Source organism: Oryzias latipes, chromosome 3 (genome assembly GCF_053564925.1).
Source record: "Oryzias latipes strain Hd-rR chromosome 3, Olatipes_Hd-rR_3.1".
Classification (NCBI taxonomy): domain Eukaryota; kingdom Metazoa; phylum Chordata; class Actinopteri; order Beloniformes; family Adrianichthyidae; genus Oryzias; species Oryzias latipes.
Genome location: NC_136239.1, coordinates 34087466 through 34295918, shown reverse-complemented (window position 1 = coordinate 34295918; position 208453 = coordinate 34087466). Strand labels below are relative to the sequence as shown.

The window sequence follows — 208453 nt, the reverse complement described above, 5'->3', positions numbered from 1 at the left end:
AAGATTCAGAGGAAAGTGAGTTTGTCCTAGGATATAATACCTCCTCGTTGAGTTATTAGTGAGATGTGGTCTCACGTTTTTGCCAATGCAGCCGTGATTTTGAACAGGAAAGGAGCTGCAGATCGCTATCGGCAGAGCCGTGAGTGACTCTGCAGCTGCAGTTGTTGACTGTATCCTTTTGCAGTCATGATGATGACTGCATGAGGTTAAATAAAACAAACAGCCAGAGAGTCAACACGAGGAAATACCTTGCAGGGCTGGGCTTTGATGAATGTAAGCAAACTGCTGTCTGAAAGCGTGAAAAAGGTTTCTGCGTGCATTCTTGAGATGTCTGTTAAACGCCGCTGCATACTTTTTCTCACCACATTATTGTTTGGAACAGTCTGGGTTTCATTTTATTTTACTCCTGATCTAGCTAACACCCTCTTCCCAAACCGTGCATCCAAGAAAGGATCAGGGTTCCAACCTGTCCCAGAGCAGCAATTGCCATGGCAACGCCACTCCTTGGCACTTAGCAGCCTTGAAATCTCATCTTCATTACAGTTACAGGGCTGCAGCAGGGTTAAGGTTACATCAAAGTGAGGAAACTATGCATTGTTGTTTGCAGAGATCCTTTCAGATGTTTTTTTTCTTCACAAGCATGTTTTCCACACATTTGTATTCATCTGAGCTGCAGCCCTGGAAGCAGTTTGATCGTCAGCATCTTTGCATGTAAAACAGGTCGGAAATCTGGCTTCATTGAAAGGAAATCGCTTCCAGGTTTGCAGCCAGTTTTATTTTTCACTTGATTTTCATTTGAATGCTGTCGGTGTGCTGAAAACCAACTTCGCCTTGATAGGAACCTTGAGAAGATGTTTCCTCCTGGGCTAAATGCTATGCTTGTAAACACAGGACTCTATAGTGAACCCAAAAGGAAAATTTTTGTCAAAAAAAAGAGCCACATGTCAAGCCCTGCTTCATTTTTCCCACGACTACAGGGGTTATATAAAGATTAAGTTAAGAGTGTGGGCAGAGCTCATGACACTGCATTGGAAAAGAGGAGGGGGGCTTCAGATGACCAGTCTCAGTCTCATATATCCAGACATGCCCATCTCTGCACGATGAAGAAAAACAGGCATTTCATAAGAAAAAGAAGATTATCAATCATCTGCACATTAAAAATAAAAAGGTTGAAGTGAGTAGATCTTTCTTCAGAATGTAAAACAAAGCAGTTGTCCAAACTGTCAGCATCCAGGTTTGCAGCCTTGCAGAACTGTCCCCAAAGCCTTTTAGCTAAAATTATTTACATGCTTCATCTATAAATGCCTGGAACCCCGCCCTTTCAGATGATGGGATTGTTTGACCTCCTGGGACAACCGCAGACATCTGCCTAGCTGTGTTTATATTTACTTCTTTGCATATTAAGTTCTGTAAGCTCTTATTTAAGATGACTGCCTTTTCTGAACCCACAAACGACCGCCATCTGGCTCTAATCACCATCAAAATGTGAGAGACTTTAAAATGTAATAATAATAGTGGTTTCTGCTTCTAGTATTCTTCTGGGGAAACAATACATCATAATCACAGGGCTGCTCACAGTGACCCACCGAAACTTTTTGTTTGCTGGCTATAGTTTTGGGTCATTTGATTCAGAGCTGGTGCTAATGGGTTTTTCTTTTTTTACTTTGCACTTCAAGGATGGAAGTGAGATTGTTACTGTAACTTTCACATTTACTCCAATGCTGTCTTAAGGAAGTGACTCATTCGACTGGCACTGGAAAATCTTTCTTTTCAGAAGTGAATCATTCACCTCTGTGGTATTTCCTTTGACAAAAAAAAATAAGTCCCCCATTGTTAAAGCAACAAAAACTGTTGTGAAGAAGGGTTCTGTGTGGTAGCTTAACCTGAGTACTATTGTCTTTGGTTAAAAGTTCAGCAATCAAACATTTTATTGTCCTTTAAGGAGTAAAATACTAGATCTTCAAATTAACTGTAGATGAAAATCAATCCCTCGCTGTGCAGATCATAAATGCCCTGCAAACCCTTCACCTCCACGTTGTCAACAAGATCATTTTTAGGAGCAATATGAACGGACAGAAACTGCTGTTTTTGTGAAGATGGTAACGGAAGCGTTGCTTTATAATGGCTTAAAAAACCCAACTCAAGAAGAATTAGCTTTCGTTTGTGTTTTGAAGGTGAACTCTTTGTGTTGTGGTGAAATTTCTGTCATTTTTTACTGATCAAACCAGTAACACAAGCCTTTTCAAAGGCTTCATGAACCATTTTAGTGTTTTGCTAACCATAGATTACTTTACAGTTCAATTGGCAACACTTTGTTAGACAGAGAGATCCATGGCTGACTCAGAGTCCTGATTTAACTGCTGGAAAAAGCCTAGTCATGATCCCTCCACCACCGTGCTTTACAACTGAAATGCAGCTTTGGCACATATCAGGTGGAACCCTTAGCCATCCTATCGTATGTTTAAACAATGACAAACATTTATATTAGTAAATCAAACCAATTACTTCAAAAGTAATTTTTGTACCGGTACTCTGATAAAATTTAAAATATTGGCAAAGTGTGTAAAGGTTTTGTAACTCAGAGTGCTTTACAAAAACCCGTCTACCCTATACCACACATCGGTACACAATGGGACACGCATAATGTGCAGGTGTAACTATGAGACAATGTGAAACGTTTTTTAAAGGTTTTACATATTTTGGTAGTCAATTCCAAAAGTGATTTCTTGTATATCACGTAGAGTTATTATTACACTTTTTTTTTATATTTGAAGCTTTCGCTATGTGTACTTTTGATGATTGTACAGGTAAGAAAAAGCACTAATTTCAGTGTCTCTGAAAATTAAAAATGTTGGAAATTAAATGTGTTTCTTCCTGAGATTCAGTAGAACAGGGCTGTACAGCTGAAAGCCGTGGGTTGTTTTAAAAGGACAAAACCAAAAAAACACAGAGGGAGAGACAAAGTGGCACCTCTGACAAGTAGAGGTCAGGCAGATCCAGAGTCACACCTGAACCATGAGACAAAGAGGCTCTTCTGGACCAGGAAACTCTGGACCACTGAAGACTTGTAGAAGCGGTGACAGCAAGGTAACCCAAAACACCATGCAGCAGATGTTTCCTGAGCCTTCTAAAGGTCTCCCAGTCAGGGTCAGTAGTTACGTAACCATGGAAAAGACTGCTGACCTGACGGATGTCCAGAAGACAGTCAATGACACCAAACACAAGGAGGGAAAACCACCAAAGGTAATTCATCAACAAGCTGGTTGTTCGGTCCAACAAGAAATGTATACAAACATAATTGATATAAATAAAGCTTAGCCTCAAATACAAAAGGGGTGTATACAAATATACACCTCGTGTGTCAGAAGTTTTATAACCGCATATTGTGACAGTAAAATCTGTCCAACACAAGAGGCCTTCAGCTCTGATGTGTTTGCTCATCTGCTGGATAGGACAAGTAAAAAAAAACAACACAAAAAACAAAACAAACGGGTTGCTCAGAGAGTGATGTATCCAAGCATGACAGCCTTTCAACTCCTGAGCTTTAGCCCTGGTTTTTACATTCTCTGACTACCGTAACTCTTCAACCGCTGACGCAATTAACGTCATTCCAGCTGATTCTGAAGCAGAATAAAGCAGCCTTGGGCTGACATGCAACACTTTACAGTAGTGACGTGCTTAAGTAATCCACATAAACCAACCGATTCTTTGATCAAGTAAACTGTGAAAGAGTCAGGTAAAAAAGAGCGTGTTATTTAGCTGTCGCCAGTGACATCTCCGGTATTAAAAGAACCCACTAAAGAACAAATGTTAAATTAAATATGAGTTATTGTTGCAGCCAATTTTCCTACTTTAAAGTAAGACTATTCGATAACTGAGGCACCGGTTTTTGCTCTTTGTGGGTGCCGCCCATTTCACGACGTCAACCAAGAGTCAGCCTCGGCGGTGTGTCTGCGTCTCGCCCATGAAAACAAACAACATCCAAACTTTTGCAAAGATGGCTGTCCATATTGTGCATATAAAAGGAAAGCATTTTGACGATCATCGCTAGCTCTGCGGACAAAGTGTGTTAGCCTGGGGGCGGTGCTAATACTTCCTGGAAGGGGCTGTTCTCGCTTTTCTACGTCACAATGTGAGAACCCATCCGTTCTCGTGAATCGGGAGGGGCTGGTGCTTAAAGAGCAGGTTTGGAAAGAAATACTCAGAAATATGTCAATGCATCAAAATACAGCTTTGGGGTTATTGTTTTTTTTCATGAGGAATGAACATTCTAATAAACTTAAAAGCTCAAAAAGTTGATTTTTGCATGGTATAAGCCCTTTAACATGTGGAGTGACGCCCCTTGAGAGTTTGATGAAAACCTATTTTTTCTTACTTTTTGTCGCCCCGTCGGAAAAATAGGTAAAAATTCACAAATTGACAAAATGTCTTTTAACACTGTATGTTTGAAAGAAAGAAAACTAGACATTTGATTTTTCAATCAGTCTAATTTAAGAGGAAAGATGTGTTGAGTCAGTCAACACATCTTTCCAGTTCAAGAACAAGGAGGAAAACAAGCAGGGGGGTAGTTTGGAAGGACTGGGACGAGGCAGCTCTGCTTTTTACTGTAAATATATCTGAACTTTGATTCTGCTCCTTGTGTGTTACTGAAGAACTAAGTCTTGTGTCTCATTCATATGTATAGCATGACTGCATCTATTTAAAGCAGACATTATCCAGAAAAGCAGCTCCTTGATTATGATTAGGGACAGCTTTATAGGTTTTTGAGGCTATTTTATTTCAGTTTCAGTCAAGTGAAGTTCTTCTTTCTTGCTCTAAGTAAACATTTGTTTTGTTTAATGATTTTTCACTTTCCCAGATAAAACAACCCAAGAGGCAGAAAGAGGAAAGATCACAATTTTTCTTTGTTTCTTGTAAAATCCAGCCCTTCATAACATTTAAAAATAAACTTAAAAACTTCTAAAAGTGTCCCACTGAAGCATAACATGAGGGAGAAAAACCCCCCAGGAATGGATAAGTGTGAATAACCATAGATTTGGAGTGAAGTCATGTGGTAGCAGAGCACATTTTTTGGCATTTCCTGGCAGTGGAGCGACCTGTGTGCTGTGGAGGAAAGGTGTTCTTGAGCTCTTTTGTGTGGTGTAACAGAGCTCACCTCACATCAGATCCCCCGGGGCTCCTCTACCTCTGCACGAGCACAGCCACACATGTATGCGCGCACACACACGGCTCCCTGAGTAACAGGGTGGAACCATCACACACATAAAGGCTTCTTTGTGCCCCAACTCATAGAGCTGTCAACTAACACCAGACGTATCCCCACACTGAACACCACTGTTCTGCTCACAGGAGAGCTCAGTGAGTGGGCAGCCTATGCTTTCATGTAAACCCACGTAAAACGTATCCCCATCACTTACAATCTGCAGATCAGCAGTTTATAGATACAGCTATACTCCTGCACTTGAAAATCAAGGGTTAAAAGGGCTCAACATGTTGTGACTTTAGAGTTCAGGGCTGTAAAACAGTCAGTAAAACTCCAATGATTGATTTCCCATTTTTGCTTTTATTACATCTTCAGAATACTTTTTTTTTGTCTTTTAACCTTAGCATATTTAAACAGTCCATGACAGTGAACACACCTGAAAGAGTAAAAGAGCCTAAGTTAAGTTGCAAAACTTACTATAGTTTCATTTAAATCCTTGTAGCTGTGGGGAAGGAAGCAAACATGAAATAATGTGCATTTTTGGCATTTTTATTTAAAGTTACTGAGGAAAAGCACACCAGTTCTGGGTGAAAACATGTGAGACATATATGAATTGCGACAGACAAGATTCAAATGCCCAATGCCAGAGAAAGTCTTTGGTAGTTGGGCTCTGGGCCAACGATGTCTGGCGTGTTTGGGATGAGTTCAGAACATATGAAAAAAAACAGGAGGACAGGCGATGGCAAAGCAGGATTCAGGTGGAGAACGGGGGGGAGGAGAGTCGACAAACCATTTAGATTCCAGAGAGACAACCATTCATGAATTTAAAAGCAAAAATATGGTTGAGATTGACTGAAAGGATTAAATTTGCAACTTAACTATTGGTTCCAAGTTAAAGGCGTGTAAAGCAAAGTATCCGGCGTGCCTGCGGGTAAATCTTTCTTGTGGAAATTGTACCAAAGCTTCAGAAAAATCTTGGATAAGAAATTAAAATGTACCAACTAACCATCTGGGAAAAGGTATGATAACAGTTACATAGATAAATATTTATTTTTTTGGAGAACTTTTAAAAAAATGAAATGTCAAAAACCATTGTTGAAGATGAAAAAGAAAAAGCTGTGTGGCGGATTGATTTTTCCTTTTACTTTTGAGTCAACGAACGCAGCTTTATTGTGAAAATGAAAAAGCATTTCAAGTATTGAATTTTATTTTGAAATATGAGACGCAGATGATTTCATGTTAATAGTCTTTGTCACTAGAAAAAGGAAATCCAAAAAATTGCTTCCCGGTCCGTGCAGCAGTGATCCATTAAAATCAACAACCAAAATAATAAATAATACATAAAAATAAATTAAAAAGTGCATCACTTTATCACTAAAACAGGAAATTAAAATCAGATTGTTGCCAAATTAAAGTCCATTTCTCATTTAAAAAAAATTAAAATAAAACAGGATACATAATTAACAAGTGTTAAAAATAGTAAAACAAAGGTTAAAGTTATAATAAGGAAATTTCCAATGTTGTAGCATTACAGATAGAAATAATATAGGTGGATTAGTATGTACAGATAAGAAAAAGAGTAAATGTGTGGCATATTTACAAAAAAGAAACAAAGGGAATAGTCCCAGTGGTCAAAATAATGTAAAGTAGTTCAGAACTGCACAAAATATTTTCTGTCTTTTTGTCTGGTGTCCAGCTTGTCATTGTCAGGTCATCTGCTCTGCTCTGTTTTGTCACATCTTTGTTTCTCTATGGGTTTTTTCATGTTTTAGTTTATTTATTAAATGTTTTAAGTTTATGTGACAATCCTGCATTTTTACATCACCTTTTCTTGACAAAATGTCTCCACAGAACAACAAGCAAATTTACGCTGCTTCTTCTAATATCAATTAATAAATTATATTATATTATTTATTATTATAAATAATAAATAAGATTATAATATAATAATAATATAAATAATTAATAATTTGATTAAAATCATAGTAAGATTTTGGAAGCAGTTTGGTTTCTTTCTCTGGTATATGCCTAAACAAGTCAAAGTATGGTTTTCTCAAGACCATGTGATGGATTTTGATGATAAAAACTATAGTTTAATAATTTTTCCAGGGAGGATTTTTAACAGTTTTGCAAAACCATTTCAGATACCTTCATACATTTTAAATTTTGAGTTGCTTATTTCTTATGAATGAATGTTACTCAAAGTTCTGAAATCACTTCAGCTTTAAGTTGTGGTTTGACTTTTTATTATCATGGAGCATAAAAGTCTTCAAAAACGGTTGTAACCACTGAAGTTTGAAGACACGGTTATTTTAGTTATGCTCCTCACGCAAAGATAGAAGCAAAATCATCTGCCATTCAAATTTCTTTTGTAAATGCTGACAGGAGTGAAGTGTTTTCCTTGCTGCCCTCAGGGTCAAACCTTTCTGATGTTCATCAAAGACCTTTTAGCGGCTTTGTGTGAAGGTTACCGTTTAAATTAACATGAAACTACTGGAAACAGAACTTTCCTGGAGAGAGAATGAAAGGGGCTGAAAGCTCATCCCCCGCGGTGATCTATAGCAAATATAATCAGTCCAAATACTCACCTGTGTGAGGTTTAAGAGGGTGATCCTTTTAATGTAAGGGTTCAGAGACGACTCCCTTTTTTTACACCTGACAGTGGGATGATCTTCCCTGTTATTAACTTATTTTATGCTTCAGTGAGCTCAAAAGTTTCTCACCACACAGGCCTTCAGTTATTTCAACTGTCAAACAGGTTTTATCTGGAAAAACTTTAGCAAAATCCAACATAGAGGCAACTCTCAGTCTGTTCTTTTTGACCTACATTTGCTAAATTTACCTGAGGAATATGCTTTTGACAAAAGTTCTAAAAGCTTTATTCATTTCAAATTCAAATTAATTCAAATTAATTTTATTTATAAAGCACCTTTCATGTCAAACAGACAGCTCAAGGTGCTTTCCATAAAAAACAAACAAGAATACAATAAAACCAATCCCCACACATGTAATAAAATCATTAAATAAGCCCCACATAATAAAATACACAAAAACAAGCACAAGTAAAAGAGAAATGACAGAGCTAAAGAAAAGAGAACCCAGAAAGCGCCGTCCGCCCTGTCCTCCTGTTGGCCGGGGTGTCAGCATCTATGCAGCACAAGCACAACTCATCCCCAGCACCCCCCGCCCCAGAGACCCCCAACCCCCAGGCCCAGTGCACCCGACATGGGCACACCAGGCCCGGCAGCCCGGAGGAGCCGGAACAAGAGATGCCAGAGGACAAGCAATTTTTTTTTGATTTGATTTGATTTGAAATGGTTTATTTCAAGCAATTAAGTAGAAATAATACACAACAGCAATATAAACATCAGTTATACATGCGTACAGTAACTAATCAAACTTAGGATAATTAGACATATTAATAAATATTTTTATGGCCAGAATCTTTTGGAGCCCGAACACTAACACCCCAGCCAAGGGTGAGAAAACACTTGTAAACAGTCTGAAATGTAAAAGTAATAAAATAAAAAAGTTAAAATATAAATACAGGTGAAATATGAAAATATTAATTAATTGATCACTTCTGTAACCTAGACTAGATAGCTCGATTGGTTAAGCCCATAGAAAATGCCTTGCTCCTGGATCCAACAAAAAGAAGCCAATTCAGTCAGCATTTTTCTGCGATACGGACATAGCCATTTGGAGCCAGAGGACAGTGATTGGTCCGAGTTGGTCCGAATCAATGTTTCTGTGGGAACTACTGCTGCCAACCAGGACTGAGCATGTTTCTAAGTCCACACCTCTTCCACTGAAAGTGGAAGGGGTGTGGTCCCCACATGACTTAGAGAATCTGTCATGTGGGGACCAGCGGACACCACATGCTTTTACTTAGGCATTTAATTGGTCAGCTTATAACTTAAATAATATGCGATAAAGAAACACATAATGAAAAAAAAAGTGGATTCGCTAAGTGATAGTTGTCTCAGAAATCTAAGGGATTTTGGCTTCGTGGAGCCAGCAGCTACTTCCTATTTGGAACACCGGGGGGAGGGATCGCTCAGTCCAGTTCTCTATACACAGTCAATGAGCAAGACCCTTCAGGCTACTAACTATGTAGGCACACAGGGTCTTGAATTGAATGTCTGGGTCTCCCTGTGCTGGTCCCCAGCCCGGATAAAATACAGGGTTGTGTCAGGAGGGCATCCGGCGGAGTAATAAATATCGACCCTGAAGGGACATGCCAAAAGGTGAAAAAAGACTTGAAAATCTTAAAGAGAGTTTGATTGTTTCCAGAACTGTTTGAGCGCTGGCGCTCTAACTCGAAGGAGCTTCCTCCTCGGTCTGCTACAGCTCTTCTTCTCTACATTGTAAAAATGGAAATTAAGTTTTAGAAATGGTTTATTTAAAGCAATGAAAGCAAGAATAAATGCATAAACAAGACAACCAACACAGGTTCATTTCCATACAAACATAGGATAATTCGCTGTAAAATTGGTTGGAAAATACTCATGTTCACTAAGTCGTTTATTCAATTATTACTCCTAAACATAAATAAACACATTTGCTCTTTTGTATATGGAACATGACACAATGAATCTATTAACAATTTAAATTGTCACAATAAGTTCAAGATTGCTTGAAAGAGAGTGGGTGGAAGTGAACTTATTCCACTCAAGCGTATTCAAATTCATTTGGTTAAATTTGGTTGGTTATCTCAAATTTGTCTGTCTTTCCACTCACAGCTTTGTAAAAGTCTTGTCTCAGCCAAAACTTAGACGTTTTGACCATGAAAGTGCTGCACTTTGGAGGGAAAAGCTAATCACACATCACTCGGTGTCGACGGATCAAATTACATAAACAGGCCTCTTATTGTCGCGTTGCATTTGTTTAACTAAGATGATGAGTTTTATGTTCCCATTAGGGCTCTGTAGTTACAACTACATTAACATTCTCTATAGTGTTTCACTTTTAAAGCTTTCAGTAACGATGTTTACTTGAACAGCCTACGTAATTTAAAACACATTACCGGCCAAAGAAGCATGAGTTTAAACATGAAAATCCCATAAATATCCAAATCTGCGTAATTTGGTGTGAAGAAAACACAAAATGATTGTATTCAAAGAAATGCTTTTAACTAGAATAGGGTAAAAAAAAAAGGACAGATAAATGGAACCATGTAGAAATTTCCTTCTGACTCAAATTTACATTTCAAGCTTATAAACAAGCCAGGCTGCAGGGAAACCACATGCAACCTATTTGAGCCATCAAACACTTTTTATTTGTGAGAAGAGGTGTGACTTGATGCTTATTATGGGAACAAAAAGCATATGCCACAAATTCTCTGGTATTAAACGTTAGATTTTATTTTACTTTGTGCCTGACTTTGTATCATTTTGGTGCCATTTCATTTCATCAAATCCCTTCTTTTGGTTCATAAAGTGCACAATATGAATATGGCCCAAAAATCATTTTCCCTTTACATAGAAAATGTTCAGGGTTGCACGGTGGTGCAGTTAGCCCTCTTGCCTCACAGCAAGAAGGCCCCTGGTTCAAGTCCCAGCTGGGGGACCTGAAACAGAATATCAATGGGGGACCTTTCTGTGTGGAGTTTGCATGTTGCATGCGTGGGTTCTCTCCAGGGTCTCTGGCTTCCTCCCACTGTCCAAAAAAATATGTTTCATAGGTGTGAGTGTGACTGAGAGCGTTATTGTGGCCCTGCAACAGATTGGTGAACTGTCCAGGGTGTACCCTGCCTTTGCCACAAGTAGCAGGGATAGGCTCCAGCAGCCCCGCGACCCCAAAAGGGATAAAATGGCAGAAGATGAAATGAATTGAAAATGTTCTAATGAACTTGAGTTTTAGTCTGCAGCTTCTATACAATCTCTCCAAACACAATCTACCTGCACAGCAGACAGCTCAGTGGGTAAACCAGGAAAAATAAGAGTCATTTTATTAAATGTTAGAGGAAAAAGTCCCACTCAATCTGTGTTATCTGTCAAGAGAAGCTTGCATATGCTAATGTAGAGCCAGGTGAGCTGTCAGGAGACTTTTACCTGAAGGAAACAAAATAAAAACAGAGTTGAGGATGATATTAAGAGGCACAAAAACGTTTTATGCCATGAAAATGCAGATGTGTCGGATTTATTCACTGAGAAGCTTTTAAAGAAACTTTTCTGCAAATGTGCAATTTATTTGCAGCACTTTTGCAAATCAAATGGACAAAATTGATAAGTCTCTGTCCTTTCAGCTGAAGAAATTCTCTTAAAGATCCGCTCCAATGAAAAAAAGTGTTTTTAGTGTTTTTGACATGTTCTTGTGGCATTTCTCTGATGATGGACATATGTCAATAAGAAAATTAAGCTTAAAAAAATGCATTTCTGTGTATTTCTTTCCTGAAATTGTTGTGAATCAGGAGCAGAAAAAAAGGCATCTGAAAAAGAGCTTATTTGTGATAGGAAATGCGCTGGGCGGGCCACAAACTCCCTGCTCTGCTCCATTCCGATGCATCCACTTGGAGACGTCTAGATCCATGTACGTCTTTCCTTGTTCAATCTGTCTCAAAACTGTATGGCCAGTTTTGAGACAGATTTTGCTCACCATTTCTGTGCACCGCTTATGTTATATTGGGGTTGTCAGAGGCTAGAAGCTAGCAGAAGAGCATGTAAACAGAGAGCTCTAAGCAACCGAAAGAGGGGCGGGGTTGCTCCGCACAACTGAGACCATTTTCTAATGAGCTACTGCCATCCTGCAGAAACTATGCCCTTGAAAACAACACAGATTTGGTTGATTTCGGCTAAAAAATGGCAGAATCCTAACTAAAAGACCACTGAGAACACTTGGATCAAAAAATGATCAAGTGGGTCGATTGATGTTGACAAGGTTACTAAAGACCGTGTGACGCAGTAAACGGTAAAATCTGAGATTGCAGTTCAAAAACCTCAAATTAAGAATTTCATCTCAAGTAGTTTATGTGCAATTCAAATACACAACCTCAGATCTCTGACATGGGTGGAGGATGGTGGTCTTCCACCACTCCTGGGTGGTAGAGAGAAATGCAATACTCCTGAAAATGTAGCAAATAGGAAAAAAAACAAAATAACAAATCCAGTCTTTTTGAGATAGCTACAAAACCACTTTATTGAAAAAGCAGATTATATCACCTACAGTTAAATGATACATCCAGATTTTAATACATTAAATAACTTTAGACTTTTCTCAGGTCATGTTTAGATAAATAAATCTAGTCTCCTTTTTAAATGATGCATCTAGGTACTCAAAAATACTTAGCGACATAAAAAGACGTGACAGGTGTTGAGATGTGCTTGTTGGAACTACCGGTAAGAGGAGGAGAAGAAGTGTGCTCTGTCCAAGTGATTTGTTTTTTTAAAGGAAAATATGATTAAAAAAAATACTAACCTCTCTTTATGTACAGAATCACTAGTTGTGTGCTATCCAACTGAAACTGGAGTAGTAATTTTAAACACGTGAATTAAGACAGCTTCAAAGGGGATTCTCTCCGGTTGGGTTTTTCTGCAGTTGGAGATTTTTGTGCAGGTTCATTCAGACTCGTTTTTCAAGTACAGCACTTGACCCAAAGATGGGGTCAACCATAGGACAATGGGGGTATTTCTCCTGTACACTTTGCAGTCCTTTTTCCCCTCCACTTTTGAAAGCACAAATCATTTTTACATTCACATGAATCTCGTTAGATTGCAGTTACATCGCAAACATACTTTACTCGTGAGTTTTCCTGGCTTCACTCTCTTGTTTCTGACACATTCAGTAGTTTAAAATTTGCTGCAGCATCACAGCGCAGTTCAGATATTTGCAAGCAATGGCTGGGGACTGATATTTTTTTTTGAACAGGTGGAGGCAAATAAGCTGATAGATTTGTGCAAACCCTTCATATTCCACATCTGGTATCCAGGAACTAGACACAAACATCTTGGAGTAAGATATGTGCTATTAAGACGGCGCGGAGAGCTTGCTGCCCTGCAAAACACAGTGAGGTGCATGTGCCATGTACCCGCCACTGCACACACACCCTCACACAGTCATACTTTAAGACAACATGTGAAATAAGCACATATAATGTTGGGGTTTATCTGCAGAAAACTGACAAATCGTTTCGCTTTAAATGAGAATTTAAACCAAAGGTCTTCAGATGGCAATTTAGCTTGAATCCAGCGGGGAAAAGTGAGAGCATCCTTCCAGCACCATGTTTCAAGTGTTTCTGTCTCATGCGGCTCTTCTTTTGCATATATATACACACACTCTCACTGGGTTAAACACGTGAGCGCCTGCCAGCATGGGCAAACACGCAGGTTAAAATCCCTTAAAAAAACATGAGTGGGACCAGCATCTTCACGATTTCAGGGACAAATCTCCCATCCCCACCCCCAGAACACAACAGCAGACTTCATGGCGGACCGCACAAAAAACACACCTACTCTGTTTTAAGGCAAGTGGATGAACGGAGGTTCCTCATAAAATGATCAGCCTATGTGCTCATGTGACAAAAAACAGTGTGAATCAGCAGGAGACACCTTTTCTGAGCAGACGTTGAGCAAACTGATTTGCAAATAAACATATTTTTTTGTTTCAGCTCTGAAAAACATTTGAAAAGAGTCCAACATAATGATTTTGTAAGAGTTTAAGGAGTTGAGACTAAACAGTTTTTGGAAAATGTGTGCATTTTTACATTAATACTGATTTGTAGGGTGAAGGGGTGCAAACTTCAAACTGACTACTTAGCAGTAAAGCCATTACTTTAGTTACTTAACCCAAAAAAATGGAAAAATAAAGAAATGTATGGGAGAAAAAAAGAAGCAGTTAATCAAAGGAAGCACAAAACATACTTATGTGCAAATACTGTTTGATCAAAGTCTGTTCCCACAGAGGGTGTGGATCCCTGACCCTCTGACAGACGTGGAGACGCTCCGGTTCCTGAAGGAAAAATGATACAACGGAGCCAAAAGCCTGGCAAGAGCTTCACCTCTGACCACTTCAATAGAGCAAAAGTACGATCAAAAAAAATCTACATCTAGAAATTTATGTGGAAATCCTCTGCGAAATATATATTTACTTATAAAAAACAATCTATGTGCATCTAAATTTTTTTTCCATCATGATATGATCATTAATTAAGACATGGTGAATCTCTTGTCTAAGAGGAATGTCAGGCGGTCCTCTGGGACTGTGGTGCTACTCTGATGTCGGCACAGAGCCGAGTTCTGTCAGGTTCTAGTTTGCACAGCTCTGTGTCGTGACGCTGGGTGTCGCTTGCATAGCCTGTAGCAGGATTCTGTTTGAGCTGCTCCAAAGACACTGCCTGCCCGGTCCAGCCAGCACCAGAATGTCGCTGCACCTTCCGTCACAATCGACGGCAGCATTGGCCCAGACGGCGTTGCCTAAGCCGCTTCAGTCGGAGCGAAGAGCCAGGAGAGGGAGAGGGGGGGGGCAGGATGGGAAGAGGTCAGAAGGAGTGACGTCAGCATGGGGCCTCTGGGCGAGCGGGTTTCAGGGTCACGCGCTTGAAGGGGAAAGGGGGGGGTGCAGATGGAGGAAGAGGGCGGGAACCCTTTCTCCCCAGTGTGATGTTGCAGAGGAGCTGCGGAGTACAGGTCCCCACCCGGGCTGTCCTGCTGAGGGTAGGGGGGTTAAGAGCACCTCAGTTTGCCTCTTCGTGGCTTTTCTGCATTTGGTGTCTCAGATCTTGGAAGGGGTACTTGGTTTGGTCCTTCACAGTTCAGTAACGTGGAGGGGGTAGCTTGGAGGCGGGTGGGCCGGGACCTTAGACTGGAGTCGGTGGATGTGGCAGCCGTGACAGAGAAGGTGACTTTCCAGGGGGTAACAGCGGTGGCCCTCTTCATCGTTTAGCTGAAGTCCACAGTCCTGGGGGGGGGGGGGGGGGGGGGGGGGGGGGGTGCAGAAAGGCAGAACATGAATGCACCACAAACACAACTCCATCCTTCACCTTCAGTATCTTTACGCTTTGAGAATATTTGATTAAAAAACACATCAACATTTAGCTTGCAGACTAAATGAAACAGAAGGAAGTGGCTTAACCTTAAGAAGCCCCTGAAGTTACAAATTCAAATCTTTCATCTTTATCAATAAGTTTGATTTGATTTTTCACAGGTATAGAACCAAAAATGTCTATTAGCAGTGCTGCAGAGGGAGAGCGATGAAACTCTCTTTGGAAGATCCCATGTTCGGTTCCTGCCTTGCCTGCCCATGTGTCGCAGTAACTTTGGGCAAGACACGGAACCCCCCCCCCCATTGCTCCGGCCATCAGTGTGTGAATGTGTGTGTGAATGTGGAATTGATACTTTACAAGTATAGACATCATTTACCATTATACCGTTGACCACTAGAGGAAGAAATAACATGGAACCTGGACGAAAACATTCTTTTCATTTTGATTGAAAAGAAATATATATATTAAAACTGAGATTTTTATTTTCATTGCAGTGCCAGTTGCACCTATGGGTTGATGGAAAAACACAAGCTGGTGTTGTGTGATGCTGGAATGATCGAAAAATAAAAGTTCGACTCAGAAAACATGCGCAAGAGATCAGAAAAACAACAAATCTCCCAACCCCACATGAATGCACCTAAACAAAGGTCAATTTATTTGTAGTGCACCATCTATGGGGAGACACCAAAATGCAGGGAAAATAAAACATTAATAAAGGTTATCAATATAATTTATTCCAGTTTGGTGGGCCAGATTAAATAGTTATGGCCCTCAGGCCGTAGTTTGCCAACGCCTGATATAGAGGGATTTCTGCTGCTTCTAGAAATAATTGTGATAACTAGTCATAGTAGTTTTTGTGTTATGTATTATCTATTTAACTGATGGAAATGAGAGAGCCACTGCAGGTTTATGAATGACAACTCTGACCCTGCAGAGGAGTTCAGCACAGGACTGACAGGATGAGACCTCCTGGGTGGGTCCTGAACATACCACAGCGATTACATAAACTCCCTGACCACTCCAAGGATCTTCATCTAGCTAGAAATGTGCAAAAATATTGGTTTCATTAGTGTGTGTGCCCTTCCACTGTTAGTGTGTCTCACTGCTCTGTCTGCTTGGCATCCAATGAGCAAACGGTGGACAAATCTGATGGGTTCCAAGATCACAGAAAGCCTTTTCTCCCCACAGAGTGTCTAATGAATTTGGCTGCTCCAGAATGATTCAGATCCCACTGGCAGAAGCCATTCACATAAAGGAATGATTGCTGCAGGAAATGTGTTTCGCTACCTTTTTACTGTCACTCGTGACTGAGGTGGAGTGTTGAAACTCCAGCATTTCACGACAACCCCCCCAGCTGAGATCTGAGCCAAACGCTGGAATGTGCATTGTCAATGAGTCACAATGTTAAGCTGTAACCTTGAGTTTGTATCCGTTTCTGTGTGTGTGTGTGTTTCCCTTTTTCTGCGTCTCCTTCATCCCAGCAGAGCGATGAGTCACTGTCACTGGGACAAAGCTCCAGCTCCGACTCTGGCTTCCAGCGTTTCAGACAGACGATGTGTTAGTGATCGCGCACAGTGAGATGTGCATGCTGGGAAAACATTTCAGCATGCTTGTTTTCGGCCCCATCTATTTTATTCCAAAAGGCAGAGGAGCTGATTCATGTGTTAATTTAAAAACATCGACTCCAGCTGTAGTCAGGAGACGTCTGCTGCTACTCGTATCCTGAGTGAGTGAGTATGTGTGTGTGTATGTGTGTAGGGGGGGGGTGCACTTACTTCACACTGGTAACACTCCACATGGTAATCCTTGTCCATAGATACCACTCGGATGGTTTCCTCTGAGCCCTGCAGGTGCAAGCAGAGTCAGACCTTCACTCCTGTTCAAGGTTTGCAGAAGAAGCGATTCTCCGGTTGAATGCTGCAATTAACTACTGCTGTTGAATTCAGAACAACTAAATCAATCAAACCTGCACATATGATATGCAAGAGAAGGGGAAAAGCTGCCGCAATCCAACCAAAAGTGTGAGTGGAAGCCGGAAAAATGAGACGGTGACTTCAGTCTATCTGACCATACCTCTAAAAGTCATGATTGATTAGACACACAGAGACAAAAATAGAAACTGCTGGTCCTTTCATCAGTTAGTGAACAGAACACAATGCTCCAGAAGGGTTTAGGCCAAATGAAGATGTGTTATTATAGAATGGAGGTTGTACAGCCCTAATAAAAATGTGAAAGTGCTCTTTTCTGATCCTAGTGTTTTAGTAAAACCAGTCTTGCTTGCTTTCAGGCTTCAGTATAGTAAGAAGCACACACAGAATTGTAAATGTTTTTTAATAATGTTTTTTTTTTTTTTTAATCTCTGAAGTTTATCGGTTTTGTTATCAAAGCTCCATTTTACTTACTGTCATAACAGCAAAGTATAGATTCACTATAGATCCCTAACACTAAAAGATTGTATTTTTATGTCAACAAAAGCCCCACTGCAATCATCTTTTGATTTATTGTAAAAGCGTTCTCAGTGGTCTGTGTCATTTTCTAGGACATAGTTTCTGCAGAGCGGCAGGAGTTCATCAGAAACTCAACTCTGAGTTGTCGGCGGGAAAGTTGGGGTGGAAGTCAGCCTCCACTGATATTCCATTATCCATCTGTTTACACTCTTTCCCACAAGCTCACTACAGCCCTTCACAACTCCAACCTAACATTAGCAGTGCAACAAAAATGGCGAGCATCATGGGAGCATTCCAGTTTTAAGCCAGATGCAGCTCAGATGAGGAAAACATAAACGCTAATGAATCTATATGTCTACAAGTGGAAGCAGAACAGAGGGGAGCAGGGAGACTTTGGGCCACCCATTTCAGTTGCTGCATCACAGCTGAGAGCTTTTTTTCAAGTTGTGTTTTTTAATCTGCTTCTGATTCAGTGGAGTTTGAAAAGAGAAACACTAAGAAATGCAGTTTTAAGCTCAAAGAGCCTACACCATGCTATTCTTTAAGGTTTTATAGAAACCATATCCATTTTTATGATAATGAATTACTTTTGGCACACAATTTTTTTTATTTTTTTATTAAATATTAGTTATTTTCCTGAGCTCCATTCTAACCCTGAACAGCATTTCAACGGCTTTCGCTCTGTGTGGGTGGCGCCCATTTCATGACGTCAACCCAGAGTCGCCCTCGGCAGTGTGTCTGCGTCTCGCCCACAAAAACAAACATCATCCAAACTTTTGCAAAGATGGATGTGAATACTGCACATATAAAATGAAAGCGTTTTGCCGATCACTGCTACGTCAGCAGAAAACCGGTGTTCGTGTGTTAGCTTGGGGGCGGAGCTGGCAGCACAGACTCTTCCTTGAAGGGGCTGTTCTTCACTGACCAACATCACAATGTGAGAACCAGCTCGTTTTCGTGGGTTGGGAGGGGTTAGTGCCAAAAGTGCAGATTTTTAGTGGAATACTCAGAAATGCATGAATAGATCAAAATACTGCTTTGGGGTTATTTATAGGGAGGAATGAACATTATAACACACTTTAAAAATTGATTTTGCATGGTATAGGCCCCTTTCAATTCTTTTTTATATGTCTGCCATCATGAATTTTTTTTTACATGTTATAAACACCAAAAACACAATTTTAAACCACTTCTCGAACCACTTCGTGAATTAAAATCATTTCTGAAAGGGGAAGTCCAGTTTCTGACAGGCAGGAACATTTTTCAGAAACGTCTGCCATGACCCGACACACCAAGTCTTTCTCAACTTTACACTAACAGCACAGAGACTTCTCCAAAAGCAGCATAAGGCTGTTTTTAAACAAAAATACAATACAAACCTTCTACATTTCCATTTTAAATAGTGTAAGCTAAAAGCAAAAGAACTGTAAGAAGTCCAACCAACCGTCTGATTGTTCTTTACCTGAGCAGGAAGGATGGGCTGGTTGCATGAGGCGCATTTGGGAGCAAAAACTCTGTCATAAAAGAGATAAAAAAAGTCAAAAATATCAAACGTGTTGAGTCTGAATATAACTTGAATCAGGTAAATTTGTAGCTCTAAACATGAAGTGTTTCTAATCCAATGCATCTGTATTCATGAAACTGTTTACAATCACAAAACCAAAGAAGCTTTATTATTAAAATGAAAATGTAAACACAATAAAGTAGATAAAAACAGATAAAGGGCCTTTTTTTTTCTTACGTGTGGTAGTCTTTGACACAGTAGATGTTGTTTTCCACGTCAACAGTGAAAGGAACTCCATCTAAACCCTCTTTACAAACCACACAGCGGAAACAGCCAGGATGGTAGGACTTGCCCAACGCCTGGAGGATCTGAACACCAACACAGACAAGATGAAGGAACACCTCAGAGTTTAGGCTGACTTCCAAAATTTATTTGATTGATTCTTACTTAGAAAATACAATATGAATTCATTAAATCCACATCAATTTCTTGTGTTTTTTCAACCCCAAAAACAGATTTTTTATTGTGTGTTTTGGCTCCACTGATGAAAACGGTTAATCACACACCAAAAAGACAATTCTCCAAATTTTTCTTTGATTGATATTTGATTCATGTTGAATCATAAATCCAATGTAATTGGGAGCTTGTGAAAGGATGCTCGACTACCCCTAGATTAACATCACACCATCGAACAAATACAGCTGCAGAGGGAGAGTGAAGTTCTCACCATCTCCATGATGAGGTGACCACACACGAAGCACTTCTCCGCCGTCTGTTGGAAACCGGAGTACTGCGGGCCACAAAAAAAACCAACAGGAATTATTATATTCAGCTGTGAAAATGTTCAATTAACACTTTGGAGGTAAAAATGAAGGACTGGGTGCCATCTATACAGGGTGCTGTTGCACTCTGACGCGAGGACTTGACTGTTCCTCCATCAAACCTTCAAGTTTGATAAAGAGAAACATTACGCGTCTTCTCCTCGTTAAAATAAAACACCCGTGTCGTGTAAACAAGCTCCTTTCTCCTCAGCCAGAGCCCAGCAGATAATTAAGGGGACCATCTGCGCTGCACAAGCCCTCTTTGGGTCATGACCTGATGACATGCAGGGCCTGGAAGAGGAGGAGAACAGCTACAAGGTGAAGGTGGTGATGGGCAGCCTTCCCCCAGCCCTGACATGAATTTGCCATCTGCCGTGACCACCACCCCCACCCTACCAAAGAAACACCCCGGGGGTGACAGGGCAGGCTCGCTTGGTCTCAGTTGACATGGGGAAGTGGATGAAGATTGGCAGCATCATCAAATCTTCAGCGACAGAGAGGCGCAAAGCAGGAATTAAAGAGTTTCCTGATGAAGCAAAACTGTAAGATGAAGGATTTTCACCAGATCCTCAATGCATATAAAATAAAACATCAAAAATATGAACTGATTTTGCACCTAAAATAAAAATGCAATTACTTCTGTCTGTTTGTCCCAACTAAAAGAGTTTGTGTGATGGATTTGATGCAAATGAGGTAAAAGAAAATCCTATTTGAAGCCTTTATTTGTAGGGAGAGTTGTAGAATGGCAGCACACATCCACGATTCCTCTGAACTCCAGGCAACTGGAGTGTCAGGCCATCATGAAACAGTGGTTAGGAGATGGGGAATTAAGTCAGTAACCATGGAAGTGCAGGTGACTCACCAGAAAATCCTCCTCACAATAAACCTTCCCATTGACGTTGTAGAAAGCTTTTCCTCGCAGCCTTCTTCCTGCAAACAAACATGAGCTCTAAAGTTCTGGAACCAGTATTTAACATAAAAATACATTTTGAACAGAAATTGGATAATGTCGATGTAGAAAAAAACACATTTTACTCTACTCCACTATTCTGTTAATGACTGCTTCAATTTTAATTAGATAAATGCAATCAACTTTGGAGAATATTTTTGCACATCTTGAGTTCCTTCTGCATAATCTTTGACCACACAAATGTGTCCATGTTGCACAATATGAAGATATTTTCAAAGCAGACCGGTACAGGAAGTTGAGAGGAATGTGCAGAGGAAGCAGCATTAACTAACAAGCGGACCAGTTAACCATTAACATGCAGTTCTGGGAGTCACAAGAAAACCAATGTGCAGCACCAATGTGAGGGTTGTCTGTCAATGTCATTTCTCAGCCTAAGGTGCAAAATGATGTTTAGAAATTCACCTAAGACAAATGTTTTTTCAGCTAGTGGATTTAAAATTAATCCAGGGATTTCCATTTTCTGAATTTTTTAATTTTTTAGTTACAAAAACATAACAAAAGTCAGACATAGGACATTAAAAGAGATAGAGATAAAAAAATCTGTTAACTTATGTCAAGTAAACGTTTGCTTTTTCTCAAAACCTCCACACATTCTGTCTCCAGCAGCAGGTCAGGGCAGAGCAGATGGTTGGTGGCTCTCTGTCTCCATTCAGCTTCTGCAGCCATCGCTTCAATCACAATTTCATTCACAACACATAAACAATCGATACAGCACCTCTGTGAGCAAGGTTTCCCATGATCCTCTGCTCCTCCCTTCTGAGGCTTTGTGCACAGCTTCCAGAAAAAGCAACAGAGGACAGGCGTGAAGGTGTCCTTCACTGTGACACATGCAGAATACCTTGCAGTTTGTTTGGTAAACTATTATAGTATCAAGTTGAAAAATTTAGCTTCATTAAAAGAAAAGCTAAAATTTCCTCGGCTCAAATTAAGATCGATGAGGAAACTTCAAAATAACGGGACAAATCCAGCTGCAAGTCATCAGCATAAACACATCTCTAAATCAGAGCGAGCACAGGTTCTGCACGCCCAGTACAAGAACTGAATTCCTGCGGCAGAGCCTTCATTCAGCAGAATCCAAGTCATGAATCCAATCTGAAAAGGAAATTCTGCTGCGGGCTGGCTTCTGCAGCCCCCCTGCCATGCATCTCACACAGCTCGCCCATTCAAACGTACTTAAAAGCAGCCGTGTCTATCTGGCAGCTCGGTGACTTCAGCCGAAGCCTTGCAGACTAAACCCACAGATCTCATAAATCTGCCGGATTAGTCAGATTTAATTGTTGTCCCCGGTCCAGCACTGGTTTTTATGGGAGTCCCGCTTCGTCACAGAAAAATCTGAACTCTGGGAGATGGTGAGAGATGTGAAACAGCCTCACAAATGTCTGGAACTGCAGAGGAACGCACAATAGGTGAGACTTTTTAAAAGGAGGAATCTGCATTCTGGAGGAAAGAAAAAAAATGCGTGAAGCCGGACTCAAACAGCCTTTGAGAGTGAGGCAGCCCTCAGACGCTCAGGAATGGTGGGGCTACAGTGTGAAGCGCAGCAGCGGGGGCTGCTGTGAGCTGCTCTGTGGCCTCTGCTCCGCAGTTTAGGGTCTGGAAGGTGAATACAAAGGCCCCAGTGCTGATGGCTGCAAGGGGAGCAGGCCGACTGAGCAAACGGGGACATTCTTTCTGCCTGAGGTCACTAGCTGGTCCTATTCATCCCCCCCCCCCCACACACACCCACACCCCCACCACCTCTCCAGCACCCGCTTCCCTCACTGGGAAAAGGAGGGGGAGGGCTCCATGCCTTCTTCTCTCCCCTTTGGCCTTTTGTCAGCAGACAGGCCGAACATCCTCACAGTTTCAGGGAGCCTGCATGGAACTGGATCCAAAACTAGTTTTAAGATTCGACGGACGAGCCGAACACACCTGATAGTGGAGAGCAGGCTTCAATTTAGGGTCCAACAGGTAAAGGGAAGCCGTCTCAGCGTCAATCTACAGTTTTCTGCATTATCTGAGTCAAAACAAGCAGGAAGACTAAATATAATCCATCCAAGAGCAACTAAAACTAAACATGGCAGCTTGATCAGTAACCCAAACTGAGTCAATATTCTCAACAATGTGGAATAACAGGGAGCGATCTCCTCCCACTCAGCTCACGTTTCTGCACAGCTCTCTGCAGCCTTGACCTCTTCTCTCCTTAATGTTGCTTGCATTTAATATCTGGCCATTTAGGAAACAGGACCCATTCCGCTAATGCACCCATTCTGAATCAGGGTGTTGCCATGGATATGAGCCTTCGTTTTATAAAAGAGGACTGATGTGGCTTTGTGGCGAAGGTATTATTTGGATAACATTTCCTGTTTTGAGCGGTTTGTACGAGATCACGATAACCCACAAATTTTCATGAAAAGACTAAATATTAAAGAGAAGGATTTACTTCTTTTTCTTTTCATTTCTGAGATATTCCCCTGTAAGTCTCATCTCCAGCAAACTCACAGAGACATGATAGATCATCTGAAACATTACACTTTCAGTTTTTTGAGGTATCTTCTGAAGATGTAATAAATTGACTTTCTGTCTACAAAGATATGAAGAAAAAAACAGAAAGAAGGCAAATATATAAAGAGAAACGTTCTGATTCTAAAAAAATATCCTCATAGAATTTCTCTCAGAAGTTTGGTCTGTTATTCTGAGGATTTAGCTAAACCAAATGTGTGAAATTTTATTACTAATGATGCTACTATTTACTCTTTTTTGACACTATATTTAAACTACTGGCCTCTTGGTTTCACTTAATCCACTTATTAAGACTCTAAAGGTTTTTTTTTTCTTTCAAAAGTCTAATAATAAAGATGGTATTCACTGCAAAAGCTGACAGGTTAATAAGAAAAAAGCTCAATTAATTTGAAAAGGATTCTCAAGCTGTCATAAAAACTGCAAAAGCTGCTTTTTAACCCAAAAATACAATACACAAAAAAAGTCCTGATTTTAAATTATTTATTTTAAGTAAACCAATTTATAAAACATCTGAATGCAGAAAACAAATGACAGCCCAGAAAAACCGTAAATCTGTGAAAGTTAATAAGGATTTTTGTTGTAGATTTAAACATTTTATCATTCAAATTAAACGAGCATTAAACAGCTTATTATTAAAATAACATAAAAATAAGAAAAAAACTAAAGTGGACCTCAGATGGAGCTGAACACTTTGACACTAGAAGGAACGAAAAAGCTACAGAAGTTTCATGCAGAAAACCAAAAAAGCCAGACAAGCATCTCAGTCGTGGAAAAGCTTCCCAGCTTCTCAATATTCACATAAAGAGAGCTTTAGGCCAACAGAAAATCAAGTTATGTTCTTTTAGATAAATATCTTCTGAAATGTTCTCTGTGAGATGCTGCAGAAGGGTTGACCTCTCAATGAAAACAGTTCTCTGAAAGTCAAAAATCATTCCCTTTTTTTCCTCTCATTGAAATTTTTGTTGCGGTTAATTCAATAACTTAAGTCAATCTCCCATGTCGGGACATTTGACTGACCAGGTGGGGCCTGTAGTGGGAGAGGAGTTTGAAGGGTGATTGAAGGTAGAGACACGAACGATTTCAACCTGAACACCTTCCTTCAGGAAACAATGACTTCCAAACTTTACTTTTTACCATTAAACAGCGTCCCAACACAAACTTGAAACCACTGAAGTCCAGAAAAAGGTTCAAGCTTATTTCTTGAGTAAAAAAACAGTTTGGTGAGTCTGATAAATTCTACAGATGATTGAAAAAAAATGAAGCATTATCCTTTATTTAAGTCAAGACAAGTATAAGAGCTTTTATGTTTCTTAGCACTTTTTTTGTTATAAATTTTGGTCTGATAAAAATTTAACATAAGGGGGTATTCAGACGGAAAAAGTCTGTTGTTCCGGACCGAGTCCTCTCAATTAGGTCCGTATCGAGTCCTGAACCTTGCGTTTGATCTGTATTCAGTTTGCCGTCAAGCGGACATTTCTGTTTTGAACTAAAGCTTGTAAACAAAGCCACATGACTAAAGATCTCTTCAGTCATTGGCCAGGAATTACGAGGGCGGGGCAAAGCAACAAAAGCAAAAATGATGGAAGTCTAGGGCTTTGCAATCCTCGTCGGGGTAGTTCACTGATTAAAACGTTATATTTCGCTGACCAATTTTGAACGTCTGTATCAACGTCAGGTACAACTTTTGCTACTTTGGTATTGGTGAGGCATGTATGTAAGCTGACTATGAAGTGTTTATGACATATAGATTGTCGGGAAAACAGTGTGAGAGGCAATGTGTATCATGTTAAAAGCACGGTAGTTTTGATGATCCAGTTGTTCCGCTTCGAGCACGGACTGACTGAGACTGAGAAATCTCAGTGATCCAACAAACTGAGATTACCTCGAAAGATGGGTCTAAGAGCAGTTCCTGGACCCAGACTAGGGTCCGCTTGAGTTTATTCAGACTGAAAATTTGTTCCGGATCATCGGGGGAAACGAACTCTGGTTTACTTTAAGTGGACCAAATGTGTCCAGTCTGAATACGTCCAAAAACGGACCAAATATATTAGTATGTTAACTAACAAACTGTTTTTGATGGGAAACGTAAGATGGTGTTAGCAAAAAAACAAACTAGAGGTAAACAGGTTTAGGGTCAAAAACATCAAATAACAATGTTAAATACATGATGTTCAAAGAGGCAGATAGGAGTTTTAAAAGTGGGAGAAAACCAGATAAACCAATGCTTTCTGCCTTCAGGTTTGAATGCAAAACTAAAGCAGTGTATAAGTATCCTGAGCTTCCACCGACATTTAAGATGTTTTAAGACGATATGTACATAAAGACACATTGGTTCTGCATTTAAACCCAGACGTCTGAGACAACACTGCTCATCCTTGTGTGACTTTGAAACTTAATTCTGTACTTTGCTTTTAATCTTCAATAATTAACAGGGTGTATATATTTTTCCCCAGGCGAACATGTTTCTTCCTGCTTCCCAGTTCTGAGCTTATCCCTGATCACTCCAAACAATCAATCATGCAGTCGCCACACCTCTCCTCCATTAAAGACACTCTATCATCAGCGTAGATCCCAAACAAGGGATGGATTTAGAGCTTTCATCAGGAGTGTCTAACCTGCCAAATGACGGATCAAACATTCGCAGCCTGTTGAGCTGCTGAGGCGGCAATCTTCAGAGCTGCTCAACAGGATCAAACTCAAAATGCTGAAACAGGCCTGAATCATACCGGGTCACATTCCAACAGGAAGTCTTTGTCAACTTCATATTAGTCAGATGCCTGCTGGTGTGTTTCGACACGTGATAACCGTCCTCTCTGTGAGGAAACGTTTATTGTTGCAAGAGTTGTACCGGCAGTGTTGATGACTGAAAGGCCAGACACTACAGTTGGTGTTGTTTTAAATTATCCATGGACCTCCGAGCAGTCCCGCCTGCAATCAGGTTCATTACCTCTGAGCGTTCAGTTAGAGTCTGGCCCTTTCTGCAGCCACACAGAGGAGCTCCCTGCAACGGCTTTCATACCTGCAGGATAACAACGGCTTCGGCGCAGACAAAAACAATGCCTGAGGAGAAGCATTTCAGCATATTTTTATAAAACGTCGACATCAATTGAAAAGCTGCAACCAGACGTTGAGCGTTCTGTTCTAATGCGTCTCCGTCTCTGTTTCATGTCCCTGGCAGAGAAATCAGAGCTCTGGCTAGGCTGTGAGCTCAGATAACGGTCGCGGTTTACTGGGAAAAATACTTTTTTAAGGTACAAAGCTATTTGAATTTAGATTTTTTTCTTTTTCTGATTTAGGGAGGATAGGGACAAACCAAATTCACACAATTATGGCAAAGCACCCAAACTGATGTAACTTCAGTATCACCAACACAGCAGGTGGTAAACAATGTTTTTCCCTTCAACAAGACAAAAATTAAAATTGAATAAAAAGTAGTCCTTTACAGATGTGGTTCAGCCATCAGTGATTCAGCCTCTCATTCACTGTGAATGTGCTGACGTTATCTGGAGCCAAACTGCCATCGTTCAAACAGAGTCACCACCTGGGTTTAACTGAGCAAACAACCAGACCACAGGGACTAAGATAATATAGCTGTAGCAAGTTATTTAACCGTTTACTCAGCTCTTTACCTCTTCAACATCTGTGGGGGACATACCCTACACTCACCAGAGACAAATCTGAAGAGACTGCAGGAGCTATTAATCTGAAACTGAGAACACCAATAAATTTAAGAAAGACTCTATGGAAAAAAAAAAAAAATCAGCTTTGCCAAACGTCTGTTTGCTTGTTTTTAAATCTAAAAAAATGAAAATTAAATGAATCAAAGAGCATTTAATGGATATTTGAATTTCAAAACAGCTGATAAATTAACAAACTCGTCATCTCTGGAATCTCTTGTGTCACCTGCAAGGGCAGTATCATGATAAAACATTGTTACAATTATTCACTTCTGAGTTTAGGAACATTGCATATCTAAAAACACAAGAAGCTAAATATCCTGATTGCTCGGTTTATCCAAGATTATCCTGATGGCACTTTAAAGTCGTGCTCCGATCCTCTTTTGATGTTGTAAAGCGTTCCCAGTGGTCTTTGAATAATGATTATGTGTTGTTTTCCTTTTTTGTGTTTTTTTTTAATGTGTTGTTTTCAAGGGCATAGTTTCTGCAGAGTGGCAGTAGTGCATTAGAGAATCGCCTAAAAACTTGTGGGTGAGATCTATACCATGGAGCAAGCCCGCCCCCCCTTCCCCTCCCTGTTGCTGAGAGCTCAGAGAAGGGAGCTTGTGCCCCACTCAGTACATTTTCTATACCATAATTAAGATCTTTTTCAAACAGTATTTTTTCATCTGCTCCTGATTCACCTAGATTTGCATAAAGTAATACACTCAGAAATGCAGTTTTAAGCTTAATTTTCTTAACATATGAGAAAAATGCCACAAGAACATGTTAAAAACATATTTTTTTATTGGTATGAGTCTTTAAGAGGCCTCAAAATGTATACAAGAGATTCAGGAAGCATTAGCTGTTTACTGATTCAACAGACCTAAATCCCACCAAGAATATTTGGGATGTAAAGAGAAACTTTTATGCCACAAACTGAGTCTTAATGGAACATTAACCTAGTGGAGAAAATGTTTTCTTTTTTCTCAATGTTTAATTTGACTCAAAGTTAAAAATTTCAGCTTAAAAGTCAAATGGAGTCTGCTGTGCCTAAGGAAAAAATAAATTAAAAATCCAACTTAGCACCGTGTGGTCATTTAAACATCTGAGAATTAAGTATTGTAAAAATTAAAAAAAATATTAAACCAAATCCACAAATCTATACAACAAAAACGTAAATCAACTGGGAAAAAGGTTGCAGCTTCATCCTAAGGTGGGAGGAGCAAAACTTTTATTTCAGTCCCGGTTATGAGTCAGTCATCCAGCTTGCCGTTCAGTCAAAATTCAAATAAAGCCTGAACAAAGCAGAAATGTCACATGGAGGCTGTCACAAATAAAACCACATTATTGGTGTGAACATGTCATCTGCCCAACAACCACCTGCAGGCATCACATGTTAATAGCTGACATACCGGAAAACAGTGAGCAAAGAAAACACTAAAAAAGAAGTGTTAGAGCTTTCGTATTTGGCCTCAGCTGCACCTGACTTACTGGTTGTCCTGCGTACGACAGGGAAAGCATGCAGCCTGTTTTTTCCTCTGGTTATTTTTAAACAGCACACTGCCTCCCTGTTGGACAAAGTCGCTCCCGTTCAAATGTGTCTTCTTGTGCCACGACTTCTGCATCAAGCCCCCCATTCTTCAAGAGTAAAACTCTTGGGTCATAAGGGGTGGGGCCTCACAAACCCCATGTGCTCCAAAACAAGGCCCAAATCTTTCTTCTCTTGGATGCGTGTGGATGCACAAGCAGGCGGTTGTTCTCGCCATGCGTGTGCCGTTTAAAGTGTGCCGTGGCAGGCCTGCCCCCTCTGATAAGAAGGTCTGGAACACTTTGTGACCGTGTGATTGAGGTCCTCCAGGGAAGGCTGGCTGAAGTGCTGGTGGGGAGGGTTGCATTCTTGGCCATCTCATGAAAAAAAAAAAAAAAAAGAGTGCAATCATGGGAGTAAGCCAAGAGGAGGGCTCAATTATGCATGGTTAAACAAAGCCCAAGGCTACCAGAGAGCAATGTCTCAGCAAACTCAGCCTCAATGTGGAGCTCCAGACTCCAGGAGGACTCTCGACTGGGCCACCGAGAAAAGGGAACGGAAGAGGAGAAGAAAGAAAAAAAGGAGACCGAAAAACAAACAGGAGACATGAGAAGCCCGCTCCTGATAAATCACTGGGTTTGTGTTATGACAAGTGCAGCCACTTTGAAACTAAACTTCTCACAAGCCTTCAAAACGCTGCTTAAAGCAAAACATTCCCATTCACAAGAGGTCAAACGATAGAATATGTAGTTTAGGTCTCCAATAAACTATCTGGAGAGGCGCGTTGGCTGCTGAAGTCATCAACAAATAGGAGTGCATGGCTCAGAGCATGACCTGCTGGCTAAATGTGGCCACAATTTTTCAGATAAAACCAGCAAAAATTCTCAGGAGGCTGCCGGGTTCCCACAGAGCCAAAAGCATCCACCTTTCTTTTTAAAACCAAAAGTCCAAACTTCCTTTGCTTCAGCAAATCAAGCAGGTTTCTGCAAGTATCTTACAGACGATTTAGGAGAAAAAAGTTCCTCCGTCCGGACTGGAGATCTTTTTCTCCTCAGAAAACCCACCACGCACAGCAATTGGACACTCAGCGTCTGGCCCCTCTTTCTCCTAAATCACAATAAACAGTGGAGTCTGTGGCTTTGGTTACATGTAAATTATAGGCACCTCTTCCAGAGCCGGAGGGGTCGTGGTGGAGGATCGGTGTCCATGAACACAACACAAATGAATAGAACCTGGCTAAAAGCCTCCCTCTCCACATCATCTTCTCGTTTCCCCAGGAAATGGGAGAGGGGGTCTGGAGTCAGGTGACTAGGGGATGGGGGAATCCGGAAACATGGATGGACGTACAGACCATCCATACTGTACTTGTCCCTCAATCACGGATTTAATCGCAGTCCTATAGATCGAATATTGTCTTTGTGCCAGAGAGCTGTCTGGATGATTTCGGCCAGAAGGTTTTCGGGAGCAGCAGAGGTGTAGATCCGGACTGTAACATAAGCTCTACTGTGATTTTTCAACAAAAGGGAGGCTTTGAGGATGACGGCTGCTGCCCGGGAGCGTGATTCCAGCCTGAAACATCACACTAAGGAGGTCTGACTGACTCCTCTCTCTGTATCTAAAATATGCAAGACATGACATCTCTTAAATGTGGACTTTTCTGAACACTTTGTGACTCGACCCCTGAAAGAATGCAGAGCAAAAGCTTCACGATGCCTCAATGATGGAGGAGCGTGTCCGCACGACAGACTGAATGAAAGTTGTTTTCTAAAAAGCTTTAAAGACGCAGTTTGATGAAAAATTTGTTTTTGACATGTTCTTGCGACATTTTTGTCATGATTGAGGACATAACAAGAAAATTAAGATTAATTTCATTGTGATGAATTCACGTAGACACACCTAGATCCATGTACATCTGGCCTCTGGCTCAAAACTGTACGGCTGGATTCTGCTCCCCGGGATCTGTAAGCTAGCGTGACAACATGTGAACAGAGAGCTCTCGGCAACAGGGAGAGGAAGGGAGGCAGGGTTGCTCCATGGCAACAGTCCGGCTCAAAACTCAGAGGTGAATTTTTAATGAACTAATGCTGCTCTGCAGAAACCATGTCATGGAAAACTGGGAATGCTTTTAATCAAAAGATAATTGGAGTGGGCCTTTAAAGCAGAAGTTAATGTGGTATTCGTTACTCAACTTTCACAAAGAAGAAAAAGTAGTATTTGTGGTCTGGTTTTTGAAAACACATTTATGAAAAATATCAGTTTCTGTGGTTTTAAAAGCAGTGATAAGAGCCGTTGGCCCATTGAGGAAGGGAATTGTCTGGATCAACAATAGTTCACAGTTATCCATCACAAAGACACACCTGGTGAGGCCATATAACCAGTTTTCTTACTAATTAAAGAAACTTGACGCCAAAATAATTAAAAGTTTTCTTTAAGTATATTTTTTCCTGTTTATAAAGTTGGTTTAGTTCATGGCGTTATTTAAATTTAGTTTATTCAAGTTTGTATGCACCTAAACCCCATCAAGATACTGACAGAGACTTTGCAATCATCTTTTTCTACAAATTATTTTTTGTTTTAGGCTTGTCGGCACGTTAGACATAGTTTTCCTGCAGCATTATCCACTTTCAAGCAAGCATAGGAAGCCTAACGTTTGACTCTTGAACACCTAAAGGTATGCTGAGGAGTTCACGGTCAACTTGATGACCCAGCGCCTAAGTCTTTCTGATAAAAACAGGCCTGAATCCCTCCTGTTTGTGCTGATATGCAGAGTTTGATTTTTGCCAAAAGTGATGATGTGCACCGCAGCCAAACAGACATCTCCCCTTCAGTCTTTGAATGTTTGAGGTTTATTCATTAGCAGCAGAATTAAGCAGCTATTTCTTTTTTGAAGAATATGTGTAATTTTATTCTGAAATTCATTTGAAAGGAATTTTAAGCCATCATTTTTTAGTTTTAACATGGAGATTCAAATTTCTTTTCACCCAATTCTGCTTTGCCTGGTCTGATATTGATCTTGGAGTGACGTCTATTCCTAAACACAGCAGATGTTTGGGATGATTCATTTGAAGAAAGATCTTTAAAAAAAAACAACCTTTAAGCCCAGAAACCAAACAAAGGTTTCTCCAAGTTTCACTTATTTGATTCAAGGCAGCAGCCTGAACAAACTTCTGATCAGGTGATTCAGTTTCATATCAATGGTTCTTATTAGAACTAAATGTGATCTGCCTGTTATCTTGGTTTATCTCAGAAGTTATATTTTTAAATCTCAAATTTACTAAAACAAAGAAATAGGAAAGACGATTCCTTTGTAAGATTTCACTGCTGAAATACTGAATCCTGTTTGATTGGCAATTTATGATTCACTATTGATTTCATTTTCCAAATTACCTTTCAAAACGAATTATTTTGGTAATTCTTCTTTCACTTTCGTCATTTACATAACCTGAACAAAGGTGGACCTTAACAAGTAAAATAGAGAATTCTTAAATTAAAAACAAACAAAAAATAACTTTTAGCCACAAAAGGAAACTCGATTAATAGATCAGATGAATCAAAATGGGTTTTTTTAAGCAAAGATTGATTTGATATCGATTATACTTCCTGGTTGTTACCATCTTGACAGGATGTGATGTCATAGACCCGAGCCTTTTGAAAATGGGTAAGAAAAAAAAAAGAAAATGGGCCAGAAAATGGCACTTAGTGGTTATTGAATCCAATTTGATAGAGGTTCCAGAGCTGAAAATGCAACTAATTTGTGTGCATAAAATAAAATAAAATAAGATAAGAATGCACCCCCTGTAAAAATATCATTAATAAAAATAGATTAAAAAAAATAAGATTTAATCTGAGTTGTAAATATGTTTACTCATATAAAACTGAATGGTTTTCCTTGTTGGGAATGGGGACTGACTTGCGTTCACCTGTGTCTGTACTTTAATGACTAGTTTTCAGATGCGCTTCCGCCTGGAAGTCAAGGGCTTTTATTCCTTGAAAAATAAATTTGCTTTATTTAGACAGCATGCCCACTATAAGTTTGAGAAATCATCATGCCATATAAATCCAGTAAATACACACCAGGAAACTCACAAGGAGAAACAATGCAGTAAGAAAGAGGTTTAAATTTATAAAGTATGATTCAGACTTAAATCTTGCAGAAGAAAAAAGGGGAAATTTCTCGTCTTTATTTCTGATTTCTTATTTTTTCTGCATGCTATTGAACTTTCACACACCAGAAGGCTGTGGCTGATTTTGCAGGTAGCTGTTGTACTCACCACACGAGCAGCAGGTGAAGCAGTTTGTGTGATAGAGGTTCCCCATGGCCTGACAAGCCTGGCTGGCCCCGTACACGCCCTTCCCACATTTGATGCAGATACCTGTCGGAGACAATGGGGTCAGTAGAGGACTGCGGTGCGAAGCAACAGGTTCAGCTGAAGGTTTAAAACAACACAAAAGAAGGAAAAACCTGAAATATTGTGGAAACAAGGATGAACATTTCTTGTTCCACCAAAGGAAGCAGTCAATTTCTATTTTTTTTTACACTTTTTCCAATTACAGGAGACATTAATAAGCCTTTGACTCGGCGTCCGATCCTCGTTAAAACAAATTAAAACAGATGAAAAGCTGAGAGATTTGCTTGAAAAAAGGTGAAAGAAAGCCGGCTCAAACACCAAAGTTAAAGCAATAATTTATCAAAGCTGTTGCATTCCCACGACACACTCCACATTTTGTCATTTCTACACATTACATCATACTTTTTAAAAGGCAGGCAGGCAGGCAGGCAGGCTGCTTCTGGAAAGATGAAGTGTTGATCCATTGAAACACAGTGGATGTGAAGAGTTTGTCAGGAGAGAAAAACTGGATTAAACACAAAGTGAGGATTTTTAAACCTTCCGAGACTCCGTTTAGGCTGTTCATCAACCTAAATCTCTTCAGTGGGCAGGAGTCAATGTCTTCTCACAACAAACATATGCTTAGGATTAATAATAGCTGCTGTTGCAACAAAGTAGTACACTGCAAACTAGATCAGGTTTTAAAATGTTTTAGCTTCTCTTTGGTCTGCACCTTTCCAAGCTTTTCTCCAAATCAGCAAAGTCAAGAATTCTTTGTCTTATTAAGAGCTGGTATTCAGAAGTCAAAATCATTTTGCTCTCTTTGACAATTGAAAAACTTGATTTACTTAGTCATCATGGAAACAAAAATGTATTTATTTTTTTGAAGAATAAGTCCCACTTTTAGATTTTAGGAGGATATATTAAGAAGGGCCACTGATTTTATTCTCATTTACATTTTATTCTTAATTGAGTTATTGGTGTTTATTACACTATTTTTTTGTCACAGTAATCAATAATAAACTATGATAAGGTACATAAAAACTAAAAAAAATACAAACTATGTGCTTAGAACTACCAAAAACACTTTTTATTGGGCTGTATAACAGTCAGTTTTAAGCAAATCTAACAGCTTCACTGTTCACAGCTTTACTTATATTTTTCATTTTTGAAGGATTGTTTCTAGGTTTTAATATCTTCTTGTTAAATAAAAACGACTTTCTGCACACACATTTTACTACTTTCAATTCATGTTTTTCCTTAAGATTTGTGTGTTTTTTTGTCCTATTTTATGGTACCAGTACATATATTTGCAGTGTAGGTCAGGAAGGTCAGAAGCTGTGAGTGAACAAACTCACATGACTTTTTTTCTGGAAATGTTACAAACCTTTAAGTTTATTTTTAATTTTTCATGTTAGATCATGTCAAATGTTTTCAGTTTGATCAGTGTTCAAATAAAACTGACTGAAAGTTATGTGTGGATCAACCCACTGAAGGAAAGCCCATCTATCCGCCGGTACGTGACAACCCGATGCCAACTTCAGTTAAGGAAAAAAGCAAAACAACAACAGCGGGGGAAAAAAGATTTGATCCACAGCATCAGCAGAAGACCTGAACTCTCTCTCACACAAGACAACCTCCACTGAGGTCACATTCCTGAGTGAGAGCAGGGTCAAAGCCTGGATGGGGTGAGTCTCGGGTCGCGGTGCCCACAGGACGCAGAATCCCACAAAATCCAGACACGACCTGCACAGCAGCACGCCTCATACCCCAGATAACTCACAACGTTTGTTTAACAGGGATCACAGCTCACCTGTAAACCTAAATGTGTTCATCGGTGTTGTACATAAAACAGCATTTAAAAAAAAAAAGATAAAGGTCTAATTTAATTGGGCTCTGAAATTAGTCAAAACAAGTAGCAGAGAGAACGATGTGCATCGCTTTGTGGAACCCAAAACAGTTTCTGATGCTTTAATTGTGAAAAACCACAGACACGGTGGAGACTGCCTTTGAGCTTCATGTATCAAAGAATACACAGAGGCCACTGAAGCACTGCACAGGCTGCAGCTTCAGAACAGTTCTTACAGTAGATGCAGTGACTGTGATCTGAGGTGAAAACACACAAAGTGCTGGCAGAAAGCTGTGCTCTTACTCAAACATCAAAAAAAGGAAGTCCTTGTGACGCACATTGCACAAAAGATAGACAAAAAAAATAATCAACATTTAATGAGGAATTCTGATGCTCCAAGACACAATAAAGGTCTGTTTGATCACCTAAAGCTTCTCCAGACGTGACCACAAAGAACACACATTTCAGGACAAACTCAACACCAGACAAAGCTGTTTATCCAACACCCATTTGTGGAGGGAAATGATATTTGATTGTGGTTCCTAGTTGGGTTTTTTTTACAATTACTTGTTAATATTTAGAAGTTAAATGTCAGCTGTATCACCTAGTAGAGGGGTCTGCAACCTGCGGTTCCAGAGCCTCATGGCTCTTTTACCCACCTCTGTTGCTCTCACGGTAAAGAAAAATAAAAAATATTTCCACTTTTAAAAAGTAACTGTTTAGTAAAAATTAGTCAATAAAAAAAAAGAACCTTAAACTTTATTCAACTCATTCATGAACAGTTGAGGGACTACGCATCACAAGTCAAACTCAAACGTTTTGGACAGAATTTTGTGCGCCGTGTTCCACGAGAATCAATCGGAGGTCATAAGCACAATCAGAATTAAGGCGCAGCGGATTGTAAGGCAGGTTTTTATTTCATGACATAAATGCAAATAAGTGTCTTTTTTTTTCTAGAGGGTGAAGACTTTGTGGGTTGCTGACAGTGAGAAATCCTCCCAAATGTCTCTCTGAGTGTTGAAAGTTGCAGACCCCTGACCTAGTACATGCAAACCATAACACAATACAGCGAGAGGTAAACTGACTTCCAGTGACATCTTCATTGCACTTTCAGAGGCTTGTTAGCTGCTAAAAACTGTTATCTTTAGCTCCACCTCATTACTCACATTCCTGCAAGGAGGAGGCGGCGAACCTCAGATGAAAGACAACGATGAATAGTTTCTTCATCTTCATTTGGCTCAAAGCTAAACCTAATTACAGTCGCACAAAAACAAGGCCGTGCAGCAAAGTTTGGCCGGGACGGTCAGCTTCCTTCTGAGACGCAGATCCATGCCAAAGCAGTGTCAGCGTGCAGCCCACTAATTTGTGACTGCACACAGTTCAGGCTTGTGCTGTGTTGAAAGGGGTATGTACATCCTCCCAAATTTATTCCTGAGAAAGTACCTGACTGAAAAGTCAAAGCTGACACAGAAGTGTTCAGCTGAGCTGCTCAGATTAATGGTTTTTTGTCAAACTGATGACGGGTGTTTCATTCAGCACTTTTTTTTCCCTCTTTAGGATGATGTCCGACACATTGAAGCTCACGTCTATCAGTAAATAAATAAAATATAAACATTTTCCTTCCTAGAAGCCAAGATTTCAACTATCTTTCAGATGAAAGAGTAGCTCCTTTCCATCAATTCTTTTTATTTGAGTCCTTTCTGAACATTTCTCTGAAGGACGGAGTCCATTTTCATCCTACCTTTAGGTAAATAACTCAATAATTTGCAAAGTCCCAAAAATATATTTCTTAAACAGTCAGGCTCTAAATTGAACTGAAAATGGGTTAAAAATTTCTTAAGATGAACAGGTTTTCAGGCTTAAAAAACATTACTCAATATCATTACTAACGGTCCAAAAAGAAAAACCTCTGACAGCAAAAACATAAAATGAGAGCTGCCTAAGGCTTTTGGACAGTACTGAGAGGAAGAGCAGTCAGACTCTAACCTGGTTTGTTTTGTTGATAAAAAAAAAATCCAGGGAACGGCCGAATGAGTGGACAGAAAAGTGCTCTGAAGATGAACAAATTCTCAAGAATTAAATGCGTGGAAAAAAAGTTAAAGTCCTAGTAGCTGCCACACACCTGGGTGTGCAAAATTTGTTCTCTGCATTTGACCCATCCCCTGGGGGAGCGGTGAGCTGCAGACACAGCCGTGCTCTGGAACCATTTGGAGGCTTAACCCCCCAATCCAACCCTTCCAACCCTGAGTGTCAAGGGTTCCATTTTTAAAGGGGCAGCATTGGGTCCCATTTTTAAAGTCTTTGGTATGACTTTGCCTGGGTTTGAACTCACGACCTTCCAGTTGCAGGGCAGACACCCTAACCACAAGACCACTGAGCTAGAAAAGGCTCCTATGACCAAAGAAACTTCAAAACAAATGTTTCTTAAGACAGTCTAAAGCACATGTGTCAAACTCAAGGCCCACGGGCCAAATCTGGCCCTGCATATCATTTTGTGAGCATAAAAGTTTTTAATTTCTAAAAATAAAAATGTTTTTAGTTGATTACATATTATTTATGTGTAGCTGCTGTTGTAATTGTTCAATATTTGCAGGTCTTTTTGTGTATGCAGACAAATGGTTGTCATCAAACCATCAGTTGGATGGAAGGCAGTGTGCAGCCTTTTTTGTAAAATGTTACACATGTGTTACATGTTCTTTCTAACTCAGTTTTATGTGATTTTTCTTTATTCACTTGGACAGTTTGATCCTTCATTACTGGAGTTATGTGGGTTTTAATAAGCAGACAAAATTTAAAAGGATTTATGCTACAGTAAAAAGCAAAAATATATATTTTTTTATGAAACTGTAATTGTCACAAGTTATAATAAATAAAGAATAAGTTATTTAACGTTACGGAATAGTTTCATTTATTTTTCATTAAATGTAGTTTAATGAAATGTAGTTACATGTAGTTACATATAAGTTATGTCTGGCCCTTTGAGGACAGCCGCTATGCTGATGTGGCCCTCAGTGAAAATGAGTTTGATCGAAGGTTTCGATCAAAGAGCAAAAAAATAAAAGCTGGTTTGGGCAAATGGACAGAAGGTTGAAGAACTGCTATCTGACCAAAACAGCATGGTCGTTTTTCTTTTCTCTTTTAGACATTTTAAAGAAACTGAATGTGGCAAATGTACAAAAAAGTGGACTTAAAATGAGGGGGAAAAAAAGACAACCTGTTATTTCTGAAGACACCTTCCGAACAGCTGGAGCTATGATGAGAGATGAGAAAAGAGCTTCTTGACTGCTTAAAGGCAAAATATTAAAAAAACAGACATTGCTCAAGATTTCTGTAGAGTTTTGTGGAAATGTGCGTGTCGGTTTCTGCAATGTCCTTCAGCTTTTGCACAGATCATTCACAGCAAGGACAAAAAAAATGTGGAATGACAACAGCTGGCAGATTGGAATAAAAAAATATAGTAGTAGATAGGAGTCCTACAGCTCTTTTCCTTCTCCTGTGTGTTTAATGGATTTGTATGACCTCGTCCTGGCTTGGTTTGATTTTACGTTCATGTCTTAAGCAAAACCTAAGCAGCTCCTGCTGTGACTTGCTGGCTCTCACAACGAAACTGAAACAAATGATTTATTCATACAGCTACACTGATTCCCCTTCACATCTCTATTCCCTTCTGGTTGCAGTTACTTAAGAAACGACACGACATGTGTTGGCAAGACTTTCAAGATTTTATGCATCAACTTGTAAACAACGAGCATGAATGTGCTTTCTTTCCACACATGCTGTAAATCTTCCCGTGTCTCTGAAGAGGGGATGTGGTTACGGTTTAGGAGGAAATCGGGGGGAAAGCTCTGAAGCCGTCTTCGTTAGTCATTAAAGCAGGATGCAGGATTTCTGATGTGCTCGTGTCAAAACATGTCCATGGAGGGGGCAGGACACGAGAAAAAAAATTAAGCAACATCCCTGGATGCTCATGCATCTACTCCAAGCTTGAATAGTCAGGTAACAGGAAATCACATTTAGATTTCTTTTTATGTATTCGTATAAACTTTTATCAACTCTAGAAAGGATATGTAATGTAGAAGATGAAGTTGAGAATGACCCTGATCTAGTAGTTGATAAAGTAAGATATGTGAGACATAATCATAAGTTCCTTGGAAGCAGTCTTTGTGCCTGCACCATTAAGCCTGCTGAGTTAAAAGGAGCTGTGCAGCCCCATGCATAAAACTTTAACCACCGCCGTGATTGATTTTCTTACAGCTCAGAATCCAAAACTCTGCTGACACATCAGCGCCTGCAGTCATAGAAAAACCCTGATTTCTTTGAACAAACAGGCCGATGGTCCTGCAGCTCTGCAACTGCCACTGGGTTCTGGAGGCTTGAAATGAGTCCCTCAGCTGCAGCAGGCAGACTGTGGGATGTTGTCAGCATGTGTGTCAGACATGTGCATGACTACTGCCATTATAATTCAGGGCAGGTGATCAGATTTGACCCCCACCAACCATGTCTGGCCCGCCAGCCAGGATCGTGTGCCAAGTGTCTGGTGTTGCCCGACTCCCCACTGACTGGTTAATGAAGGGCTTTGCGGGGGAGTGAGGGCGGGGTGATGGTGGCGGAGAGGAGGAACAGCAAAAGGGGTGGGGAGGACCCTCACTTCACCGCTTCAATTGCAAGCCTGTATCGGGCCAGCTGTTGATTCACAGTTCTTTTGCCACCACAACAAACAGAGGCCACACAAGAGCCGTCCGGCAGCGCGGGGCAGGCAGTGTGGGACACTGGCAGGCTTTCCTGGGCCCCCCAAAAGAAGCCCCGGCTATCAATTTCTGCACTGTCGCTACGGAAACAGAGCTGTCTCTATTGGGATTCGAGTGAGAAGCGTCTGACTGCATTCTTCTGTCTCCCCCCCCCTTCCATTCTCTCTCCATTTCTATCTATTACCACCTCCATTATCTCTCCTGCCCCCCACCCTCCTGTTATCCATCCTCGTCCTTTCACCTGCTCCTCTGCAGAAGCAGCTGCAAAAGAAGCCACTGTTTTTTTCCCCCTGCACGCTTTCCTAAGCACGCCAAGTGTCAAAGTCTTCCCAACAATCCTTCGCTTTCTGCAGTTTGGGTCGCTCTCAGTGTGACGCCCACACCCCTGTAGTAACTCCAACCGCGAACCTCACCACAACCCAAACTCCATTTTCAACCACCCGGCTCCAACTGACCGAAGGGTGTGTGTTCTGCCAGAACAGAGGCCTCCATTCAGCTCCATGCTGAGCTCTCTGCAAATGTTAACTCTGCCAGGACATTAGCAGCACACTGCAGAGCCCCTGTTATCAGCCAGAGAGGGACCTGTTACTGTGATGCTCCATCAAGGAAGCTGAAAAGGCCTTGGAAATGGAAAAAAAGTTACTAAAAAAAAGGAAAGAAATCAAAATGCAGCAGTCCTCCTGTCTTAACTTATAGTTAGTGTTAGTAGATTGTGGATTTAATTAAATTCACTAAAGAATTAGGAATGATTTTCACTAAGATACCCTTTTGGGATGAGTGGCTTAGCTGGTGGGAAGTTTCTACATCAATTTGAACATCAATTAGGATCTGAAAACAGTTTATTTACAAAAAAAGCTGAAAAATGTTTGAGTAGTGTGTTCCTGCAACTTTCATTCTGCAAAGCAAAGTACTTAAATGAGAGTAGATTTGGTTATGGTGATGCCAAAGTACAGATTTAAACTATTAAGACAAGTTGCCTCAAATGTGAGAACCTACCAAAATATTCCTTTTTCATGTGCATCTCTAACTCCTTCTCCAGCTCCAGGGTGAGCGCCTCCAGCCGCCTCTCTGCCTGGCTCGGTCCGCTCTCCCGGTTGGGGGTCACCTGGTAGGGTAACTTAAACCTCTGTGCGGGTGAGGCCGTTTTAGAGGACACGCCAAAGTTAAAGGAGGACGGGGAGCCACTGGTGGTTATCTCCGGGATCCCCACCGGCTGCGCCGTCTGCAGCTGCGGTTCAGGCACCGGCTGCAGATGGATGCGGCTCTGGGTTCCGTTCGAATCCCCGAATTCCTGCAGCAGGGTGTCCTCGTGCAAGCTGGTCCCGAGCATGGATGATCTGGGGGAGGGCAGCTGCAGGTCCGGGTAGGCGCTCATCGAGCCCCGGGAGCTGCGGGAGCTCCTGGAGCTGTGGCTGGAGATGCTGGAGCGCGGGCTGAGCGCGCAGTTGGCGCCGGTGCCCGCTCTCCCGTCCTGGCTGCAGATGCTGGAGCGCGGACTCGCCAGCGGCTCCAGGTCCGGGTTGCCCACGGGTCCGTACCGCGAGTCGGAGTAACTGGACCTCGGGCTGGTGGTGAAGGAGTACTGGCTGGCCGTGCTGGACCTGGGGCTGGTGTGCCGCTGGTCGTAGCCCATGCTGATGCCGCTGGTGCGGTTGCTGCTGGGCTTGCTGCAGCAGTCGCAGCTGTTGAGGCTGGCCCGGGGGCTGGAGTGCTTGCTCGTGTCGCTGGCCGTGCTTGCATAGCTGGATCGGGGGCTGACGACGCTGTTGCCCTCGCTGTGAACCAAGCTGGACCTGGGGCTGGTGTACCGGTCCTGACCCAGCACCACCAGGCTGGCGCGCGGGCTGCTGATGCTCGACCGCGGGCTGGCGTGCTTGCTCTGCTCCTGGGAGGACAGAGAGGACGCCAGGCTGGAGCGGGGGCTGGCGGCGTTGTACCTGCCGTCGTGGCTGCTGGTAATGCAGACGCTGTTGCACCTGTTGCCGGGCAGAGGCACCGCTTTGTTGAGGGGCACGCCGTCGAACGTGGAGCCGGTGCTGTACCGGTGGCCCTGCACCTCCAGAGAGTACCGCCGGTGCCGGTCGGACGTGCCGGTGTAACAGGGCAGGGCCACTTCGGACTTGCTGTAGCAGCTCTCCTCGCTGTACACCGCTTCTCTCTGGGGGGTGCAGAAGTCCACAGGCACGGTCCGAGCGCAGCTCACCGGGCGCACCGGAGCCGCGTTGTACACTTTATTCCCCGCCGTGAAATTCTCCAGCGTGTGATGCTGCTGGTGGAGCACAGAGGTGCCATTCATCGGCTTAGTCTGAAGCTCCGCCGGAGCGGAAAAGTCCAAATCGGGATTTATCACCAAGTTTCTCCGCGCACTGTACATCCCATCATTAAATGAGTCGTACAAGGAAAGATCCTCCATCAGTGCCGCGGCCCGGAGTCCCAGGTCTTCCTGATAATGCTCCATGTTGCGCGAGAAACAAGTTCCAGAGTGCTCTGCGCTCCGAGAGCCAAACTAGCGAGCTCCGCGGCGCACTAATTGCATTTCACATGGAAATCAAAACAAAAACGCCGCCGCTCGTTTACGCAAAACCGCCAGCGTGTCCACGACCCTCCGCCGCCAGCCGCATCGCCTTCTTCCGCTTTCCCCGCTCCGCCAAGAAAATAAAACTCTTTCTCACACTTTCAGTCGACAGGGAGACGTTTGTCAACTTCAGTTTTTGTTAAGTTGAAAGGTCTTTACAGTCAATGGCGCGCTGCGCGGAGGAATTTCCCCTCGTTGGTTTTCCGTCGAGGTTTCTCCCACGACCGCTTTGCTTTAAACCACTGCAGGTTGGATAATTACAGAACCCCTAAATAAGACTTTGGTGGAAATGTGAGACCGCTGCACGCAGGAAAACCCGAGGAAAACGCCGTTTTACGCAGGGGACTCGTTTGCCTGAAAGGAATGCGGGGAGGAAGACGGGATGCGCTGCGCCTCTCTGGAATGTGGTTAATGCTGCAGAGAAACAATGATTGCGACCAACTCAGCAAGGGGCTACCGGCTCTGAAGAGAATAGTTTGGAGAGAAGGGGATGTCTGCATTCATCCCGGGCGGACTAAAAATGCCCCTCAAAGCAGCCCCTCACCTGGTCCGACTCCTTCCGCAGCAGCAGCAAACTGGCTGCACCTTAACTCATTTGAGTTCAACTCAATTATGCAACATAGAAAAAAAAACTATTAAACGTGCGAGGTTTTGGGTTGTAAAAAAAAATATATATATACAAAAAGAAGAAACGTTCGCTCATTTAAAGTCTTTATTGCAAAGGAAAAAAAGTTCTGATTCAATAAATGGATAAAACAGTGCTAACAGGCATTTTTCTCCTTAATTGATAGAATTAGATGTTCAACAATTTAACAATTACAAAGTGAATATGAACACACATTTCAGTTTATTTCCTTTATCTGTTAAACTTGGTCCCACCTATTGGTCAAATCTTTGCCCCCCTGAATTTGATCCCAGGATGCTGGAAGACGAGATTTGTAAACCAATTATTGGACTTCAACACAACAAATAAAATAAACTTAAATGTTGCATTCCAGATGAAAAAAAGTCTGTTAAAGGCATTTTCTTATGATGGAGGACATATATAAAGAAAAAATAAGATTAAATTTGTGTTTCTGATTATTTCTTTATTCAAATTGCTGTGAATCAGGAGCAGACGAAAGAATCAGATTAAAAAAAGATCGTGTTTGTAAAAGAAACTACAATCGGCAGAGATCAAGCTCCCTGCTCTGCTCCATTCTGATGCATTCACTTGCACACAGATCAATGAACATCTTTGTCTTCCTTGTCTGAGCTGGCATCTGGCTCAAAACTGTATGATTGGATTGCTCCGATATTGTTCGCCATTTTTTGTTCCATGGCTAATGTTAGCTTGGGGCTGTAAGCTAGCGTAAAGTGTAAACACATGGATGATGGGAAATTAGGGAAAGTTTACTCCGCACCAACAGTTCCGCCCACAGATTTCTAAAGAACTCCTGTCGCTCTGCAGAAACTGTTTTTTTTTTTTTTGGCTAAAAATGGCATCATCATAATTAAAAGACTTCTGGCAACACTTTTAAAATAAATCTAAAAATGACTTAAGTGGGACTTTAATGGGTTTGTGTTGATAGTGAATGTATGATCCACCACTTCTACCATCTACCAAACAACTGGCAGAAAGGAGAGAGCCACGACAACAATGGCAGAAAATAAGACGATGTCACGTAATCTGCTGATGAAGGTCCTGGAACTTTTCCTCCCATGGCCTCTGCTTCGGAACCACTCCACCACCCCGTCCAAGGTGTACTCCTGCGGCTCGTAGCTGAGCTCCTCTTTGGCCTTTGCCATGCTGAAGTAGTGTGTCACGCCCGTTTTGTAAACCTCTGTGCGCGTCAGCAGGGGCTGGAAGTTGTAGAAGGGTCCGATGAGGTGGTGAATCATTTCTGTGAGGAAGGCAAACAGGTATACCAAAGAGATGGGGAGGCGCAGCGTAGGGAACGGATAGCCCAAACCCTCTACTAGAGGTCGGAAAAATTCAAAGTTGTTGACGGGCCGCCCATCTGAGATGAAGTAGGCCTGGCCTGCGGAGCGGTGCTGCTTCTCCGGGGTCAAAGCCTCCGCAGCTAACACGTGTGCTGAAACCAGGTTGTCCACATGGACGAACTCCACCAGGCTGTGAGGACTTCCATAAACAAACCTGAAGACCCCCCTTTCTATGTAGCCAACAATTCTGGGCAAGTGTCTCTGCTCTCCAGGCCCGTAGATCCCTGCCGGCCGCAGAGCGCAGGTCCTAAGCAGCCCGGACCCCTCTTTCAGCACTGTCCCGTTGGCCTTCAGTACCGCCATCTCAGCCAGAGACTTGGTTCTGGAGTAGTGGTCGGGGTGCAGATGTAGAGGTAAATAGGGGAGGCTCTCATCCCCGTTCTCTATCACTTGCCCTCCAAACACCACGTTGAAGGTGCTGGTGTAAACCAGCCTGGACACTCCATGTTCAACGCAAGCCCTCAGGATGTTTTGTGTGCCTTGAACATTGACCGCCTCGATCAGCTGCTTGTTCAGTTGCTCTCGACCGGACATGCCATAAGAGGCGAGGTGGAACACGCAGTCCATTCCAGATACGGCCTTCTCCACCTGCGCATATTCACGCACGTCGCCCTGCATGAACGAGAAGCCTTCAGGCAACTCTCGGCTCGGGCAGACGGAATCAAACAAATGGACTTTGGCCCCCTTTTTATGCAAAGACTGAGCGAGACTGCAAAAAAAATAGAGTGCAGGAGAAACCCACAAAAATGTTAAATAAAAACATGACCTAAAATATGTGAATTATAACCTTTAACTATTTAGTAGCAAAAGTTATGAAGCTCTAAAAACGAATACACACATAACTGGTGCTACACTGCCTCCTTGTGGCCATACAGAACACAAGGCAGGTGTCTACCAAACCCTGGTGGAAAAATGATCAGAAAGTGAAGATGTTCTTACCGAAAACCAAAATAGCCACATCCTCCAGTTACTAAATACATTTTCTGGTGAGTGTTTTCCATAATGACTCAGGATACCTGTTTAAGGAAAAACAAACATCAGCAATATACCAGAACAGCCAGGAAATAAAAAGATTTTTTTTTAAATTACATTAAAGATAATCTCTCAATTTCACAAGAATACAAGTTTTCTTCAAGGTAGATAGCACATAACGGACTATTTTCCAACATTAACTACAATATTAGGCTTCAGCTTTGATTTTCTATTTTTTACATGAAATGTTAACTGCACGATCTTTAAAACTGTTGCACTGTTTGCACATCTCGCTTCTTTAGTTTTGGATCAGCTTGGAGGTTCTGCTCGTAGCAGACTGACACAACACAACAACATTGAATGACCTGCAACGACTGCTAGTTGAGGAATGAGATGCCATCTGGTTTGTGGCCAAGTGGGTGACCACCAAGAAGCAACAGGCTGCTGTGGTTCTTCAGCACTAATGCAGCTTCTGGCTGCTTTACCAGCCCAAATAACTTATTTTATTAAATTTCAACTATTCCAAACACCAAACAAAAGCTACCAGCAATATGAGCGCAACACACAAACTCAACTTTGCTGCTCATCTCCCATTGTTTTAATGTTGCAAATTGTTGGAATTAGAGAGACAACATTAAATTTTAAGAACATTTTACTTTGTACCTAATATTTTTAATGTAGGATAACCATGATTAAAAAGGTTTTCCTATTGGAGATGTGATGAATTTTCCTGCAAAAGAAGAAGCAGCTACCACTTACATGAACTATCAGTCCATCAGCGTAATGCATAAAATAAAGACACTCTACTGTGCATCACTGCGTGTCACATCATAACTGCTAGAACATGCACTGCTTTTTAAGTTTATAGGTAGTTCAGTTAATCAGAAGCTCCTACCTTTTCATAAGCCAGTTGTAAAAGAGAAGAATATTATCCACTTATTAACTCAGGAACTCCCAGGTGATCTTCTCAGAAAGAGCACAAATCCCACTTCCGGGTAACGTGCTCGTCGGTTTCGACAGGAAATGATGTCAAAGTCTTGTCAGAATTCAAAATAATGCAAACTGAATGACTCAGTTTCTTTTAAACTCGAAAAAAAATCAATTTTAGCGATTAAAAACTAATTAACACTTGAAATGTTACATTTACTTCATATATATAGCAAACAGCACTGATACTTCATTTACAAACACCTGTGAAATGCTCTTGTTTAGAAAGGCAAAACCGGAAGTTAAAATAATGATTTACAATTTCCGTTTCATAAAATAAAAATTCAAAGTAAAATGTACAGAAATGTACTCCATTTAGTAATAACAATCCTAACCATATAAATATTGCGTATTTAAATTGAATTTACAAATCTGTCAAATCGAGTCTAGATTGTTCATTCCATACAACTCTTTATTGCACATTCTGTAATGTAGTAGGTAAACATATGATGAAAGCCGTTAGAAGTGGTATGTTTTACTGAATAAAAAGTTTGATGCGTAAAAAAACGTATTATAATTATCTTGCTCTGATAATGACTGCAAAGCTGTTCTCGTTTTAACACAATCGCACATGTAGGACAACTTTTCTCGATTGCAATGACAGTTCCACTGATAGCGCCTCTAGCGGTGAAACTGGAAGTTGACAAAAAGTTGAAGTTGCATAAGTGGCTGCGGCGTGAGAAGATATTTCACCCGTGAACTCTGAACTGCAGGTTATGTTTCAGTCTAAAGGTAAGAGCAGACAGTATTACCTCACAGTGCCAGTTTGTCATCATGGATCGATGAAGATAATTGCGAAACATTATGAGATGTGCGGATCTGTGGTCTACGGAAGACGAAAACGGCCATTTCTACTCCTATTTCTTTAATTTTTCCAGTTCTTTTTTTCAAGATAAAGACGTGATAACTCATTAGGACGTGTTATATTACTAGAACTAGGTGGTCGATTGCGAGTGCAAATACCCTTTTCTTTTTTATTCAATGCATGTGGGAAAGTTTCGTGCAGAGGCTCTAATATGCTACAAGAAAAAAAAAAACATTTCAAAAAGTATAAAGCTCTTTTTGTTTAGGAAAAAACGTTTTACCTGGAAAAAGTAAAATTGTGTTTTTTTAAATACGTTCTTATGACATTTTTCTCATGATGGAGGACATATAAAAAGGAAATAAAGCTTAAATTTGCAATTTTGAGTATTTCTTTATGAAAATCACTGTGAATCAGGAGTAGACGAAAAAAGGCAGTTGGTAAAAGTTTGTAGGTGTAATGTAGAACCTACAGTGGCAGGGCACAAGCTCCCTGCTCCACTCCATTCTGATACATCCATCCATTTGTGGACAAATAGATTCAAGTACATCTTTGTTTTCCTCGTCCGAGCTTTCATCTGGCTCTAAACCACAAACACAAGGCGCGAGAGCATAAAAGTTTTCATTTCTTAAAATACATTTTTTAAATTTTTTATTATTTATGTGTAGCTGCTGTTGTAATTGTCCAATGTTTGCAAGTCTTATGTGTGTATGCAGACAAATTGTTGTCGTCAAACCATCAGTTGGATGCAAGGCTGTGTGCAGCCTTTTCTTTGTAAAATGTTACACATGTGTTACATGTTCTTTCTAGCTCAGTTTTATGTTATTTTTCTTTATTCACTTGGACAGCTTGATCCTTCTTTAATTGAGTTATGTGGGTTTTAATAAGCGGACAAAATTCAAAAGGATTTATGCTAGAGTAACAAGCAAACATATGTTTTCTATGCAACTGTAATTGGCACTTTAAAAAGTTATAATAAATAAATAAGTGAGTTTAACACCCCTGCTCTAAACTGTACTGCATGGCTCTAATATTGCTTGCCATTTTCGCTGCTGCAAGCAAGCAGGACAGAGTGAAAACAAGGGATGATGGGAAGCCCAAGTGTCGAAATCCCCTTGGGAAAGACACTGAACCTCACCTTGCCACCAGTGTGTGAATGTGTGTGTGCAAGGGTGAATGGGACTGTGACTTGGAGCACTTTGGGCCTTCGAAAGAGGGTAGAAAAGCACTATTTAAGTATACGCCATTTACCATTTACCATATTCCACTCCACAAGTCAGAGGTGAAATTCCAATGAGCAACTTCAGAAACTATGTTCTAGCAAACAACATTTCTTTCTATTTGGGCAAAAAACTGCAGAATCATAATTAAAAGACCAAAATAAATCCATTTAAAATCACTAGAAAGAGGATAAGTGTGGGTCTTTGAAGCTCTTAGTAAGATATAAGCTGTGAACACAGGACATAGAGACAAGATGCTTAGTCTATTGGAACAGTGAGTCTTCGTTAAAACCCAATTACTAAAATTGTTTGGCCACTCCTCTTTAAGAAGCTCTACTACTATCCACTTGTTATCTGTATTAATGCCATCTGTTTGAACTGGTTATCTGTAGTAAAGACACCTGTCCAGACATTTAAACAGTCAGACTGCAACCTCTCCACCATGACCACAGAGCTTTCAAAGGACACCAGGGACGAGATGGTAGACTCAAATAAAACTGGAATCAAAAAGTCTATAAATAGGCAAGTAGCTTGATGAGAGACGATCAACTGTTGGAGAAATGTTTAGGAAATGGAAGAAACACAAGATCACTGACCATCTCCATCCACCGGGAGCTCCATGCAAGATCTCACCTGGCTGGGTGTAGATCATGTTGAGAATGATGATTAAACGGCACAGAACGACACAAGTGAGCTGATCAATGACCTGAAGAGAACTGGGACCACAGTGACAAATGTTACTGTTTGTAACACACAACACCATCATGGATTCAGATCTCGCAGAGCTCCAAGACCCCCCTGCTTAAGTCAGCACTTGTCCAGATTCGTCTAAAATTTGCCAGAAACTATGTGGATGATCCAGAAGAGGATTGGGAGAAGGTCATATGATCAGATGAGACCAAAATGGAACTCTTTGGTACAACATTTGCCATGTTTGGTGGGAGAAAAGAAAATTCTCATACCCTCTGTGAAGCACGGGGGTGGGAACATCATGCTGCTTTTCTGCAAATAGGACAAGGTGACTGATCTGTATGAAGGAAAAGATGGACCGTGTCCTGTACGGTGACATTTTAGGGCAAAAACCTTCTTCCACCAGTGAGACCATTGAGGATGAAAACGTGGCTGGATCTCAAAACATGACAACAATCCAAACACGTCGCCCGGGTAACAGAGGAGTGGTTATGTAAAAAGCCTTTTACTTTCTGGAGGGGATTAGCCAGTATCAAAGGTCTCAATCTGCAATCACTGTGTAAAGTGTTGAAAGTCTCTGTTGCCACAAAACATGACAGATCTTAAGAAGATCTGCATGGAAGAATAGGCCAACAGTGCAAACCTGGTGAAGATCTGCAGAAAACCTTTGACCTCTGTCAAAAACAACAAGGGCTACATTACAAAGTGTTCAGGTGTACTTTTTTTACTGACCAAAAGAAATTACCGCACCATTATACAAAGAAATTCTTAAAAAAATCATACACCGACATTTCTTTTTGTTAACATTCTGTCTCTCACAGATGAACTTTACAGACCTCTTCTTTTTAAGTGGGACAACTTTTGGAATGTGTTACTGTTCAATCCCTTTTGCTTCGTTGTAAGGCTTTAACCTATTTTGTCTCTTAAAGATGGAAATAAAGCACATATAGAAGACGTTTTGTAGCCCACTGTGTGAAACCTAAAGTTGTGTGCTAACATGTCTTTCTCAGGTGAGATGAAGTTGGAGGAGTATTTCCAGAGGATTGACTTTCGTGGGTCTCGTGACAAAGCAGATCTTGCAACGCTGAAGGCGATCCACAAGCTGCACGTCATGTCGATCCCGTTCGAAAACCTCAGCATTCACTGCGGCGAGCGGAACATCATGGACCTGCCGATCATTTTCAATAAGCTGGTGAGGAGCAAACGTGGAGGCTGGTGCCTTGAGAACAACTACCTGTTTGGATGGGTGCTGAGGGAAATGGGCTTCAACACCACTATGCTGAGCTCCAGAGTTTTTAATAGTATTCATGGTGACTTTGGCCCCTATGATTCTCATTTAATTAACAAAGTCATCATTGATGGGAAGGCTTATATAGGGGATGTAAGTTTTGGGGTATCGTGCCAGGTGTGGGAGCCGTTGGAGCTCATCTCTGAGAAGGACCAACCTCAGGCGGCGGGTGCTTTTCGCCTCATCGACAAGGGTAACATGTGGGTGCTGGAGAAGACGTGTCACAAACCCAAAATTCTTAATCCAGACTTTGCCGGATCAAGTTTGGTCAACAGGAAGGAGAGGAAGACAGTCTACTGCTTCACATTGGAGCCTCGTGACGTGGAATATTTTCTGGATGTAAACGACAGACTCCAGAAAGACCCCGCCTGCCTGTTCACCAACAAATCCATCTGCTCCCTGCAGACCCCATCAGGGTTCCGAGTTCTGATGGGATGGACCTTCAGCGAAGTCACCTACAGGCCTGAGGAGGGAGTCGACGTCATAGACATGAGGGACGTACCTGATGATGAGATAGAAACCCTTCTGAGGGAACGCTTCCGTGTTGAGCTCTCCAACAAACTGAAGCCGGTGAACAACAGATCATTTTACACACTCTGAAACAAAATCCTTCCTTTGTAAACACGAACTCTGAGCTCAATAATATGAGAGTTTTAAAGCAAAAAAGCATAAAATCATAGAGCACATGTTTTTATAGTATTTCCCTAGTAGTACTCTAGGCAAAACACAAAAACTAATTAAATCAGTATTTTGGTGTAGGGACAATCCTAAATAGGTTTGCATGTTTTTACTAAATTAAAGTGTTTAAATGTAATTTATTAAATTTTATTTAATTTGTTCGTTTCCTTTCAAGATTTTTTTTAGTCTGTTAAAAACAAAACTGTCAGTATTGAGTCACTTGACGCCTGAAGTTACTTTTAGCTATGAAAAGAAACACCTTTTGGTTGTTTTTTAAGTAGATGCTCCATTAAGGTCATTTTGGAGCTGAAGTGGTTTGATGCATATTTGCATCAATAGATGTTAAAGAGTTAAACAGGTTTTTTTGTAAATGTTGTTTTCATCTTAAATTAATCACAATTTAACGCACATATTAGAGTAAAATCATCCTTTTCCTTTCATGTGTAGTTTTCTGTAGCAAATAAAAATTCTTTGGACTGACAGCAAATAACTGGTTTTGTTTTGTTTTCTGTCTATATTAAAAAGCTAATGACACAATAAATATATTGTCCACCATTTTTTCTGAATGTCTGGTTTTTGTTCAACTGAACAGTTTTAGAATAAAGTTATTTTACTAATCGTTTCAGTGCGTTTGGTATTTTGTTAAAATTATGTGTGCTCTTTATTCTCTATTCAAAATTTCCAGATCATTTTGAATTTTACTTCCTTATTTTTAAATTGCTGCGCAAAGTCAAAACTATCCGATGAGTAAATTCTAAAATAAACACGATTTCCTAATGAAAAGCTGGAAGTAAACCTGTTCATTCATGCCTGAATTTATTTCCAAATATATAAAAATAAGTATTCTTCAGTCTTTTTTACTTTCAAGGCTATGCTTTTCTGGCTTAAGTGCTACATTGTGAATCAGCAACATAAAGGGAAAGTGGCCCGGTGGGGCAGTGGCTTGCCTCAGAGCAAGAAGTCCCTGGTTCTGGGTCCTTTTGTGGATGTGCCCTTCTCGTGCATGTTTGCTTTTTTACTCTGGCTTTCTCCCAAAAACAGGCTTCATAGATTAATTGATGGCTCTAAATTGTCTCTAGTTGTGTGTGATTGTGTGGCCCCATGACAGACCTGCAACCTGTCCAGGGTACACCCCGCCTTCCCCAAAGACTAGCCAGGAGGGGCTTGCCTTGTGGCCTCAAAAGAGTTACAGCGGGTTAAGACGATGGATGTATGACGTGAAGGGGTTAAGACCTCGATGTGTATCTTTGTTTATGCCACAAGAGGGACATTTAGGGAACCAAATAACTATTCAGATTGAAATCTGTTGCCCACGACTACAAAAAAGTGTTAAATATGTGCAGATTATTCATAATCACAGTTTTAAACATAAAATAAACATATTTTCAATTATCTTTTAGAGCTCTAGAGTGGGCTCACTTCAAGTTTGGATCCATTGAATCACTGGATGCATAAAACTCTTTAGTCTCCTTGAGGAAAATGTATTTATAAACCAGCAAAGACATCTTTCACTACAGCTAAAAACAAGTGTGTAAATATGGAATATATCTGTTTAATTTTAATATTCATACTGACTCATTTTGTTCACAGCGTTTTTGTGTTCACAAAAGAAGTGTACGATTTTCATTCTCTGACTGACAACATAAGAGATCTCATAAATATTCCAATAATTAGTCTGAGGCAGGAGTACAAAGTCATTCAATACTGTTTAGTTCACCTTTTTGTTTCTTGTAATGGGACATGAAGATGTGCTATTATATAGATAAACTTACAGATTTATACAGACCAATTAATGGTCAAAAATAGTTCAAGTTGTTTGATTTCCGGATGTTAACTGATATTAGTGGTTGAGTTCTGCTGTGCCGGTATTTGCACTTTGTCTCAGTGAGTTACACAAACTTTAGTAAATGATTATCTTTACTCCAGCAGAAGGTAAAGGTTAGTGAGTCGATTGGTGGAACAAAACGCAGCTTCTGGTTTTCCACCTCTCCATACAAAGACGTTGTTATTGTTACTCTTTCTAGGTAAGGTGCACTTCTTTACCGCATATTGTGAGTCACATTGTAAATCCTGTTTTGAAACTAAACAGGCTGCTCCTCAGCACGTACATTTTCTCGTTAGACTTGATCAAAAGCTATGATTTATTTTCATGATTATGTTTAACTTTGTTGCAAGCTGACTCAAAACCATTTCTGCAGTGCTTTTGCATTTCACAGACAAGATGAAGTTGGAGGAGTATTTCCAGAGGATTGGCTTTCGTGGGTTTCGTGACAAAGCAGATCTTGCAACGCTGAAGGCGATCCACAAGCTGCACGTCATGTCGATCCCATTCGAAAACCTCAGCATTCACTGCGGTGAGCGGATCTCCATGGACCTGGAGCTCATTTTCAATAAGCTGGTGAGGAGCAAACGTGGAGGCTGGTGCCTTGAGAACAACTACCTGTTTGGATGGGTGCTGAAGGAAATGGGCTTCAACACCACAACCTTGGGTGCCAACGTTTTCAGCAGTGCCCTCAACGACTATGTTCCGGTAGAGAATCATCTCATCAACCAAGTCATGATTGATGGGAAAGCTTACATCGCAGACGTGAGCTTTGGAGTGTCATCCCAGGTGTTGGAGCCGCTGGAGCTCATCTCGGAAAAGGATCAGCCTCAAGCGCCGGGTGTCTTTTGTCTCACAAACAATGGGGACACGTGGGTGCTGGAAAAGTCTGCTAGAAAACCAGAAGTGATGAATCCAGATTTTGCCAAGTCCACCTTGATAAACAGGAAAGAAAAATACGCGATTTATAAATTCACTTTGGCATCTCGTGAGGCAGAACATTTTCGAGTTCAAAATGATAATCTTCAAACCAACCCATTCTCCCTTTTCACCAATAAATCCATCTGCTCTTTGCAAACCCCAACAGGGTTTAGGGCTCTGGTGGGATGGACCTTCAGTGAGGTCACCTACAAACCTGAGGAAGGAGTTGACCTTATAGACATGAGGGACGTACCTGATGACGAGATAGAAAACGTTCTGAGGGAAAAGTTTAATGTACTTTTGACCAACAAACTAAAGTCTCGAAACCAGAAAACTTCCTACACCATCTGAGTCACAACTCCTTTTAAAATATGAAACCAAAGAATGTGTTTTATGTTGATTGCATTACTGACCGTATGCAGTAAATATCTTGTTTTGATTTTGTATTGCATGAAAAAGCTTTACATTTTTGTGTTGTGGAAATATTGCACTCTAACCAAAAATAAATAAATCAAAGAATTATTTTTATTAAAGTCTTTTAAGTTTTTGGTTTTAAAAATCTGCATCTGTGTTTTTTGAAGTCTGTTTAGCCCACCAGAGATTTCATGCTTTTTGAAATATAATTTTATTGAACATAAACTAGACCCCCTATAGACTATAAGACAACAAAGGTTTAGAAAATGTAAACACGGCTGCCAAACAACATCATTCTGTTTTTTATAAAGTTGGAAAAAAAATAAACAAAATTAAAAAAAATCTTAGATAACATTATGCAAGGATTCAAAGTAATATTAGGTATGAAAAATATTGTGAGGTTTCAAGAAAGATCAAAATATTTTTCACGAAAAATTCTTGGAATTTATTTTAATTACTTATTTGAATGTATTGATATGCATGATGATAAGTTGGCTGAATACTCTATAATTATTTTCTTTGATAGACGTTGTGATATTTCATTTATAATAAATACAAAGAAGTCACGAAAACTAAATTTTTAGGACATGACAAATGTTGTTTATTTTTTGTTTGTTTCACAAAGTGCGTCATATATTACTACTTCAGCTGTAAGCTATTTTTAAAGTTAGTCCTAAAATATGTTTGCTTTACAATGTTATATTTATTCAGATATAGGGTTTTATGTTTCATTTCTCTTTATGAGTGAATTGGGAAATGTCTCTTTTATATATCATGTGTGATGACTTAGTATAAACTAAATTTTGTAGATTTTTTTTTACACTAAACAGGTGATTAAAAGAATGTAATGAAAATATTGAAGTATGTTGATGCATTTTTTTTTTGGTTCATCATAAAAAATGTGTTTTATGGGAACATAGCACTATAGGTATTTTCCCACAAATTTGATTTGATTGATTGATTTAGAGCATTGTAGTCAAAGCAATAAAGAATTTACACATATTTATCAAACTTATTACAGAAATGTTGAAATGCATAGTTTAAAAAGACAGAAAATAAAACAAAACAAAAAAGACACTTAAATCACATTTTGCTTAATTAAATACAGTTATCATTAACTAAAGTCAAGTAGAGCTTGATATTTTGCTTGAAAAGGAGTGGGAAGAAGCGAATTTATATAATCCCACCCCTACTGAATTAATTAATTTTATAGTTTTACAGTTTTTTAAATCCAGATCTGATCTGATAGATTCTTTTCAAGCAACAAAATGATTGATTAACTTCAGAAAAAATTAATTCACGATTTCAGTAAACAGTATCGGTAACCAATATGTAATAATTGATTATTATTAGAACACATGATCACAATAAACCAGTAATTATTGCTTCACGTTTCAGATCAAGTAAAGAAAATCAATAGCTTATTGATTGTAATTTAAACATTTCAGTAATCATTATTGCACATTACTATGTAATACTCATTGACTGTAATTAAAAGAGCTTTGATTATTTCACCACAATCAAGTTCACACATTTTTGGAAATAATTTAGAATTATTCAAACACCTGTTGATCCTTAACTCCTCTTATCTTCATATCCTGAAATCAGAGTATCTTTATACATTTTCTTGAATGTTTGGATATTTTAACATTTTTTGAGCTCGCTGCACAAACCGTTCCAAAGTTTAGTGCCACACACCGACATACAGAAACTTTTCTTTGTGGTTCTTATCCGTTTGATCTTGAAGTTCCTACAGTCCCTCAGTTTGTAGTCTCCTTCATTTTCTAAGAACGGTTTTTGGATATTGAATGGTAACGATTTCCCACTGACTCTGAATAATAGTTGCGCAGTGTAAAAATCAACAAGGTCATGCAGTTTTAAAAGTCTAGATTGATAAAATGAATTGTTTGTATGATCAAGATATCCGACTTTATGTACAATTCTGATGGCTCATTTTTGAAGTAAAAAGAGAGGATGTAGTGAACTCTTAATTATTCCCCCAAATTTCTATACAGTAGGTCAAATATGGTAATATTAAGGAGCAGTTCAATAAATATCTACTGTTGTATTCAAATATATGTTTACATTTATTTATGATTGAAATAGTTTTTGAGACTTTAGTTTGTATGTGTCTGATGTGTTTCTTCCAATTTAGTTTGTCATTGATAACAACCCCTAAGAATTTGATTTCTGTAACACTTTCAATTAGGATATTATATATTTCAATTTTGAGCTCGGTATTGGCTTTGTAATTACCAAAAAACATCACTTTGGTTTTATCAAGGTTCAAAGATAATTTGTTGTAATCCATCCATGATTTTATTTTGTTTAACGCTGTATTTACCACATTGATCAGTTCCCCATGATTGGCTAATAATAATAATTATTATTACTTTATATATATTATATATATATATATATATATATATATAGAGAGAGAGAGAGAGAGAGAGAGAGAGAGAGAGAGAGAGAGAGAGAGAGAGAGAGAGAGAGAGAGAGAGAGAGAGAGAGAGAGAGAGAGAGAGAGAGAGAGAGAGAGAGAGAGAGAGAGAGAGATAGATAGATAGATAGATAGATAGAGAGAGAGAGAGACAGAGAGAGAGAAATTAAATGATGAAGTATTATGGCACTGTATACACAAGCACTTTGTGTCATGCTTATATATGAAAAGTGCTTTATACATAGAGTTTGAATAGTTTATAGATTTACATTTTAAATTCAATCTTATATACATGATTTTACTAGATGCAGCACAAAGTACACTGTCAAGCACATTTCCTTGATTTTGAATTACAAAAAGTGCAAAATGAATGTTTCCCCTCCTTGTCGGCTGGTGGCGGTAATGAGTCATTCAGTAGTTTGCCAACAGCGACGTAAAGTAAACCAGAGGAGGATTCTACACGAAGAAGAATAAAGGAGGAGGAAAGAGAAGAAAATGAACTCATTAGAGCAGGCCGAAGGTAAAATAAAGTGTAAACCTTAAAATAACTTCATTCGTAATTACATGTTCGATTTAAAGATGACGTAATATCTATAAAGGATAACCGTGTGAGTTAAGACGCCATTTGTAATTGAACGTGTCGTTAAATTTGCGACATATAGCATTGTTTGCTATCCTCACACTGACAGATAAGATGTGCGGTGATCTGTGTCTGTAAGCTTGTTTGGTTTAGGCATATATATTTGAACCAATGATGTTCTGTCTTTGAATGGTAATTTATCGGTGTTTGTTGCTAACGTGACTGTTGAGGTTTCTTGTTAAAAGTTTTTAAAAGATAACCTTAGTTTCATCACAGTTGTTATGAGGTGAAACTACTACTTGATACTCGATAACTATCCCTCCATAACGTGTTTTTATAGACCTAAAGGCCTTTGAAAGAAGACTGACAGAATATGTCTCCTGTTTGCAACCAGCTACAGGCAGGTGGAGAAGTAAGTAACTGTTATAATTAATGATAAAATCTGGAGTATTTTATTGTTTTTGTTTATTTAAATTCTAAAGTTGATATTTCTCTTGAAAGCCAATAAAAAAATCAGGAAGGAAGCTTTCAATTTGATATTTTGAATTGAGCTAAAACTTTGGATTGTGTGCTGTCAGTATTCAGACTGGTTTACTGTGTTATGTGGGCATTTATGTCCTGGCCTATGTAGTTCTCTCAGGTATGTTTCTTGCTGCTCTCAGTCACAAAGGCTGAGTTTTCTTTGTCGTCTTTTTTCGATTCATTTTTTTTTTTTTTTACACTGTCCCACAATGTTTTTCAAAAATTTCAATTGTTTCAGCTGGTGTGAATCTGCTGTCATTCATTTTCAGTGATTCTGATAGTGGTATCAGTCTGTACGGCAACTGGGGCTTGGAACTGGTTAATAGATCCAGACACACAGAAGGTATGCGCCTGTGAACAACAAGCCACATGTGATACATGTATTCACAGCAAAACAGATGATGTGGTTAGTCTAAGTTTACGCAAACATTTTTGGAGTTGACCACAACACCTTTACTTTACAGTTTTTCTGGAACAGTATTGTAGTAGGAAGTGTTGGGATGATACATTTGAAGGTTGTACCTATTTTAGCGCACAGTTAATACGAGGTGTAATCATTGAAGCACATTTTTTGAAATATCCACTTGTCTTTTGTTCAACATAAAATTTGATAGCAAATTATTCATCATTTTTTTCTTAGTGTTTTTTGTATTAATATTTCATATTTTCTTGTTTTGCAGGTCTCTTTCCTATCGTCACTTTGGAACCATCCATTCTTTACCATCAGCTGCATCACCTTAATAGCTCTGTTTTTTGCTGGAATCCACAAACGAGTCGTGGCTCCATCAATGTATCCTTTGACTTGTGCTGTAGATGTCAAGCTTTTTCTGTCATACAGATTAAGTACAGCAGGGGACCTCAAACTCAGGTTACCTTGGGGGCCACTGAAAGCAGAGTCCTCCTGAGGCTTTGGGAGCCGATAGCAATTTGAATCAGAAATTTAACAAAATCCAGTCTTTTCAATTTTTTTAGAGGGCACATTTTAACCCTGGTCACAAGTTTTATTAGAGAAGCCAGTCACCCACTACTATATTTTTATAATTGAATTCAAACTGTGGGTAGTAAGAGGATGGACGCTGTTCATTGGAGATTGGAACAAGCGTTACGCATGAAATAAAAGAAAAGGAAGAAATTCATTAACGTGGACTGCAGTCTCTATCAGATCAGATCTATCTTAGAGTAGACTACAATCACAATGCATCAAGCAACGTAACTTCCATGTGGTCCCATGTTAAATAGAGGTGGGTGTCAGGTTTCCTGCTTTAAATGTTTCCCTGCGTGCAACCATCAGGCGCGGTCAATGCCACGCCCCCAAGAGCCATATACCCCACTGTGATAGTTTGGCTCGTCAGCTTTGCACACAACACTGTAGAAATGTCATTCAGACAAAACTAATATATCATAAACTTATACATCATCTTAGGGGGCTACCAGTTTGCGACCCCTGAAGAACAGGGTCTTACTAGATAAAATACCTTTATGCTATGTACACACTGGGCATGTGGGCCGTTGAACGCAGGTTCGTTGAACACGCTTATAGTATGCTGTGTTCACACTGGACTGTCGCTACCCCGTACTTATTGCATGTACTCACAGTTAGAAGAGGCTTGGTGTGAAATGTCAAAGCTGAGATCTGAAATCTCGTGAATCTTGCTCCAGGCTTTTTCTTTAACGGTTCTTTTATACAATTTCTGTTCAAAGTAGGAACCAATTATTGCAAACTTTGAGATTGCAAACAGAATTGGTGGTTTATGAGTATTATGGGAAAGTTCAGCTTTATAATGACCTGGTTTGACATGAAAAAAAAAAACATCCTTCTGGCTCTTTTTTTGGGCTCTTTCCCTTTTGCCAATATGGCCTGAAAATAGGCTGTGAAGTGGATATTAAATACATGTTTAAAAATGTCCTTAAAAGTCTCAGATTTAACTTACAGAAACCTGTAGGAGCCATAAAAATATACAAAGTTCTTTAGATTTCTTTAACAAACCCATTTTCAATTGTTATCTTTGACCTTTGCCCTTTTAAGAATCGCTGCTCGCTGTCGCACGGTTTTAGCAGAATACAACATGTCCTGTGATGATGTGAGTTCATCTTTTTTTATTTAAACTGCATTCCTATTAAAACCCATTGTTTGGTACATTATTGATTGTGTTTTTTTGTTTACTTTATGTACAGACTGGAAAACTCATTCTCAAACCACGACCCAGCATCCAGTAACTACATACAATGACTTAAAGTATGATCACAAACTCTGAATCTTTCAACTTTTCCGGGCAGCGCTGAGGTGGAATTTGTCAACACAAAGCAAAGACTGAACTGGAGTTTTTAAAAATTGTGTTTCAGTGTGGAATTGAAGCTGCTGACATGCTCACAAAATCTTCAACTGTATTTTAGTCATTCAGTGTGAGTGCAGATGTGTTTATTCAGATTTCTGTTATGTGTTTTATCTGAGTATTTGTATTTTAAAACTTATTTGCTTAATAAATGCACAATGTGTGAATTTTTGTGTGTTTGTTTATGCAATATTTGGGACTTTGGTTTGGTGCGAAACTGGTTTTGTTTTTTTTGTCGCCACAACAGTTGTGGTGTTTACGACAGTGTCTTCTATCGGCAAGGATCGCTTTACGGCAGACTCGTCCACATGGCTTCCAACTCGGCATGATCGGAGTTTGAGCTAAAATCGTCAGTAAGAGTGAACCAAGGCGAACTTAAAATCGTGTTTTATGTATAGGTAGTCATTGATCGTCATGGGTAAAAGTAAAACCACGAAGTTTAAACGGCCGCAGTTCAACGCCGTCGGGCTGCCGGTGAAAGCCGTGAAAGAAGTTGACGAAGAGGAGGAAGACCACGGTGAAGATTGCTCTCCAGCCGCGGAGCTACTGGAAAAGGTGTTATGCATTTTTCGTTTGGGTTCCAGTTGTTCCCATTTTGAAGTGTCCTTTTCAAAATAGATGTTTATGGTCACGTAAATGGTAAATCCACGTGTTGTCGTGGAGAGTTACTGTAGACTTCGTTCCGACAGTCACAGAGTGTGTTTCCTCAGCTGCAAAGCCCGAACGCAGACACGCGTGAGTTTGCGTGCGCCAGCATTTCTCGGGTGGTCCAACAGAGCCAGACCATCCCCGGTTTTCTCCAGAGACATGCTGTCCGGCGCCTGGGCCCCTTGCTGCTGGACAACAGCTTGGCTGTCAGGGAGACTGCCGCCGGGGCGCTCAGGTAAAACAATCAAATCTTTACCTGGAGTGGAGGCATAAATAAACCTGTAAACAACACTGTCATTCAGTTTAAAATCTTTTTAATAAGAAAATACAGTTAGTATCAACTGTAAATCACTTTTAACAATGATTATGCTTTATATTTTGAGAATAGAAGGCGCCCAAATGTCCTTTATGATCACGTCCTGATGAGGCTCAAACGGTTGCTGGAGCCTATCCCATTTGTCTTTGTGTAATTGTTGGAGAACATTCCTCATTCTAATGCTCACACTCTATTCTAACAGACATTCACCATTAATCCAGGTTTATAGTTATTATTATTTTATTATTTTTATATTAAAATGTGGCACAAAATGCTCTGACGTGAGCTGTATTTGAAAATACTTGCTCCAAAAGATACCAGAGCTGTTACCAGCCCAGGGGCCTTGTGGTAGGTAGTGTCCATCCTGAGGCTGGAAGGTTATGACTTCAAATCCACGGCCGAGTCATACCTCAGACTCTATCTAAAAGTGGGACCAATGCCAGTGCATGACAACTAAAGGGACTTTGAATTTAACTGTTGATATATGCAGAGGGGCAAAAAGGTATTCAGTCAGCCACCAATTGTGCAAGTTTTCCCACCGAAAAAGATGATAGAGGGCTGTAACTTTCATCACAGGTAAACCTCAACTGTGAGAGACAAAATGAGAGAGAAAAATCCAGAAAATCACATTGTCTGATTTTTAAAGAATTTATTTGTAAATTACGGTGGAAAATAAGTATTTGGTCACCTACAAACACACAGGATTTCTGGCTCTCACAGACCTGTGACTTCTTCTGTTAGAGGATCCTCATATTTCTGTCCACTCATATTTCATTGGCTTCACCCCTTAATAAGCCACAACACAAACTGGAGTGATGTTAGAGTTTGCATATACTGGGAGTTAACTGGTGGTTAAATGGAACTCTTCATGTCCTAATGCAGCACATAATGCTGCTTAGTATGACTAATATTTAATGGCATTTGAACTTATCTGACGCTTCAGCGGGGGCCGCCATGCTTTAATAAAAGGTCATGCAGTGAAAGTAGCACTTTTCAAATGTGTCTCGGTTGTGTTTTACAGGAATCTGAGTGCATGTGGAAATCAGGAAGTGTGCGAGGACATGGTGAAGGAAGACATCATGACTCCTGTGACAGCGCTGCTGACAGAGGTGAGAGCTGTCGGCTTCCCTCCACACACTCCTCATTAAGGGCTGTCACGGGAGGCTGTAGTGGCCGCCGCAGTTGAGTGTCGTTCAACAGCGCAAGCAAAACCGTCTCGTAAAAAAGAAGAGCTCGTCAAGAACTGGAGCCGTTAAAGTCTAGCTTTTGTTGTAGGGAAGTCTGCATTAGAAGCTGTGGTCAGTGTTGGATTTGTGTTAAAAACAAAGTGTTGTTTGTTTTTTTAAGCAGGTTTGTTTTGCGTCCAGTGTTGCGCAGGTTTTGACAGCACCGTGGTGACGATGAAGGAACAGAAAAATGCTGTGGAGGATGTTGCCAACGAGGCGGTGAACCTGCTGTGGAACCTATGGTAAACCAGGAAGTTGTGCTGCTTTCGATGACACCCTTTCCTACCAGTGCTTTTCAATAAAGACCCACTCGGTCATCTATTGATCTGTTGTAAAAGTGTTCCCAGTGGTCTTTTAACTATAATTATGCCATTTTTCGCCAAAATCATTGTCGAGAGCTTGGAGCAAGCTTGTGGCCCGCCCAGTATATTTGCGACGCCACAAATAAGCAATTTTTCCAAAAAATGTTTTTGACAAACAATGTGAGTAAAGAAATACTCAGAAATCCAACATATGTCCTTCCATTTTCAGGAAAAGTGCCACAAGAACATGTTAAAACACAATTTTCAATGGAGTGGGTCTTTAACAAAGTTTGTAAAACTTTGCAGCTTCTGCTATTTTTACCTCAAGTTGTCCTTTTCTTTTCCAGTGAAAACAGCAGCCAGGCGCTGTCTGTTTTCAACAAATCAGGTCTCCTGGATCTTGTTGCTCAGTGTCTGGAGAGGCACCCACGTAATGTGGAATTGGCTGTTTCAGCAGGTACCTAAAACCCACAAACTATTCCTAATTTTTCTTCTTTTTTATGAAAATATTTTTTTTGTGAGTTTAGATCTGGTGACATTTAACCTTGAAACCGAAGAAACAGAAACATATGATCAAATTTAATCTCTCTATTCATGATTGTTCTCATTTCTTGTAATTATCACAGACTAAAACTGAAAAGTTGCGGTTTTCACAGCTGTTCTTTCGCCATCTTTCTCAGTGGGCTGAGTCCTTTTAACCCTAAACACATTTGAATAAAAACTTTATATCTCACCCCAGAATCAAACGGCGAACATTTGGACAAGACAAAATCTGCTCTACCCCATCTTTTGTATTTAAACAGGTTTAAAATGATCTAAACTTGTTTGTGTTCACAGCTCTGTTGAGAAGTTTGGATTATTGTCATGAAAGTTTGATAGGTCACTGAAACTGCCTCTGGGGAATTCAGAGGCAGATCTTTTGGATCTGGATTTTGTCAGGACTTACTGAATGAAGTTGTAAAATCTTTTTGTGGTGTTCAGTTTTAAAATCAAAACAGCCGTTTACTCTGCACTGCTCCACATTCAAAACAGAAAAGGGCTCATTTAAGTTAATGCTGTCAAGCTTATTTGAAATATTTAATTACCGTACTTGACAAAAATGCATCCCGTCTGACCTTCCTTTGACACTGTAGTGCTGTACTCAACCTGTCAAATGTGGGGCCCTTTGGTGCCTCTGTCTAAATATGGGCTCCACAGGAAAAAAATACTGACTTCTCTTTCTGTAAACTGATATTTGACATAATGCTGTTGTGATAGTGTGAGCATTCTAGCATAACTTGACTTTGTAAGGTTATTTTAGTCTATTATGGGTATGCATTTAAAAAGTGCCGAGCTTACTGCCTCAGGGTGTAAAGAAATCTATTGGTAAGATATGATTTTAATTTAGAAAATGCAATATTAATTCTATTAAATCCAACGATTTCTTTTTTAAAGTGACATGTTTCATGTTTTTTTCCCAACACATCCCATTAGTTTTTCTTTATAAGTTCTAATTTTTTTTCCAGTTTAGTTGCTACCTATGTGGAAAAAGTATTTGACAATCAATAGAAATTGTCTAAAATTAATATTTAACAAGTAAATTGATGTTTAATTATGTTTTCTTGAATAAAAGCAGATTTAATTCAGTGTTTTGGCTATAATACCTGCTGGGTTTTAGCCCAAAGAGTCTCAAATCTGTCTTTCATATTTATTCATAGAGCCTAAAAGTTTTTGAGTCATTTTCTTGATGGAGTAATGTAAAAATGCAGAGATGACAGCTTTAATTTCAGAGTAAAAGTTCTTGAAAATCCATTATCATCAGACTACTACACTTCCTCCTCCGTGCCTGTCAGTTAAGAACCTGTTTGTCCATCGGTAACAAACTTAAAATTCAGCTCTAACTCTGAGATTTCCCATTCAGGGACTGAAGGCACCTCCAGTTCAGATTGACCATCTGTTGCATTCTCAAGAACTCTGGAACACCTTGAGGGGAAAGGTTTAAATTTAGCAGAAATGTCCCCTTAGACTTAATGAACCGATAAAGGTTTGTGTTAAAAAAAGCTAGATCGCCGTGACCTCAGAACTCCAGGATTTTTGTCAACAGAACATGTGAGGAGTTTTGCAATTTGAAGCTTGCTTTCACGATTTTTGACTTTTTGGGAGATTTTTGACTATTGGGAACAAAAAGTAACCAAATTACCACGGCTGCCTAGCCGTAAACTAAAGTATGTTCAGATTCAGATTCAATCCTTTGGATTAAAGGACTTCTTTAGTGAATTTTATAAAATGTCTTTTTCCACTTGGATGAATTTGCTAAACCCAACGAGGCATTTGGTCAGGGTTTGTCTCATCCTGTTCTCAAGTTTGCTGGGAAATATGCAGATCTGAACATGCATATTCAGGGAGGACCGACATTTGGATCCAACTACTTTTGCAGATAACTATTAATTTGTTCTGCTGGTGCTGGGGTTCAGGTTGTCTGGAGGCAGTTTGCATTACAGACAGAAAGACAGCTGCTCAGCCAGGTCTTGAACCGGTCAAGACCTGAAAACTAACAGAAAAAAAACAATACAAAAACAGGAAAGCTATTTCATTTTCACAACCTATTAAGTTGTTTTTGTGGTAGTAAGTAAACTTGGACACATGTTGAAGCAGTGTTTGGCAGTTGATATGTATTTAATACCAGAAAGAGCAGGAGTCACTTATCCTTCTGTGCTTTTAGCCGTCAAAATAAAGCTTTTTGGCCCTGACGGCTTGGTTTTATTACTGTATTCCCAAACAACAAAAATTGAGAACAATACCGATCATTTTTATAGAAACATCCAAAGCAACTAGGCAATCCAATTCACCGCCACCTAAAAAATAGAGAATATTGAACTCTTTACCAAACTGAAGAAAAAGAAACTGTACCAAGAAAGGTTGAATAGTAAATGTATAAATAGTTTCTTCCTGCTTCATTTGTGATATTTCTGAACATTTGGCAGACTTTGATGTCTCTGTTAGTCATCTGAAGCTTTTCTTCTGTCTCCCAGCCCACTGTTTGCACACTGTGACTGAGGACAACCCCGAACTGCTGTGCAGCATGAATGCAGGCGTTTTTGGAGCCCTAGAGGGTGTGCTGCTGTCGTCTCAGCCAGGCATGGCAGCCACTCTTCTCAGGACTTTAGCTGCGGGTAAGCTTTGTCATTTTTAATGTCTGCTTTCCTTTTTGGGAGCAGCTCAAACTGACTCATCTGCTAGATGAACTTGTTCAATTTTTTGCCAGATTAACTTATTACACTTCATAGTGGGCACAGTGTTTTCACAGGTAACATTTCACTGGCAGAATGACTTGTTTTTTGGCTATTATTGATGAATATAGCAAATTTGTGCATGTTCTTTGGAATATTTGTAAAGATTTCTATATTTGAGACAATTTTTTTAGTGGTGATACGCTCAAAACTGAACGGTGGATGTGCTTCATCTCCCAGGAACTCTGTGGAACATGAAGGCCAATCTTCCTGCCGCTCGCCAAGCTCAAACCGTCAACGCTGTGGTGGCCACCTTGTCTCAGTGCCTGGATTTGGATGCAGGAGGACTGATCCTTGAACTCAGGGCATCAGAAGAGGCTTCTCACAGAAGTGCCTCTCCTGCAACGGAGACAGAAGAACCTTTGGCAGCTAGAGACCCGGCTGAAGAGGAGATGATTGACGAAGAGGAGCCACTCAAAGAAAAAAGCAAAGCTGGAAAGGCGACGAAGGCTGACAGCGACTTCTCAGATCTTCTTCCTGTGAGTAACACATGTCGCAGTGTGGGAACCAAGCTGAACTCATTTCTAACTTGCTCTATTTAGGTTCTGCTGTTATTTAGCTAGTTAACTTTAAAGACCCACTACAATGAAAATCGTATTTTTAACAAGTTTTTGTGGTGTTTTTCTAAGAATGGAGAACATATTTAAAGAAAATGAAGCTCAAAATTGCATTTTTGGGTATTTCTTTATTCAAATCACTGTGAATCAGGAGCAGACTAAATCACGTCTTTTTTTTTTTAACCCCGTCTGAGCCGCATCTGGCTCAATTCTGTACTGGATAGCTCCAGTATTGCTCACCATTTTTTGTTGCACCTGCAATGGTAGCTTGGGGTTGTGAGGGGCTGTAAGCTAGCAGGAGAGTGCGTAAACAGAGGGGTCCCAACAATGTGGAGAGGAAGGGGGAACTGGCTAAATCTGTGCCTCTGGTCCCGCCCACAACTCTTTTAAAGTGGCTCAAAAGATAATCAAAGTAGGTCTTTAGGTATTTGTGTTTTATCTAAATGTACTTTTACCGGTAGTTATTCACCTTTTTGTTAAACCACCCAGTCAGGAATTATTTGCTTTAAACTTAGATCCAGTCAACTTTAAAACTTACTAAAACACATCATTTCTGTTCTTATGGTTTTACTAAAGTGTCTGCAGTTAAAATTCTGAGATAGCTTAAGAAATCCACCACATTTCCCCCAATTAATGACAGGTAAGAATGCAGTGTGTGAGTCATCCAGAAGTGCAAAGCCAGACTGACAGCGCAGACACACAGTTTGAAAAGGGGCGGGGCTGGATCAGCAACACACTCGGTTCATATGGGGATGGCCGCTCCACAAAAGTGACGGCTCCAAGACTTGACCCAGGCGAGACAGAGCTGTCCCTCTCAGCCCAGTCACAGCCAGAGCCCTGGAATCGTATCCGACATCCGTCATGATGTCCCAGAATTCCCCTCTAAGCCGCGTCGTGTGTTTTCCTTGTCTGGGGATGCGTTTCACAGGTCCAGCTGGGTGTAATGATGCCGCTAAAAGTTACCATTACCTCGAATATTTGGGTCAAAGTGTGCTTAAACTCAAATATTTTTTTTCAAGGAAAGTTGCTCAGATAAAACCACAAAAATGTCAACCATGTGTTTGGGCACATCAGCGGGACTAAACCTTTTCTCTGTGGCAATCAGCTGACCCCAGACTGTGTGATATAGCACTAACAGTCATTGTTTTAGTAGGATGTTGACTCACTTTTATTTATGCCCAGAAGGGTAAGAAGGAGCTGCGGGAGGCAACGGCCTTGCTGACAGCCCAGCAAACGTCCTTGGAGATCATTGTCAACATGTGCTGCTCTGACGGTGAGTGTGGAGGGCATGGATAGCAGTGATGACCCCCAGGCGCCTCTCATCAAATTTATTTCCTGTGTCATAGCCACTAACTATGTGTTTGTCTTTCAAAAAAATAAAATGCAAAGCTGGTCTGAAACACATGGCTAAAGTTCCTTTGAGTGCACAGAAACAGTTTGTTGTCGATGTGTATTGTTAAAATATCGTAAAGATCCCTCTGATGACGAGTGGGAGGAGGATTCGAGCAGCGACGAAAGCGACATGGGTCCCGATGGCCTTTGTGATGGAGTGTCCAGTCTGATGTCTCCACTGTGCTTGTCAGCTGAGGTTCAAGGGGCCTTGATCAACCACAGCATACCAGAAAAGGCAAATGGCATTCTGCTTCCTCCGTTCTATCAGTAGACAGGGGAAATCATTGCACTGAGACTAGCAAATTTCTTTTTAATGAGTGTCTATTAGCCCCACTTACAATCCTAAAAAAAAAATGCTTCCCCACCCATTTCACTCCCAGGCTTCTCAGATTGAGTTACAAACATGGACCTGTTTTGCATCTCTTTATGCAACCGCAGACTTTTTTTCTTGTCTGTTTTTGTTCTAGGTACTAAAAAAGACAGAGTTCCCCAGGCAGGAGGCTGTAGACGTGTGCCAGCGGAGTCCTTCCTGGACAGGCATTGCAAAGAGGTATTCCTATCCCCAATGCTCTGCATGTTCCCTCTTTGGTGCAGGCATTTACACCAGACTCTCCTGCAGGATGCAGCGAGTTCAGTCCCGGGCACTGACCTGCCTCCACAGCATCCTCTCCACCATGGATGTGGAGTCTCTGGGTGGTGCAGCCGGCCTGCAGGGAGCAGCACAGCACCTGTCCATGCTGGTCTTTGGCGCTGCAGGTTTTTTGGACAAACAGAGTTCTTGACCCAAGGTTGTTAAAGCCTCAAAACTAAAAGGGTGTATGAAATATTCTTTCTATTTCAGAGATTCCTAAAGATAAGGAATTCTTAGAAGCTGTCATCAGTGCCATGAGGTCTCTTTTGCAGATGATTGCCTCCAATAACATCCCACAGGTAAAGGCTGTTTTAGTGTCAGCAGCAGAGATAAAAAGATTTTTGCAGCACTAAGCTTCCTCTTGAGCTTTAAAATGTATTTATATCTGTCATCACACTTTTCACTTTTTAGTGTAACCACTAAAACCTAAAACAGTGGTTCTGCAATGCTCAGCATCAGTTGTGATAGGAAATAAACCTAACTTCCCCTTATTGTTTGGTAGCACAACAGCATTAGGATATTCATTTATCCCAAGTCAAAGCTTGCTTGTGTTTTTGCTAGTGCATGGCCCCCCAGCAACTGATGAGTCTTTGCGAAGCAGCTTCCCACTGTGATGTTGTCAGTGTAAGGGTCAATGCCGTCGCCATTCTGGGCATCACTGGCAGCACATTAGCCAAAGACAAGGGCAAAGCAGAAACCCTGCAGGTACCTGGTTGTTTTTTCTCTATTTTTCCTTTTTTTTCTCCCGAGTTTTTGCTCATCCTCTGAAGAATTCCTGCTCCTGCAGATGATCGGAAACGCTTTACTTGAAGTTGCCACCAGAGATCCTGATTTGGTTGTCAACGGAGAAGCCCTTGATGCCTTGTTTGACGTTTTTGCGGATGGAGAAGAGGCAGAGATTGCTGCTAAAAACATCAAATTATTGCCTGCACTTAAAACACTTCAACCTGTCTTCAAGGCTAAGGTATTTTCAGCTCAATTCACTCGCTTACTGATGATTGATCTAGCTAATACATTTTTTCATCGTCTTCTCAGTCTTTTTCTTAAGTTTCCTTGTGGAGTTTTTTGTTCTGATTTGTTTTTCTCTTTCCAATCTTCCAGATTCGCAAAGAAGGTCGTGGTAAATACAGCTCTCAGCAGCTGTGTGTGCTAGATAACATCAAAGTCAACCTGAGGAGATTTATCGGCTATCTGGAGAAGGTGGTGAAAAAATAAGAACTTTGTGTATTTTATGCTGTGATCGTCGTAAGCGAGTTTGGACAAGTCTACCAGCAGCAGAGGAGAGGAAAGATGAGATTCAACCTTGAAATGAAATACCAGAAAACATTTCATACAGTATGAGGTGGTGTAGATGTGAAACCACCTGTTATTTATGTCTATTATATCTGAAATAGTTTTTCTTTTTATCATGTGAAAGATTGTTTGAGGTGGAATTGAACAGTTGGTGAATGTTTTAGTGGATGGTTCTTCTTACTTTAAGTCTGACAATGATTTTTTTTTCCCTAATGAAGTTGAACACCTTCATATTATAACATCTCTTAATAAAAGTCAAATCAGGTGTTTGGACCAGACTGAAGTGTCTTTTTTTAAATAAGTAACCAATCTTTCAAGTATGCCCTGTAAAAAAAAGATAAACATCACTCATGTTTCATGAAATGAGATTTCCTGCCAAATTCATTTCAATAAAAGCCTTTTCATCATTCATTTTAATGCACTGAAATTAGTCAACCGATTTTGAAAGTAAACATGATGTTGGAAGGGGAGGAGCTTAATCGTTAGTAACCAATTGCTTGACTTGTGTGTCTTTATTTCTGTGTGAATATTTTTTCTTTTTCCCTCACTGCGGCAATTGGTTTAATATTACACAAGGCTGGAAAAGGTTTTGTGACTAAATTAACTTACCTGGTAGATAAGTGTTTAAAAATAACTTGCCAACTTTTTTTAACGTTTTAGTAAAACTTGCAAGTATTTTAAAAAAATGTGCTAAAATGTTTTTGTTTGAAATAGCAAAAAAGTTTAATACTGCCAATATGCAACAAACAGAATACCGCTACATAGTTTTCCTTTGTGAAAGCATACTATACTAGACATTGTTATGTAACATGAAGCTGTTGCCTGTTGCGTAACAACCGTGTCCCCGCCTTCCACCCCACCCCCTTCCAATGCTTCGCGCAGGCGCATTATCAGCGCCGCCATTGAGGGACCCATGATCAGGAGCAAAGGGTCGGAGGCTGTCTAACAAATATCTCCAGCTTTTAGTCGCGAGTTCGGCTACAGTTAGAATTTCTGTTACCTGACTTGTTTACTTTTGTTATTTTTCGTGGGCGTGCTTCCTTGACACGCGTCTACCTAGACGGCGAAGGACTGAGGACTTAAAAAAAACCATTTTCTAGAAATAACGGGGGGGTGGAGAATCCGAACCAGCAGCAGCTATAACGAGGCTATAGCGAGCTAGCTTACGTTAGCTAGCGACCTGGCTAACTGCACTCGAACTGAGCTTCGCTCGGCGGTGGGGTGGGGGGGCCGTTTGCCTTACATTATCGTTTGATGGATCCGAGAATTGCCTGGTTTCAGCCAGAACAACTTGGACCCGCTAACAACCTGTGGATGCAGATTTGGGAGACGACACAAGGGTTCGGGTACCTTTATGTAAATAACTGCTACACCGCTGGACCTCAGAACACTTCGAGTTTGAAAACGGCCGTGAACGGGTGGCTGGGAGCCGCACTATCTACTAGCAGAAACGGTAGTACGCTCGACTCAAGCACCGCTGCCGGGGAAGCCAAGACTCAGGTGATGTCTGTCTCTACGGGGGATGGAGACGTAACTGAACAGCGGGACTTTATACCTCTGGACTCCCAAAGCAACCGCAACAACAGGGGCGGTGTCGTCGGTGAAGGAGGGCATCAGCAGCAGGGCTGTGGGGTCACAGTGTTGTATAGGGGCCACGCGGACGGACATCCCAACAAAAGAAAAAGGGAAAATAAAGCTAGCACGTATGGATTTAATTCCAGCTTATTGAACAACTTCAACTCTGGAGGACATGAAGCTTACACTGGCACGCCATGGAAGACCAGGAACTACGCGGACACAGTTGTAGGGTAAGAGTTTGGGTCACATTGGCCCTATTTTGGTAATGATCATATGATCCCACAGCCTCGTAGTGTGATGCTGTGGGCGTTTACTACGTGCTATGCTCTTACATCTTTCCAGCCTTTTCAGACTGACAATCTTCCCCTCGAAAACTTAGTTTTTTAAATTGACAACAACTAGCACAGTATCTCTAGTTTTATTGATTTTTGAGTTTTAGCAGGTCACCAGCTACTTCTATTATCTCCCTGAAAACTGTTGTTTTTAAACTTCTTGAGTTGTAAATTTAGCAAGCAGTTTTTATTTCCCATATTTTACAATATATTCATTATCTCCACTATTGCCAATGAGTTAACAACAGAGAGCCATAGAAAAGAATGGATACAATGTTTTTGAGGGGAGGAAAAATCCATTTGGAATTACAAGATGCTCCAAAATAGACTATGACAGACTTGTTGGAATGTAAATCGAATTGTTCTCCTACTATTCCAAATTTTAACGTTGGCCATTTCTCTTTTTTTATTTTGCTCATTTGTGAGCAGGTCGATGCGTTGATTTCAAAAATACCGTTTAGCATTTAAAATGGTTTTAATTGAAATCAAGGCACAATTATATTCATCAAATGTTGTTTACACATTTAACTACATCAGAGAACAGTGAAAACTGGGACTGAGGACATCATCAAACCAACTTCCCGTTGCATGGTTAGTCTAATTATTTGGAAGCAGAGGTAAATAATGTGTAGTTGGATACATTTAAACTCGTTCCTTTTCTCCTTGTAAGAGATAATACCTAACGAGAAGCTGAAAATCCTTCAGGATGTGACTAAATCGCTGAAACATTTTAAACATCAGCAGTTACAGCTGCTGCTCTTTAAACTGACCATTTGCAGCCACATTTCAGGCCCACAAGTGCTGATTGTTTGCCTTTAAAAGGATGTTTAATACACTACCAGCTTTTTTTCAATGTAAACTGACCTTCATGACCTCAAAAGACATTGCCTTAGACACTGACCTTAAATGTGTTAACAGTGCAAGTCTTAATAATGTTGAATATTAATTTGAAAAGCAACAAATTAGTATATAGAAAAGTACACATTTAGCAGGATATTTTCAATGCAAGTCTAGTCTCATTTTTAAGTAATATGCCAAGTCATCTGGTAAGTGTCATAAAACGATACACAGATAATGTTTTTGTGGCCCTGAATCACAGAGATACTTGGTTGTGTCTGTAATTCTGTAAATCACTTACTGGGATTCATGACTTATAACAGACTATTTATGCTTTTTGGGGAAAATGGTCACTTCTACATTAGATGCGGCTTTCAGAAGCAACATTTGGTTAGGTTGCTGAGACAAAACTTGTAATGTTTACTAACTTTTAATCAACGGGGACTTTTAAGTCATAAATTGGAAGTGAGGTTTTATGGGTGGGGTTCCCTATGTTTCTCTGTGTTGCTTTCCCATTGCCTCCTTTTCTTTTTGACGTGTGTGGACACGCAGAACACTTGAATGTGAAGTTCAGTCTTAGGCTGATTCTCATTTATAGTAATATGGGAGCTCTGTATTTGCACAAGGACATTCCTTTGTGATAAGCTCTGCTAATACCAGAACATGAAGCCCAGAGCTGGGATCAGACTCATCGCCTTTTTTCTAAAAGCATTGTGGTAAATTACCAGAATGTCAAAAAAAGCAACAGATGTGTGGGCATTACATTACTTTTCTACAATATACACACGTAGTTCTAAATTTAGGGGATTAACCGGCTGTGTGTGGGAAGTTTGTCAAGTCAAAACCATTCTCACTACGGTATTTACCCATAGTTTCAGATTTCAATTTTACTACTTATACATTGCAAAAGCACAAAACCAAGTGATTGTGATATCTTTGTGTAAGCTATTTTAGGTGGCCACAACAGCGTAAATAAACCTTGCGCTTGAGAGTTAAAAAGTGCAATCTTATGGTTAAACCTTTTAGATTTTTAATATCTAAAGTAATAACAAATATAGCTGGCTGCAATTTGTATTCTATGTTTGTAATTTTTAAAATTCTCATGGATATGTTTTCTCTGCGCACACATGACAGTGGTTGTTGCTTGTGGTATCTGCAAAAATCATGCAGGGCGGTGAGATGTAGTTAAATCCATTTTTCCATGGGACAGTTTGTACTCTATATTTGGCAATGTGGGTTGGCTAGGGATGTGGAGAAAAGCAGCGCAGTTTATGATGGCAATGGATCAGTGTTTACATGCTCCACACAGCCCCATTTCCACTAAATAAAGCCAACCCTCTTGAGAGACAACTACTAGAGCCTTTTTCCTGTCCAGTGATACTGCGAGTTTAAAGGGACCGTTTTCTTCTAATTTTCTTTCACATCTTTTTGGGTCCTACTTACACTTAACATGGACACAAGCAGTTTGTGTAGCCTGGGAATGCTGTGACCCTTTTTCTGTCTGAGTGAACAGTTTTGTTTAGAATGCCTCATTATCTCCTGTCCCACTAATTTTATAACAAGGACATTGGCTAGTATGGAGTAAACTTTCAAATAATCCTTACAGAACTCTTTCAGAAACCATGTAAATCCTCATTCATTCATCATCATCTTCTTTTACCGTTTATTCCCTTTCGGGGTCACAGGGTTGCCGGAGCCCATCCCGGTAAATCCATGATTTGTAATTCTGTGCTGTCCACATAGGTCTTATAAAAAGCTAGACTAAGGCAGAATACGAATTCGTCCCCTACCCCTCCAATTGAAGGGGCATTTGGAAGGGTAGGGTTGTACGAAATATGTTTTTAAGGGCTAACGCTCGTGACGGAGGTATGCCAAGCCCCGCGCCGTGCGTAGAGAAGACGTGCTTTTTTTCACGTTGGTGTGCTCGGATGCACAGAAGTTTACATTTAAATAATTGCAAGTACTGACTTTTTGTTTTAGCATGACTTCTAAAGTTATAAAAAACAATGTTATGTATTTTCTGAGCGCTAGCAGCTCCACGTTAATGTAGCTTACCAGTGACTAGTGATGATGTCGGAGTGGGAGTCCGAATTGGAATCACCATTTTTCACCAACTCTCAGCATAACAAGCCATTTCTGAAATTCCAATTTAAGAGACCAATGATAAAATAAAATGCACCGGTATATGTCCATGCTAATGACTTGCTTTAGCTCAGTGGAGAGAAATCAGTTGTTTACAAATCAAACGCATGTTTACATGAAAACATGTGTTTACCATACCCTGCGACAGACTGACGACCTGTCCAGGGTGTCCCCTGCCTTCGCCCATAAGTGGCCGGGGTAGGCTCTGGCAGCCCCGTGACCCCGAAAGGGACAAACGGAAGAAAATGAATGAATGAATGTGTTTACTATCTAAACAAGCATGACCAACCCATCAATTTTGGGATGATAATTTTGCTCAGCATTCCTCCTTTTTATTTACTAAGCAAAAAATTTTTTATTATGAAAGCCTTAATAAACGGTATCATTAAAAAACATCAACAATATCAAATTGGTATTAAAATCTAGTTATCATTTTCTTAGGAGTTGTCATGGCCTAAGATCAGCTAGGTCTACAGCTATGTCTAGCTCTTTTAATTTGTAAACACATTTTTGGTCAATATCTTTAAAAGCAAGACTTGACCTCAGTTGTCCAAAAGCCTCTTTCTCTCAAAGGTGACAATTTGCTGAGGTCTTGAAGTCCTGTCCCGATATTCTTCGGTTAACACACCACAGGATCACAGATCTCCACTTCTCTGAGCTTCAACTGTGCTTTAGGGCTGGAGAAAGTATTCTGTTTGTATTTCTGTCAGTTTCCAACTAGTTTAAATGAAGCCGTGTTTTAACGGCTTTTGCACAACATCTGTAATTTGACTTGCATTTATATTGTAAGTGTAAAAGAAAAGCATCTAACTGACTGACTGAACTGAAACTGATTTCAAGTTTTATCTTAAAGTATCACATTTGTTGTTAAAGCTAGTTTACAGTTTCATCTGGGCTTAACTCGGCTAATAAATAAATGTGAAAAAAGCGTCGCAATGGCAGCTGCTGGTGGTAATAAAACTGTCCTTTTAATTCCTTTGGGACACAGCTCAATAAATCTCACACTTAACTCGTTCCCCTTGTCAGTCATTTCCGATTTGAACAGATAACCTTATTTGGAAATTCTGTCTATGAAATGCATATTGTATTTTGAAGAACTAAAACACCCTCCAATAACAGACATGCAGAACTTCCATTATTAGAGCTAAGGTTAATTCCACTTACAGTGACTGACGTCTGTGTTACTCTAGGTTTTTTTTTTTTTTACATTTACTGACTTCAGCAAGTACTGAAAAGATGATGAAAGTAGGGCTTGCTAGTCACACAGTCAAAACTTTCCAAATGACATAGTTCCTCATAAGTCTGCCTTCAGACTGTTGAAGTAATCTTTACATTTTGTCATTTTCATCAGCCTGAGACCTACTGATGTTTGCACTAAAGAACATGTCATTTCTTTCATGGCAGTTTGTGTGCGTCTTTGTAGTGTAGTTGATACTCACTAAAATTGTGCCAAGGCAAGAAGAAGCATTAACTAGAGAGAGACTGTCATTTGTAGATGGGGAAGCTTCCACTGAGAGTTTGTCAAATTCTTAGTAGGGTTAAAAAGTTAAACAGAATAAAACATTGAGCATTTTTTATTTGTTTAAAAATACAATGATTTTCAACTCTTACAGAAAAATGGCAAAAAGACATTTTGAACCCATCCTTAAAGTTGTATTACTAGAATTAATTCATTCAGGTGTAACCTACTGTGCATTTATTATTGTATCTTTAATCACCTAAAAAATATGTTTGTTCTGAAAAACAAGAGATTGTATTTTTGATGCAGAATTTCTGACATACCTTTTTATATTCTTTAAATGCAATAATGGAATAAATGGACTAATTCCATTTTATTGTTTTGTAATTTGTGTAGCTCCTGTGCATCACAGTTTGCACTTTGCAGCTGTTATTTTCTACTCAAACCCATTCGGAAAATATTTTTCCTCAACAATGTTATATCCAAATCATATTTTTCCGTGTTTTCTTAATTTGGGAATTGAGACATTGATCACAAATTGTTGGGAAAGACATTGTCAAAAAGAGTGACCTGTTTTGTAAGACAACGATGAAGGCTGGCAGCCTTCATGCACATGATTTTCAGAAATGAAACACTTAAGACTTTAGGAGCAAAAGGTGTTTTTCTTAGTGGTGTAAAGCCCATTTCAAAGCCAAGTGACCATTTTTAAGTTGGACAATTCACTTGCATAATTCATGTGTGACCAATTTTATCACTATTTTGTGTGCATTTCAGAGCAACAAGAGCTGTTTGGTCATATTGGCCAACAATTGGGGCCCCATTTTGCCAATGAAACATTAATGAACTTGTCATCTGTGAAATGTTGACACCTCTACTTTTTTTGTTGTTGTCTTAAATTTCAAAAAGCTAGGCGTGATGTGGCTTGTTTGTCTCCTGGTAACCATGTCAGCTGGCAAAGCTCTTGGTGGGAGGTTTGACATGTTGATCATGTTCTTTATGCTACATTGCAATTCATTTTAGTATGTAGCCATTTTCACGATCCATAAAAGTTACTACTCAAAGAAAGAAATTAATACATTTTGTCAAAGGGCTGCTATGATTTAGTTGTGAGTTCTAAACATGTCCATTTTCATAAAAGTGGTGTCAGCTTTGATGAGACTTTTACCTGCTGCCAAACTTGACATTTGCAACAAGTCATTTTAGCACCACACCCTTTCCCCCAGTAATGTTAAGCTTTTCCTGCTGTGTGCACCATTAACTGATTTATCAAGATTTATAGGTTTTCACATTAGTTTAAACAGTTTGGATTTTACTTTTGTTTTGTGAATCTTTTGATTATTTCTATAACAAAGGTCAAATTCATTGCCACCATGTAATCTAATACACAAATTTGATATAAAAAGTATGTTTTAGGACCTAGTTCTGTTTTGTCGCTATTTCATATTTGAATCATAAAGTAGAGAATGCTTAATAAAAAGGCTTTCCTTAAGATATATTGAATCACTTGGTAGATAGTGTTATGACAGATGGCAAGACTGTATTATCTACTGAGGGAAATTAACATAAACTATCAATGTGAGGAGTTGTACCTCTTGGTAACTGACTGGCATACGACTCTTGCCTTTGGGAGTACACATCTTCAAGTTATTACATCATTTAGCTTTGATGTTGTGGGGTTGCCTGATAAACATTGCCAAAGGTCCGTGTACTTTCAAGACACGCTGCAAATCCGAGATGTAATGTGATCCATAATGGTGGTGAATGAGTTTGCGTTCGTAGCCTGTTTGCTGTGAAATGAAACCTACTGTGTTGGGAGCTCCCTCTTCCTCTAGCCAACAGAAAATCACATTCCTCACTGTGGCAGCTTGTAAAATGCATGCCTTCAACCTCACACCATTTTCTCACACAATCCATTTGTGTAAGCGGGCCATAATATCAGGACTCTAATTTCACAAGCCTGTACGCATGGCGTGTGATTTTAACAACTAGATGTAAATTTGGGTCTTTTACTGCGGCAAATTGTTGCCCAGCTCTACAGGGATAATATCCTACAATGGAGTTCAACAAATGTATTGCATACGAATACATTTCCTACCCCCTTTTAAACACATTGCCTTTTTTTATAGATAGAATTGCTCCTTTTGTTTTTTGTTTTTTTACAATAAATGAAGATCTCCCTAGAGACTTGCATACCTGCAGTTGGGTTTTACTGAAAGTCTTCTGAAACACATGAAGTCTTCTGGAATAATAGGTGACTGTGTTGGGCAGCTGGGTCAGTATGGGAGAGAAGAGCAGGAGGTGTGGCCAGGGTGTCACTGTAGAGTTTCTTTTCTTCAGAAACATAACTTGTGTGCTGTTTGAGGGCTTTGGAAAAAGAAGGCACATTATTTAAAATCAGATCTGTTGTACAGGAAACTAGGCAAACAATTATTTTCTTTATCAGAATCCACATTTTTGTAACAAATGCATTTTTGGAAACAAGTTGTTATTTCAGGGTATTTGTCTGTGTAGTATTTTTAAGGTATGATATACAGGTTGGGTCATTCATGAATTAAAGGTCACTGGATGAGTTTCTCTTCACACTGTTCTTTTTCCTATAACTTTTGGCAAGGGTGTGTCCTGCAACCTTTGGCTGGCATCTGAACTTTTCCACTATGTAAATGCTGTTTAACTTGACTAGTGCTGGCTTCTTCTGTATGTTCTGTATGTATGCATGTAGTTATGTACTACTGACATGACGTTTTTTATGTTTTACATGTCTTGTCATTGTTTGTAGTCAAAGTTTGGTCTAAAATTAGCAAACCTACAACTTCTTGATTATGTTGCGGCAACAATGTAGTCAAAATGTCTATACAACACACGATTGAAATTGCACTAATTTTGAGAATTATCTATCAGTTAAGGAAATGTAGTCCAAAACAAATGAATCACATTTCTCTTTGAAGTATCAGTCACCCAAACCACCACAGGGCCAAGGCCCTATGTTAGATTAATATGTCACTTTATTTTTATTTTAATCTCAGAGGAGTCATTTTTGTTTCTTGTGCAGTTTTCCCCTCACAAACTTGCGCAGTAGTTGGGTTGGTTAAAATGTCAGCTAGCGTGGGCAAAGCGACCTGTACCAAGGACAGATGTGGCACTCATGTTTAGAAAGCTCTCCCTCTGTCAGTGTATTGTATTAGGATTATCTGCATCATGGAAGAGGTTCCTATGTTTTTTTGGTGACTTTTTAAATTTTTCCTTTAAGTAAATATTTCAAGAATCTGTCAATTTTAATGATGTCTGAGTGTTTTTCTGGACAATCTGCTTATTTCCTGAAAATTCCTTAATCATTAACACTAAACTAACCTGTCTGCCTGTCAGTTGAGCTCCTGTTTACCGCTTTTTATGAACAGCTTGTAAAAATCTGAAAAGGTCTCATCAAGAGCATTTGTACACACAAAATAAATGCATACAATCAGCAGCTAAAATGGTAAATTAGTAATGTATTTCACTGATCTAATGTCATCCAATCATACTATTTTTGAGTCATTGTAACTTAACTTGGTGGTCTATACCAAATTTGCATTTGATGCTTTAAAACAGCTTTTAGGCAAAAGAAAAGAAAATAACTCAAAAATACAAACACCAGGAATACCATACCAGCTCCTCTGAAAGTCAACAGATTTCCATTGTCAGTTAAATTATATCTGATCACTCTGTCATGATTTCATGACTCATGCGTTACATAGACTATGTGGATCTCTTTAGTCTATTTCCCCTTCTTTCCTGCCAAAACCGACTGAAAAAAATAGTGTTTGCTTTGTGTCAGAACCCGTGCTTGATGTTATATTTGTATGTACACATGCTTTCTGTGTCACTGCACTTTCTTTCTTTGCTTCACAGGTTACATGAGGAGATCAAGGATTTCTATGACTACATTTCTCCACGGCCGGAGGAAGAGAAGATGAGATTGGAGGTGGTAGACCGAATCAAAGGAGTAATCCACGATCTGTGGCCCAGCGCCGAGGTACACAGGTCCACACGCATGCCTCTGGTCATCGTCCCAAGCGTGACCTGCTAGCCTCGAATGAATTTATAGAGCAGTGGCATTTCTTTGTAAATGATTACCATCAATTACATTGAGGAGGCTGTATACAGTGATAGTGTATAGAGGAGTCAGTCTGAATCATACAAGGTCAATGGCAGCCAACGTTATCTCTCTGCTGCCACTGCACTCTGGTCATTTTATCAGCACCACTTCAGACTACTTTGATCTGTCTGATGTAGAAACTTGTTTTTCTATAAGCCAAAAATAACTTCTTTTTAGAAAAAAACTACAGGCATATAGTTCTTGACATCTTTGGGCTTTTTTTGTCACATCAGTGGAAGCAGGACTGTAAAAATGAGCTCAATCACACAACTTCATGGCAGTTTGACAAGTCAACCGTTTATTTAAAATGAGCCTATGAATGCATATGTATTTGCAAACAATAATTTAATAAATAACAATATGTCCGTCAACACAATTCCAGAAGTTTCCCATGATGAGACCAACACCTCAGTCACCCGCATCGGTTGCAACATCGTCAGAACTCAGTTCATTCACAAAGCTCTGCAATTAGCTTAGCTCTGGACTTGGCTTCAACCAAGAGTTAATACTACTGTGATGCCGGATGTGGGGAAGAGGTTTTAGACGGTAAAGTAAGGGTTTAGGCTTAAGTCTATTTGTGTGCCGTTGTGTAGGAGGTAAAAAGGGACGGTAATGGATAATTTTAGCCTTGTCTGTTGCATGCAGGTTAGGAGATCAATGGATAAAGAAGAGGTTTGTTGTAAACAAGCTGCCAGTTTTAATTATTGTATCAGTGTACCATGAAGCAAATATTATATGACAGAACCAGCTTTGAAATAGCTTTTTCCTCCAAATATAAGCAATCGTTGCATGAATGTTGTAGTGACAACTTTTCTTCTAACAATAAAAGGGTCAAAGTTTTACATTGAATTGTCTTGTTTTTTTCATATATAAGTATTCAATTATTCATTCAGTAATTTGCTGGTAGTAGTTTTGTCTTTGAGTGGGAACCGTTCGACACTTGATCTTTTCATGGTTACCTTCATCTCTGTGGCAGGTCATTGCTTATTTAGTTCAATGAAAAAGTTTATTTATGATTTTGTTTCTTTTATTTCTTTGTTACTAAATTGTTTTTACTCTTTCATTTTTTTTAATTAAATGTTTTTGTTGTATTTAATTGTGATACAACAGTTAAAATCAACACAGTTAATAGTTTTAAGTATGTTATTACTTTATTTGGTATTGATGTTTTTCTGGGAAGCATTTCTATAAAAGGCAAATGTTACTTTGCTTTTTAAATTTACTTTTGTTGCTTAGCATTTCTTCATTTTTATAATTTGGTTAGGTTAAGGTGTATTTAAAGTTTGAAGGAGATTAAAAAATTACAAAATGAATAAAGTAAAGAATTTTTTTCCCCCTTAAATGAAAATTAAATACTGTTGGTTTATCAACTGTGATTTTTTTCTTTCTTTAGGTTCAGGTGTTTGGGAGTTTCAGCACTGGTCTTTATCTGCCAACAAGGTAAGCGTTGTTGGTTTCTGAATGAATCCATACATTTGAAACTAACTATATTTTTGCTTACCTTTTAATATTAACAAGAGTGGTTGCATGCCGTCTTCTTTATGAGTCTAAAACACGCAAAGTAATGCAGACTGAAGGAAAAAAAGTTTCTTTTATTTTCTTTACTGAAGGGATGCAACTATATGCTTTCCTCCTGGTTCGGTTCAAACCTCAGAGCTTGAGTCACCGTTTTGTTTTGGATATATGATTTGTGTATTACAAAATAACTTTTTTTAATTTGATATCAATGAAAAAAAAGTTCAGTTAGTTTTTATTCAGCCTGTCATAATGTAGAAGACAATAATAAATGCGTATGCAGAAGAGAAATATTTTTTCTCTTTCATGGCATCTGTAGTTTACTGTTAGTCATGCAGTAAAACAGAGGAAATTTAACACGTTTTAGCTTCTTTTCCTGGATGTTGTAGTCAATGAATATTGTAGTTGAGTCACATTCTTGGTAAATTTGGTCAGCTATAGTGAGATTAGGGCCCAAATCCACTTAAAAAGTCAAGCTGAGGTAAAACTGTAGCTTGACCAATGGCACACTGGGAGCAGTTTTGTTAAATGTAGAAAGCACTGGATAGGACTCCTTCTACACCAGGGGTCTCAAACTTGCGGCCCGCTGATTGTTTGCAGCCCCCAAGACGATATTTTGTGGCCCCCGCCTTAATATGAAAGTTTAATGTTAACGCGTCCCGCCCGTCTGTATGAATGACACTTTTTCAGTGTTGTGACGAACTAACCAATCACAGTGGGGTATATGACTCTTGGGGGCGTGACATTGACCGGGCTTGAAAGCAGGGTAACATTTAAGGCAGGACACCTGACAGCCCCCTCCCCGGACCACATTAAGGAGTTCCTTACTTTCCTTTTTAGAACGTATTTATTCGCTCGGGAGATGAAGTCGAATCTGCAGCGAGACTGAAGGAGAACAGGAAGTTGGCGTTGTCCTTAACGTTCAATTTTGTTTTAATATGCCTCTCCCCCTCAGTATGATCTGATTATTATGTCTTTTATATTAATCTCACTGTTTTGTAATGTATGTAGCCTTTTTTTTTAAATCAATAGGTATTTAAAATGATTTTAATTGATCACTCAACTAGAAAAACCGTCAGGACACGTTTCCCATAATGCACCATTTTGTAGTCATTTGGCGGCTTGTGGTCAGCACGGTACAAAATTTCCAGTTGCGTTCGCTTAAGTTGGGCCTTGCTCCCGCCCCTTTCTGGTGATATTTTTGTGATGACTGACAGGTGACGTTGGGGCAAAAACATGTTGCACACCAGGTGATCTGTGCAGCGTTTCGTCCACCTGGGTGATCTCAAACACGCTGATTGTGCATCTTGGCTGCACATATTTGGTGACGCCAACATAAATTTCCATCCGCTTTTGAGCTTTTCTCTGATCTCAGGTATTGGTAATGATTGTTCTGATCTCCAGTAAACAGCACCCGTTCTTTTAGGAACCACGGTTTGAATTCAGTATAAAACTATAGGAATGTTTGACCGGCTGCTCTACAATAACTTGTGACTAGGGTTTAAATGCGCTAAAAGTCATAAGAAAGAAAATCTAAAAATGGTCACTGAATTTTGTTTTACCTTTACTGATTTGTGGTTTAAAGAGTAAACTTTAAAATAAAAAAATTCAACATAGACTCAAAATTGGGAGCACATACTCTCTGACTTCTCCACCTTAAATTTCAATAAGCCAAAGTACAGTCCAGATTTACTGACGATCATCTTGGATCACACTGAGGGTCTCAGCTGTTTGGGAGGAAGTGCTGCCAAGTGTCCGGCAGTGAGAAGTAGACAGAGGAGCCGTGTACAGAAGAACCCATTGATGGACGTTACAGAACTGTAAAAAGTCTTCTTATGGGTTTAATAGTTATAATTCAACAGTGTTAACTGAAGTGTGTTAAAAAGGACATTCTAAATAAACAGAAATGTTTTATTGATTTATTTACTTATTGATTTTTTATTCACGTATTTCATTTGAATGAGAGTTTTAAAAGGACATTTTGTACAGAAAACAGTTAATAATAGAGTATAGTTAATAGTATAGTATATGTTCCATAAAAATTTGTCTCTTACACTCACAAGTTGCGTGTGTGTGAAGTTGCGGCCCTCCCATAGCTAGACCCTGCCTTCTGTGGCCCCCAGGTAAATTGAGTTTGAGACCCCTGTAGTACACAAGAAGTGTGCATGTGGCAGCAAAGACACTGCCGTGTTCAATGGCTTCTGCTACACCTTGCAAATGCGTTCAGTACCCCTAAACAGGGAAACATGTTCGTCTCCGCCTCATTTGACGGAATTGTAAACACAAGGATACTGCAGCCACAGTGGTGCATTCACTGCAACACTGCAACCCCCCCGAAGAAAAAAACACTGAGTAAAGCTGCATCTAGGGTTGTGCCGATGGACGATATCATCGTCCATCGTGATGGGTGACTGACATCCCGATGGAGAGACCACCATCGTGATGCCACGCCCCCGCCACGTTGCGCGTCGACACCATAAGCCGCGGTTACATGTACAAAATATCTTGATGGGATCAATGGTCAGATTAGAATCCAACCGTGTACATGGGCCCAGAAAAATGTTTTCAGAATATAAAAACGTTCACTAAGGTCACACTTTCCGTCGGAATAAATCATTCGCACATGCGCAGTAGGGTTTGAAAACCGGAAGGATATAAATTCCGCCGAGCGGCTTTTTTTTTTCAAACTTTATTGAATGTAACAATTCAATACAAAACAATGTTAACAGCGCCGAGCGGCTATATACATTGACATGTCAGCTCGGTAAAATACGAGATGATCTTCTAAACGTGCTTTTAATAATGTTACGGTTATTATGAAACACCTGTTCGCTCATCATTTGAATTTTAATCCGTGTGGTCAGTGCTTTTTCTGAACGAAGCCAGGATTAGCCGTATGCTAACACGGGCTAACAACATTAGCTTTGGGTGGTGCTGCTCGCTGGCTGCACGTAAACATGTAAGAATAACATCAGCCTTTATTTAGTCGGGACACGACTGGAAACACAAATCCGCGTGATTGTTTGAATGTTTTCTAAGGACTGAGCGACATTTCTGCTTTGATGCTCAAACCGCTGTGTGTGCTGACGATCCGAGCTGTGCTCAGACAAACACTTTTAGACCCGGTTCTGAGTTCGGTTGCTTGTACCCCTAGAGCTGCGGGACGGATCGCAGTCTTAAATCTCCCACACATAGCGCTCATGTAACAAAGCACCACCCCCCCCCCCCCCTTCCCCTCAAACACAAAGCTGTAAGTCCGCGCTCCGCCGGTCCACTTCACTAGCGAAGTGCGGGAGCGGACTACTTCTTTTCTATTTTGTTTGTTACTTTTTTTGTTAAAGTCACTTCCCTCAGTTTATACGGGATCATCGCGGATTAGTCATTAGTTGGAAAATAAAACTAAAAAAACGAATAGCAGTTATATAAGAACGAAAAATGTAAAAATACCCCCCCCCCCCCCCCCCCCCGACGATGTCATCGTCCATCCCGATGGTTGACAGCAAACATCGTCAACGGCCAATTTAAGGGACATCGCCCAACCCTAGCTGCATCTAAAAAAAAAAAAACCTTCACTCCCAGGCTTCCAGGTTTAAATGTTAACATGAAGTTTGCCCTTAATGTTAAATGCATCAATAAAAAATGGGCTTTACACCTGAAGACTAATATAACTTGATCCCACCCGTACTACAAGCAGTTTAGGCCCTTTCAGAAGGTAGTGTGTCGGCACGGAAGGGAAAGGGCAATCTAACCTGTTATCATTCGCAGTACCGTGAATGTTTTGTTTTACTGTGCTCTCACTGAGTGGATGTTAGTCTGATTTCAATTGAGGAGGATGTTGATGAGGAGTCTTCAGGACTCTTGACATCATTCTGGCCCACTATTTAGACCTGTTTGCAGTTGACTGCATGGTGTGCTGTTCTTACTATAGAAATGTGTTTATTAATCTCTTCAAGGTTACCAAGTCCACAAGATCTTTACTGTGCAATCTAACCATCGGTTCTGCCTTTTTAGAATTCCATTTAGTGAACACACTGGAGATATTGTTGATTAATTTGATGCTTTCGGCCCTTCCTGTTTATTAGAAGCTACTCATTTCCCATAACAGAACAGTCTGCAGTTATCCGAAGGCTTGTAATAAATAAAGGTCCCAAGTTACAGAGATATATTTATGTTAAAGGTATTACATGGAAGAAGCACTTTTTAAAATTTATCCTTCTTCCCAAATATTATTCACTAAAGTTGGATTGGTGAACAATTATTTATTAAGCTTACATTATGAAAGTATTCCACAGTTATTTCAGATGCAAAATGTTTTCTAGATTTTATCCTGAGATTTCTTTTAAATGTAAGATAAATGACCATACCATAGGTTCGCTGTGTGAAATGTTTGTTATTCAAACAAAAAAAAACCATAATTTTTCTTTTTCTTTACTCACCAGTGACATTGACCTGGTAGTTTTCGGTAAGTGGGAGACTCTCCCGCTTTGGACGTTGGAAGAGGCTCTTCGGAAGAGAAATGTTGCGGATAAGAGCGCGATTAAGGTCTTGGATAAAGCAACGGTAAAACTGAACTCACCCAAAGACTCATATTTGTATTGATTGATTCTTAATGCATGTTTTTATTTTTAAGTATATTTTTATTAAGTTTTTAAGTGGCAGAAAGTAAATAAAGTTTGAATTTTAAAACCGGTAGTTTAATTGATTTTAGTGCTGGGATTTTCTTTTAAATATAATTTTTACCACTCATTTCATCAAATTAATGCTCTTTTATGTGAAGCAGTAATTTAGACTTTAAAATTGTAATGTAAATGAAATGCCTGTTCAAGATTTTGTTTATATTTTATGAAGTTTATTTTAATTGAGCACTTGTCAGAGTCTGTGTCAGGACTAATTCTGCTTTTTTTTTAGGTTCCCATCATTAAACTGACTGACTCTGTCACTGAAGTCAAAGTGGACATCAGCTTCAACGTGGAAAGTGGCGTCAAAGCTGCTCGGCTCATCAAGGAATTCAAAGAGGTGACCTAAAGTTTACAGAAAGAGAGCAAGAAATCTTAATGCATGACAAAAATGATTTATTAGTTTTGAAAAAAATGTAAGGCATTTAATTAAAATTAGGAATATAGACTACCATGTTTTTATTTTTGAAGTGTGTCCCTTAAACCTTTAGCTGATCCAGAGTCTTTAATCTCCCTTCATTGCAGAAGTACCCCGTGTTGCCTTACCTGGTTCTGGTGCTGAAGCAGTTTCTTCTACAAAGAGACCTTAATGAGGTTTTTACCGGGGGCATCGGCTCCTACAGTCTCTTTCTCATGGCTGTCAGCTTCCTGCAGGTTAGTTCAGCAAGCAACGCTTCGGAAGCGATGACGGTTTCCTCAGCATCAGTGTTTCATCACCAGAATGAAAATGTGTCCTGAAGCTGCTTAAAAACAAGATTTTCTGTGTTTTAAAGATTTGGTTTTTTTTCCAACCTAAAAAAAACGGCAACACCGAAAATGTCAGAATATGGCTGCAAAATATGACCCAGGGTCTTGCAGAAACACTGATTACTGTCCTGACATTAAGTCTAAATCCGTTTCTTTGTTTGTAGCTTCACTTCAGGGAGGACGTGTGCAGCCCCAACATCAACATCGGTGTGCTGCTGATTGAATTCTTCGAACTGTACGGTCGCCACTTCAACTACCTGAAAACGGGCATCCGGATAAAAGACGGCGGTTCTTATGTGGCCAAAGATGAGGTCCAGAAGAACATGATGGATGGATACAGGCCGTCTATGCTCTACATTGAGGACCCTCTGCAGCCAGGTGATACTGTTAACAACAAACACACGTTTGAAATAGGAATCTGGGTATTAAAGCAGCGTGTTTGTTGTTTCTTTGTGCCACATAGACAATGATGTCGGCAGGAGCTCCTACGGTGCCATGCAGGTGAAGCAGGCCTTTGAATACGCCTTTGTGGTGCTCCACCATGCTGTATCACAGATTGCCAAGTGCTATCCCAATAACGAAAGTGAGAGGTAAGGAGAGCGATGTTATTGTGGTCTTTGTAGAGACTAGCTGTTAGTTGACTCAAACTAAGACGTGTTTAACTCGATTCCTTCATTGTAGCATACTTGGCCGGATAATCCGGGTGACCAAGGAAGTGGACGAGTACAGGGAATGGATCCGAAATAACTGGGGCAACTCATCGCAGATTGATCTGCCTCTTAATAGTAGGTTTATACTTTTTTGAAACTTTATTTACTTTTTGTCACAGTAAAGACATCAGCTGCTTCTCTTTGTAGAAAACGATGTGAAGCTGTTGGATCCCCAGCAGCTGGATGAGCGCAACAACAACGTTCCAGACGACGAGGTGGTTGTTGTTCTGCCACTAGCTCCTCGCAGCAAAACGTTCTCCAACACGTCGTCTCCACCCCCCTCCCTGCGTTCGTCTCACTCCTCCTCCCCTCTGTCCCCGCCATCCACGTCCCCAACGTCTACCTCCAGCGATGCGGTGAGTTACCTGAGCTGCACACGGAACTCCAGGTGTGTTAAAGGGGGATTTCGTTAATAGGAAAAACGGTTTTCTCCAGGACTCTGACGGCACACCGTGTAAGACGGCCAAGCAGCAGCCCGGTCGAGGCCCTGGCACTCTCAGAGAAAAGCCGGCTGTGGCCACTAATCACCGCACACAGAATCAATCTACCATCACTCCAACCACAGGCAACAAAGGAGGAAAGGTGTGCTCAGCGTAAACCCAGTTTAATAACCATACGTGCTGGTGGTTTGATCATATATATTAAATATTATGTTTCAAATTTCCAGGCCCGGATGTCTCGTGCCCACCACAATAATGGTCACCAAGGGCAGCAGAACTCAACCAAAACCACAAATAATCCTAAAAACAAGCTGGTTCACCAGGGCAATAGCAAGAAGAGGAAAAATGTACGGGACTCCACACAAGAGGATCTCTACAGATAGGGGTTACTTTGTTCTGCAACTCCTCCAACCCCTCGATACCTTCTTCTCATAAAGGTTTTACTTCTCCCTCTGGATGTTATTGGTGGTTTCAGAACACCTGAGGACTCCGGTGACCCTTTTCAGGGTGACAAATATTGCTTTCTTACTGAGGAAAAACAAAAAAAAACCTTATTGGCAGTGGGAACCATATTTTTGGACCTAAACTGTAACTAAGAGTGAATACTCCATTGCTTCCCATCGGCTTCATTTATGGAGCCCTTTTAATTCCCGCAGCCAGGCTCCTGCACCCCCTGCTGTTCAGGACGAGGCCAGGACCAAGCACCTGGAACTGACTCTGCTCCGGAGCAAAAACCTGGAACTGCAAACCAGATCACCAATTTGATTTTCCCGCCCTCACAAAAAAAAAGAAAAAAAATGAGGAAAAAGACAAAAAAAAATATTTTAATGTACAAAAAAGGAAAAATGTCAAACACTTATACAATTTTTTTATGATGCTACTTACAAATGCAATCAGTGAGAGTGGGAATTAAGTTATGCATGATATTTTTCTTCTGTTGAATTTCTCTGTGAATCCGTTTTGTCGAGTTCTACAAAAACATTTGTACAATGCTTAAAGAAAATTGTTGCACATATGAGGAGACAAGAAAAAAAAACGATTTCATAGGACCTTTTTACGACCTCACTGGATAAAAGTCACTTAAACACACGCGACGCGTCTTATGACGGCTGCTGTTTGGACCAATCAGCAGCTGGTTCGGGTCCCCATTGCCAACAGAAATCATCAGCATTTATTTTTACTTCAGGTTCATCTGAGCGTGTTGACAGCTAGCTTTGAGTGAGGCAGAGCTCACACCACCCACCCATAGATAACAGAAATGAGCTTTGTACTCTTTAAGTAGCACAACCACATCAGTATAGAAGCTTGAAGGTCGAAACCTATTGGTGGTGGTAATGATTTTATTAAAAATCCTAAACTTGAAATGTGTTAGCAATTGGTCTGTGGGAGATAATCTGTTTATTTAGGAATTTACCAACTGCAGAATCATTTGTATTTGTTAAATGTATTTATTTTTTTATTAATTACATGGACATAGTACGGATAAATGTATTATTAATATTGTATCTCATATCTGAGTCCTATATTTTAAGATGGGATCATTTGGAGCTGAGGTTGGATAGAAAAAGATATATTCAGGAACAGGTAAAAATGATCTTTTTATTCGTTCTACTAGTTGAGTGACCAAGTTACCTTTGAAAATTGAAGAGACCATTTTATAAGCACGTGGAATCCTTTTTGCTTTACTATTAGGCAGGTCTACTTACTCAAAAAGGGATTTTTGTTCTTTTCTTGGTAGCTTTGTTGTACCTATCTTGGGTAAAAAAAACGGTCACAACAAACATCTCAAGTGTTGCAGTACAACAACTGGCCTGTAGATGGAGCCCTTGTTCCATGTTTATACGGCACGTGGCTGGTTAAGATCAGTGATTGACTGTTATTACGCTCATTTTTCCACTTAGTTGGCTTTTTTGCACACAGAAAACCTGTTAAGATTAATAAATATCAGAGGGAGCAGCACACCAAAGCACAGTTGAAATTACTCAAAAGTTACCCGCAGTTATTCAACTAGCCAGCAAAAGCAGGAAAAAAAACCCACATTTAGAGGCTGTTAAATGAGAAAATATAAGTTGGTTAAAATACCCACTCCACATTCACCAGTGTGACTGTTATGCTTGACGGATAAAATGGTAAAATGAACCCTGGCCACTTGTTTTAACCACAAAATAAGGCTTTGAACCCAGACTGTACTGATTGGAATTCCTCTGCAGCTATTCAAATTCATGCAATAAAACATTACCATCTCTCTGCGCGTCTGGACCTGTCTGCTTCTGCTCTGCCTTTGTGCTCCGACTTGTTTCGCTTCGTTGGAAGCGAAGTTTACGTCGCCTTGTGACGCACGTGCACACAAAAGTTGTGCGTTACAAAGACAAAGTGTTGTAATGACCCGAGGAAGACATGGAGGAGGCGCGCTCACGCTCAGTTCTAGAGCGCGCAGAGACTCTCGGAGAGGAGGTGCGGGACCGTAGAGCCGATGCCAGCTCCCGCCGGCTGCTCGTGTTGGCTTATTTACACCTGGAGTTGAACAACTTTAACCTGCCAGGTAAGATCCGGAAGCTGGTTGATTCAAGTGGTGGGTATTGCGTCCGGAATGAAGCCGGGTGTTATCATTCCGTTTACGCACGGTTTAACGGCAGCAAACCAGTCCAAGACGACCTGGTGTGCAGTTTTACCATAAAATGAAGGGATTTAGACAACATTTTTTGCTATTTCAATCCTATTTTCGGCTTGATGCACCAATTTACGCAGAGGGTAAAGTTACCCAATTGTATGACATGCCGAGACAGACAACGAGATGGTTGGAAGAATTTAGCTTCCGCTGAGTTTGAGATTCTAATCATCTAATTCAAGTGTTTTTTTTGTTTTTGTTTGTTTCTGTTAGAATATATCAGAGAGGCTCTCACTCATCGCAGGTGAAACCATTCAAATTGGCTTTTCAACTGACTGGTTTCCCTTAAGGTGTTCTAGAAAATGCGCATCCATAATTGCAGGTTATTTTTATGTTAGCCAGTTTGTCCCAATTTTTATTCTTAAAAACAAGTTTGTGTAGATCACTATTAATGCAAGTTAATTGAAGCAGTTATTTTGAAAAGCAGTAAACTGGAGTGTCGATGCTGTTTTAAACCAGCGACTTGATTTTGACCTACCCCCCAACCCCCCCCAAATAAAAAATAAAAGCTGCTTTGAAAGAGTTAAACTCATAATCAAATCTTTTCCTCATCCTCATGGGTTTACTACTTTTCCAACGGTGCTCTTACATTTTCCCTTTCAGGAAATATGTTGGACTATACTTTGACATGGTTAGTCTTTGTTCTAAACCACGCACCGCTTAAACCTACCGTAGTTGAGCAAATTTGACTTTACTGAGGCCGTCCCATCTTTAAGCAGTAAGTATTGAACCCATGCAAGACCCTGATGAGATGAGACCTGAAGACGTGGCCATGCATGGATGTGGTCCTGCACATTATGCACGTCATTATGCCACAGTGGGTGTTGGGTCATGCATCTGTTGTCAGCTTGAATGCATTCGGTGCTCGTATGCATTTAAGAGTTTGACGTTAACCTTTCCCTGGCGAAAGCAGCAATTCTGTGAATGACATGCATTTGAGTTTTTTCAATTTATTTTTTGGGGTTTTATTCTTGCTGTCAGAAAATCTCCACCAGCTTCAATTGTTTTTTTTTAATGTTTTGCAAAGTTTAAAGAACAGTGTTAAATCAAGGGTTTAAGTTGAGCGCATGTGGAGTCTTAATGTCAGATTCTGCATGAGCACAACAGACAGACAATTCATAAACATGAGAGATATTGATGATTAAATGACAAATCCCTTTGTCAGTTCTTGCTATGCAGTTTAGAAAGTACTTTTTGTTCCCCATCTAGCATCAAAAGCTAAATCCAAACACCCTGTCTTTGTGCAAAAAATGAAAACCGCAGAAGTTTTGTTTCACCTATTGGATCGGGATAGTGTTTTGAAACTGAGACCCTCTCCTGAAAAGCTACAGTGCACCTCGTCACATGAACATCGGCATCTATCGTTTGTTTCTGATGCAGTAATGATCCTCATTTTGACACGAGGGAACCTTGTTGGAATTGTGCACACTATGATATTAATTTTACACTTTGGTGGATCCAAACAGGGACCATCTGTTGAGGATAACGCAGTCTAAACACGCATGCAGAGAAAAGCCTCCAACTAAGAGCGTTCAGAGTGACGCCAGAGTCTACTTTGCTTCATTTTTGCTTCGTGAGAAGTCTTTTAATAACTGGTGGTGGAGTTGTTTTGTGTTTTCATTTTCCCTTTGTAAGACCGTGTGAGCTGGCCGTGTAGAAAAGCAGCTTCAGAGGGTTTAAGCTATTTCAGGGGAGTTTGTTGGCGAGAGATTCAAGAGAGAACATGAAGGACTGCTGCAGAGCAATTAGTTTGAGGTGTTTTGTACTCATGATGTCATGTTTTTTTTAGCTTCCTTGGCTTTGTTTGTCTAAAGGAAAATTGTCCTGAGTTTTATTCAGTTGCAGCTTTTGTTTTTCAAAACTATCAAGGATATTTTTCCTTTTTTTTTTTTTTAAATAAAAGATCCTTACCGGTACTTATTGCAATCCTTTAGGAGGAGCTGTTCATGTCAGAGACTTTCTCTTCTTTTCTTTAACTTTTAAAACTTGTTTGTAAAGCTCCAAATGTTGCTTTTTCTCGTTCTGACCTTGGCGTGACCATGCTTTGGATGTTTGCCTCTGGGAATATTGGTAACTTTCTTGAATGTTTTCCACTTGTTAATAACTATTCTCCCTATGGAATGATGAACTCTTAGTTATTTGGCTTTCTAATTTTTCCCAGACTGAAGGCCAGTAAGAGTTCCATCTCTAAAAAGCATTACCATTGTCCATTTATTGATGAGGATGTGTTTACAGTAAAATTTGAAACCAATATTTTTTTCTCCCAGTAATTAGCACCATGTTTAGAGTCTTTTTTTTCCTAATTAAAGGAACAGGAAAGACATTCCCACAGGCTGTTGCACCTGTTTGCTCTCCAGATTCGTCCAAATCCCAAGGGAGCTGTAGAGCTGCAGTCTCTGTGTCAGCATGAACACAGTACACTGTATTTATTTACACATATGCATATATGTCTATCAACTGCATCTAAATGCAAATATCTAATCAGTTAATCGGTTTGCGGCAGTTTGGTGCATTTTGGCCTGAATTCTTATATTGAACTGAGCTGTATTGATTATTCCATATCATGCGCTTACATTCCCACACATTCGGGACTTGCAATGGATATTTAAAAAAACAATAAACAAATTTTTATTGGACAAAACTGGACTTGTGACTCAATAAAATTGGGGAAAAGATCGATTTAACACAAAAAACACCCCAAAATATTTAAGCACTTTTCACTCTGAATACACATCAGGGTGAAGAATGAAAGTGGTTGCAGCAGCATAACATCACTGTCCTTTTTCTGTCAACTTAGGATAAGGAATTAGAATTAAGAGCTCCACTGAGGAACTGGAAAATGTCGGCTGATCTGATCAGATTGCATTTCTTCTGCAGCATAGTAGAGTCAGAAGAGGGCTTAATCAAGATATTAAAAGCGTAGACAACCTAGAATCAAAACCATGAAGATGAGAAGTGTCAGGAGAGGGTTTTATTGGAATATGTTGTGTGGTATCTTTCTGTTTCAGTGGCAAATCTTTGTTAAAATTATGCACCTGTCCAGTTGGTATCGCACCAGTTTAGTTGTATGGCTCTAAAGTCGCTTGATAATTTTGGCAGAACATTATAATTCTCACCTTGAAACCTGCTGTAATTCCCTAATCTAACACATTCTCAACTTCATTTTTTATTTTTATATCGGTAGCTTTCATCTAGTGTTTTAGAATTCTAGTCTGTATTAAAATTTTGTGGTCATGCTTATTGAAGTGTTTTGAATAAGAATCAAGCAAACACAAAGAAAAACATAATTTATGATGTTTAATATTTCGAATGTTGCCGCGAGGGGGGCCCAAGCCAGGGTCTGATTTTTCCAGTCTCAAGCCTGGATAAATAGAGGGGTGCATCAGGAAAGACATCTGACGTAAACTCTTTGCCAGTTTTGCCAGTTATGCAAATCCGGCCTATGATATCCATACTGTATCGGCCAAGGCCCGGGTTAACAACGGTTAACAATGCCATCTGTGCTGTTCACCGACAGGGTGCCGATGGAAACTGGACTTCTGTTGGAGGAAGAAGGAGAGGAGAGGACATGACGCTGGTGTTAGAGTAGAGGATGCAGAAGACGGGCTTAAATGAAGGGAGCTGATACTCTGTGGCAATAGGGAAAAGCCGAAAGGAAAAGAAAAAGATGATCTTTCATATCTTTTACCTTATCCATGTGAAACCTGGATCTGTTTGGATAAACGCAGAGCTATCCTGGTGATTGTAAATATTTTTGGAAATTAAATAGTTACCCTCGTCACGCGGGTTTGGGATTAAAGTGACAAACTTGCTGCTTTATAACACTTTTATCTTCTGTCTCTTAATTAATGGTGATGCAGTGAAGACAACAGAATTATTTCACGTGTGGATTAAAGTTAGTCATTCTTTTTATCCTTCTGTTGTTGCTCAGTGACTAATCTGTTCTTTTCTATGCTGGTGAGTAAAGTGTTGTTTAGTGAATTTGGTTTTAGTTAAAAGAAACCTCTTCATAGTCGATAGTGTTGTTGCTTTTTTGTTTTTTTGTTCTACTTCTGCTCACATGCTTACAGTACACCGGCAGGTCTGCACTCAGCTATGGCAGGAAGTGGGGGGAACCTCCACAGGAAATGCAAAAGTAGCTTCTTGCACATTTTCTTCAGAAGTAGTTGACACCCTTTGTGAGTGAGGCTGCGAGGCACAGACGTTCTCTTCCTGCAGCACTTTCAATATCTGCTTTGACCTGTTTCCCTGTGCAGCCGGACAACACTTTCACAAATTTTACACAAAGCAAGTTTTTTAAGAACATTGAAAGTAAATCTGATGAAAAAAAAAAAAAATGTTTCCAATTATTTTGCGAGACCTTTTTTTGATTTATTAACCTAAATGTTCCTCGTTGGTAGGAGTTTTCCTGTTTTTAAATTCCGTGTAAGTCGCACATAGAAAAACAGCAGGAGAGCTTTTTGTTTTGTTTTAAAAAGAAAACCGCTTTAACAGCAAATCTTTCTGCTGCATTTATATTAATTTTCAAAGTTAACAGGGCTCATAAAAACTTTCACTAAGTTAACATTTTGAACAGTAAATGGTGGAATTCATTGTCTTTCCATGCATCCGTGCATGCCTGTGTGACAAAGCATGTTGGAAATAAAAAAAAAAAAAAAAAGAACTAGAAGTTTCAGAGTTTGTCTCCTGTTTCTTCAGCAAACAAGCTCAGGTTTACATCCATGCTCAGCTCTGGTTCACCCATCCATCCATCCAACCATCCATCCATCTTCAGAACCTATACTGAATCCATTTCGGGGTCACCGGATCCAGATTGATCTTGAAAGTTAAAAGTGTTCGGTCATCTCAAAGCGGGTTAACTAGTCTGTCTACGTAGAAAAGACCTGAACCACAAAGTTATGTGTAGCACAGTAGACTGTTATCTTGTTTTTCCTGCATTTGGCATCAGAAGATTCATCCCCTCTTTTTTTTGGCTCTACAACTGCAAAACACACTATGGATGAGCACACATTAGCAGCACTTTTGTGCTTCACTTTGAATTGGGTCACTATGGACTGCGTCGATTTGAATCAAGCGATTTTTTTTTTTTCCCAAAAGAGCACTATTAATGGGGTCTTAAAGACATGATGTGGTAGCTTCTCCTTTCTTTACGTTTTTTTAAAGGCTTATTTTTATATTTGACATATGAATTCATTATTACATGTTTTGTAATTTCATCCAATGGGAGTTCCAACACTCAAATATTTAAGTGTGCAAGTTGATTTTGTCAGGGCTTTGTTGTTTTGAGCCATTTTAGATTGTTTTTATTTACCATGTAATCTTTTATTCAATTTATAATGGCCAGTGTAAAATTTCAAGCGTTTCCATATTTTATGCTTTTAAGCATGTTTGTCATTCATATTTCTGATATGTAATATAAAAATAAAAACTTTTGGTTCATAACCTCATTTTTTTCCCAATGTAGTATGCAAGTTAAAAACTTATAATAGGCTTAATAAACGTCTAAAAACACACAATAAATATGCAAAATAATATTAAGTTAACTATGGTTGACATGGGATTAACGCCTACACATTGTATGTTGCTAAAAATGTGCAGTTAAATCCAATACTCCACTTAGTTTACAAGTGAATATATTTTTCCATATAATTGGAAATAAAGTCAGGCATGCAGGGGTTAATCCCAATTCAAATTTTTACTTGACAGTTCTAGTTCTTACATATGTTGTGTCAGGAATATTTAACTTTTCTACTTTTTCTACTGAGTTGCGTGTGGTCTTTTACTTTGTAGTAGAAAAGAGCCGACTACGTGTTTCCAGCTTCCTCTACACGCATAGTGGGGGTTGCTCAAGTCTTAGTAGACTTCATTATGTTTCTCAAATGCTTTCATCCACTCACAGCCTCTTATCTGTCTCTGTCTCATCTTCGCTCTGTCTTTTACTGAACAATTTACCAGGCTTGAAGCCTGAGGTAAAGAAGGACTTACCTCGTCCAGATAAAAAGATCACATATACGCTATACATATATATACTTTCGCTATATATTTCCCTCTGGCGATCACTTATACTGTCATTCTGACACTATTTGTATTTCCCACCACTTGCTCCAACTGGCGTAAAAATGACTATTTTACCTGTGCTTACCTGTTAGTCTTTAAACCAGGGATGCAAGTTGTGTTTTGTCATAAAGCCACCAAACTTTTTTTTTTCCTCTTTTCATAAGACTCTTTGATCCATTGAAAGTGCATCTAAAGTCATGGCTCATCCAAGTGTGACTGGTTGTGAAATTAGTGGTGGAGAACACAGCCGTTTGTTTGGGTGCTGCTTCTGCTCATCTTTTATTCCCAGGATTTCCCCCCACATTGTGTGGAGAAATCACAAAAGGATCCCATGCTGCATCAAAATAACAGAAACGAACAGGATCTGCTGGGCCCGGCTCTAAACTCCTATATAAGGTTCAACGTTTCTGTCTCTGACGTCATTAAATCTGTGGGAGATGAGGCCTCTGTGTTTAAACTAATCACTGGAATCTGTGTGTAAGCGCTTTTTTATTTTGCTTTATGCTAAATACTTGTTTTTGTTATCGCTGTGGGCCTTTGACGGTGTGAAATACCAGGCTGCAAACATGTGAATTCCTGCTGCTAAACCGAGATGATATTTTAAACCAGCAACTGCTGCAGGGGGACGATTAACTAAGTTGCTGTCTGCTAGTTTTTAGTGGTTTGTAAACTTTTGAAACAATCGAAAAAAACTCCAAATTCATAATTTAAGTAGTGATATATATGATCTAATTAAAATGCATTTGTCTTTAATAATGCAATTTTTTTACTTTTATATAGCATATAATTTCCAAATTCTATTTGTCACATCAATTACTGAGTGCTATTGGATTCTTGGATTCTTTAAAAAAAACTACATTTTATTTATTTAAATTAGGATCTCAAAATGTATTAAATTATCTTAAATTCTGATGGAACAGGTTTTATTTTATTGTTTTTTTTATGCAATATAATCTTTGGTTTGTACCCAAAAGGGAAAAAAAAAGTGTTTTTCTTAAGATTGTGAACTGGTTGTAAAAATTCTTTACCAGTTAACTGATGTGCACACATTTTTAAAGGAAAGTTGTATTGTTGGTTTTAAAAGAACCAGTATAAGTCAAGCCAGAATGTTGATATGTCACAGAATTTAACTTATTTCCAAGCAGTTTTTGGTCCATCTGGCTTGCCATGCAGCCAGCGAACCAATGCAGAACTTATCAACTTCTAATTTTTTTGGGTCGCTTGTGACTGTAAAGCGCTTTAAGCCTTCTGACATATAAGTATATGCCATTTAGCGTTTACAATCGGCGGGCCACAAGGTCCTTGCTCCGCTCCATTCTGATGCATCCACTTGTAGACAATTAGATCCACGGGTGTCTTTGTTTTCCTTTAAACACGTCTGACCATTTCCATCAGAAAGCTGGAGTAAAAGGCTGGTACGAGGAGGAGGGACGATACTGCTGAAGATGTGCTGAAATAGCAGAGAACAAACATAACATGTCAGTCAGATGAGAAATAAGTTAATACACCAATGAAGAAGGCATTCATCCTGAATTTAAATGATACACACACTGACAAAACTTCATCCTGTCAAAATTGAGCAATTTTTGTCCATGCTCTCTGCTTTGCAAGTTAGTCAGGTTTGAAATCTGCTCTGGGTGCAGAAGTGAGGAGAGTATGATTCTCTGAGTTTCATTGTGAGCTGCAAAAACAAATGGCTATAAATGTAAATTTCCTATTTTTAGAAAAACTGTCTGCAGATTGAAACTGAAATAGATCTTGCAGACGTTGCTGGCATATGCAGTCATGATGAATCTATCTCCATGTAATATCTGAACATAAAAAGTCGTTTATTCTCATGCAGCAAGACAGGAGGGCAATTCAAAATGTCAGAGCCGTGTGGTCTTTTTATGTCTTTGTCCGTCGTGATGACTGCTCTGTGTTGGTGGTACGTTGTGTAAATACAATAATAGATAGCACAGCACTGAGCCCTCCTACTATGCTGATACTCACAGATAACAACTGGTACATTACTAGAACAGTCTGGGTGGAACCTCGGCTCAAGAGTTTGCAGCGTGTGAGCGTGAGTTTGTGGACATAAATAGAAATCTGTCAGTGGTTGCTCCAGTCACACCTCATATCAAACAAAAAAAACCCCAACTCACCTGAAACATTGACTGTATATCAGAACTGGACTGGTAGATCCCTCCCCTCCTTGGCATTTCAAACAGGAAGTACCTAATGGCTTCACTAAGCCAAAATCCCATAGCCTTTGTTAGAGAAATAAACATTATTTTTCTAAACATATTCTTGATAATCCCTTTTTTTAATGATATTTTTTTTCTGTGATGCAAGCTAGTCAAGTTATGAACTGGCCAATCAGATGCCTCAGTAAAAATATGATCCCACGTTGAACCTTTGACTGACAGATACTCCTGAGCCCTCTTTCAAGTGGTAGGACTGTGGACTTCCAAGTTCACTCCTGATTAGCGAGATTGGTTCCTTGGAACAACTCGGACCAATCCAACATGGCGGTGTCCTTATCGCAATAGCATTGCAACCGAATTGACTTCATTTTGTTGGAGCAAGAAGTAAGCCGTTATCTAGACGTTCACAGTCCCTCGGTCCAGCTCTCATATACAGTCAATGACCTGAAACCAAACATGGATGTTTACAAAATGCTACAGCTGATGGTTAACCGTATAGTTTGAAATGTAGCAATATCTCCAAAAACTTGTAGTTGACATAATAGGTATTAAGTATCAGCAAAGTGAGAGCATCTGATGCTATGAGTTTCATTATGAGCTACAAAAAGCACAACAAAGATTACGAATGTAAATGTCATATTTTGGATTGTTAAAATATAAAAACCTGACTGCACTGGCACACTAAAAGTAAAATGGATCCAACATGGCAGCGTTCTTACCTCGAAAGATTTGTGACCGAATTGACTTCATTTCATTGGAGCCGGATGTATTCCATTTTCAATGACATCACACTTACTCTTACTCAGTCCAAATCTCTTATACAGTCAATGACCTGAAACAAAACACGGATGTTTACAAAATGCTACAGCTGATGGTTAACCTTATACATTTATTTACTGTTCTTTTTTTTTTTTAACTTTGAAATGTAGAAATATCTCCAAAAACTTGTACTTGACATGTTAGGTAGTAAGTTTGTCTGAAAAAAAAATGTAATTTTGAAGTTTAAAATGAAGATAAATAGGGAATGTTTTCTTGCTGCTATAAGTTTATCCTTTGTCATAAACAAAACGCCCCAGACACATGGTTGAAAATATTTAGAGTAGAATGAGACCTTAAACAAATAACTTTATTATTATCATTGCAGAGTTTGCAGATCTAAATAGTGAAAATATTTTAGGTTATATATCCATTTTAATCAAACACCTTGATGCACTTTGATGAGAATTGCCAGCTTGAACGCCATTTACTTATAAACAAAGCAAAGTTTCTTGTTGGATCTTTGCTACGAGGAAAAACTGCGTGGTTGTGTGTTGTTATTGCTCAGAGACTTCCTGGTGGATCATTTTTTCTAGTAATAGTCCCACAGCTCATGTGGGTTTTTACCTTCAAGCATTATATTGAAATCAATGGTTTATCTGAGCTATAGCGTAGAGAAGGGTCACTATCAGTACAGCCTCTTTGGGCTATTTGTCACATTTCTTTACATTCAACTGAACATATGAAGATTTGAAAGAAACAGAAGAGCAACAAAACAAAACAAAGCTGCCTGCAGCTGGTATTTTTGTGTGTATGTGTGCTTTTTTTTTTGCATGATGATATTTCCAGTACAAACATGCTGATTAATCCTGTGACCAATGCATCGTGTGACTTCTCCAGAAGAGATGATGATGCACAGCAGCTCTTAAATTAAATAAACTAACAAATGTGTTTTTTTTATTTTGAATGAATGTTTTTATGGTTTTAAAAAAGGTTAAAGTCTGATCAAAGCTCGAGGACATAGAGACCACATGAAATTGAGCAGACTCATTGTGTTCTGCAGCTTTGTGAAGATTCTCAATGAAATGTTTGCTTTCATTATTCATTTTTGTTGCATTTTTAGTTACCGTTTTTCACATTTAAAGCCAAGAGAGCCCCTGAGGGACAAGAAAAGCCTTTGGCTTCTAAACAAATGCTGTTTGGGAAAGGATCAATGCATCTGAGATGGGTCGACTAAGAGCGCTATCATCGAGGGACCTCTTCATCCTTTTTGTCAAATTGGTGCATTTCCTGGACAATGTACCCACCCACACCCTGCACTTAGCAGCCTTCATCATTCTATTAGCAAAGGTATTTGTTTGCGTATCATTCGTTTATAAGAGAAGATGATATTAATCAGATATTTAGACCACTGAAGCGTGCTTTTGTCCTTTATGATTTGCTGGCATTACATAACGTGTTGCTGATGAAATGCCTGAAGTCAAACCGATGTATATGAAAGGACCTTGTGAGTCCAACTGCTTGATCAGCTGCCAGGTTGAAAAGTCCTGCAGCCAGTCCAAAGCCGAGGCTTGCCTCCTGTGATTGCGTGTTGGAGTGTGGATGGTGCAAATGTGTGGGTGTCCTGCTCTCTCCCCAGTTCGCTATCGGTGTGTTTTGCGTGTTGTTGTTCAAGGACATTATGTAATGCCAATGAAAGCACCCCATCTGGAGAGGGGCCATCGAAACGCAGCGTTTCAGAGCAGGCTGCAGGAATGAAAGGCTTACCTGTGCTAACTGAAGTCACTGAATAGAAAGATGAATTTGCAGCAATCTGCAGGTCAATAGCTTTATGAAATGCACCCATTCATTTGGATATCCCTGTAATCAAAAGTAGGCGAGCTTGCAGTGTATTTAAACTTGAACGTTATTTTGGTTTTCTTGCTGGAAATTTTAATGTGCATCTTGTCTTTTCAGGGTCTAAAAGATAAAAAGATTTAGATAAAAAATGTGTAAAGCATGCTGTCCATACTTTTCGTTATTGATGTTCACATGTTTACTGCCTTTTTTTTTAAATGCATCCTGTGACAAATAGTCCAAATCTTTTGATCTAAATCAAAAGCATACCCAGTGGTCTTTTAATATGATTATGCTATTTTTAGGCAAAATCTGAAAAAAACTGTCATTTTCTCTGACATAGTTTCTGCAGAGCAGCAGTAGTTCATTAGAGATTTACCTCTGAGCTTTGGGCGAGACCATATGGAGCAACCCCGCATCCCTTCCATTTCCTGTTGCTGAGAGCTCTTAGTTAACATGCTCTCCCACTAGCTTAAAGCCCCTCACACCCCCAACTTAACATCACCGGTGCAACAACAATGACGAGCAAATATTGGAGCTATCCAGTTTGTGGCCAGATTCCAGCTTGGACGAAGAAAACAAAGAGGATCTAATTGTCTGCAAGTGGGTGCATCAGAAGGGAGCTTTTGACCCGGCGCCTATTCTATGTCACAAATGCAATCTTTTGCAAACTTTTTCATCTTATCCTTATTCTTAATTTTTATTTATAGAAATACACAAAAATACAATTTTAAGCTTAAATTTCTTAATAAATGTCTTCCATCATCAGAAAAATACCACAGGACAAGAACATGTTAAAAACATTTCAATAAAAAAGGAAAACTTCAAGGAGTGGGTATTTAATATTGTTAGCTGGTTACAGTTTTTCTTTTGGTCTGTCTTAACATATCGTACGGTGTTTCCCAGCTCTGGTTGTCATGAAAACAACGTCCTGCATGTTTTCCATGTTGCCCTTATTCAGCTCATCGCCAGGTTTTGCAGAAGCCCGACAATGACATCAAAGGCAGGTGTGTTTGATCGGGGTTGGATAGAAAAATGCAGGACAGTGTTCCACAGAGACCAGGGTTGGGAAACACTGCTGTATAAAACACTTCACCTGTTGAAAATCTAGCAATTTCCAAAAAGCCAAAACCTTTTAGAATTTTTATCTGGATCTGTTCCATTTCTCTTTTCTTTCACCCTTTTCCAAACCATGTAGTGTTACTTTGCCTCCACCTTGTAGCCACTGCCAGCCTTTCAGACTTCCTTTTCAAATCTTGTCCCATCGTTGAAATTAGTTTTAGTTTACCATCTAAACTTTGGCTCGAACACAAATAGCTCTTTCTTACCACAAAGCTTTAGAGACTTTCTTGACGCTGACATTTCTAACTTCCTACTTTTTCAGCGATGGAGGCTCCAGACTGATTTCTGTTTTTGCCACAGTGAATTTTGAGTCAAATGCTGAAGCAAACGTCCTTGAGAAACACAGGAGTGCAGATATAAACACAAAAATAACTAACAGGCTTCCACAAAGTCTGATAATTGTTTACATGTTGACCTCACGTCAACAGAAGGTCGTCAAGGTTTTCCCACAATCAAACCAGAAAAAGCGTGTTACAAAGTATCATTTAACCAGTTTTTATGTTTTGAGCAGAATGTTGTGGTGTTAAAATGACTGGAAAGTTATTTTTTGGAATTACCAATTCCAGAGTTCAAAGAAAGCAAATTATGATTTACCAACCAACACATTAAACATTAGACAAAGCACTTATTAAGTACCGGTAGTATTGGCTAAGTTTGACCATGCGCTGTCTTGCACTATTCAACTGCTGACTTTGCTGTTAAATTACAAAGCAGGGAAAAGCAGTTTACTTAGGAAATTTTTTACTTCATAGTCTGAGTTACAACGACTTATTGACCTATTTCAAGGAGAATTTGGGCAGAAGGAAGGATGCTGAAGCTGATAAAGTATATTCTAATCTTGTTTTTTGATGTAAAGGCTTCACAAACCTGAAGAACACTTTGAAAAATGGTTCTTTTTTTTTTTTACTTGAACAGCTCCACACAAAGTGGCAAGCTTGGTGTTATGAAGGAAGTTGGAGTCTTTTCAGACGCATCTAATCCTCTCGATAGCAAACCTGGTAGTTATGATTGAATAGCTTTTTGTGTTCGCACACACAGACATATTTGTCATTTTGAGACGAGTGTAGTGGTCATCCTGGATGAGTCATCCTCCTAAAATACTTTACTAATTGATCATATTTACTAAACACTTTCCAGCTTGGTCATTATGATTCATCTGGTGATATCTATTGTAAGTGCCTTTTATATCTTTTATTTTCACTTTTTTCGCTTTTCAAAGCTCAAGATCTAAGCAACTAGGAAGGGTGTATCCTGCTAAAAGCGTTCATGTGTGAGGAACTGCAGTGTCTACAGGTTCCCTTTTTTGATGCCGTCCTTGCAGAGTAGTTGGGGAAATGAGTCATGGTTGTCAAGGAAGTAAGATGCTGTGCAATCAAGTGTATGTTGCAGAACATGGTTTGTCCTCACTTAAGAGCTCTCAGTGCTGAAAACCTGTTTGCTTCTTTGCTGTTATGATTTTAAAATTGTAAGTGAAAATGACCAAGGCAGTAAAACAATGAGATGATTTTACAAAACGCCTCAAGCATGACTTTAATTGATGATCTATGTCAGAACTTGAAATTAAAATCTTGAATATATTAAGTTTAAATACAATTTAAACATTTGTTCATCTTCATAATAAATGTACTTGGTTTGTTTTCTTCACTCATGCTCACTGCTGAAAAATCTCTGTTCCTCTTTCAGATGAAGCTGTGTTGCGAGAAAACCCCAGTTTCTCATCAGGTGCTATTCAGTTAAATAAAGTGAAATGAATCCTTAAAGTTAAATGCCTTAAAATGCACTGTGAATAAAGAATATACAGTAATGTAGTGGTTAATACGTCTCAAAGAAAGCAGTAGCTGTTTAAGGAAGGTGATAATTATAAAATCTTAAGTCAAAAGTTCAGGATTGTACCATTTTATACAAAAACATTTTTTTTTACAAAAAAGTCACCAGTAATTATTTTTATAGTTTTTTCATATTTGTGTTTTTGACACTTAGAACGCTATGACATGCATAAATTAGGAAATTGAAGTTTCCTAAAGTAGTAGACTAAATACAATCATATTTCAGAAATAATTTGAGTAAAAAGGCAATAAAAAGGGAAAAGGTAAAGTTGATATTTCTCCAGGATTTGTATTAAGTACTAATGTGGTTTTGCTCCGCTGCCCTTTGTTGGCTCACTGAACACAACTCTGTGTGACCCATAACAACAAAACTTTTGAAAATACAGTACACTCCGTGTGTGTAATCACAGTATGGTTGTACTCTTTTGTAGTTAGGGTATACCAATGCAATTATTGTTGGACTAAGAGGTGAAAAATTCTCAAGGGATAACAGGGAACATACAGAAAATCTTGATTATAGTTCTTTGGTAAGTACTGGGTAACTATTTTATTAATTATAGGTTTCAGCCTAAAGAACGACGCCATAACATGTGGGCCGTGAAAGCAGTATGTGTTATAGGAACATTCTTACTACATCATTCCATAGCTGTGGATTTTCACTATACTGGATGTCTATCATAGGAATGTCTATCAACTTTGAGAGATCCACTACAAAGTAGCTGCTACTGTCAACCTTTCAATGTAACTTTGAGTTATATTGTTTTAAAAAATACCGTTTTGTATGGAATGTAGTAATGTGGATGGTGAGCAGATTCATGTGTTTTTTCCCATGATTGATACTCATTTTCATTTATTCATTATTTTTTATCCGTCTGCCACTAGCAGGTGGAAACCAAAGCTCTTTTTTTCAGCTTATAATAGGTGCTTTCAGCCTCGTCATTTTCTAGCTCTGATTTTAACAAGTTCAGATTACTCTCATGATACGGAACAACTATGACAGATCTTTCTGTGTAGAGTTTGGCTGTTTTCCCACCAGGCACTCCAGCTTTCTCTCACAGTTGAGAAACATTTTCCATCGGTTGATTAATTACCCTGAGTTGTATCTTAGTTTTAAGTCCCACAATGGACTAGAGACCTGGAGCCTTTTCACACTGCCGGAAAAGGCCGCAACATCCTGAGACCCTGCACAGGACCAAGGGTATAGAGAAGATGTACAAGTGGAGGGGCTTTTACTCTTATTTTGTTTTTATTTAATGCAGAAAATGCACACATTATATTGATTCATGTGCAAAGGCCCTCCAACAAAGAGGGCAAACATTCAACATTTAGCTCTAGGCTGAGTATAAATGGAGATTTCAGACTTAAACTGGGCAGCCAGAGAGTCAGTAGGTCACAGACTTAATGATCACTGTTCACATCACCACTTCCTGTCACGACCCAATTTTTGATGACGGTCATATGTGCCTCTTATTATTAGGATTATTTTTGTAAAAATGTATTGAGACATGATATTAATCTGTAGTTCCCCTTTTTGCAGCAGAGTGGGACACAAAAACCCTGTGTAAGGTCCACGAACAGCTGACTGTCATCATAACCCTTTTAAAGTGAATTCAGTCCAACCACCAGACCAAAAGGTCATTGTTTTTGCTGACGCACATTTTTTTAATGGTGGAGCAGTTCTGTTCAAAGCAGGACTCCTCTAGTTAGACAAACTAGAGGACTTAGGACTTTTGAAGTGTAGGTGCCGCTGTGCCCTCTTAGTCTTTAGCTTCTGCCTTAAGCCTAAAGTTAAGGCCTGTTCACACCGGGACGAATATTCGCCAGGCGTTATTCGCCAGCGGTTTTCGCCACGTTTTTTGTGTTCACACCCAGGCGATTTTCGCTGACGTTGAGCCGAGTGAACATGCAATTTCATTCCCTGACATTAGATGGCGCTTAATGTAAAACAGAAATACTCCTGTACACAAGGTGGCGCTGCGCAACTTTACGCTTCTTAAAGTCGCTTTTCACTCAGAAGAAGAGAGCAAGTATTTACGCGCTTGTCTGAATCATACAAAGAAAACATGAATATTTCAAGCACCAGTTGCTCCAACTGGTGTTTGGTTCGGGGATATTTTAGAATGTCCGTCATTATTTCTTCGCGGCAGTGTAGACGCACGCTACTTGGCGTCTATCTTTTTCGCTGGTATGTGTGCTCAGCAAGGCAGTTTTGTGTTTGAGTGCCCCCAAGTTGTGTTTTATTGTAACTTCAGAGGCTCCAGACACGTGTGCAAAAGCTCCATTCTCATTGGTTGAATAGATTTCGACGCGATGCGTCAAAAAGAAAAAATGAACCCGAGGCGTTTTTTTTTTTTTTTTGACGCTTTGACGCGTGGCGTTCTTTTGGGTCGGTGTGCACACTCTCATTGGTGCCCTTTGTTTAGTCACGAGGCGTTAAACGTCGGCGAAAATCGCGCGCGAAATTCGTCCCGGTGTGTACGGGCCTTAAAGTTACGTTCACACCGGGTATGTGACTTGCGTTCAAGAATGCGCTAAATGCAGTCAGTTTTTGCCCATGATGTTTACACTGGACAGGCAGGAAGGGTCTTTCAATGGCTGCATGTTTTGAACGTAGAGCCCGAAAATGGTTGTACAAATTTGCATTTGAAATGTGCATTTATGCAGATTTAAATATTGGATTGATTTATATTTTATTGGAAGTTGCCCCTTAGATTTACATTGCTAAGGTTGGTGTGAACCATTGACTGTATATAAAAACTGGAATGAGCGACCCCTCCCTCTTCGCGTTCCAAACAGGAAGTACCTGCTGGCTCCAAGAAGCCAAAATCCCATAGATACTCTCTGATACCTTTTTCTTAACATGTTCTTGCTAATGATAATTTTTTAAATGATATTTCTTCTTTATCTGAAGTTATTCAAGTCATAAACTGGTCAGTCAGATGCCTCAGTTAAAAAGCATCTGGTGCCCGCTGGCCCCCACTTTGAACATCACAAATACTTCATTCACTGACAGATTCTCCGAAGACGGCTTGCAGTGGAAGGGGCGTGGACTTTAAACAAGCTTACTCCTGATTGGGGACAGTAGTTGCCAGTGGAGTGGAGAATTGGCAAACCTGTATGGGGCAAGCAGGTGGCCCACACGAAATGTTCAAATGTTCATTCTCAGGTTTTTCTACAGCCATGCTCCGGGTGACAGGTTGTTGTTAACACTTTTACAACACGCAAGGGTAAACCAAGGGTAAAGTAAGGGAGATGCCGGCACGTCATACAGATTTTTCATTTTTTTTAACCCCTCAAATCCTGTGCACTGTCCTTTAGTATTGTTAAAGTGATAAGTTCGGGCTCCTTTGTCTGACTGTTAGAAAAATGGGAAATTAGACAGAGTTTAGTTTATGTGGGGATATTACAAGTGCCCTAAAGGCAACTTAGGTATCACCTTCACACCCCATGCGTGGTATTTGCAGTCAGTAAGGGGCCAGCACTCTCACCTTACCAATGACTAAATACATCAAAAGTGTGAGCATTTTCATCACTATCACAAATACTTCATGATACGCTAGACCAAGGGTGCTCAATATGGTAGATCGCAGGCCAGCAAAGATATATAACCAAAAAAATAAAAATGTGTTTATAAAAAATCCGTCAGCGAATTAAAATCCTCACAGAGAAGTACGTGACTTGATTGACATGCAGAACGGCCAATCAAACATCCTCTGATACATACATACATATGTCACTGGACATGTGATTGTTCTTGGGAATTCTGTTCCCAGAATGCAACGTGTGCACACGCAGGAAGTCGCACTTGTCAATGTGCAACTCAGGTCACTTAATTTATCACTGATAAATAATCTGGTAATGAACCAGTTAGCCTTAGAACTCAAACCCATTTTTTTAAATCAGGAGTCATTTCAGAGTTTGTGAACTTTCTTTTTTATTCAAATTGTTTTTTTTTTGTTTTGTTTTGTTGTTTTTTTAACTACAAAAGTCATCCACAGAGTAACATGCTTCCCAACTAAAAATTCTAACAAATCTTAATGCACCGGCTCCATCCTGATCGTAGAGGGTTCTGCTTGACCTGCATTACAACGATTCCGTGGACACAAGATAAAGTTGATTCTTGCATGAAACTCCAGACCGGTTAAGTGGGATCTGTGGGAAGAACTTAATCCACAGAAAAACCACACCACAAATCACAGCCAAAATGATCTTTTGTTAATATTCCCAGAAGCAGCCCCTCTAGAGCGCCCCCATCTTCTTCATGCACAGAACTTTGGACACACTCTGACTAAGCTGATCTGTTTTGATGGTGTAAAGTTATAGATGATAATTTTTCATCTGAATAGTTTGTATTCAATATTACGTGAGATTAACTTGAACAAAGGGGGGTCAAGAATATGAAATTGTGCAGTTTAATTATTTACAACCCATTTGGAAGTAAAAGGGGCTGACCTTTTTCTTTTTGGCTGCACTCCACTACATGCATGGGATGGGTTCCTCACACCTGGTTGGGTTTGTATATTTGCAGACCAGAATGAGACTTTGACTCATCAGTGGGAGGGGCAGCAGAGACACTCAATTGCAAAGCTGTTCCCTTTGAGAAATCCTGCAGAGCAGACAGATGCTCCGTAGGAGGAACCTTGCCTTCAGTCACATCGGCCAAAAACCTTCCTACCACTGAGCCACAGAAGGAATGCCGCAGCATAAAACTGTGTAGCATTGATGCAAACCTGCACATTCTTGGCCCTCAGTGGAAAAGCTAAAGGGATGAGTAGAGGCTGAGCCGATTCTTGGAATCCTGTAAGATGGTCTGAACAAAATATGTAAGTCTTTGCTCATTTCAAGTGTCTGCTGTTGTCAAGGAGGGCAAGAAAGTGGCAAAAGCAACACCTCAAAGAGGTGGAGTTCAGCCACTGGAAGGGAAAATTGTGACAGCTGAATGGCGGGGCATGAATTCACATTTTAAGAGGACTAATGAAGACACTTAGGGTGGAGATACAAAGATGCCATTAGTTAAATCCTCAGCACCCATCTACTCTAGTCATCTATGGCCCATAAGAGGCCATTTGAGGTAATGAGATCCTTCTGTGCTTCTTATGCGTCACTCCCACTGTCTAACCTCTGCATTGCTGCACAACTGTAATTGAAGGCTTGGAAGAGACCGCTGTGCTATGCAGCACTTACAGCACTTGTAGTCACTGTTTTTTTCTCCCATGTGCAACATGGGAGAAAGGATGCACATGCAGTTTTTGCACTGATGGTTGGAACAGCAACAGATCTAAGAATTAATGCCATCAAATCTGAAGTCGACAGTACAATTTATACTACTTGTTGAGATAACGTGTTACTCCTGGTCAGCTGATCAACGTTTACATTGTTGCCATGTTACCAGTCTACAATCCTCTGTATGTACACATATTTATTTTCTGGTTTTTGGAGAATTGGGTGTTTTGGTTGCAGTTGGAGAAAGTCTGGTTTTGTACTTGAATCAAGAGACATAAATGACCACATCTTCAGGCTGAACAGGTGGTAGTGCTTATTTGTCATCTTTGTAGCGAATAGAGTCCATACATCGAAAAGGACGCAAATTAAAAAATAACTTGCAGTACAAAACAGTTATTTTAGAAAATGTGCATGTTTCATGTACTCTTTAATTGCACACAAGATCATCCAGTTTTACATATCCAGTCATTTATACGACAGCTTGCTATTTTTGATCATTGTTATACTGATGTACAAGGGATGGGAATAAACTGGATTTATTTAAGTGTTTTTGAACTCAAAGCTTCATTTCATGATCACAGCTTTGGAATTCTCAATGGACTAAGTCAGAAACTGGTTACCTTACATAAAGATTACAAAATAAATTGTTCGGTCTTGATGGTCCGGTGTAAATAAATGTTAGTTTTTGTCCAGAGGCTATCAGAGTTGTTTGACTGTTAAAGAACTGCTCTCCCGGCCTGACTAATAAATTAAAAAAACATACAAAGGGATAGTTTTATCATTATAAATTCGTAATAAAAATCTAGTTGTTTCTAAAAGAAACGATTACTGTAGCTGTGCCCCTTTTCCTGTAATGTAACATCTGTTTGATGTTTTTGTTTGCAATGCCCCTGCTAGTGACCTTATAGGCTGCATTTGCAGCGTTAAGCATATTAAATGGAAAAAACTTGGAACAAAGCCACAAACTTATCATTAGACATATAACATCCAAATTAAATATTACTGGAGTTGAGATCACATGCTGCACATGGATTCACCCCGGGAATGTTAATCCCCTCAATCAAAAAGATTTACTTTAATTTCACACTAATGCATTTTTGCATTTGAACAGAGGATCAGCTGCTTTGAGGATAAATTGTTTTTTTAAATTCCCGGTTTAGCTTTGTGGGAACTGGGAACATCTTCTGTCATAAACAGAAACCTACAGGGGTAAAAGTACAAGGAATAAAAGAGACAATGCTAACTTAATCACAATTTAAATTAAAAGTACCCAGTTCATCACTTTGAGATGCAGGATTTTCCAAATGTTTTCATATTATATAATTAAAACAATAACGCTTAAGAACTTCAAATACATTTATATTTACTTAGTGTACTCTGCTACATCCCCTCTTGAAGTAAATTCAAAAATCACCAGCACCATTTTTCATGTGTTATAAATATGAGAACAAATCCTGCAATAGCCAAGCAGGAGGATGTGGTTCAGACATCACGCGTGGGGCAGATAAGAGTGCGACAAGTCACATCTCATTTTGTGTATGCACAAGCAAAAAGGCTTTCTTTTTCTGTCCTCTCGTCTTCCTTTTTTGATTTCAGTGCGTAAGACTATCAGCAAGTGTAACATTTTTGGCTGCATTGCCTTGTTATAAATGGTGAATATTGAAATATTGTATTTGAAATACCTAACGGTCATAATTCTTTTAATGACAAAGTCTTAGATTTTAGTTTAGTTTGAAACCAGAAACCAGTTAGATTAGCGTGATTGTTTGCTTTTGGTATCATCATCTGGTCTTCAGCAGTTTCTCACGTTAGAGAAAAACAAAAGTGTTTTTTTAAGGAAAGATGAGGATAAAATTCGGAAGAAATGACAAATGTCTTCCTTGCACCAATTAAAATGGGTGGGGGGCACCTTATCAGCTGTCCACCTTAGAGGTGAATCCAAACGGCTTTGCAGACACGAATGACCACGAAGCTCAATGAACCAAAGAAACAAGAGTGGATGAAAATTCTTTCTGTGTGATGTAAAAACCCTCATGATATCATGTACACATGATTTTATGGATGAATTTACTGCTGAGAACAAAAAACAGACTGAACTGGCTCATAAAATAACTGAATGTAAAAAGCCATATGAGGATTCAACACTTTGAAGAACTGTTGAGGGCACCACAGGTCTAACAGCTCCATATACTTTATATTTTTACATTGGAAGTCTGTATACTTTTCGTATATGCACAACCTTGAAAATCTGTTTTTTGCAGCTTTGTGTTTAAGGGAATTTCTTTTCCTGAAAAATAAAGATGTTTTTATTCATTCTGAATGAATAATGTTTGTTCCATAAACATGTTGAAGATGGCTCTTTGAACAGCTTTGTTACAGCAGATTATATTGTCACGTATTTCTGCTGCATGATCATGGTTGCTTCAGGTTTTGCGTTGGCTCATCCTTAGCTGCAGATGTTGGGGGTTATTGTTTATTATTATTATTTTATAATTTACGTTTGAGTACTGCTTGTTGTCCCAAGGACTATTTATGGCTTTATCATTGGTGGTGTTGGTGGACTGAACCACTGTGCACACAAAAGGGCTGTCTGGCTGCCGTGTTACAGGGTGGAGTGTGGAATGTGAGGAAACCCAAAACAGGGATGTGGCTCACTATAATAACTGGAAACAATGACCCTTCTCACTGAGCCACACATTTTTTTCTTTTCTTGGTGAAAATGGTGTTATTTGGTCAGTTCAAAGCAGTGCTTACTAAGTAACACAAGCCAAACGAAACTACCATGTTTGCTGTTAAATTGGAGGCACTGTGACGCTTTTTTAATGAGGCATTAAGTTCAAAAAGATGATATCTGTATATGCCAATGGATAGAGTTTAAGAAGAAAAAAAGTTTGAAAAGAATGTAGCTTGATTTTATACCCAACTATGAAAAAATGAAAGCTGCATGGTGGAACAGTGGCTACCGCTTTAGCGTCACAGCCTGAATGCTCTGGTTCAAATCCCGTCTGGGTCCTTTCTGTGTACCATTTCCATGGGTGGGTTTTCTCAGGGCACTCCGGCTTCCTCCCACAAACCAAAAATATGTTTTGTAGTTTAATTTGCAACTCTAAATTACTCCTAGGTGGACATGTGAGTGTGTGGCCCTTCAATGCCCAGGAAATTTCAGGGTGCACCCTGCCTTCGCCCAACAGTTGCTGGGATAGGCTCTAGCAACCTTGCTGCATGGAAACGATTCTTGTTTCAAACAGTTGTCAAAGATGTTCCATCAAAAGGTGTGTCTATACCATCAACAATCAAAATCATGTTAACAACAGCAAAAGGGGCGTTTGGAGGTATGAAGGTTAAAGTTGTGTGAAGTGTTTTCGTCTTTATCTGGGTTTCCAGACAGGTTTTAATGTTGTCGCTTTGATCGGTATTATAGTGTTAATGTTAAGTCTCTCTTAAATCGATAGATAGCCAAATTGTTATTTTTGTATTTTATATTTTATCTGTCTTGTGTTTGGTGGAAAGCCTGTTTACTTTCAAGGCCAGCTTGCAACCAAATCCTTTCTTATTTATTTTGTGCCATTTCTTTTTAGGCTTCAACACAGAATCATGCCTTAAGATTTTTTCAATAGCTCTTGATTTCTTCTATTTGAAACAAAGATTATAGTTGAAACTTTGATGCATTTGGACTAGTTCAGCCAAACTTCTCCTTTTGTGTAACTAGCTTTTAAGGTTATTAGGACTAGGGTCACTGCAAGCAACATTTTCCTTTTGTGAGACTGCAGGTGTTTTCATATCCAAACGGCACATGAGAAGGAAATGGGTTGGGCTAATCCAATCAGGGCCATTTCAATATTGGATTTGTCTCATGAATGATATGTTTAGATTTAAATTCGGTGGATCTTTAAATCAATAAACTCTTGTTGGAAGCGCTGTTTGTGTCGAGTATAACAATTGATGGCCTCACTTCTGTCTGTGTGCCTTTGGAAGCACATGTAGAGCGTTTGAGCAAAAACAGCCAACATCCATGGTCCTCTTGCTTCCACTTCCTGTATTCATCATAAGCAGTGGCATTTAAAGCCTCAAACCCAGAAGAAATAGCATCCTGTTAATAGTGTTAGATATCTCTTGGTGAGAGGAGCTAATTTAATACTAGTAGACAGCATATGTGGAGGAAAGGACAAGGAATGAAAAAATAAAGGGAAGCAGAATCTAATCCGTGCTTTATCATTGCTTTATAGAAAGGCTTGTTTAAGTGTTCACTATTTTCATCCAAACATGGTTTGACTGTTCCAAATGCTAATTAAACACCGCTGAACATAGTGACTTAAAACTTAGTTTTAAAATTGACTTTAGTAACATTTTAACTTTAATTAGCACTCACAATGACCTGTTTAAAGACCCAGTCCAATTATCTTCTGATGTATAGTAAAAGTGTTCCCAGTGCTCTTTTAATTATGATTATGCCGTTTAGCAAAAAATTAGGACGTAATTTTGGCAGACTGGCGACCTGTCCAGGATGTCCGCTGCGATAGGCTGCGGCAGCCCGGTGACCCCGAAAAGGACAAAACGGGTTAAGAAGATGAATGAATAAGTCAATTATTTCGGCAGAGCAGCAGTAGTTCAATGGAAGTTTGCCTCTGAGTAGTGGGCAGGACCGATGGCATGGAGCAACCCTGCCCCTCTTGCCGTCACCCATAACTGAGAGCTCTCTGTTTACACACTCTCCCGCTAGCTTGCAGCCCCTCCCACATCCAACCTAGCATTGCCAGTGCAACAAAGCAACATTAGAGCCAACCAGCCATACAGTTTTGAGCCAGATACCAGCTCGGACGAGGAAATCAAAGACCTACATGGATTGAGTTGTCTACAAGTGTATGCATCAGGATGGAGCGGAGCAGGGAGCTTGTGATGTCATGAATACACTCTTTTTAAAAATGCAATTTTTGTCTGCTCCTGATTCACAACGAATTGAATAAAAATACTCAGAAATGCAATTTTAATGTCCTCCATCATTAGAAAAAAATGCCACAAAACATGTTTAAAGCACCAGAAATGTGGTCTTTCCTCTATCCGAGCACCTCTAACCCTGAGCCTGTGCAATGCCAGCTGCGAATTGTGTTCGGCACTCTAACATGGATCGCTTTTTGCCCCTTTTTTTGGTTCAGCCCTTCTGAATAGCGCTCAAATCCAACCATAGAAGCAAAGGCATTTGCTTTGGAAAAAGCCCGCTTTGTCATTGTCCCTGTGAAAGGGCTTAAACTGGGCGCAGCGCTGGTTATCTAACTACATCCTCGGATACTGTTAGCTGAAAGTCAGAAAACAATGGATACTTACCTGAATTCATAATTTCTTTGAAAAAAAATTCAAAATTCAAAGTAAAGACTGTAAAGTAGAAAAAATTACATTGGTTCATTAGTTTCATTCTGTGGTGTTTCTAAATAGTTTATCTTTATAACCCCCAACCCCAGGTCACATAAATTATCAAACACTTAAACCCTTGTTCATTTGTTTGATATTCTAATACGCAGAAAAAAAAGCAGACAGTGACATTGTCTTTTAATCAGTGGCAGCTTTCAGACGATTTAGCTCTGAATGGGTGTTATGCGATTCTTTTAACTGTCAAGCTTGTTTTATGAAACGCTCGGTTCAGCACAGTTTCAGTCAGGCCCTCTGAAAGTCTCCACTGATGCGTACAGATTTGTCTCTTCTCCCAGCTCGGCGCCAAAACGTAACCGCAGGTCAGATGGTTCTGCCTTTTTGCCATGGTAACTTTAGAGAGGAAGCGTAGAAAGTGCAGTCTGGGCCTGGATATTCAACATCTGCTAAATGAGAGTTCCTGCAGTGTCAAATGGTCCTCTAATGATGACAAAAAACCTCTTAAGAAGGAAGTGCTTGAGTCATCTGAGCTTCAGCTTGCAGTGGATGATTTTCACAGTGGAATAGTGGGAAGATGCTTGGTATTCTTTCCCAAAGAACATTTTCTCTGCTTTTTAAGGAGGAACATACATTTACAGGTGGGAAAAATAAAAATTGAACACTTTGTTCTCAGATTGCACAATTTCCGTTATGATTTCAATTGGTTAAATCCAAAATAAGGTGACATATTGTCCCTTCTAATGATAATTTGAATCTTTATTAATACTTTTCCCTGTTCTAATCTGTGTTCTTCTTTGTGTTTGCCTTTCTATTTTTACCACTGCTTTTTAAATCTTATATCAAAACATTTTACAATTACCAGAGAGGACATGTATTCCTGGTTAGGTCACCCTTCACAAAGATTTTTACAATAACTCAAATGAGCATCCCGATTCAAACCATTCTACCACCAGCTGTTTGGCCCTGATTGGGGTCATGGGTTGCTATCTCGGCTGTATTCAGGCAAAGTCGCGGCTGAAACAGAAACATGATTTAAGATGTATGTTGAATAAATGCACCCATACCCTCGCATAACCAGCCACTAAACATCTCCTCCTCATTTCAGGCCAGGTGGTTTTTATTGATACAAGTGTTGGGCTTTTACTGCCTTTAGGCCGTCATTGGTGAGTTATCTGGAGGCTGACCCGATAGGATGGCAGGCATTCTGTCCGGCATCATCAGTGGAAAAAAAGAAGTGGTTGTAAAGAAGCGTTGGTTCGGTCATTACAGTGTATTTTATCACCGCATTACAAACCGAGGTGTGTGTGTGTGTAAGCGTTTCCCTCTCTTATATCGTTCTCCGCTCCATTATTCCTTTGATCTCTTCTTACAGCACCTTACTGTTGTGATGCGTCGAACAAACATGAAGCCATGTTACACAAAGGAACAGAGCAATTTCAGGAAATGAGTTTTTTATTGACAGTAGAGCAAAGTTCACCGTTTCTGCAGACTTCTGGCAGCAGTGTATGAATCAATGTCCTATTAACTGAAAACATGATTGTATGAAAAATTAAAAAACATTTTTTTTCTTTTTCATAGTTAAATGTATATTTTGTCTCCAATAATCGAATCCATTCCTCTTTTTTCTATTGGTTTCCTCTTGTTTCATCTGTAATGAATAAATCAATTATAGTCCCTTTCAGTTCATCTGAAAGCCTTTAATTGTTTAAAGTGAGAAGAACATTCGACATCCATAATGTGCGCGCAGAACTTTCATCGTGTTCCAGATTAATTTAAAAAAAAAAAGGTTTTAGCCTGAAGCGGATCCTTTGTTCTCGATGGGATAAAGCGTAAATGACAGGTTTTATGGTTTTTATTTAATGTGTCAAGAATACACATGTGCTAAAAATGCAATCATTTAAACCGGAGGCTCCAGAGCCTCATGCAGCTCTTTTATCCATCAATTGTGGCTCCTTGTCTTTAAGAAAAATGCCAATAATTTGACTAAATAATGGGTTGGTAGTTTTTGGTTCATTTGTTTTAGTTTATTGAGTTTTGTTCATTTATTTTTAGATTTTTGACATGTCAGATAACAGCAAAATAAAGTTGAAGGGGTTTTCTTTTTTCTTTTTTTTAGAATAAACTTAAGGAACACATTCAGATCTTCTGCTGCACAACAATTTCTACTTGCCGTTAAGAGTCGAAGTGAAAGTATATAATTACAGTTACATGTAAAGATAAAAAAAAGCATTCCCCATCAATGTTGTTTTTGCATTAAGACATAATGACAGAAAGTTTGACTTTTTATATTTTTTAATTCAAATAAGATGCTGTGGCATCTTATTTGAGACAGGAAGTGTTTAATTTTGGAAGGAACTTTCAAAAAGTAAAAAAAAAGGAAATTTGTTTTAAATAGAAAAATATGTTTTATAATTCAAATGCTGTAACTATTTAAAAGGTGCATTTTATAAATAAGTGGCCACAACAACATAAATGAAGTGTATTTTTTCGGGAACTTGGCTGCTCTAAGTGGTTTTTGGTCAGTAAGAAACTTGATTAAATGGCCCTTTTCTTGCTGAAGATTGCAGTCTATGTTTTCTCATACCTGCACCTCCACATTCATATATATCTATTTTATAATTTAATATGCTTGTTGAGAAGAATATTTTAAAAGAATATTAAAAAAAAAGATTTTCAATCTAATAGAATTAAATTGACTTTTCCCATTGCCAGTGAAGTTGCATTGTAGCTTTGTGGTTATGAGCTTTTATCCTCCAGCAAATGGTGACCATGCTTTATGGATTGCTGTAATTGTGTGGTCCATTTATGAATAAGCTTACACTCATGAGCAGCCCAGATAAATATTTTTCATTCTCACAGTGCTGAGTCACATCAAAAGCCTGAATACACATGGTTTTGCTTGAGTATAAAGTCATCCAATTCTATTTTTTGATGTGTTCTTTTTTTTGCAGGTGCTTCTGATACTGCAGCAGCTGACCCCTTCTGCTGGAATCACACTTGACCTCTGTTGTGGCCCTCATCAGCTCCATTTTTCCTTCCACCTCCTCCTCCATATCCCTCCTACTCCTCCGTATAATCCCCTCCCCTGCTCTGTGTCTCATAGCCCCTTGCTTATTACTCTAACCCACTGACAGGAGCAAGGCAGGATTTGGCGGAGGATGAAGCGGGTCTGGTTTCCAACACCAGACAGGGGATAGACGACACAAAAGAATCAGCCAAGGAGAGAAGAGGAGCGCAGGACAGAAAGAAAGGACAGCAAGTGAGGAGAGCAACAACAAAGCAGTCTGGGGAAAATCGAACAAGATGCCACTGTGGAGAAAAAAATGAACTTTCTCTTCGTCCTCATGAACTGTCAATGTGTTCCTTAATCCAGTTTTGGACTTTTTTTCATCACTGTTTAGTCCACTATCACAAAAAAAGTTGTAGAGACCGAGTTCTACCCTGTCTGTAACCCATAATGCCTCTGTAAGAAGTGTTAGCCATGCCTACCAAGGGAAAGTACCTGCTGAACAACCAGGAGCTCAAAAATGAGGCACTCTACCGCAAATTCTCCTGCATCAGCCAGTATCAGCCGCTGGTTCTCCTGCTGGGCCTCTCCATCCTCTCCTGTGGAACTCTGCTCATCCTCTTTTTTGCCCTTGGACTGGTGAGTTTAAGAATAATTGAGTTGGGGTTTAGTTTATTTTTCGAAAAAAGTTTTAGTTGCACAAAAACAGATTTGTATTTACAAATTTATTCACCAGATTAGAAGTGATCTGTGAAAGTTTTCCCTCAGCCATCCAACAGGGTGGAGCATTTTCTATTGAGTCATGGGTCAAGGTCAACAACTAAATGTTTTCTAAAAAGAAAATGTAAACTTGAAGTGCAGTTGAAATTGCATACATTTAACACTTGAAGCTTTAGAGAAAAAACAAAAACAACAATTGAGAGGAACTTGCTGTATTGGTGACTGCCGTTGAGCTCAAAGTAACAGAGATAGAGATGCAGGAAATTGTTCTGAAAATCTTGGAAACTGAAATATAAAAATGTTGAATTTGACAAAACAATGTGTCTGCTGGACTGTAAAAAGGGGAAATGGTGCTTCTGTGAGTTCTGCAGATTGGGAGCATGCTGTTGATTTTGGCATGAAAAGCAGCAGTTCAGTGAGTCCAGCCAGTCATATAGTGATCTGACAGCTTCTGTCAGCAAAGATTATATTACTCTCTCCTCTTGGAAAAGCCAGCTTAACCTTCCTCCTATTATGTGGCTGCAAGCTGTGGCACACTCCCTTATTCTTTTGTTTCCATCTGACACAATGGCTCAGTTCCTCTTGTATATCTCTAATAATTTTACATGCATGGACAGTCACGTGCATGCACATGCTTCTGTTTGTGTGTTTTTTTTATACAATTCTAGCTTTTAAAATGACTTCTCCTTTTAAAATCCATCTTTAGACTGAACCAAGTACCTTAAATGATTTAAATATACCTTTACATGCGTTACGTTGTAAATACCAAAGTCCCTTATACCCCTGAAAATCATTTCCTGAAGTGTTTTTGTCCATTTTCCATGTTTTTCTAATGAAACAAAAGTGGACACAGAGGTGAGAGCATTGCCAGCGGTACTGAAGAGGCAGGAGAGAAAAAAAAAGAAGCACATAAAGAACACTTGTTAAATGGAAAGGGGAGCCACAGCACTGTTCAGAAGGGATGGGGGGGTGCAGTGTCAATATATTCTTATATAATTCCTCTTTTGGGTTGGATGCCAGGAGAGCCTTATTCTGATGTTTCGAGGAAATCTCAGTTCTGCGATGGTAATTGGAGATTGCATGTGACGTAAAGCTGTATTATAGTGTGTGTTTTAGATCAGCTTCAAGAGGCTGCATGGGGAGATTAGTGTGGTGTGCTTCTCTTATAACCTAAATTGTTTCCATATGCTTCTCCCTACCTGTCTACATTCTGTTGCTAATGAATTCAATTCCTTAACGCGAGGCTTGTTGTAAGAAGCCCTTGCATTTGTTAGTGAATATTCAAGAAAAAAGGAAATACTAGATATCTTAAACAGTTTTGTTTTGTTAGTTTGTTTAAACTAATTTTTTTTTGTCTGTCCAGTTTGAATCCTGATGAAAAATATACCTCTTTTTTTTGTTGTTAAAAGGCTACATCAAGAAATACAGTTTCACAGGAAAGTGAAAGTGGTTTAGTTGAGATCCTTTCTTTGCCGGTGCTGTCATGGTAACCAGAAAGCTCAGCGTACAATGCAGAGATGGCCTTCTCTGCTTAGAGATCTATTAACACTGACTTTGTGCATCTGCCTCATTCTTGTGCTCTTTTAACCCCTTGTTTTCTCTAGTGCTTCCCTCCAACTCCCACTCCTGCTCCCACTTGCTCCCAAAACATTTCCTCATTATGCAAGCACATTAAGCAACACTTGTTGCTGCTACAGCTGCATTCACGGACAAGATAATCACATTCTTTCAGATGGCATCTTATTTTCAACGATTCATCCAGGAAAGTCATCAGAAATGTGCAAGCCATGTGCAAAGGACATATGAAAGAACAAAACATTTGTGTTTTCATGCACTAAATAGAGATAATATCTTTTAAGTTGCACATGTTAAAAATAAACATATCTTTGTATATATCTATATGTTATCATTATTGTGCTGTGAGATGCCTTTTTCTGCTGCCTTCTTTCTGTCGACGGTTCATATTTTCTACTCTATTGTGCTAATTCTGCCTTTAAAACTGCTGTGTGAAACTGTCAGCTGTCGTCTATTAAGGCTGACACCTTATTTTAGAAGGACTTCAATTAACACTTTTAAATACCAGTGTGTGGGCGGCTCACACAGCAGATGCAAAAAGGTCAAACTGTGTGTACACAAATAAGCACGCACAAAAAGAGACTGCACAATTCTTCATGGCCGTGTGTATAACGTGTGTTTATTCTTCCCTCTTGTTGACGGTTCAGAGTGCAGGGCGACATTGTGCCTTTGTGGGCGTGGTGAGCGGCAGCCTGAGTGTCTTCTTGGTGGTGTTCGTGCTGGTGTGCACGGAGCTGCTCTCACAGCGATGGAGGCTTCTGCTGGGCCTGGTGGTCTGGGCCACACATCTCATCTTAGGATACACCTTCATGTTCAGCAGCCCCATCGTCATGCCCTGGGACCAGGTACCACACCTTCTAAGTAAAGAGACGATCATTTTGATTCGGAATGGTTGTGGTCATTTACTCTTTAAAGACCCACTCCCATCATAGTTGGATCATTTGTAAAAAGCATTTCCAGTAGTCTTTTATTTATGAGGAAAACAACGCATCTGGATCGAATCGCCTACAAGGGGTTGCATCAAAATGGTGTGAAGCAGGGAGCTTGTGGCCCGTCCATTGCATTTTCTATGTAAATAATACTATGTTTTTCAGCATTTTTTTTTTCTGCTTCTGATTCACATTGGTCAAATAAAGAAATACTCAGAAATGCAATTTAAAGATCAGTTTTCTTTATGTATGTCCTCCATCATCAAAAATATGCAACAAGAACATGTTAAAACCACAATTTTTATTGGAGTGGGTCTTAAGTAAAGACATTTTTCAGTGATTTTCCAATACTTTTGGAAGTTATTGGGTATGTCTGAATTCCTGCTCTAATCCCTAACTGATAAAAAAAAACTATATAGTGCGGGACTATGTAGTGCCCTGGATTTTAAAACCAATTCGGACACCATGCTCAATACTTTTTTTTTAAAACGGCGAATATGACGTCATCAAATTCATAAAGACAAAATCTAATGATAGGAGCATTTTGGGACGATCATTTATGAGTCCGTTGTCTTCTGAAGGTAAAAACGTTGATGGTTTATTAAAAAATTACATTTAAATAAATGTTTAGGCATAAACTGTGCAGACACAATGCATTGTGGTCTATATTCACCAATCTAGTGAGCATCACAGTGGTTTTTTACAGAGACTTCTGGGAAATTTCTAGGGCACTCGATTTTGGAATTGTAGGTTCAGACAGCACAACAAAATGGCGAACCCACTAGATAGTGAGTAGGGAAGGAATTCGGACACAACTATTGGCTCTTTCAGTGTGAAAATGTGGAGGACACAGTAACATTCATGTCTTTCTTTATTTTCTCAGGTGCCTTTCTTCCTCTTCATCATCTTCACAGTGTACACCATGCTGCCATTCCAGTTATGGTACGCTGTGGTGCTGAGTGCCATCTCCTCCCTGTCTCACATTTTGGTACTCACACTGCGCCTCACAACTTACAGCGTTGACTCCACCCAATATCTTACCAACCAGGTGAAGCAGTAAAGACCTGTATGCTTGTTACTCACTGTCTGCTAATGTATGTGTTTTTGTATAAACATTTTGGTAAATTTGGTTAAAAAAGGCTCTCATTCTAAATCAAATCAAACTGTATTTATAAAAAAAGTGCTTTTTTTAATGTTATGAGCAGCTTAAAGTGCTTAAAAAAAGGTAGCCACATAATTTAAATTGAAACCAACCCTTTGCCCCTATGAAAGAAAATCTTTAAAAATGTTTGGAAAATTTTCGTCAATACTTAAAAAAAGGGAAAAAAATGTTGTTAGCACTTAAATAGTATTGTTTATTTTTTTTAAATCAAAAGTTCCCACAAGTTTCCCTTAAGGTTCATCTGTAATGTTTTGACACTGTAACTCCAGCATTAATCCATCCTTTTGTTTTCTATGATCAGGAGAAAACCTTTCAAGTTATAAACCTTTGAAGTAAACAAGAGACATTTCAGTATTTTCATGTGTTTATATTTGTTATATTCAAAGTTAAAAGTTAAAAAATGACAACTGCAAAACTTTCTGCCACATCCTATCATTTGAAAGATTCAGTCAATCAAGTTATATTTATTTAATAAGCATTCAAAAAGAACCGAATTTGATAAACAAGTATACAATATGTAGTATATAAAGATAAAGTTAAAACATAATTTAAAATCAAAATGTATCATGAAGCTTCTGCGAGTTAAAATCCAGAGAATAAAAAAAAGTCTTCAGATGTGACAAACATAAAATGTGTGCGAAGGGACTCCTAGAGTTTTGGATCAGTGACGTCAAAAGCCGCCGTTCCCAAAGCATTCTTATGTTTTGATCTTAGAACTTGCATCAGATGTTGTTTTAAGGATTGCAACGCCCTAACGGTGTTTAGGAGAGTTACAACCTCATTAAAGTATAAAAGCCTTCGCAAGCTTTACAAAAATGAATTATTAGTTGCAATTCTGCAGCAGCACCTAATTCTATGAGCCCAAAGGTTTTCCCACAACCACAGGGGTCATTTTTAATAGTAGATGCTAAATTTAAGCTGAATCAGAAGAAAGAGTCTTAGAAAAGCTTATTTTAAATGGTTTGATATCATTTTTTATAACAATTTTGCTTATGGAATACCTTGATATGTAAATTAGGACATTGGTCTGATTTATGCAAATTAAAGTCCCTCTCAGATTATCTTTTGATTTCTTGTAAAAGCGTTCCCAGTGTTCCTTTACTGATGATTATGTCATTTTTGCCAAAACAAAAACCCTGTGTCTTTTTTTAGGAAGTAGTTTCTGCAGAGCAGCAGCAGAAGTTCATTAGAAATGCACCTCTGAGTTGTGGGCAGGAGTATTGCAGTGGAGTTAGCCCACCCCCACTTCCCATCATCCCTTTGTTTCCAAGCTCTCCCGCTAGCTTACAACTCCTCGCAACCCCAACCAAACGGATACAACAAAAAATATCGAAGCTATCCAGCCGGAAAACCAGTTGCCAGCTCACACCAGGAAAACAAAGACGTACATTAATCTACGGTAGTTGTCCACAAGGGGATGCATCTCAATGGGAGCTTGCAGCCCGCCCAGCGTTTTTTCTAAGTCACACCGACAAGCTTTTTTTTAAACCGCATTTTTTCGTCTGCTCCTGATTCATAACGATTTTAATAAAGAAAAATTTAGAAGCAATTTTAGGCTTAACTTCCTTAGTGTATGTCCTCCATCACCAGAAAAATGGCATAAGAAAATGTTAAAAACACTCTGAGTGGGTCTTTAAACTGTACATGTACAGTATTTGCAGCGTTTACATTTTTGGTTGAATTTAAGAATATTTCTTTAGGAAAAGCTTTAGTTTATGAACTTTTGTGATTCCAAACATCATATTTCTTGTTGTGCGTCTCTTTCTGCAGCTTCTGTCCAATGCCGTGGTGTTTCTCTGTGGCAGCGCAGTGGGAGCCTTTCACAAGGTCCTAATGGAGAAAACTTTACGGCAGACTTTTCAAGATACTCTGAGGTGCCTGAGCATGCGGATGAAGCTGGAGATAGAAAAGAGACAACAGGTTGGGATAATACAGCGGCCTTCAAAAATGTGTCTATCAGTTGCATTTCCAGTTAAATAGATGCTTGAAAGGAGACGGTGCAATGTTTCCAGAGGCTTTTACTGTGGGTTATGTAAGATAAGGGTTGTTCAACAGCATTTTGTTTTCTAAAGAACTTGCTAGTATACTTAATGTACTTTCTCAAGAGGAAATTTGTGCAACTTTTTCCCTGCAGTTTGTCAAATTATAAACTAAAAAGAGACAAACAGTAAGGATGAATGATGAAAATGGAATGGCTCATCAGTAATTGTTATCTCTATGCTAGTCTTTCATTTCTCAGCCCTGCCTCATTGTGACATCCTCTTTGATGCTTCACTGGGACTAACAAATCTCCCACCGACTGCATTTTCCTGTGATGCTGTCAAAATTAGGCTCATCTGTACAGTGTCTCTGAAGCTTTTTAAAAAGCTGTTTTTCTCATTTTGCCATTTAGGCATGGCTTTGCTCTACCCGAGACATAAACCGCGCTGACGGGAAGCTTCAGTGTTGCCTAGCAGGAGAGAAAGGAATGACATTATCGTTAACATTTAGGGCTCCTGTTGTGTTTGAACTGGGGCTGTGGGGTCTACAGTCAGTCAAAGAGAGCTAAATGCTGAGCTGCACCGAAAACTCCCACAGTGTTCCACATAAATTGGGCAAGAGAAGCTCAGCGCCTTCCCTTGAAATGTATTGTAGGAGGACTTATAAAAACTTGACTTTTCTTTTAAAATCGAATTAAACAAAAGTAGCAAAAATGTGTTAGAACTGAGTCTCCTGCTGTGTCTACTTGCTATGGTTTAAGAACTCGAGCACATTTTTACAAGGATTATATATGTGAGTGGCACATTGTACATGCATACAGTATTAGAGTCTGCATACTGTATACAACATGCAAGTATACGCCTTTTGTTGGCAAGTATATGCCATTTACCATTTGTATTAGTCAACGCCTTTGTCACTACTGCCCTTTCATGTGAAAAAGGAGCAAACATGTACAGGGCATGCAGGTGGCCCGCACAAAATGTCAAGAATTGTAGACCATTCTGTGAGCCTGTAGAGCCGAAGTATTTGTGCACATTTTTCGTACGGGCATGCTGCACACAGTCATGGCCAAAAGTTTTGAGAATGATACATATATTAGTATAAGCATATTGCTAGTGTAAACAATTAAGTAGAAACTTTTCCAATTTCCAATGACTGTACAACATGTAAGGGTGAAGTAGGTGAGATGCAGCCGGTTCCTATGGAAACTTGCGCACTGCTCAAGCAACCCATTAGCGCTGTTCAAGGGAAAAGTGTGTGCTTCTTGTTTGCACCCTGACTGTTAGAAATGAGACAATCAGAGTGTAGGTTGTGTGGAAATCCAATAGGCACTTGCATATCACCTGCACATCCTGCAGCATTTCTACTTAGGAGTCAGTGAGCGCACCCTACCACCCACTAGTGTAGTGTGCACAGCATCATCTGTACGTCATAAGTAAATGGTGTATGGCGTATCATTGGCCCAAAGTGCTCTACAGTCACAGTCCCATTCACACAATGATGGCGGCTCTGCTGCTGAACACTGGCGCCAACCTTCGACCAGTGGCAAAGTGGGGTTCAGTGTCTTGCCCAAGGAAACGTACCTTCCATTTTCATGAAGTCCTTTAAGGTGGTCGTACGAGCCTCAAGGGAAGTGCAATTTACACCTGCGCTCCCCCTTAAGATGCAGCCGCTCCTCTCTACAATCCCACACCTTCGGGCCTGAACAACCCAAAACCTGGCAGAGGCTTTTTGGGGGGTGGACCTGTATGGGTGCATGTGACCAATACATGTGACTAAGGCAGTAGTTTTGTTGTGAAAACAGCTGAGTAAAAAACATTTTTTCTCTTCATATAGACGCAAATCTCTAAATGTCTATGTAATTAGTTTATTTTTAATTGAGGTTAAGATTTTTTAAATGTCCCTGTTTTTTTGCAGTTACACTTTTAGTTCTTTTTTCTCATTCACTCATTCAACAGTTCTGTTCCACTATGTTGGGAAATTTCAAAAGTAAATGTGGAATTAAATTTTTAAGTTTTTAAATTTAAGTAATAATATTACTTTTACATTTCCTATGTCCTTCAGCAAAAACTTTATAAATTCAATTGAGTGTATAATCTCACTCCATTTATTTTTATTATCACTGCCAAACTAGAAAACCAATACAATTTGATTAAATCCTAGTTTGATCTAATTTCACTTAAAAACGATTCACTAAATGAATTAACATTTCTTGTTTATTAAGTCAAAAATGCTTTTTTATTTGGGTCTTTTTCTTTATTGGTGAGAATTCACAATTTCATTAATTAAATGTCACCTTTGTTAACTTTTAATCATAACAGAAATTGGTTTCAGAATGGGAAAAAACATCTATGTTTAATCAAATCACAATTGAATTGGTTTTGTTTCAATTTAAATTAATATAAATAAAGCATAAAACATTATCCACAAAATGCTTAAAGATTGAAAAACATGGAAAGCATAAAATAATGTCTTACTTTATTTTTTTTTTCGAGGGGGGGTATTTTAATCCATTGATTTCTTAGTAGGTAGTAGTTTAACTCTCTTGAAATTTTTTCTTCTTTTTTTTAAACAAATCTACCAATTTACCTGTTGTGTCATTGTGTTTGCAGGAGAACCTGCTGCAGTCTGTGCTTCCTGTCTACATCTCCATGAAGATGAAGCTTGCGATTATGGAGCGCTTGCAAGACTGTAAAGACAAGGAAGAGCAGCAGCGACTGGTCAAAGACAACAACTTTCACAGCCTTTATGTAAAGAGGCATGAAAATGTCAGGTAAGAACCACAAAGACTTTAAATACCATTTTAAATACTTCCTATTTTTATCCAAGTTAAAAAGTTTGACTTTAAACTTTGAATGAATAAAAAACGTAATTTTTTTTAAATGACAGATCAAGGGGCAGCTGAAGCTAAACTTTTGTTCTTTTATAATAAGTTTATTCACCAAAGATAAGACACACAATTGTTAGTTGTTACCCACAAAAATCAATGAATAAATTTCAAATTATTTCCTCCTGAGCTTTTTAGCGTATTTGATCTATTGTAAAAGCGTTCCCAGTGGACTTTAAGTTATGACAGACATTTTTAGCCCAAATCAAGAGACCTATTCTTTTGTAGGAGATAGTTTCTGCAGGCGTTCCCAGCTCTGAGATTAGGGTGGGAGTGTTGGCGAGCCCCGCCTCCCCCCCGTTGCTATAAGAGCTCGGAGCAGGGAGCTTGTGGCCCGGCCAGCGTATTTTCTAAGCTCTTTTTCAAACTGCTTTTTTTTGTGTCTATTATTTGAATGAAGAAATACTCAGAAATGCACGTTTGTAGATTGATTTTCTTGATTTATGTCCTCCTCTAGCAGACAGATACAACAAGAACATGTTACAAACCAAAAACAATAAAGTCGTTGATATGGGATGCAAAATAAAAAAGTAAAAAAGCAGCTGTTAAAGTTTGTCTTTTCTGAAGTTCATTTCCTGCAAATATGTATGTATTTTAGATTAGATTTATTTCAAACTATGCAAAAAACAAATAAAAAATACAATCACCATCTTCAATGCTTATGAAAAAAGTCCTGATTTGACTAAATAAAAATAAAAATTATACATTTTTGAAGAACAGAGGCCAATGCTTATTTAAGCCTATCCATTTTCTTTTTACAAATTAATCAATAATATTCCACATAATTAAATCTTCTCTTTTTCCACAGTCAACCTTTTAGAGTCAATAATAAGCTATTACATTGTTTTTGTTAGTCCTTCTTAGAATTTTAGAACAGTTTCTCTTCAAGTTTGCTAGTAAGTTGTTTAATGTCCGGGCATTATACGTTGTATATATTTGAGCTAAGGTAGGCAGTGGTGACCAGGCGGCCCATGTTCTCTTCGGGTTCATGATAAGGTGTTGACTGATAGACGGGGCCTCTCACTTTTTCCCTGTCATTACCACAGTCAAAACAGTGGTTAGCTGTGTTGGCAGTCTGACAAAGCACTAGTCAGAGTGTTGAACAGGAGAAGATTTTGCAGCAACTGTGTTCCTCTACTGACGGAGCCATAAACAGCTCCGCTGAAAGTTGCATGCTTTTATTTTTTTCTCTACAATCTTTATGTACTTTCTGGGCCATGATATCAGACTGAGTAGATTTGTACAGAACACTTGTCACGTTTTGGTTATCTTGAGTTTGTTGCAAAGGCAAGTAATTGTTTATTTATTTTTTTCTGTGTGATTTGAGCTCTTATCAGTGAGAAGTCCCAAAAGCAAATGCGTCACATCACACTGTCCTTTATCGAGCAACTACTGACAGATTATCTGAGTTCACTATCAAGTTATGCTGAAGTTTGAAGTTCATACTGAGACCAGTCACTGTAAAACAGCCCGAGGAGCTGTCCTTGGCTTAAACACTCATTCTCTTCTATGTGGGGTCTCTTAATGGCACTCCTCCAGATCAAGTAACAGAGTATAAATATCTTGGAATCTGGCTATCACAATGATATCACTATCACTGGAATCTCGTTGACCATTTGCAGTCAAAGATTAAGTCAAAATTAGGATTTCTTCACAGAATGCGTTCCTCTCTCACTTAAATGGTGAACATTTACTGAAAACAAATTGGATCTTCTTTCCCATTCTGCCATTTGATTTATAACAAATGCTCCCTTCAAAAACCACCACTGTTCCCTATACTCTTCACTAAATTGGACTTCCTTTTTCACTCGACGTGAAATCCACAGGTTGCTATTAATTATCAAAACTCTCCTTGGCCTTTATCCTCCTTATTTGAGTCAGCTTTTGCACACTTTGTCTCCTATGTACAACACTTGGTCTGCAAAACTGATGCTGTTAACAGTGCCTAAGTTAAACTCATTTTTGGGATCTTTATCCTTTCCGTCTGCAGCACCCAGAGACTGGAAAAATGGACAAAAACACCTATAAATGGAGACTTTTATTTAAAAGACAGTTTCTAATGGTTGTAATAATTTTAATTATTTTTATGATTGTCTGTGTTGCTGCTGTTTTATCCTGATTTTTGTTCTGTCTCTCTTGTAAGATGTTATTATTTTAATTTTTTTTCTTGCCTTTTCCCAGGCCACAGTTGAAAATAAGAATTTCTTTTCTTAATCTGTCTTGCCTGGATTAACAAAGGTTAAATAAAAATAAATAAAATAAAAGGTCAAATTAGGATATCACTCTTCAACATGTGGATAGCTAATGGCTATTAATGACACTTAATGAATGCTCTCTGTCTCAGCATTGAACCAGATGAACCTCATAGCTCTTAATCAGTCAATTATCAGGTTGACTGAAGGTTAACGAAAGACGGGTCGATTGGTTTTATCTGACAGGTGACCATGAATCAAAGTAAGGTGCAGAGAAGATTTAGATAAAAGCTTTAAAAAAAAAAACTACAGCATGGAGATGGGGACAGGGGGAACATGCTAATGTTTATATTTATTAAAATCCCACTCCGATCATCTTTTGGGCGTTTTTGAGCGTTCCCAGTGGGTTTTTAGTTATAATTATGCAGTTTTTAGACAAAATTAAAAACCCGTGTCATTTTTTTGGGACATAGTTTCTGCAGAGCAGCAGAAGTTCATTAAAAATTCACCTCTGAGTTTTGGGCGGGACTGTTGAGACAAAGCAACCCCGCCCCTCCTTTCCATCACGCATCTGTTACACGCTCTACAACCAACTTACAGCTTCTCACCCAAAATTGCCGGTGCAACAAAACAGCAAGCAACATCGGAGCTATCCAGCTGTGCAGATTCTAGCTCAGATCAGGAAAACAAAGTCGTGCATGGATATATTTGTTTGCAAATGGCTGCATCAGAATGGACCAGAGCAGGGAGCCTGTGGCCTGCCTAGCCTATTCTTTTTACCTCACAGCTAAAAATGCCACAAATAGCGACTTGTCGTAATTTTGGGCAGGCACACTCGGCAGTGTTTTACAGGTTACTCCCCTAGGGCGGTCAGTCAATTAACTCACCTGCTCAGCGTCCTATTTAAGCCCAGGTGCGCAGTTGTTCATTCTTTCTTACCTTCAGCGCTCATTCTTCGCCCCCCACCCTCCCCGGCTTCCACCTGTGGGCTCCGTTGAGGGGGTTTCTGTTACCCGAAAGTTTTATGGAAAATTATCTCATGGAATTGAACGGAGCCTTATGCCAAATGAAAGATGTGAATGCCAACTTAAAGAATGGGAAAATTAAGTATGTGAAATAAATATTTCTTACTGCAAGAGTTGTCTGAATGAAAAATATGTTAAAAACATAATTTTCATTGGAGTGGGTCTTTAAACACACTAGATATGAAAGCATAATAGAGAATATTTGTTGAATTTTTAACACATTTGTAATTTATTTTTTCTGAAATGTTGAATAAATCCTTGTGTTTCAGTATCCTTTATGCCGACATCGTTGGCTTCACCCGTTTGGCAAGTGACTGTTCTCCCAAGGAGCTTGTCATTATGCTCAATGAGCTGTTTGGCAAGTTTGATCAAATTGCAAAGGTGAGGTAAATTTTAGCGAATCGTGGGTTTCGCTAAACTGTGAAAATTTTTTGCATTACTAAGATTAGAGTACGGTTATAAGTATTCAGATTTGTGACAGAAATATTCCGTTTTCTCATCACAGATTAAGCGTGAGTTAAGAATTAAGCCTGATGAGGCGCTTTTCATCCCAGAAGACTGTGATTGCTTTGTATTTGATTTGATTTGTATGCTTTTGTTCTGATTTCATTCTTAGTTTTGTTATTTGGTTGTATTTTTTCATTTTCAGGAAAATGAATGCATGAGAATCAAGATCCTGGGGGACTGCTACTACTGTGTGTCTGGGCTGCCGGTGTCGCTGCCGAGGCACGCCAAGAACTGTGTCAAAATGGGCCTGGACATGTGTGAAGCTATCAAGTGAGTTATGCCACACCTCAGTCAGAATTACATGCAGAAGTTTGCTAGCACATGTAATCTGACTACATGCATCAAGACTTTACATACAAAAGTATGAAAGCTAACATATCATGATCACAAACTGCCCTTTTCTGCTAATATCACTAAACTTTACTGTTGCCTGGAAATTTTTCAGGCAGGTGCGGGAAGCCACAGGAGTAGACATTAACATGAGAGTGGGGGTTCACTCAGGAAACGTGCTCTGTGGTGTGATCGGCCTCAGAAAGTGGCAGTTTGATGTGTGGTCACACGATGTGACTCTGGCCAATCACATGGAATCTGGAGGCCTCCCAGGGTAAAATGGATAGACTTTTTTTTTTTTTTTTTTTTTTAGAATATGTTGCTTCACTGTTTTGTATATTTATATATCTGACCTAAATCACTCTTTGCTTTCTGCACAAAAACAAAACACGGGGTTTGTTCCCAGCCAATTATAATAAAGAGAAATTATATCTGAATATTTAAATATGGTTGGATTCTGTTCATTAAAACTGAACGATGAGATCAAGAAATGGCTTCCAACCATCTTAATCTTTGCAGTTGAGTGTATTCATACAGTAAAGCAAAAAGTATGTCAGTCCCTGATTCTGCAAGTTGTCCCATGTAACCCTTGTGCTATCTTTGGCACTTTACCATTGGGAGTTGGGTCATCTAGACCCACTAGACCAGGGGTGGGCAATTCCAGGCCTCGAGGGCCGGTGTGTCTGCATGATTTCCAGATAGTCTTGCCCTACTCATGGCTGATTACCTGGTTCAGGTGTGTCCAGCCAATTGAAACATGCCAGAGCAGGGTATGCTGGTAAACATGCAGGAATGCGGCCCTCAGTGCCCACCTCTGCACTAGACCGTGCTCTGAACCTTTTTTCTTCAATGATTTGTGATCTTCACTGGTGTCCATGGATTACATGAAATCTTTCCACCTTTATCCACCTTTGTCATGGTAGGGAGAACACGTCAATGTAAGGGTGGGGTCATCTAAGATAGCACAATGAGAGGTCTGTAAGAGAGACAATGTAAGAAACAAAAGAATTATGGAAATGGCATTGTATGATTTTTTTTTAAGATTTATTTTTTGAATAATACTGCAGAAAATAAGCATTTGGTCACTAAAAAAGTTCATCTTAGTACTGGTTGTCAATGACAGAGGTCAAAGGTTTCCTGGAGGTCTTCACCAGGTTTGCACTGTAGCTGCTGCTTTTGGTCCATTCTTCCATGCAGATCCTCTCAAGAGCTGGTTTAATAATTGCTTTTTATGATCTTGCATGGAGCTCCAGGTGGAGGGCAATTCTCATTGATCTTGTGTCTCTTCCGTTTTCTAATAATTGTTCCAACAGTTGATCTCTTGTCATCAAGCTGCTTGCTTATTGTGAATTGGATCATCAAGTCTTGTTCAGGTCTACAATCTTGTCCTTGGTGTCCTTAGACAGCCCTTTGGTCTTGGTCACGGAAGGGAGGTTGCAGTCTGACTGTTTAAGGGAGTGGACAGGTGTCTTTTATACAGATAACCTGTTCAAATAGGTGACATTCATACGAGTAACGAGTGGAAGAGAGAAGAGCTTTCTAAAGAAGAAGCAACGTATCTGTGGGGACAGAATCGTTTGTAGGAGCTAAATACTTGTTTTTCTGAACTATTATTCTTTAAAACTCGTACCATGTCATTTCTTTATTTGTTGTACATTTTGACTATGTCCGAATTTCCACCCTAACCTCTAACAACTAAAAACACTATATGGTGCAGGACTATGCAAGTGTCCTGGATTTTTAAAGCAATTCGGACATCATGCCCACTACTTTTTTTTATTTTTTATTCTGTGAATATGTTTTCATTGATTTCACAAAGATAAAATCTAATTGATATGGGCTTTTGTGGCGACCATTCATAAAGCCGGTGTCTTCTGAAGATATAAATGATGATGGTTTATAAAGAAATAATACATTTAATCAATTTTTTCCTCGATGCACACTGGTTTTTCTAAGTGGCTTCTGGAAATTTCTAGGACACTCAATTTTGGAATTGTAGATTTGGACAGCACTACAAAATGGCGAACGCACTATATAGTAAATAGTGAAGGAATTCAGACACCACCCCTGTCTGTCGAAGTGCTTCTATGATGAAGATTCCTGATTTTTCTCACCTTTTTAAGTGGAACAGCTTGCCAAACCAGTGACTGACAAATCACTGTAAATATGTGTATGCATTTCAAATAACATTTCAAGTTTCTATATTTCTCATTCCTTATTGTTTACTAGGAGTTTTTACAAAATGCAGAAAGCTGTACATAAAGCAGAAATGTTTAGTTAAAGGGCTTGCACCATACAAAATCAACGTTTTGAGCTTTTAAGTGTATTAAAATGTTCATTCCTCATGAAAAGAGACTCCAAAGCGGTATTTTAATCTGAGTATTCCCCACCTAACCCACAAAAACGAGCAGGTTCTCATGAGCTGATGTAGACCAGGGGGGCACAGCCCCTTCCAGGAACAGTCAACATTATCTCAGATTTACACGTAATATATTTCAAAGGCCAATAATACATATATATAACTAGAGTTGTTAAAGTTCGATTCATAAAACGCTTGAGGGAACTTTCAATTAAAAAAGATTAATCGATGCACATAAACTTTACCAAACCTTTCTCTTCCTCTCTGAACCAGTCGAGTTCATATCACGGAAGCAACGCTGAAGCACTTGAACAAGGCTTATGAAGTAGAAGAAGGTAACGGCCACCTCCGAGACTCTTACCTCAATGAGCTGAAAATTAAGACGTACCTTGTCATTGATCCAAGGGTGAGCAATTTTTCTGCCTCTTTTTGTGCCTATTTGCTGTATATGTTACACCTCTAAAATGAACTGAAAAAATATTTTAAAACATAGTTTTACAGTAAAAGTATATGTATTTTAGCTTGTTTTTTCCCCCCTAACATTATATTGTGTTGTATTAAGAGCTGCTGTAATCCGATTACTTATAGGATTAAAACACAGATTACATTTACATTTTACTGCATGAAACCACTGAATCATTAAACACAGACTGTGATTGCAGAACAAGCTTTTAGTTCAACTTGATCCTTGAATTCTGTGAAATTGTTGAATACTTACTTCGAAAGAGTCATTTTGGCGATTTTCTGTTTCTGCATCTCCTTAATGAATTTTTTGTATTTTAGTTCAAATCACATCTTACATTTTTTACAGTCAAAACATTTTTGCTCTAATACTTTCCAAGACCAAGGATTCATCGCTGAACCCCCGAAATGCTCCAAAACCTCGAGTGAATGATGGTCTAAAGATGAGAGCCTCTGTTCGTATGACCCGTTACCTCGAGTCCTGGGGTGCCGTCAAACCTTTTGCACATCTTCAGAGTCGGGAGGGTTTTTCCACGGACGCCATTGTTAATGGGAAACCACGCCACATGGTAGGATACAGCGACTGTGGATAATGCACTACACCAGGGGTCTGTAACCTGAGGTTTATATATCCCTCCATTGTGGCGCTTTAGCTTTAAGAACCATTTAAATAAATGTTGAATGAGTTAAGCACATATTCTGATTTATGCTGCACAATAGCATCTAGTTGTTGTCATAATGATATAAAATAGCGTTTTTAACTCAAGTACATCTCCTACAGCAGCAGGATCTGTTTTGACACAAGGTGTACCTTATTTTGAAAGCTACGTGCTGCTGTCAAAACTAAATGAACTGAAGTTATTTATATAAAACTATTAATAAATTTTTGTACATATTTAAAAACCACATGAATACATGGGTATGGCTGAATAACCACATAAACATAAAGTGTTTTATTCTAAAAGGGTTAAGTGGGACTCGGTGGTTCCTGCTGAGTTTTGGTCAGTAAGGAACTGGAACAAAGGACTCTCTTGTCTTTAAACGTTGCAGACCTCCATGTTTCTAGTTAAAAATGTTAAAAGTCAGCAAAGGATGCCCTCTTTTTGCAGTTAAAACTTTAAAACCTCCACGTCGAATACATTTTATCAAATTTTTTATGTATTTTTTATGTATTTCCAGGACATTCCTTTGCGTTCAGCTCACAGCTCCCACCTCACTGAAAGGTAAGACTAGGTGTCATTTGCTTGTAACAAACTGAACGTAAAGGGGCAGCTTATCTCACAAAGATTCATAAACATTTATAGCTACTCCTCTCTCCATTCATTTAATTAATAATTCCTCCCAAAAGTAGATTATGTGGCCTCCAGATTTGCTGCCAGCCCGTTGCCATCTGTCCATATAGATGCATTATCTCTGCATCACTTTCCATTAGCTGTAGTGTGATTAGAATGTGGTGTTATGAACGCATTTTAATTGTCCTTTGGTCATTGCAGTTTTGGAAAAGTACTTGTAAATGGTATAGTAATACACTATGGATTCATGCCGTTTTGTTTTTGCACAGCAGTGAAAAGCAAACAGATCTGGAAGCTTAAATTTGAAGGAAAGTTATAAATAGCGGTCACTTTTTTTCTATTTGAAAAAGGTTTTAAAGTGTTCAAATATCAAATCAAACTTTATTTAAAAGGGACTTTTCATACAAAAGTAACACAAAGTGCTTTACAGGCTTAAAACAATATTAAAAAAAAAAATTATAAAACACACATCAACTCTCCCGACTCCCAACGTAAAATTGCACATGAGTAAAACTCAAAGTTTAAATAGCAATAGAAACTGAAGTGGAAACGTATTTAAAAAAGGATTGGAAAAATATTTTTTCATAAATGATGAATCTACCTGGTTAGTACAAAAAAAAACAACCTTGTGGTCTTTATGGTATTTTTCAAAACGAGTACCTAGAAGTCTTTTATTATAAAAAAAGTGTGATTTTGCAGCAGAAACTTCTGATTCTGTTCATTTATTCAGTCTACAGAAGCATTTAAGTACTGACACAAGTATAAATGTGTGAGCTCAGTCTCAATAAATGTTTTTAAAGTAGCGGTCGGCCTCCTTTCCTTCTGCCACGTTCTCGCCCGTGCAGCATTTTTGTCAACCCCGGGTCCCCGCTGCTCTCCTGTAATACGTTTGTGTGCTTGTGTTTTTAATGTTGGACCCTGGCAGCATTGACGAGTCTCTTGAAGAGCCGTTCTCCTTGCCCAATCCTCCGTTCGGCAGCTCTAAGTGAGTGGGGCTTTCTCGGTCCTCGTCCCTGTCTGTGCAGTAGTTCTCAACCTTTTTGGCTTATCTCTCCCCTCAACAAAAACAAAGTTAATGGTGAAAGGCTCATTGAGGCTTGTGTAAACACCAGCATGGTGAGCTGTGGTGCACCGTTGGAAAATATTCCTCCTTTTTATCTGTTTGTTTGGTATCCCTGAAGGTATTATTCAGAGAATGTTAATGGTGAAGAATGATTTACAAACTCAAAGCAGATACAGCGGATGACATTCCAGAGTAACAAACACAAGTCTTATCTGTTTAGTCTTGATTCCTCATCAGCCCTGCCAGAAATCTTGATATTCAGGGTGAGAACTACTGCCTTGGTGGAGAATCTTCTACCCCAACACTAACCTGAACAGTGGGCAGACACGTCGTTTTTCATTTCTCACTGTTTGTAACAGGGCAACGCATCGTGATCTTCAAAATCTCTGCCTCCGTTGAGTGGACTGACCTGCTCCTATTAACACTAATCACTGACTGGGGCCTGTGTGCGTCTTTGCGTGTGTCTGTGTGAGTGTTTCCTTCCTGATTGAGGAGGGGTTTCCAAGCAGAAGCACGGCAAAAGCCCTCCCAGTGAATCCCACGGGGACTGTCTAACACACGGCGTTATGCATCCAGCACTCTCTCTCTAAACCCCCCGCCTCACAGGCACAAACAATATTTTTCTGTCCTCACTAATGCTCAAACATTGTCATTACCTGATGTGACCCCGAAGCAAATGAACCAGGGGAACCTTCGTGACCTCATCAGGTTCTGCGGCATCTTCTCCAATCAGGCTTTGTTTCCTGAGTCTGTGGCCTAATTGTGTCTCTGTTCTCTGGTTTAGGAACAAATCCCAGAAGAGCAAGTTTGATGAGGAGCTGCACAATGAGATGACCACCACCATAGATGAGCTCAGCAGCAAGTGTGTCATTTTGTGTGCATTTTTCATTTGATTGCTTATAAGTATTTCATTTAGTAGTATTGTAAAATTCAATCTGTCTTACTTTGCACAAATGTTTCCAGCAAAAAACTGTATTTTTCTGGCTGAAATACAAATAAAATTTGCAATACTTTACATTTCAGCACAACGTGTGTCTTACACTAACCACATAGAGTGTGTTTTAGTGTTAAGTGCACACGACTGAACAGAAGATGCTCCATCCAAAAATTAAATCTTGAGATTAAAAAACAGAATTTCCTAAAAATGTAGGGAGTTCTAAAAAGAGCTGAAATATGAACTGTTCAGAAAAACAGCAGCTCTGAACCTTCTGGATAAAATTCAAAGACTGTTTTTAGTCAAAGATTTGGTCGTATTTGGTTTCCTTTGAGCCTCACAGACGCACGGATGATTTAGCTTGATTTATACTGAAAAAGGGATCTTGTATGAACCTTTTTTTCCCGTTTTTTTGGGTGGAATACGTTTGCTTTGTTGGCTTAGTTTTTATTTGCTTGATATTTTTGCAAAAATTTGAGGGCAAAATTAGTTTTTTGAGTGTAAAGAAGGAGGCAAAAAAAGAGTGGGGCATGAAGAGATGAAGCCAGCAAACGTCTTTGTTGAAAGAAGCCTGATATTTAAGATATTAAACTGCTTGGAAATGTATTTTTATTCAATTTTTTTATTAATTCAAACATCCAAATCCAAGCGTGTACTGTCATTTGTACATTTTGTACAACGAAATGCCTTATTTTGCTGTCCACAGTGATTTATATATTACATGTGGGTGCAAATTGTAAGTTCTGCGTTCACAAAGTGGAAAAATCTCAGAAAGTCCCTTTGCTTTGCTTTGAAGAAGTGATTCAAAACAATTTTTCATACACTTTTATCATAAAAGAGCGGCAAACTTGTGCTGCGTCATCCAGTCAAGGCACAGGGACGTCTCACTTTTTTGCACAGAGGATATTAAAACGTTTGACGTCATTCATTTCTCCAGGATAATTCAAAAAATTGTTTGGAACATTGTTCTTGTGTAGAGTTTGGAATGCTGATACGCTAACACCCAATTTTCTTAAAAATTGAACTCCCTCAGCCGTCTTTTGAAGTTGTGGCCAAGCTGCTGTCAAGCAATCACATTAAGCATCAGCCCAGCGTGCTGCCGCTTTTTATGCCCTCTGCGATCCACTGCTGATTCAACCTCAAGCCAAACACAGTACAGATGTTCCAGATCTTCGGGCAAATGTACTCTAGTTTCATGACTCAAACTGTGAACCACAAACCAGAAATGTTTATATCCTTCCTGTGCAGCAGTTTGTATGCAGGAAGTGAGATTTTATTTATGCTTTTGGCTGTGCAATAATGATGGCTTGCATAAATCTCCCTTTTTTTAACATCTTTCTTCTTGTCTGTCCAGGCAGTGGTCTAAGTCTGAAGAGAGTGGAAGTTTAGCTCTGTGGTTTCCAAAGAAAGACCTGGAAAAACAGGTTGGTTTGAAATAAAGAGGCTCAGAAGTTTCTGCACGGCGAGAGCCGTCCACTCAAATGTCTTCTGTTTCTGTTCCTGCTCCAAGTACCGAGCCCTAGATTTGCCAATGTTCAAACACTATGTGAGCTGTGCAACCTTCATTTTCCTCTGCATCTTTGTGGTTCAGATGCTGGTCACAAACGAGTGAGTACAACCTAAATTCATCCCAAAACGTTCTCAAGTGTAAATGTTTAAAAAATGAGACTTTAAAGATAAAAGCTGCAGGGATGGAGTGAGGAGCTCTGGCTTTGTTTCCTTCAGTCGACAGATGCTGGGGACGTCATTTGGAGTGTTGCTTTGTGTGCTGATACTGACCCTGGCCATCTGTTTTGCAGGTCACATACAGGTCAGTATCTGAAGCTGTGTTCAGCATCGCCTTTTTCTCTGAAGTTTGATTTATTTTCAGAACTGTTCTGATTTGCACTAAATGCAAATGAGTCGCATGACTGTTTGAGTTGGCAAAAAGGTATGTCATTTAACCTGCAAACATGCTGTAAACCCAGGTTTTGTCATCCAGTTGGAATGTGTTACTTTCAATTCCCCCCCCCACTTCCTTCCTTTTTTCTTTGAATTATTTGGGCAATTATGTTTTACTTTCAATTGGGAATTGAAGTCTCAGAATTGCTCCTGAATATGACACATAAGCACATCTATAAGAGGATATGAACCTAGCTCCCTTGTAGACCATCACCGTAACATTGTAGCGGACAGTTATGTAGGTCACACAGACAGCTGACGCGAATGACGAAGGCAGGGTTTACAAGAGTGCACGTGCTGAATGAATAGTTCACATTTTTCCTTTTAAAGGTTTAACCTTTGTGAGAATAGAAACATGCTCTCTGCTGTCTGATGAAGGCCTTGACCTCCTCTTTGATGGGTCCGTCAGCTGTTAGTCACCCTCATGTGGTGTGTCTGTGGACGGCTGACTGTACGGAGCGGATCCACTCTAAACTCTTTTTTTTCCCTTCTCCCAAACGTCTGCAGCGCTTCTTTCCAGAGAAGCTGTCTCAGTGTCAGTGGCTGCCGGCTGTGTCGGAGGCGGTGGTTAAGCGGCCATGCGTTCGCCTGCCTCTGGCCATCGTCACGACTGCGGTCATCATTATCTTGGCGGTGTTCAACATGGTACGACTGTGCTATTTAAAGCTGAGGAACACTTCATAGATGCCGTACCAGACTTCAAAGGACAATGTCCTGTGGTTGCTTGTCACTCACGTTTTTTTTCTCCAACTCTCCAGTGTTTTGTTCACATGGGTGGAAAAGAAGGCTCTGATTTCTTCTATTTACCTGTGAGTCGCACTTTTGAAAGACCCACTCTGATCTTTTATTATTCTATTGTAAAAGCATTCCCAGTCATCTTTTAATTATGATTATGACGTTTTGAGGCAAAATCCAAATAATTGTGTTGTTTTCTAGGACATAGTTTCTGCAGAAACCCCGGCAGTAGTTCATTAGAAATTCACATCTGAGTTGTGAGTGGGACTGTTGGTGCGGAGTAAGCCCATACCCACTTCCCGTCACCCATCTGTTTATGCAGTCTCCCGCTAGCTCAAAGCCACTCACACCCCAAACCTAAAACTACTGGTTCAACAAAAATAGCGAGCAATATTGGAGATATCCAGCCGTACCGTTTTGAGCCAGATTCCAATTCAATTCAATTCAATTCAATTTTATTTGTATAGCCCAAAATCACAACAACAGTCGTCTCGATGGGCTTCGAAGTAAAACATGAAATCAAAAGGATCACGAATACAAAGAGTTAATAGAAAAATACTAAAATGAACTAACAAACTGACTAAGCTATACTGGCATCCCTGCCCTTAGACCCCCCTTCGCGGTAAGGAAAAACTCCCAAAAAAACCGGATTCCGGAAAAAACGAAGAAACCTCAGGGGTGCCCATATGAAGGAGGGATCCTCCCCCAGGACGGACAGGCGATTTACCAGAAATCTTAGATAAGAATTAACTTATCTAAATCTACAACTACATATATAAAAGTCCAGCAGACGAGCTTCATCCAGCCGTGGAAGTCTGACCCCACTCTAAGCACTCCCACTCCCCAGGAGGGGAGAGGAAAAGAGGGACAATACATGAATCGCACTGCACCAAACAGAGGCATGGAGAACTAAATGATAAATTATGATCAAGAATAGAGGAGAGGAAGGGTAGAAGTAAAAACAGGAAAGAGGACAGAACCCCAGTGCACCATAGTTACCCCAGCTTCAACTTCTAGCAGCCTTTTAAAAGAAATAGTTATTATTAAGTTTAATTTAAACAAATTAACATTAAGTTAAATAATCTCTGAATACTAACTAGTCTGACAATAAGCCTGTCCAAAGAGGAATGTTTTCAGTCTAGCTTTGAATGTAGAAACTGAGTCGGCCTCTCTTACATGAGCTGGGAGTTTATTCCATAAGACAGGGGCTCGGTGACTAAACGCTCTACCTCCAACCGTACTTTTACTAATTCTAGGAACCACAAGCAGTCCTGCATTTTGCGAGCGAAGTGTTCTCATTGGATGGTAAGGGACTATGAGGTCCTTAATATAGGACGGGGCCATTCCATGTAAGGCCTTATAGGTTAACAGGAGGATCTTGAACTTGATTCTGGAATCAACTGGGAGCCAATGGAGCGAAACTAACACAGGAGTGATGTGCTCAGACGAGGAAAACAAAGACCTTTATGGATCCATTTGTCTGCAAATTGATGCATCAGAATGGAGCGGAGCAGGGAGTTTGAGACCTGCCCAGCATATTTTCAACTTAACAAATATGTTCTTTTTCAAACTGCATTTTTTTCTTGCTCCTGATTCACAATTCGACACAAAAAAAGAATTATGGCAAAAATTAAAAAAAGCAAAACAAAAGATAGCATTATATTTTAGAAAACAAAACAAAAACCCAGAAAAAAAAACAATAACATTTTTAAAAACTACAGTAAATCAAAATGAAATGTTGGAAAACGAAGCACAGAAGCAAACGGTAAAGATAGGTCCTATGTGACATCATTGATTGGATGATGACCATCACTTTAACTGAAGGTTATTTGGCATGAAGCGATACTGGATATCATCATCCGATCAGCGATGTCCCATAGTATCCACCTATTCTGGTTTCTCATTGTTTTGTTTTTGTAACATTTCATTTTGTTTTTTCTGGAATTAACTTTTATTTTCCATAATGTTTTGGTTTTTTCCGTTTTGGTTTCTGGAATTTTTTTTGTTTCCTAAAATGTAATGCTGTTTTTTTTATATTCGTTTTTGCATCAAGTAATTTGTTGATACTATTTGTACTTCAAGGCCACCATAGAAAAAAAATGCTGGAACTAAATTAAAAATACCAAAAACAATACTTTCATCGGAGTGGGTCTTTAAAAATTTTCTAATTCCAACAACATTTCTGTATTCTGAAGTTTTACATATCAGAACATAATAGGAGGCATGTTTTTTGGTGCTTTCTCTGCCCTCCAGTACTCTGTTTACTGTTGCATCCTCTCGCTCATCGCGTGTGGAGTGTTCCTGCGGGTGAGCTTCGAGCTCAAAGTGCTCTTCCTCACCTTGGCCTCCACCACATACTACATCATCATCTTCAGCAGCAGCAAGGACTATTTTAAGGCCTACGGAGACTTCCTCCATGCTCAGATCAACAGCAGCTGTAATGACAGCAGGTGGGACCCAAAGTAGAAAGTATTTCCTGCTGATATGCTGTTTCCTCCATTTTCCATGATAAACCAGAAATATGCAAACACTGAAGTATTTTAAATGCAGTTGCGTTTTTTGTGCTAATTAATGCAGACATTTAGGAGAACCGGAATTTCACTTAAGCTCAAAGTCGTTGTGAAATGAAACGGGAATGCTCTTGTTTTTCTGCAGTAGGGGAGATGATTTGATGGATCTCCTAAGCTGTATAGGACTTGTTAAACACCCCCAGTACATGAGCTGCATATACATCACACTGTTCCTGATTACCATGCTCATCATCTCACAGCAGGTATGGAAACATTTTCCTTCTTTCCTCACATTTCAGCATTTTTAGCCCACTTTTACCAGCTTCTTTCATCGTCTGCCGCTTTGCCTTCCAGAACGAGTACTGCTTTCGCCAGGACTTCCTGTTGAAGTACAAGAACCGAACTGAACAGGATGAGATTGAAACCAGGGAGAACCTGAACCGCCTCCTATTGGAAAACGTGCTTCCGGCCCACGTGGCGACGCTGTTTGTCGGGGAGAACAAGAAGAACGAGGTAATATTTCTGCAGACTTTTCAGTTTGCCGGGTTGTGGGTTACTAACCTAAAAGTCAGAATTTTCCCAGCATTCCCTTTGATATAAAAAAAAAAGATGCTGTCCTTTAACAGCACTATAATTAGGTGATACTCCAGCACTTTAAATTGGACAAATATGAGTTTTTATTGGATTTTCCTGCAGATCGAAGTCTAAAAATATAAATTCTGCCATGAAACCTGCTGCTGATCAAGCTGTGAGGTTATCAGTCCCTCACAAACCTTAATATGAGAGCAGGAATGGATAGAACAATAAGGGGCTAATCCAAATTTTTGTGCATTGAGACTCTTCAGTGCTGCTGCCTTAGGCGACTGTGTGGGAACATGTCAAAGTTTACGCTGCATGAGGGAAAGCCAAACCATCCTTATCTCTTTTCTCTTGACTTTCCGCTTCAACAGGATCTCTACTACAAGTCCTATGACTGCGTTTGTGTGATGTTCGCCTCGGTGCCGGATTTCAAAGAATTTTACACAGAGTGTGATATTAACAAAGAGGGCCTGGAATGCCTGAGGCTGCTCAATGAGATCATTGCCGACTTTGATGAGGTCAGGACAAAGACGGGAAGGGGATCCATCCCTCTGTTCATTACCAAATTCTTCTCTGAGATAAGAGTTTCATGAGTAAACTTTAGGAAGTGAGGCTGGCTTAATGTTTCCAGGAATAAATATAAGGATGGACAGCCTTTCCATGTGGGTGTCTCAATGTTTTCCTGTGACCTCACAGCTGCTGTCCAAACCAAAGTTCAGCGGTGTGGAGAAGATCAAGACAATTGGCAGCACCTACATGGCTGCCGCAGGCCTCAGCGGGACCCCCGGTCAGGAGAACAATCAGGTGAGGGCGGGTGGTGCCTTAGAGTGGGGTCAGACTGAGTTTAGACCATCTGAGTCCAGACAAGCCGTAACTTCACCTTAAACATCTCTGCTCAAATTTACCACCATGTCTTGCTACATTCAGTTTTATATTTATTTGCAAAAACCATAAAGTTTTAGTAATCTGACTCCTATAATGTCAGTCTAAATAGTGGAAAATTTCACTATTTATTACAAAAAAAGAAATTTAAAAAATGCCAATATTGAATGGAGCTTTAGTGGCGATATACAAGGAGAGAGAAAAGGTGGTGTGCTTCCGGTTTAAGGGTTGCCAATTTGATGCCCAAGAGCTGGAGGTGTAAAAAAATGAAATTGATTTTTTTAGCCCTTGAGCAAGGCACCAACCCCACAGCTGCTTTTAGGGACTTACTATTGGTGCTGCCTGCTGCTTCTGCCTTTCCAACATGGAAATGACTCAATTGAAAACAAAAGAGAAGTTCTTATTAAGAGAGATAAACAACAACCCCAAGTACAAACAATAATCATAATTTCTGTAAGGATGGAGTAAAAGTGTTAAAGGAAAAGTGATTAAGTTATAGTGCACACACTTGTTTTATGAACAACCCTGGGAGTATTTCAGGCAGAGCGTTTACCTGGTTACCCCTCCCTGCGGGCGGTTCAGTCTAATTAACTCACCTGTTTAGCGTCCTACTTAAGTTCTAGGTGTGCGGTCCAATCCCCCGTCATCCATTTCCACGAGCTCTGCATTCATCGCAACCACCTGTGAGCTCCGTTAGGGGTAGTGCAACCATTGTGCTATCCTAGGCACTTTAAAAATGGGAGTTGGGTCATCTAGACCCACTACACAGTGCGCTGAACCTTTTTTCTTCAACGATTTGTGATCTTCACTGGTGTCCATGGATTACATGAAATCTTTCCCAGCTTTATCCACCTTTGTCATGGTAGGAATAGAACGGCAACTTAAGGGTGGGGTCATCTAAGATAGCACAAGGGTTATTACCCAAAGTTTTCTATGGAGATCTTTGTTTTATGTATCTGAACGGAGCCGGATGCCAAACTAAAAGAAACATGAGAAATAAATCCCCTTTACTGTATGAGTTGTCTGACTGAAATACTTTATGATCTTTCTAAAAAAAACAATACTTTTTTATTAACCATTTTTTATCGTTTATGGTTTTGCCACATCAATGCCAATTTTATTCTCTGAAAATGTCTTTTTCTCACACAAAAATAAAAGTGCTTGTATCCAATAAGAGACGTTAGGAGTTTATTTTTTCCTAATTAGATTATTTAATATGTCTAAGATTAGTAGCTACATTGATTTGTTTGCATTATTTTTATGTGGAGCTAAAAGTGAAAACTTTGGTGTCCAAATACAACCTTTTTTTTCAAACTCCACAGAATTTTATTTTTCTACCTGTCATCATAGTAAAATGATTTTTGCTTTAATGTTAGTAGTACTGATATTTGTCGTTTTCGGTGTACTTTTTCAGTGTAGATTTCAACATTTTAAGACCGTAATTAGCAGGACTTGGGTGCGGTCCCTCGAACCAAACAATGAAATGATGCAGCGATCCTGCAGTCTAAGTTTTTGGGACCATTTTAACCCTTGTGCTATCTTAGATGACCCCCACCCTTACATTGACGTGTTCTCCCTACCATGACAAAGGTGGATAAAGGTGGAAAGATTTCATGTACCGGTAATCCATGGACACCAGTGAGGTTCACAAATCATTGAAGAAAAAAGGTTCAGCGCACTGTGTAGTGGGTCTAGATGACCCGATGTCACAATGTTTAAGTGCCTAGGATAGCACAAGGGTTACAGCAACAGTCAGTCAGTGTGGCCTTCAATCTGAATTTTTTCCTACTTTTACTATGGATGGAGCTAAGCGGATTGATGATTTTGTCTTTGTGGTAAAATCAAACGCAATGCTCCAAACATAATTTATGACTTTTTAATGTCAACTTCAGCATGTTTTTGAGACTTTTTCAAATATTTGTTGCAGATTTGTACATTCCTGCACTTTTTAACACATAGGAGGAGCCCTGTGATCTACAAATTACATTTTTAGAAGTCTCAACTTGTCAACATTGATGCTTGGGAGGGGAAACAGCCGTTGCATTGACTCTTGTACATCCTCCAGGACCGGGACAAGCAGCAGGCACAGATTGGGAATGTGGTGGAGTTCGCCATCGCCATGATGGGCAAGCTGGACGGCATCAACCGACATTCTTTTAACACCTTCAGACTTCGTGTGGGTGAGTGCTGCCATGAATATAAACCCTGCCATGAACTAAAAGTGCACCCTGTCTCTGTTAAAGCTGGCACATGCAGGCTGCAGGTTCCCCTGTTGCTCTGGGCCTGGCATTTATGTGGCGCTCCTGCAGTCTGAGCAGAAGCATGCGTCGGCTTTTAGCTGGGATTTCAGTGTAAACTGTCCCTGGAAATGAAGCGAAACCACAAACTCATCTGCCATAAACTCAAACTGATAGTTTGTTATATCTGCTTTATTTGAAGGTTGACTATAAACTGCCACATTTAACTACAGTCCATGAGTTTTCCTTTTGAAACAATAAACTGTATTTTGTCTGCAGCTGAGACAACTGATGCTAAACAGACGTAGTTTAAGTTTTTGACAAAATATGTTTTTAACAGAGGGATTTTCCACGGCACTCTTTTATACTTTAGAAATGCTCAGAAGAAGCATAACTTATTTTGGAGACATAGCAGCTGTAAAGCTTTTTTTTTTTTTGAATGATAACTATTCCTTTGCTTTTAAAAGTCCATCAATCCTGCATACAGATTCTGGCTCTGAGCAGATCTCTCCTTTGCACTTTATCTTAGCAATAAAAAAAAGTCCTATTTATACAGATACTTTTTTTTTAAATCCATTTTAAAAGGATTTTCTAGTTTTCTGAAATGACCCCAGTTTAATGCATCTTAATTTTAACGATCAGAGTTTTTCAGATTTTTTTTTTTAAAGCTGCTAACAACAGAAACGTAGCATTTTAAAGACAAGTGTCATTGGGTCAAGAATTGATTGTTTTTTGAAGGCTGTTTATTTTATTTCCATTCATAACTGTATCTTAACCAAGGTTCAATATCACCACCAAAAAACTCAGGTAAATTCACGAGACCAAAATTTGATTTAATAAATGTATTTTCTTAATTTTCCTCCAGAAAATAATCTAGTTTGACTAAAACCTGTTGCATAAAGCTAGAATTCTCATTAAGATTAAACCTCTGGGAAAGAAAAATGACAAGAAACTGTTTTAAAGGAAGACTCAATTCTTATACTGCTTTAGAATTTTGATTAAAAACATTATTACATTTTTTGGCTCCCAGTCCTTTTATTAACATTTCTAGTTTAATTTCAGTTGAGATAAATGTATTTTTCTATGACATTAAAACTTGCTGGATGTCCTTCCATCGACACTGTCAGAGGTTCTCTTTGTTCTTCTATGTCATTTGTTAAAAAAACTTGCAATAATCTGACTGACAAAGCAAAAACTGAGCAGATGTTGACTGTTTTCTTGCAGGAATTAATCATGGGCCTGTGATCGCAGGAGTGATCGGGGCCAGAAAACCGCAGTACGACATCTGGGGGAACACGGTAAATGTAGCCAGTAGAATGGAGAGCACCGGGGAGCTGGGGAAGATTCAGGTATGCTCTGAGAACTCTTCTGTTTTACTAAAGCTCACAGTGAAACAAACTGGTAAAATGTTTGCCATGAAAAAATTACAGTATATATATATAATCTGATATAAATCTCAAAGATCTTGCTCCAGGCTTTTTCTTTCAAAGGTCTATATGAAAGACTTTGTGTCATATTATTCCAGCCAGGCACAAACTGCAATGGTTCATTTCTCCTCCATGCTCAATTTTCCAACGGTTTGCATTTCCGTGAATGAAAAGGGACGCCATCCATACGTCACTACCATATGCTAGTCTCCTGATTGTTTAAAGTTAAACCTGATTTAATTTTGAACACACGTTTAAATGTGCTTAACTATGCATGAATGCAAGCGTTTTGAACTAAATTTCAAAACTCATGTTTTCACGTTTAATTTTTTTTTCACTTCACATTTTTTTCAGTTTTTGTGCTATCCTAGGCATTTTAACATTGGGAGTTGGGTCATCTAGACCCAATAGACAGTGCTCTGAACCTTTTTTCTTCAATGATTTGTGATCTTCACTGGTGTCCATGGATTACATGAAATCTTTCCACCTTTATCCACCTTTGTCATGGTAGGGAGAACACGTCAATGTAAGGGTGGGGTCATCTAAGATAGCACAAGGGTTAAGTCAGAAATCTTCAATTTTAACATTTCGGTGCATTCACTGACAGTGGAAAGTTGCATAATTACTACCAGCATATCAAAACACTAACTACTGTACGTAAGTGGTCGTTCTGAACAAAGTGGCCAGTAAAAATGGTAGTAATTATCCAAGTTTTCACAGTCAGTGCATGCACCAAACCTGAAGCTTCCAGCATCATCATTCTGATTGGTCCTTCAACTAAGCCACGCCCCCACGTGCCAGAAAGGGGCCAAAAGTTTCAAACCTGAAACATTCAGATTTGAAACTGAAAAAGTTTGAAAGTGAAAAAAAGATTTTACACTGAAAGTTTTGAAGCAGAAATTTGAGTTTTGAAACTTAACAGAAAATTTGAAGCTTATATTAGATCTGCAGAAAGTTTCAAACACCCCCTAATTTTTTTTCAGCTTAGCACAGATATTTTAGCTTGAACTTTTCAAGTTGTTTCAGTTGGGACTCTGACATGGCTCCATACGTATACGTTGTACATATCACATTAAAATTACATAATTGACAATGAATTGCATCTAAACCACGCAATAATGCATTCATGGTTCATGTAGTACGTATACTTATCTGGTTTATTCGTATTTCATGGTTTTAATGTGATTCATTTGTGATGCATCTGAAGATTTCCCAAAAGACCAGAACGTTTTTCACACATGACCAATTTTTATGTTTTTAAGCGCAAAATTTCGGTGGTGGCCGTGTGATACGGCCTGTAACCCTTGTGCTATCCTAAGCACTTTAACATTGGGAGTTGGGTCATCTAGACCCACTAGACAGTGCGCTGAACCTTTTTTCTTCAATGATTTGTGATTTTCACTGGTGTCCATGATTACATGAAATCTTTTCACCTTTGTCAGGTACGGAGAACATGTCAATGCAAGTGTGGGGTCATCTAAGATAGCACAAGGGTTAAACATAAGTGAGAAGTGTCATCTTGAGATGAAAAAGTGAACATTGTGCTGTCTCTTTGTGCCTTTACTTTCAGGTAACGGAGGAAACGTCGGAGGTGCTGCAGGAGCTGGGTTACTCCTGTGAGTGCCGAGGACTGATCAACGTCAAGGGCAAAGGAGAGCTGAAAACCTTCTTTGTCTGCACCGACATGAGCAAGCAGCTGGGCATGGGGCTGAGCTGAGGCCGCGCTGCTCTGGAGAAGGACTCATACTCACAAGTCAAAAGGTTTACAGACGGACGCGCTGGTCACTAAAACACAATGAAGCAGTGTGGCGTTCAGAGGAATTAGAAGATCGGCTGCTTCACGGTTTGGCAGATATCAGGAGGCGATGAAGAGCATCCGCGTGAACAATCAGCCTTTTCACCCTTGTGCAGTGATTTGTTACTTTTGTACTTTTTCCTGTATCAGTTACTGTATAATAGTCGGTCAAGTTACATAGGAAGTTTTAAAAAAAAATCTGATCAGGTCACCATTTGGAGACAGTTCTGACTCTGCTGCGTTTCTATTCATTGATGTCCGATGTCTCAATGAAAAAAGTTCTTAAAAAGCTCCAGGACATTTCTGATGTTCCGCCATCAAGATTCAGGCTTCATATGTTTAGGGTTCTGTGTGCGTTTTCCTTCTAATCGCCGCTTCAAGAGATGGATCTGTCTGTTTCATCTACTCTCTTTGATTTTATTCCGTTTGGTTAAAATCTGAGGAGACTTCTGTCCAATCTTTCAGAACTGGATCGCTTTCTGTGCCTCTGAAGTCTGCTGTGGCCTTACTGTCTGAGACCAACGTCCTGTTTGTTACGTGTGAATACCGCTGTACTGGCCTCTCTGTGAACAAATGTGACTTTTGTACAGTTACAGAATGTATTAAATGTTTTCTTATGTCTGCACTCATGCCAAGCGTTACAGTTTCAACCAAAATTTAAGTAAACAAAAAAATTTATTGGTTGAAATGCATACAAATATCCCACAGAAAGCACCGTTTGTACAAAACTTAAATTATTAAATTGAGGGCGGTTGGGGCTTCATTTCACAGCGATGGCGGCAAACATGTCGGCCTCCATCGGTTCGCTTGTGTCTTGCACTAAAAAAAAAAAAGAGAAAAAAAAAAACAGTTTTGGGTGAGATTTTTGGTAAATGAGGCGTTTCAATTCCTGCGTTTGTTCCGGGTTACCTGTGGTCAGGTCTATGAGCGGCTCTGGAGGCGGGGCTATGCCCATGGCCTTCCTGATGGCGTGGACGCTGCTCACGTCGCACGGCGCGACTTGACCAGTCAGTTCTGTGAGGTTCCCCGTCACCTTCTCAGCTGAAAAAAGGACGAGTTAATGGGCACACTAGTTTACTCCAGAGGATTGTAGAGCTGTTAACCAGAAGGAAAAAAAAATCTTGTATCCATGGCAACATCAACTGCAGTTTTATGTAACGTGAGAAAACAAAGCACATCTTTATAGGATGAATAAAGGGCGGCTGGGGCCTACAGGTGGCGTGGGGCCGGTGGGGGGGCTCTTACCCAGCTCCAGCTCCTTGGCCGTCGGGGCCAGCAGGCAGATCATGTTAGGCGGCTGCTTGGCGCTCAGGCGTTCCTTCTGGGCCTCTTGCAGGTCGCGCAGCAGCTTTGTAGTCTCGTCCAGTTTCTGCTGAAAGTGCAGGGCTTCTGTGAACGATAGTGGAGGGTTTTCTTTTTACTTCCTCCTGTTACATTTTGTAACAGTCTGAACACAGACCAGCCATTCTTCAGGACTCTGATGGAGGCAACACAGAGCAAAAGCTGATGAGCGGAGACCATGAATAACAGGTGGAAGCACTGCATTAACATCAGAGAGAGCTCTTTAATCTTCTGTTAAAAGAAATAAAGTTGTTCCTCTGAATGCCTTTTGATCTTTTTTTTTTTTAAACTTACCATCAGTTTCCATCTCCTCAGAGAAACGTTTGTCTCGTCTTTTCAAACATTAGGAGCTGATGTTTTATGCTCACTCTTTATAGTGGTTTTCTATCTCAGAAAGATAAGTGTCCAGCGTTTAGTGGGCATTAAACATTCTTAACTATAGAGTTCAGAGCCCAGATCAGTCCAAATGACAATAAAACAAAGAGGAGCGCTCTTCTTTGCTCAAGCGATGAGGCTTATCTGCAGCAAATGCATTTATGGCTGCCTCAAGCTCATAACATTCAAAGTATCTATTCATCCTTCCTGGTGTTTGTGGCATGAAAGGGAATAGCAACAAGACACTTCAAAGGGCTGAAATGGATGTTGAAGTTTTTGTGGTTTTACCCCCAGAGAGCTCCTCGTCCGGCTGCAGGCCTGCAGCCGAGCGCAGGGCATCCAGCCCGCGGAGGGACTCGGCGACCTGGAGAAGAGACCACGTTGATCAGAATAAGCATTCCTCGCTCACAGCTGGGGCATCCTGGGAGCTTCCCCCATTTTACACGCTGCCTCTGCACTTCCATTATAATCAAACCCAATCAGAATAAAAGCTGCCATAAGTGAGTGGGGATGAGAGCAGGCTGGAGAGACGCCAAGAGCAGCAAACATTTGGCACAGAGGGGCGCTGTGTCTGAAGGTGAGGGCAGCGCTCGGGTTTCCTCTGCCGCTCCGCAGACAAGATTCAGCTCTCCAAGCAGAAAGAAAACACAGACCCTGTGAATTCTTCAGCAGCGCAGCAGCAGCTGCAGATTGAAGGGAAATGTTCTTTCCATGTGTGGAAGGATCACAGCTACCAGCAGGCCTCCGCCATGTTGACACAGCTGCGGATTCAGAAAGCAGCAGCAGAGGCCGTCCATACCAGCGATTAAATGAGGGATCCTCACTCGGGTGGAGCAGCAGCGCGGCTGGAGTCGCTTCTCTGCTCACATTCATAAAGATGACTGACATTTTTAATAAAAATCCAGCACAGACTCACCTCCATGTGCTCCTTGTTCTCTTGGGAGTTTGTTGTTTTCTCCGTTTGCTAAAAAAAGGGGAAGCACAGATTGGTTTTATTCTCCTAAACTTTCGTCTTGAGCTGCTGAAATCATTTTCAGGATGTTCTCACAGCGTCCGCCGCCTCCGTCTCCTTCAGGGTCCTGGAGTGCTCGCCGTTGGTCATGGCGTCAAGCAGATTGTCAGCCACTTTGTACACATACTCGTTTGATCTGGCCAGAAATTCTGACAAGCTGCCAAACAAACATTCATCACAGGTTTCACCACAACTCTTTCCAGAGCTCAATACCCACTTAGAAAAAACAGTAGGAAATTGATTTCTGCACTGCAGACGATTCCTAGAGAGCTAACCGGGCAATTCATCCCAGAAGGAAACGAGCGGCGAAGGATTTGTGTGAGGAAGAGAAATGAGCACCGAAGACAGGATCAGCTTCAATGTAAGCACTGCTGCGCTAGAAAACTATACTGAAAACATGTGAAATTAATCTCAGCTCCTTCAGCCTGGATGTCAGCGTAATAAACTAAAAGGGGAAAACAGTGCAGAGAAACTGGTTTGCATTTCAGAATCTTCTTGCTGCTCGTTTGTGACAGGTTACAGATGAGGAGGCACGGAGCCACACCTGTCTGGTCTGTGAGAATGAGTGACAAAGGGCGGCAGCAGTTTAAGCCTTCATGGTCACAACTGCCCTGGTCAAGAATGGGGAAACCTGTACAGGTGGTCCACAGCAAATATCAAGATCGCAGAGGGGTCAGTGAGCCCGTAGAAGTTGTAATGTTCACGCACAATTTTTTCCCAAGGGCATGCTGCTGGCGGCAGGTCGTTTCAAATACTGGAATACCACATAAGGATGACAAAGGTGAGCCACAGGCGCTAAATTTTTAGGACCCCCTGCAGGCTCAGGCAACCCCTTCGAGCCAACCCACCGTACAGGTGCATGTGGCTTAGGCTTTCAAGTCCCCCTTCAATCGTCTTTTGATTCAAAGCGGTCCCAGTGGTCTCTTAGTTATGATTATGCCGTTTAAGGCTAAATTAAAAAAACCTGAGTGTTTTTCTAGGACATTGTTTCTGCAGGGCGGCAGGTGTTCATTAAAAAAATTCAGCTCTGAGTTGTCGGCGGGATTGTTGGCATGGAGCAACCCCGTCCCCCCTTCCCCTCCCCTATGTGGAACAGGATCTTATTGTGGCCACATGGATGAATGAGAGTCTTCACTAACATTTTGGCGTTGAAACCCTAAAAATGGCGTGAGAATATGAAAAACAGCTTAAAACAAAAAAGGTAGGGGGAGCCTCCTATAAGAGAATTATGACCAAATACTGAAGTTGCTATTTTAATTACTATTTTATTTTATTTGTAATCCCTGCCCGCTTTTGAACTTTCTTAAGTTGACACGTGCAAACTGTTTTTGTTGGAATGTGGCCTGACTGAATCAGAGAATTCGACGTGTCAGAGTGAGGCGGCTCACCTCCTACAGTCAACACAAGGAGATGGAGGAACATCTGAACGGTAATCAGACAGGAATGCTGCCATCTTAAATGGCAGGGAGCTGGGGTGTGTCTGCACAGACCTGTCTGAGCCCTGCAGACTGGACTCCTCCCCGTACAAAGAGTAGACAAGGTCAGAGTCGTCTTTGCTGATGTTGGCGAAGCTGGAGTCGTAGGTGGGAGCGTAGGAGGTGAACGGCCCGTAGTTTAGGTAGGACACTGTAGGGAGGGAGGCAAACACGACGGTTCAGCGTCTGTCCAACAAGCTTCTTAAGCAAGACATCTGACTGGACTGCTACCTGGATTGATCCTGTTCCTCTTGTCCTCTCTGAAGCTCTGCAGGCAGTTGACCCCATTCTGCAGCCGATGGGACATCATCCCCAGCTTCACTGGACAGTAACCGGCATCTGCACAGGAGCGACACACACCCAACTCTCAGCACATCTGACCGTCCCAAACCAAATCCTGCTACAGCAAACATCAGAAACTACTCTCATGGAGTCAAATTAAAGGGCCTATATCATGCGTTTCTTAAGCCTATCAGCCTATCAATACCCTTTGGCACACCAAAGAATGATTTTTGATCTCTGAGGCACCGGCTTTCGCTCCTTGTGGGTGGCGCCCATTTCATGACGCCAAACTAGAGTCGGCCTCAGCAGCGTGTCCGCTTTTCGCCCAAGAAAACAAACAACATCTGAACTTTTGCAGCCGGATGTGCGTGTTGTGGTGCCTTACAAAAGCGAATCGCTGATCACCGCCAGCTCTGTGGAGAACAGCCCCTTCTCCCTGGAAGGAGCTGTTCTTACTGGTCTACGTCACAAATTAGGAACGCCCCTGCTCGTTTTCGTGGAATGGGAGGGGCTGGTGCTCAGAGCGCAGGTTTTTACAGGAATCCTTAGAGATGCATGAATGGAGCAAAATACTATTTTGTGGTTGTTTTATATGAGAAATGAACGTTTATAATAAACTTAAAAGCTTAGAAAGTTGATTTTGCATGAAATACGCCCTTTAAAAACAGATCCAAAATCTTACAATGATTAATAATAAGGCTATTTAGCCGATCACAATCAAGAAATCGCAGTTCTTAGAAATTGCTGAGGGCCGCATATTCTTGGTTTTACAACAGGAGCCTGCGGGCCAGAGGAAATTTAAAAGGAGGGAAACATTTGGCGGGACTTTGGTCATGTCTGCTTTAGTCTCTGTGAAAACTCACCCCCCACTGACGGATCGGCGGGGTTGAGGATTCCCAGGGTGGTGGAGCCATCGGACCTCCTCCTCACAAACTCCAGCTGGGAAGGAAAACGTTGTCAATGGATGGCAAACAAAAATGACACCTTAGATCTTTGACAAAGCAAATGCAGAACAATCTCAAAACTACAGGCGCCTCCGATTTGACAGAAGTCACACCTTAGTTATAATCCATAGAAAAAGACCCAATTTAGAAACACGAAAATCCTAATTTTCATCGGAGTGGGTCTTTAATGTGATGTAATGAAGCTTCAAGGCTTTCCACAGGTCTAAGCTATTTATGTAAGTGAAACCAGGCCGACTGCTTCTGCCAGCACAAACATCTGGGGTCGTGGAAGTGACCGGAACCTGGACAGCACTAGAATGTACATCACTGTGAGCTCTTTCCTGCTTTCTCACATCACACTGCAGCACTCTGTTGGACAGCTTCCCTCCAGACTCGGCGATGACCTTGCACATTTCCTCTAGCTCCTTTTCAGCGTTTGCCGCTTCGTCCTTGGCGTCTTTGTCCTGTCTGCAGAAGGAAATACATTGAGGGATGACAGATGAGACTCTCTGACCATGAACCAAGAGGTTTTTTTCTTTGTTTTTTTTCTACTTTGTGCAGACCTGAAGAATTATGAGAACAAAAATCTGTTTTTTTTATTGAACGCCCACAGTCTACTTCCACTTCACACATCATCCATCTGGATGGAGGATTTATCGTTTACGTAAAAGCAGCTGCATTTAAAAGGAAATTTATTTTGAAAAATAATCTGAACTTGTTCCTCAAAGTTGTGTCGCGTCACCAGAAAACAAAGCAGCTGTGAAAGATGTCCAACAGTGAGAGGAAACAAACCCCCAGCATTCCCCAAATTCTCTCCATTTCCAGAGGAAAACAGAAGCCCCCTCCCTGTACAGACACGGCTTGTAAGTGAGGAAAAGACAGCTTTACAGTGGAGAAGCAATTCTCCACCATCAGTTGGAGCACCTGGGAGTGCTGGGTGTGCGTGAGCGCTCGCTGGTGTCCGTGCTCATGGATCTGTCCTTTCTGCAGCCCCCCTGTTCCTCTGTCTTCAGCGCCTGTGGGGTAGAGGGGTCCAGGCCCGACATGAAAGCGATGCTCTGTTTCAGGCTCTCCAGTCTTTCCTGGGATACGAACAGAAGACCATCAGTCTCTGATGGCAAGAACGAGGCTTGGTTTGGTGAAGACGCAGCAAAAAGGAAGATGCTTTTGCTGCCCCCACCTGTTGAATCTTTACAGGCTTGTTTTGAAAAGACTCGTAGCTCTTACAGTCTACATTCAACAGAATAATGAGATCCATTGGATAAAAATGAAAATATCTAAAGCTAAAAGAACACTGGGTAAAAAAACGATTGCATATTCCATTTTCAACATTAATTCTGCTATACTTCCAATATTGTAGTGCAATTTGTGAAAAAAACATATTGATCCAATACCTAAACCTCAAAAAAGAGCAAATAGAGAACTATCTATGAATCTATAATTGCACTCTTAAAAAATAACAATATTAAAATTTGCAGATTTTGTGCATAAAAAAGTTGAACATTTTGTGTTTGAGCTTTTAAAAGTAGTTTGCCCTTAAGAGTCCTGTCATGATTTAAAAATAAGAGAGGAACAATTTAATTTGTTATTTCTATGTTTGAATTATGCAGAGAAAAAAACTAACATAAAATGTGGACTTCCTTCTGTTTTTGGAACAAAACTTTAGAATTGTTTGGATAAAGATCTTCAATTAGTTACTAATGTAAAAAAATGTAAGTTACTGTTAAAATGTCAAATTGGTCGATGTTAATGAAATGTATATCTGTAGCAGGAAACATAAAAATAATGTTTTTAACCTTGTGACTTTTTTCTGATGGAGGATATTTTAGAAAAAGATTAAGCCTAAAGTGAATTTCTGAGTATTTCTTTATTTAAATTGTTGTGAATCCAGAGCAAAGAAAAAAAGCTGTTTGAAAAATAGCTTATGGGTGACAGAAAATCCATACGCAGCGCTCAAGAGCTCGAAACGAGGAGGAGTTGGAGGCGGCGTTGCTCTGCACCAACAATTCCCCCCACATATCAGAGGGGAATTTCTTTTTTTTTTTTTTTTAGAGGGGAATTTCTAATGAACTACTGCTGCTCTGCAGAAACTATGACCTAGAGAAAAAAACACTGTTTTTATGATTTTGGCTAATAATCATAATTGAAAGAGAACTGGGAACGCTTTTAAAATAGATCAAAAGATGACTTAAAGTATTCTGATTGCATGTTTGGGGCACATATGTGTCTTAGATGTTAAGTTTTGTGTCTATGAGAGCTGCATCGTTGGTTTTTTTAATAGGTTTTGATAAGCATGATGCTTCCGCCCAGACCTTCCATTTCTTAATTTCTTATACATTCCTCAAAAATATTCAACACCTTAAAAGCTAATTTCTGTCATCTGGGGTCTGTGCTTAAAGAAAGTCATTGATGTTCACACATATGTACTTCTTTTAAAAGCCATTATAAGATAAATACTGTTGATCTGGAAAAATAAACTGGAAAGCAGTGAATCTTAACTAAATGGATTTTTTTCAGACAGTAAAGATTTCAGCAAAGCTTTTCTTTTCGTCTGAACTCCACTTAAAGGGCAAATGTTGGAAACTAGAGACTGCAGATGAAGCGGTGAACATTTTCTATCACATCATCCCTTTGTCACAGCAACGGCTGCAGGGCTTTATGGGTTCTGTTAACATTCCTCAGTTATGACTGTGGAAGTGAGAGAGAGTCGCTGTTTGGACAGTAAGTCGGGCGAGCTATAAATCGAATGAAATGTTCAAATGCTCTTTTGCCAAAACAAGTCAAAATCGGCAGAGTGCAGAGGTTGTTCCAAACAGCTGGAGGAAGAGAAACTATAAAAACATCCACCTTTGAGCTCACTGATGAAGCTGTAGGAAAACACAGCTACATGAAGATTTTTTTGTTTACCTTTTTTTAAGCTTTAATTATTGAACTGTTTGCCTTTTCTAGTAAAATAAAAAGACATTTATTTATGTACTTTCAATGCTTTTCCCAAACTTTATACGATTTTTTAATACCATTTAGGGCTGCACGATATGAGGGAAACTTGCAATATAAGTGATCAATATTGCGATGATGACATAACATGCGGTATATGAACAAATAGCAAAACAACCAAAAACATAATTTTCATTTCACTAAAACAGTTTAAAAATTAGACTCCAAATGACCATCGTCTACATAGGAGGCGAACATCTAACATGAAAGGACTCCATCCGATAAGACAATTGCATTAATGGGTTTATTTGTTAAATACTTCGGTCCGCCATAAGATTGTTATAGAACATTTAAGGTAACCATTTATTTCGATTTTCGTCTTTTGCGATATTCATTTTGCACAGCTTGATCTCGCGATAACGATAAATTTGTGATTTATTGTGCAGGCCTAATACCATTAAATATAGTTAATTGTGTACATAATATCAGTGCTAATAAGATGAATGACCGAGTATTGTTTGCAGCTTCATACCTGACTCAGGATCTTCATGCCAGAGTGTAACAGTTTCCGAGCTGCTTTGTGGTAGATTGTCTCAGGTTTGTTGTATATCATGGCATTGTCACACATGAGCTTGAAATCAGTCTGCAGCAAACACAATTGACCTGTTAGAACTACAGCCAGCTTCATTCAAAACGGCAGCAAAACGCGTCAGAAAATTCAAAGGTCGGCCTTCAACTTGAATCAGACATTCTTTTAATGCACAAATTCATGCACCTTAAGTTCATCCAGTGATCGGAAGCAGCCTTTCTTCACTTTCTCCTTCATCGTGCTGAAGTCCATGGGCCGTTTGATAATGGAGGAGTAACCAGGCGCTATCAGGTCTGTCACTGGAAAAGAGAAAAACGCACTGGGGTCTTTCCTGTAAACACACAAAAATATATATTAAAAAAACTTTTTAAATCAACATCACATCAACATAATTACACACAAATAGAGAAATGTGGAAATAATGGCTGCACAAATTACTCTAAGTTAAAGTTTTTTTTAAATATTTTTTATAAGTTTTCATTTATGAGTAATCAGTACAGCACCTTTGAAGCTGCCGGATGAGCTGGTTCAAAGCTTCCTGCAAAGGAGTCTGCTCTTTTTCTGCAATAAGAGAACCAAAAAACAATTTAAGAACACTTTTTTTTCAAGAATAGACCAACAGACAGCTAGATAGGTACATTTTTCTGCTAAATAACATCGAAATTTAATTTATTACATAAAATAGGAGAAGTTCTAGGAGAATTATTAGGAATTTAATACCTGTTAAGAGCGTTTAAGGCGGCATTGGAGAGATTTGAATGCCTGGTTCCCAGCCACTTTCACTTAAAAGATACCCCCCCCCCCCACTTAGTGGTTCAAACCAAGGAGAAATTAACGTTTCTCTGACCAGGTCAGATTAAATTTCCCATGCTGTTGCATCTCAGACGACTCTAATGCTAATAACTGAACATTTCTAAATACATTAGTTTAAAGATATTTTCTAAGACCCTGCAGGAACCATGTGGATTGCATATCACTGTAATATGCGAGGCATACTCCACAGGTAAACACATAGTGGCCTCTCAAATTGCCTGCTTGCTTTGAATAATTTAAACGGAGTTTGGACTCTTTTTGTTTGTTGTGCAGTGCTGTCTTAATAAACTGCTGGAAGGCTATTTACCAGGATGGACAGAGACACTGAGCTGTGTTTTGAAGCGGAACCACTATAAAACATTAAAACCGTTCACCAGAGTACAGGACTGTACCGTCAGTATGAGTAGACCCTTTCTAACCTTCCATTTTATCCAGCTCTGAACGGATTGGAGTTCTGCTCTGCTCTCTTTCGTCCTCTGCTTCTCCATCCTGTCCTTTTTTCTTCTTTGTCATCTAAAATAAAAATAAAAATAAAATTAGGCCACCACATTTCCCCTAAAAGAGGGTAAAGTTTCCTTTCTGTGCAAGTCTCTACAGTAACTTACCTTCTTCTTTGACTTTTCATCTTCAGGGGAGCCGAGGCCTCTCTCTTTATCCTTTTTCTTCTTCTTCTTCTTCTCTTTGGCTTTGTCGGAATCTGTTGGTTGCTCGTCATAAAATGTGTCCCGACTCGAGCTTCCGGTCGTCACCTCGTTCCCGGAGACTTTCAGCACCAGTTTCAGAGGCCTCTCTCCATATTCTGCAAACAGCAAATTAATCAATTAGAAATTCAGAATAAATGTAAAGGAATTTGTTATCACTAGAAGATGGTATTGAAATGTATAAAGTCCACAGGAACATTAATAGCTAAATATGTGATATTACAATCATTTCTTATCAATATTTTGAACATTGATTTGTTTACTTTTGCTCTGGATGGTGTTGACGATTGCATAAATAAATATGAATTTTTATAATGTTTCTGTTGAGAAATGGTTATGAGGCCAGGAAAGTGAACTTTTAGCTTTTAATCATCATTCATTTGAACACTGCACATTTGCACTCACTATTGTCAATAACTTTCTCTGTCTGCCTATTTAGAATTTTAGTGATAGGAGCCCTGCTGTAAATGCAATATCCCCCCTGGGATAAAAGAAAGTATTCTAAGTCTAAATCTAATAACTAAACAGGAAGATCTTGAACTTGAAATTTTGAAGTGAGGGGAACTGTTGAGCAAACTGCGAATGCTAACAGCTAAAACCCGCTCGGTTATACGTTCCAATGCAACGTCATATATGTAGGATATTTTAAGACAAATTATTGAAAATTTACAGACCCGATAAAGCAAATTTAAAATGTAAATCTAAGACACTAGTGTTTAAATTAAGTTACAACTTGACTTGAGTTAGCTTAAAATCAGGTGCGCTAGCAAGTTAACATAACACTCGTATCCCATTCCCTGCAACTCACAAAGAGGGAAATCAGCAAGTTTTTTAAAAGACACGTCAAATCACTTCCTGATTAGATTAAATTCTCCAGTAAAATACCTTCATATCCGTGTTTTTCGGACTTGTGCTTTTTATGCTTCTTGCCCATTGTTAGTATTTTTGATCAGGCAGCTGGGACAGCTGAGCGGATGATGTCTTTACAAGACACTTGCACTGCCACCTATTGGCGGGGAGGTCAAGAGCATTGCCGTTACACAGATCAAGAACACATCATCACCTTTTAAAAACACCAGAGGGCGCTCTAAAATTAAAAATAAACCCTTGGAGTTCATATTTGTTGGGACAAAAGAATTGTTGCAATTAAAAAATATATATATATATTTAAAAAAACATATAAAATTTGGACATGCATCTATGTTTATTGTGTCCATTTTTAGATTTCATTTGTTTTATAATATAGCCTACTTTTTTAATTATTCACAACATTGTTTTTTCTGTTTACTGTCACAATGGAAACTAATTTAATCTTTTAATAAATATTGCTTGTCTTTGCTGACCCTATGAAAAGAGATTTTTTTTGTGTGTGATTTTAAGCTTGATGAATTGAAGATGTAAATCATTCAAATGTAGCACTACCTAAGGAAATAAATTACAATTAAAAGCAGTAAGGAAGGCAAAAAAAGATAAATGGGGTAAAGAAACAAAAAGAAACAAACCAAAATAAATTTTAATATTGAATATTTATATGAAAAAGAGTTTCATTTGTTGAGTCTTTCTCTTAAATTTTCAATTATTTTATTTTCACATTAATAACTATTTTTGAAACATTTAAAGATCTCTTTTTTAGGAGAATGAGGAATCCTTAAAAATGTAATTTTTACCGACAATAATTTTAGTAATTATTGTGAAAAAATAACTGCATGCAAACGTCAAATATTTTCAAACTAATTATTGTATTAAATTAAGAAAGTATCAAAGGTATTTGTGCTAAAGTACAACAACAACAACTTAAGCTGGGAACAGATAGCCTCAGTTTAAGTCCAGGCCATGATAAGGCCACAAACACCTGAGTTCAATTTAGAATTTATACAAAGGATCACTGGGGGACAGTCTACCAGCTGTCCCTAACTTACCCCCTTCCTTATATAACCTCATATTAGGGTGAGGGGGTGGGGGGTCTAGCCTGCGATGCGCCTTGGGGGGGGGCTACTTGGGAGTGGCCCCCCTCCTATGGTTGCCGTATGGAGTGGGCCCCCCCTCTTTCGGTTTTATTTGCACCTTAGACATGTGGGGTCCTTGGTAGGGGGGGTGCTTGGACATCACTGCAAGCAAGCAGCAGATGTCCTCCTGGCACCCTACCCGCCAATTTTAACCGCACCTTAGACATTTAGGGCCCCTTGGTGTGGAGGGTGAGGGGACATCACTAATCAGGAGATGTCTACTCGCCAATTTTAACTGCACCCCCCTTAGTACACACACCCCTCCCCCTTCAATATATACATTCAAACATAAACACACACACATGCACACAAACACCCTCTCAAACACACATACACGCACACACATTTTACAAGGAAGGTGGGACCTGGGTCCATCTGTCCCCTACCCCTTCCCTGGTGGGGGGTGCGGGCCCCTTGGCGATGGCGGCCGTGTCCCTTGGGTGCCGGCTCCCTGGGCCCGGCGGTGCCCTCTCCGCACGGTGGGGGGGTTCATATTACACCTGAGCCGGGGGTGTTCGTGTCCCTGGGGGGTGGGTCCTGGTCCTTGCCCCTGGGCGCTGGGCCCCGCCAAACTTCCAACATGGCCGAGCCTGGTCGGGCCATATTTATAACATCCCTTGTGGGCCGCCCTTTTTTCCCCGGGGTTCCCCCCTCCTGGGCGGGGGCGGCGGGCCCCTGCCTTGCTCCTACCTGGACCAACCGTGGGCCGGGTGGGTGGCTGCCTGGAGTGCGGAGCGGGTCTCCCTTGGGGGGTCCTGGCTCGTACCTGGGGTCGGGGCGGGGGGATGCCCGGAACTCCTGGGTGGTGGTGGGGTGCTCGTCTGGGGCTGTGGGCGTCCCTCTCCGGTGGGGCCCTGCGTTGGGCTCTTCCGGCGCGGCGGGGGGCTGCTTTCCTGGCTGGGCTGGGGCGGCGCTCTCTTTCCCTCTGCGCCTCCCTGCTCTCTGGCTCTGGGGGCCTCGCGGCGGTCCTGCTGGCCCTGGCCTGGGTGGCGGTCTTGGTCGCCCGGGGGGCGGTTGTTCCCTGCCTGTTCCCGTGTGGCGTTGGGGGAATTCCGGCTGCCGCTGCTGCTGCGGCGGGGGTATGGGTGTGGGGGTGGCTGGGCGCTCCTCCTCCTTCTTTTCACATTCCACCATCCATTTTAGAAGAACATAAACACTCACCTGAGCACAGGTGTTAGCTCACCTTTGCACTTATAGTTTGCATGATTGAATGAATGAAAGATTTCACACTAGTTGGTTTAAAGGCATAGGTATGCGTTCGTGAACACTATCTGTTTTGTGTGCATGTTGACATGTGGACATTTTTGCGGCTAGCAGGTGTGTTGATAATATTTGAGTGTGTGTGAACAGGCCCCGCCCTTTTTGTACTACATTTGAACCGTACCGTAACGATAAACAACCAGTAAACCTGTCTGCTCTATGCTGCTTCATGGTCTTACCCCCCTTCCCCTCCTATTATCACCCTCCTACCCCCCCCTCTCTCTAACGTCCCTCTCTCTTCTTCCCCTCTTTCCTTTTCCGTCCGGTCCAACACCAAAGATTTTCAAACATGATTGAAATTAATAAAGTTTGGCCTCAATTACAAAAGGGGTTTATTCAGACATACCTTTGGTTTGTCTGAAGATGAATAACCCCTCTTGTTAAAATAAAATATGTCCAACACAAGAGGCCCTCAGCTTTCATCTGTTTGCCTAGCTGTTGGACAGGACAAGTTAAAAAAAAAAAAAAAAAAAAAAAAAAAGGATCACTTTTGGGTAACAGTGCTTGCAAATTAAAAAAAAGAAGAAGAAAAAAGAAAACAGACCCTAGAGTTGTCAAATAAACTTCATATAAGGAAAAGGAGTCAGAAATAAATTATTTCTTTTCCTTTTGCAGTTATTTAAAGGCCAAATTTTTACAAATTACAGAAAAAGAACAACGAAAACGTATATATATATTTTTACCAGCATACTTTGGGCTGCAACACTTGTCAGATGCGTGTGATGTTATCTCATCTGTCTGAGGTGAACATCTGTGTTCCAAAACCCAGTCTGCTCTGGAAAAATGTGCAGAAAAAAATGTAAGGTCTGCAGTGCAGGTGTGAAATCTGTTTTGGACAGCCTCCTCTCAGACTTTTAGATTGTCTGCTGGCAGACCCAGACCTGCATCTGGTCTCCTTTTATAACTATAATTCACAAATAAATCTGTTGAATGTTGTCTAAATTAACCAGTCTAAACTCCAAAGGGGGAAAATGACACTTGGTTGGATTGGGCTTTGCAGGAGCTCGCCTTGCTGTCTGCCTGCCTTGCAGAGCTGTTATGCTCTGTTAAATCAGCACATATTGTGCCGGCTGATGAATGACAGATGTTTTATTCATGAGGGAAAGATAGTGTACATTCTTTGAAGCACATTCCAGGTTTTATGAAGAGAGCTAAGCACGGAGGCAGACGGTTTGAAGGGAATGAAGATTGACTGGATTCACTACTACAGCCGTTCCTGCCTTCAGATGAAGAGATGATTCTGACAGTCTGTTGATGTTTGAGCCTACGATCTGAGCAGACCCGTCCCCCAGCAAGTAATGCCCTCATCGGTGTCATGAAGCACCAGCATCACCGTGCATTCTTCACATTTTGGGCAGGAGAGCTGGCTGGTACTCTGACAGAGAGAGTTACAGTTACAAGACCAACAGATTTTTCATCTTTGGAATTCTATGGTAAAAAAAAAAAAGAATGGAAAAGACATCAAACACATTTTTACAAGGGATGAAATGGTTACCTGCTGCTAGAGTTATGAAAACATTGTTGTAAAAGTTGAGGTCCAGCACCAAAAAAAATAAAAATAAAGTATGTTTACTTTATAACATACCTAAAACATTTTGAGAAAAAAAGAGAATTTTTAGTTGCCACTCTGTAAAATATACAGAAAGAATTTAAGGTAAAAGCTGAATCTCAGAGTGGCCTGAACGAGAACATTTAAGTGCTTCATCGGAAATCCAAAAGAAGTTAAGATTTTATTGCTACATTGACTTTTTTTCATCTTCAGAACTTGTTGTGTCCCTTCCGGGGTCACAGGGACTCCTGGAAGCAGCTATTGTTGGGGGAAGGCGGGGTGCACCGTCAACAATCTGATGCAAGGCCACACACTCACATGCACACATAGGGGTAATTTAGAGACACCAATTAACTAACCTAAGCATGTGTTTGCACTGTAGGAGGAAGCCAGAGGGTCTGGAGAAAACCCTCACATGCACGGGAAGTGCATGCAAACTTTTCACAGAAGGAACCCAGCCGGATTTCTTTCTCTAAGGTGAGAGGACTAACCACAGCCCCATCCTGGAAATAATGTTACCCATAATGTTGGCATCCTCTGTCCCCATGCATAGAAAACCTTTCAAACTTTCCTGGTGTTGCATTGCTTTACCCAGGATTGTGTCCCACTAAGCAGGAGTAGTTAGTTCACTTTACCAACAGCCTGATAAGGACAGGAATGTGTGGTGAAAGTGTGGTCAGCATGTTTTTATTTTGATTGTTCTTGGTTGGATTTGCATCAGTTCTAATTGATGAAGAACGCCTCTTCACACTTGAGCAAACCAAACTCCCCAAGATGGGGTGCAGTTTCCTGATCTTTTTTTAGGGACATTTTTGCTTCAATCTAGCTCGACCCCAAAAGATAAAAAAAAAAAAAAAAACTAAAAGAAAGAGGAAAACCAGTTTTCCTCTTGTCACTTTATCACATTTATGATTAAGACATTTTCCATCATACTGTGTTTGTAATTTGCTCTTTCATCAATTTGCAACCCTGTTTCTGATTTACTGTATTTCAGATTTTTGTTTTAGTTCAGTCATCAGTTTCCAATGGAGCGGCGTTCAAGCGACCACTTCCTACGTAAACACACGTTTCGGGCTTCCACGTTGAAAACTCTCATGTTCATTTGTTGCTACACAAGTTTCTATGACACTTTTTGGGCTCAATGCACAAAATGCGCTTTGCAACTTAAACCAGGTTAAATTTTGGACTTTGATTTGGTAGTAATGAATGAATGATATCCATTAAAAAAAATTACCATGGAGGACAAATGGCAGTTTGTGTACGGCAAGAATGATACTAAAAGATTTGCACTGCTTTGACATTTCCCACGAAACCTCTTTCAATTGCAGATGGCGGACATGTACTAGTAAAAAGTGGAATAAATAAATAAATAAATAAATAAATAAAAAAAGAAGAAGAATCCCCTCCCAGCTTGTCCAGTGTGAACACCAGGGGCTAAACGAGTATTCAAGAATGCAAGTTTAAACCTTTCAAGAACGTGAGTCCAATGCCCGGTGAGACCATCGCATTACAGTTTATTTATTTTATTTATATTTTTTTTTATCAGGGACAGTGCACATTAAAAGCAAGCTGCAATGCGCCAGAATTAGCCCAAAGGCTATTTTTCATCTGTCGTCCCCGGACAGGTGTTAAACTCGTCTACGTAAACAGCCTCAAGGCATCAATTAAATACATTAATAGAAAATATACAAGTACAATGAACAATCCTTTAAAATACATAAAAACATGCACACAGTGAGAAACATAAAAACAAATATAAAAGACACAGAGGTGACAGATCGGACCAGGAGCGGCAGGCATTAATATAGTTTCAATGCAGACATGTTTGTTGTGATATGAACCCGTTTTTTAAGGTGCTTTTTAAACAGAGTGCATGCGGTGAGGTCCCTAATAATGTTGCGAACAGAGTTCTGGCTGGAGTAAACAACACCAGAGGTCATTTGCAAGTGTAGCCAGACTCCTGTTCTCACCTATTTTCCCAAACCGCTTAACCCCTTTTGGAGTCACCAGGCTGCCGGAGCCTATCCCAGCTACAGACGGGCGAAGGCGGGGCACACGCACCCTGTACGGTTCCCCTGCCCATCGCAGAGCCACACAGAGACAACCAACCACACACACTCACACCTGAGGGACAATTTAGAGTCACCAATTAACTTATGAGGGATTTGTTTTGCGACCAGTTCATCCGTTAGCGAAAAGTAGTGTAAGTGTACAACAGGTATACTTAGTGTATAGTAAAAGTGAGGCAGTGTACTTGACGTTAACTTTTTATGTATGTAATGTAAATTTTAAATTCTCCACTTAAGTCTGAAGAAGTATTCAGTTAGTATACTTCCTAAACTTCCATGATCTGTAAAGTATACTATACTTATACACAACTATACTTAATCAAATAAACTTCAAGAATGATACTTTTGTTAAGTGTTGTTAAAAAAAGAATTGCTTGCATTGGTAGAAAACAAAACTCTTGATTTGCTCTCCATCAAACAGTAACTGACAGCTTCAAACTTAAGAGTCAAAATTTACTCTAAATCTCAAATTAGACATTAAAATAAAGTTCCATGGTTTAAAACCACTTTCCTTTATACGGGGCAAAGGTTAACCTTTCAAAGAAGCTCGGGCCTTTATCACCCACCACACTGACTATTGCAGCACTTTGTGCTTTCCAGACAGCCTTACATCAGCCTCCAAACATAAAAGAGAGCCAATCTCTTTAAACTCCGCTTTCCATCGTTGGTTGCCTCTATAAAACAGAATTCATTTTCAAATTCTCCAAAACATTTTCCATGTTTAATTTGGTCCTGTAACACTCTTTCTTGCTGGCCTGATTCAGCCGCACGTCATCTTCAATCTGCCACAAAAATGTACTTGTAGCCGTTTTTAAAACCAGACTCAAACATAGAGATCAAGTCTTTTCTGTGGCTAAATTTTATATTTTATCTTGTTTGAAAGTAAAGGAATTTCTTTTAAAGACACTTTCTTGCATTCAGAGGACATGATTTTTTTTATTGTTTTAAGTTCTCTTAGGCCTCAGCAGTTTTTACTCCCTCAATCTAATCAAACACATCATAAAAGCCCCCCAAAATCAAAGTGGTCTTTCATTACTATTAAAGGAAAAGTAAGTCATGACTCCAGCAGTCAAAGACGGCAGTCTGGTGCAGGGTGACTCCAGAGTCCCTCCCGCTCATCAGCTGCTCTGGGATCCAACTGTGTCAGTCCAGAACACGTGCTGAAAGGCCTTGGATTAGAGGGAGATCAGTTACACCAAACAGGGTTAAGAAATGGCAGATGTTGTGAAATTCATTTTCCTCTGTCACAACAGAGACTGTTTCCACATGAAAGCAGCGTCCCAACATGGAAAACCGCTTCTCGCTCCGCAGACGGAGCAGAACCGGGACGTTTTGTTGTTTGCATATGCACACAACAACAAATACAAATAGGCGTAACAAAGGCTGGCTTTGAATGGTTTATCTGTCTCACACATGGGCTGACTGAGCCAGCAGAGATAAAAACCTGGTGTTTGGACTGAGCCAAAGGCCCTCAGCCATTTCATGGGTTCTGGGACAATCCAGCTTGTGTTGAAGGATGCTGGGGTCATGCTGGTGATTGTTGAGTAAACTTTTTGTTTGGATTAACTCAATTCTCATCTTCATCTCTTTTGAGTCCCTTTTTTTCGAGCCTCTCTGTTGGGGCACGGTCGGGGTCATCTGTATTTTTCTGGATTGGGAGATCAAAAGGCCACATTTCTGGTTTAGGGCATCAATCTTAAAACCGTGACAAATGAAAATGATCAAGTTATGCCCTCATGAAATGAGAAAGGGGCATCAAGTTTGGATTCTTTTCAGTGGAAGTTATTGGGCCGCTGCTCAGAAACGACAGATGAAATGTTTGGGGTCATTACAACTGTCAGCGCTGATCGGGTTTGAAGATGTAAAGAACCATCACAAGTGAGTCGGACGGCAAACATCAAAGAGGAGAAGCCAATCATTTTGCCTCAGTGTTTTTCTCCCGCCTGCCAGTCTGTCACGGCCACATCTTTGTGCATCACTCACTCATGCCCGTCAAAGCTTTTTGTGCGCGGCGACTATTTTTATCTGCAACCAAAGGAAACTCTCACCAGTGGAGTTGATTGTCAGCTTTTACAGCTGCCTCTGTGAGGATCCAGCCCTGTTGTCCTTTGACATCTACACAGGTTTGTGGATGAAGCCTGTAAAAACCAACCCCTGAGTGTGCTGCAGCAACTGCACCCCTGCTGTTTGGAACAAAACATGACAGAACCAGGCTACCGTGGACAAATATGGGAGAAAAAATAAGCACAGGTCACTCCTACTGTAGCTTTATCTGAATTTCCCTGCATAATTGGCTCCATTTTAACCAGAGTGCTCTCTAATCCAATCGCTCTAATGTATATTTTACTAAGTGTGCTTAATATTATTGCGGTTTAATGTCGTCCTCCGCTTCAAGGTGCTTGATGTATTATTCTGCTTTTGAAAACTCCATTATAACAGGGTTGGAAAAAAGGCTGGTCTGCTGTGTGTGACTGTGTGCGTACACATATCAAAATGCTTAGATGCATCCCAAATTAGGAAGTGTGTGACCGTGAGGCAGGATAAGCAAGGTGAGGGGGAAACAAAGGTAGATTGTAGCAGCAGGGGAGGTGATTCCAGTCGATGTCGGGCTTTATTCTGTGCGAGCCTCTGAAGACGGAGGTCCTGGGGTGGGAAAAAATACTCAGCAGAGATGTGTTCAAAGCTTGCACGCATGGTGACGATTCTGCGTCAGATGCTTCGCTGTTTGAAAAGTTCATATAAACTGAGAGACAGCCGCTGGGAATCGGTTTCTGCAAACCCAACGAGAGTTTATCATCTTAGCGCAGGCAAAGGCTCTGAGGTGGAAACGCGTTTCCTGTAATCATGTTCTACTTCACTGGTTTATCAGGACCCCTCCCTCCTCAAAGGATGAGAAGACTGGGATGATCTTTGTAAATAAGGTGTGAAAGAAGCAGAACTGCTTGGAGCTTAAAGCCAAAGCCATCCTACTTCCCTGCTAATGAATACGTGCCACTTAATATATGAGCTCAATTAACTGTGCTTTGTGGCTCAAAAAGGATCATTAAGTAATTTCAAAGTGATTTTTTATTGAAGCTTCATGTCTGCTTAGAAAGAAAACATGGCTTAGATCAGTTAGACCATGCGTAATGAAGTCGGCAATATAAAAATGTAAACAAAGCTAGAACACAGTTTAGATTTATTTCTAAAAAATTGACCGTCAATGAACATGTACTTAATGAACTATCATTATTTTTTGTTATATTTTATTAATTACATGTTGATTTACATGTAACTAATGTAATGTCTTTCACTACTTTGCACTAAAAACATTGACTGTATATGAGAACTGGACAGAGTGACCCCCCCCCCTCCTTTCAAACAGAAAGTAGCTGCTGGCTCCAAGAAGCCAAAATCCTATAGACTTCTATTGAGAAAAAAATTATGTATGCACACATAGCTGTTCTTTTTACTTTTTTTTTTTTTGAATACCGGTATGTTTTTAATAATCTATGTTTTTCATGAAATGTTTTTCAAGTTATAAACTGACCAATTAGATGCCTCAATAAAGGCATATGATGAAACTGGCCCCCACCTCGAACATTCAAACGTTTCACAGATTCTCCTGAGCCCGCTTTCAGTGATAGGGGTGGGACTTCGAAACAAGCTCATTCCTGATTGGTGATGGTAGTTGCCATAGAAACGGAAAAAAAAAAGGAAAAAATGTTCTAACAAAAAACTCTGACTTCAGATTTCGGAGATGGCGTGCAGTACTGAACTCATGTATGTGGTCAATCAGTTGCAGAAACTTGACTCCTCCGCATCAGGTCTGGACTAAACTCCTTTCATACTCCACAGTTATTACAAGAATTTTTTAAAAACTAAAAAGTTTCTACTGAAATAACTTGGCATTTTGCAAACAACCAAATTCAAGGGGGAACTTCTATGTGTTCACAATCAGAAATAAAGTAAAAAATGTTGTAGAGATGTGGTTGGAAAAGGCTGGAATTTCGTAACTTAGTGTTCTCTAACATTTTTTGGTAGTTTTAGGCGCTAACGGAAATGACTTTCTTGTTGCAGACCAAACAACTGACAGCCACATGGAAATGATGTCCAGCTCTTCACTGAAATGCCACAGCATCTCTCTATGAGACAAACCTTCATCTTCCTGCATTCACTGGGTTACGGATTCGTTCCAGTTGTGATTTTTCTCCATCTGGATCTGGATGAAGTCATGCAACAACTGCTGAGGAATAAATCTGAAATCACAAACTTTGTGCCGAACAGAAATTAGTGGCTTTGATTGAGCATAAAAGTTGAGAGGGAGAACAGTTAGAGGAGGCAAAAGTTTATGCGAGAGGACAGCAGTAATTGTCTCATTTAAAGGCTGTCCTCCGTAGGTAGGAGCGATCACAGAAGAGCGCTGTTCTGTCCTGTCCGCGGGTGTCTGTGGGGGCCGGTCTTTCAGGTGGTTCTGAGCAGCGGATCACAAAGGTGCGGCTGCCGCACGACATCCAAAATGTGACACGGGAAAGACAAAGACGGAGGATCAATGGAGGGTGCCTCAGCCCCATTCCGCTGCTTTGCCATCAATCTGACAGATGGCACGGGCCTGTCTGAGGCCCTGAAAATGAGGAGTGCAGAGGCTTCAAAGGGCGTCTGTAATCTGCAGGAACATCACAGGCTGCGAGAAAGTGACTGTGTCCCAGACATCCAGCCTTCTAAGAGGCCAAGCAAGGCGCTAATGAAAGGCAGATAAAGGGGATGCGGGCACAAACAGCACCGCGTGAGAAGGAGAGATAGAAAACATCAGGTTTGCCAGCCTTTTTTCTTTCTTTCTTCTTCTTCTGAAGGATCTACAGATAAACGGTCTCGTCTGCCCTTTTTTTCGTTGCTTGAAAAAAACAACACATGGATAAAGAGTTATTTCTCAGCTCTCCTCCTCCACCGAGAGCAACTCAATTCAGACTAAATGATCAGTACTGAGAGTGCGGTAAAGTTACAAGATGGAGGAAACAAAGATTTTTTTTCTTTCTCTAGAGGAAATGCCACAAGTTGTTTGTGCTTTTGATGACTTTGATATGACAGGCAGGCCTGCTGCTTGCTGTGAACTGCAACATCAATTAGACGAATTTGGTTCAAATGTACCTTGCAATAAGGAAATGCCGCATCTCATATTTGGTTCGTCTTGTCTGTGTTATCTCAACACACATGGGGCTGCATTTCGACTGCACCTACATTGACAATATATCCTTCAACTCTCTGGAAATTGGTGGGTTTACTTCATGTAAACTGGACTGATCTTTTATCCCTAACTCCCTTGAGCTTGACAGATTGAGTGTAAACTGAGTGGAAAAACAAGCTATAGGTACAGTACATCGACAATTATATTCTGACAGGTCGGATTTCAAATGCTCCACATATGTCAGTTTTATTGTGAGGGGAAATACGGGCCGCACATAAGTCCCCCGGAGGCGTCAGTGAGTGCGATCAGCGGAGCGAGTCTAGATCTGTCTTAAGAAGCTCACTTTTATCGTCTGGGGAATTGTTAGTTGCTTCCATGCCCATCTTCTTTTCAGCATGTTTTTCGGTGGCTGTCAGACAAACCAATGGACTGCATAGGCCTGTCAAAACCAGTCATGGCTGCTGCCCACTGCAAGTGTTATTCCCCAAAATGTTTATGACCAGAACAGAAAGTAAAAAAGAAAAAAAGCATATTTGGAGAGTGTACACAATCTAAAAACCATGCAGAAAGACAGGCTTCATAACAAAAAAACGTTTGTTTCCTTAGGTTGCTCTCATACTAGGAGGGTCGCATGAACGTGACTTAAGTCTTAGTCACAACTGCCCTTACAGGTGAAAAACGGGCTGTCTGCGGGCAAAACATTGGCAAACCTGTATGGTGCACGCATGTAGCCCGCACAATATTGAGATCCTAGACCCCTTGGTGAGCTCATAAAGCGAAAGTATTCATGCACGTTTGTTTCCACGGGCATGCTGTAGGCACAGGTCATAGCAAACACTTTAGGGTGAAGTAAGGGTGAAGCAGGTGAGACACAGGTACGTCATACACCCTTTCAAATCCTGTGCACTGTGCAAGGGAACCCATTAGTGCTGTTGAAGTGATAAGTCCAGGCTCCTTTTGTGCCTGCACACCCCGTTCGTGCTTCATTTGCGTGTGGTCAGTAAGGAGTCAGTACTGGCACCTTACTGACTGGAGCGTGGCACAGGGGCACTGTATCACCCGTCGGTCACAAGTGAGTGTGTCCTATAAATACACATAACAGACACATGTTAATCATACGTTCCATTTTCATGATGTCCATTAAGGTGGCCACATGAGCTTCAAGGGAACAGTAAGACACACCTTCGCTCCCGCTCCTCTCTACAACCCACCACCGGCCTGGACGACCCAAAAAGCCGCAGCACCCATATGGGGGTGGACATGTGACTGAGGCATAAAATAGCAGAGAAAGTAGATAATTAAAAAAAACTTTCATTTAGCTCATTTGACCTTTCAGCATGACAGGAGCAACCCAAAGACAGAAGCCAACCAACGCTTTTAAAAATATGACACAGTGCCAACAGCAGCTCATTTGAAGGGACCATTACAAAAAAAGCACAACATGAGAAAAGAAACAGACAAAATGGAAATAAGTCTCCCATAAAATCCATAATATTCCTGTAAATATCACATATTAGATGCCTGCAATTACAACTTTTTTAGTCAAAAAATATCAATTTTAAACTGTGTATCTTCTAATTGGGATTTTGCGCTCCCCCCATCATTAGTGTATGTATGACTTTGGCTTTGGCTCAGCTCGCTGGTAGAACATGAATGAGGAGTAGTTCTGGAACAGGATCCATGAGAACAATAAAAGCATAAAACTAAAATGATTGCTCTAAGGCCTCATCACAGTGGTCCTCTTGACACTGTTGGAAAAGGCAGAATCTAGATTTCTAATTTTGAATCGAGGCATTCCTTTTCCATTTACCTTGCCTGCAGAATCCTGTTTGCTGCTCCACAGACGCATCAAGGTGAGCTTTTCTTTTTTTTTCTCATCTTAAATTTTATTGGATTTCTTCTATATTATCGCTTGCGATCTTCAATTTTTGCCTGGAAATTTATTTGCAGTTAGAAAAAGGTTTATCCTTTAAAGCCAAAGAAAATATGTTAAACTTACACAGACCATCGTCCCAGTTAGTTGCTGCCTCTCAATTTCAGTGATGTACTGCCGCTGTTCAAAAAGACAGAAACATAATCCTGTTGAACCAAGGTTGAGAGGAAATTTAAAACATTGTTCCAATCAGAGAAGAGCTTTTTGAAGTTTGTAAGAAGCCGTAAAACAAAAAGTGTTCTGGGTCGGGTGTGTTTTTCTGGTTTTTATTTCAATCATTGTTTTGGTCAAAGGTTCAAAGTGCTTGCAGATTTCCTCCAGTCTTTTACAATTATCCTTTTCCAACCTTATCTTAATTTAACCCAAGTTTCCCCATTTCCCAGAAATAAAGCGATCATATGTGGTATCAATAAAACTGTACCACAAATTCTCATAAAAGTTTGTGCAAAAGGAATCAAGCAGTCAATCTTGGCATCTGTTCTTCAGGAGCTCCGCTGTGCTCCAAAATGGTTGTAAATGTCATTGTTTTAAGGGGTATTTTTGCAGTCTACAATGGATTTAAGCAAGATACTAAAACACATGTTTTTCTAACTTGTTATTTATAACACGCTGTGGTTGTCAATGTTCCTATAATTAACTTGCAGTCCATCCAAAAGTATAAAATCTGTGTACGATGTGACTGTTCAGTTTGTGAAACATCATTTGGTTTGGCAATATCAGAAGGAGGTTTTGGTACCTTGATCTGATCTACAGTGGGCTTCTTTTGGACCAAACATGTTCCATTACTGGAAAGGCGGCACGGCACTTAATCATTTAAATTTTGTTTTTCAGAACTAATTCTGGCTAAGGCAAAAAGAAAAAAAATGGTTTGACTGACAGATGGCAGACTGCCCAGTGCACTAGAATCTGCATCTGTGATTAAGTTAATGCCTCTTGTCTGGTCAAAACATTATTTTTGCAACAACAATCTCGTTGGAAAGTTTGTCACTGTCACTTACTGCCATTTTCTGCAGAGGCAACATCCAGAAAAGAGGTCGAGATTGCTTTTGGGGAATCTTGTCTCTCTTCAGAGCCTGGCAAGGAGTCATGGAGTCTTCTTCACGGCCCACAGTGGACATAATAGCTCTTTCTTTTAGCAGCTGGTGCGGGTATGTTGGCTAATTTCTCACTCTCCTCATCCCTGATCTGCTTCAGAACCTGCAGAGATGCACTGACTACTGCTGAAGCACAGCACAGGTCGACAGAATGAGCCTCCAGCATGGCATTTGCAGACTTAAAGGGACCCAAAACTTTAAGAAGAAACTTTCCTGTTTCAAAGAGATGATGCGTCCTTGACATCATCAGTATCCCTGATGCCTCTGTGCAGATGTCAGCAGCAGCAGCACTGTCTTCTGTAACCTCTGACAGGATACTCATAATAGCGTCCTGATGCTCCACAAGGTCACATCAAGATGGTTTGTCCACCTGATCTCCAACAGTCACTTTAGCGAGGGAACATCAAAGCTCTGTGACGTTGAAAAAAACGAGTGCAGGGATCCTAACAGATCAGGAACATTTTGACTCTGCTTGCATCGCATGGACCGCTGCCCAATGCAGCTGGTGATTATAACAGGTAAAAGCGAGAGGCCACGCCCTTCCCTGCATCTACCGATCAGCACCAGCCGCTACTTTGAAGGAGAGCCAGAGAGAGCAGAGAGCACTTTGTTTTTCTTTAAATATTTTTGAAAATTTGGACTGTTTGTCACGTTTTTTTTTTTTTGGGTGGGGGTGGGGGGTTGTCTTGCCCATGCCTAAATCCGGGCCTGCTTGTGAAACAGCACCACCATTTGGAGTCCCAGCAAAACCTGCAGTGGGCCAGTTTGGGATTTGTGAATGCAGCTGACATGCCCATCAAACATTTTAGAGTGGATAAACTCATACAAGCCTCCTCTTCCTCACTGCAGTTGATATGAACTCAGAATATGGCCACAAACTGTGCTTCAGTGTTTGATGCTGTTAGGGCAGCCGCCCTGAAGAATTAGAGCCTGTGAACGCTCACTGAAATGATTCTATAGTCCTTTCACATGATAACTTTCACCAACAAATATTGAATAAACAACAATAACAGATCAATGTAAGTTTAAACAGACATTGTTCTGTTAATGCCATGAGCATTGCCTCAGTAGGGAGCTTTTTCTTTATTTGCTGCCTTCAATTGTCAGAGTGATTAATATGATTAAGAAAGCAGCCTGCCCACCCTCAGCTCTGTTGATTACCTTGGAGGGAGTCCTAGAAGCAACAAGCTGTTCTGCAGCTGCACTGACTGCACATTGTTCTGCCTTTACATTCAGTTTCCACTTGTAAAAATGTCCTGCATTTAGCTGACAATGCTTTCAAGACTGACATATTTAAGGATAACTTTGCTAATGTTAAATGAATGATTATTTCATAACATTTCATTGCAAAAACAGTCAAAAAATTCTTCACATTTGAAATCTTTCTTTACGTAGGCTAGAAATTCGGCCAGTGGGGTAAGAAAAAATGGTCTTACCCGAAATTCTTATTTGAAGAAAATAATACAAAAAATACAATCAATTCAGTTCAAACTTTATTCACAAGGGACCTTTCATGCAGCAGCAACACAAAGTGGGTTTAAAAGAATTAAGAATAAAAAGATAAAACACAGAATCCCCCCCAAACCCTTTGACCCCTCGCAACCAGCAAAAAGAAACAAAATGACATGAATAAAACTCAAAGTGCTCAAAGTGTTGATAAAAGCTAGAATCACTAAGACATCTTGAACCAAGATAACTTCAAAAATGTTTCTTAATAAAATTATTTTCCTTGCAAGACAGAAAATAAGATTTTTTTTTTCTTGAAACTAGGATCTTTTTACTTTCTTAATATTCAGGTTTTGCAGTTTTTCAGGCCTTTACCTCTTTCATTCACTTCAATAAAAACTCCCGACTCAATAAAAAGTGTTGAAAAAGTGAGACAAAAATCACAAGAAATCTTTGACAGGGAGACTCTTTAAAAAGCTCACAATTGAGCTAAAATAAAACAACCTGCAACTTTGGTTTTTTAGAATACATAATATATGACTTGTCAGAATTAGCTAGCAAATTCATAACGCACAGAAATCCCAATGAATTTAGTGACTTTCAGCAAATGATAAAAAAACACGATTGCCATCTGCACATTAGCAGAGCTCTTTCTCTGCCAAGCCTTTTGATGGGACTGCAGATTTACTCAACAGCTTTAGCAGATGTTGTGGTAGATTCAGCTAAAAATCAGCTTTTGGGCATTCCTCTGCTGTGGGAGATTGTTTCCAACTGGTTTTAACCAGTAGTATCAGCCAGAATCAGAGAAAAAAAGACAGATTAGGATCAGCATCAGGGTTAGTGGTACATTAAAATGTTTTGTCTAACATCACCTAAAGCACACCTTAGTGCAAAGCATATAACCACAAGGGTTTATAAGATTAGAGGACTGATTTTAAGTGTTTTTAGTTAAAAGTTCTGCAAGCAGTTTTGTTCTTTAGGCCTTGAAAATTGTACTGATATGCAAAAAATGTGTTACAAATTAAGCATATAATGGCTTCTGCGTGATCAAATGTGCTTTTTTTTAAATAAAAAATGAAATAAATAAGTTCACACTATGTATTTAATCTGCAAATTTGTCGCTGAAATAAAAAGTTTTAACTTTGCAGAACACTACCCTGTGAAAGTGACATTTACACTCAGACACTCACAGCAGGGTGCCAGTGTCAAAGCAGAGAGTTGGGAGAAGTTCAGAAGTTTCTCTCAAACGACGACACACTTTGGTGTGAAATAAAAAAGGAAAACGTTAATTCTGGAGCTGCAGCTCCTTCAAAGCTGCCTCCTTTGCGGAGGAGCTGGCATGACCCTGTTTCTTTGGGAGTAAAAGATACAGAGAGCTGGAGGGGCTGGGCAAGGAAGAGGAGGAGTGGAGGAAGGAGGGTGGGGGGTGGCACAGTGGAAGAGGTGGGGTAACATCAAAACCCACTTCAAAAGGAATAAATAATTGTTTCTGCTGGTTTTGTTGTTGTGATATGGATCGGCGAAGCAGCAAGTGGCGAGCAGGAAGCTTTGATTTGAGGCAGCCTTCCTGGAGAGGGCTCCTTCTGTCGGCAGCTGAGCTCAGAGAAGCGGGGCCCACTGATTAAAGTCCTGTTTGTTTTAATCTTTCCTTTTGCCCAGGGGAGGCCCACAGAGAGCGGGGAGGGGGGGGGTCCTGCTGTGGGGTGGGACGATGCACCCCTCTGGGCACCATTTCCTTATTCTTTGGCGTCCTGAAAGTGTAGCGGTAGTGCAGCAATTAGAGGAAGTGTGAGGAGAATTGCTGCACGGATCAGTGCAACAAAATGTCCTTCCATGATGGATGATCGCATGTCAAGATGTGTGGGCAGAGCCATAACAGGGGTGGGGGGTTAAAAAATGAAGAAAATCCCCAAAACATTTGTTTGTTGTCAGTTTTCAAAGTCACTTCATATTTATAGGAAGGTAAGTGTGTTCTGCAACGAAAACATGTCACTTGATTAATTTAATCTATTTCTGTGTTACAAGTTTAAAGGAACTTGATGCCATCATGATCAGTATACACAAAGAAAATCAACAAACCACTTCATTAATAAACGTTTGCTTTTTTTGGGATACAGCACATGGTTGAGAAAAGGAATAATGCAACGATTAATATACAATTTTGAGAAAAGTATTGTCTGTTTAAGCAGAATAATTGTATGGATGATGCTGTAAAACTGTTGTTAAACTCGCCTCCAGTTCATATTCAGAGTTACATATATAAATGTGAATAAACTGCCAACAAAATACACATTTTAGTCAAAATGCTTATTTTTTTTTTAACTCAGGAAAAGCACTCATGAATCATCTCATAACATCAAAAGTAGGGTTACGATACTAGGACCAGCTGGGGTGTGGTCGACACTTTATTGCAACTTTCTAAAGACAATAATTAGCATATTCTGTGATGTGAAAAAAAAATCAAAAATGATTTAAAAAAAAAGTTTATCTTATTAAAATCGTATTTTGATTAAACTAATGTTTATCTAACTGTATAAATAATAATGTAGAAATGTTTAAAAAATGTTTTTTAGGGAAGGAAATTACAGAAAAACACAAACTTTTGGCTGTTATTCTTTAAATAGTCTGCCCTATTTTTTTAATTTTAGCCTAAACTTTTTTATGGCATTCAGAGTAAACAGCTAAGTTAGAATTTCATTGTACAGGGAAACCTGTTTCCTCACAGTCTGTGCACATGCATAGACTGTAAAAACAATGGACGAATCGAGGTGTGAAGTCAACCACAGAAAATGCCTTACCTTCAGCTCTAACGAAATGAAGCAAAAACCCTCACCATTGCTTCCTGATATGGGTGTCGCCATATTGAAACCAGTCAACAGTGAGTCAGGCTATTCTTTCACTATTCACAACATAGTGCACTATATAGAGCGTTCACCATTTTGTAGTGCTGTCCAAATCCACAAATTCAAAATCGAGTCCCCTAGAAATTTCTGGGAAAACCCCTGTGCATCGATGCTCACCAGATTGGCGAATATAGACCACAATTCATTGCGTTTGAACAATTTTGGCAAAAAAAATTGTATTTAAATGTATATTTTCTTAATAAACCATCAATGTTTTTATTTTCAGAACACAGTGGATTCATAAATGGTAGTCGCAAAACGCTCATACCAGTTAGATTTTCACCTCGTGAAATCGATGACGTCAAAAAAAACAACAAAAAAAACAACAAAAAACAACATAAAAAAGTAGTGAGCATGGTGTCCAAATTGCTTTTAAAATCCAGGGAAGATAGTTTTTTTTGTAGTTAGGGATTGGGGTGCTAATTAAGACATAGCCTGAGAGCTGCTCTGAGTCATTGTATCTATGGCAATGGTGACAGTAGTTGCCATAGATATGACTCAGAGCAACTCAGACCAATCACTGTCGACTGGTTTGAACATGGTGGCATCAGGAAACAATTTGGGAACACCATTGTTTTTACCGTCAATGTGCACATGACAATAAACCTCTTGAATCTAAAACAAGATAATATTGCAATCACTGTTATTTTTAAAACCTCTAAAGGTTTGTAATCATTTGAGATACTGACACCGATGGCTTTCCTTTTAAACTAACAGTAAGTTCCCATTGACTCATCAGCTTTGCAGAAATTGTTCTCAAGTAAATTTTACAGTAAATTCTACATTTCATTAAAGTTTATTTGTAATTTAGGCTGGCTGCTGGTTCCTTAACCAAGCTAGACTTCTATCAGTTATGAAATAAGACATTGTGAGAGTTTGTGTTCAGAAAATCCTCTACCTTGATGGTTCCCCCTTTACAATCCCAATTTGTTTTCTTAGATTTGAATACGTTTTGCTGAAACATGGATTTCTAATCATGAATTTTGGCATTTATAAACTTTATTAACAATATTCCCCACACAATATTTAATAAGAAGTCCAGTTAATGTTTGCAACAATAACCAATTGTAATTTAATTTATAAAGTCCCCAAAAAGGTTATTTAGAGTAAATTAAAGTGCAGTTCCTTCATAAACATGACATTTTCTGCAGTATCTGTAATGAAAAGAGATGCTTCTGGTCACATGTGTAAACAGAAGTGTCATTTTTGTAAAGGCTGATGTTATTTGCTAGTATTAACGTGCAACCAAGCTCAAAAACTGATGGAAATTCATCTTGATTGCACGTATTTAAGTGGGTCCAAGGCTAAATGTTGTCATTGGTCGCAAGTTTTAACCAACTCTAACTCGAACCGCAAACCTAACCCTTCCTCTGCGGCCAAGGAAAGAGTTCAGCACTGAACGTTTTTACAAAATTACGTCCGAATAGTTCCTTTCTTTTGCGAAAGGCTTTCTGTGATGGGAGTCAGAGGCGTTGTAATACACAGAAAGTCTGTAAAGAGGGAGGAGTGGAAGTTTTGAGCAAAGTGCAAACTGAAAGTATAAAATAGAAAAGTACATTTTCAGATGTTAGCACAAACATAAAGCCTCAATCCTGCAAATCATGCAGTAACATTGGAAGTAGATGTACCTACAGGTGTTAAGATCACATCAGACCAAGAGGAGCAGATTAAGCCCTTCTCCGCCCATCTGCATCACTTTAGGCTTTGAGTGGCATTCAACTGAATGCCACTCCGCAAAGCTGAACTTTTTTTTGCCACCAAACCTGTCATTGTGCTTAAAGGGAATATTTGCACTGTGATATAATCTGAGCAGCTTCTGCTGATTTGCATCAACTGACGTCTGCGACAGCAAGCCTTTGATTCCAACAAGAATCCGGCATTGGCAAAAGTGTCATCAGAATTGCTGAAGAATGAAAAAGACTTGCTGGAGCGCACACTGCTCGGAGGCCTTTACGCACTTATTCAAACAAAGTAGTCTCATCGGATATATCGACACATGACGAAAGAACGGAAGGCAGCGTTTTCCATCCCTGACAGTAAACAGCCGCTCCGTCCACAGGCCTGTCAGTGTTAGAGACAGAGCTCGTTAGGAGCTGACATCAAACGCTTATGAAGACTGATGATTTAAATATTGAATCGACTCGCAGCAGCACGCAGACAGAGGAGAGCTGGTATGTGCTGACAAGACAGATGTATATTTCAGCAGCCGTTTCCCGGCTAAACTGCTTAATGGCCTTGGGGATGAGACAGATGAAAGTGAGTGCTGCAGATCTGCTCTGATGTCTCTGCAGTTCTGGGTACTCCATGTGGCAACACCCCTCCCACTCAATGGTCCTCTGTCCCCCACACACGCAGCTCCATTCTCAGACGGATAAGAAAGGAGGTCTCCCAAACAGAGGGCCCCTTGCCAGGCCCGAGGCAGCAGGGACACTAACAACTTTAATGATTTCCAGCCAGGCCTGTCTCTCCTCTTCCTCCCCCCTCTTTTCAGGCAGGCTTGGATGCAGACAGACAGCCACACTGAGCATGCTGTCCTGCAGACACCGTCTCCAACCCTGGAACATTTAATTTAGGATCAAGATGAAACACCTTCTCTCTGGGCTAAGACTCCACCAGAATGCGAGTTCTGATAAATGAAAGTAGATGTCAATTTATCATTGTTTGGTGTGAGCCAAACTATGTGACCTCTTTTCTGTGCAAACTGTTGTTGGTATGTCTGCTCTGAAGCACAGGCCAGATGTGAGGCACCGGAGGGATTGAAATTATTGCTAAAGTGTTCTGATCTGTTTCCTATCCTGATAAGTCCAGAGTCATTTATCAGCATAGGGAAGTCTCAACGAGACAAAAGGAGCAGGAGGTCAGATTGAAACCGCAATAATCCGGAGACCAACGGCCATTAACCAATCCCAAGAAATTAAGTCCAACCCATGAAGACGTTGTCAAAAGCACCACTGGTGAAAGATGCTACATCCAAGGGCAGATTTTACTTAGCTACTGGGAAATCAAAGGTAATTTAGAAGAGCTAATATTGTGGCCAATTGCACAGAACTTTTGTAGGTTTTTAAATCATCTAAGAGAAAATTAAACTTTTTTTTTTTTTAATTGACAAAGTTGTATAAAAAATCATTTTTTCTTCAAGGTTTTACATTAATTTGATGGGAAAGTGTGGTAAAAAAGAAAAAACAACTATATCATTTTGTCAATAAAACTGAAAACTGAGGAAGAACAGCTAAAGTGAAAACACTTGGATACGGATATAAGAAATAAAAAGGAATTATATAATACCTCATCAACTACACTCAAACTAAAAGACACACAACAATGAAACGGAGTGATGTTGGATGTAAAATGATATAAAATGTGTGTTTTAAGGTGGAAACATTAGCACAAATAAAATGTTGACAGTCAAAGTCGAAGGGACAGTGTGACATAAGATACACTTAGTCAACTTTTTGGAGGGAGGCCCAATGATGTGAAATACTAACAGGTCAAAAACAAAAGTGCAGTAACATAGACTCTAGTGTGATTGCAATAGAGGAAGCTTTTAAAGAACAACAGAAACACATAGATAAAGCTGTTAAAATGTGCTACGACACTTTTTGTTTGCAAAGGCTGTGTGAAAAACCTTTTTTAATAATGAGGTCAACGTTTGCTGCTCATACAGGACCCATATGTCTTTTATTAACTTTGTGTAATCACCATTTTTTTATTTCAAATTAAGGTGATCGATTTATTATTTAACAAGCTTTGATCTTTTTGAAACCATATTTATTAACCATTACTTATTGTAGTGGAAATTATTCTAAATAATTATTGTAATGTATTTATTGCCAATTTCATTATAAAAATATCCATCAGTTCTTTCTGTTAAATGTGATGCAAAATTAAAGGGAATCCTGGATTAAATGGTAATTTGCATGTTAGCAACAACTGGCATAAAGGGGTTAAAGGGCCGATGCGATGTTATTCTTAAGACTTTTATAGTAAACAACATCCATGTATATGATAAGGCACACAAAATAACACATTTTGTATTGAATCTTCTTTCACTTTTGGCTTCTCCCATCAGGAGTCGCCACAGCGAAACAACCTTCCCTCGAGGATGAGTCTCATGGTTAGCTTGGCAATGTTTTTACACCGGATGCCCTCCTGACGGAACCCTCTCAATCCAACCGGGCTTGGGACCGGCACAGCAGCAGAGAAGGGAACAGGGAGCAGCCTGAATTCGAACCCTGGTTTCACGGACGGAAGGTGCTGCAAACCAGCACGGACTAAACTGGCCCCCTACATTCTGTATTGAATACTTGTTATTTTCCTGAGCCACTCGATCTCTGAGGCACCGAACAACATCCAAACTTTTGCAAAGATGGATATGAATAAGGTGCATGTAAAAAGAAAGCGTTTTTGTCTTAACACCTGTAGTTCCATAGATAAAATTGTGTGTTTATGTTAGCCTGTGGGCGGTGCCTGCAGCGCAGACACTTTCTGGAAGGGGCTGTTCTTACTTGTCTATAGCAGCGTTTAGATGGACAAAAGTAATCGGAAAGAATGCCTGATCGGAAGAAAAATGTAAACACGCCGTTCGGAATAGTCTACCCCGATCTTACTCATTCGGATCAAAGTGTCTTTCCGATCGAGATAGATGGGTTATGCCGATTGTTGATCCGATCGTTGTTCATTACGATCGTGTGTCACTACTGCTCTGGTTTAACTTCATGCATAAATGGTGTTTTGCTCCAGAGAAGGCTTTGGAGCTCAAACAGGACCGACCGGCTGCTCTGCGGACGCCCGCAGCGGGGGAGGAGCGCTTCGTGTCCCGTGACGTCTGGACCCTGCGTGGTCCGGGCTCGGGTGCTGGTGGACCGAGTGAACTGTGTCTCTGAGCAGAGCAGCTGGGTTTATAACTTTGAGTTTGAGGGGAAGGGAGGATGCTTTGTTACGTGTGCGTTTTGTTGTTTTGCTATGTGTGGGAGACTGTGATCCATCCCGCCGCTCTGGGTTAGCGGCTGCCGGAGTCAGGCGAACTGTGTGTCCGAACAGAGCTCGAACTTCCAGCTGACAAAGCGGCTTTGGCACGGTGTGTGAGCTTTTCAAAGCAGAAATGCTGCACAGTCCTTAGAAACTGTTCAAACAATCACATGGATTTGTGTTTCCAGTCGTGTCCCGACAAAATAAAGGCTGATGTTATTCCTCCCACATATTTACGTGCAGCCAAGATGCAGATTGTGGCATTTTCCGCATTGATTTTATGTTCATCACAGGCTAAATGTTGTTAGCACGTGTTAGCCTTTTCCTAACCCTTCTTCCACAAAAAAAGCACTGACCACACGGATTAAAAATAAAATGATGAGCGAACAGGCGCTTCATGATATTCATAATATTAACAAAAACCTGCTTAGACGATCATCTTGTATATTACAGAGCTACTGCATAAATGTATATGGCAGTTTGTTTGTTTGTTTGTTTACAACGGGACTCATTTCCTCTTACGGTATTTTCAACACTACTGCCCAAATGATTTATATTTTGCGCATGTAACCGCGGCTTATGTTATAATGTGAGAACCCACTTGTTTTTGTGGATTGGGAGGGGCTGGTGCTCAGAGCCCAAGTATTTTAGACAAATACTAAGAAATGGGTAAACAGATCAAAATACCGCTTTGGAGTTTCATTTCGTAATGAACATTATAATACACTTAAAAGCTCAAAAACGTTGTTTTTGCATGGTATCGACCCTTTAAGATAAAGCAAATAATAATTTACACAACTGGTTGTCTAACTTTTTCACTCCTCCCTATTAATGCAACTACTCTGGACAAAAACAAAATATGATGTTAACATGTTGCCGTTTTTGCACAAATGATGGAAAACAACATCACAGAAATTAAGTTTTTGCTTGAAAATGTCTGAGACATGACTGCAAAACTGCAAAAAATGGTGCATAAAGGTTCAGTATGATTAGAGAGAAGACCCTTGGGAAATTCTAAATGGGTTATGAATAATCTTACAAAACAGAGAAGAAAATTTGACCAAGACAAGCAGCAAAAACTCTACATCAGACACACTGTAACATACAGCCCTTTTAACAGTTCATAAATCTCTTCATCTTAGATAAAGAATCCAAACTCGCCAGTTTGGATTCAGATCAGAACACTCCCTTGCCGGGAGTCTCTTCAAACTATGAAGGCTCATCATTCACTGAGGGATAAATTCTAACTTTAAAAGAGAGGTCAAGAACAGCTACCACAAATTTAAAATTAGGAAGAAACAGAGAGCACACAGGGGAGGCTGGCTAAATGACCTGGTAAAAACGTTGCACTGATTAGAATATTTCCAGCAGCATCATTTGTGCAGATGTCCATTTTATGCAAAACTAAAAATTTTTTGGGTCTACATTAAAGTAGTTAGCACGGAAAAAAAAGGAAGACTGTTTTTCATTCTAGCTCAGGTCCTCTACCAGAGCTTGAGGGTCCTGCGCAGTGTGTCAGAGACAGATAACAAATCTGCCATGTTTAACAATTTGAATATGTAACAGGATGTTGACATAAAGCAGCTTCCTCACACAGATGTCCGACCAGTTAAGTCTCCCTAAACTATTAATACACATGGCACCCAAGCACATATTACAGAGAAAATTAGGTTACACCATGTGTGTTAAAGCCAAACACCCCTCAGCTAGAATGCATAGTTTAATGACAGACTGCTGCGTAGACAATAGCTACGCCCACATCTCACTTGTTTCATGACAACCATCGATGGCAACGGTAGGATTTATTATTAAGTATGGGGGCAGGACCATTTCCTGTCACACAGGGAACTCAAAGTTGAACATAGACAGACTCTTCAAACATGTATTTTTCATTGTTCAAAAACACTGTAAGAAGATTAACCACTCATGTGAAGCCTTGGCTTCAGTTTTTTAAAGCTTCAGGGAGGAAAAATCCCAAACAGAATCACTAAACACTTTAAAACAGATTAAAGTGCATTGGAAACCAGAGATGTGCATCAGATCTTTCACTTGACATCATTTTATGTCAGAATAATGAATAAATGACTATTTACAATCACTTTTCCGTTTGCCACAGTCTTTTTTTTCGTTGAGCACACTTTCCTCCGAGAGTAATATCCATGAGTTGATTTGACAGCAGAGCTGTTTTAGCCCTCTGAAGTTTGTGCCCAAAACGCACATTCACATAAAACCGATCCACAGCAGCTGCGCACAAAAACTTCTCGGCTTCGGTTGTCGTAAGCCAACGCATTTGCATCACTCTCTAAACCTTCAAGTGTGTAATTGAGTGGTTACAGAATATGTCCATTAAGTCAGAAGTTGCCGTCCAGCCCTGGCGAGTAGCCGCCTCAGTTCTCAGCTTAGTAAACTTCAAAGTTTTCCTGAAACTTAACCCTGTTTTTATTTCTGTCTGTCTTGAAGCCCGTGTAATCAACAGAGAATTGACTCAGAGGTCTTAAAGGCTCCGCTTTGAAATAGATCAGTACTCTCTTACATCCCAAGACATGAGGTGTGGACACACATTTCGCAAAGGACAGTGGATGAAATGAAAATGAATTTTCAATAATTTTGATCTGAGCATTGAGAGCGGATAAAAGGCACAGGCCAAAGCACATCTGAAAAAGCAGCTTACATTTTCTATAATACTGAACCTAAGTCAGCCTTTGATCTTTTAATCCTGTGCTCATAAGGTTGTGAGATAAGCCGGCATGACTAACGTCTCCTTCTAATAGTCAAGAAAAAGCAGAGCCCACATAATGAGCAATTTTTCCTCTTTTGAAGACAAATCAGACTGGAATTCCATCTTTAATGGATCTTCTATTCAAGACAATTCAGTGTAAAGTCAAGGAAGCGATGGGCAGCCAATAACAATGCTATTGAATGCAGTGTGGTGCGTGGTCTTTTTTTTTTCTCAGCTTTTGTCTACTTCTGTCTTCATGCTGTCTGTTTTTTTACACGCATGTTGCAGAATAGCTGCAAATAATCAGATCCAGTCTGTCTTGTCATCTCATCTAGCTGGACAGTCGCTGGTCATATCTGTCCTGATGAAGCTGCTGGAATCAATTTAAGGCAAACTGTAAATGTGTTTTTTCAAATTAGGATTTAGATAGAAGTTCTTTCCACTCCTTTGCTTGTGTCTTCAGTAAATTAATTTGTAATGCGAAAATCTCCCTTTTATTTGCATTTGATTGTATTTGTGTACATTATTTGAAGCTTATAACACACTAATGTCAGCTTGATACTTTTTTTTTAACTTCCATGAAGCAACATGTCATACACAAATACAAATGAATTAACACATAAAATAAAACACAAACTTTCTACTCTAAAAAATAGAAGCAGTAAAATAACACTGATTGGTAAAAATATATAGGCAAAATGGCTTTGCTAATAGTCATAAACCAAAAATTCACCAAAAAAATAGATTTTTTTAATAGGGGAATATCAGCTTTGTAAGACTAAACTTGAAGATGCATAAAATCCTTATAGATTTACCGACTAAGACAAGGAAAATCAACTGAAAAAAAAATCAGTGAAGACAAAAGCCGAACTTACTTTTGAGACTGTAAATAAGATGAAGATATGACCAACAAATTGTTAGATAATGGGAAATCTGGATGTGTACATTATTCAAGGAAAGAAGAGTTTCGTCCAATTACAATATTTAAAAGAAAACACCTAATGTACTTTAAAAAAAATTCATTTACTATTTAGGACAATATTGTAAGTATCAGAACACCTTGGAAATAATAGATGGAAGCACCTTGTAAGAAATTCGGCATCTGTACGGATCTGTTCACATTGTTGTGTTTTAGAGTTAACCTTTATATTGTTAACATGTGTTTAACTTATGCCATACCTTTGTTTTCCATACTTTAGAACTACAAACCACAAATGCAGCACACTATGAGTGTCAATAAATGTTATTTGTGTTGTAGAAAGACCCAAAGAAAGTAACAGTCATTCAATGTAAGGGTTTGATATCCAGGTTGTTTGAAAACTATTCTGTTTTCGGTTTCATTTGTTTCCTGCATTTTAATAAACTGTATTAGAAATAAATTGCTTAAAACTGAAGCAGAAAGTTTCAGTATTTCTGACAAATAGTGATGGCATTCTATAACTAATAATTTTGACTTAGTCGTTTTATTTCCACAGACCTTTTTTTTCTTAAATAAAATGAATTTAGTAAAATGTGTTTAAAAATAAAACACACTACTGATACAGTAAACAATGTTAATGTTTTCTTCAAGTTTTCCATTTATATGGTTTATTTGGCCGCCATAGGACAGTCACTGATCAGAATATTGCAAGCTTCCCGCCTCAGTGGTGAAATGTTGTTGAAGTGTCCTTGGGCAAGACACTTAACCCTACCTTGCCTCTGGTGGAAGGATGGCCCTAGTGTTCGGCAGTAGAGCTGCCATCAGTGTGTCAGTGTGACTGTTCATTTGATTGAGGTGTGTCCAAACGTTTGGTCTGTACTGTACATCTTTTCATGCTCTCTCCGTTTTTTTAAATGGGTAAAAAAAAAAAAAAACTTGAAATATATAGATAAAAACAATGTTGTTGCATGTGTTTTGAGTTAGTCACAGGCAGCAAGAAAAGTAAAAAGTCAGCAAGCCTTTAGGAAAACCTGATGGGAAAACAGACAAACAGAAACTAATAGAATATTTTAAAATGAGGAAAAACTGACCGAGTTTCTCTATCATAAGACGATAGAGTATTTACTGAGAAAGCTGACCAAAACATTTTAGACCACTTTAATCAAACTGCTTAGAGGGAAAATCTGAAATGTCAACTGTAGATTCTTTGATCACTTTCAAGCTTCAGATTGAAATAAATCTGTGACACCAGCAAATAGTCAGTATCCTTTGAAAACACTTAAACAGAGCTGTCAACAAAGTGGAGATGTAGAAGGGAGGAGTCCTTCTAGCCTAGACGTATTTTGCATCAAGGATGCATCTGCTAATTCCAGCTGTTTCTAGTAAAAGTTAAATTAACTGCAGAGAAAAATAAGGGTGGGTGTTGAAAGTGTCCCTATCATCACAGATCTGTATGAAATCATTACCCGGACCTTTAACTTCTTTCAGTTGGTGTGCAGACCTCATACCACAAACTTAAACCATCTTGTGTTTTTCCTCTTTCATTTGTATTGTTTGATACTTTGACAGAATGATTTTTGATTTTTTTTGGACTGTGACAAGTTAGGTAAGATGTTTAGCCTAAAAAACAAAATACAGAATTTTTACGTAGAGTACCGGTACACATGGAGTTTTGTTCACTAGAAAAACTGGGATGTTCAAAACAGTTGAAGGACCATAGTGACATATCATCACTTCTTAAAAATGTTAGAATTTTACAATTAAAAGTTTCCTAATAAAAATTCCTTTTCTGTTTGTACAAAGATTTTAATCAGATCAGTTTATTAGTATTGGGATATTTTGTTTTACATATTACCCAATGTTGTTTTTACTTTTTTAGGGTTCTAGTAAACTTGATATTCTTAGACAAGACCGGCGCTAAGACTTAAACCCAGTCAAAAGACAAGAATTTCTGATGAGATCCAGGCCATAATTATTGACCTTATGTTGGTTTATGGAATGACTGTGAGGGACAGGGGTCAAAAGGTCAACAATCAACTCATTAGGTTCAAGTTGTTACAGTAATCTGCAATTGTCCTATGGACATTCAAGAAGAAAAAGACAAAAGATGTTGTTGTCTGGGTCAAAGTTAGATTCATAAAAGTTGCTTCATCAGATAGTAACACAAATCTTGTATTCATTTTTTTCCACCTTGTTTTCCATTCCTTAACCCTTGTGCTATCCTAGGCACTTTACCATTGGGAGTTGGGTCATCTAGACCCACTAGACAGTGCTCTGAACCCTTTCTCTTCAATGATTTGTGATCTTCACTGGTGTCCATGGATTACATGAAATCTTTCCACCTTTATCCACCTTTGTCATGGTAGGGAGAACACGTCAATGCAAGGGTGGGGTCATCTAAGATAGAACAAGGGTTAACCTGATTGAAGATATTTTTTCTGCTTGGTGTTGGAAGGTTTAAGAGAGACAACCAAACCTGTTGCAGGCCACGGACATGGCTCGTGATGACATTTCAGTTGTGTCTTGTCAAGGCTGGATCAGGCACACAACATCTTTTTCTTCTTGGTTTTATTTTCTTGGCTGTGATGTGGAGGAAGTCCTCTGGTCTGACCGGCACAGAGACGAGATGATCAAGTGCAATAAAATTGAACCTGGGATTACAGTAGAAATCCTGAGTAGTATTTTAATCTGATTTTTCTTTTTTGGGGGGGAAGATGGGGGTTGAGGTGTTACCATTCTTTATAAAGAATTTTGTGAACAGTGTCAAGTGTTCTTCAAATATTTTGTATATTTAGCCTATATTTTAAAAATTGTATTTGGTGTTTGGTTAAATTGTTCTAATGTTTCAGAAAATATGTTTCTGCAATTGTGAAAAACTTTAATCCATACAGTAAACCCTTGTTTTTCGTGGGGGTTACGTTCCAAGAAGAACCCGTGATAGGCAAAATCCGTGAAGTAGAAAACTTTATTTTTTTAACAATTATACAATTAAATACTCTATTATACATTGAAAAGAAAGAACAAACCATTTTACAGGCTCAAGCATTTGTTTCACAAACAAAAGTACTTTAGAAACGTTTTTTTTTCAACAAATAACATCTGTACTGTACTGACAAATAATTTTAATCATCAATGTGAACAGAAGGCTTCAAATTGCAGCGATTAGCCCCGCCCACCGCGACCCGAGTATTGGATTAAATGGGAGAAAATTTAAAATGATTATGAAAAAAGTACAAAGTCGGACAAACAGTGACTCAGGTGTATTTCACTGCTCTTCAGACTGAACCGCTGCATCCTGACTCCGCTCTGCACTGTTTTCTTCTTTTGAAGCCCTCGGTGCAGCTGTGTTTGTTCGGGAGAAGAACATAGTGATAGTTGTTGTCCCTCTTTTTTTCTATGGGTTTTAGAGAAACTCGAAATTGCGAAATGATTTGCACGTACGTAATGTAAATTTGGCAAGCTGTTTTACGTACGTGTACATATTTAACTGCAACAGAATGCACGATGCAAATCCGTGAAGTAGCGAAACCGTGAAAAGTAAACCGCGTTATAGCGAGGGATCACTGTATTGGCCAATAATAGTGGCAGAAGACGAGTTTAGACAGCTTTTAGGGATGAAAAGGATTAAGGCATCCAGTAAAAAAGACACGATGTCTATTAAAAACAGTTTTGGTCTCTAAAGTCAAAACCTCTAATGACTGATGTTTTCAGATCAGTAAGATTTCCAAATTAAACCAAAAGTCACAGTTTTCAGGATGGAACAATAGTTTTTTGTGTTTTTTTGCTCTGGATTTTTGTGGAACAATTACAAGATGAAGAAGTTTAGAGATTTATAAATTAATATGTTTATTTGAAAAACATCACTGGAAATCTTCCTGGTTTTCCACAACTGGGTTAAATCTAGTTTAGAGGTTGTTGTTTTTTGAGCCAAGACCCAACAATTCCTCAGAAAAGACAAAAATTGCTTATTGAGTTCTGCAAGGCTCCATCTAAGGGAACTGCACTTTTCTGAACTAACATGCTTCAGTCCACAACCATTGTGGTGTTCCATAAAAACTGTGCCTGCTTAGTTTTAAATTTTTAGATCTGCAATAAAAGGTTGACTGTTAGAATGAACACAGTGTGATTTAATTGCCTTTGCATTGAGGAGGCAGGATATAATCATTTTTAAAGACTACAGTCGTCTGCTTTTTTCCCACGCTGTTGGTAATAATTTCTCACTGGCTCTCCCATGGGTATCGCTGAACCCTTAATAGTGTGAAACTCATCCCTACAACTCTCTGCATTTCCCTTTTTCATGAGCAGACAAAGGTATTTTTGAATCTTTCATATTCACTTATCATAACTTCTTTTTTCTCATCATTATGCAACCCCATTGTACTTAGATCTAAAAGGTTTTGATTTTTTAATCCACTACTGTTCATACAACTAGCATTCTCTTTAGACAATTTATAATGCAGAAATGAACGGCTGGTGGGTGTGGGTTGAATAGGAGGCGAGGTTGAATGAGGGCAATTTGTTTTTAAGGTCTTTCACGGGTTGGAGACGCCACTAAGTTAAATTCATCACACAGCACATTTGCACTTTCACATTGTGTGACGGGCGCTCTATCGTGGTGCCGTTTTCAACTCTGCCTTTGATGATGGATGAAGAATAAGGCAAGCTTTGTCCTCAGTGGCCTGCAGGCATGTTTGGAGCTATGCATCGTGAGTCAATGGAGAGTCGGAGGCCAGCTAAATGTCAGGCACACATGGCCACTACCACAGCTTAATGCATGCCTCTGTCTGTCCGTTGTCCCTCTCCAATTCTGGGAGTCTTTATCCCTCTGTCTTCAGCGTCTCTCTTTGTGTCAGAAGTACTGTACATGCCATTTGGCCTGGCTCCACATCTGTGGATATCCCGTCTACAAAGACAGGAAAACAGCGCTCTTTATGCAGCAAAGCTTTGCGCAGCAGCTCTTTACACTGCGGAGCACCTGTCGAAACTCAAAGCCCTTCAGCCATGCAAAAGAGAGAAACACATTAGTGGTGCCCTCTGTTGATAATTGCATGTTGTTGATCACTTGCTGCCATCCTGTCTGCAGCCACAGGGATGGATGCTGCTCTGCTTTGGTTGTGGCTCCATACACAATAAGTCAATTTACACATTTTCTGGCAATCTGTGTAGCAAAAGATAAGTCTGTCACTGAATTATGCCTCTAATGGCAAACAGAAAAAATCTTTAAGAACACATACTGATGGTAAGAAAAGGAAAAACATGTTTGAGGAAATATATAAGGTATATAAAAACGCACTGTCACTGATTGGTTCAGTGTCTTAAGGCTATGAAAATGTTGTTTTTGGTGTTTTTAACACGTTCTTGTGTTTCTGATGATGGAAAAATATAAATGGACAAATATAAAGAAAATTAGCCTTAAAAATGGCATTTCTGGGGATTTCTGTTTTCAAATAATTTTGAATCAGGAGAAGATGCAAGAAAATGAAGCTTGAAAAAGAGCCCAATTTGTGATGTAGAAAATGCCCACTTTGTTGGCAACATGCTCACCGCAATGGGAAGGTAGGAAGGGGAAGGGGGCTTTGCTCCACGCCAATGGTCCTGCCCACAACTTGGAGGTAAATTTCTAATGAACTCCTGTAGCTCTACAGAAGCTATTTCCTAGAAAATGTTTTTAGATTTTGGCAAAAAATGGCATAATCATGATTAAAAGACCACTGAGAATAGCTCAAATGGTGACTGGAGTGGGTCTTTAAAGTAAATGTATTTTTATTTTCTTGAAAAGTAAAATAAATGTACAGGCAGGTATCTTTTTTTGTGCTTTGGTTTGGAGACTTTTAGTTTTTTTTTTAAAAAGCATTGAAGCAATATCATGTATACCTTTTGTCATAAATGGATAACATAAAAGGCAGATACAGTGCCTTTGTTTTAAGGAGGTTAGATTATAAAGTTAAAAAACTGTTAGTTAGAATAGAAAGCCTGTATTTTTATTATACACAGTACAATAAATAACAATTAAAGACAAGCCTCTGTAAAATAAGATAAATCGATTCTTTAATTTGGTATTTTTACAATTTGGATAATATAGTGGTGCAGTGGTTGCAATATTATCATACTGTCAGGATGCTTTTCTTAATCTCTGCTGGGATTTTTCTGAGTGGTGTTTGCATGCATGTTGGGTTTTGTTTGACTGGAACTCTGGCTTCCATCCACAGTGCAAAGGCATGCACATCAGGGTGTTTGTTGATTGTAAATTACAGAGGGAGCGAGTTCCTTCTCTGTGATGAGCTGATGATGTGTACAGAGTGGATCCTGCTAGTTCCGCTGACAGCTGGGAAAATAGAAAGATGGATTAGTGTTTTAGTCCTGGATTAAACAAGACATCAAAAGAGTTTTACGAGGATGCTCCAACACATTACATGTTTGTGCAAAGGCATGCACAGAGAAAATACTAAGTCTTTCAAAGATCCAATCAAAGGTTTAGTTCATGGCTTAAATAACAGGGATAGATAAAAGGTTGCTCTAAGAATGCAACTATTTAGTGATGCATATTCAAATTTTACTGTGCATCCCTAGAATGAAGGCTATAAACAAAGAAACAACATGAAAATGCAACACAAACAATAACTTTAGCTGACTTTTCTTTTTGCATAAAGCAGGCATGTCCAAAGTCTGGCCCGTGGGCCTGCTTTCAAATTTCCAACATCATGCAAGCTTCTTTTATAAAATCAATGATATGCGGCCCCCAGCACAAACTATGTGTACAATTTTTTGATCATTTTCGGCTAAATTACGTTCTCACTTTCACCATGAGGCGGTACTAACAGACGAGACATGACATATACGACAAGCTAACTGGGAATGACCGGTGCAAAAATATTGACAAGTTGACACTGAATTTAATAAAAACACATTTAGATGAATTAGTTCTATGGGAAGAAAGGACAAGTATGACATTGCAATGTAAAGTTAATCAATTAGTTTGTTTAAATAAAATGTTAAAATAGTTAAAAGAATGTCCAGCCAAATAGTTGGCCCTCGCATTTCCGTTTATTTCATTTTCTTTTTTCTTCTCTTATTTCCAACTCACTAATTTTGGCCTTTTTTGCAGTTAGGACCCCCTTGGATAGGACCTTAGGAAAACTTCAGTCATGAGTTTCTTTATAGCAACATGGAATGTCATTGAACTGAAAAGTAAATCCACCACACTACCCACTGTAGTGTCAGAAAAGAAGGCCTTTTTTCTTTTATTACTACTACTTTTATTACTCAAGTAAGAGTCAAAAGTGTGATTTAGTAGAAATACAAAAACCCCAAAACTTAACACATCTTAAAATGTTTTTTTTTGTGTGTAATTTGTTTTTACTTTGTAAGTCGACATCGGCTTTTACAGTCTTCCTTCTGATTGTGTTTTAGGTTAGATGTAAAAAAAAAAAAAACGTCATAATTTTTTCCGATCTACAAGTCACAGCTTCAAAAAACTGTAGTTATTCTGATTTGTTTGCAAGAGCAGATTTATTAAAGACATTAATATTAACACCATTCTGTAACTGGGGTCTGTTTGCCTCAGAACTGCACAGTCTGTCCTTTGGGTGAACTTGCTGGGAGGATCGCCATCTGTCTTTGAAGCTTTTCATTTGTGAACAATCTTTCTTACTGTAAACGGATGAGCTCCAGACTGTTCAGGAAAAAACATACAAACAATGTGCAACTACAGGATTACAAAGCGCCCTGAAATCTAAAATAAATACTTTTTTAGAGGATGTAATGCTGACTTAACGCTGATGAGTTTCTTAAGTTCTGGCAGGGATTTTAGTCGTAAAGGATCCACGTGCAGAAACAAAAACAACTGATTTAATAAATAAAATTAAAATGAATGATTGAAAAGTAGAATTTGGAAGCAAAATATAATGAAGCACAAGGAAACGCACTGATCTGTTTGAGAGAAACAGGGTTAGGATGTAAAGACTGGAAACTGACAAATTAATTACTGAAAAACTGAACTAAAGACAGATGTGATTGTTGGACAAAGAAACCAACAGAAACTGAAACCAGAAGTTAATATTTGACAGGATAAATCTAAAGTATAATGCTTTTGCTCTTTCTGTAGTTTCTAAACAAAGTATTGAGATGCACTTAATGGTCCATGTACCATGTGTACCATAGCAGCATTTCAATAAAGGAGAGATCCTGAAAGTGTGAAACAAGAATAGTTGGTTGTCTTACGACATCTTACATACTTGTGATGACTTCGGATCAACAGAACATTCACTGAGCCCAGACGCTGATGGTGGTTAAGCCCAGACTGCGCCAAATCGAAGAGCCAGGAGGATAACGGGGCAGAGGTGGGCTGGCAAACTGTCCAGAAACAAACTTCAATGAATTTAAAGGCAGGACTTCAATTTTGATTGGCTGTGAAGAAAGTGAGCACTTTAGCTATTGGCTCAAAGAGACGACTAATTGATGAGTGACATGTGACGTGAAGAATCAGCCGACTCAGCTGGGTTGCTGATGAGGAAATTGAAATTGCGATTAAGCTTCACTCAGGGTGCATTTCCAGGATGTGAGGAGGATAAAGCACAATTCATGTACAGTGCAATTCAAAGTGTTTGGCAAGATAAAAAACAAAATCCAAATCAAGATCAAAAATTCTATTTAACAATCAGTTTGAAACCAAAACTAAACAGAGTGTGTTGGTCACTCAGCTGTTGTGCGTTGAAGAGTTTTTAGAGAACAGCTGTTCACTGAAGGTCGCTAAAGATTGTTGCATCAAAACAGAGACACTTCAGTCCTGACACTGAACCAGCAGAATGGAGATCTTTGTTTTTATGTATCTGAACGGAGCCTTATGCCAAACTGAAAGAAATATGGAGATAAATCTTCTTTATTGCATGAGTTATCTGACTGAAAAAAAATGTCTCTCTACCTGCTTTAGGTTAGGTTCTGAATGATAATCTGTTACATGTGACAGCATGATGGGATGCATTCCTTTGACCATGGCTTTATGAGTGCATGATATTGTTTTTCAGGATATTTCATAATATTTGCACTGTGATGTTTCAAATAAAGAAAACCTAAAATAAAAACCTTCGTCTGGAGTCAGACATCTTCTCGGTTACTATCCGTGTCTAAAATGTGCAGAAAACGCTTAGGGAGTTAAGTACAGATGTATTAACCCGACTGAAAACACCATGAGGACCGCTGTGTCTCATTTCAAATCTCGTGGTTGTAGCAAATGAGGTGTTTACATGCAGAAACGCTTAGCACGTTCCATCCACCTTATCCTGAATGTGACCTTATTCCAGCTAAGCTGATCAAAAAAATGGTGTCATATTTGTTATCTGAGTTTATTCTGGATTTTGATGCAAATACTACGGTGGACCTGTGGGATATTCCCGAAAGCAGGTTATGCTAGTTACCACGGTAAATTTGAGGGTAAGGAAGCGGATAACCTCAGCTTTCGGTTCCAAAAATTGAGGTATGTTTCAGGGTATGTTAAGTTGCCATAGCAACTCATGCTCTGAACATAACCTGGTCTGGAGCAGGTTTAGTTGAAGGTTAGTTTGTTTTCAGAGAGGTGAAGCAGCATGACTTGGCCATTTGAAGATGATTTAGTGGATGAAGAAGCTCAGATAACACTTTTTCCACTTTGAGAGGATGATAAGACCACGTATGGATGTTGGAAAAAAAAACTTTTTTACATTGAACTAACTTAATTATTTGCGTTAGATACCGGTAAATCATTTTTTCAGTTAAGTCAGCTTAAAAAAACACGTAGTTATCAGACATTTATTTTACTTTCATTTAAACTAATTCAATTAAGTATGTGTAACTTTGGTGCTGCTGTTAGATCGGAACCGCAAGGAATTGTGGGATCCCATTCCCTTTGCCTGTCTGGACGGATTTGGGATTAAGTGTGGGTTTTTGACCAAAGGTGTTTAGTTGTAGCTGTTTTACTGTGTTTTGCCGAGTTATTTGTCCTGGTATGTTTAATTCTTTCTGCACCATGAGTGAGAGGGAGGGAGAGGATGATCAGTTGATTTAACACCACTAGTGCTTTGTAATGAAATGTTAAAGTCAGAGAAATGGTTAATGTTGTTAGGTTTCATGTTATGAGTCCATTTTGTTTCAATCATTCTATTGTTTTAATAATGAGTACAAGACGTACAATAAATGAAGATGGAAAACATTTAATTGAATTCGAGTAACATGACATTTAGTTAGATAAATATGTAAATTTGAGTCGTAAAAAAATATTGAGTTGGGTAGGCGTGAAGATTAAGTTGAAAAAAAATGTAACTCCATTTCTTGTTACCAATTGAAGTAATTCATTTAAGTTGGATAAGTTATATATATATATATATATATATATATATATGCGTCACAATGAAAATAGAAATGAGATAGAAACTCATGATTTAACTTTGTTCTTTTTCTCCAAGCAGAAACTTTTTTTTTTGCTGATGCAGTTGAATTTTTTGATGGACGTGTAACCTTCATACGCTGTCATTAAAATCTCCACTAAAGTATAGCGCTCTCTTTTTTTCTCCACGCGTTTCCATGGTGACTCCGGAAATCGGCAATCCATTGAGAATGTCTTTATGTACTTGCCGTGCACGTGCATTAACCCAGGGTTACCAAGTGGAGCGTAATTACGCCAACTCATATCCGGTCTTTTGGAACCGACATACCCAGAGTAACCAAGTTCAGGTGGATTTCAGCCAGAGTTCAGGGTTAAAGTCAGGGTAGTGTACACATGCTTCCTGGAATACCCCCCTGAAGTGCAAATCACATCAACAAATCACTTAAAACAAAAAAATATTAAAGAGCACATTCAGAAAAACAAAACAAAGAATGATAAACAACGTGAAATTTTCAGAAACCAAAACATTAAAAAAAAAAAACTTTTGGAAAACAAAAGTCATTTCCAAAAATCACAACAAAATGTTGAAACAAGGAAACAAAGTAAAGCAGCAGGCTGTTTTGCCTGAATGATGGTAAAGAGTTGATAAGTCACTGAACTTTTGCAGAGGCTGCAGCCAAAAGCTTAAAGAAAAGAAGTATTTTGTCAAAAGTCATCGCCATGCCAAAAAGCTTGCTATTAAAAAGGTGAACAAACAGCATAATCCGTTTAGTGATGTCCCACAATACCGACCTTTTCTATTTTCTTATTTTGCTCCTTTTTTTACCATTTCATTTTGAATTTGGTTAAAACGTTTTTGTTTTATCTTGTTCGATTTTTTTAATTTAGGTTTTAGTTTCCAGAAGATTTGTTTTGCTTTCTAAAATCTTAGGTTTTTTTTTCTTCATGTGATTTGCACTTCAGTGCAACTGTAGAACATAAGCCATATACATAATGTGTAGTGTAAACAGCAACTTGAGTAAAAAAAAAAGCATAATTAAAATGAATTTAAAAGGTGTACTTTATTCAAAATATGGCCAGATTGGTAAAATCTCTCTGCCTATGAAGAATTATGCAGATGAGAACTGGAGGCAGTCTGGAGCCATTGTGCTGTAATCTTACCCATCATGCTCTCTGGGAGCTGTGAGAGACTGATCACTGTGTACTCTTCGTTAATTCTGCTTCAGACCCTCTGCAAGCTTGTACGTGCCTTTCACATGTGTTATTTATGTAATTATTGTGCTCATGAATTGTGGATTGTCAACAGTTTTTTTGAAGATAAAGCGCTGCGTCAATTAAAGTGATCCGCATTTGAAGTCCGCATCGCCATCCACTACTGAGAGAGCAGCTGCTCTGATGTGCAGGCATGAACACAAGCGAATGCATGTGATTAAATATTGTTTCCTATTATTGTTTACTTGAGAATTTCTCTGAAGTTAATTCAAAGAGTCTTTCACACAGAGTCACTTTGAGCTGCACATCAGAAGAAAAACTTGAAATCAAATCATGCTTTGGGTTTTTTTGCCTTTCTCATGCAAAGTTATTTGAGAGATTTATTTCAAACAGTTACTCTTGTCAGACTGATCTAAAGCTTTGGAATTTCATAAATGCTCAAGTCTCTCCAGAGCCGTCCTCAAACCAGGCTGAACTCAAACTTTCCAAAGCATGTGTTCAATCAAACACGTCTCCCACAATTCTTCTCCGGAGCGGTCATGTGCATCAGAGACAGAAGTTTTTCTTCTCCTACAGTTCAGACTGAACTCAACATCACCTCACCTTTATTTCAACAAGTCTGCTTATTCAAAAGTTTCTGGAACAATTTAAAGACCCCCTCTGATCATGTTTTGATCTATTGTAAAAGCATTCCCAGTATTTTTATTTTAAAATTATGATTATGCGTTTTTTTGCCTAAATCAAAAAGACGGTTTCTGAGTTGTATGCAGGACCTTTGCAACCCCGACCCCCCTTCCCACTTCCCATCCTCACTGCTGAAATCTTTGTGTTTACACTCTCTCCCGCTGGCCTACAGCCCCTCACAACCTCAGCCTAACATTAGGGGTGCAACAAAAATGGCGAGCAATATTGGAGATCTCCAGCACGACTAAGATCCAGATTCCAGCTCAGACGAGGAAAACAAAGACGTACACGGATCTAGTCATCTAGTCGTCTACAAGTAGAGACATCAGAGTGGAGCGGAGCGAGGAGCTTGCAGCACACCCAGCAAACGTTCTACACAACAAATACACTCTTTTAAAAACAGCAACAAAGAAGAAAAACACAAAAAAAGACAGCCTGCCCACTTTACATTGATATGAGAGTTATCAGCTTACTCTTTCATTGTACTCCACATCTGCCCACAAAACACTTACATTTCTTTGAGTCTTCTTGATTTTCTCTTGGGGATCTTTTTTACCAGGGCTTTGCTGGCTTGGTTGGTGGTTGCCCTTGCTGGGGCGTCTGGACCCCGTTGCTGTCCCGGTCTGGGTGGGCACTGTGGTGTGACGAGATTCCCGAATGCTCTTCCCTCACAGCAGAGCCAAGCCTCAATTTTGTTTTAGAGGTCACTTTTATAAGTATTCATTGCGTGTTGGGTCATGGGCCGTATGTGTTAATGGAGGGGAGTGAGAAGGGTGAAGGGTAGGTTGGGTTTTTATATGGTATATGTTTTTTCGTTTTAAATGTTAAAGCACTTCGACTTGCGCAATGCATGCAAAGTGCTTTTTTATAAATAAAGTTTTTATGATTTGATTAAATAAAGTTTGAGTCTTTGTTTGGTTGCTTATTCTGTCATGACTGACTGTTTGGTACATTACATTCTTTGGTCCAGTCAGTCTGCATTTACTGAACTCTATTGGATTTCAACTGGAAGACGATAAAAAAAATCTTGGTTATCAGGTAACCACAGGGTTTTCTTATTGGGTCCAAAGTTGAGGTGCGCTTCCACACCCACTGACAAGAAAGAAAACTTTTGGACTTATTGGAAAAAAATACTAAACATAAACTCAAGATCTCACTATAGCACTGTTTTCACAGTTTTCAGTGGGGCATTTGTCAAATACGGTCTTGTCATCCGTCGTCCAGGATCTGCCAAACCTTCTTCTTCTGAAAGTTGGACTGATGAAGGAAATTTCTGCGTGCCCCATGGGGTTTAAGAGCTGCAAATTCTCAAGGTTTTAAAAGGGATAGTCTGCCAGGTGTTTCTAAACATATTTGGGCTAAAGGTGAATGGAAGCAGGTGGACACTGTTCCCTCTTTCATCTCTCTTTGGCCATGAAGGAACTGACTGTGTGACTGTGTCCTGCTATGACTGTGAACTTGTACAGCTTAGTACTATGAAGGCATGAGCTTTTCTCTTTCCAAAGTTCTTCTTTGAGTGAATTTCTTCTCCCTCTAACCTTTTGATCTAAATCTTCTTAACTTTCAATGAAGTGCTTCAACCTCTTGAAGATTCAGAGCTTTCATGTCTGTGTTTGTCTTGAGAGCTAAATCCTCTTGAAGATGTGATGACTTGACCATGTAGTTCAAGAGGGCTCAAGGCTTAAGTGTGGACATTCAGTCTGTTTGAGATTTTTTTTTATTGCAGAAAAACTTCAGCGTGTTTCACAAACACAATAATAATTTGATTTCTACCCGTTACCTGCAGAGTCATATATTTATGCTTATATGTATTTAAAGTGAATTAATTATTTGATTTTGCTTCATAGATGTAGTTTTAAACACAATTAAATTAACAAAAAGTAAAGCTTTACATTTTTTTTAAAGAAATGTATAGTATCTTGTCTTTTCAATCACATAAATCAAAAATCTACTGTATTGCCATTCTTTAGCCTCACAATATTGTCAGAACTACAAATATCTTCTACCAATGAGACAAACTTTCAAACCTTTAGGCCAAACTTTTGAAATTCCTCTTCATCTGAATTTCTTTTCAAGTTTTTCAAAAGTTAGCAGCTGATCCCTCAGGACAAAACAGACTTTGACCAAAAAGAAAGATATCATCATTATTTCTCTTATATTAACCCTTAAACCTTGTTCCATGGGATCAATGTAAAAAGTCTTTCTTCTAAGAACTTTCAGGAAACACATCGTTTTAGGGTTTCCTCATGACTTTGAAGCTTGAATGATCTCAGTTCTGCCAGAGGTTTCCAGCTGTGTTGCTCAAACACACCATAAACCTATTTTTTTGACTATATGTGAAATTCTTTCTTTTTAAAATTTACCATATTGTTCCTTTATCTTGCATTATTTAAACAAAGTAAATTATAATATCAGCTGGTTGAAGTCTTGCATCAGACAATCCAATACCAATCCTCAAATGAAGTCATTTTAAAATCACTGATGGACAGTAGAGCATTGCTAACATGTTTTGGCATTGATGAATGCAACTTTGATTAAAACATTTGGCAGTCAGATACAGGAGTTTGGTGGATTCTGAAAGAACCTCATCTACCTACCTGCATTATGCAAATTGGGAATTTTTAGCAGCGTTCTAGTCCACTTTCTATGGTTTGATCCCTCAATGTACTTTACATTACACAGATGTACCACAACCGCAATTTTATGGCTTGCATAGACTTTTTTTATTGATAAGAAAATCTTTATGATTTGTTGCACAAAATATCAGAATGTTGTGCAAATTAAATTGAAACAACGAAAATGAACATTTCTGCTCAGCTGGTGTGTATTTCATAAAACTCTGAATGAAGTCATTACAAAACAGAAGAAGCTGCAGTTAGTGAAATAAAGTACACCTTAGTAAGGTACAATTTATGAAACCCCACAGCAGAGTTGAACCAAAGACGTGAAGACACAAATGCTTGAACGCGGTTGCCATGCATGGTTAGTCCAAAAAATAACAATCATTTTGAACAGGAACCAGTGGTAATTAGTCTGTTGGTCCCTATTTTAGTACTGGATTGGCATGGTTAGTCTCTCTTCTGAACAAGAGAACCATATAATTTGATACAATTCAGAAATAAACCAGGTGTAAGTAAAATAATGATTATAATAATAATAATGAGGTGGCAGAACCCTATACGGTAGAACTTTGTGGGAAGCATTGGGCCAGGCGTTTAAAACTTTTGTAAATATTTTTTGAAACAGCCCGTGCTGTGTTGTTTCTTTTAAAGACCACTCCAAACACCTTTTGAGCTATTTTAAAAAGGAGGATTTTGCCAATTTCAGCCTAAATCTTGGTTGTTTCATAAGACATAGTTTCTGCAGAGTTGCAGTACTGAGAAATTCGCCTCCGAGGTGTGGGTTCACCTCGCCTCCCTTCCCCTCCCCATTTCTGAGAGCCAGGAGCAGGGAGCTTGTCACCCGCCGCTTGTCTACGCGCCCAGTGTAATTTCTATCACAAACACAACCTTTTTTCAACTGCCTTTCTTTGTCTGCTCCTGATTCACAACAATTTGAATGAAGAAATACTCAGAAATGCAATTTTAAGCTTAATTTTCTTTAAATGTGTGTCTTTCAATATCAGAAAAATAACACAGGAACATGTTAAAAACACCAGAAACACGATTTTCATCGGATTGGGTCTTAAAGGCAGAGTGGGTCATCAGCTTCAACCAGAATGTACTGAATTGTATCCATTTGAACACCTTTGTGTTAAACAGGAGGTTAGGATCCACACTCTTAATATAGTTTTTACCTCTTCAGTGTCATGTGTTACTCATTCATTTACCACACATGAGGCAAAGAAACAAAAATGAGTGGACATTCCTGCATGTAGACCTGCGCTGACCGAACCGTGCCAGTGCTTGGCCAGGCAACCAGAGAAAGAAAAGAAACCCCCGCTGCTCTGTGCCCGGCGCTGCTAAACAGGCTTTTGTGTGTGCTGTACACAATGCCCCACCACTGGCACTCCAGACCACGAAAGGGTTCTGCTGCCAAGGGAGCTCCAAGCTGTTGTTCTTTTAATCCAAATAAGCCACTTGGCCCGCAGCAGAATGGACGCAGAGAAGAAAGAAGAAACAGAAGCTTGTGGGACATGGCAGGATTCATCTTAGACTCTCTCTGGGACATGTTTCCCCAGCGTTTTATCCTTGCATCCTTGGTCTGATTCACCATGAATTCTTTTGGTACTGCTTAATTTACATGTATGCCAACAGGCTTTTAATGTTTTTAAAACTTGGATGATGTTCAAAGGATGCTATAATTCCTCTGAAATAGGCCTTTTGAAGGCTTTATCTTGCTCTTTCTCTTCTGGCTAATCTTGGAGCCCCTCTGCCTGCCAGAGCAATTTTTCTAATGCCAATTAAGCTTGACATTAGCATAAAAAAGCTTTTAAAGTTTTTTTTTTCTCTTGCAGAATAAAAGACTCTTTTTGTCAGATCCTTATTTACACTCATTTGCCTGATTGTGGAGTTTTTAACAATGACCCACCTTGGTTTAAAAAAAGGACACTTGTCTTTGCTTCCATTTTAGAGATGGCCACAAATGTTATCATAAAAGCTAACGACTCTAAATAACAGCTCAAAACATTTTCTTTCTCTTTCTGCAGATTAACAGTCTCTGTGGTGCAACATCACACTGATGTCTTTGTGTACAAATGAAGGTTATGCTGCAAATGTTGGCAGTCACTTCCATTTCCTAAACGAGCTGCATAATTGTCACATTGATGAAAGAAATCAATTAATTGCGATTAAGGATTAATACGGAGGCACAGTGAAACACCCAGCAAATGGTTTTTCGTTAGTCTCAAAAGTGCAAATGTGACCCGGAGAAGAAAGAAGTTCTAGCGGCTTTAAAGAAAGTTAAAGAGCTGATTCATTTACCACATCTAGAACTATGAATTGTGTAGCTCTGAGGTAAACTAAAGCTGCTGTCTTATTGGGATTTGTTTGTGCTGAAACCTTTGATACTAAATCATTTGTGACCTCTCTTTTTACCTTGTGTGGATTGCTTAAGCTTTTAACTTCAGTGTTTACATTTGCTCAACTACTGTAACTCTTCTACCGGTAATTAATGTAATTCCAGTGGAATCTGAAGTGGAGAAAAACAGCCTTGCGCTGGAAAAAAAAGCCCAGCAGAGATTGTACTTCCTGTGACAACTTAAAAAGCTCAACCTACCTCAGGAGCTGCTGACCATCTTCTACACTGTACACAATAATCCAGTCCTGTTCACATCTATTCACATCAGTTGTTCACATCACGTCTGGTTTGGATCTGAAACCAGACACGACAACCTTCCCTCCATTGAGGACCTGTACCAGTCCAGGGTCAGGAAGCGGCTCAACATCTCACCTCACTTCCCGGACACAATCTTTTCTGTCTGCTCCTGTCAGGGCGTCGTTTCAGAACTATGTGCACCAAACCCACTCGCCAGCTAGTCAGCTTCTTCCCCCGAGCCATCACTCTAATGAACTCTTGACCAGGCAACAGGAACTCAACTGGTTCCAACCGAGGTCTGTAGAAGAGCATCACTGAATGCACAACACGTCCAACCGTGAGGCAGAAGGGGCCACAGCAGCAGAAGATAACACTGGGTATTTTTACTGTACTTAAATGGCCTCCACAGTCACCAGATCCCCGATAGAGCACCTTTGGAACGAGAGATTGGCATCGTGGATGCGCCGCCGACAAATCTGCAGCTAGCAAATCTGCCATCACGTCAATATGAAGAATGTTTCCGGTAACTTATTAAAGCTACGCCACCAAGGGTTAAGGCAGTTCTGAAGACAAAAGACCCAAGAAACGTGTTTGTAGTCTTTCCTACATACAATTCCCTTAAGGGTACAAACTGCACATCAGTCAGACCAGGAAAAACAAAAAGCAGTTTACACTGGAAGCAAAAGAAAAATCATATTCTTCAATTTCATTTTGACATCTGCTTTTGTGGCCACTGCTTGTTAAAGATTACTTTTTTTTTTCAAAAGCAACTTCTGAATATTTGTCCTCCTAAGGCTGAAATGACTTTGGCTGCTTGAGTTTTGAACTTGAAACAAACAATTTATGCCTCTGTTTTAGAAAAAATGCAGCGGTTTAGAAGATTAATCCTATTATGTTTTATCCAGCAAACAAAATTACCCTTGAAATAGTATCCAACCATCCAAAACTTTGTCATGTTGTTTTTGTATGACTTGTTAAAAACATTTTTAAGAAAGCTCCAAGTTATTTAGTTAAAAACATCCTGATAAAATGCTATGCTGGGTCTCAAAATGTTTGTTTTGGCTTTCTTACAAACAAGAGACATTGCTTATTTCAGAGACTGAAATAGTGTAAAATGACTTGCAGCCGCAGCACAAAACTGTGAAGAAATGTCAAATATTTAGTGTCTTTGACTGATCACAGACCAGATATTTGGAGTTGTGTGGGGCTTTAACCTGAGGTTCAAATCAAAGTGATTACTTTACTTGACCTTGGATTTCATGTAAAAAATTTAACAATGTTCCAATTTTATTTAAAGAAAGTGCAAGAATCTTAAGGATTGAGACCCTCTATATACAGTACATGGAAAGATTTTTATCCAATGTATTTAATACTATCAGCTAAAATGTGCCCAGCTGTTATGTGAAGCTGACTTGGAAAGTGTTTACAAAGAATACAGAAGAGCAGTTCTTCAGATAGGGGGAGAGTAGTGGCATTTATAAAAACAAAGAAAAATCAGGCAGGACTTCATTTGAAATTTGCTTCCATGTTGCACGTGGGACCGTAGGAGGTGTGCGAGTCTGAACTATTTCTTTGTTTACGCTCTCTCCTACTAGCTTACAGCCCATCACAACCCCAACCTTTGCGGTGCAACAAAAATGGTGAGCAATAGTGGAGCTGTCCAGCCGTTTTGAGCCAGGTACCAGCTCAGATGAAGAAAACAAAAGATGTACATGGATCTATTCGTCTGCAGGTGGATGCAGGCCTGCCAATTGTACTTTGGATGTTACAATACATATTTCATACTGTATGTTTCCTCGGCTCCTGATTCACAATAGTTTGAGTAAAGAAATAGTCATAAATGCAACTTTAATCTGAATTTTCTTTATATATGTCCTCCATCATAAGAAAAATACTACAAGAACGTGTTACAAAACACCATTTTCATTGAAAATGTCTTGGAGTAAATTCTTGAATGAAAGCTGACCCCAATGACAGGAACTGAAATAGCCTATAATTTAAATAATGTTGTAAATTGACAAAAAACAACTAGACAAACAAATAATGTAAAAATCGTGAAGAAAAAGTGCAAAAATTAAGACTTTTTCCTTAAAAATACAGGTGCTGCTTATAAGGCAAATCTGTCTCACCCCTTCACAGATTCACAACTTGCAAAAAGAGGGAAAAGAATAAGACTGCAACCCATTAGCTGGGAGTCACTTGCAGTGAAGATCAGCGCAAAAAAGTGCTTTCAACTGCTAGCTGTCAGCAACTGTGGCAGTTTTGAGGAGCTTTGGCTTTGACTGGGAATCTCAGCAAAGGAGCTGTGCTCGTCTGTGACAAAATCAGTTTGAACTCATGCGCAGAAGATCTGTTAAAACGGGTTATGGATCAAAGCAACCTAAGTGGGTCAAAATTACCTTGACCATCTAAGAACAGTCACATTTCGAGGGAGGGCGGGGGTAATCTGCAATGTAGAGGGTAGATTAACATTTTGCCGGGAAGAATCCTTATGAAGACGTCAGATCAAAGCTGAGAGAAGCTTTTATTTCTTAGCATCCAACCTTCTGACTCAGTGTCAACTTGGTAATTTGTCTGGCGTTTAAGTACGAGTGCAGCAAGGCAAAAAAAAAATGTTTACAGCGTTTGGAGAAATGTTCAGGTCTTGTTTGCGTTTTTTTTTTAATGGAAATAAAACAGCTTTTTCTTAAAAAAGGAAATAGCCCACTCACAGGTAAAAGGTACTGGTTATTTTGTTTGACTGTGCTTGGCTGGCTGTGCTTTCCCACTGTGCTGTTACATATTTGTTACTATGTCACTACATAATAATAATGGATTGGATTGGATTTATCTGGATTTATCTCCTTTCACCTGTGGATCTTTAACACACCTTTTACCCTTTAAGACCACAGCTTTAGCTCCAGTGTTCAA

The 208453-nt window shown here is 39.6% G+C and overlaps 9 protein-coding genes across 16 annotated transcripts; 6 read left to right on the top strand and 3 right to left on the bottom strand.

Annotated features, from left to right (window-relative positions):
* Positions 1-12313: 12313 nt before the first annotated feature.
* Positions 12314-42805, bottom strand: wtip (WT1 interacting protein). Of its 2 annotated transcripts, none has more exons than XM_023953647.2 (8): positions 40535-42805; positions 32885-32986; positions 20817-20884; positions 19861-19923; positions 19371-19501; positions 19074-19143; positions 16958-17026; positions 12314-15097 (listed from the first exon to the last, which is right to left on the bottom strand). In XM_023953647.2, exons 1-8 carry the CDS (start codon positions 41994-41996, stop codon positions 14945-14947), a joined length of 2118 nt encoding a protein of 705 aa, XP_023809415.1. In that variant the 5' UTR covers positions 41997-42805; the 3' UTR covers positions 12314-14944. The 2 variants fall into 2 exon arrangements, with proteins under 2 accessions (XP_023809415.1, XP_023809416.1); XM_023953648.2 differs by having other exon boundaries at positions 19092-19143.
* Positions 42806-42811: 6 nt separating this feature from the next.
* On the bottom strand, positions 42812-46094 carry sdr42e1 (short chain dehydrogenase/reductase family 42E, member 1). Its single transcript, XM_004067497.4, has 3 exons — positions 45964-46094; positions 45036-45112; positions 42812-44805 (listed from the first exon to the last, which is right to left on the bottom strand). Exons 2-3 carry the CDS (start codon positions 45095-45097, stop codon positions 43713-43715), a joined length of 1155 nt encoding a protein of 384 aa, XP_004067545.1. The 5' UTR covers positions 45098-45112; positions 45964-46094; the 3' UTR covers positions 42812-43712.
* A 572-nt stretch (positions 46095-46666) lies between these two features.
* LOC101157683 (arylamine N-acetyltransferase, pineal gland isozyme NAT-10-like) lies at positions 46667-51355 on the top strand. The gene is made up of 2 exons (XM_011493687.4): positions 46667-46787; positions 49778-51355. The coding sequence occupies exons 1-2, from the start codon at positions 46772-46774 to the stop codon at positions 50653-50655; spliced, it is 894 nt and encodes a 297-aa protein (XP_011491989.1). The 5' UTR covers positions 46667-46771; the 3' UTR covers positions 50656-51355.
* Positions 51356-52648: 1293 nt separating this feature from the next.
* On the top strand, positions 52649-54009 carry LOC101165718 (arylamine N-acetyltransferase, pineal gland isozyme NAT-10). Its single transcript, XM_011493690.4, has 2 exons — positions 52649-52757; positions 52932-54009. The coding sequence occupies exon 2, from the start codon at positions 52955-52957 to the stop codon at positions 53825-53827; it is 873 nt and encodes a 290-aa protein (XP_011491992.1). The 5' UTR covers positions 52649-52757; positions 52932-52954; the 3' UTR covers positions 53828-54009.
* Positions 54010-56720: 2711 nt separating this feature from the next.
* On the top strand, positions 56721-59932 carry cnep1r1 (CTD nuclear envelope phosphatase 1 regulatory subunit 1). Its single transcript, XM_004067444.4, has 6 exons — positions 56721-56850; positions 57251-57322; positions 57702-57775; positions 58113-58222; positions 59459-59513; positions 59608-59932. Exons 1-6 carry the CDS (start codon positions 56826-56828, stop codon positions 59647-59649), a joined length of 378 nt encoding a protein of 125 aa, XP_004067492.1. The 5' UTR covers positions 56721-56825; the 3' UTR covers positions 59650-59932.
* Positions 59933-60021: 89 nt separating this feature from the next.
* Positions 60022-69677, top strand: heatr3 (HEAT repeat containing 3). Of its 2 annotated transcripts, none has more exons than XM_004067443.5 (15): positions 60022-60320; positions 60476-60648; positions 61751-61838; positions 62097-62197; positions 62605-62714; positions 65269-65409; positions 65707-66005; positions 67266-67356; positions 67556-67710; positions 67943-68025; positions 68095-68231; positions 68317-68405; positions 68668-68811; positions 68894-69070; positions 69208-69677. In XM_004067443.5, exons 1-15 carry the CDS (start codon positions 60180-60182, stop codon positions 69319-69321), a joined length of 2043 nt encoding a protein of 680 aa, XP_004067491.1. In that variant the 5' UTR covers positions 60022-60179; the 3' UTR covers positions 69322-69677. The 2 variants fall into 2 exon arrangements, with proteins under 2 accessions (XP_004067491.1, XP_011491979.1); XM_011493677.4 differs by having other exon boundaries at positions 60023-60320; positions 67269-67356.
* A 598-nt stretch (positions 69678-70275) lies between these two features.
* On the top strand, positions 70276-90214 carry tent4b (terminal nucleotidyltransferase 4B). The gene is made up of 12 exons (XM_004067495.5): positions 70276-71207; positions 79633-79756; positions 81273-81319; positions 85834-85954; positions 86303-86410; positions 86596-86724; positions 86982-87195; positions 87281-87407; positions 87499-87602; positions 87675-87883; positions 87963-88109; positions 88195-90214. Exons 1-12 carry the CDS (start codon positions 70654-70656, stop codon positions 88348-88350), a joined length of 2040 nt encoding a protein of 679 aa, XP_004067543.1. The 5' UTR covers positions 70276-70653; the 3' UTR covers positions 88351-90214.
* Position 90215: 1 nt separating this feature from the next.
* Positions 90216-150160, top strand: adcy7 (adenylate cyclase 7). Of its 3 annotated transcripts, XM_011493645.4 has the most exons (27): positions 90216-90509; positions 117957-118651; positions 120955-121152; positions 122120-122284; positions 124169-124318; positions 126991-127151; positions 130752-130863; positions 131132-131259; positions 131435-131593; positions 133952-134084; positions 134521-134709; positions 135320-135363; positions 136358-136417; positions 137280-137357; positions 138784-138853; positions 138940-139037; positions 139155-139239; positions 139878-140015; positions 140129-140179; positions 142359-142555; positions 142761-142878; positions 142970-143128; positions 143566-143712; positions 143891-143998; positions 146142-146256; positions 147538-147662; positions 149311-150160. In XM_011493645.4, exons 2-27 carry the CDS (start codon positions 118487-118489, stop codon positions 149455-149457), a joined length of 3300 nt encoding a protein of 1099 aa, XP_011491947.1. In that variant the 5' UTR covers positions 90216-90509; positions 117957-118486; the 3' UTR covers positions 149458-150160. The 3 variants fall into 3 exon arrangements, with proteins under 3 accessions (XP_011491947.1, XP_011491953.1, XP_078801446.1); XM_011493651.4 differs by lacking the exon at positions 136358-136417; XM_078945320.1 differs by lacking the exons at positions 131435-131593; positions 133952-134084; positions 134521-134709; positions 135320-135363; positions 136358-136417 and having other exon boundaries at positions 90217-90509.
* A 31-nt stretch (positions 150161-150191) lies between these two features.
* On the bottom strand, positions 150192-161036 carry brd7 (bromodomain containing 7). 4 transcript variants are annotated; one of them, XM_004067441.4, is made up of 17 exons: positions 160890-161036; positions 159909-160102; positions 159723-159816; positions 158994-159051; positions 158677-158821; positions 158434-158544; positions 155889-156046; positions 155318-155432; positions 154884-154959; positions 153970-154077; positions 153754-153889; positions 152300-152420; positions 152168-152215; positions 151540-151615; positions 150781-150924; positions 150445-150576; positions 150192-150354 (listed from the first exon to the last, which is right to left on the bottom strand). In XM_004067441.4, exons 1-17 carry the CDS (start codon positions 160936-160938, stop codon positions 150296-150298), a joined length of 1824 nt encoding a protein of 607 aa, XP_004067489.1. In that variant the 5' UTR covers positions 160939-161036; the 3' UTR covers positions 150192-150295. The 4 variants fall into 4 exon arrangements, with proteins under 4 accessions (XP_004067489.1, XP_011491961.1, XP_078801447.1 ...); XM_011493659.4 differs by having other exon boundaries at positions 155889-155980; XM_078945321.1 differs by having other exon boundaries at positions 160813-160899.
* Positions 161037-208453: the final 47417 nt, after the last annotated feature.

Excerpts from the sequence above, each read along its gene's own strand:
- wtip (XM_023953647.2), bottom strand. The coding sequence starts at position 41,996 with ATGGAGCATTATCAGGAAGACCTGGGACTCCGGGCCGCGGCACTGATG. Across the intron at positions 32,987-40,534 it reads CATGAAAAAGGAATATTTTG|GTATCTGCATCAAATGTGGG; the intron begins GTAGGTTCTCAC and ends TGTCTCCGACAG. Across the intron at positions 17,027-19,073 it reads AGGTAAAGAACAATCAGACG|GGCTCAGAGGAAACCATCCG; the intron begins GTTGGTTGGACT and ends TTGCACCTGCAG.
- sdr42e1 (XM_004067497.4), bottom strand. The coding sequence starts at position 45,097 with ATGGAAAACACTCACCAGAAAATGTATTTAGTAACTGGAGGATGTGGC. Across the intron at positions 44,806-45,035 it reads TGTGGCTATTTTGGTTTTCG|TCTCGCTCAGTCTTTGCATA; the intron begins GTAAGAACATCT and ends TTTTTTTTGCAG.
- LOC101165718 (XM_011493690.4), top strand. The coding sequence starts at position 52,955 with ATGAAGTTGGAGGAGTATTTCCAGAGGATTGGCTTTCGTGGGTTTCGT.
- cnep1r1 (XM_004067444.4), top strand. The coding sequence starts at position 56,826 with ATGAACTCATTAGAGCAGGCCGAAG. Across the intron at positions 56,851-57,250 it reads CTCATTAGAGCAGGCCGAAG|ACCTAAAGGCCTTTGAAAGA; the intron begins GTAAAATAAAGT and ends GTGTTTTTATAG. Across the intron at positions 58,223-59,458 it reads CGAGTCGTGGCTCCATCAAT|AATCGCTGCTCGCTGTCGCA; the intron begins GTATCCTTTGAC and ends TGCCCTTTTAAG.
- heatr3 (XM_004067443.5), top strand. The coding sequence starts at position 60,180 with ATGGGTAAAAGTAAAACCACGAAGTTTAAACGGCCGCAGTTCAACGCC. Across the intron at positions 61,839-62,096 it reads TGACAGCGCTGCTGACAGAG|TGTTGCGCAGGTTTTGACAG; the intron begins GTGAGAGCTGTC and ends TTTTGCGTCCAG. Across the intron at positions 67,711-67,942 it reads ACCACAGCATACCAGAAAAG|GTACTAAAAAAGACAGAGTT; the intron begins GCAAATGGCATT and ends TTTTTGTTCTAG.
- tent4b (XM_004067495.5), top strand. The coding sequence starts at position 70,654 with ATGGATCCGAGAATTGCCTGGTTTCAGCCAGAACAACTTGGACCCGCT. Across the intron at positions 86,411-86,595 it reads TCATCAAGGAATTCAAAGAG|AAGTACCCCGTGTTGCCTTA; the intron begins GTGACCTAAAGT and ends CCTTCATTGCAG. Across the intron at positions 87,196-87,280 it reads TGAGGACCCTCTGCAGCCAG|ACAATGATGTCGGCAGGAGC; the intron begins GTGATACTGTTA and ends TGTGCCACATAG.
- adcy7 (XM_011493645.4), top strand. The coding sequence starts at position 118,487 with ATGCCTACCAAGGGAAAGTACCTGCTGAACAACCAGGAGCTCAAAAAT. Across the intron at positions 139,240-139,877 it reads GTTTTGCAGGTCACATACAG|CGCTTCTTTCCAGAGAAGCT; the intron begins GTCAGTATCTGA and ends AAACGTCTGCAG. Across the intron at positions 142,556-142,760 it reads AGCAGCTGTAATGACAGCAG|TAGGGGAGATGATTTGATGG; the intron begins GTGGGACCCAAA and ends GTTTTTCTGCAG.
- brd7 (XM_004067441.4), bottom strand. The coding sequence starts at position 160,938 with ATGGGCAAGAAGCATAAAAAGCACAAGTCCGAAAAACACGGATATGAA. Across the intron at positions 154,078-154,883 it reads CGCCGATCCGTCAGTGGGGG|ATGCCGGTTACTGTCCAGTG; the intron begins GTGAGTTTTCAC and ends GCTCCTGTGCAG. Across the intron at positions 152,421-153,753 it reads AGTCTGCAGGGCTCAGACAG|CTTGTCAGAATTTCTGGCCA; the intron begins GTCTGTGCAGAC and ends TTTGTTTGGCAG.